At 41.2% G+C, this 288,358-nt stretch overlaps 1 protein-coding gene across 9 annotated transcripts; it reads left to right on the forward strand.

Moving 5' to 3' along the window:
- The first annotated feature begins 46,377 nt into the window (after positions 1–46,377).
- Positions 46,378–186,354, forward strand: Tbl1xr1 (TBL1X/Y related 1). 9 transcript variants are annotated; one of them, XM_052732119.1, is made up of 18 exons: positions 46,381–46,662; positions 59,335–59,390; positions 110,016–110,082; positions 142,977–143,205; positions 152,056–152,158; positions 160,134–160,279; positions 161,643–161,865; positions 162,416–162,548; positions 163,019–163,160; positions 163,589–163,652; positions 163,735–163,832; positions 164,875–164,935; positions 169,113–169,234; positions 169,367–169,441; positions 172,236–172,363; positions 172,977–173,142; positions 179,263–179,364; positions 180,133–186,354. In XM_052732119.1, the coding sequence occupies exons 5-18, from the start codon at positions 152,101–152,103 to the stop codon at positions 180,157–180,159; spliced, it is 1,545 nt and encodes a 514-aa protein (XP_052588079.1). In that variant the 5' UTR covers positions 46,381–46,662; positions 59,335–59,390; positions 110,016–110,082; positions 142,977–143,205; positions 152,056–152,100; the 3' UTR covers positions 180,160–186,354. The 9 variants fall into 9 exon arrangements, with proteins under 9 accessions (XP_052588081.1, XP_052588079.1, XP_052588076.1 ...); XM_052732116.1 differs by lacking the exon at positions 142,977–143,205; XM_052732117.1 differs by lacking the exons at positions 59,335–59,390; positions 142,977–143,205 and adding an exon at positions 120,824–121,008.
- The last annotated feature ends 102,004 nt before the right edge of the window (positions 186,355–288,358 follow it).

A 288,358-nucleotide genomic window follows, 5' to 3' on the forward strand; every position in this document is an offset into this window, starting at 1 on the left:
AAAAAGAAAGAAAAAAGAAAAGGAACAATCAATCTTGTCATGGAAGCTGCCGTGTGACACAGTGAGTCACACAGTAAATCCTTTTATCCATATATCTTTACTTGCAAGTGTTCATTGCAGAGAGCCATTGATCTGGTTCGAGGCCTCTGATTTCTGCTATGCTATCAATGCTGGGCCCTCACTGGAACTCCTCTTGGTTCTCTTGCTGTTGCCCTGTGTTGTAGAGATTCTACAGCTTTGGGTCTGCAGGACCGTTCCCTTCACGTGCTCCAGCAGATCACAGATAGGGTGAATATTGTGGTGGGCCAACACATAACCCTGGTTCTGGGCCTGAGTAGTAGCAGGATTGGTCAGCCCACCAGCTCTCCCCTGTCCTCAGCACCAGGGTGAGCTTTCCTGCATTGCCCTGGTGAGTTCGCCCCTTGCAGCAATGAGCAAGGAGCAGGGCCAGTTCTGCTTTCATGTCCTCAGGGTTGGATCCTCAACACCTACACCTTCAGGATCAGCTCTACTGAATTGCTCAGACGTGGGCATAGGGGCCACTCTCCTGAGTGCTGCCACTGATGAGGAGCAAGGCCAGTTCTCCCACCTGACTTGGGTGTTGATGGATGGGGGAGAGAGGGAGGGCATCTCTCCCTTGCCCATACTGTCATATGTCAAATGAGTAGTGGGAACAGCTCTCTCATGCTAACAACTTTGGGGCTGGCTCACCCACACCTCTGACAACAGAATTGGCTCTATTGGGCTGCCCAGGTGAGGTGCAGGGCCTGCTCTCCTGAGTGTTGCAGCTTTTGGTGAGCAGGGGCAGCTCTCCTGCCCTTATGACCTCAGGGCCAGCTCTCCCACCTGCCTCAGGTATTGATGAGTGGGGGAGGGAGGGAGGGCATCTCTCCCCTACCCATACTGTCATATGTCAAATGAGTAGTAGGGACAGCTCTCCCATGCTTAAAATTTCAAGGCTGGCTCACCCACACCTTTGCTAACATGATTGGCTCTACTGGGCTGCCCAGGCCAGGTGCAAGGCCTACTTTTACAGATTTTACAGACAAACAAAACTTTCAAACAAAACAAACAACCAGAACCTGGTGGGTGGGCGGTATCTCACTTTTAGCCCTGGACAGGAGCATTTGGATCCTATTGAGCCCCTCCATGTCCCCAGATCAGGATCCCATAGAACAGAACCAGATGTGACATGGCAGGGGAGGTCTCTGCAGGTGCTTGCTGCTTTTCTCAGCTTGGTAGTTCATTCTGATAGTCCATGAAACTGAAAGCACACCTTGGAGCCTAGGAACATCTCAAAGTGGACAACTCCTGAGGCAGGTCTTCAGCCCCAGAATCCCTGAGTGAAAGTCCAGCTTTAGAATTTGAGTGGGTGGTCTGGTCTTGCTGGGGCCTCCAGAAAATGCTATTTCTATCAAGTAAGAATAAGACCACTACCACAACTTTTGAGCCAAAATTGAAGCAAGCTTTATTAACACTGGCAAGGACAATGGACCCTGGCCAGGTCCATACCCAGGATTTCAAGAGAATGGTCTGAAATTTTGTTAGTCTGATGCTTAGAAAGGCAAAACCCAAAAGGCTATCCATATGGATCTCTGTGAGTTCAAGGTCACACTGGGAACAGAGCCAGTCATGGTGGCACACGCCTTTAATTCCAATGTTAGTTAACCATAAAGGTCTGGAGGTCTGTAAAGACAGACAGGAAGTGACAGAGCTGGGCAGAAAGAGGAAGTGATGTAGCTGGGCAGAGAGAGAAAGTGACATTGCAGAACAGAAAGGCATATGGGCATGAGTAAACAGGAAGTAGGTCTCTTTGGAGACTGAGGCTTCAGTAAGGTGAGGTTGACTGTGGCTTGTCTATTCCTCTGATCTCTCAGTTTTAACTCCAATATCTGGTTCCAGGTTTTTACTAATAAGACTGTTTAGCAACTCATGTTACAGTTATCTGTCCTTGGATGACAGAGTGGGCTTACAGATTAGAGGCATTCTGTTTTATAGATCTCTTAAGGACAGTAATTTAAACTTAAAACATAACTTTACCACTAGCATTTGGCTCTTTATTTTTTCTCTTTGCTTTGTCCTATTTTGTTTTTGTTTTATGTTGCTTTTTAGGTGCTTGTTTGTTTTCTAATGAGAGAAAGAAGAGTATGGATTTAGGTGGGTGGGGAGGTATGGAGGGTCTGGGAGGAGTTGGGAGAGGGTAAACCATAATCAGAATATACTGTATTGAAAGGAAAAAAAACTATTTTCAGTGGAAAAAAAAGTGGTTGGTCTGTGAAATGGCTTGGCAAGCAGAAGTGCATGTGACTCAGGTCAAATGACCTGAGTTCAATCCCTAGATCTTAATGGGAGATGAGAGATTCATCTCTCAAAGATTCTGACTTTTTCATGAGAGCCACAGCAAGTATGCACCAGAATTACACACTCACAGTATGTTTCTCTTGAAGATGAGATTATAGGATGTTGTGGAATATTATTTTAACATGTGTTACATTCATTTATGCTGTGGAACATTTGTTTAATGATGCAAAGATGTGTTGTATCCTTTTATGTTTCATTTGTTTAACTCTGTGAAGCTGTGTTTCTTTGCCAGTCTAAAACTCCTGATTGGCCTAATAAAGAGCTGAATGGCCAATAGCAAGACAGGGAAAGGTAGGAGAAAGGATAGGCAGGGCTTGCAAGCAGAGAGAATAAATAGAAGAAGAAAAAGAGAGAAAAGAAGAAGAATGAGAAAAGAAGGAGGAGGACATCAGGGGCAAGCCATCCAACTACAGAGCCAGCCATGGAGTAATTAGTAATGAAAAGTATACAGAAATAGAGAAAGGTAAAAGGCCAAGGGCAAAAGATAGATAGGACAATTTAAGTTGAGAAAAGCTGTCTAGAAATAAGCTAAGCTAATGCCAGGCGTTCATTCATAAGTAATAATAAGCCTCCATGTGTGACTTATTTGGGAGCTTGGTGGCAGGCCCCCCACAAAGGGTAAACAGTAAAAATGCAACCAACAATAGGATATTTTCAAGTTTGCATTATGATTTTCATAGTTGGACACTTACTTTGTTTGTAACTAACACAGTAATACAACACATTGACAGATCCAGACATTCACAACTCTGAGGGGTAACCTTTTCCAGTTGACCTAAAGTTTAGCCCAAACAAAGTTAAAGATGGTGAGAAAATTATTAACTATGTTGTCTTAGTTAGGGTTTCTATTGCTATGAAGAGACACAATGACCACAGAAACTCTTATAAGAAAAACATTTAATTGAGGGGGCTCACTTACAGTTTCAGAGGTTCAGTCCATTATCATCATGGCAAGGAGCATGGCAGCTTGCAGGCAGATATGGTTGGTGCTGGAGAGTCCTACATCTTGCAGTCAACAGGAAGTTGAGTGAGACACTGGGTGGTATCCTGACCATAGGAAACTCCAAAACCCATCCCCACAGTAACACACTTCCTCCAACAAGGCCATACCCATTTCAACAAAGCCACACCTCCTAATAGTGCTACTCCCTATGTGATTATGTGGGCTGATTACATTCAAACTACCACACATGTTCTCAGTGCACTTTTTGGTGAACTCTTTTATGTATGTGATTTGTAAATCTAAAATTATGGATTGTAGATGGAAATTTCTCCAGTCCTGCCTTGCCCAGCAGTCTGGATGAATCTTTCCTACCCACAGTCCCACAGCCACTTGTAAAATAATCACTCACAGGCTTAATAGTAATTACAAATGGTTTGGCCTATGGCACCAGCTTATATTAGCTAGCTCTTTCAACTTAATTCAACCTATTCCTATTAATCTATGTATTGTCAGGTGTTCTGTGGCTTCACCTATGTTGCATTACATCTTGCTTCCCTGGCAAGCTCTCAGTATCTCCCCTGACTCCACCATTCTTTTCTCTGTATCACTGCTTGGATATCCCGCCTGCCTCTAAGTTGCTTTGCCATAGGCCAAAGCAGCTTTATTTATTAGCCAATTGGAGCAACATATATTCACAGCATACAGAAAGACATCCCACAGCAATGAGTAGTATGTATATTTTTATTAATTGTATATTTATTGGTGGTCTATGCTTATGTGAAGACCCTTCCTAAAAATAACTGAGAGTTTCATAATAAATGTCAGTTTCTCTTTCCTTTAGGGCAGCAGTTCTCAGTCTATGGGTTCTGACCCCTTTGGCAAACCTCTATTTCCAAAAATATTTACATTACGATTCATAACAATAGAATAATTACAGTTATGAAACAGCAATGAAGATAATTTTATGTTTGGGGGGTCACTGCAACATGAGGAACTGTATTAAAGAGTCACAGCATTAGGAAGGTTGAGAATCACAGATTTCGAGCTTTGACTGGTCATTTAGGGGAGTATGGTGAAAGAAGTTATAATAATAAAAGTGTGCGGCAGTGTTTTTCTAGGAGAAAGGAGTGAGTCCTTCTAGCTGACCCAATATTAGATCTATAGTTCCACCAATGACCTCTTTTCCATGCTGTGTTTATCAATAATTTAGTTACTGTGGTGCACAGAGGAAGTAGTTTATATTTACAGAAAAAATACTGAAACCTCTGCAGAAGATAAGGCTCTCTGGTCCAGCAGGAAAGCTGTTGTGCATACATCATAGATTACTACCTTTCCCATGATGCCTAGAGTTCTGGTAAGTCAAAGGTGCTTATCTCTTCTGTGAGCAAGGGCTGGGATGGAATGAGCATGTTATGAGTTCTGTTACTGACTTGTTCTGAGATCCTGCATAACAGGTAAATATGAAGTTCAGGTTTTACAACAACTCTAGCACATTCTTTAAACACTGCTCCACTTAAATGTGTGCATATTCACATGATTCAAAGTCTAAGTATATGGACACATGAACTATTTGTGCAGAAGGTCAGTATACAATGTTCAAATATTTTATGACTAAGAATGCCATTCCATGCACTAGACATTGTTTTTGGAGGCCATATAAAAATGTTTTAAGTCATATTCTTTGTATCATTAAAAATTAAACTTTAGCCGGGCAGTGGTGGCACATGCCTTTAATCCTAGCACTCGGGAGGCAGAGCCAGGCGGATCTTTGTGAGTTTGAGGCCAGCCTGGTCTACAGAGCGAGATCCAGGAAAGGCGCAAAGCTACACAGGGAAACCCTGTCTCGAAAAACAAAAAACAAAAAAAGGAAAAATTAAACTTTAAAATGGTTATGCTTGTAATCTGAGCACATAGAAGATGGAGGCTAGTTCAAAGTCATCTTTAGCTATCTAGGGGTTTTGAGGTCAGCCTGGGATACAGAAGACCTTCTCTCAAAAGTGTGGGTGTGTATGTGTGTAATTATAATATTTAAAAATGTAGCTCTATTTTGAACAACTTGGAGACTAGAATAGGGAGAATTCATTGGTTAAAAAATATTTTCTGTATAGTGTCATTGATAATGTAGAGAAGCAGATATGTCTTGCTATTTGTCTCTGCAGCCAGAACTATTCTCAAGTGAAGTCAAGTACATGCTATGTTTTACTCTTCCTCTTTCGGAACCAACTGCAAATCATTGAAGAATTGAGGTACAGAAGATGCAAATATAGCACTGTAGTAAAGTGACACTGGGACAAGGAAATACTGGCACTTACTATGTGGCCATGAAGAGACCCTCTACCTTCTGCCTCCTAAACGTGAGGATGACAACCATGCTCTATCAAGTCAGACTGTTACCTCTTTGCTATTTAAAATACCTTGGTTTCCTCTAAATTCTTAATGATGTGCTCTTTCCAATTTCCATTAAGTAGTGTATGGAGAGGACCAGGCATGTAGTTCAATGATAGCATGCTTGCTTGGGATGCACGAGGTCCTTGGTTCCATTCCCTGCATGGTGGTGGTGGTGGTGGTCGTGATGACAAAGAAAGTTAAGGCAGATGTATACCTAACAGGTCATTTCTTATGTGGTCTGTTTGTCCTGTCTCTTCAGGTTGAATGGGAAGTTACCTGGCACATTCCTTCAAAAAGCCTCACAGATTCCAGAAGCCAACTGGAGATCAGTCTACTTCAAGGGCTTCCCATAACCACTGACAGGAAAAGGCCCAGATGGTGCCTTAGTTACTTTTGTTACTTAGTTACTTAGTAACTTCCATCTTAGTTACTTTTCTAGTGCTTAAAGAGACACTATTACCAAGGCAGCTTATAGAAGAAACAGTTTATTGGGGCTTACAATTCCCAAGGGTGAGTTCATGACCATTGTGGTAGGGAGTATGGCAGCAGGGGGTAGGCACAGTGCTGGTGCAGTAGCTCAGAGCTCACAACGGATCCACAAGCAGGAGGCAGGGAAAAGGGAGCTTCTGAGAATGGCAGTACCAGCTCTTGAAACCTCGAAGCCCACCCCCAGTGACACACCTCCTCTAACAAGGCCATGCCTCATAATCCTTCCAACACAGTTCTACCAACTGAGGACCAAGCATTCAAATGTATTGGCCTATGGGGTCGTTTTCATTCAGACCACTACACCTTCCAAATGTCACCAATCCATTTTTCTTGGAAGAGCTGGTGAATCTAAAACCATGCTGGCAAAAGAGAATGAGAAAACATGCTCTAAGGTTTCCAGCTGTGAGACAGGGGAGACATAGGGTTGAAGAAGAATACAGAGACCTACAGACAATATTTCTCTCCTTTGTGTACTACCCAATTGATGCAAGTAGCCCTGTTGGACTAGACTAGAAACATTAAATATGCATAGAGAAGGCAGATTACTGGCTGGAGAGAGTTGAAGATTGGGGAAAGCAGAGGGAGAGAAAGCAGGGGCTAAAGACAGAATAGATTAAATAGGTATTTACTAGAAGTCCATTATGGCTCTTAAACAGGAAGGCTACATCATTTAAAGCAGTCCTTTAGGACACGGAAAGAATGGACTTCCTGGCTGTGGTGTTGCTGTGGAGACAGAAGAGCAAAGCAGAAATTGCAAGTCAGGAAGCCTGTTAGAAGACAACTCTAAGAACACCCCGGTGACATTATGAACTCGTACTATGATCATAGCATGAGTCAGGAAAAAGCCCGACTAAAGACCTTTGTGGGAGACGTGGCCGCTGAACCAGAAGAAGTATTCTGCTTTTACTGACATTATAGTATAGTCAGGTGGTGATGACACACACCTTAATCCCAGCCCTCAGGAGACAGAGGCAGGAGGATCTCTGAGTTTGAAGCCAGTCTGGTAAACAGAGCAAGTTCCAGAACAGCCAGGGATACACAGAGAAACATTGTCTTAAAAAACAAAAACAAAATCAGCTGGGTTGTGGTGGTGCATGCCTTTAATCCAAGAATTTGGGAGGCAGAGGCAGGTGGATCTCTGTGAATTCGAGGCCAGCTTGGTCTACAGAGTGAGTTCCAGGACAGCCAAGGCTACACAGAGAAACCCTGTCTTGAAAAAAAAAAAACAAAAAAACAAACAAACAAAATTCTAGTATCTTGTAGAGACACCGCTCAATTGGTATAGTGCTCTCTGCATGTAAAAAGCCCTGTACTTAATTTCCAGAACTGTATAAATCAGGTGTGGTGGTGCACACCTGTGATGCCAACAAAACAAAGCAAAACCAATAAAAACCATTTTCATAATGAAGTCTTTCTTCTAATCCACCACCAAGGGAGCCCTGCTTCAGTCCAGTCCATCTTTCAGTCTCCTCCATTCTGCATGCATATGTCATCCACTGGCCCTTCAGGACATACATACTCATCACATGGCTCTCTATAGGGCCTTTCTGGAGACTTATAAGTCAATAACAACAGTAAGAACGTTCAGTGGGCAGAGACAAACAAGAATGAAATGACAGTATACATTAGAAGGTCAGAGGAGAGGGAGGTGGTACAGTGCCCTGCCTTCCTCTCTTTCTTTCTTGCTTCTTTCCTTCCTTCGTGTTTTTTATTTCTTTTTTAAACAAGGACTCATATAGGCCTGGTGACCTGGATTTCCAGAGGATTACCTTAAACTTCTCTGATCCTCCTGCTTCCTTTCCACTCCAGAGATTGAGGATTATAGGTGTTGCTACCCAGTTTATGCAGTGGTGAGTCTCGAACCCATGGTTTTGCTTTTGCTAGGCAGGCACTCTACCCTTTGAGTCACATCCCCAGTGCCCTTCATTACTTTCCTCATCTCATCCTACTTTCTAACTTTCACAGCAAATTTTCTTTATACTACTTGGTCTCACCTCATAAGTATCTACTTCAGTGTCTGACTGCCTCATGTTTTCATGTTTTATCCATAAATATAACATTAACACTCCCACTTCTAAAAAGTATGTCCAAAATGTGGCCACACAAAAACACAGAAGCTTCAGAATCTGCCTGTCAAGTGTTCAGTGAGATTACATGCCTTCGTAGCAGAACAGTTAGCATTTATAGAAGCCCTGTTGACGAAGCCCCGTTGATAAAGTAAGACTTAAAAGAAGACTGACTTTGGAAATTGGAGGTTAGAAGGGAGAAAAGAAGTCAAGGCTGGGGTCAAGGCTGGGATAAAAGTTGAGGTCCAGACTGAGGTTAAGGTTGGAATTGACAGAATTTTAAGAAATAAGGCTTTTTAATGGAACTAGGGGGCCTAGAGACACAAATGGACAGAGGGATTGATGTGGACTAAAACATTTTAAGAGGAATTTTGTGAGAGGAGTAGGGAGCAGGAGGAATACAGAAACACAGAAGCTAAATCTCCTGGCATCTTCTCTTAGCTCTAAGGCCTCAGCCTGATCCTAGGAGTTACCACTGTTACACTTGTTGCACTGTGCTCCTCCCTTGTGTATTTAATAGCACTCCAAATTCATCTGTATGTGCTCCTGAAATAGACCCACAATACCAGCTGACTACAAAGAAACAGAATTAGCTCATCTCTGGGTTTGGGATGATCTCCTGGTAGGAGAGTCAATGAAAAGTCTTGCTGTTATCCTTTCTCCTATATTTAAAATCCCCTTAACCTGACAGAAACTTTCATAAAAAAATCTTTCTAAGAGAGATTATATATTTAAAGAAAGGGTGAATAGATAAGAGAAATATATATGTATATATATGTATCTATTATATAATATTATCTATTGTATAATATATATTATATGTATATATACTATATAATATTATATATGTTGTGTGTATTATATGTATATATTACACAATGGAACTGCCTTCAGCCACAAAGAACAAAGTTATGTTTTGAAAAAAGAATAGTTGAAACTGGACATGCACAAATAAAGCAAATTAAGCCCATCACAGATAGATAAACATCATGTTTCCTATCATTTGTAGTTCTCAGATTTTTGTATAGATTCATAAAAATCCTGTGTGCGCATATGACATCAAAGCAGAAGTAAAGCTGTCTAGGGAACAGAGGGATCTAAGAGATTGGAGAGAGATGAGATAAAGGAGTATGCTCAATATGTAATATATGTGTGTATGAGAGCTTTAAAAGTAACAATTTTAAACTCACATCACTTCTCATGTATTGAAAAAGCTGAGTGTGCAATGTTTTGAAAGTTTAGAGTGCTAAATAGATTAAATAATACCTTAAGGGTTTTATTTGGGGGCTGGGAAAATAACTCAAACATTGTAAGCATTTCCTGCTTTTGCAGAGGACTCAAGTTAAACTCCCAGCCCCTACACTGGGCAGTTCACAACTGCCTGTAACTATAGCTTCAGGAATTCCAGGGGCACTGCATTCATAGGCACACAGCTATATACAGACACTTATTTACACAATTAAAAATAAAATATTTAAAAAGAGCTTAAATTGAAATATTTAAGAAATTACGCCGGGCGGTGGTGGCGCACGCCTTTAATCCCAGCACTCGGGAGGCAGAGCCAGGCGGATCTCTGTGAGTTCGAGGCCAGCCTGGTCTCCAAAGCGAGTACCAGGAAAGGCGCAAAGCTACACAGAGAAACCCTGTCTCGAAAAACCAAAAAAAAAAAAAAAAAAAAAGAAATTACATAATAGATTTAAATGACTGGCTAAGGTGGAAGATTTGATCAGTTGCATCACTGATCCCTTGGACATGTGTATGTACGCATACACAGAATCCTGTGGAGACATTCAGATGTGGGTCAGGAGATGGCTCAGCAAGCTTAACTACCTGAGTCATTTAGTTTACATCTGTCAAGTTTAATTTATTGAAACCTTATTTGTCCAGTGAAAAGCCAGCCTCAGATAGACTCCCCAGAATCCACAGTAAACGGGGAGAACCAACTCTCCAAAATTGTCCTCTGATTTCTACATGTGCACATGTACATGCATGCACATACATCATATAAGACACACACAAAATAATAAGGAAAATAAAAATTAAAAAGGTCTAAGTGTATGTATATGCAATTTGAGTAAAGAAGTTAAATGTCTATTTTCTTCTTTATAGTAGCTAATTTCTGATTAAATTATTGGAAAATTAAATTTGTATTCTACATTTGTCTGCCTGTACAAATCAAAGTGACATAATTTAGTTAAAAGTTAAAAGTAATCAAACTAGCTGGGTGTGGTAGCATATGTCTTTAATATCAACAACTCAGGAAGTAGAGACAAATAGATCTCTGAGTTTGAGGCCAGCCTGGTCTACAAAGTCAGTTCCAGGACAGCAGGGCTATACAGAGAAATATTGTCTCAAATGCCCCACTCCAAAAAAAAAAAAAAAAAAAAATCAAGCCAATGAACTTACTAGATGGGGATAGCCTAGGAATTACCCTCCAGAAGTTCACTGACTTTGGAGTTAATGGAAGTAACCAACTATAGTAATTAGTATCAGACAAAAAGCAGACACACACACACACACACACACACACACACACACACACACACACACGCGCGCGCGCACCTCACCTAACTAACCATACCCTGTTTCCTGGAAAGGGAAAAATCCAGTAAACTTAACCCAAAGAATTCATTAGAATGACTGTGGTGGTTTGAATGAGAATGGCCCCCAAAGGCTCACATAATTAAAAGTTTAGTCACCAGTGGAACTGTTTGGGAAGGATTAGGGGCTATGACCTTGTTGAAGTAGATATGGTTTTGTTGGAGGAGGTGTGTCACTGGGGGTGGGCCTTGAGGTTTTAAAAGCCCATACCAGGTTCAGGGTCTCTCTCTTTCTCTCTTTCTCTCTTTCTGCCTGCTGCCTGAGGATCAGAATGTAAAGCTCTCAACTACTGCTCCAGAGACATGCCTTCCTGCTTTCCAACATGATTATCATGGACTCACCCTCCAAAACTGTAAGCAAGCCCCTAAATTAAATGCCTTGGTTTGCCTTAGTCATGGTGTCCTTTCACAGCAATAGAAAAGTAATTCAAAAAATGATGTTTGATTTGCGTATCATTAGCTCTTCTAAAGTTGAGTCAAACATTGTCATTGGTCATGCTTTCCTTTCTTTTACAAAATATTTTTACTTTATTAGTATGTCTGTTATGCATTTGTGTGTATGCATGTGTGCACGTGTATATGTGTGCATACATACACATCTGTGAAGGTCAGACAACAGTTTTCCAGAATCAGCTCTCGAATTCCAGCCTAGAGATCAAACTGAAGTCACTAGGCTTGGTGGCAGGTGCCCCCACTCACCGAGCCATTCTGCCAGTAACTGATCACTTTTTTTTCTTCTTTTTTTAGAACACGGTCTCAGGTCACCCAGGCTGGCCTTGAACTGCTATGTAGCTTAAAATGACCCTGAACTCCTCCTGCCTCTGCTCTCCAAGTGCTGAGATAATAGTACTTTTGGGGTTTTGTTTTGTTTCTGCTTTTGAGATGTGGTCTTTATATGTCATTTGCTCTGACTGGCCTCAAATTCCCACCATGTCTTCTTCCTCAGTGTGCATCATCATGCTACTCACTCTGGACAGTGTAGATGAGTGACAAAACATTAGCCATGAAGGCTGTACAGGATAGAATATGCCCAGCATCTAGCTATGCCTATGAACATAGACATTTCTCAGCCAGCAGGCCTGCAGGGAGTAAACAGATCTTTATTTGTCCAGTGAAAAGACCACCTCGGACAGACTCCTGGTAGATATTATGTTATACCTCTGATAGAGAAAATGTCAAATCATTTACTTTCTTCCCACTTCCTTGCAGTCTTTTGCCTCCTGGCCCTAATTACACCCTAACCAAGAATTTCCAGGTATCATAAAGTGAAGAATCATTTGGGACCAAACCCAGTAGCTTCTTGTTGTCTGTGTGGTAGAACTGAGGCCACTGTATACTTCCTGTCCCATTTAATTCTTCTGCTGTCCATGCACCTTATAAATCATTCACAAACTCCTGTGAAATATGAGCTAAAAAATGTGATCATTGACAGGGGAGGCAGTCCAGTTGGTACAAAGTTTGCCTGGCTTGGTTTGAAGCCCTGGAACCTACTCTCAGCACTGCATAAAATAGTTTTAGTGCCACAAACCTGTAATCTCCCAACACTTGGGAGATAGAATGAGGAGGCTTCAAAGTTCAAAGTCATCCTTTTCTACATAGCAAAGTCAAGGCCATCCTGTGATGTAGGAGAATTTTTCTCAAAGCAAGGGGCAGAAATATTGCATTGCATAGCTTCCAAGCAAAGAAAATTTATAATAGAACATTATTCATATGTCCTGCAAGAGTGGGGGACCATTTTTTTTATCATCCTTTGAATGTAATATAATTATACCATTTCACTCTCCTTTTTCTTTCTCCAACCTCCCCATATACCCTTCCTCATATTTGGTGGGGGTGGGGGGATGGAGGGGTGGGGGGGTGGGGGGGGAAAGGACTGCGTTTTTTAAAAGATTTCTTTATATCTATGGGATCCAGCACAGGATTATGAATTCCCAGGAGGTTCATAAATTTTAGTCATGGGTGATGAGCCAGTCTGTCCCCTTGGCCCCTTGGCTATCAGGAGTATCCCACATAATCACCGGACAAGTGAGAGTCTGTCCTGCTTTTACAGACCACTAGGGAATGTGAATCCAAACCTCCTTCCATAACTCATTTCATTGTCTAACTGGCCTTAGCACTTGCTAGATGCTTCTTCCTAAGAAGGTGGTATTTATAAACAACGGCATCTATGGATTAGACCCAGCTACCTGAATAACCAAGTCCAACCTCATGAGAAGGAATTAACTGGGACCCTAGAGTGGATACTGGTGGGAGGGGTGAGAAAGAGATAGCAATAGGTTTTTTCCTCCTGGGAGGAAGTGGTTTTGTGTTGTGTTGATAGAATTGGCCAATGCTAGTGTGGCTGGGGACAAACAAGGGTCAGGAAGCTGCAGATGCGCAGTGCTCAACAATGGTACACAGCAAGTCTGCAATTGGTTATCCTGCATTTTAGATCCCTGGGAGGTCTAAAAAGCAGGGAGGGTCCTAAAAACTGCAATGACCATTTTCATTATTACTCAATGGCTTTAGCATTACTTCCCATCAAAAGGAATATGTACACATAATACAGACATTACATGATGTACACTGCTTCCTCTAATGTAGTATGCTTGAGTGTGGATATGTGTAAGAATGCTTGATATGGGGGTGGGGAGCTAGAGTGATCGATCAGAGGTGAACGAAGAAAAAGTTAGGCCCTTGGATCTTTCCGTTGTTGTTTTTAAGACATCATTTCACTGTGTAGCTCTGGCTGTCCCAGAACTCACTATGTAGACCAGGCTAGCCTGGAACTCACAGAGATCCATCTGTTTCTGTCTGCCAAGCACTGGGACTAAAAGTGTATGCTTAGTCCCATAGATCTTAATAGACATAGGTAAAAGACCTGAATTAAAGCTGAGAATCATAACTGGCAAGTGAACAGAGGAACTGAAAATTCAGTGAAAGCTGAGGACAGGAAGGGAGAAGGCGAAGCTTGAAAGGAGAACAGGGCTGATTGAGGAAGAGGTGTGAGAATGTAGGGCAGCTGAGATGCCAACAGCATTGGAACAGACAAACCTTGGCCTCCAGAAAACGGGTTTGCAGAAGGAGCCCATTCTGAAGGCAATTTCAGTTCTCTGGTTAGGACTTCCAAGCACCCTGGGAGCATAGCCTGGCTGCAAGGAAGGCAACCAGATGCTGTAATGAGAAGGCACAGTTGCCTGGCCTCTCTGCAGGGGCCTAGCACCAAGCGCTGCTAGATAGGCTGAGTGCTGGGAGAGAGGTGAGGATGTCTTCAGGGAACACACAAGAAGTGCCTCATATTCTGTTGAGCTCCAGTTGTTTGCAGGAGAAAACATCTGTAGGCATCTAGCTGCAAGGTTGCTTTCAGAATGTCAAGAGCAGGAGAGAATGAGTTGTGCAAGACTAGCAGAGAGGATTCACACTTCAGTGGTAACACGCAATGAGTCACTTAGAATCTAGGTCAGTTTAGGGCGAAAACTTTCTACTGTGCCTAGTCTTTCTTGCCCAGGGTCCTCATGACCAAAGAAGGCATTGGACTGAAGAACAGAGGGAAGCCTTGGCTTGAACAACCCTTGGTGACACAAGAAGCCCTCACAGAACTAAAAGCTTTCAGATGGAGAGTGGGTAGAAAGGCATGAGTCATGAGTAGTGATTGGCAAGCCTTCTAAACACTGTCTACCTTTCAGACTAGAACAAGGCTCTGCCTACTTCTTCCATCTCCATTTTCCATCAGGAAGCTAGAGTTATTTTCCTCAACTTGTCTGTAAATGGTTTATTTTATGAATACTGAATCAAGCAAAGAAAATCTCCACATAAGAGACAAACCCCAGGGGCTGAAGAGATGGTTCAGTGTTTAAGAACACTTGCTGCACATGAGCCACAGCCAAACATTAGGTGGAGCTTGGGGAATCCTGCAGAAGAGGGGAAGAAAGGATTGTAGGAGCCAGAGGAGTCAAGGGCACCACAAGAAAAGCCACAGAACCAACTAACCTGGGCTCATAGGGGTTCACAGAGACTGAACAGACAACCAGGCAGCCTGCATGACTGACCTAGGCACTCTGCATATGAGTTACAGTTGTGTAGTTTGGTCCTTTGTGGGACTCCTAACAGTGGGAGCAGGGGCTGTCTCTGACTCTTACTGGCTTTTGGAACCTACTCCTTATACTGGGTTGCTTTGCCCAGCCTTAATACAAGGGGAGGTGCTTAGACTTACTGCAACTTGATATGTGCTGTGAAATAATCCTTTTCTTCACTGTGAATATGTATTTGCTAATAAATACTCTCATTTGCTAATAAAAAGCTGATTGGCCAATAGCTGGGCAGGATGAGATTGAATGTGAGAGCCAGACTAGGAGAATTCTGGGAAGAGGAAGGGTAGAGTCAGAGAGTCTTGGGCAAACACAGAGAAGTAAGATGAGAATGCTGTACTGATATACCAAGCCTTGTGGCTAAACATAAATAAGAATGATGAATTAATTTAAGGGTAAGAGCTAGTTAGTAATAAGCCTGAACGATTGGCTGATCATTTATAATTAATATAAGCTTCTGTGTGGTAATTTGGGAAGAGGCTGTTGGGTATTTGGGAACAGACAGTTTGAACAGGGAAACTCTGCCTACAGATATGCCATGTCCTGTTGATATCCGTTGGATACCTGCCCTTTCCTGAACAGAAATGGAGGAGGAATGGATTGGGGGATAGGAGCAGAGGGGGTTGGGGGTAAGGGACTGGGAGGAGAGGAGAGAGGGAAGGGAAACAAACACTGCTGTTCTTCCAGAGGGCCTGACTTTGCAGCCTGACACTGCTCTGGAGGTGGTGGGGCCTGGGAGAATGGAGCCCGTAAATGAAGCAGGCTAAAGTCTTGTGCAATAGCCAGCCTTATTCAAGCCCCAGATAGTACACACTCTTAGGTTAAGAAAGGTCTCATGAGTAAGGTGTTCAAGCTGTATACAATCACAAGGACAAGGCACATGTGGCAAAAATGTGTTTTTCCATAGAGACATATAAAGGATAGTTTAAAAATTTACAGCCACAAGTAATAATGAGTAAGGTGACGTAAACTCACTCCTATCTGCTACATCTGGAAGGAACACAAAAACACATTCCAAGAATAATTCCATGTTTTGAAGATACTAAGTCACAAGACTCTTGTCTTGTTTCCTTGGAATATTCTTACAACCACTCATATGACTATTCCTGAACCATGTTCCAACAAGCACCCACATCAGGTGGCTCACAAGAGATCTGGCACTCTCTTCAGCTTCTGTGAATACCTACACACACACACACACACACACACACACACACACACACACACACACACACAAATAAAAATAATATTTTTTAATAAAAGAAACCCCTAAACTATATTTTTCCCTCACAAGGATATGTGTACACATATATAGATTGGGATTATGTTCCAGTTACCAGTACTTGCTTTCTCTGCCTGCCTGTGTGCCTTCCTTCCTTTTCGCCTCTTGTCTTTTCTCTCTTTTGAGACAGAGTTTCATTGTATCAAGGGGTAACCCTGAATTTTATTCTTCTGTTTCTATCTCCTAAGTTTTGGGGTTTCAGGCATGTACCACTACATCAGGCTTATGCAGAGAGAGATTGAATCTAGGGCTTCCTGAACACTAGACAAGAACTCTACCAGCTGAATCACACCCCCAGCCCAGTATTTTTTTTAAGTCACAAATTTTGAGGTTTAAGGTAAAAGGAACTTGGCTCTGATTTGAAAAATTTAAAGATCAATACCATTTTAACTCTAAATATCATCCCTGCTGATCCCTGTCATCTTCCCAACCAATCCCCTTTTAGTTTCATGGCTTCAAAAACAGATCTATTTTATTATTTATTATGTATATGTGTGTGACTGTGTGTATGTACATGTATTTGAACACCTTGGGAGGCGAGAAGAGGGTACTGGGTCCTCAAAGCAGAAGATACAGTCAGTTGGGAGAGACTGCTGTGCTCTGCATGGGTTGGTCCTGGAAACCTGTCTGCTGCAATGAGGGAATGAAGAAAAGACAGAGACACAGATGCACTCACAGCAAAGATGGGATCTGGTGGGATGTGCTTGTTCTGATGAAAGGCACCAACTGCAGCAGCAGCCCATAGCCTTATCGGGTTTATTATATGTATCGAGGAGGCAGTTTCTGCTATACAGCAGGACAATGAGACAGGTTTAGCTCTTCTCAGTAAGAGGTCTCTTTAGAGTGGCAGTCTCAGGCTGTAAACATCCTGGCAGAAGAAGTGGTTGATAGTTTCTGTGCACACTGGTCAGTCATTGGTAAAAACTCATACTTGGACTAGAGGAAGGCTTTGCCATCCGTCTGAACCTCACCAGGGGAAGGCTTTACCACTTCCATGTGTGTAGTGATATATTGTATACCCTAATAAACTTGTCTGGGGATCAGAGGACAGAGCCAGCCACTAGATTAGACATAGAGGCCAGATAGTAGTGGCACACACCCTTAATCCTATCACTTGGGAGGCAGAGATCCATCTGGATCTCTGAGTTCAAGGCCACATTAGAAACAGAGCCAGGCAGTGGTGGCACATACCTTTAATCCCAGTACTGGGAAGTACACACTTCTTTAATCCCAGGATGTGACATGGCTGGGTGGAGAAAGGTATATAAGGAATGAGGAAACAGGAACTAAAATAGTTCAGCTGAGACCCCTTTGGGTGAAGACTCAGGATTTCAGTCAGAAGATTCATGGAGTTGGTGAGGTAATAGGTGGCTGGGGCTTGCTCTGCTTCTCTGATCTTTCAGCTTTCACCCTAATATCTGTCTGTGGGTTTAATAAAACCATCTAAGATTCGAACAACACATGGTCTGAGGCATTAGAGTCCATGACATTGCCATGTTCATGTCAGACAATATACATTAACTGTGACTCTAAACACCATTATTGTTTTTCCCCTGATTGTCTTCAAATTTTCTGGCATATCTTTGTTGGGGGGGATGGGTACTATGTATTAATGTTCTTGGTTATGGTGGTTATGATAAGCTTTGCTAATGTATTATTATTATTATTATTATTATTATTATTATTATTATTATTATGTTCCTGTTTTAGACTGAATCAAGTTGAGATACCTTATTTAAGATACTGACCAATGGCAAGATTTTATCACAAAGCATTGGCTGAAGTCCCGTGAGTTAGAACCACAAGCAGGAATAGAAATAGTTGGGTACAGTCACATAATCCTTACCCTAAGTCTTCACATTCTCTGGCATGTGGAATACTTAAGTAAATCAAACAGAGTAAACATCCATTTAAGACCATGAGCTCTGAACTCTGCCTAGATTTAAATAGAAGCTTCTCCATTTATGAGCTCTGTAACTTGCTGAGATGTTTAACTGCCTTCTGTTCTTCAACTAGTTCAACTTTCAATGGAGACACAATAGGGAGTAATTGGAAAAGTGACATGTAAAACTTGTTATAGCCAGAATATTACTTATTTCTTTTGTACCACATAACAGTGCAGTCACTATTAGTATTACTGAATTTTTTTTTTAATTTATTTTGCAATACAATTCAGTTCTACATATCAGCCACGGATTCCCTTGTTCTCCCCCCTCCCGTCCCCCTCACCTTCCCCCCAACCTCACCCCCCATTCCCATCTCCTCCAGGGCAAAGCCTTCCCCACAGACTGAGGTCAACCTGGTAGACTCAGTCCAGGTAGGTCTAGTCCCCTCCTCCCAGGCCGAGCCAAACAATCCTGCATAGGCCCCAGGTTTCAAACAGCCGACTCATGCAATGAGCACAAGATCTGGTCCCACTGCCTGGATGCCTCCCAAACAGATCAAGCCAATCAACTCTCTCACCCATTCAGAGGGCCTGATCCAGTGGGGACCCCTCAGCCATTGGTTCATAGTTCATGTGTTTCCATTCATTTGGCTATTTGTCCCTGTGCTTTATCCAACCTTGGTCTCAACAATTCTCGCTCATATAAACCCTCCTCATTCTCACTAATTGGACTCCCAGAGATCCACCCGGGGCCTAGTCATGGATCTCTGCATCCAGATACCTCAGTAGTTGGATGAGGTTTCTAGCACAACAATTAGGGTGTTTGGCCATCCCATCACCAGAGTAGGTCAGTTTGGGCTGTCTCTCGACCATTGCCAGCAGTCTGTTGTGTGGGAGTCTTTGAGGATTTCTGTGGGCCTCTCTAGCACTTTGCTTCTTCCTATTCTCATGTGGTCTTCATTTACCATGGTCTCCTATTCCTTGTTCTCCCTCTCTGTTGTTGATCCAGCTGGGATCTCCCGCTCCCCCAAGCTCTCTTTCCCTCGACCCTCGCCTTTCATTACCCCCACTCATGTCCAGGCTGTTCATGTAGATCTCATTCCATTTCTCTGTCATTGGGCGATCCCTGTGTCTTTCTTGGGGTGCTGTTTTCCAGGTAGCCTCCCTGGTGATGTGAGTAGCAGACAAGTCATCCTTGTTTCATGTCTAGTATCCTGCTATGAGTGAGTACATACCATGTTTGTCTTTCTGAGTCTGGGTTACCTCACTCAGGATGATTTTTTCTAGATCCATCCATTTGTCTGCAAACCTCATGATGCCATTGTTTTTCTCTGCTGAGTAGTATTCCATTGTGTATATGTACCACATTTTGTTTATCCATTCTGCAGTTGAAGGGCATCTGGGTTGTTTCCATGTTCTGGCTATTACAAACAATGCTGATATGAACATAGCTGAACAAGTGCTCTTATGGTGTGGCTGAGCATTCCTTGGGTATATGCCCAAGAGTGGTATAGCTGGATCTTGGGGGAGATGGATTCCCAATTTTCTAAGAAAGCGCCATATTGATTTCCAAAGTGGTTATACAAGCTTGCATTCCCACCAGCAGTGGAGGAGAGTTCCCCTAGCTCCACATCCTCTCCAGCATAAGGTGTCTTCAGTGTTTTTGATCTTAGCCATTCTGACAGGCGTAAGGTGGTATCTCAGAGTTGTTTTGATTTGCATTTCCCTGATGATTAGGGATGTTGAGCAGTTCCTTAAATGTCTTTCGGCCATTTGAGTTTCCTCTGTTGAGAATTCTCTGTTTAGTTCTATAGCCCATTTCTTAATTGGACTGTTGGGCATTTTGATGTCTAATTTCTTGAATTCCTTATATATTCTGGATATCAGTCCTCTGTCAGATGTGGGGTTGGTGAAGATCTTTTCCCATTCTGTAGGCTGTCGCTTTGCCTTGTTGACCGTATCCTTTGCTCTACAAAAGTTTCTCAGTTTCAAGAGGTCCCATTGATTGATTGTTTCTCTCAGAGTCTGTGCTACTGGTGTTCTATTTAGGAAGTAGTCTCCTATGCCAATGCGTTCAAGACTACTTCCTACTTTCTCTTCTAGCAGGTTCAGAGTAGCTGGATTTATGTTGAGGTCCTTGATCCACTTGGACTTAAGTTTTGTGCACGGTGATAGATATGGATCTATTTGCAGCCTTCTACATGTTGATATCCAGTTTTGCCAGCACCATTTGTTGAAGATGCTTTCTTTTTTCCATTGTGCACTTTTGGCTTCTTTGTCAAAAATTATATGTTCATAGGTGTGCGGATTAATGTCAGGGTCTTCAATTCGATTCCATTGGTCCACATGTCGGTTTTTATGACAGTACCAAGCTGTTTTTATTACTGTAGCTCTATAGTAGAGCTTGAAGTCAGGGATTGTGATGCCTCCAGAAGTTGTGTTATTGTACAGGATTCCTTTGGCTGTCCTGGGTTTTTTGTTTTTCCATATGAAGTTGAGTATTATTTTTTCCAGGTCTGTGAAGAATTGTGTTGGTATTTTGATGGGGATTGCATTGAATCTGTAGATTGCTTTTGGTAAGATTGCCATTTTTACTATGTTAGTCCTGCCTATCCATGAGCATGGGAGATCTTTCCATTTTCTGACATCTTCTTCAATTTCTTTTTTCAGGGACTTAAAGTTCTTGTCATATAGGTCCTTCACTTGCTTGGTTAGTGTTACCCCAAGGTATTTTATGTCATTTGTGGCTATAGTAAAGGGTGATGTATCTCTGATTTCCTTCTCCGCTTCTTTGTCCATTGTATATAGGAGGGCTACTGATTTTTTTGAGTTGATCTTGTATCCTGCTATGTTGCTGAAGGTGTTTATAAGCTGTATCAGTTCCTTGGTGGAATCTTTGGGGTCGCTCAAGTATACTATCATGTCATCTGCAAATAGGGAAAGCTTGACTTCTTCCTTTCCAATTTGTATCCCCTTAATCTCCTTATGTTGTCTTATTGCTCTGGCTAGAACTTCAAGTACTATATTGAATAAGTATGGGGAGAGTGGACAGCCTTGCCTCGTTCCTGATTTTAGTGGAATTGCTTTGAGTTTCTCTCCATTTAATTTGATGTTGGCTGTTGGCTTGCTGTAAATTGCCTTTATTATGTTTAGGTATGTTCCCTGTATTCCTGATCGCTCCAATACCTTTATCATGAAGGGGTGTTGGATTTTGTCAAATGCCTTTTCTGCATCCAGTGAGATGATCATATGGTTTTTTTCTTTGAGTTTGTTTATATGGTGTATTCCATTGATGGACTTTCATATGTTGAACCACCCTTGCATCCCTGGAATGAATCCTACTTGATCATGGTGGATAATTGTTTTGATGTGTTCTTGGAGTCTGTTTGCCAGTATTTTATTGAGTATTTTTGCATCAATGTTTATGAGGGAGATCGGTCTGTAGTTCTCTTTCTTTGTTGTATCCTTGTTTGGTTTAGGAATTAGGGTAATTGTAGCCTCGTAGAAGGAGTTTGGTAATGTTCCTTCTGTTTCTATTGTGTGGAACAATTTAGAGAGTATTGGTATTAACTCTTCTTTGAAGATCTGGTAGAATTCTGCGCTGAAACCATCTGGTCCTGGACTTTTTTTGGTTGGGAGACTTTTAATGACTGTTTCTATTTCGTTAGGGGTTATTGGACTATTTAAATAGTTTATCTGGTCTTGATTTAACTTAGGTATGTGGTACCTATCCAGAAAGTTATCCATTTCTTTTAGGTTTTCCAGTTTTGTCGAATAGAGGTTTTTGAGGTATGACCTGATGATTCTCTGGATTTCCTCAATGTCTGTTGTTATGTCCCCCTTTTCATTTCTGATTTTGTTGATTTGGATGCTCTCTCTCTCTGTCTTTTGGTTAGTTTGGATAAGGGCTTGTCTATCTTGTTGATTTTCTCAAAGAACCAACTCTTTGTTTCATTAATTTTTTGTATTGTTCTCTTTGTTTCTATTTTATTGATTTCAGCTCTCACTTTGATAATTTCCTGGCGTCTATTTTTCCTGGGAGACTGTGCTTCTTCTTGTTCTAGAGCTTTCAGGTATGCTGTTAAGTCTCTAGTGTGAGATTTCTCCAACTTATTTATGTGGGCATTTAGTGCTATGAATTTCCCTCTTAGTACTGCTTTCATAGTGTCCCATAAATTTGGATATGTGGTGTCTTCATTTTCATTGATCTCTAGGAAGTCTTTAATTTCTTTCTTTATTTCTTCCTTAACCCATTGGTGATTCAGTTGGGTATTATTCAGTTTCCATGAGATTGCAGGTTTTCTGTAGTTTTTGTTGTTGTTGAAATCCAACTTTAGACCATGGTGGTCTGATAGAACACAGGAGGTTATTCCAATTGTTTTGTATCTGTTTAGATTTGTTTTGTGGCCAAGTATGTGGTCAATTTTAGAGAAGGTTCCATGGGGTGCTGAGAAGAAGGTATATTCTTTTTTGTTAGGATGGAATGTTCTGTAGATATCGATTAAGTCCATTTGAGTCATGACATCAGTTAAGTCCTTTATTTCTCTGTTAAGTTTCAATTTGGGAGATCTGTCCAGTGGTGAAAGTGGGGTGTTGAGGTCTCCCACTATTAATGTGTGGGGTTTTATATGTGATTTAAGCTTTAGTAATGTTTCTTTTACATATGTGGGTGCCCTTGTGTTTGGGGCATAAATGTTCAGAATTGAGACTTCATCTTGGTGGATCTTTCCTGTGATGAGTATGTAATGCCCTTCTTGATCTCTTTTGATTGATTTTAGTTTGAAGTCTATTTTGCTGGATATCAGGATGGCTACACCCGCTTGTTTCTTAAGACCGTTTGATTGGAAAGTCTTTTCCCAGCCTTTTATTTTTAGGTAGTGTCTATCTTTGAATTTGAGATGTGTTTCTTGTATGCAGCAGAAAGATGGGTCCTGCTTTCGTATCCATTCTGTAAGCCTATGTCTTTTTATAGGTGAATTAAGTCCATTGATATTGAGGGAAATTAATGACCAGTGATTGTTCATTCCTGTTATTTTTTGGTGGTGATGTGTGGGTACTTCTATACTTTGGGGTTTACTGCTGTGGCTTTATCTGTTGCCTGTGTTTTCGAGGGTGTATCTGACTTCCTTAGGTTGGAATTTTCCTTCTAGTGCTTTCTGTAGGGCTGGGTTTGTGGATAAGTATTGTTTAAATCTGGCTTTGTCATGGAATGTCTTGTTCACTCCATCTATGGTGATTGAAAGTTTTGCTGGGTATATTAGTCTAGGCTGACATCCATGGTCTCTTAGTGTCTGCATTACATCTGTCCAGGTTCTTCTGGCTTTCAAAGTCTCCATTGAGAAATCGGGTGTTATTCTGATGGGTTTGCCTTTGTATGTCACTTGGCCTTTTTCCTTTGCTGCTCTTAATATTCTTTCTTTATTCTGTACGTTTAGTTGTTTAACTATTATGTGGCGAGGGGACTTTTTTTGGGGGTCTAGTCTGTTTGGAGTTCTATAAGCTTCTTGTATCTTCATAGGCATTTCCTTCTTTAAGTTGGGAAAGTTTTCTTCTATGATCTTGTTGAATATATTTTCTGTGCCCTTGAGTTGGTATTCTTCTCCTTCTTCGACCCCTATTATTCGTAGGTTTGGTCTTTTCATGGTGTCCCAAATTTCTTGGACATTTTGGTTCATGACTTTGTTGGCTTTAGTGTTTTCTTTGACTGATGAATGTATTTCTTCTACTGTATCTTCAACGCTAGAGATCCTCTCTTCCATCTCTTGCATTCTGTTGATTATACTTGCATCTGAAGTTCCCAATCGTTTTCTCAGATTTTCTATTTCCAGCATTCCCTCTGTTTGTGTCTTCTTCATTTTTTCTATTTCCCTTTTCAGGTCTTGGACTGTTTCCTTCATTTGTTTCATTGATTTTTCTTGATTTTCTCTCAGTATTTTATTGTTTTCTTCCAGGACTTTATTGATTTCTTCTAATTTGTTTGCCCTTTCCTCTAGTTGTTTACAGCGTTCTTCACATTTTTTTGTCTTTTCCTCTACACAAGCCTCTAGCTTCTTCATGATGTCATTCATAAGGCTGTTTTCTTCTGCTTCTTCCAATTTCTGATGTTCAGGTCTAGGGGTTGGAGGAGGGCTAGGGCCTGGTGATGCTGTATTGCTATTCATATTGTTGTATATGTTTCTGCCTTGACGTCTGCCTATCTCCTTGTGGTTCGTTCTTGGCCTTATCCGCACACAGTGTTCCAAAAGGGAAGTCCGGAGCAAGATGGGAGCTGGGGGCCGGCCTCTAAGTCTCAGGAAGAGGCTTGGGGCTCAGGCAGATGGGCGTGGGGGCAGGGCGTGGAGACTGCAGGGTCTGCCAGGGGTCTTGGAGAAGGGGATCCTTCCCGGTGGGGCTAGCAGGGAACCTGCCCGGTGGCCAGAACCTGGGGCCGAGTTGGGCAGGTCTTCCCTGGAGTGGCTGGTGCCCAGGGATGGGGTCTGGGGCAAGGAAGGGTACTCACCAGTGTTCCAAAAGGGAAGTCAGTGTTCCAAAAGGGAAGTCCGGAGCAAGATGGGAGCTGGGGGCCGGCCTCTAAGTCTCAGGAAGAGGCTTGGGGCTCAGGCGGATGGGCGTTGGGGCAGGGCGTGGAGACTGCAGGGTCTGCCAGGGGTCTTGGAGAAGGGGATCCTTCCCGGTGGGGCTAGCAGGGAACCTGCCTGGTGGCCAGAACCTGGGGCTGAGTTGGGCAGGTCTTCCCTGGAGTGGCTGGTGCCCAGGGATGCGGTCTGGGGCCTAGTATTACTGAATTTTTTAACCAATGTCTGTGAAATAGAGATTATTAGGCCCATTTTAGATACAGCGAAACCAACATTCAGAGTGACTCTTAAAAAGATATTTAATTTAAAAAACATTTCTTGATCATTTCTTGATTCTCTCAGATGAAAAGTTGCAAATAGCCTTTATCTTGCAGCTGACTGGTCAAAACTAATCAGATGGTCTCACTATGATTGTAATACAAAGGAATCTGATAAATTCGGATACAAGTGAGTAGTAGACTAGAAAGTGAGTGCTTTTCTGTCCTCAGGATTTAAAGAATTGAATAAAATAAGATACATATATTTTTGTGTTAGTGGAGGTGATATCAAATCATGTTAATTTGTCCAATAAAATTTATAATCTCAGACACTATCAATAAAATGATTCTAAAGAAAAAAAGGTATTTACCAATGTTGCCCTAATCTACCTGTAGTTCGTTCTATCTATCTATCTATCTATCTATCTATCTATCTATCTATCTATCTATCTATCTCTGTGTGTGTGCATAATTCTCTGCATAAAACAATATTTGAACCTCTGCTGACAGATATGAGATGGATATTTTCTATTACTAATATTCTAACCTCATATTTTTTTTAAAAGATGAGAGAAAAGGTGCCTCTTCAGAAAACATCCCAGCAGGGGCATAATGTTTGCAAAAGCTTCATCAGGAAAGGATGGAGTGTTGTAGAATGCTGTCTCCAGGCATGGCATGGGCCATCGCACTCAGAAACTCACACATCTAGGATTGCCTTCATGAGACCTGTATAAGACAGTGCAGGTCCAGGATCCATCACCAATGGGACAGGATCTAAGGAAGATCCATAATTCCTGAGGATGTAAGGACAGTCAGTGGTTGTACCAGCAGGACAGGGAAAGAGCCATGTCCCTTAGTGCTGTGGTTGGTAGTAAGGCTCCCATGCCCAGGTAAATAACCCCTCACCTAAATTCTTATAAGCAAATCTAATTTATTTTCTTTTTCTTTTCTTTTATTCTTTTTATTTTATTTTACTTTTTAAATTAACTTTTTATTCAAAATTTTTTTGTACAATATATATTGAACATGTTCCTTCCCAACTCCTTCCAGAGCCTTCATACCTCCCTACTCACCTAACTCTATGTTCTTTTTCTCAGTTTCAAAAAGAATAAAAAGAGAAACAACTCACAAAAACACAACAATGAAAATCAAATAAACAGAAAACAAATAAAGCAAAAAATGTCACACACACACCCATGTGCACATAAATGAGTTATTTTGGAGCTATTTTGTATTGGCCAACTACTCCAGGGCATGGGGTCTGCCCTGCAGTGTGGTTGATATACTCAGTGAGACTCCATTGGAGAAAGCTGGCTTTCTCTTTGCTAGCAGGTATCAACTGCAAATACCACCTTGGTTAGGGGTGGAACTTTGTGTTCACTTCCCCTTCACCATGCTGAGACTTTGGATTGAACCTGTGCGGATCTTGTGCAAGCTGTCATAGACTCTTTGAATCCATTTGTGCTTCAGTCATGTTTGGGAGTAAGACACTGTTACCTTGGAGTTGGGGAAGGGGAAAATATGATCAAAATACATTGTATGAAAAAAATTTAGGGACCGGAGAGACTGCTCTTTCAGAGGACCCAGATTCAACTCCAGCACCCACATGGCAGCTAACAACTGCCTGTAACTCCAAGAACTGACAGCCTCACACAGACATACATGCAAGCAAAACAACAATGCTGTAAAATAAAAATAAATAAATACTTTTTTAAAAAAAGAAAGAAATTTAAATTAAAAAGTTAATGAATTGAGAACAACCCAAAATCTCTTCTATCCTTAGGTATGTACCAGCCACCTGATAAGACCTCTGCCATGTTCTATCAGGTTAAATACACTGGAAACCTCTTATAATTATTTGGAAATTATGGCTTCCTGACAATTCTGGTGTGGTTTTTGTTGTTGTTTAAAGTAAACTCTCTTTTGAGATTCAAGGGCAATAAATCAGTATTTCCTGGTATTTTCAGTTTTCAAAATTATGATATTAAACACATTTTAAAGTCTCCATTCTCTATAATATGAACATCAAGGATTCTTTTTTAAAGAATAAAGCACATTAAGTTCAGCAATACTTACAATGCACTATAATCTACAGGGACATTCAATGAAAGACAATGTAAAATTCAGGTCTCAGTATAGTAACAGCCCCTCATGGAATCACATTGTGGACACTGCCTTACTTCACATTGAGAATATATTATACCTTGAGAGCACAAAGACTATACACAAAGTACTCCATACACGTGAACTCCTATACACAAAGTACTCCATACACGTGAACTCCTCAGTGTACATATTATTTCTTTTATTGCTCATTCTTGTTCTTTCTAAATGCTACACTGTACCCATATATATTTGTTTACTGATATACATGTACACATTATAGGCAAGGATCTGCATGTGAGGGAGAGCATGCAATTATTTCTCTCTGAGATTGGATGACCTTCTATTTTAAGGTTTCTTTTGCTGTTATAAAATACCATGGCCAAAAGCAACTTGCGGAAGAAAGGGTTTATTTCAGTTTACTCATTAGTCAGGGAAGTCAGGGCAGGAACCTGGAGGCAGGGGTCATAGAAGAAGGTTGCTCTCTGGCTTGTTCCCCTTTGCTTACTCAGTTTGCTTTCTTATATAACTCGGACTCACCTACCCAGGAATGACATCACCCTGTTAATCTCAAAGATTTGAGGAGAAAGACGACTGACCCAAATCAAGGTCAAATTAGTTAAAGCAAGCAATTAATTAAAGAAAGCTTTTATTAGTGCACACAGTCTGCCTCCACCTAAGGCGGGGGTTCAAGAGGTCAGAATTGGATGTGAAGAAGACAAGGTTTTTATAGCTCAGGGGTAGGGGATTTCCAAATGGGGAATTTGGTGGGCAAAATAGTTGGAGTAATAGGAACAGAACATAAGCATAACAAGTTAGTCTTAATAACCTCCTGAAACAAAGACATGATTGCAAGGTGGTCATAACAAGGTAGTCATAATGACCTTTGGAAACAAAGGTAGGGTTGGTTGCAAGATAGTTTTGAAACAAAGACATGGTTGCTGTTTCCTGGAACAGGCAATACAGAATTTGTTATTAAGGTTACAGGTGGGGCATAGCCCAATTCTTGAGAAACAGAGATTTAGTCATAAACAGGAATTAACCTAGTTTGTCTTTACTGTAAGATGACTTTTAAGCCTAAGATGGAGGCTAGTTCATCAACCCACTGTAGGCAGGGCTCTCCCACACCAATCACTATTGAAGAAAACGCCCCGTAGACTTCCCTACATTATATTCTCTATAGATCAATCTAATGGAAGCATTTTCTTAACTGAAATTCCCTCTTCCCAGACCCTGACTTGTGTCAAGTTGACAAAAACTAACCAGAATACCTTTATTAATATTATACATTCTAAGCCCATCCATTTTTCTGTAAATTTATGATTTCATTTTGTAGAGCCGAATGATACTCCATTTTTATCTGTCTTAGTTACTGTACTATTGCTGTGAAGAGACACCACGACAAAGGCTGCTTATTAAACAAAACACTTAAAGGGGGCATGCTTACAGTTTCAGATGATCATTATGACAGGGAGTTTGCAGCAGGCAGGCAGACAGGCAGGGTGCTTGAGCAGTAACTAAGAACTTACATTCTGATCGTCAGGTAGAGAGAAGAAGACTTTTGAAACCCCAAACCCCACACCAGTGACATACTTCCTCCAACAAGGCCACACCTCCTAATCCTTCCTAACAGTCCACCAACTGGGACCAAGCATATGTATGAGCCTATGGGGGCCATTCTCATCAAACTACCACAATATCCATCATTGCATATCCATCATCTGTGCTGGACAAGTAGGTTGGGTCCATTTCCTTGCTATAGTGAATAGAGCACAATAAAATGGAGAATCAGTATCTCTGTGGAAGGGTATGGAGTTCTCTGGGGTTTTGCCAGGAATTTGAAAACACTGAGAAATGTGTTTGTTTTTATTATTGTATGTTATAATTCTAAATTGTATCATTGTTGATAAGTAAACATACTTTGGGGATTTTTTTAAATTAAAAATAAAAATAAATGATCACCCCTCTCCCTGCTATCCAGAACTCAAAATTATGCCTTTGTGTTGTTTGATAATACATTTCACTTGGGTTAGGGGTGTAGCTCAGAGGACTTGCTTAACAGGATCAAGGTCTTGGGTTCAATCACCAGCATTTCACAAAACTGGTTATGGTGATACACGCTTGTAACCCCAACATACACTGTCTCAAAAAAAAAAAATAGAAACAGAAATATATTCTTGAATAGATTTTGTTGCTAGCAGTTCATATCCAAGGCTTTGGGAGAGAGAGAGTCTTGGATAGACAATTGGACAAACAGTTGTCCAAAAACACTGGTCTGTATCACTGTGGCTCCTTTCTGTAAAGCTGAACTCTTCAAATGAGATGCAACAGAGTTAAGGTGACTACTTCCTTCTTGCTAGGGCAAATTTCTCAAAGATGTGGACATATTCCATTTGAGGGTCCTAAGAATGAAAGAGTTCAAATCCACTTCTCCTAGAACTCAACCCTGCTGAGGTTCATGGCTCTGCAGGATTGTTGTGGGCACCAGTTCCCAAACAAAATGTGGCATGAAACAGAATTCTTGCCCAGTTGCTCATGTGTGCAGCTGTGCATGGCATAAAAATGCCAAACTGTCTGCTTGCCAAACAAGAGTTAGTGCTTGACGGGGAAATGAATGGGATTAAGATGCATGATGTGAAAGACATAAAGAATAAATAAAAAGAAAGTTAAAAAAAGTTAGCTCTGCACATCAGTAGAACGAAGCTCAGTAGAACAGAGCACAGGTTGCAAGAGGCATCATCAGTCAGATTTCTATTCCCTTTCCTTATCTGAGTCCCTTTCTCTGTCATAGGAAGGTTCTCTATAAGGAGAAGCAGTTAAGACTGCTGAGGAGGCCAAGATCAGACTGTAAAGTGTGTGCGTGTGCGTGTGCGTGTGCGTGTGTGCGCGCGCGCGCGCGCGCGCGCGTGTGTGTGTGTGTGTGTGTGTGTGTGTGTGTGTGTGTGCATGCATGCTTACAGCAGAAAACAGCAAAATGTAACATAGAGACTAAGTCTTCCTGCTATGAACATTTTCTATTCTGTTAAATGGTTAAGAGGGAGGAAAAGGACAATAAAGAAAAGCACATGGGCTGGAGAGATGGCTCAGCCGTTAAAGGCTAGGCTCACAACCAAAAATATAAGAAAAGCACAGCCTAAAACTTTACTATCTGGCGGTAAACGTTTGCTAAGCCCAGTTCAGAGTTCCTGTTCCCTTTTGCCTGCACTTAGTTTTCCTGACCCCTCTTAATTCCCTCTAGAAAGGAACTGATCTAGTCCTCAGCTACTGATCTTACTCAGCAAATACAGCTTGCCTTTCTGCTCAAAGGCAAAGCCACCAAAAGCTGCATTTCCCAATCAACAGGATGCTTCATCTCCTCCACTACTGCCCTTCTCTGGGTTTCCTCCGTGGAACCAGGAATAGGGACACCCCACCTCCAAGCATCGAGAATCCTGGTTTTCATTGCCCAGGGTAGTGGAGAGGCATACTCTAGACACAATCCCCTTTGGGTCCAAGAACAGATTCACGAGGCCCCTGGACTCAGTATAGTAACCCAAAGTGCTTTTGGGTTCTAAGCCCTTCACTAGTTGTCTCCATTGCTGGGCTTAGATCTGCCCACTGTATGAGGTGGTAATTAAAGTCTTGAACTCAGACTTGGGATGTAGCTCTGTTGGTGGAGTGCTTGTCTAGCATGCACAAAAGCCCTGGGTTCAACTCCAGTACTACATAACCCCAGTATGATGATGCATACTGCTAATCTCTGCACTCAGGAGGTAGAGGCAGGGGCATTCTCACCTACATAGTGAGTTGGAGGCCAGCCTGAACTGCTTGAGATGCTGGCTCAAGACACCAAAGTCTTGAACTTAGTCCCCTGGATAAAAACCTAGTTCTGGAAACCTTGGTCTCTAATAGACCAGTGGCTTTTTTTTTTTTTTTTTTTTTTTTTTTATCATGGAGGGAAATAACAGTATTTCCTATTTCATTGAATATTGTAAGGATTAAATTATTTCATCTGTATGACATTGTTTTGAGCTTTTGGTAAGTAGCCAATAAAGTATCAGCTATCTTTGTTGCTTAATATTTGAGGCTTAAGCAGTGTCATGTCTAGTTTTAGACACAGTGTGCTTTTCACACCAGTATAGCTTAAAGAAAAGTCCACTTCAAACTTAGGTCAGGCCAGCTCCACAGGCCTGGCGAGACTAAGAAACAGGTGAAATGTGTTGACAAGGCTTCCAGCTTTTTTTTTTTTTTTTTTCTGGTTGAGGGGGTTAGAGTGCAGTCACAGGACTTGAGATAGAATATCATGTAGCCCAAGCTGGCCTTGAACTATGTAGCTAAGGTGACCTTGAATTTCTGAACCTCTTGCCTCTAACTCCCATGTGCTGGGATTGCAGGTATGGGTCACCATCCCCAGCTCTCCTTTTGTTCTTTGTGCGTGTGCTTACATGCACATGCATGCTTATGGATGCCAGAGATCAGCTTCTGGTGTTGTTCCCACCCTGTTCTCATTGGCCTGGAACACACAAAGTATACAAGGTTCCAGGAGAGGCTTTGTCAAAAACAAAAACAAAAGCACTCACACACCATAGAAAGATCTCCACCATGCCCCCAATCAATGCCTGGGGCATGGGGGAGAGTTGGCCCTGTGGTCATAAGAGTAATAGAGCTATCCCTGACCCTCACCAGCTGCAACACTCCAGAAAATAGGCCCCACACCTCGTCAGGGCAGCACAGCAGAGCCAACCTTGCCAGCAGAGGTGTGTGTGAGCCACCTCCAAAACTGTGAGAATGGGACAGCTGTCCCACTTCCCATCTGGCGGACCAACCCTACAGCTGCCCAGGCCCAGACCCAGGGTTATGACTTGGCCTGCGCCAACATCCATTCCATCTATGACCTGCTGGAGCACGTGAAGGGACTTGACCCACAGACCCAAAGCTGCAGGATCTCCACAACACAGGGTGCCAGTGGGATGTCCAGGAAGAGTCTTACTGGGGGCCCAGCATCGAACATGTAGTGGAGACCAGGGGCCTCGAACCAGACCAGTGACTCTTTGCAATGAACACTTGCAAGTAGAGACGTATGGACCAAGGAATATGTGGTGTGACTTGCTGGGTCGCACTACAGCTTCCATGAGGAGATTTTTAATTCCTTCTCTTTTCAATTTTTTTTTCTCATTTTATTTTCTTCATTGTTTTCTCTTGAATTTTGTTTTATGGGGGGGTGCAGGGGCAGAGGGCAGATTCGAAGGGTTGGGGAATGAGTGGGATCAAGATATATGATGTGAAAAGCACATAGAATAAATACATTTTATTCATTAAAAAACTACACACAAATATAGAGAAAGAGGCTCAAAAGTATTTGTTTTTATTTATTTATTATTATTTTTGTGTGTGTGGATATGTGGGTGGGTGTGTGGGTGCACATGTGTGAAGATCAGGGCCCTCTTTCCACATTTATGTGGGCTGAGGGCATCTAACTCAGGCTGTATGCCAAGTGCCTTTATCACTTCACTGACTCATTTTATAAATTTTTATCTCTTGAGTTTATATAAGGCTTTCTCAGTTTTTATCATGCTAATGGACACCATACATTTCTAGAAGGCAAGTTTAATGTGGTATTTCCTAACTTATTATTTTTCAGAGACGGGTCTCATGTAGCCCAGGTTAGCTTCAAACTCATTATGTAGTAAGCATGAGAACTTCTGGTCCTCCTCTCTTCACCCAAGTTGGTAGAGAGCTGGGATTATACACACGCACCACCACACCTGGTTTTTATACACAGCTGGTGCTTTGTGCTTCCTGGGCAAGCACTCTACCAGCTGATCTCCAACTTCTCATTTGTTTGTTTGTTTTAAATAATCTAATCCTTTACTTTCAGAAGCATGAATTAAGTACCATCTTGAGTTCAACACAGTTTGAGAAATGCTGACATAAGGAATGACTGTGCTTGTAATAACTGTTAAATCACCAAAACACTGAGCATTCTTCTCAGAAAGTACAGCAAGCTTCTATTCTAGTGCCTGTAAGCATGGTGTGTCTGGGACTGTGTAACAATGGCAGGGCTAGCCACTGTCATGAACCCATGGCATGTCTAGGGTTGTATCAGGAGCCTCATAGGTAGGATCCAAACCATTGGGAAGAAGCAGTGCAAACAGAACTGTCAACAGGAATTGCTTCCAGAGCATCCTCTGAAAGTGCAAGAGTTCCCACTGGCTGGGGTCAAGAAAGGTCCAACATCTTTTGACCATATTGAGAAATACTGCCCTGTGTATTTCTGTCTCCAGCCAGCATCTGCCAGCACAGTCAGCCACTCCATAAACTGGAATCTCCTGTTATCTGAATATTTGTGCCCCCATCCCAAATTCATATATTGGCACCCAATGCCAAAGATCGCATAAGATGTGGAGCTTCTTTGCCAGCCCTCACTAAGGGGTTCGGCAGCCTTCCTAACGAGTCATGAGCTAGTTTGTCCTCTGTACCCAGTGAAGAAGACAGCAAGAAAGTGTTAGCTGAGCTCAGACGTGGGCTTTCACCCTACACCAACTCATCAACTCCGCCGGAACCAGCATCTTGAGATTTCAAGCTTCCAGAATTGAGAAGAAATTTCTGTTGGCTAGAAGCTACTCAGCGTATGTAATTTGAAGTAACAATCTAAACCAAGATAGCATCTCAGCTTACTTGAGACAGAAGAACTCTTTATTATTTTTATTTGCAAGAATATCCATGTGTTATTTACCTGTGTGAGCATGCAGCATATGTGTGAGGTACCTAGGGAGGCCACAGAGGGCATCCAATCCCCTGTAGCCCAAGTTATAGACTGTTGTGAACTGCCTGATAGAGATGCTGGGAACTAAACTACAGTCCTTTGGAAGATAGGCAAGTGCTCTTGATCACTGAGCTATCTCTTGTACTAGAAGAATTGTTTATTTAAGGATAACTTTCTTTTAGACACAAGACAACACAAAGCTGAAGAAAGCAACACACAAATTAAAGTCATAGTACTTGTCTTAGTTTGGGTTTCTATTGCTGGAAAGAGACACCATGACCATGGCAACTCTTATAAAGGAAAACATTTAACTGGGGCTGGTTTACAGTTCAGAGGTTTACACTGTTATGGTCATGATGGAAAATATGGCGGCATGCAGGCAGACATGCTGCTGAAGATGTAGCTGAGAGTTCTAAACCTCAATCTGCAGGCAGCAGAAAGAGACTCTGTGCCACACTGTGCATAGTTTGAGCATAGGAGACCTCAAAGCCCACCCCCACAGTGACACACTTCTTTTAACTAGGCCACGTCTTGTAATAGTGCCACTCCTTAAGGGGTAAGCATTCAAATACAAGTCTATGGGGGTCATTCCTACTCAGACCACCATAGTACTATTAAGTACTATTATTTTTATTTATTTGAAAGTATTTGTTCATATTTGTATTTGGTATTTTAACTTTGTGGGATTTTTTTTTCTTTGTTTCTTTTTCTGATTGTTTTCATTTTGGAACAGTGTCTCAAGTAGTGTAGGCTGGCCTGCAGTTCACTAGATAGCCAAGGATGTCTTGAACTCCTGATCCTCCTATGGGTTAGGATTATAAGACTATGTTTGGCTAACCCTTTTAAATTTCAAGGTAATTTAACATTTTAAAATAACTAACAGGGACATTGAGATGGCTCATAAGTTAAGGGTGCTTGCTGCCAAACCTGATGACTTGAGCTGGATCCCTGGGACCCACATGATGAAAGCTATTACCAAATGTGCACTATGGCATGTGTACATATTCCATACAATAAATGAATGCAATTTTTTTTCTTAAATAAAAGAATAGCAAATTATCTTGTAAAGCCAATGTAAAACAAGTAAAGCTATAATTGATTTAGATTTGTGGTTATAGATGAAGATGTGAGTTTTATTAAGTCTATAAATATTTTTGTAATGTTCGAGAGAACTTAAGAGATACATTTTAAAACCAGTCAGTCATATTTGTGAGCAGTAGAAAACTGCTTTTGATTCTACTTGCCCAGCAACTTAAGCTTTTCATTGGTTTCAAGACAGGATTTCTCTATGTATCCCTGGCTGTCCTGGCCTCACTCTGTAGACCAGGCTGGCCTCAAACTTGGAGACTCACCTGTCTTTGCCTCCCAAGTGCTGGGATTAAAGGTGTGCGCTACCACCACCTGGCTGCAATTTAAATATTTTTAAAAAGGAAATTGGGCTCATTAAACATATACACGCAGTTTAATATATGGGAATTCAATTCGCCAAACTATAAACATGCTTTTAAAAGGAACAGTTAGTTTTTTTAAACTTATACTTTTACTTTTCTTGCCATTTTGACACAAGTTCTCACTATTAGCTTAAGTAGGCCTTGAACTTGTGGCAATCCTCTTGCCTCAGTCTCCAGAGTAATGGGATTACAGGTGAGTGTCACTGTGCTAAGCTCTATAACTCAAATTTCAAAGGTTAAAAGAATAATCAGGTTTTCAAAGGCATAACTAATAAGTTTACTACAGAATGGCAGGTAACCAAGTAACCACGTTCTCCTGTGGTAGCAGGAGAGGTGGGGGAGGCAGGGAGATGGTGGGCCACTGACTTTCCTTCCCTAACCAGGACACACTCTAACAGAGGATGCACACCGGACTGACTTATATCCTATCTGTATCCAGTGAATACTTTTTAGATGCTCATGTAGGACAGGTGACACACATTCTGTTATGATGGGTCCTTCCATTAAGCAGCTCTGCCCACTTCGCCTTTCTTTCCTCTCTTCACCAACTATTAAAAAAAATTTTTTTGAGACCCATGTTCGCCTCAAACTTCACTTGTATGTAGCCAGGGACAACCTTGAACTTCTGATTCTCCTGCTTTCCCTCCACCTCTTTATTCTGGGATTTTAGATGTGTGTTTCTGCACTGTGGAACCCAGGGCTTACTGAATGCTAGGTCATCACCTATCAACTGAGCCACACCCACAGCCTAAACATCAAAGTAATTTTTTTAGCAGTCCTTGCCCTTTCTAGTCTGAACCTGCACAGTCTCCCTCCATGGAAATGAAGACTGTGCCTTCAGAAGCCTTAAGTTCATGTTCTTGGGAACAGGAAGAACCTAACCATGCTGATAGCTTGATCCCAGGCCTCCTAGCCCCCCAAACTGTGAGGAACATGTTTGACTTTTATGCCTTCCTGTCTAAGGAAGACACTGCCTTTTTTGGGTGTTGAGAAAATTAGAAACAGTACACAAAATGTCTGGAGAAGCCTTGGACTATGCTTTATGAACTGACACTAAGAACCAGTATATTCACATGTACAAAGTCACTGCTTGCTGACCTGTGATTACATAAGATCAGTAGGACATTCCTTTTATTTTTAAGTAACATTTTTTTTATTGAATCTTTGGGTATTTCACATCATGTGCACCAATCTCACTAATCCCCTAGTCTTTCCGTATCTGCCCTCCACCCTTGTAGCCTCCCCCACAAAAAGTTAATAAAAAAGAAAAGAGAAAAGAAACAAAAACAACAACAAAAATCTCATCAATCCCTTTGGGCAATGACCTGCTCCTCTATCAACCACAGTGTTTCTGTGCATATACCATTCCACTCCGTCTTACCTCTACCTCTATCACATACTCATTCATCTCGGTGGCATTGGAAGTTGAGGTGTGTCATGTCTAATCAGCCCAGTCCAAACAGCTTTACTTGTGAATGTTCATTAGCTTCTGCTACACTGTCAATACTGGATCCTCAGAGAGACTCTCAGATGTCCTGCTGTTGCCCTGAGTCATGGGGGATCCTGCAGCTATGGATGTATAGGGCTGGTCCCTTCATGTGCTCCAGCAGTTCCTAGATGGGGAAGATGTTGGGGTGGGCCAAGTGAAAGCCCTAGCAGGATATTCCTAATAAAAGGAAACTTTTATCTGGGCATAATGGCATACACTTTTAATCCCAGCACTTGTGGAACAGAGGCAGGTTTATCTGTCTCTGGGAGTTCAAGGCTTGCCTGACTCTGTCTCAAAAATAAATAAATAATTAAATAAATAAACCATTTAAGCCAGGCTTGATAGTATATGCCCATAATCCCAGGAGGAGTCAGGAAGGTCAAGGTCATCCTCAGCTACATATTGAGTTTGAGGTCAACCTGGGCTACATAAAATACTGTCTGAAAAAAATACAGAGCAAAACAAAACTCAAAAGCACTGGAAGTAGAAGACAATTGAAGCTTTTGGATAACTCAGTGCTTCTTGGTTTACAATGGTTGTTTAGTTCACTATGTTTACATCACCATTTTTTAAAAATTTTTTAAAAAAATTATATTTACTCTGTGTGTGTGTGTGTGTGTGTGTGTGTGTGTGTGTGTGTGTGTGTGTGTGTGTGTGTGTGTCCTGCAGCACTGGAGGAGAGGTCAGAGGACAACTTCTGCAAGTCAGTTCTCTTGTTCCACTCCGTGGTTCCTGAGACTGAATCCAGATTCGTAGTGAGTCACGGAGTCCTGTCTCCACTTCCTGCCTTCTCTGAACACTAGATGTGCAAATCTGCCTGCCTGTCAACGTTTTCCTGGGGACATCTCAGACTCATCAAACTATTAAAAACAAGCACTTTTTAAAAAATTGCCCGCCCCGCCACCTCTGCAAACGGCAACTTCATTCTTCTGCATATTCTTGGTCCAAACTCAGTAATCATCTTTGGACTCTCCTTTTCAACAACATACCAAAAACTATTCCTTTTCTTTTCTTTTCTTTTTTTTTTTATCTTGACAAGTGTGCAGTTGAGCCAGGCATAGGGACTTACACCTGTACTTCTAGTACTTGGGGGCTGAGATAGGAAGAGCAAAGAAGTTCAAGGCCAGCCTCCAAGCACTGTGTGAACTGTGTGCCATCCTGGCAACAGAGTAAGATCCTGTCTGTACACTGTCTGATTTCTCTAACCAGTTCCTGACACCATCTTCTCTGGAATCTCTGTGAGAGTCCTCAGCCAGCCTCAGTCCTCATCCTCTCCCACTTGGTCCTCTGTGTAGGAAGCAGACCCCACACCCCTTTTTAAAGGAGGGAGGCCAAGCCCCGTTCACCCTTCTTTGCTTCATACCAACCAGATGACATTTGCTCTCATTCCCAGCATACAACAGTTGTGCTTTTACCTGCTTCTATGAACTTAATGTTCCCTCTACCTGTAATGTCCCTTTCCTGATGGTGGACACTCTGTTCTCTGTGTCATTAATGTTCTGCTCATGTGTCAATATAACTCAGCAACCTTCTTTATCTAAAACAATGCACCATGTTAACTCCCCACCTTATTTTGCTTAAGCTTCGTTAGGACTTCACTTTTTTTTTTTTTCCTTTCTTTCAAGACAGGGTTTCTCTGTGTAGTTTTGGTGCCTGTCCTGGATCTTGCTGTGTAGACCAGGCTGGCCTTGAACTCACAGAGATCTGCCTGGCTCTGCCTCCTGAGTGCTGGTGCACGTGCTACCACGGCCTGGCTTTATGACTTCACTTTTGAGTGTGGTTATCTAACCAGTTCCTGGCCTGTGGAGTGGCAGTGAGGAGGGCTTGACTAGGACAGAAAGAGCTGGGAAAGCCATCTGATAGCTTTGCTGGAGGTGCTCTATGTACTGCGGAGTAGAACAACCTGGCTCTTTTGGGTGTATATAAGTTTGTACATGTTTGTTTGAGAGCAAGAGTGCATGGGTGTGCAAATGTGTGTGGTAAGTGTGGGAGTACATGTACACATGAATGTGGTAGTCAGAGGACATCTTCATGTAGTTGGTTATCTGCCTTTAAATGGGTTCTGGAGACTGAACTCATCAGACTTGTACAGAAAGCACCTTCCCCTGAGGAGTCATCTTCCTGGCCCATGCCCAGCATTTGTGTGGGTGATGAGCAAACTCAGGGCTTCATGCTTGCAAGCTAGGTCTCTGACAGTTTATTCAAATGCTCTGCTTGAATATCAGCAGTAAAAGAGGACAAACCTCCCTAAACCATTTTATATTATCTTTGTGACAAAAGTTAAACCATAATGCAACTTAGTTTATTCTTATCTATTTATTTTTAGACAGTTTCACATAGCCCAGGATGACCATAGATTTTATGTGCAGTTATTGGCCTTGGACATCTATCCTCTTTTAACCTTCTCTGTGTAGTGCCGAGGATCAAACCCTGACTTCATGCATGCTAGGTAAGTGTTCTCCCAGCTGTGTAGATGAATTTCTAACTGGTCTTATTAAATAAAAAACAAGGAGCCAAATATAGGGGTGAAAGCCTTAGATTAGGGAAATAGGGAAAGCCACCAGCCAACCTTACCTCACCAACTCTGCAGCTTCCAAATAGTTACTTCCTGTCTACCCATGCCTTTATTGCCTTGCTATCCTGCTCTCTCATTGGCTCTTAGTCCAGCTACCTTACTTCCTCTTCCTACACAGTTCTGGCACTTTCTGTCTGTCTGTACAGACTTCCAGGTCTCCATGGTTGGTACTGGGATTAAAGGCGAGTGTCACCACGCTTGGCTCTGTTCCCTAGTGTGGCCTTGAACACACAGAGACCCTGCCTGCTAAGGGATTAAGGGCGTGTGCTGCCTGACTTCTTGTTTACTTAAAATGGCTGGCCTTTCACCTCTGATCTCCAGGCAAGCTTTATTAACATACAAATAAAAATATCACCACATTTCAGCACAAATAAAATATCACCACACAGCTGAGCCTACAAAGCAACTTGGATACATTTTTTAGAAAGTTTCTTTATATTCTTAACTTCCACTTAGTACAAGACTGAAATGTAAACACAAAAAGTATAGGTGCTGTTCGTTCACTGTGAACAGCTTCTGAGTGCCTTCTTACACTAAGCATAAATAAATGTTTGTTGAATGATAGCAATACATTCGAATGATGTCAATACAATATGAAGCTTTTCATGCTGCCAGAGCAGTACAAGGTTGTCAATAAAAGTAGGTGGTTGGTGAGACAATGCGCCGTGTGTGTGTGTGTGTGTGTGTGTGTGTGTGTGTGTGTGTGTGTGTCTTTTTGTTCTGAATGAATCACAAACAAGATACAAACTGCTATTTCTATATTCTGAGAGATATGAATAGTTTATAAGGTAGGTATGTTTTTTTCTTTCAAATTTTTATTTTACAAATTTATGTGTATGTGTGTGTCTGCATGTGGATATGTTCAGTTGCATGTGGAGGCCAGACAGAGCATTGAGTCCCTGGAACTGAAGTTATAGGTGGTTGTGAGCCACTTGACATGGGTGTTCTTAACTGGTAAGTCATCTTTCCTGACCCCTTTTCTTTCTTTTTTTTTTTTTGGTTTTTCAAGACAAGGTTTCTTTGTATAGCCCTGGCTGTCCTAGAATCCATATGGAGACCAGGCTGGCCTCAGATTTGCCTGCCTCTGCCTCCCAAGTGCTAGGATTAAAGAGGGCCTTTCTTTCTTGATACAGGATCTTGGCTAAGTAGCCCTGGCTGGATTGGTACTCCCTGTGTAACCCAAGCTGGCTTTAAAATTGTGCCAATTCTCCTGCCTCAGTCTCCCTTAGTGCTAGCTTAAAAAAAGAAACTCTTTCAATATAATTTTATTATTTTTATTCAAATGAAAGCCATCAAATAAAGCCCATTGATTCTATTGAAGGGGCGTTGGAGTCAGCACAGATTCTCAGCAGCAAGAGGTTTATTTACTTAAAAAGGATATGAGGACTGCCTCTGGGTCAGGCAAAGACAGCAACAGCTGACTGACACAGAGCCATTTTAAGGGCTCTAGCATGAGAAAAGAAGAAAGGGGGTGTCCCTCCCTTGGAAGGGTTGGGGTGGCTGTCTCCAACTAGCCAGGAGGAGAACAAGAGGTGAGGTATCAGGCTTTTTGTCATGTAGTTTGGTGGGTTTGACAGACTGTATCAGGACAGGTCAAGGAGCACTGTGACATGGTCATGCTGATGATGAAAGGTCACAAGAGTACAGTCTGCACAGATGGATGGAGAAAGAAGCTTGTGTGCTGAGATCTAGACTCTGGCCAAGCTGCTCAAATCAGTCCTGACCACAGAACTGCACAAGTCAGAAGGAAACAGAAGCCCATCACAGTACCTCAGAAGGATGCCTATGGAAGCTCAGCAAACACGAGCTACTCAGTGCTGAAAATGAAAGGCAGGAGTTACAGCACTGGCTAATAGTTGTGGTACCAAACATCTTCTACATACTGTTAAATTTGCTTTGAATACTTTAATTATGTGGGCTACATAATGTAAACATTTTAAAGCATCATAGTAGTTTAAAATCTTGCTGTATAATGCTCCTTGGGTGAAGTATTATTTGAATTAAAGTCAGGATTTGTTTAGCCAGAGGGGTGTGTGTGTGTGTGTATACAGTGATTTTTTTTTTTTCCCAGGCTTGGTAATAATTGCCTTTACCCAATGAACAATCTCTGGAATTCACTATGAGACCAGGTTGGTCTCAAATTCAGAGAGATCCACCTGGGTCTGGCTCCCAAGTGCTGGGGTTAAAGACATGTGCCACCATGCCCATCTAAAACTTATTTAATTTATTCATTCATTCATTGATTTTTGTGAGAATAGCGCATACTGTTCTAGAATTCCTTACATGATTACTTCTCATTCCCTTGTATCGACCTCCCCAGTTTTTGGATTAAAAGTGTGCAGGACCAGGTTTGGTTTAGGCAGTGCTCGAGATGGTTCCTGGGAGGAGGACATCAATCATTCTACCAACTGGATTACTGTGGTGATATTTTGTGTATCCTAATAAAATTTGTCTGAAGATAAGAGAGACAAAGGAACAAGCCACCTTTTACCTCTATGACTCCTCAGCCTGAAAAGCTTTCCTCAGCCGAAAGACTTTCTAGTTCCTGTCTCTTTACATCTTATACACCTTTCTCTGCCCACCATATCACTGTCTTTCTCAACATGTCTAGTGCTGGGATTAAAGGCATGTAAGGATTAATTATTACTTTAGACAAAAAAGGGGAAATGTGGTGATATAGTGTACCCTAATAAAATTTGCCTGAAGATCAGAGGACAGAACAAGCCACTAGATTAAACAGAGAGGCCAGGCAGTGGTGGCACACACCTTTAATCCTAGCACTAGGGAGACAGAGATCTGATCTCTGTGAGTTCAAAGACACCCTGGACTACATGAGATTGACTCAGTCTAGGATAGAAACAGAGCCAGACAGTGGTAGCACAAACCTTTAACCCCAATACTCGGGAGGCAAATGCCTTTAATTCCAGCTCCAGGGGACATACACATACACACACACACACACACACACACACACACACTCTCTCTCTCTCTCTCTCTCTCTCTCTCTCTCTCTCTCTCTCTCTCTCTCTCTCGCTGCTGTTTAACAGTCTGTGATGATATATTGCTTGTAATCTAAGAAATAAAAGCTTGCCTGAAGATCAGAGGACAGAGCTAGCCACAGTTAGCCACAGAGGTCAGGCAGTGGTAGCATACACCTTTAACTCCAGCACTTGGGATCACATATCTTAAATCCCAGCACTAGGAAGGTTGAGACAGGAAGTGATGTGGCTGGGCCCAGAAAAGAATATAAGGTGGGAGGAGACAGGAGCTCAGGTCTTTTCAGGCTCTTGCAGGCTGAGGGGTTGGTGAGGTGACTTGCTCTGCTTCTCTGATCTTTCAACTTTCACCCTGTTATCCGGCTCCAGGTTTTTATTAAGACCAATCAGGATTTGTGCAACAGCAGTCTCCTTGAGATTAAAACGTTCCATCCAGGCCAATGCAAGCTCCTTAAGCAGGGAGGTCAACAACAAAAAAATAGTTTCAAGAATTCCCTGAAACTGACCAGATTCACTGGGCTCTTCCCTGCTAAACAATAGAAGCTGAGAGTCCCTCTCAGAGAAATGAAGCTGTGGTACTCAGAAGATTTTGAGAGGAGAAAAGCAGACTTGGAGACCAGTTGTGAGACCAGCAAAGCTACCAGGAAGAGGTTTAGGCCAATAGAAGTGCCTGAAAAGAACACTCTCCACCTTGTTAAGTTGCCTTCAGGCTGTGCACCATGCTCCAGGTGCCTAGTTTTGTGAGCTGCCACCCATGCTGGGGTGGGCTTTAGTGATACAGCTGTCTCTAAGTCATTTCTGCTTCTGTAAGCAACCCCAATAAAACTCATTGGACTTTGTTGGTATCTGTACTTTGGTCTGTTGTGGGTTCCTTACCTGGGGTGAGATGAGTGTTTCATCTCATAAGGAAAAGTTTTGTCACATACCACACAGAGATTAAAAAAAACTTAAAAAATGCTGAAGCCACACTGAGCTTTCAGATGGGTTCCTCCATCTAGAAACCAGAGCGGCCAAGGTTCAGGCTCAGCTAACTCCCTCTAGCCGGTAGGTCAAGCATTTTCTGCATTTAGACATTTTGTTTGTGGTAAGTAGAGCATCTACAATAATGCCAGGGCCTCTGTTGAGTGTGAGCGCAGGTGCAAACAGGCCAGTGAGAGGTGAGTCCAGAGGACAACCTCTGGACTGTTACCTTCCTCCTTATTTTGGGTCAGAGTCTCACACAGCCTTAGCTGGCTGGCGATTACCATGTAGACCAGGCTGGCCTCAAACCCAGACATCTGCCTGCCTCTGCCTCCCAAATGCTGAGATTAAGGCGTGAACTCCCAAGAGTCTCATTCCTGCTGAGTTGTGAATTTCCGGTTAGCTAGCAGAAAAGCTTCCTGCCTCCTGTCTTGCCATTGAAGCATAGGAACTGAACTGAACGTAGGTGGTCAGGTGGCATATCAACCTGCTGAGCAATCTCAAAGTCCCAGGTAATGTTTAATAATGGTAAGATAGTCTCTTGGCTCTTGGGAGGGTGGGCAGGAGGATTGCCAAGCATTTGAGATCAGGCTGTGGTACACAGAAAAGTCCTTCTCAGAAACAACAAAAACCAAACAAACCATGAAAACAAAACCCCCAACCAACAAACAAAATAGGAAACAAAACAAAACAAAACAGCTTAAAGGGCACTTTACTGGAGCAAGTTTAAGGAACAGGCCCCCAACTTTGATTTCGGTCACGGCATTTAAATAAAGCAGTCTCTGTTCTAAGACACTGTGCCTAACAAATTCAGATTCTCAGCACTCTAAATGTTCAGTACTGAACTGCAGGGTCCAGGAACTGGCCGGAAGAGCTGTCTCACAGGAGGGTTTGGAATCACCTGCTTGGCCTGGCTGTAAAGACTGGTATAATACATCTTTATTCACTCACAATGTGGTCTCATTTTCTTGTAGCTGTTGTTTACGTCAAGGGGAACCTCAGCTCGCCTACCCACTCCACCACCCTAAAATAGTTTAGAGGCTCACTGGTGGTCAAAGAACCTTGGTTGCAGTGAGATATACTTTACTTACTGAAGAGAGGTTTATATTGAGTGGACATACGTACCACTGGACAGTTCTTAAACAATTTGCCAAATGGGAAGATACTAAATCCTTTGGGCAGCTGAAGGACTGAGCCAGGTCTCAGCTTTGGCAGGCCACTAAAAGGCAAAATCAGCTCCCTCTGAACACCCAGCTCTGTTTTGGAAACTGTTATCTAAATTCCCATCAGGTGACATTGTTTAATCTAACATTCCCCCTTTCACATGTGACTATCGCTCCAAAGACACCCAGGCTCAGGCTTTGAACTTTCTGGTAGATAGGGCATTTCCAACTCCACAGATTTTCTTTTGGTGACTCTTCCACTCTCTTCCAGTGATCTCAGTCATAACAGACTGCTGCCGGCAAGGAGGGGGCCTATAGGGGAGACACTGACCTTGACTGAAAAAAAATCTAGTCACTGATTTTATTAGGCAGGACTGAGTCTATAGCCATGAAAGTGACTTCAAACGACACTTTGAAAATTTATGCTTGAGGCACTAAACAAAGACCAGTGTATGTACACACACACACACATATATTCAAATATTTTGACAACTTGAAAGCAGAACCTTTCACCTAAGAAGGTTGAAAAATATTTTTAAAGACATAGTAGCTGCAAAGCAGAGTTTCAAGTCATATGTCAGAATTAAAAGGAAGGTTGTTTCTTACGCTCCAGGTTTCTGAGAAGCTCAGGAAGGTCAACGCAGTGTTTAAAAATGTTTTCCTTAAAAAGCAAAATACAAGCCCTCTGAACTCCCCCAATCACATTGTGACTTTATTGAGCAGCCGAACCGCTTCAGAAACCGCCTTCACGTGTCACACGCATGCAGAAAGTAGGAGATAAACTCCCGTGGATGCCACACCTCGGTGCATACTTTAGTGAACATTCATTCACTCTATGGCTTTATTTTCGCGCAATGTGAACTGATCCACCAAACCTTCCCAACAGACCCAGAAGACGACAAATCGCACATGTGGGCACACATACTTCAATTACAGCTTTGCGTTAGCACCAAACCCCTCTCGCCATGTGCGCGCCTCCCCGACACGCGGTGCTCGGATCCCATCCGGCAACTCGCTCCCTGCAGATGAAGCACCTTTCCAGGTACGCTTCCGAGCAGGAGTGTTTACACGCAACGGAGTGTGCGGCGCTTTGCACGCGATGTCCATCCCGAGCCGGCGCACCGCTCCAGCACCTGCCCGCTGCCTCCAGGGATTGGGCGGCCGCGGGACAGCCCGGCTGCGGGCTCTGGAACGAAGGCGCCGCGCGCCCAGCCCCCAGCGCCGCCAGCCAGCGAGGGAGGGAGGGTGCAGGGAGAGCAGAGCTGTGAGGAAGCGGAGAGTGGAGCCGCCAGCCAGCCGCCGCCCCCACCGCAGCGCTGCTGCCTCCGTTGGGGCCCCGCCCCTCCGGCGCGCCCCTCCCCCCGGCGCTCCTCCCCTTTCCTCCCCCTCCCCCTCCCAGGCTCAGGCTCCCTGCCCCCTCGCCTCTCCTCCAGGCTCCCTTCCCCCTCCACGTTCTCTTTCTCCACCCCTCCTCCAGGCTCCCCTCCCCCTCCCTTCCTCCTCTAAGCCTCCCTCCTCCCAGGTTCCCCTCCCCCTTCCCCCTCTCCCTCCCTTCCTCCTCCAGGCTCCCCTCCCCCTCCCTTCCTCCTCCCAGGTTCCCCTCCCCCTCCCTTTCCAGGCTCCCCTCCCCCTTCCCCCTCCCCCCTTCCTCCTCCAGGCTCCCCTCCCCCTCCCTTCCTCCTCCCAGGTTCCCCTCCCCCTCCCTTTCCAGGCTCCCCTCCCCCTTCCCCCTCCCCCCTTCCTCCTCCAGGCTCCCCTCCCCCTCCCTTCCTCCTCCAGGTTCCCCTCCCCCTTCCCCCTTCCTCCTCCAAGCTCCCTCCCCCTCCCCTCCTCCCAGCCTCCCCTCCCCCTCCGGGGGGTCCTCCTTACTTCCTCCCCTCCCCCTCCGCGGATCTTCCTCCCCTCCCCCTCCCCGTCCCCTCCCCCTTCGCTCCCTCCTCCCTCCCCGCGCGCCGGGCGCAGGCCGCTCGGGTTTGTTTTGCTGCGCGGCCGCCGCCGCCGCCGCCGCGGGCCCGGAGCTCATTTGTGCCTGGCTGGTCCCTGCGCTCCCCGGTGCCGAGCCGGAGCCGTTGGCCGCTCGCGCGCTTGGCTCTCTCCCTTAGTAACAGCTCCCCTCCTGCCTCGGTGCTGCGCCCTGCCCCCGCGCCCCTCCCCCGCCGGACCCGCCGCCCGGCTGTCAGCGCCCGCACCCCAGGGCGCCTAGGGGTGCCGACGGCGGCCAGGAGGGGAGCGCCGCGCGTCCGGGAGGGGACAGCGTCGCCAAGCAGGTGAGCGCGGGCCGGGGGCGGCGGGCGCTGCGAACTTGGCCTGGGCGCGGGGGAGGGGCGGCGGCGCTCACGTGCTGCCCCCCCTCCCGGGTCGGGGTGGCCGGGCTGCGGGAGGCGCTCGGCTCTGGCGAGCGGGCGTGGGGGCGCAGGCTGGATGCGGGGCCGCGGCCGCCCAAGGCTGGCGTAGCGGGGTAGCGGGCCGGGCTCGGGATGGACGCCGGTCCGCGCTCGGGCACGCAGGGTGCAGTCACCCGGTCGCGCTCCCCTCCGGGCCGCGCCGCGCGGAGACCCCGGGCGGCGGCTGGGACTGCGGGCGGCTGTTGGGGCGCGGGCGGGGGAGGGGCGCGGCCAGGCCTCGCTCGCTCGGGACGCGCGTGTGGGCACCTTGTGTCTGTGGCCTCTCCAGAAGGAGGCCCTGGCCACAGCCTCGGTAAAGTTGGGTCAGAAGTGTATACAGTTGGCAAACTTATTACCAGCTTCCTGGTAAGTTTCAGGGTGGCACACAAGTCATTATCTTCTGACAGTGTAGAGAGGCCAGGTTGTGAGCGTTTGCTGGGTGACTTCCTCTTTGCAACCGATGTCTTTTTTTTTTTTTTTTTGAACAGGGGCAGACTTTCATTTCAGTGTAATATTCCATTTTGAAAGGCAGCTCGAGGCGAGCCGTGCGTGTATTAGAGTGTTTGGTAATTTTGGAAGTTCTCAATTTGGATTAAATTTAGGTTGTGAAAATGGTCTGTTTCGTGTAACATTTGGGTTGGGTGATTTTAAGAAACTTTCTTTGTTGGGTTACTGAACACTGAAAATAATTTGGTGATCACACAGAAGTGTTGGAACGTAGCAAACATGACATTTCCTTAGTTTGGTGTTTCCTTAAAACCTTAGACTTCACAGGACCAGGGGGAAGGGTTTTCCTACTTATGTCATTTGCAGTTAATTAGGGAAGTTTACTGTTGGCTTTCTTGTTTCCCATATAGAAACCTTAGACTGGTCTAAACATGTTAATAAAACATGATGGGTGAAATGATGTGTTAGTTTTAGTTTGAATCTTGAGACTGAATGCTCGTCCATCAGTGTAAAGTAACGTCTTTTTCCTCCCCTTCCCAAATCACTTGGGGGTAGTACAAGGCCCTATCATACTGATTTAACTGAGCTAAAATGACTTTCAGTGAGTATTTGGATGGCCGGTTGAAGGTAGTGAGTGAGTTTTGGGATTCCCTGTGTGATTCATGTTCATTTTTGTTAAATAAGAGCCATGCTTACTGGAGTATTTCAGTAATCCTGACTTCCTGGGACTGTATGTTCTCACCACTTTAATAAGTTTATAGTCTGGGGAAGTAGGGCATCTTTGCACAAAAACATTGTGTATCAGTTGTATTGAATCGTGGGAGTCAATGGCAAGCTTCCCAAATTATCATTGAGAGTTCTAGAAACAGTTGGCATTTACCTATGGGGGAGGGGTGGTAGGATGAAAACGTGCCTGAAAGGAGTTAGGCAGGCTCTATGTGCAGTTAGAGGCTAAGTCGGGGCTTTTTTGCTGCTTTGGAATATTTCAGTCCTAGTTTTGCTGTCCTGCAAGGCATGAAGTCTAATCACAAACATTAAACTCTCAAATCACTTTCCCTTTTTCCTGTAGTTTGAATACAGTCAGATCTCTAGGATTGAGGACAAACATTAACCCGTGGGGGAAGGAAACAGTTTCTGTAAAAAGTTAAGCCACTCATCCTTGCACCTGAACCCACCGTTTGAAGCACACTTCTAACCTGTACATGTTGTTAGCATAAGAGACATTGGTGGTTAATGGAGTTTCTTAATTTGGATGTGTTTTTTTGGCATTATTGGAAAGTGCTCTGCCTCTGAGCTACAGCCCAGCCTTGAGATTATATTTTGTGTTGACTTTTGTTGAACTGTTAAACACTTTAACTTTTTTTTATGTATGCCAAAGAACTCCTTTTGATATTTGGAGTCTATCTTATTAAGGTTTTTGCAGGATTGATTATCATAATACCTGTCTGCCAAGAAAATAAGAAATAAATGCTTCCTGTGAACTGGGAAACTTTCCAGCCAGTGAGCAGAAAGGGTAGCTACTGCTTTATAAACATGGGGTTTCTGATAAAAAGGGGTGTGCCAGATGGACCTTTGGAGCTTCAGCCTGTTGAGTAAATGTGCTGGTTCACTTGTGGTCAGAGGCTGTGTACAAATTGAGTCCCTCACACAGTTTCTCCTAGGATGGAACATTACTGTGGAGATTCACTAAGTTCATTTAGATGGAGTTAGTTGAAGTAATTTGTTACTTATATAAAAAACGAACAGAGAGAAATGCATTGGAATTCAGGGGAGAGATGGCAGAATCCTTGGCGTTGGTGAGGACTGTGTTGTTCTGGTACATGTAAACTGGACTCATTTTCAGAAATACCGTTTACAGTGCACAGCCCTGAAAGTGGTAAGAGGAAGGCCAGGAGCAGCAGACCTTCCTTTCCCTGTGGCTGTGTAGCTGTGAACGGTTCACTTTCCCCGCCAGACTGCCACCAACAGGAACTGTAGAGAGCTGATGCTCAGGAGGTTTCACTGCTTACTGCCTTTGGCATCCTAAGAGTACAATTGATTGCCCTTTTACCAGAGAGCTAGGGGACAAGGACTCTGAGCCACCTCCAGGAGGTGTGAAGTGCAGCTGTCGTTTAGACTAATCCCTTGTGGTGAGTGTTGTATTGGCTTTCTCTGTGGGTGATGAGGTGGAGAAGTGCTCAGAAGGTAATTCTGATTAGTCCTTGACAAGGGACTCCACCCTGGTCTTTCTGACCCCTTTTCCATGCGCTTTCTAGATGACCATTTAGGACACATTTCCCTGATGCTTTGCCAGGCTTGGATTTCCGATTTCCTGACAGACCTTGTAATTGGGACTGTAGCTCTGCGATACCTCTGTCAGGGGATGCCATGGTGGATGGCTAGTCCAGGAGTTCTGCCACCGTGCTTGAGTCCTGCAGCTTCTGTTGAATATTAATGGTAGCCTCTCCAAATACTGGTGGCAGAAAGAAAGTTAAGAATGGAGAGCAAAGAAGAGTGTGGCCAACTGTCTTCAGAAGTGTGTGCTTCTGAAAACTTGTGAAAGAAAGGCCTTACCGTGTTGTGTTGTAGTGCAGTGGTTTGAGCAAAGATCCTCTTGGTTCTCTGTCCCTTAAAGGTCATGACCTTGAGGGTAGACTAGAGCTGCCACTTAAGTCTCCTCTCTTGTGTCACAGTTGAGACAATGGAGTTGGTGTATGTGTAGTGTTTAGAACAGTGTTTGTTTGACTTGCCAAGCATTGCCTGAACGTCCTGCCGTGCCTTTGGTTTCGTGAGGTGGTTTCTTTGTGTTATGTTTTCCTTTTGTTGCTGCTGTGGGGGCATAAATATCACATGAAGCTCTCAGTAGGTCAGTTTCCTGCGTTTGTGGGCAACATTCTTGAAATAAACATAGCATAATTTATTTTTTCTCAAAGTTGTGATTGAGGCTTGCTCATGAAGAATTAGACTGCGTTGTCAACGCTTCCTTGATTGGTGTGGTTATAGGGGGGTGGGTTTTCCCATACCTCGGGTGCTGTTTCTTCTGACACTTGGTCTTAGGCTTCAAGTCTGTGTTCCACTGGAAACATTTTCAAGTGTTTAAATAAAAAGGAATTGTTGAAGCCAAGTCTGGCAGAACTTGTGGTCTGTCTTAGAGGTGGCTGTATTGGGTCTGCACTCCCTGTTTTCGGCTGTCAGGACAGCTTTCCTTAGGAACCTTGCGCAGGTCTCAGTCCCATAATTTTTTTTTTCCATTTTACCACTCTCAGCAGCACTAGTGCTGTGTGTCACGTGTCTGTCTGTCAGGACTAGACTGGTGCTTTGACAAGTCCTTGTGACAATTTGAGCAGCTGGTACCCTAAATTTAACTGAGGAACAGAGGCTCAGGTAGTGAGGGGCAGGAGCAGTGGCTTGGGCACAGTGTGTGTGGCTCTGATTGTCTTCTGGCAGCGAGTCCACAGGAAGTCCATGAATGTGGTGGGAGTTTTAGGTTTGATCTTTGCATTAATATTCCTGTTTTTTTCTGAACAGGTTTCTTCTCATCTAATGTAACTATTGACAGTGTCATTTCTACTGGTTTTAATCACTTAGGTCCCCCCTGGAAAACCCCAAATAGTTGCCTCTTGCCAACTGGACTGAGTTCATGGCCTTCAGCCTGGCTTTTAGGGCTCTTTTCTACCTATTCCAGTTTCCATGCCCTCTTCCAGGTGGACCCTTGCCGGCCTCTCAGATCCTGTAGCTGCCATGTCTATTACTGCCTGGGTTTTACTCTGCCTTCCTTCCCTTGGTTGTTTTTTTTGTCTAGTTTCAGCCCCACACTTTGAGAAGCCTCTTTTACAGTTCTGACATGTTCTTCTCTGATTCCCTCTCACTTTGCTTGTGGGGGTAGGCCCTGTTGTGCCATTGTGAGGGGTTCCTCCTCCTGCCCCGGGTTGTTTGTTAAGTCCTCTATTAAAGGGAACAGTGCGTCCTCCCTGTTGCATTGATGGGCTAGAGTCGTCTTTCTGACTTTAATGCTGGAGTGGACAAGGGAGAAAACTTGGTGAAAATGTTTGTCCTTTTCGCTGGGATACTAGCTGCAGCATTAAGGGAGAATGTGACTTTATTTATCAAACGTTAGGAGTTGTGTTACCCTCTCCTTTTCATCCAGTTGTACACAGTGACTGTTTCTTACCTGAAATGCCTGGGACCCAGAGGTGTTTTGAGTTTTTTCCTTCAGATTTTAGCATGTAAGCAAGGGATCTTGGGGATGGGATCCAAGTATGAATGTGACGGTCATTTTGTTTCATGTGCACCTTGTGCCATAGCCTAAAGTGGTTTCATATTTAGTGTTGTCTGCTTTTTCTGGTGTCTTGTTACCTGATGTCTGGGTGGAGTTTTGTGTTTGGTGCTTAAGAATTTTTGGATTTTTGGAGCATTTTGGACTTTTGGTTTTCTAATTAGGGATGTTCAACCTGTGTGTTTGCCAGGTATGATGCTTATGATTTCGGAATTGGTGTGTGTTGAGACAGGATCTCATGTAGCCCAGCCTTCCTTTGCACTGAGTATAGCTGAGGCTGTTCTGAATCTGATCATTTGTCTATTTCAGTGCTGCTGTTCAAGGTGTGCTACTCCTGTTGTTGGTCCCTTAAAAGTGGAAAGGACTTTGCTTTCTAGATAGATGTTCCTTGTGTTTATTTCTTTTCTAATTTTTCCCTGTCTCCCCCCACTCCCCACCCTCCAACCCCCAGATAGGGTTTCTCTGGGTATCCTTGGCTGCTCTGTAGACCAGGCTGGCCTGAAACACATAGAGATCCAATTGGCTCTGTGTCCAGAGTGCTGGGATTAAAGGGGTATGCCACCACCTCCTGGCTTGCTTTGCTTGTTTTTGGAAAGGGTCTCACTGTTCACGTGTCCTAGTATGGCCAGGGACTTGAAGCAGCCCTGCCCCTGCTTCCTGGGTGTCACTACGACAGTCCATTGAACCTAATATTTTTCTCTTGGTCTTTTATAAATAAAATTGTGTTTTTGGCCTTTCTTTGGTTATAACATTCTGATGAACACTGGAACTTGATTTGAGCCATCACTTTTAACATATTAACATTTAGCATAGGTTTGTGTATTCAGTGTAAGTAAGTGGGTTTAATGTACCAGAAGAACGTTGTCTTAGCCATCTCTTCTCCGAAGGTTTTTATGGCAAGATAATGCTGTATTCATTCTAACCCACCAGGGTAATTGATTTTAAGGCAACTAATTTGATGTTATGTCCTTCCAAAATGTTTAATTTAGAGTTTAAAAATGTGTGCTTTCCAGCATAATACTGAGTTGAACAAAATGAGTTAAATGCTGCTTTGAAACTGTAGCTCAGAATGAACACAAGGCATGCCCTAGAGTCCAGAGTGCTCAGGTGAAGGAAGGAACTGCAAAGATCCGGTTTAAGGAGCACAGGAGGAAGAATGGGTGCTGGGTGGGCATCAGCCAGTGGAGCTGTGGAGTCTGCCTCTAGTGTGTAGCCTCTTCCTCCCTGTGTTCCCCAGAGGAGGTAGAATTTAAAAACCAGAAGAGAACTTGGTGATGAACTCAGAGATGATCATTCCAGCATCTTAGTAGAGTGTTTCTTTGATTTTTCTTCCTGTGGTTTAGAGACATGACAGTGCTCTGTAGTGCTGTTTGACCTTGAACTCCTGACCCTGCAGCCTTGGCCTCCCAACCACTTGGGTTGCAGATGTTTCCACCAGGTCTGGCTTCAGTAATTATGTGAAATTATACTCTGGGTTTTTAGATTTGTCCACCCTCCTCCCACATACCCAGGGTCTCATGTAACCCAGGCTGACTTTGAACTCCGATCCTCCTGTCTGTCTCCCAAATAATGGGATTGTAGGATGTGACCCTATGCCTGGCTCTTTCTCTGTATTTTAAGAAAGGATGTTCGAAATTTTTAACTAGTATAGTAATTTTACTTTTTAGGAACTAGATGTTAATCTTTGTGATTATTTTTCCTTCCTCTCCTCCCCTCCCCTCCCCTCCCCTCCCCTTTCCCCTCCCCCTCCTTCCCTTTTCTTTTTTTGAGTTAGAGTTCTGTGTAGTCCCAGGACAGCCTCCATCTGGATGTCTAGCTGAGGATAATATTGGACGTCTGAGTTGCCACCACCTCCTGAGTGCGAGGATTGCGGAAGGGTACCAGTGCTCTGTCTATGCAGTGCTGTGGTGGACCCCAGGGCCTCATGCTGGCTAGACTAGCTTTGGGCTCTCTCTTTTTTTTGCTCTGGGGTCAAAGGTATTCGTGGTTTCCTCCTTTTCCTCAGTGTTCTAGGAGGTGGAGTGTTGTGAAGAGGTAGTCAGGGAGGTGGGAGGTCTGTGTGTCTGCTTGAACGGTGGCAGCATTTTAACATGGATTTGGTGCTAAGCCAACAAATTTATTTCGAGTTTTATTAGAACTGTTACTATTTTTTACGTTTATGGTGTGTGTACTTCCACAGCTGCTGCTTGTCTGTGGAGGTCGACTTCTGGGAGTCAGTGGAGTTAGTTCTCTCCTTCTACCCTGGTGCTTCTGGGTGTTGTATTCAGATCTTCAGGATTGGTGGCAAGTGCCTGTTTGCCCATGAGGTATCTTGCCAGTTCTTTAATTTTTTTTTTTTTTTTTTTGTAGTGCTGGTAATTGAACTCAATGGATGATTAACACCCCTCCCTCCAAAAAACCAAAAAGAACCAAACCCCAAAACAAAAATCCAAAGACCTGTGCTTACAGAGTAGAAAACATTTATTTTCTGTAAATTTATATCAAGGTAATGAAGTGATATGCTACCTAAGGTTTTCTCACTCATTCACCTCATAATTGAGTTAGTATACTCAGTTTGTTACTTCTGTGTTGAAATGTGAAGTCTTTCAATTAAAAATATTAAACGTTGATTACATTTGTTTTGTGTGTGAATGGTGAGTGTGTGAGGGTGAGTGGGTGTGGTATACCGTGGAGGTCAGAGAACAACTTGCCTAGTTTTGTCCTTCTACCATGTGGGTTCTAGTGATCAGTCTGAGCCATTTGCCAGCTCCAAGTCTGTTACTTATTTTACTTTTTATTTTTTGAGACAGTCTCATGTTAGCCCAGCTGGTCTTGTTATATAGCTAAGGATGGTCTTGAAGTGTTGGATCTTCTGCCTTTTAAATGCTGGGATTATAGGCATGTATCACCATGCCCAGCTCAGACTTTTGTAAAATTATACTTTATCTAAATGGATATTTAGTTATTGGAGGTGGAGCACATGCCATGATGCACATTGTGTGGAGGTCCTGGGCATCGAATTTAGATCTTAAGACTTGGTAGTGTACCTGCTGAGCCATCCTACTGTTGCAGGATCTTAATGGCTCCCTCAGGGGAGGGGGTGAGGAGGAGTGGCGTTAACAACACAGACACTGGGAGTCAATTGAAGGCCAGCAGCAACCCATTTATTGAATAAAGGGGAAGGCCTTATACACCCTCCTCCCAGCACCCAAGCTGTGTCCTGATCCCGTGACATTGCGTGGTTGCCCCTCATTGGCTAGGCACAATCAGAAACTCTGATGGCGCCTGTTGCTAGGCCCTCAGGCAGATTCCAGGTTGGCTCATAAGGAAGTACATTATATGCATGCCTTGGCAACTGGTTTGAGCCAATTTCCTCGACCCTATGGGCCTGTCCTACTACATCTTACCAGCCCTCAGTTAAACATTTTTTAATCTTTTAGGCTGGGTGTGGTGGCATACCTTCAATTCCAGCAAGGAAGCAGAGCATGTGGATCTGTTAAGTTCAAAGCCAGCCTGGTATACAAAGCTCAAAAGTAAAAATAAAAAGAAGAATAAAAGAAGTTTTAATCGTTTAATTTGGATAATTCGAAGAGCAAAGAGCCAGGCATGAGACCTCATGCCTACAATTCCCAAACTCAGGAGGCTTAGACAGGAGAATTGCCAGTTGAGGGCATTCCTGAGGTGTATACTGAGTCCTTACCTCAAAACAAGCAACCTTTTAAGGAGACAGATCTGCTATTTTCTTCCTCCTTTCCCCCTGTTCAGAAAGAGCCAGATCCATTTATTCCTCAGATTCATTGACAAAATTAGAGTTGTTATATGATGAAATGTGTTGGAATTTTGTTGTTGTTGGGTTTTGTTTTGTTTTCTTGTTTTTGAGACAGTCTTACTATATACAGCTCTGGCTAGCCTAGAATTTGTTTTGTTGACCAGACTGGCCTTGAACTCTGTTTCATAGATGCTGAGATTCAAGGCCTGTGCTACCACACCACGTGTTGGTATTTGTTGTAGCTGAGTCATCAGGCCATTGATGAATCTCTGAATTTTGAGTCCTGTTTAAAGCTGATAATTAGAAATAAAAAGTTGTAGTTGTTTCAGAAAGACCTCAGTAATCTCACTTCAAAGGCACTCCTTTGTCAGGGGCTTGGGAATCAGGTGAAAGCAGGTTCTCCGAGGCTTTTTTAGTTGACTTGAGTGATTATGGTAAGCTGGTTTGCAGGATTACGTTGCTGCGTGGATTCTGCGTGGATCTTGCTTTGACATGAAAATTGTGTTGACTCCATGGAAACATTAGATTTCTATTCTGATTTTGGTTACAATGGCTGTCACTTACAGTTGTGTCACTTGTACTTATCCACAGCAATTTAGATTACTGATGCAGGGGCTTGCCTTGTAGTTATTGTGACCTCATTTTCAGCTTCAGCTGGAGCAAGTTGAATTCTCTGTTTTCATGCCAAAGTCTACTGAACTGATGAGATGTCAGTCTTCTGACGTGGTGCCTCCTGCAGTAGCTGGAGACCGGACTGGGTCTGTGCACTGGCAGCAGACTTTCTCTAGCTGCCACTGTGTGAAGAGCTGGCTCCAGGCGCTGCGGACTTGAGTCCTGTCACTCCTATCTATCTTGTGGATGGTTTTGTGAGATCACGTGACTATTACAGTTGGTTTCCACATCTGGAAGTGGAAATAAAGGGTAGTTCTTTGCTGATGGATTGCTTCTGAGGACTGAAATGAGAATGCATGTAAAGTAGGCAGTATGGGGCCTGGCAAAGAGGAGTTCCTCCGTTCATGCTGGTGGCTGCCTGCTGGCCTTTAGAAAGTTAAAAAAATTTTTTTTTTTTTTAAGAATTATGTGTTTGTGTGCTGAGTGTAGGGTTGTACATGTGAACATAGTGTCTTCTGAGGCCAGGGAATGGTGTTGGGTGCCTTGGAGCTCTAGTCACATGGATGTGAGCCATCTGATGTGAGTGCTGAAAGTTGAACTCCAGTCCTCATCAAACCATCCCTCCAGCCTGCTGGCCTCTGGGAATCAGCAGAAGCTATAGATGCATTGATGAGAAGGCATTTGGTGATTGTTAATTCTTGTTTATGGCTCACTTTAGAATAGATTGGCCAGTGTAGAGTTTTGCTGTGTTTGAAATATGTAGACTTTTTTTGCTGATTTATTTATTTATTTATCTATTTATTTATTTTGAAACAGGTTCTCATGTGGCTCATATTGGCCTGTATATTGTTGTGTGGTGGAGGTTGACCTTGAACATTTGAAATTCCTTCCCAAATTTTGAGATTATAGAATGTGATCCCCAAGTCTGTTGCCTTATATTGAGTTTGGTAACACTGATGTTTTAGGAAGAAGGTTGCTACCTTAGGAGGTAAGCTGCACTGCTTTCTCCAGTCATTTCCAGGGCACATGTTAATTTCATGAAAACTAGTATGATAGATGATCATTGAAAAAAACCTGGACTAAACAACATGGTCTTCTGTGTGTGCAGAAGTAACTGAAGTGAGGAAGCATGCAGGGGCTGGACAGGGGTTGCAGTCATTTTCTGTATGTTCCTGTTTCTTTAGAAGACATTCTCCTCCTCTCCGTCGTGTGTGTGTGTGTGTGTGTGTGTGTGTGTGTGTGTGTGTGTGTGTGTGTGTGTACCAGAGAGAGAGAGTGCTGCTGAGTGCATTTTAAGGTCATTTAACCTCGTGGAGTTGGTCCCTTCGTTTTACATGATTTCAGGGATGGAGTTAGATACCTGGCAAGCACCTTTACCTATTGAGCTATCTTGCCAGCCCTCGTTTCTCTTTAAAAATTGTTTGCCTGAGTCAGGTCTTACTCTTTAGCCCAGGTTGGTCTTGAAATCAAGGCAGTCTTCCCAGGCATTGGGACTACAGATATGGTCACCATGCCTGGCTTTTGTTTTCATTTAAAACAGTTCTTTATTTTATTTTATCTTTTTAAATAAAATGTTCTTGCCATGGGTCTTGCTCTGTAGCCATGGATGGGCTAGAACTAGGTAGCCCAGGCTGTGGTCTCAAACTCTTGATCCTCTTGCTTCGGTCTCCTCAGGTGCTGGGGTTACAGGCGTGTGCTATCATGCCTTGCCTAAAAACATTGTTTAAACTGACTGGGGAGATGGTGCAGTCAGGAGAATGTTTGCCGTGCAAGCGTGAGTGGTCCGAGTTTGGGTCTCACACTCATATAAAAGCTGGGTGTGGTGGCCCGTGCCTGAATCCCAGTATTGAGTCTACTGGGCAAGCCAGCCTGGCCTTCTCCTCCCCGAGGTGGGTAGCGAGTAGTCAGGGAGATGCCCAGTACTGACCTGTCCCCACATGCATGTGCTCGCCTGTGCACATACAGGGCGTTTATCCCCCTCCCCCAGGAAAAAACCTCTTCCCCCCTTTGAAGTTTATTTTATTTTATCATAGTATTTTACATTGTATTTTGACTGCATCTCCCTCCCCATTTCTCCACCTAACACCTTCTGGATCTAGCCCTTTTAGCTCCCCTCCCAACTTCATGTTCTCCTTTTTTTTATTGTTAATTTTTCTTTTTTTTTTTTTTTAAACTCTACCCAGTCCAATTTCTGCTGCCCATGTGCACATTGTTATGATGTCATCCACTGGAACATGATTGACTTACCCTTAAATAAAATACACACACTCTCTCTGTCTGTCTCTCTCTGTCTCTCTCCCTCTCCCTCTCCCTCTCTCTCTCCCAGAAGCCATCTACTGTCATTATCAACTTGGGTAGGGCTGAGGCCTAATGAGCTCCTCTCCCTTTTATACTGGAATAATGACTGGCATTGATAATTATATAGGCAACCACAGCTGCTGAGAATTTATGAGGGCATCGGTCCTGTCATGTTTAGAAGATACTGTTTAGCTTAGTCCTCCTGAATCTCTGATTCTTTTTTTTTTTTGGTTTTTCGAGACAGGGTTTCCCTGTGTAGCTTTGCGCCTTTCCTGGAACTCACTTGGTAGCCCAGGCTGGCCTCGAACTCACAGAGATCCGCCTGGCTCTGCCTCCCAAGTGCTGGGATTAAAGGCGTGCGCCACCACCGCCTGGCTTGAATCTCTGATTCGTAAAGTCTTTCCCTACCCACTCTTCTTTGATATTCCCTGAACCTTGGGAACTCTGGTGTGGCTGAGCACACCACAGACCCTCTGTATTTTGACTACTTGTGCATTAACTGTCTTCCACTGCCCAGAGAAGCTCGTCTGACGAGAACTGAGAGCTGCACTAACATGGGTACAGATAGGTGTGTCTAGAGGTGATTTAATGTTATGTCCAGTTAGCAACATATTAGTAAGTAATAATCACCCCTGGGGTTTAGAACTCTGAAGTCATGGGTTCTTGGCCAAACTTAGAGTGCCTGGCAAAAGTTTCTCCCCATGGAACTGGCCTTGATTCCAATAAAAAGTGGGGGAAGAAATAAAAAAGGGGAAAAGAAAAGAAAGAAAGCCGTTGGCTACCCCATAACGTAGTGTGTCACTATTATTAGACCTATGGGCCTGTCTTCACCAGGCTAGTTATTACTCTAGCTCACAGAGTTCACAACTGGGTGAGATGCTGATGACTTTTCTTCTCTGGCAGCCTTTATAGCAACTTGCAATACTATGAAAGTGAGCAAGCAGGGAGAATTTCTCCATGTCCTGTGACCATTCTTTATAAAACTATAAATTGTTTGTAATAGTTAATAATTATTTTATTATGAATTCAATGAACTTGGGAACTGTGCATTTAAAGTAATATATAAGTATAATTTTCTATTTATCAGTTTAGAATCAGTATTCAGAATGAGAAATTGATATTCTGCATGATAGAATGTAGACAAATCATGATCACATTTATTTTGCCATGTCCTTGACTTTCTTTTGTCTCCCAGGTTAGCCCTGAACTCCTGATCTTCCTACCTCAGTCTCCTGAGTGCTGGCATTATAGGTGAGCCACCATGCCTGGCTTTCTCTGAAAATCCTATCGGTGAGAGAAATGACTCCACAACGTTGTCTTCTGACCTGCACGTGTGCACTCTTGTACCCACATGCATATGTGACATCACATATATACACAAATAATATAATAAAAATGTATGTGTACACGGTGGAACTTAATGGCTGTGGTTTGAAGCTGTGTGAGGATTTAGTTGTCAGTGTGGATAGTGCGAAGAAAGCTGCTGAGTGAGTTTGGAACAAAGAAAAATTGGAAAAATTTAATTTACCAACTTCTTTTCCTTTATTTGCAAAATAGCTCCCATTTCTGATAGGTTTAAGTAGAGTGGACAATTGAGGACAAGCTCAAAAGAGGTCCAGGGTGTGGGAAATCGGGAAAAAGTCCTGTGACTGTAACGAGACAGCTGCTCCGGCTTTTGCATCCTCCCGGCCTCTCCTCTTGTTTTGCCTGAGTAGCAACAGCAGAGATCATGAACTTGGAGATTACTGGCATCTTTTCAGGGTCTCACTCTCCCCCCTTTCATGTTTGAGAGCGAGCCCCACAGTGTAGTTCTGGCTGGCCTGGGAATTGATATGTAAGAATAGCCTGGCCTCATACTTGCAGTTGTGTCCCTGCCCAGCCTCTGCCTCCTGATGCTGGGATTACCCCAGCCTCTGCCTCCTGATGCTGGGATTAATTACCCCAGCCTCTGCCTCCTGATGCTGGGATTAATTACCCCAGCCTCTGCCTCCTGATGCTGGGATTAATTACCCCAGCCGCTGCCTCCGGATGCTGGCATTACCCCAGCAGCAAATAATTCTTTAATTCTTTTAGATTTTTATTTTTCTACTTGAAGTTGAATATTTTTCTCATGAGAAGTTAGCCACTAAAATATTTATTAGTGTTTTAATTTGGATTGTTAATTTTGGTAATGTTTTGTTTTAAAGTTGTATGGGTTTTGAATGTCCTGTTTTCCCCTTATAAATCCCTGTTGTCTTCAGCATTGGACTTTGCATAAATTTTCCACCAGTCTGTGTTGTTTTTATAATGTATAGTAGAAAACACCTTTATGTGCTTTTGACTGGCACTGTGCAGTTGTCCAATGAGGTCAGCTACCTTCCCTTTCTATTTCCTCAAAGGGCCACATCTGTAATCTCAACAAGGCAGAGTCAGGAGGAGGATTGCAACTAGTAGCCAGCCTGGTCTACATAGTGAGTCCTGGATAGCCAGGGCTACATAGTGAAATTTGGTCTCCAAAAGCCAACCATCAAACAAAAAGGCTGAGAATGGTGGTTCACACCTGTAATCCTAACACTTTGGAGGGGGAAGCAGGAGGGTCAAGGAGTTGAAGGCTAGTCTTGGCTACAGAGCAAGTTCAGGTCAGCCTGGGCCACATGAAACTGTGGCTCAAAACAAAAACAATGTTAATACATAGATCCCAAAGTGGGGCAGTTATTATTTAGTATGTGAGTACCGCCTTCCCCTCTGGCACTGCCTGGTCAGCCCAGCAGCTCCATACCCTGGTGTACTTGTTCCTACCTCATCTTAGCTGCTTTGTTCTTATTCTCAGGCTCAGCCTTGAGATTGCCATGTACATTGAAGTGACGCCCACCCCATGTGACCCCTGTGGCCCCTCATTTCTGTTACCATTTTACCTTGAAAAATCCTTCCTCCATTGATTCCCTCATCCCCTTTCTGCATAATTTAAACTTGATGAGAATAGGGATGTGTAAACGGGAGCTTTTCTGTCCTGCCCTGTCCCACAGCCATTTGTAAATAATCACTCAGAGGCTTAATATTAACTACAAACTGGCCTGTTGCTCAGGCTTTTTACTAACTAGCTTTTACAACTTAAATTAACTTATTTGTAGCTAGAGTTTTCTCTCCAGGTCCTGCCAACCCCCAGCAGTCCTGTAACCCACTTATAAAATAAACATACAGACACTTATATTATTTAAACTGCTCTGCCATTAGCTCAGGCCTACCATTGTCTAGCTCTTACTCTTATACTCAGCCCATTTCTGTTAATCTATATGTCGCCACATGTTCCGTGGCTTTACCTGCTGCCTTTACATAATGCTTCCTGGACGGCAGGCTGGTGTCTCCTCCTGCCTTCCTGTTTTCTCAATTCTCCTCTCTGCTAGTCCCACCTATACTTCCTGCCTGGCTACTGGCCAATCAGTGTTTTATTTATCAATCAATCATCCACAGCACCTATTTCTATTAATCTGTATTTTGTCGTGTGACCATGTGTTACCAGTCTGCTGGCATCTTGCTCCTTGGGTGACTGGATGGTGTCTGTGCCTGACTCCTCCCTTCTTCTCCCTGTATCTCTGCTTGGATTTTTCACTCGTGGCTCTTACCCTGCTTTGCCATAGGTAAAAGCGGCTTTATTTATTAATCAATGGGAACAACACATATTCACAGTGTACAGAAAGACATCCCACATCAGGGATGGGTTCTGTCTTCCCTGTGACTCTCCCCAGTACCTGGAACAGGATCTGCAGGTGTTTAGTTAGTAGGGATAATTGATAAACTGATAATAAAATATTTGTGCTAAGATATTAGATTTTAATAAGATACATTTCATTTTTCTCAGTAATAGGAGGTGGGCTAAATATCACCAGTTATATTGAAGTGAGTTGAGGAAATTTTGTAGTTTACTTTTAGCTACACTTAGCTGTGATGTGGTGGTGTTTAACTCTGATGTACTTCCTAAAGTTGACAGTGAGTCAGAATCAGATGAGTTGTGCTGTAGCTTTTGGTTTTATTCAAAAAGGAGCCTCATTGGCATGTGGAATATAGAACTCTGACTGAAGGACTCCCCTGGGAGAAGAGCACCAGGCCAGCTGGGCTGTCCGAACAACCAAACCAGGCCTGTCTGAGCACCGGGAATGTTTTGACCACAGCAGCCTTTCTAGTAGTCTTGCCCTTCACCCACTGGAAGTGTGAGAGTGTCTGAATTTGACTTTTTCACTTTACCTGGAACACCCCTGCAGACTCTGAGCAGTATAGCTGAGGAGGGCACATGGTTGTATCAGAATTGATTGCTTCCAGGTGCTGCACCAGGAGATGAGTGTGGGGACTGAAGTAGTAGGTAGCCATTTATAGAAGGAAGGCTGGGCCTTAGTCTACTCTGGATGTCACTTAAGATTGTTATTTATGGTACGTAAAATGAATAGAAAAATCTCTTAAAAAAACAGTAACAAGTGAGGCTGCAGAGAAACTCAAACCTCTAAAAAAAAAAGATTGTTATTTATTCAGAAGTGACATGTGTCTCTTCCCCTCTGCCACCCAGCTTTTCCAGATGAGCCTGTTTTTAAAATGGGAACCAAGGGTACTCTTGATAGTAGCTGTACTTTTCTTCAGTCCGTGTAGGCAGTGTGGTGCTGACAGCGCCTGTCCTCAGAAGGAGCTCCACAGTGGGCACCTAGTGGTATTGAAGGCACTTAGGGGAGGCCAGCGAGTTCTTTATACAGATATTGGGGACATTGTGATTTCTGCAGAAATAAATCTAATGAAGATCTATTCTATCTGTTTTACACTATGTGTACGTATGGATTTCTGTGTGTGGGACACATGAGTGCGGGTGTTCATGGAGACCAGAGTCCTTGGAGCCTCTTCTGGAACAGGAGTTAAGTCACCTGATATGGGTGCTGGGAACCATACTTGGATTTTCTTTTCTTTTTCTTTTTATTGTTTTTGGTTTTTTTGAGACAGTTTCCCCGTGCAGCTCTGGCTGTCTGGAACTCACTCTGTAGACAAGCTGGCCTCAAGCTTTGAGATCCGCCAGTCTTTGCTTCCTGAGTGGTGGGATTAAAGGCATGTGCCACCACCTCCTGGCTGTTCTTTTGTGTTTTTCTTTAGTTGAGGTTTCACTCTGTACCCCATGGTGTCCTGCACCTCACTCTAGCTCAAGATAATCTCAAACTCAGGGTGATCCTCTTGCCGCCCTCACCTGACTGCTGGGGATTCTCAAGGTGAGCCGCCTGCCTCCTCTGGGCGCCTCTTTTGAATTCCATTTGCTTCATCTTTAACACCCTGGACTGGGAGTTGTTCTCTCCATCTCGTTACTTCCAGTCCTTTAACTACATGTATGACCAAACATGTTGGTGAGATTACTTGGAAGATGTGCTGTACTGATGCATTTCTCGGATACTTGGCTTAGAATTAGCCTCAAAGAAAAACTCATAGCTAGCTGAAGAGAAACTCGTATTAGTTAATTTCACGAGCAGTTTAGAGACATTAGTCATATCCTCTTAAACTGTAGAGACTACTAAACGAAATACCGACCAACCAAACATGTTTGAGAATGATTTTTTCCTCTAATGCATGTTGGCAGGGCGGTTTTGAAAATCAAACCACTGTTTAAGCATTAAGGTTTCACCTTGCTCTGTGTACACATTTTAGAAGCATTGTATTAAAATATATTAAATAATTTGAGAAAATCCTCTGCATTTGTAATTTTTAAAGTAAAATCACTTTATTGTAGGTGTTTGTAATCTTTTAAAAACTGAAAGTTTCAGGAGATGGCCCTTTTAACTAATTGATAGTCTGCACCTGTTAGAAGTATTTTGTAGTAGACAAATGTGAGTGATGTGTGAGTGGTAAAGGGAAGGGAAAGAGGGTGTTGGCATAAATGTACCAGCTTGGTCTTTTCTGGCAAGTAGTTTAGTTTATGTCTAGCACAAGTTGTAAGGAGCAGGAGGCAGGTGAGCTTCTACTCTGCTGGAGGGCATTTTCTTTGAGATGGATCTGGGGAGGATTGTTCTGAGCAAAACAGCCTGGTTTCAGCTTTGCAACTAGTGTAAGTTTGAGCAGGGACACTAATTCTGCAGAGTAAGGAAGTTGAGCTGGTACACAGTGTGTGGTCGGTGTGGATGAGGGCACGCATTCTGGCTGTATTGTAATCTGTGTTCTTATGTCTGAAGAAAGCATTGGGAACCTACCAGCCTCCATTGGATATTTCTGTACCCATGACCTTCATTAAATTCAGTGGGCCACAAAACAAAACAAGAAGACAAAAATGTGAGAAAGATACTTCTAGGGAAGAAGCTAGTGGGGTGGGGAATTGACAGGTAGAGTGTCGAGAGGATGTGGGTTAGAGTAGCCAGAATCCATTATATACATTTACGAAATTGTAAAAAAATATAAGCAGTGGGGAGCTCAGGAAGCAGTGGAGAAAGAGCTCGTTGCTGGTTATGCTTTCTGGCTTGCACTGCGCCTCCATTTTCTGGGGAGCAGGAAAAGAAAGGCTGGTCCCGTTGGCTAATGGATAGAACCTAAGTAGGAAGGTCAGGACTGGGAGAGAGTGCCGGGCAGTGAGGACCCCTTGCATTCAAATGCCTTAACCAAGGGTCCTTGAACCCAGCACTAGTTTGAGATCAGCCTTAGAGAGCTAGACTGAGCTAGGAACTGATTCTAGCCTACTTATTGCTACTGAATTCCAGCTTAGTCACTTTAAAAGAATTTGTTTTTTTGTTTTGAGATCGTGTTTCATGATGGCCTTGAACTTGATTGATATGTAGCTGAGGATGACTTTGAGGATGATTTTAGTGGTCTTCCTGCCTTCACCTCCCAAGTGATGAGATTGCAGGCTTGCTATCATACCTAGTTTAAAAGTCTGTTGTTTTTCTCTTTTGGAGTGTGTCCATAAGGCATATGCCTTGCCTCAGAGCTACAGCTGTAGCCCTTTCCTAAAGATTTTAATTTTTTTCCCCACGTTATCTTCATTTAATTATAATTATGCACACTTGTTCTGTAAGTTTGGTATTGTGAATTTATTTTATTTTGTGAGAGATTTAGGTTTGGAGTAAGAAAAATTGTAGAGGTAGGCTGACTTTTCCTTGTGCATTTAATCCCCCTTCCTTAGCTGTTACTTGCATTTCCTGTTTTACCCACTGGTGTCTGCCTGATGCTCCAGGATCCCATGCTGTATTTTCTGTCTCCTTAGACTCCCCCCTGTCGTGGACTTTCTCCTCTGTGTTTTCACTATCTTGACAGTTTTGAAGAGAATTTGTTTGTCTTTGATTGTTCTTTGTTGTTCTTTGATTGAATCGAGGCTGTGGGTACTTGGTGAGGTCTCAGTGTGCTTATCTCATTTTGTCTAGTGGAGGATGTGAGGTCAGTGTGGGGAGATGATGCTGAAGTTGATGACTTGAGACTGGTCCCAAATCCAGGTGTTGCCACTAGAAAGTGATTTGTGTGTGTTCCACTGTGGAGCTCAGCTCCTGAGAGAGCCAGTGTTCTTCTAGTGTAAAGCCTCCAGTCAGCTCCCAACCTGAAAAAAGAACATCAATGTTTTGGGGAGATACAGATGGCCTTTTCTCTCCGCAGCTTCAGCACCTGTCGTCAGGTCTTTCTGGGCAGTGCTTGTGCTGGTTTGCGCCCCTCCCCCCATGCAATAGCTGGATGTTTTTTTCCTCTTTAAGAGATTGTTTGTTCATGTATGTTTTAGTATGTCACTCACTCAGCCTCTGTGGTCCTGTGTAGATTTCTTTGTCCTTTGGGTTTTAATTTCATACTATTGCTATATTTATTTCCTAGAGTTGTCCCAGGGTTAGCCCCTTTAAGCCTGTTCTTAGGGCTCCTTTTTTGGGGGAGGTGGGGGTAGGGTCTCATCACTATGTAAGTCCTTGATGTCCTGGAGCTTATGATGTAGACCAGGCTGGCCTTAGTAGATAGTAGATCCTCCTACCTCTCCTCCTGAGTGCTGGGATTAAAGGCATGTGCCACCTTGCTGCCACTGGTAGCTTCTGTATTTTTAAGAACTCATTACCCCTGGTTTTCTTACAGCACTTTCTTTCTTTCTGATACAACAGTATTCCAGGCTTATCGTGCGTTTCCTATTCCACAGGTACTAGTTTAGCCCTTTCTCCAAAAACTTCTGAGTCTCCTTTATTGGAATGATAAAGGCATTTATTCTAACCCAGGAAGCAAAATTCAATGAAGCTAATATAGAATAATTTTAAGTCAATACTGACAGCTTGTGAAACGTGTATGTGTGTAATTGTGTGATGGTCCAAGGTAGACGTTGAGTGTCTTCAGTCATGTTCTATCTTACTCATTGAGGCAGGCTCTCTCACTGATGACCTATTCTGGTTAGCTAGCTGCCTCTGGGAATCCCCTCTCACTGCCTCCTGAACACTGACTTTTTAATGAAGGTTCTAGGGATCTGTATCCCTTCCTCATTTTGTAGAGCTTTACCCTCTGAGCCTTCTTTTTAGCCCCTAGTTTTACTCCTAATCTTTTCTTCTCCAATGCCTGTTATAGTAAATGAAACATAACTTGATGGTTTCTCATTCTGAACACCATTAAATCATATTTGTAAAAAGCACAAGTAATTGTAAGATTTGGATTTTTTTTTTGGTGTGTGTGGAATCACAGTCATAATTTTTCTTTTAAAAGTTATACAAGGAAGCCGGGCGGTGGTGGCGCACGCCTTTAATCCCAGCACTCGGGAGGCAGAGCCAGGCGGATCTCTGTGAGTTCGAGGCCAGCCTGGACTACCAAGTGAGTTCCAGGAAAGGCGCAAAGCTACACAGAGAAACCCTGTCTCGAAAAACCAAAAAAAAAAAAAAAAAAAAAAAAAGTTATACAAGGTATAAATTGTAGATTTAAAGTCTTTACAGAGGTTAATATTCAGTCTTGGTCTTTGCTGATGTGAGCATATAAAGTGGTGAAATCTCTATTTGGTATTAATAAACAGTTTCATCCAAGAAACTAACAAAATGTAGTAAGTCCTAACCAACTGAAATGGAGTTTTCATTTTGATAGAATACATGTAATATATATATATATATATATATATATATATATATATATATATATAAACATGTAGTCAAAGTTTAGGAATTGAGGAGTCCTCAAATAATAAAAATGGTAAATTCTGTAGCTTGGAAATGGAATAGAAAAGCTTATTGCTTGTTTTGAGTGGCTTGCTTGTTAGGGAGGGCCAAGCCAGCCCCATTGCTGGATGCCTCATTGCTGGATCTTGCTCACCTCTCCTTGTCTACTGGAGTCGTCAAAGAAGCTAAAGATTGCCATTGCATGAATACCTAAAATCCAGATCAAATAATTGAAGTTTTAAGATTTAATAGGCAAATTCAGAAGTAGTTGGAATTTTATTTTATACATTTAGATTACCTTAAAAAGTGTGTTGATACTGTGTCAAACATATAGTTTTGTAGACAGAAGGTCATGGTGGATGCCTGTGTGCAGGGATGCCAGGAGGCAGGGAAACTGATCAAATGAGCTATAATTTGGAGCATTTAGAAGATTATTTAGTTAATTTTAATTTTTTTGGTTTTTTGAGACAGTTTCTCTGTGTAGTTTTGGTACCTGTCCTGAATCTCGCTCTGTAGCCCAGGCTACTCAGAGGGATCAGCCTGGCTCTGCCTCCCAAATGCTGGGATTAAAGGCGTGGGCCACTGCCGCCCGGCTCATTTTAATTTTTATTTGAAGCATATTTCTTAGAATTTTGTGAGCCATGTGAGCAGTTAAATACAATTTTAAATACAGTTTTATAGAAAGGGATTCTTGGGTCCTCATCAGAAGCAAACGGGCAGCATATGTGTTCTTTTTAATTTAATTAAAATACATTTACATTGTTTCTTCTCTCTATTCTACTTCTCCCATGCCCCCTCTACCATGTGTTCTTTTTTTTTTTTTTTTTTTGGTTTTTCGAGACAGGGTTTCTCTGTGTAGCTTTGCGCCTTTCCTGGGACTCACTTGGTAGCCCAGGCTGGCCTCGAACTCACAGAGATCCTCCTGGCTCTGCCTCCCGAGTGCTGGGATTAAAGGCGTGCGCCACCACCGCCCGGCTTCGTGTTCTTTGTGCAAACCATGGCACACAAGCAGCGGCACTAGAGGTGGAAGACTGTCCCTGACACAGAGGAGAATTGGAAGCTGTGGCAGATGTGGCTTGTTAGGAAAGAGAACCGAAAACCTCCATCTTGCTTCCTGAAGGGAAAGGAGGACAAGGACCCCAGGGCCCAGATGTCTTCTGGTTATTTTTTGAGTGTTGTCCAAAAGGCACCTGAGCTGGAGGAGCTCTGCAGAACTAAGGAACTTACTTCATGGCTGGAAATCGTGAGGAAGACAAAGATGGAATAGGCTCTACCAGCTGTTTTTCTTGGCTATAAAGTATTTAACACCCCTTTGTACGAATTATGCCTCTAAAAGAAAAAATTGACTCGAAAAACCAAAAAAAAAAAAAAAAAAAAAAAAAAAGAAAAAATTGAAATGTAAGGTGGCAAAGTTTGTTTTTAAACCAATATGGTGTGTGTCTTATTTTGGTGTAGTTAGCACACTAGTAAGTGTGTCTTTAGATAACCTTGTGCTGTTGGCATTGTCCATAGCCAGTATCCTGGCACGACACAGAATTGGGCTGTGATTGTCTTGGAAACTAAAGCTGTTTTTTACTGATGCATAGAGCATACATGTTACATATAGGTTAAGTTTTAGGTCTTCAGTTGTCTTCTGATGCACCTGCTGGGTAAGAATTGTTCTATTCACTGAATGCCACTCTAACTGCAAAAAAAAAAAAAAAGCATTGTAAAAATGCTGCAGCTGTTTGGTTGGTGTTTTGAATGTATCTAATTTGAAATTTTTAAATTAAAAAAAAAAAGATTCATGAATGGTATGGCTCAGGCAGAGCAACTGCCCACAATGTGGGAGACCTGAAAAAAAGACAAAGACAGGCTGGTAAGTTGTTGTTGACTTATTTATCTGTGAGAGAGAGGCATTTGGTTTATAACATGTCTGGCTGCCATCGTATTTATATATTTTTATTTCATCTCAGATTTGAAAAACCCTGGAAGTTGTTAAGTTCTTCATGAAACTTGAGAGTAGTAATTTTGAGATTTTGCTCTGTGACAATTTTTTAAAAAGAGTTGGTTTGTTGAGGTCTGTTTTAGGTTCACATTGAAGTTGAAAGGTAGGAGCAGAGGTGTGTCCCTGTTTGGGCTTCATCTCCAGTGACTGAATTCTTTACCAGAGTTGGATTTTTTGTAGTTTAGACAGGCTAACATCACCCAGACTCCCATGTCAAGCTGCTGCTCATCTTACATACAATATTATGCAAAGTATCCCCTACCCTGTACCCATCGACCAGACCCTGGCTATCCATGATCTTTGTTAAGTCTTCATTGTTTGGCCTTTCTCAGGCTATGATTACAGCTATGATGATTCATACAGTATGTGGCCTTTTCACAGTCATTTCTTAGAGTAATATACATTCAAATTTCCCTCGTGTCTTCTCTTAACCCTTTATAGCTCCTTTATAGTGAAGAGCACACTATTGTCTGCCTGAACCTGGCTTCATTTGTTGACCTACTAGATATCTTGGTTAGCTCTAAGTTTGGGTAGTTATAAATAAAGCTGCCAGAACATCCACATGTAGATCTTTGTGTAGACATACAGGGTTTTTTTTTTTTTGTGTGTGTGTGTGTGTGTGTGTGTGCGCGCGCGCGCGCGCGTGTGTGCGCGCGTATAGACACCCAAGTAGCAAAATTGTTGCAATATGTGTTAAGGCTGTATCATTTTATAAGCAACAAGCAAGCAGTCTTCCAGAGTGTCTCTGTTGTATTCCTAGCAGCAACAAGAGCATCCTGCCCCACAGAATCCTCTCAGTGGTTGGTGTATCTGAGTCTTGATTTTGGCTGTTCTAGTAGGTGTGTGGTAGTGTCACATTTTAATTTTTATTTTCCTGGTTAGTATAGATGATTCATATGCTGAACCTTCATTTATGTATCTTTTTCTTTCCTTTATGTTTATTTATTTTGTGTATGCACATGTGCATGCATGCTAGTGTGGTGGCCAGAAGTCAAGTGCATTCCTCACTTTTTGAGTCAGGGCATCTCACTGAACCTAGCACTGATGAAGCTAGTATGTCTGGCCAGCAGGCTGTCTCCAGCCCTGGGGTTTTTAGATATGTACCACTCTACCCAGCTTTTACACTGGGCATTGGGAGTTCAAAATTAGGCCTCATGCTTGGTGCCATGAACACCTTGATGGCTGAGCCATTTCCCAGACCCAGCTATTTTCTTACTCCTAAGTTTTAGTAGTTCTTGCTATATGTAAAGCCCTGTGTTTGGAACCACAGCTACTGGAAAAACTATGCTTTTTGTGTAGTTGTTTAATGTCAGATATCTTTTGCAAACATTTTTCTGTGTTTTCTAGCCTCTTCTCTTTCTGCAGACATTGTCTTTTTACAGAACAGAAAATGCAAATTTAGATGAATTCCAACTTATCAGGTCCTGTCACTCCTGTGATCCTGAGCTGTCTTGGGTTCTTTATCTTTGAGAAGTTTTAAATAGTTCCGTGTTTCACATTTAGGTATTGATCTACTTCATTGCTGTGATGAGTGTGGGGGTCTGTGTCTGGATTCTAATATTAATTTATTTAATTTGTATGGATGTTTTTGTCTGCATCTGTGTTAGTGCAGCAAGTGTTTGCCTGGTACCCTCCTCACAGGCCAGGAGAGGGAAGTTACATCCCCTGAGACTGGAGGTACAGATGGTTGTGAGCTGCCATGTGGGTGCTGGGAATCGAACCCAGGTCCCCTGGAAGAGCAGCCCATGCTCTTAACCACTGAGCCACATCTCCAGCACCCAGGGTTCGTTATTATTGCAGTCACTCCTGCAGCGTTTGTTGGAAAAGCCTCTGCAGCATGGTGGTCTTTACTGTTCTGGGAGCCCTATCCTCTGTCCTTCACTAGTCTCAGTTTCAATACAGCTTAACAGTCATGAGGTCCAGCGCCATCTTTCCCTCCCTCAGTATTAAGCTGGCTATTCTGGATCTTTTGTGTATAAACTCACATAAAAATTTTGGAGTCAGTTTTCTACAAACAAACTTGTCAGGATTTTGACCGGGATTGAATTAAATCTTTGTTCAATTTGGGAAGTGGTATCTTGACAGTATTGATTGTTCCTGTATGTAGACATAGAAACATCCTATTTACTCGATTCTTTGACTTTAGTGTGCTTTGCTTACCTACATCTTGAGAGTAGTGTGGATTTATATATAAATATTTCATTTGTTTGGGTGCTGTCTTAAGTCTATTTTCCGTTATAACAAAATATTTATGACCGGGCAATTAAATATTTATGACTGGGCAATTTGTTAATATTAAAACTTTTTTTTGGCTACTGGCTCACAGGCTGGGAAGCCCAAGAGCATGGTGCTGCCCTGTGCTTGGTAGCTCTGAGGGTCTTCTTACTGCCCTGTGCAATGGGAAGTGCTGGCCACACATTGTGTGCAGCTCAGTAAATGTTGTAGTTGAAGATAATTTTACTTTAGTAAAATGAACAGATGGTAATTGTATAGCTTGATTGGTCCTGACAGCATTATCTGACTAGAATTTATCTGTGACCCACTCCAGTCTCTTTCTTTACCCTCGTTCCCTCAGACCACATGCCCGTTCAGTTTTCCCTCTCTGCACCCAGAGCAGTTCCTTTCTAGTTTCTGTTACATCAGTGAGTGTGGCCAACCAGGCGTAGGGGCTCAGCCCTTCTCAGAGTCTGCGGCATGAGAATCGCATGTAGTTCTAGGGTAGCATATACTGTGTGGTGAGTCTGGTCTCAAAATCAGTTAACCAGCCAGCCTCCCCGGCACCCCCCTAAAAACCATGTGCCCATGCATGATTTTTTAAAATGCCTTTTTTACATGTATGGTGGCCAACCAGAGGAAGACTGTGCATTGCTGCTCTAGCTGGCTCCTTTCCTCCCACCACACTAACAGCGCTAGGTTGTGCTCCCTACAGGTTACATGTGCAACTGTTTGGACTCACATTATTTTTATGTTGCCTAGACTGTTCAAAAGCAACCCTCCTCCAGTTTGCTAGGTAGCTGGGGCTTTGCTGTATGACTGTGCTGTGTCATGTCCTCTCCCCCCACCTCTTTCTTTCCAGATTTTTTTTTTCTTTCCTCCTGTCTTTTTCTTTCCCTACAAGCTTTGACTTCACTACTGTGGACCACAGTAGTCAAATTAGTCAGGGTGTTAAGAACTTCAGGGAGGTAGTCACCTCATACAAGGAATGTCGTCCTGCCCAAGCTATGTTTTGCTCTGTCTTGTATAATAAAAGCCCTAATTGTAGCTTAGGTCCTCTGCCCAGAAACGATTTGTTGTTGATTATTAATTTTTTTAAAGACAGCATTTCATGTTGTCCAGGCTGACTTGAATTTAAAGTCCTTCTGCCTCTACCTCCTGTATGCTGGGATTACAAGAATGTACTACCACGTCTAGCTCCTGTGGGTTTTATAAGATGATGGATGGATTCTGAGGGAGACTTGGTGAGCAGCAGCAGCAACTCTTTTCCAGGTGGATCTTGGAGATAGCGTCAGACTGGCCTTGGTGACATTGCCAGAGCTGGTAGTGCAACCTGTAGTGCCGTTTACCTGTCAGTGCTGATTATCGTCAGGCGCTTCTTGGGCATAGGGCGTAAGATGACCTTCTGGAGTAGAAAGGTGGCTCACAGCACAGAGCCATATCAGCTTGCTAACTTGCATGGACTGAGCTGGCTGGTATTTGCCATTTTGTTCCCATGAAGTCTCTTCACATGGGTACAATTGGATAATTTTCCAGGATAGTGGCATCTTGGGTGGGGTAACTACTCCCTTGGAGCCCTTAACAACTAGACCTATGTGATTGCTTTGGTCCCTTGAACAATTGCTGGGCCATTGGCACAGACTAGCACAGACTTGCTCCTGTATCAGTTGATCAAAGATCAGCTTGACTCATCTTAAAGATAGTACAGGAAAACATGAGTTATGTGACTTCATAGGGTTGAGAGAGAGAAAGCCCTTCTCCAGGGACTTGAGCTCTGTGTGTGACCAGATGGCCTGCCTTTTGGTATTACTTTCAGGAACTGGGTGACCTCCACACTGCTGTGACCATGGTCCTGCAAAGGTTGTACTGGGCTCGTGGTACCTGCTTCTTTGCATGGTATCATCCACTCTTTGGTGTTGTCCTTGGGATAGAAATGATATTTTGGATTTCTGCCTTGGGCTGTTCTGAGTGAAACTGCTGCATGTTATAGATTAGACATGGAACTGATGGGCTATAGACATAGTCTGTTAAACTTGAGTGGATAGCTGCCGAGGGGCCTTCAAGATGGTTATGCCAACCTGCACAGCAGCTGTCAGTATTTGAGGTCTCTGGCTCCTCCATGTTGTGGTTCACACTTAGTATTTTCAGCTCTCTCTCTCTCTCTCTCTCTGTGTGTGTGTGTGTGTGTGTGTGTGTGTGTGTGTACTGACTTTGAATTTCTTTCATGACAAATGATGTGAAATGTCTTCATTTGCTTATTGTTGCTGATTCTTTAATTTTTTTAAAGACTGTGTTTACAATTCTTTAAAAAATTTTAAGGGATTATGTATTTAGTGTGTGTACTTACCCACTCATTCAGGGATCTTCATGCCACTGTATTTGTGGAGATCTGAGATCTTTTCATCACGGATGAAACTTGGGTCACCAGGCTTGGCAGGAAGTGCCCTTACCTGCTGGGCCATCTCATTGGCCGTGGTGTGAGATTCTTAATTGAGGATGGGGCTTGCAATACTTTACAGTTTTTTTAAAATTATTATTATTAATTTTTTATGGGTAGCAGCAGTTAAGTTAGCTCATTGTGATATGAGATAGCCTTTTGTAAGCCTGTTTGTCAGAAATCACAGCAACTTAAACGAAAACTTTGGTTGTAGGTAGGAGTCTGTCTTGCTGCTGCTGCTTCTTTTTTTTTTTTTTTAATTTGATATGTATACAGTATTCTGCCTGCATGTATGCCTGCATACCAGAAGAGGGCACCAGATCTCATTATAGATGGTTATGAGCCACCGTGTGGTTTCTGGGAATTGAACTCAGTGCTCTTAACTGCTGAGCCATCTCTCCAGCCCCTGTCTTGCTTCTTCTGAATTGTGTAGCATCCATTTGAAAATCCCCTAGTTTGAAATGATCATAGTGAGTCTAGTGCTGTGTCAGACAGAATGCTTAAGGTTTTGGACTTCATAAAACAAGAAGAAAGTTGCTTGTAGGGCTAACACCATTTTCATATCATTTAAGTAGGGTCTTTATACCTTTAAATTTAGCAATTTCTGTTTTTCTTTGGTTTCTTTTTTGCTGTTTTATTATTTTTAATACTGGGTATCTCCAAGTAGTTGAGACTAGCCTTAACTAGCTGCCAGCTGCTGGAGTCACAAGTATGTGCCACCATACCAGGCTTAATTTAGCATTTTCTATTGCTCTTGTACATATGTGAGAGAGAAAGTATGATGATTGAAGCATCTACTTTGGAACTACCGGTGTGTCTGCTTTGCTTTGTGCAGTAGAGTGTGCTAGTTGGGAATGCTTCTTGAATGAATCTGGTGAGAGAAATTCCGCTGGTGTGAGGCCCTTAAGGTGACTTTGCAGTTGAAGAACTAGTCTGTTTTTGTGTTTTGTTTTTGTTTTTTTTTCTCCATTCTAGGCTTAGGAGTCTTGGCAAATGTTTCAGATTCTGTTGTCCCTGAGTCCCTCCCTTAAATCTACCGTGTCTGTGACTTTGAAAGGCCCACTGTTGGTTCAGGTCAAGTTCTGACTGTTGTCTGCACATTCTGACACTGGTCTGACCCAACAGTAATTATAAAATGAATTATTTTCAGATGGTATCCTACATTTAATGAATGTGCTATGAAATCAAAATAAGACATTCTCCCCCAGATTAATCTCCTTACAGTGTTAAGGAGTCCTAAGCTTAAAGAAATCAGAATATCTTGTCAATAACTCTACTTTTCATGTCAAATAGAGAAGGTGAAAATACAAATAAACTCCATTCATACGTGTAGCTAAACAGTTTACTGCTTTCTCAATATTCACAGCCCTGCTCCGTGCTACGGTGAGGGATCATTCTGGTGTTATTCTTTTACCAGATTTTCCTTTGTGGCATTTTGCTTGGCTACTGTTGGGTTAAGAATCTTTTACTTGCATTTTATTAATTGAGAAATGGAATTATCCAGCTGGCATGGTGCATAATATGCCTGTAATCTTAGCATGCAGTAGGTGAAGGCAGGAAGTCAAGCTCGACTACAGAGCGATGGGAGCCACTGGGAAATAGAAGACCCTGTCCTAAAAATCCAGAAAAGAAAAATGGAGTTAATCTTAATTGACCCATGGTGTACATAGAAATGAGAGGAAGCTGTGGGAAAGCAAACGCCAGTGTTGCTGGTGTTTATGTATCTACAATCTTGTGTTTACTTGGTTAGTGTTCAGTATATACTTCCTTTGTATCCTAGAAAATGTCTTAGGTCTTTAAACGTGTTTTATGAGGGCTTGATGAAAAAGGAGAATTTATGGGAATGCATCCCTGAAACCTTGAGTGCTGGGACTTGTCCTGAAGTTGGAAGTAGAAGTGGAAAGAGGGAGGGACCCAGTGGAGTGGTTCTGCACTGGAGTCCTCTCTGAAGTCTGTGCATAACACCTGGGGGGAGGGGGGACGGTGAAGCAGCAAAGCCAGTTTCCAGTTGCCTTCTGGCCTAGAGGTCCCCAAGAGGAAGCACTCTTGTTTCTCCTGCCCTTCCTTTTCTTTCCCCTTTTCTCAGATTAAATATTGCACTCAGTGTCACATGTAAATCTTCCTCTTTAGTTGTATTTTAAATTACATTTAATCTGTGAGGGTGAAACATTAACATATTTATGAACTCGATCTATTGGTAAGGCTTTCACAACTTTTAAACAGGTAAATATACTGATGTTTCTGAAACTAGCAAGTGCACGATTAGTGTCCTGGGACACGGAGGCCAAACTAGTTTGTCAAACCTTAGTAGACACTGCCTTGCTGTGTCTGTGTGCCTGGCAGCAGCACGTGTGGCTGGTAGAGCAGTGTGTCCCACCTTTCTGGTGCTAGAGGCTCTCACTTAGCGGTGTTGATGAGTGTTTGTTGGGGTCATCCTTCATTTTTTTAATTGTTCTTGACAGGGGATGCTGTTTATGCTTTATGAGGAAGCAGAGAATGGTGCTGCTGTAATGTGATGGGAATTTTTGCCCTGGTGTTAAGTAGCTGCTGTGACCAGAATTGCCATCGTATATTAAACTACTTATGGTCTCTTAACATTTTTTTTTTTAATTATGCAGTCATGGTAATGGAGTTTGAGATGTGCTCTTACTCTAAATTGAGGGCTCTTTATAAAATGTGTACTGCAATTTCACTAAAGTGAATATTATTTACTGTTTCTGTGATTTCAAGGAACTTGTTTGTTCACTGAGGTTGGAAAATAAGCTGTTTCCTTTGCTGAGGCAGGAAGATTGCTTCAAGGACAGCCTGGGCTACATAATGAAAAATCTGTCTGAAAAACCAAAAACTAATGTAATTTTGATTTGAATTTGAAAGCATAATATCTAAAACATCTAGTAGACTGTCTTTCCTTTGGTGCTTTGTCTCATTCTGTGGCTCAGTGTGATCTAGAATTCATTGTTCCCCAGGATGCAGAGTGGTCTTTACATGGACTTAGGATAAGAGCATAAGTCAGTGCCTCACTGAGGATGTTTTTGTTTGTTTGCTTTGTTTTGTTTTTAAAGACAGTGTCTCATAGCCCATGCTTTCCTCTAACTTGCTGTGTAGCCAAAGATACCTTGATGTTCTGATTCTCCTGCCTCCACCTGCCAGGCCTTGTACATCCTAGGGATGTGACCTCACTAATGGAGCTACACCTCCAGCACCAAGTCCTTGACTTTTAGTGACTTCAGAGAACATTGTCTTTTCTGTAGTTTCAGTTTGGAGGTGAAAAGATGTCCTTTAGAGGTATTAGTAGTTTAGATGGATGTGGTCATAGAATGGATGTAACCATTTTTAACTTGTGTTTACTTGTGTATAGAAGAATTCTTGCTTGCACAGTACTACTTTCAGGAGTGTCCTAGTTAGCCTTAATGATACAGCAGCCTACCTAGCCCTAGGCATGTTGTCTTGGGCTGTGTGTATGAGTGAACCAGCAAGCAGCATCCTTCATGGTTTCTGTTAATTTCCTTCCCTGACCTCCCTGAGTGATGTACTATGACCTGGAAGTGTAATCCTAGTATACCCTTTCCTTGCCTAAGCTGCTTTGGGTAAGAGTGTTATCATAGCAGGAAACTAGACCAGGAAGTTTAGGCTGGTTTTCAGGATTGTCAGTGGCTGTCTCCTGTTCTATATAGTGTAGTGCTCAGCCAGAGTTGTCTGTAGCTCCAGAAAGTGTCCACCCACCTCCCTATTAATGTACTGAGCATCCTGGGTGCTTCACTTTCTTAAGCAGAGAGCATGGACCACCTGATCCCAGCTTTCTGTTCATGTATCCATCTGTCTGTCTTTTCTTCATTCCTTTGCTGCCCCAGTCAGGTTCAGCTACGACACCAGAGCCATGCTGATGAGGCGAGTGTTGCCTGCATATGTAGGGAGGTGGGTTGTTGGATAAAGTTGAATAAGGAGTGGGGTAATCACAGATAAATGAGGAAGGATTTATGGTATATAGCTGGATCAAAGAGACAGGATTAGCTAATCTAGATAGGAGCAGTCTCTGTAAGGGAGTGGTCTTCAGGCTGGGTATGGTGGATATTTTCTGCACACACTATCAACATCCACACATGGCCAAAAGGAAGTATTTGTTTGCCATGCCTCTATGGGTCTGAGGCTAGGTCCTTGATATGGCCTGTGTATGTTGGCAACACATTCACTCAGTGCTTTCTCTGGTCCCTACAAACACTGAAGGTTGTAGTTATGTGTTTATTTATTTATATGTGTGTTGGCTAGTTTTTTTTTTGTTGTTGTTAATTTGACACAAGCTAGGATCATCTGGGAAGAGGGAACCTCAATGTTGAGAAAATACCTCACTTTACGTTGGCATGTCGGCAGGTCTGTGGGGCATTTTGTTGATTAATGATTGACGTGGCAGTGCCACCCCTGGGCTAGTGGTTATGGCTTGAAACCAAGTTGAATAAACCATGGGGAGCAAGTTAGCAAGCCGTCGTCCATGGTTTCTGTGTCAGTTCCTGCATCCAGGTTTCTGACTTCTCTTCATGATGGACCACCACTATAAGAACCCTTTCCTCTCTAAGATGCTTTCAGTTATGGTATTTATCAACAGCAGGAGAAAGCAAAGTAACACTGTATGAATATGAACAACAATGGTTAAAGAAGAGGAGGCTGTGAATGACGTGGGGCAGAAGGGAAGGAAGGAGAGAGGGAGAATGGTGTAAGTATATTTTAATTAAAGGAAAAAAACCAAACCAAACCAAAAAAACAAAACAAAACAAAAAAATCCTAGTGACTTAATACTATGTGGCAGCTTTATCTACCTTTGCTGTTCAAAGCAGATGAGAGAGAAAGCAGTTGTGGTTTAACTTTAGTTACTGAATTGTGTAGCCTAGTTTACATGCCGTGCTCTGTAAGTAGATACCCTGGGTTGCTATGATTTCATATATGTCTGCTTCAGAATTTATATTCCTAGGTGTTCCCTGTTACAGTAGAGTAATTATAGAGCAGAGGCAGCACACTGGGTTAAGTAAGAGCCAGTCACGTAGCAGATATTTGTGATAGCTACTTAAGTCACTGGTATATTGGGAAACCTCCATAAAGAGTATTTAAATAGATGTGGCTCTGCTCCAGAAATCCTATTCATGATAGACACTAAGATTGAAATTCATACCATTTTCATATTCATTTGTTCCTTTGTCACTTAAAAATGTAAAACCGTTCTCAGCTTGGAGGATCTAGAAAAACAGTTTGGATGTGGCCAGTGGCCACAGTTTGCCAGTGTCTGCTTTCAAGCAGTGGTGAGACTTCAAGTAGCTTTCCTTGTATTAGTTAAGCAATTGTAGAAAATTGCAAAGTAATTGCACCTGGTGTCATGAGCCAACAAGCTATTTTGAAGCCTCTGAAGGGAACTATGATGCCTAGGCTAGTCTCAAAATCACTGCCTTCCTGCCTTTGCCTCTTGGTTGCTGAGATCCCAGACATGTACCACCACTGCCAACTCTAAACCTCCATTTTCTTGTATAGGAAAGGAGACCAGTTACATTCATTCCAGTTCCTCACTGAGAACAGCCATTTGTCCTGGCTAGTAATGAGTAGAAGGTTTTAAACAACAGCTGGTCATGCCAGGAGCCGTGGCTGTCCATGGCAGTGACCTACTATTCTCTCTCTCTCTCTCATATGCATGGTGTATGAGACACTTGTGCTTGTGTATGGGTTGCCTATTTAGAAGCTAAATTGTGTTCTCCCTTTAAAATAGATGGTAAACAATGGGCGCCTTGACAGGTAGCTGAGGTTTATGCCACAGAATTTAAGGTGGGAAGTTCTGAGAATTCCCATCCTGTTTACCAGGTGGCTGTTGGCATTTGTGATAGGTTCTGCTTGGAGATGAGAAGGAGTTAATTGCTTCTGATGGATTGTATTATTTACAATTTTTTTTCCCTTTCCTGGCATGCATCACTCTAACCAGCTGGACATTCTTTTTTTTTTTTTTTTGTAAATGTTTATTTTGTTTCTGTTCACGCATGTGATTATGGGTACATGCATGCCAGAGTGCCTGTTTGGAGGTCGGAAGGCCACTCTCAGGATCCTTTGAGGCAGAGTCACTCATTGTTTCTGCACTGAATACTCTGGGACACCTGGCCTGTGAGCTCTTGGCTGGTTTCTCCTGTCTCTGCCACTCAACGTCATCATAGGAATGCTGGGCTTACCACTGCGTTGACGCTCACCACTGCGTCTGGCCCTTTACTGGGTTCTGGAAATTGAACCCAGTCCTCAAGCCATTGTGGCAGTTACTTTTACCTACTGTGCCCTGATCTGCTGGACATTCTTAATTTAAATTAGTTCCATAAATTTTGAAATGTATTCTTTCATATATTAGGTGTTCACTATCAGTCTGATTTGCTTTAATGGCATAATTTTTTTTTTTTTTTTTTGGACACATGGCTTTGTATGGCCTAGGCTGGACTTGAAGTTAATGTGTAACAGATGTTCTGATCTTTTTCTTCTACTTCTCCAGTATTGAGATTTACAGGTATGTACCACCCCTGGTTTATGCAATATTGGGGATGGAACTCAAGGTTTTGTGCATGCCAAGTAAGCACTCTACCAACTGATATCCCCAGGGTCTTACCATATACCCCAGTTTGGCTTGGAACTTGAACTTTTCCTGCCCTTGTGTCCTTGGGATTGTGCGACCCAGCCCAATATTTTCTTGGAACAATTGACTTTTAGGGGTGCATTATTCAATTTCTGATTAGTTTCCTGAGATTTCTCCACTGCTGTTTGCTGACTTAATTTCATTGTTCTCATATCTGTTAGGCCGATTTGTTTGATAATATTCAAGTCTTTCATTTAGCCTTTCCTGAGTTTTCTATCCCTCTTTAGTAACTGCTGAGAATCATATACTCAAATCACTCAGCCATTGGAAACACAGGTTTTCTTTCTTTGTGAAACTTTGTTTTTGCGTCATTTATTTTGAAGTAATGTGACTAGGTTTATGAATGCTGAGTGTTTATTTCTGTGTTGTATTGACCCTTTGTTATTGTTACCTTTTTTTAACCTTGCTAGTAATCTGTGCTTTAACAGTCTTCTTTATCTAGTATTTCTGCTGTCAGTTCAGCTTTCTCTTGAGTAGAGGTGGCATGGTCTGTGTGTTTTTCTCTTGATTCTGTTTCAGTATTTTGATTATATATGAGGTCTGGTTTGTGTAGGATGTATGTGGATAGTCTTGCGTATTCAGCTAGTTTCAATCACTGGTTTGGATTAATAGAAGAATTCTGCCTCCTTATTGCTTTGGATGATTAAATTAGGCTCTGTGGCACAGGTCTTGACTACACTGCTCACCCTGAAGTGATGGTTGTGGGGATTTACCCAGCCACAGGGTATTACTTGCAGCTACCATTTCCTTCATGCCCCTTTCCACTGCATAGGCAAATGGACTCATCTGGTATCGTATTCTGTCTTACTAGAACATTTCTGCAGGCCCCAAATATAATATCCTTATTGATTCTTTGGGAATTTCACATCGTGCACCCTGATTACTTCTCAGTTCTTCCATGTCCACCTCCCCTTGTGACCTCCCCCACAAACAAACAAGCAAACAAACAAACAACCAAAGTCCAGTTTGTGTTCTCTGTGTACTCATTGGAGCATGGTCAAACTTTCAGTGGCCTGCCCCTTAAATAGAACTGAGTGCTTTCCCTCCCAGAACCCTACTAGATCCATCAGTTGTGGAGAGCTACACTTCAGTGTCCTTATAATACTTTTTAAGGGTTCTCTTCTATGGCTTCCTGTTTAGGCTGCTACGTTTTTATGGGGGAGTGGTTGGGGTAGGAATAGGGGTTGTCAGAGAAGCCTTCCATGTTCCTCTTTCTCAACTGCATCAGCAGTCATCGATACCACAGGTAGCTTCCTTGTGCTTTACAGACATGGACTTCCACATGGTTCTGGCAATAACACAGACCATGAATATGGCTCCCGGCTACAGTGAGACCACAGACCCAGACAAGGCCCTCGGAGGCAGCCTGGACCATAGACATCAACATGGCCTCAGGTGGCAGTGCAGGCCACTTATATCAGTATGGCCCCAGGTGGCAGCATGGCTGGCAGACATCAGTATGGCTTCAGGCTGTGGCCAAGCCATTCTTAAATTCTGTATTGCAGCATGTGGCTTTTGGAGATAAGGTCTTAACTATGTAGCTAGTGGTACCTCATTAGAGTTTTTACTAAGTTCTCCTAAAGCCTGGTCAGACATTGACAGATCTGCAGCATGTTGAGTTAAGGTGTTCTTCCAAGAGGGGTCCCCCCCCCCCCTTGTGGTTTTTCGAGACAGGGTTTCTCTATGTAGCTTTGTACCTTTCCTGGAACTCACTGTGTAGCCCAGGCTGGCCTCGAACTCAGAACTCACAGAGATCCACCTGACTCTGCCTCCCGAATGCTGGGATTAAAGGCATGCGCCACCACCACCCCGGCCCCAAGAGGGTTTTCTTGTGAGCCTTTTCCTTCTGAATTAGAACTTGAGAGCTTTGCTTTATCGTTGCTCCACCTTATTGCTGCTCCACCTTGCTTCCTCTACTGCGTAGAGACTGAAAGCCAAGGCCATTGGCTTTTCTGTGCTCTCAGCTGCATAGTTCAAGCTTGCTTCAGTTTTGTTGATCTTGTTTAAACAACACTTTTGGGGTGTCTTGCTCATATCAGTGTGCCTGCACACTGGGTGAGTGTGGACTCCAGCTGAGCGTTGGGGTACCACTCTCCATCCTGCACTTCAGAGCAGGTGGGCCAGCTAGATTGGCTATATTGTTTCCAGTGCAATGTGGCAATAGTAATGCCTGGTCCTTGCCTTCCTAAACCCATTACACTGTGTGCGCACCTTGCCTCTCACGGTGAGCTCTTGTGTCCAGAAGTATGTTTCTGAGGTGATAGTTTGACCTGCATCAAGCATCGTAGGTTCCAGTAGGAATGGTCATTTCTTTCAACAGCTTTGCTGTTTTAGGCCTGCTCATGTTGTACCACAGCACGCACTCATGTGCACGCCCAGTGTGTACCTATGATTTATTAGGAATATCCTCAGGTTGATCAACATCCATCCTCATAATGGATACTTTTTAGCCCTGGGTCATGCACAAGCTCTGGCTTCCTTCTTTGTGCCTGGGTGCAAAGGATATCTTGGTTCTGAAGTTGCAGTGGTCTCCACCTTTCAGCTCTGCATGTGGTTTTTGACATAGCCCCTGGGCTGCTTCCCTTGTATCTTAATTCTGTTACTGAATGAACACCCATTTGATAAGTGAAGTCTGACAAGTGATTACTGGGTCCTTAGTATTTCATTCTCCAAAGGATAATCTGAGATGATCTTGAAGTGTAGTAGCTCTGAGGGTCCGGCCAGAATTTAGAGCTCCTGGTAGCTTGTTGAGAAATGCTGTTGGTAGAACCCAGCTGTGCTTTAGCAGGTCTTCTGCCTCTGTAGAGGAGCAGGTATTTCCAGCCCAAATAGTCTTTTTAAATGTGCTTTTTGTTTTTTGTTTTATCAGGACAGTATAACTGTTAACTGCTCCATACTCTTGTTAAAGTCATTCTTTTCAAGCTGATTATGTAAGCATAAAATCTTGTCACTTTGAAGAGTAATTTTGAAAAAAAAAATCATTTAAAATTTAAAACTACCTTTGTTTGTATATAGTGTGTGTGTGTATATACTGTGTGTGTGTATACTGTATGTGTGTATACTGTATATGTGCGTGTGTACTGTGTATGTATAATGTATGTGTATACTGTGTGTGTGTATACTGTGTACATACAGTGTATGTATTGTATGTGTATGTACACACGAATGTTACAGCATCGCACCAGTAAGGGTCAGCTCAAGGCAGTCAGCTCTCCCCTTCCACCATATGCGTCAGAGGCAGGTCATGAGGCTTGATGGCGAGCCCCTGCTGAGCTGTCTCACCAGCCTGAAGATTAAGTTCTTTATTTTTAAATTTAGAAGTCTAAGAATTGGATTACTTCAAGGAACTATTAGAGTTATCATGAAGACAAAATTACCAGCACTTCTCCTTCCCACATTATGTATACTTTTTTATTCACACCTAGAATTTATTTTTTATTTTATCTTATTTATTTTGAGGTAGAGTCTTATTATGTAGCCTGGATCTTACAGGCTGGCCTGGGATTCTAGGTGTAGACCAGACTGGCCTAAAACTCAGAGATACCCTCCTGAATGCTTGGAGTAAAGATGTGTGCTATCATGCATGGCCCCACGTAGAATTTAAAATGAGCTATTGTAGTAATTGGTAATGTGTATGAACAGGACACATACCTTGGTGTGTGTTTTCATTTTTGTGAAAGCATGACGCCTGTCAGTTACATAGTCAATATTGTAAGGATTGAACTGCCAACATAGGGTCTGCCCCAGGTATATTGTTATCCATATCCATCAGCTGGAGCTGGGTTTTAGTCTCCCATACTCCTTCCTGTTTTTCATAGTTTCTTCTGGTGGGCACTTTGGGTCATAGAGTCTCTGGTATGTGACACTGAGCGTTCTTTCCTGTGCTTGCTGATTGATCCTCTGCATGCTCCATGGAGTGCCTGTTTGTATTGTACAGTTGCTTCTTTCTTAAAAAGTTGTAGGACTTCTTCATATATTATAGATACAAAGTCTGTAGCTGAAAGTTTTCCTGTGTCCAGCTGAGCCCTGCAGCCGCTCAGACCCAAATAAACACACAGAGACTTATATTGTTTTTAATCTATATGGCCCAATGGCTCAGGCTTCTCGCTAGCTAGCTCTTACATCTTAAATTAACCCATTTCTATAAATCTCTACTTTGCCACGTGGCTTGTGGCTTACTGGTACTTTACATCTTGCTTCTCCTGGCGGTGGCTAGCAGTGTCTTTTCTGTTCTGTCTTTCTCCTTCCCAGAATTCTCCTTGTCTACTTATCCCGCCTATAATTCCTGCCTGGCTACTGGCCAGTCAGCGTTTTGTTAAACCAGTATACAAAAGCATTATTCCACAGCAAAGTCCCTATGGAGCAGTTCACTGGTTTCTTCTTCCTAGGTTACCTTCTCATGCCCTTTGAACTAGAAAGTTGAAAACTTAGGATGCCACTTTTTTCCTTTGGCTGTTGTTGGATTTAACCCTATTTAAGAAAACAGTGCCTTACTCCAGGTCATAAAGATGTCTTTTTTTTTTTTGCCTCCAGCTCAGGCTGTGATGATTCTTTATACATATGAAATTGTCTTGTGCCACAGTGTCATCTTTCAGCCACCTTTACCACAGGCTCTCATGAACACTGTTGTCCTTTGAGACCATATCTTGCTTTTTAGCTCAGACTGGCCTGAAGTGCATATTCATACCTCAAATTCCTCAGGACCAGGAGTTCAGGCACCAGCCAGTACTTCCTCACTTGCCTCTAGCTCGTTTTCACAAGTTTTCTAGGAACTTAAATAACTTAACAACACTTAAATGGATCTTGAGTTATCCTACCATCTCATTGTCCAAATTAAGAGGGTAAACAGTAAATATTGAAGGAAGCTTGCTGTAAATAAGGACCTGTTGTGTGGAGAAGGAAACAGATTGGAACACATTGAGTTTCTGAATTTTTTTTTTCTTCTTCCAGAAAGTAGGTTTTTGTAGTTGTTACATTCAAATATCAAAACTGAAACTCAAGTATTTACATTCAGAGATGAGAGACTGAGAGAAAGACAGGCTTTCCAGGAGTTTGAGGAGAGGTAATCTTGGAGTAGCTCCTGAGCCTCCAGTTAGAAGTTCCAGGTGAATCCCAGAGAAGAGATTGCTGATTATAACTGTCTGGTAGGGCAGACTGAAGTAACTTGCAGTCAGCACAGAAAGGATTGTGCACTAGCCCAGGGGCCATGGCCTGGATCACTGGATTACTTACTCTCTAGGCTGTTTGTTAGGGTTTCCATTTCCTTTCTAGGTGACACCCACATTTCAAGAGCTTTTCCCCTCAAGGCTCATCTTCTCCTAAACAGTGACACGTAGTGAAATGAGAGCAAGAAAAGTGAGGGGTTTTGTCTCAAGTGACTGAACTGTGGGAGGACACGTGTTTGATTAGCTTTGTTATGTGTCATCCTGGAGGTCGGTGTCAGAGCCTGTTCCTTTTCCCTGATCAAAGTAATCTTGTTTCCCAGGTACTGCAAAGGACCATGGGGACCTTGCTGACCAGCAGCCCCTGGGATCTGCCTTCTACCTTGACTTTGCTGGGACTTTTTACAGGTTTCCAAATGAGCCCAGGTCCTGATGATGCGTGCAAGGCAAGCACTCTTCAGCTTGAGCCATCCCCGCAGCCCTGTTCTCTTGATGATACTGGTTGAGTGGACTCAGTGTGTAAATGCCCAGCTTTCAGGCATAGTAGTTTGAGAATCTGAATTTTAGCTGTAAGGCTTGAACTTCAGAGTACTATATTTCTCAAAATAAGTTTGGGATCATGAATGTGTGTATCATGAATGTGTGTATGTGCACACACATGCATATATATTAATTCAAAGTGATAGTGTTTGAATAGTCTCTGTCCTCTTCCTTTTTTCTTGTTTGTTGTTGTTTTTTTGGCTTTGCTGGAGATAGAACCCAAGGCTTTCCACAGTTTAACTAGCAGTGTACTGTGGAGCCACATTCCAGCCCTTTGAAGTAAGAAAAGCTTTGTGGAGTAGTCCTTATGTGTTGGTTAAAATCTATCTTTTCCTGTTGAGTTTTAGGTGTTTTCTCTTGTCATAGATTTTTCTAGATTCTCATTTTGAGCAAAGCCTGGAATTTCTTGGATAGGAACAATTTGCATAAAAACTTTTTTTTTTTTGCAGTATTGTGGCCATGTACAGTGGAGAACCTGTACACTTTTAAAGGCTTCAATTAAAACAATTGTGTAATGTACACTTATGATTAAGAAGGTAAAAAATTTGTGGTGCAGCCTGTAATCCATGCTACTTCAGATGCTGGTGTAGGAGAATCACAAGTTCAGGTGCAGCCTGGGCTATACAAAGATCCCCAAGGCCATCCTGGATAACTTTGTGAGATCCCATCTCGAAAGTGAAAGTGAAAGGTGGACAGAATTGTATCTCAGTGGTAATACTCTGGCCCAGAATGTTGGAGGTCCTAGCTTCTGTCCAGGGGGATAAAAAAGTAAAATACTGTTTTTAGTGATAAGTGGTTACATTTATTTTAAGTTGTTAAAATGTACTAATTAAGATTTTCCTTTTTTTTTTTTTTTGAAAGACTTTTACGATTAATATTGCTGTGAAGAGACACCATGACCATGGCAACTTTTCTATAAAGGAAAATATTTAATTGGGGCTGGCTTTCAATTGAGAGGTTTAGTCCATTGTCATCATGGTGAGAAACATGGTGGCATGCAGGCAGACATGGTGCTGGAGAAGGAGCTGAGAGTTCTAGGTCTGGATCAGAAGGCAGCAGGAAGAGAGAGTGAGACACAGGGCCTGGCTTGAGCATCTGAAACCTCAAAGCCTATCCCCAGTGACACACTTCCTCCAACAAGGCCACACTCCAACAAGGCCACACTTCTAATAGTGCCACTCCCTATGAGCCTATGGGGGCTGTTTTATTCAAAGCACCACAAAGACCCATTTCTAGATTGTGTTCTTTAGATTTTTTTCCTCTGGATCCTAGCTGGAGTTAGTCAGAACTTCACCCCTCTCCCGCCCCCGTGCCATTTACAGAATAAGCCACACAGTGTAGGGTGTCACATTGTGGCTTCATTCTTGCTTATAGTGCTTAGCAATCTTGTTAATTGAATGTGTTAAAGAGTACCCCACTTTCAAGGGTAATAAGCTCTGTTTTTATTTTTAAATGCCATTGACTTTGAAAGGTTTAGTTGTTGGTGTTAATTGCTTGACCTCAGTGGATGAGATTGGAAAGACTAACAGTTGACCAAGCCTTTCTGCACACTTGTGGTGGGTTGATCTGTTCTTGGGTTCCAGCTGTGACCACTGTTTGAGAGAATGGCTTGCCTCTTGCAGCTTCCTCATTAAGCCCTTCTGCCAGAAGTCATTGATCAAATAGCTGTTTTTCCACTCCTGAAAAGCTACTCCAGAGAAGTTCAATTTCCACCCATGGCTTTAGTGTGGGCACACTGGTAGTATAATCAGTATTTTAGATCAGAGATCTTGTTCAAGTGCACCAGAGTTAAGATGAGTACATGACCAAAGCTGACACTAGAGTTGGAGGCCACTCTGATGGTATGCTGGGGTGTGAATGCCACTTTGCTGACTTTGCTTCTTATCTCCGTAGTATCACTGCCTCTGTTACTTGAGTCAGTGGTGAAAATTTTATCTGAATTCCTAGATGTCTTGACAAAGGCTTACCCCGTCAAAAGGGAGTATTTTTATTTTTGTACACCTGTTGGCTGTACCTGGTAGAATGTATTCCCTTAGTGAGCATGGTCATAGCAGTGAGCAACTCTGGTTGTGGTGTTGAGGCTGCCTGTGTGTGTGTGTGTGTGTGTGTGTGTGTGTGTGTGTGTGTGTGTGTGTGTGAGAGAGAGAGAGAGAGAGAGAGAGAGTGTGTGTGTGAGAGTGTGAGTGTGTGTGAGTGTGTGAGAGTGTGAGTGTGTGTGTGAGGGTTTTCCTTCATTCTCTTTCCTTCAAACTCCGTATCTCTGGGGCTCGTAATTTTAGGTTCCTGGTGATTGATGCCTCTTTGTTAGTTGTAATTTCCATACAAACACTGTAAAACACTCTTAAAATCAAAAGGTATGTCAGATATAAAGGTTGTTTGATGTGATAGTTTGAATGAAAATGGCTCCCTTATGCTCATAGGGAGTGGCACTGTTAGGAGATGTAGCCTTGTTAGAGGAAGTGTGTCACTGGGGTGGGCTTTAAGGTTTCAGATGCTCAAGCCAGGCATAGTGTCACTCTTCCTGTTGCCTGTGGATCCAGATTTGGAACTCTCAGCTACCTTTCCAGCACAATGTCTGCCTGCATACCACCATGCTTCCCATCATGACGATAATGGTCTAAACTTCTAAACTGTTTTCCAATTAATCCAATTAAATGTTTTCCTTGTAAGAGTTGCTGTGGTCATAGTGGGGGTCTCTTCACAGCTCTAGAAACTAAGACATTTGACTACAACAGAGCTTTCCTCTGCGGTTCTCACATAGCAGTTGTGAGAGTTTGGTTCTTCAGGTGCCAGATTCAGAGCCAGGGGTGGAAGGTGCTACTTGATATTTTGGACCATGAAGTTTATATTAATCACCAGATAAGACAGACCCTTCCCCTCATTAATATGTGTATCTGGCTAAAAAAAGTAGTAAGTACACTTTCAAATGTAGCCAACCCTTGAAGGATGCATGAATTCAAATTGGGCTGATTTCTGGAGGATGGCTATAGAAGGGAAGAAAGAGATTGACTTCTAGCAATTTTTCTTCTTCAAGGAATGTTTTTATTGTAAAATGTTTATTATACAGAATTTGAAAGTATATGAGATAATATGAATTTTCATGTTTCTATTGCTTAGCACCAGCAATTACCAAAATATATTAAATCCCCCTCTTATTCCTCTACTCCTTCTCCCTGTTCCCCCTTCCTTCTCTCTGTCAGATGCTGGGGAATCACTGCGACACACCAATATCCCTGCATTCAGTCTGTGATTGGTCAGCTTCTCAGCTGTTCTTGATTATTATAGCTTTGGTGATTGTGAAGAATATTTGACTGATTGTTACTTAGAATTGGGTTCAATGTAGTGGATTTAATTAACATAAATATGGGAACGCATGGCTAAGGCCACAAGTTAGAATGCAAAGAATTCTGGACCAGAAGTCTTGAAATCTTGTTCTCAGAAAACAGTTTAGTGTTTGTTAAATATATGACTGAGTATCTTAGCTCTTGGGGGTAGGTCACTGTTATGAATAATTGTATAGATGTAGACTAGATGGTGTAACCTCTTAGAGCTGTTTGTAAAATATGGCTAAATTTCTGCCTCTTGAGATAACACAATTGTAACACGAAATCTAATTGATCTTAATAATAAAAACCTGCTGAAAGATCAGAGAGAAAAATGAGCAAGCCATGGCCACCTCTTACCTCGATAACTTCTCAGTTGAAAAGGGGCAGAGCTCCTGTCTCCACCTCCCTTATATTCCTCTCTCTGCCCAGCCATATAACTTTCTGTTTCCTCCTACCAAGTACTGGGATTAAAGGCATGAGATCCCAAGTGTTGGGATTAAAGGTGTGTGTCACCACTGACTGGCCTCTACGTTTAACTAGTGACTAGTGCCACATTCTGATCTCCAGGCAAGCTTTATTTGTTAGAGCACAAACAAAATATCACCATACATAATATACAGAGGTACTGTGCTATACAATGTTGGTTAAAATAAATAGAAAACCTAGCATTACTTAGAAATGTAGAAAAGAGTATGAGTAGGGAAGCCTGTGATTTGAAGTGTGTGTTCAGTTTGGATGAACCTGATAATGGAGAGTTAGGATCAGATTAATATGGGAGGTAATCCTAGAGGAGGTTAGAATAGCAGTTAGACTGTGAAACATGAAGATCTTTTGTATGCTTCTGGATCTTGCTGCCCAGCACTGGCCAGAGCATGTTGGACTGCAGCATTTGTTTAAGGGGAGGAGTACCACTAACAGGACATAGTCTGTAGCAGTTAGCTGAGTTACCTGAGTTTGAGAAATGACGTTGAAGGTATACAGGGTCCAGATAGTAGAGAGAAAGGGAAATGTCATCAGAAAAGGAATATTGAAACAAAGAAGGCAACATTGGACACAGGAGCCGGGTTAAAGGTGGTGCAAGTTGGAAACCTGGACAAATCATGACACATAGACTTGTTTCTAGCTAGGTCCCCCCCTCCCTGTTTTTAACTTAACTCATTTCTTTTCATCTATGTGCTGCCCGGAGGCTCATTTACCTCATCTACATACTGTCCATCCTTCTTTCCTGCTTCCTTTGTGGCTGGCTGGCTTGTTGGCTCCCCTTTTCTCTTTTCCCACCAGCCCTGCCTATCTCTTCTCTGCCTAGTTACTGGCTGTTCAGCTTTTTTTTTTTTTTTTTTTTTTTTTTTTTTTTTTTTTTTTTTGGTTTTTCGAGACAGGGTTTCTCTGTGTAGCTTTGCGCCTTTCCTGGAACTCACTTGGTAGCCCAGACTGGCCTCGAACTCACAGAGATCCGCCTGGCTCTGCCTCCCGAGTGCTGGGATTAAAGGCGTGCGCCACCACCGCCCGGCGGCTGTTCAGCTTTTTATTAGACCAATCATGTGCCTTAGACAGCCAAGGTAAAACAGCAACGCATCTTTTCATAGTTAAACAAATGCAGAATAAACAAAAGGCAACACATCTTTAAATACAGCTTAAACAAATGCAGTGCATCTTTACATGGTTAAATAAATATTCTGTTTCACAGCATTTCTCCCTTTTTGTCTGAAAAGGAAAATCTTTAACTTTAACATAGTAAAACTATATACAATAAGAATAATTATTAAGTAAGAATTACATTTGCAATATCCAGTCCATTTGTATTTGACAAATTCAGAGAAAATACTCCATTATTTATCCTATCTTGGTGATTCCAAAGTTTTGTACCTAATTTACCTTCTATCATAACTAAGGAAAACTGTAACTATAACTGTCTAGTGTTCAACTCCATCAAAGACCCTAGAAGGATTATAATATTACCTGAGTAAACAGGAAGTGCTGTTCAAGCCACTTCCCAAACTAGAGAAACGACAGAGACATCTGGCTGCCTGAACAGTCACCCAAGTCCTCTGCAGTGTTGGGGCATCCATCTTCGGCCTGCAGGCCTAGAAAACCTGGCAACCTTCTTTTATGAAGCAGGAATTTTGAAGGACTGTCCCGCCTTGTCTTGGCAAAATTTGACAGTCTTTTTCCTTCATGTCCTGCATGTCCAGTTGGGATGGTATACTATTAGCAGTCGAGGCAAGGATAATTTCTTGCCCAAATGGCTAGCTTTGCTACAGTGAAAGCAAACTCCATATGGAGGTTCTTCGATACCCATCATCCTTTTATGAAGTAGATTGGTGCTGTCAGGAGCGGATGTGTTTCACTATCATGAGAAGCCTTAGGTTATTAAGCATCTTAAATGCCATGTTCTGTAGGTCTCTGAAATGTTCGAAGAGAATCTATCTACCTAAAATATATCTATTTAACCTTGAAGACATACTTGACTACAAGCTTGATTATTATAGATGACTAACTAACCTTTATTTCTTAATTAGACATATTTTTAAATGAGCTACATATGCACAATACCCCAAACAAGAGTAGAAACACATATACAGTATAACAAAAATAATGTTAAATTTGTATCAATATACCAAAATCCATACCAATGCAAAATGTTTGAAGTTAATAGTTGTCTTTTTATCCTATATTCCTTTATACCCCTAAATGATGACAAACATTCGTAACCCACTGAATGATCAAAAATCATCCACCCACCTTTTGGGACTGTGGACATTGTATTCTCTAGACTGCTTCCTATTGTCTGAAGATGATGGTATCTCTAGAGGACCTTGAGGAAATTGAGACAATGGTCAAGTCCTGGGAAAACTAGTTGTAACATTTGGTTGTCTAGTCTCCCATGCAGAGGGATCAGTATGTATGTTACCTGTCTTATAGTTTTCCTTGTTTTTTTTCTTTATGTCTGTAGCCAAGATTTTCATTGGTTCTCCCCTGTTGAAACCTGATCTCTATTAACCTGGAAGGAATCCACAGCTTTTTGTTTCCTGTGGAAGCAAAAGCATAACCTCTCCTCCAACACAATACAGTTTTCTGAATTCCATTTTAAAGTTAAGGCACCCCTAAAGTATCTAGGCTGGTTTAATTCAGCAGTCCCTTTTACAGTCCAGTGGTTCTTAGCAGCTATTGTTTGCTCATCAGCATTCAAAAAATTCAAAGTCAACACAGCACCTTTCAGGATCCAGACTCTATGTGTTTCCCATCTTTGCTTGGCTTTTTCCCCTTTATATTACTTTACTCTCTCTTTAAAGACTTGATTATTTTTAAACTATTTATTTATTTTTTTCTGTGTCTGTACCCATTTTCTTTTCTTTCTTAAGTACCTACACACATTTTGAAACACTGTTCTCTGTTTTAGGTTGGTTCCTGATGTGGAATAATACTCTTGTACACTGTAAAGATTTGTCACTCCAATTGTATTAATAAAACACTGATTGGCAGTAGCCAGGTAGGAAGTATAGGTGGGACGACCAGACTAGGAGAATTCTGGGGAGAAAAGGGCAGAGTCAGGAGTCGCCAGCTAGACACAGAGCAAGCAAGATGACAATGCCAGACTGAGAAAAGGTACTGAGCCATATGGCTAAACATAGATAAGAATTATGGGTTAATTTAAGTATAAGAGCTCGTTAGTAATAAGCCTAAGCTACCAGCTGAGCATTTATAAGTAAATATTAAGCTTCAGAGTCAATTATTTAAGAAGCAGCTGCTGGGTATTTGGGAACAGGGTGTTTGGAACAGGCAGGTGGGAGAGAAACTTCTGCCTACAGGTTCCCCTACCCCCTCCTGGGATGTACCCGCTTTACTGTGCACCTGTAGCATTCTCTGACTGCAGGAGCCAAACTTTAAACTCACCGCATGGCTTTGCACTGACTGTTGACTCTGCCCCCCTTGGGTCTGTGAGAGCTGAGCTTTATGCCCTGTGGGCCTGGCCAAGAGCTACATTTATTCTGGGGCTGCATTTAACTGCCCAAGCTCTAGGAGGTTGGTGCCTGCACTATGGCAGGTGTTTTTACTTAGCTTGTTTCTATTTAACATGCCGGCTGCTCAAGTGATCACTGTGTCACAGAGCTGTGCCTCTGAATGCTATGAGCACCAAGCTATTAGGAAGCTGTGTTGGTTTTTTTCTTTCTCTCCCCCAACCCCCAAACTTTCTCAGGCCCTATGTAAAAATACATGCCCAATGTTGGACACTACATGTAGCAGGTTTTCTTGGACATGGAGACTTAATATTAATTATGAATGCTCAGGCTTAGGTTAGGCTTGTTTTTTTTTTTTTTTTTTTTTTTTTTAAACTTAAATTAACCCACTTCTATTAATCTGTGTGCTACTCTGAGGCTTGTTTACTTCACTTACATCCTGTCCATCCTGCTTTCCTGCTTGCTTTGTGTCTGTCTGTCTGGCCCCTGGCTGGCTGGCTCCCATTTTCTTTCTGCCCACCAGCCCTACCTACGCTTCCTCTACCTAGCTATTGGCTGTTCAGCTTTTTATTAGACCAGTTAGGTACCTTAGGCAGGCAAGGTAAAACAGCAACACATCTTTACATAATTAAACAGGTAACAACACATTAAGTCTATCTGTTCTGTGCTTTGCACCAGGATCTTATTATTAGGCATGGCACTTAGGGTTGGTGAAATAGGAACCTGCCCCTCAGGTATTTTATAAACGTTGATGAAATGTTTCTTGCTCTATATTGGTCATGTATATAGTGTTGTGAGGAGATGGCTTGTAGACTGTTGGCTTAGGAAGCCCCAAGGGGCTTTCTGTTTGAGAAACTGCATCCCTGTTCTCTTATTTGTGATATTTGATATAACAAATTTTAAAGCTTGTGGAAGTAAAGGTAATGTGTTTGGCAGCACTAGTAAATGACCTTGAAGAAAGTGGCTTAGGCCTTGCTACATAGGGCCTGAGAAAGTTTGGGGGTTGGGGGAGAGAAAGAAAGAAAGAAATACAGATGCAGTCCAGAGGCCAAAGAGTCCTTTGGACATGTTTCTGTGCTCTGTGCTTGGTCTGGAGTGTTAGGACACTCAAGCCACCAGAGTATGATATTGGTTCTGGAGCAATGGGAAGCACAGCACAGCAAGTACCCTTGCCAGTTCAGAACAGTCTAAACAATCTATCCTATGGTGATTAAGAAACAAAGACAGAGTACCAGTATCTCTTCCTCTGTAGGACTTCTGCTGCAGGGCCTCTGCGCTCCCTTTGCTAACCATTTATCCTACACATCTATTTACAAATGTGTTAGTCAAGGTTCTCTAGAGCAGTGGTTCTCAACCTTCCTAATGCTGTGACCCTTTAATACAGTTCCTCATGTTGTGGTGATCCCCAACTAAAGAATTATTTCATTGCCACTTCATAACTGTAGTTTTGCTACTGTTATGAATTGTAATGTATTGGTGAAATTATTAAGGCCACTCCACGTAGTTAAAAGGAGATTTATTTAATGGCGTAACTTACAAATTAAGGGATAGGTAGGTCGCGGGGTCTGGGGAAAGTGTAGCGCAGTCCAGCGGTGTTCTCTGGAGCTCTGCTCGGTCCACCTCCACCGTTTAGGGTCCCGGAACAGAGAGAGTGCTGGCCCATCCAGATCTCGGGTCTCCAGGCGCCTCCCTTGGCCCCGCCTTGTAGGCGTGACAGTTGCCGAAGTCTCAATGGGGGTTGGAACTTCCAGATCAAAGCTGGAATGGCTACCCACCACAGTAATGTAAATATCTGATATGTAGGATATTTGATATGATACCCCTGTGAAAGGGTTGTTTGACCCTCAAAGGGATGGTAATTTTCATATTGAGAACCACTGCTCTAGAGAAACAGACCCTACAGAATGAATATGTATGTATTTATGTATGTATCTATCATCCATCTGTCCGTCATCCATCCATCCATCCATCCATCCATCCATCCATCCATCCATCCATCCATCTAGGGGATTTATCAGAATGCTTTACAGACTATGGTCCAACTAGTCTAACAATGGCTGTCTACCAATGGAAGGTTCAAGAATCTAGTAGAGTTGTTCAGTCCACAAGGCTAGATGTCTCAGCTGGTCTTCAGTGTATGCTGAAATCCCAAAGAAGTAAGCTCTAATGCTAGTGAAGGAAGGAATGGACTTGTCAGTGAGAGCAAGCAGGCAAAGAGAGAGCAAGCTTCCTTCTTCCAAGTCTTTTTATATAGGCTATCAGCAGAAGGCTTATCTCGGATTAAAGGTGGATCATCCTACCTCAAAGATCTGGATTAGAAGTGTTTTTTCCCCCACTTCAAATGATTTAATTAAGGAAAAAAAATCCTCACAGGTATGCCCAGCCATTTGGGTTTTAGTTAATTCTAGCCATCACAACAAATAAGACCATAGTTAAACAGGAATCAAGTCACTGATTGGAGAGAGGAGAGATCAGCCACCACAGCTGACCATGGGAGGTTGAGTTTCTGGGGATAGAATTATTTGGTATATTACTTACTTTTCTGTTGCTATGATAAAACATCACAACCGAAGGCAACCTAAGGAAGGGAGCGTTTATTTAGGCTTGCAGTTGTAAAAGGATAAGAGCCCATCATGGTGGGGATGCATGGCAGGAAGTGGCACTCAAGGTGGCAGGAGCAGGAAGCTGAGAGGTCATGTCTCAACCACATACCAGAAACTCAGTGAACTGGAAATGGTGAGGCATTAAACTCCCAAAGCCTGCCCTGCATCGACAGCTTCTTGTGGTAAGGCTGCACCTCCCCATAGCTTCTTCAAATAGTACCAACAGCTGGGGAGAAGGTGTTGGAATAATGCCTGAGTCTATAGAGAACATTTTTATTCAGAGTACCATGTTTGGATTTGTTGTTGAGTATAGACATGTGGGACTACTGCAGTTTGTCTGTCTGTCTCGCAACTTGATTATCAACAGCCTGGTGTGATGGCTTATTACCTCTAATCCCAGCACTTGGATGGCTGAGGCAGGAACATTGCCATGAATTCAGGGTCACACTGGGCTCCATAGTGAGTTCAAGGCCAGTCCGGTTTACAAAGTGAAAAAATCTGTCTGGAGAAACCAGCCAGCCAACCAACTAAACAAGCACAACTCCAGCTTCATTATTGGAATTCTGCTGAGTTGTTCCTGTTTCTCAAGCTGGCATTTAGAGCTGTTCTCGCTGCTGGCAGTGCACCCAGAGGAGCATGTATGATGTGTACATTTAGTTCATCTTAACGAAAATAGAGACCTTCAGTTGTTCTCACTTCTGCTGTTAGCAGATAAAATCTTGTGTGGCCTCTTGTCCTCATTCAGTGAACAGCTAGCTATTTGGTGAGTGAACAAGCAAGTGTGGTATTCACAGCATAATGTGATAACCTGACAAGATACTCTGCAGACAGCTCCTTTTGAAGCCCTAGAGTCTGTCTTCTAACTCCGTCTCTCACCGTGTCTTTAAAGGCTTGTTTTAAAACAATGAAATTATTTTGAGTGTTTCAATTTTGTCTAGGAATATAGTTTTGATAAAAGTAGAGAAATTACCTTATTAGGTCATTTTGAGTTATTAGCTTCTGTACTCAGGGAAAAGCATTTGTTGGTGCAGGATAAACTGGAAAGATTTCAGTACCTAGGCTATAGAAGTAATGAACCCATGGAATGAAGCAGTGAGGAGCCTTCCCTTCCCCCCTTTTTCTTTTCCTGTTTTTGAGGCTGGGTCTTTCTGTGCTCAAGACTGTGCCTAAATTCCTGATCCTCCTGTCTCAGCCTCCTAAGTGCTGGGATTATAGGCATGTACCACTGCTCCAGCATCTCAGTGAACTTTTGCCAAATGAAGAGTGACTGTTGAATGCTCTGAAGAAATGAAGTAATTTTGAAGTCTCAGAAGCTGGATGTGCTCTTATGTCTTGGCTGGAATGCAGACACTTTCTTACTGCCTTAGTTAGGGCAGTCATTACTTTACACTTCTACAAATAAACCCTGAGTTTCTGGCTGGTAATAATGTATAAGCTAGTAAGGGAGTGAGGGCAAGCCACAATTTATACTCTATTAAGAAATATATAGATGGCCATTGGCCCTAGACTCCTGGTTTCAATTTGCTTACTATGTTGCATAGCAAAAACTTGCAGCAAGTTAATGGATCAGAATGCCTATTGGCTTTGTTTGGCATGCCCCTAGGTAGGCATTGAGCTCGTTCTCCCTTTTCACTCTGCTCCTCTGTCCTGTGAAAGAAAGAGCCGGTTTTGCCTTACGCTTCTTCCCCAGTGATGTGTAAAGTGGAATTAGCTTTCCAGGTGGGACTTTCAGGTTTCTTTCAAATTTGAGTAGTCTCTATACTGGAGGAATTTGAAGTTGGACTGGATCGGTTTGTTAACACCTTGGTTACTGGTGAAGATGCACACTCTCAGGGCTTGGATGTACATTTAGTTTGCCCCGGTGGCCAGCATCTTGACTAGTGAGTGCTTACAGAAGGAAGGTCCTGCCCCCCCCCCCCATGTATTTGTGAGAATCCACAAATTGGTTCCTGTTAATGTTTTAAAATTATTTTGATGTTATATGTAGATGAAATAGGCAGTATTCAGAGTGCTCTGGGTGACTGTCAAGACCTTGAAAAGTTCTGTGTGACTTTGGAGAAGGCACTATCGAAGCCTTTTAAGTTTGCCCTTTATTTGCTAACATGAAAATAGTCTCTCCAGAATTCAATCTTGCTGATTTAGGCAGTAATTTAAAAACAATTTTTGAAAAAAGACTTGCTTGTTTCACTTTGTATGTAGGAGTGTTTTCCTGCATGTTTGTATGTATACCACATGCATACTTGGTGCCTCGGAGGCCAGAAGAAGGCACTGATCTCCTGGAACTAGAGTTTTGAATGGTTGTAAACTGGTGCTGGGAATCAAACCCGGCTCTTCTGCAAGTGCAACAAATGCTCTGAACCTCTGAGTTATCTCTCCAGCCCCTATGCGGAAGTTTTATTTGCTTATTAGTGTTTAGAAGTCAGGAAATAGGAATACTGTTGAATAAAGTTAGACTGGAGGTTTTGTTTTGTGTTGTTTTAGAGGTTGTTTCGTTAATTTAGTACCAATGAGCATTTTTAAATGGCTTATTTTTTTATTTTTTAAAGAAGTCTCAGTGTGTTGCCAGGCTAGCTTTGAACTCCAGGGTCAGTTGAGTCTCCTTAATTTTGGGGCCATGGTAGTGACCCATCTTGTTTTTTATATTGAGATTTTCAGAATACTTATAACTGTGTTTAAGAACAAAGTCCCGCTTTTGTTTTTAGTAACCTGTACACTCCCATTAGTGTGTGTAGTTTTTTTTTTTTTTTTTTTTAAACCACATCACATTAGTGGTTCTAGAAAGGGTGGATTAGCCAGTGTTTCACCACATATAAAATCTAGGATGAAGATCTAGGACATGACTGCCATGTATTAAGCACATCTCAGTTCCTAGGTCTGACTGCATACTTGCTCAGATACTTGGTTATCATTGGAAATCTCAGAAAGTAGGTAATGTTGTATTTTTAAAACGGCGGGAAGGAGTCACACCATACAACAGGACCCACATGGGAGGTTTACTGAGGGGAGGGGAGAGAAGGGGCAGAGAAGTGGGCAGAGACCTGTCCCTTGGGATGAGAGCAAAGGAAGAGAAAGAGACAGGAGGTGGGCAAGACCCGCCTTTTATAAGGAAATGGCAGTGAATGTGCACAGGGGGTGTTCTGAGTGGCTGCAGCTGAGGATATTTCTTGTCAGGACCCTAAGGGCAGGCCAGTACAGATGCCTAAATGCTAACAGGCAGTACTCCAGTCTTTACATTTGCACAGACTAGGTGGAGCTGACTGCCAACCTTTTTTTTTCTCCTCCACTAGAGGTAGAGCTTTGAAGTTCCGTTCTACCTTGTGAGAGAAAAAACAGATTTTTCTGTTGATTTCCTAGTAGTTTTTGAAGAATGGCTGGCTTGGGCTCAAGCGAGGACTTGAGCTTCCTATGCAGGCCTGATCACTTGAGTTCCGTTCCAGAGCTCAGGGTAGAAGGAGTGAACCGACTCCTGAAAGTTGTTCCCTAAACTGCCCCCCCCCCATGTATGTGCACATGCACGCAAGCAAATTGAAACTAAAATGAAAAAAAAAAAAAAGAAGACTAGATGAATCTGAAAAGGAAAGCAAATGTGTTATTGTTGTGAAAGGGCACTTGTGTTTAACATTGTGTTTTGGAAGCTTTACAGGTGAAACAGCTTGACCTTGGCACAGAGATACAAAATGTTGAGATACCCAGAGATGCAGAAAGAGGAGTAGGAAGTGGGCCCGGGATGCAATTGTCTTCAGTCTTCATGTGGACTCTGTCATGATGGACACCAGGGAATATGGCAGACAGTGAAATGGAGATCAGCTTTGCAGTAAGCTCCTGAGGTGCATCATGTTGTCCAGCAAGAATGTTTGCTTCTCCAGTCTGTCTTTCTGGGACTTTGGGACCAGAAGTTCACAGCAGAGGAAGACCTACCTGTCCTCAGCTGCCTGATTTCCTGAAGTGGCCTTTCCAGCCATTCCCTTTAACTATGGGGAGCAGAGGGGCTGGAGAGATGGCTCAGGCGTTAAGAATAGTTGATACTCTTGGGTTTGGTTCTTAGCACCAAATGAGTAGCTTGTAATGACTTACAGTGCCAAGGAATTCAGCACTCTAACCTACTTGGGTCAGATTGTGGTGCACATGCCCTCAAGGCGCACTGGCATAGACTGATCCCACACTGAAAAAACTGCTGAAAGTTGTCCTCTGACCTCTATACATAATGCCCTCCTCCAACCATAAAAAAAAACCAAAACAAAAACCAACAGTAGTGACACTGTTGATTAGAGAGCCTGGCTCATCTACAGAGTTCCAGGGGAGCAGCAGGACCATGCCTTCACAGTGCCCTGAGGCTGCTGCTGTTACTTGTTTGAGCTCTCCACTGACTTCCGTTTTAGAATCTTTTTTTCTCAGGTTTTAGGTGGAAACTCTTGCCACCACGTTGGACGCCATTTGTAGCTAGAGTTTTCCTGCCTGGCCCACAGTCAGGACAAATCTCTCTCACCCGCCAGTCCCAAGCCGCTCAAACCCGATCAAGTAAACACAGAGACTTATATTGCTTATAAACTGTATGGTCGTGGCAGGCTTCTTGCTAACTGTTCTTACAGCTTAAATTAATCCATTTCTATTAGTCTATACCTTGCCACGTGGCTTGTGGCTTACCGGTACTTTACATCTTCCTTATCCTGATGGCGGCTCGCAGTGTCTCCCCCACCCAGCTTCCTGTTCTCTCAATTTTCCTCTCTGTTAGTCCCGCCTATACTTCCTGCCTGGCCATTGCCAATCAGCTCTGACCTGAAGTAATAATTGCCTGAGATTTATTTTAAATGATACAAACTACAGGATAGAGTATTCATTTAGTTACCCTTGGAAGAGCAGTCCTCAATCTCTTTACCTTAGGCCTTAAATGTGTAAAACAAAGAATATTGAGCTAAACTATGCTTAATTTTCTTCAATCTTCTCATTCAAATAATTTTTCGGTGCTATGTATAGAATTTTGTTTCTGTTGGCTTAGATTTTTTTTAGGTGTGTGTGTGTGGGGGGGCGCGCAACTTGCAGGAGTCAGTTCTCCTTCCATCTACTGTGGGTCTGGGGGTCAAATTGAGATTGTCAGATGTGGCAACAGGTTCCTTCACCAGATGAGTCACCTTCTTCCCCACCTTAACATTTTGTTAATTAAAAAACATTCTAGGCTGTGCAGCAGAAGGCAGGGGATCTTCTATTTTATTTTCTTCTTTGAGCCCATCTTTTGTGTCTTTTTTTTTTCTTTTTGTGGGGAGAAGTGTTCAGAAGATCTCAGGTTATACAGTCAAACCCAGATGGTGTTTGTAGATGTGTCAGTATATAGAACCTAGCTGGAGCATCAGATGCTGGCATCTTAGAGCCAGAATGGAAAAAGGACCAAGGTGCCTGTCTTAGTTAGGGTTTCTGTTGCCGTGAAGAGATTCCATGACCATGGCAACTCTTATAAAGGAAAACATTTAATTGGGGTGGCTTGTTTACAGTTCAGAGATTCAGTCCATTATCATTGTGGGGGAGGCATGATGGCATGCAGGAATACATGGTGCTGACGAAGTAGCTGAGAGTCCTACATCTTGCTGACAACAGGAAGTTGACTGAAGGTCACACTGATGGAAGCTGGAGCAAAAGAGACCTCAAAGCCTGTCCCCACAATGACACACTTCCTTCAACAAGGCCGCACCTCCTAACAGCACCACTCCCTATGAGATTATGGGGGCTGGTTACATTCAAACTACCACAGTGCCTCATTTCTCCTCCTATGGACAGATGACTGTGGCTTACATTTCAGCACTCCTACATCAATGCTGCCCACTAGCTAGGGACATGGGTCAGGGCTGGAATGAAGGAGCATGGGCATTAGTAGAGTTGAACTCGTCCCAAGGGTTCCTTGGAAGCTGTGCCTGCAAGCTGGTTGTAAGCTTGGGGGGTGTGTGTGTGCGCGCGCGCGCGCGCACACCAGATCATCCTGGAGCTAGATCTACAAGCATTGTCAGCTGCCCAGTGTGGGCAGTGGGAATTGAACTCTAGCTCTCTACAAAAGCAGATGTACTTAACACAGAACAGTCCAGCCAAAGGTTTGTGGTTCTTAAACCATGCATCTCCTGTAAGTTCCTGCTCCCTTATTAAACCAACGAGGTAACAAGTTTACAGTGGCTGTAGGCATAGGTGTAAGGACAATAACCCTGGAGCACACATTCTGGGGATGCTCTGCCAGCCTTTCCTGCCCATACCTTTCTCTGCAGTGGGTGCTAGCTGTGGCTTATGCAGAGTGTGTGTTCTGATAGTTGATTCCAAGTCAGTGGAGGAGTTCTTTAAAGCTAATTGTCCACAGGCTTTCATCATCCCAATGGAAAGGTATGTATGTGTATATGTTTTAACACTACCTGGGAGAATATTTCTTAGACAGTTCTTGCTGAGACCCTTTCTCTCCAGGATGATTTTGTTAGACTGGCCTATGTCCAGAGTCTCTTTTCTTTTCCTGTTAAGGTCATCTGGTCTCCTGTCTGTGTCCCGTCTCCATCTCCCAGTTGTGTTCTAGGACTGACCAGCCGATCTCTCTGGTCCCAGAGTTGCACATTTCTCAAGCAGGTCTCACTCCTTGTCTTCATCTTTCTTTAGTGCATACTGGGATATAGTTGGGGGAACCCCACAGAACAAGGCCAAGGCTATGGAGGGGCTTTCCCACACTTGAAAGAGCTTTTGGCTGTCTTAATTTTACCAGTGAAATATTTTTAAAATAGTGGTGACAGGTATAAATATCTGTCTATGAATGCTGCAAGATCTGTAGCTATTCAAAAGTTTACTGTCTAAACTATATTAGGGATTATGTGACTACATGTTTATTCTCTTTCAGTGACATTTTCTAGTTCACATGACTTGGGAAAAAAAATGGAACATCTTTATGAACTATGTAAATGACTCAGGTAGTGAATGGGTTCCTGACAGCCTGAGTGAGTCCTGGAAGCCCACACTGGAAGGGAGAAAATCAGCTCCTAAAAGCTGTTTTTTTAACCTCTACACATGTACCATAGCATGAGTGGGCATGTGCCCTTGAATACACACATGTCATATACACACTGGTAATAAAATTTAAAATTGAACATTATGAACAATTTACAGAAACAGTTCTTATTTGTGTTTCTCATTACCATTTAATAACATCTGTGATACTTTCCATAATATAGTCTTTACATTATAATGCCTACCAACCATCTCTCTTAGGAATTGCTGCTTTATAATGTGTAGGAAATGGAAGGTTTCAACAGATATTTCAGAGAAAGAAATTAGAGTGCTTGAAACAGAAATAACCCATTTTGTGAACATTAACATTCCTGGTATGATTTTCAGTGTGGTGTTGGAGTTAACACCACCCCGAGGTGTTAACATGGACTCCTGACCAGATTGCCTCCCTGCATGCAGGCAGGGCAGAGTGAAGCAGCTTTCCAGGGCCCTAGTGCTCTTTAGAGGACAAGCCCCCACAACTGGCCATGCTTTAATGTTAAGGCAGAGGTGCTTCTCCCTCCTCTTTGGAGTCCTTAAAAGGCCCTGTTAAACTTTCCCAGTGCTCATCTTCTGATCTTGTACCTGCTGCATGTCCTGCTGAGGTGAGCAACCTTGTGATGCGAAGTACATCTCCCAGAGCTGCCCAGACAGATGGGGGAGCGCTGTGTTTGCCACTTCATTTACTGTGGAACACATTCTGCTCTGTTGAGTAGGGGAAGAGGAACCTTTCCTTAACTTCTGCTAAAGATTGGCTAACTCCAGAAGCTCAAGTTTTCTGTGTGTTTCAAAATGCAGATTAGAACATTCATGTTGTGTCTTCTTTTATGCCTCTTGTTAAAAAATCTCCATGGTAGCTTGTTTGTTTTGTACTCTTCTGTGGCCTCTCTGTAATTGATTTTTGGAATGACACTGAGTTTTTCTGGTTCGTCATTAGTCTTGAGATGACTATAGCTGTCAGTTCACTCTTGGTGTGTTTCTCTCGAGTTCTCAGCACCACTTGCTGTGCAGTCTAATACTGAAAGGAGCTATCGCTGTGCTTCCCTTCCAGCAGGATATGACAGGGATCCCTGCCCCTCCCCTCACAGCCAGTGCTCCACCACTGCTCCAGTGTCACCTAGAGAGGCTTTGAAGCTCAAGTGATGTGCAGTACCCTGGAGCAGAGGCTCTCAACCTTCCTCATGCTGCAACCCTTTGATACAGTTCCTCATGTCATGCTGGCCCCCAACCATAAAATCATTTCATTGCTACTTCATAACTAATTTTGCTATTGTGAGATTCAGCTCCCAAAGGTGTCACAACTCACAGGTTGAGAACTGCTGCCTAGAGGCATTACCCGGTGAGGACCCAGGGTGGTGTAGGTTGAAGTCTGGAGAGGTGTTTCCACAGCAGTCACCAGTCCCCGAGCATCCTTGGGTGTGCTCTTGTCTTCTCCTCACAGTAAGTTGCTCACCTGTGTTGCGCTGTTGTAGTTGCAGCTGTTCAGAGTCTTGATACTATGACTCAGCTGTCCAACATTTGGGAGGAGTGGGATCTAGTAGGACCCAGGGAAGTTGTCAGCTCCTCTACTTTCCAAGCCAGTGTACCCGCATTTTTTTAGGCAGCAGAGTTATCATTGCTCCTGTCAGCTTTTAGATCATGTGCAGGGTCTGCAGCTTCCCCCGTGCAGCTGTTCATCCTCTGCACCACTGTTTGCTTGTAAGGCACAGTCTGTATTGACTTTGTGTCACCAAGAAAACTATCAGATCTGTAGTATTTGTTAGGCATTGTGAGCTGTATCACTAATTTGAGAGGAGAGGAGCCATTTGTTGTACTGAACAATAATGATGTACTCAAACATTTAAGAAAGTAATCTATGTTTTTACATGAATCTTTAGAAGTAATGGGCGTTTTTACATGAATTTTCAGGTCAGTTTTTTAGTAACAGCTAAAGTTTGTTGAAATTCTCTATTATTGACAGTGAACTTTTTCTGTTTTTTTTTTTTTTTTTTTTTTTTTTTTTTTTTTTTTTGAGACGTGATCTGAGTAGTTCAGGCTGGCCTTAACTTGTTAAGCTGAGGATGGCCTTGAACTAAACAATGTGGTTGTGAGTATGTGCTAGCATTCCTGGCTGAAACCTAAAACTTATAAAACCTAAACTTAAAATAAGTTTGACCTTGTTAATTTTGTTTGACAGAGTCTCATGTAGCTCAGGCCAGCCTTGAACTCCTGATTCTCTACCTCCCAAAAGCTGGGAGGTGGCTAATAACGAATTTGACTCACAGTAGACTACACTTTAATTTAGGAACTTCGCTGTAGTTGAATTTGAGCAGACAAATTTTGAAATATTCAGTTACTTTTTGCATTATCCCTCTGCACACTGGTTTATTTTGATGTTTAATGACAGGTCCAACTGTATTATGCACCCATGAGACTAACCCAGCTGAAAGTAGTAATTGGGTGGTTAGATGTCTGTATATGGATATGTGGTCTTGAAAATTGCTTAGTTTTAAAAAATTTCAGATCATAATACACAACTCTTGGGCTCCAGTTTCCCCAAGTAACTGAAACCAGTGGGAAGTGAAAGCAAGCACAGGTGCTCATGGAGCCCTCTTCCTGCAGGGGGCGCTATTCTACCTTATCCTGTGGTGTCAGGCGAGCACAGGTTCCTGCATGTGTGTGCATGACTGACTGTCAGCTCAGGCACAGCATACAGTGTTTCAAAGGCTTTCTTCTTCTGTAAGGTTGTCAGGGGTTGCCATGCTGAGGATAATTTTTTTTTTTTTTTTGTAAAATGTAAAAAATGAGGAAAGACCAATCAGAACTGTGATTTACATATATAGCTGCCTTTAAAAGTCACCCCTTGGAGTTAGTCCATTTATTATGCTGCAGATTGTACACCAGGGGATTCACTTGGAATTCTCTGACATTTTCCCCCAGGAATTCATTTAATAAAATCTTGTACTTCTTATTTATGGTTTGGGATTGAACCCCAGCTGGGTATGCTAGCTACATCTGTGTAATAAAAATCTTAATTAACACAATCAGCTCTGGTAAGATTTTAATTTTTCCTCAATTCCAAATGTTACTTCCAAATTCTCCACACAAAGTGGACATTCATTGTTCTGTTGTTTCTTTAAGTGCTCAGATTTCCTTGCACTTGTCACAGGAGACTGGACTTTAGAATACGTTGCTCCCTGTAAAGTGTTTGCTGTGTTTGCACTTTTCCTGGGGGAGAAGCCAGAGTTTCCACTGCTTTTTCAAAGGTATCAGTGAGGCCAATGAGTTTACTGTTAGAAACCAGTCAAGATACATTTTGTCATTTTGCAGATTTTTTTTTTAACATGTAAAAAAAAGCTTAATTACGTGTTGGTGGAATTGCTTGGACAATGTTTACTTAGTCCAATGTCTATAAAGGCCTTTTCTAAGATTAATGCTTTATTCACTTTAGATAAAATGTTGATTATAGCTTTAAAAACAAAATATTTTGTTTGCAGACTGAATGAACTTAAATTTAGCACTCCACGAAGTTAGCTTTGTAATGATATCCATGAGGTGCACTTTAGTTTCTGTTAGTGGAGTGTCAGCCTTTCCCTGCCACCTGGAAGTGGCGTGAAAAGAGCAGCAGCAGCCACTTCCTCCTCACCCCTCTGGTCAGTCTGTGCTGCATTTCTCTTCCTCAGGAGCACCCATCCGGTCTGTGCTATTGTGACATTTGATCCCAAGAGCGACATGTTTTCCAGGTGCTTTTCTTAGTTTTCTAGAGGAACAGCAAAATGAGCGAATGGGCCCTGGTCTTCAGAAACTGCTGGGGACACATGCTAGACAGTATGGAAAGAGAGGCTTGTTGAGAGAGCTCCGCCTCTTCCAGTCTGATGTGGGTTGAACCCTGGAGAAAAGATTGGGGCTAGGTATGAGGGCAGAACCTTTGCAGAGGGCATTCCAGTACTAGAATGTCAGTGCCATAGCAGTTACAGACTGCAGAGGACTGAAGGCCAGGGGAGAGGAGAAACTGACATCAGAACTACAGTGGTAAAGCAGGTCATAGTGCACAGATGTGGAGGATTGCACATTAGAAGCCATCTGGGCCGCAGAGTAAGGCCATTTCTCTGGAAAACAAAAGGAAATTAAAAGACAGGTGTACAGGATGAAGCTTCTTTAAAACTTGGATTACTTGTCTTAGTTTAATTTCATTGATTAAAGCACACTGGTAATGTTCGTAATTTTCCTGCCAGTTTGTATCTGTGTCTTACAAAGTTAAATTTTCCTTTCCTGTGATTTGCTTTCGAAGTGTGCTGCATAGCAGCTGGCTGGCCACAGGTAAATGTGTTGACTTGACTCAGAAAACACCTGAACTGGAAAGTAGTGTGGCCCTAAATGTTTCTGAAGTTCCGGTGCTTAGGTTGAATTGTCTGCATACAGCTGTGTCTCTTACCCTGCTTGTCCTTGATCTTGTAGAATCATATACTTACTTATCCATTTAAGTGGTATTTACCTTAAAAAACTGTAGTATAAGGAAAAGTTAAAGGATATTGAGGAGAGATAATTAGTAGAACTTATACTAAATACATCTATTGGGGATGGTGAGGAAAATTCACACTGACCCCAAGAAAGGAAAGAGCCCTGGAGAGAAGGAAACTAACTGGAATGAGCTGGCTCAGTGTTTTCCCAAGTAATGCGTGGTAGTTTATGTGTATGGTGGTTCATATGTATGGCTAGGTGCACAAAGTGCGGGGTGTCTGTGGGTGGAAATCATTGTTAGTTTACTGATGCTCATTTTAGACAAGACAGCGTTTGTTTCTGAGACTTGATAAGGGCTCTGGTTTGCACTGCAGCTGTCCCTGATGGAAGAGACATCTATAATAGAGACCGAAGCGCTGTCTGTGGATGGTGGTGGGTGGTGGAGAATACACTGCTCTCCTTTTTTGTCATTCCATTTTCCAGAATCTCCATGGATTTCAGTGATCACTGTGACTTCATTTGTTCACTGAAGTGGATTTTTAGTATAGTATCTACTTTTTTGCTGACTTTTACAAGGACATTCTTACAAAGAAACTGCAGATTGAAACAAGAACAGGACAGACAGGGTGCTGGAACTGACACTTAGAAACTAAAATGAACACCCACCTGCTAGATCTAATCATCATAGATGTCTGGAACTAAAGATTCTCAGAAGGTCTGACACAGACATACTCCTTTTGATGCTGACATTTAGTCTAAGAGAAAGCTATGCCCTAAGGGTTTATTTATTTATTTATTTACTCATTCATTTATTTATTTGTTTATTTATTTGTTTATTTAAAATTGAGACAGGGTCTCTTTACATAACTCTGGCTTTCCTGGAACTCAGTCTGTAGACCAGGCTGGCCTCAAACTCACAGAGATCCCCTTACTTCTGCCTTCCGAGTACTGGGATTCAGGCATGCACCACCAATGCCTGACTTAAAATATTTCTTAATGATGAAAAAAAAAAAGCCATTGATTAAGAACACATATAAAAAAAGGTCACAATGTTGAAGCTACAATTAGAAAGTTTGTAAGCAATTTATCTAACCTGTTTTACTTTATTTATTTATCTAACCTGTGTATTTTGAAATCACATAATTTAGCAATATGTTAATTTTATGTAAATAAGTAGAAAGCGTGTATGCCAAAGCAAAACTTTTTTTTTTTCTCCTGATAAGAAGAATACTCTGCTAATAGATAGCTCAGAATTATTAAAAACTGGGCAAGGGAGATAGCTCACAGTTAAGAGCCTTTCTGTTCCCACCACCGGCATGGGCAGCTCATGGACAGCCATCTGTAACTTCAACTCCAGAGAATCCAGTGCCCTCTTCTGGTCCCTGCATACATACCAGGCACACATGGACACTCACATATATACATAAATAAATTTAAAAAAATCCTTTTAAAAAGTTTACCATATAGTAAGGTAAACGATGTTCATTGTGAATCACCCTAAGGTAAGCAATTTGGTGGCATCTAGGTTTTGTTGGGATTCAGTAGTTCTGTGTAGAGTGTTCTCCAAGTGTGTCCTAGCTCCTCATACTTAAAACCTGTGTTTCACACTAAAACACCTTCTAGGCATATTTTCATAACAGCTTAAAGAACTGGAGGCCAGTGGAGTGATGTATGTTGACATGATCTTCTGTAACTCAATATTTGATGTCTAATGTTAACTCGAATTCCTGGATCTCTAGTAAGTGTGGTCATGCACCAGGATACCTGGGTGCTCAGTGAGAAGTGAAACCAGAGGAACAAACCTAAAGGGATTTGAGGGTTTTATGGATATTGCTTATTTTTGATTGACATGCTGAGTCTTAATTTCGGATGTAGGACACATTCCAAGCATACCACTGTGGCTCTACTCCTCTTGGTGGCATCAGCCTGTACTTTGCATTGATGATCAGTGACTTTTCTGAGTGTCCCCTCTTTGATGTGGCATATAAAACATAGCTTTTATGTTGCAGAAGTTTTGTGGGTATGATGTGCTGTGCTTTACTCATTGAGAAAAGTAGAGGTAGAGTCTTTTTTTTGTAAAGTCTGAGATTGATTCCTGCTGTGTTATGATTGAAATAATTCCAAAACCAGTTAAATATGTTTCTCATGAATCAATATATAAAATGCAAGTTCACATGACTTTCATGACTCATGGTCATGTCTGATGAACAGCCTATTGCACCCTAATTCAATTGTACTCCCTGGGATTGAGCTGAATTGGGGGTCATGTATGACCTTCCTTGGATGTTAGCTGCATTAGCCTCTCAGGAATGTAGGAACTTAGCATTTGCTGTTATTTGTGACATAGCTACCCTGTGGAGAGTCACTGGTGGGATGCCAAAGCCTATAAATGAGTATTTGGAACATGCCAGTATTTGGTATGGGAAGTCTTAAATTGAATTTGGAAACACTGAAACTCTTTTGTTTTTTCTTAGCCTCAGCAATTTGTGTTTGGTGGTCAGATATCCAGTTGTACATCCTCACATCAATGCACTGCCAATGGTAAGATGCCTTCCCTTCTCCTTCGGTCCCATGTCAGTGACTTATAGCTGTGCTTACTCTTCTTTTAAAGAGACTTTTGAGAAATAAGAATTTCTCAACAATCTGAGAAGAGTTTAGAACTTTTAGCAAAATGAACCCCTGCTTTGAAGATTCTCATTTTTCTGTAATTTTTATGGTTATCAGTATCGTACTTTTTTTATTGCTGTGATTAGAATACCATGACCAAGACAAATTACCCAGAAGAAAGCATTAATGGGAGCTTGTGGTTTCACAGGGTTAGAGTGCATGACTATCATGGAAGGGAGCATGGCACCAGGTGGCAGACAGGCATGCATGCATGCATGGAGCTGGAGCAGTGGCCAAGAGCTTACATGTTGAAACAACAACCATAAAGCAGAGAGAGCTACTGGGAATGATGTGGGCTTTTAAATCTCAAAGTCCACCCCCAGTGATACATCTCCTCCAACAAGGCCACACCTCCTAGTCCTTCCTAAACTGTTTCAGCAACTAGGACCAAAGCATTCAAATGTTGAGCCCATGGGGGCCGTTCTCATTCATACCACCACATCAAGATTAAAAAAAAAAATGTGATGCAAATATGATCTTATGTGAAGTGAACTATATTTTGTGAATAGATTTTTATTGTTATTGTTAAAATTTTAATATTGTTAGTAATAGTTCATTTTTTTTTTTTGTCCATCATTTTGGTGAGTTTTAGGGAATTTTGCTTATCCTGATGTTCCTAGTTAATATGCAGTTAAATATGTAAGATAGTACATTTTTATTTAGTTGATAACTTTAGGGAGAGACATCTTTACCTCTTTAGAAAGGTTTAGAAGTGTTTCATTTTGGATTATAAATCTCAGTTGTCATGTAATAATGACTACACTTCTGAATGTACCCGGGCTCTCTGACTTTTGGCAATGTTTGTTGACTTTGATAGTGGAGTTATATTAAATTCCTAAGACTTACTTTAATTATAGGCTAAATGATTTCACAAGTGAGCATTCAGAATGACTTTTGTCCTGTTTTAATATTGTTTTGTGTTTGGGGATAAGTAACTAGTCGAATGAATGCTTTTCTTGGTCTTTGAACATGCTATTGACTCAGTTTACATCAGACTCTTGCTGGATGCAGCCAAACACCTGTCTCTTCTGTGTGTGTCTTCCACATGGAAACATTTGCATAGTATATTACCAAACATTGTCATTAAAATGCTTTATCAAACTTCAGTTTCAGACATTAAGTCATGGAACTGTAGAAACTGAGGTTTATAGAGTTGGAGGAGAATTCGCAGAGGTGTCTTCATGAAGTAAAAGGGATCAGGAGTTATCACGAACTGGAATAATTGAGTAGGTGACTAAAATAGAGCTAGCAGGGCCTCCTTAAGATGCTTGCACGCTGGCTAACAGCAAGGTTCCCTTGCCTTAGGTGTCTTAGCTTAGAATTTTTTTAATTAATTAATTCTTTCCATTTCTCTCTTTTAACCCCCTCCCACTCTCTCTGAAATTTTCCTTCTTTGTTAACCTCCCCCCCCTTTTTTTAAAAAAGCCTTTTCTTCTTTTTCTTTTTTTTTTCTTTTTTTTTTGAGACAAGGTATTCCTGTTTAGCTTTGTCTGGCCTAGAACTCAGAGAGATTGGCTTGCCTCTGCCTCCTGAGTCCTGGGATTGAAGGCGTGTGCTACCGTATTAGCCATGGGCTTAGTCATGGTTAATCTTGGTTAGTGAGTGTGGGGCTATTTGCTGGAGCAGGCACAGCTTACCAGTGGCTATATTTCTGAAGAAAGGACCCCACCCACCCCTCCAGCAGCCATTACCATCCTTCTACCATTTACCAGCCATTCATTGGCACCTTCCAAACATTTTCCTCCACATGGTGACCAGAGAACCAGTTTTCTTTCTATATGGTTTCCTGTAGCAAGTGCCCTTACCTTCTGGGCCGCATCATCATCCTTCTAGATTCGAAAGAATCGAATTCTCTCCTTTCCTGTCCTCCCCTGCCTTCTGCTCCCTGGGTTGTGAGTTTTTGCTTTGAGGAAACCTGCTTGTTTTATTTGAAGCTTTCATTCAAGACTAGTTAGTTTTCTGGTTGTTGGAGTCCTAACTTGTGGCAGTAGGCTGCTATCTTCTAAGGCCCTCCTCCCCCTGGAGTTTGCCATTATGTAGACTGTATTACTGCTTTTGTGTTTGAAACAACTCATAGGCTGTGTTTTAAATTGGATTATTTCAAACATTTGCTAATTTTGCTGAAAATCTCCAAAAAGGTTTTTATGTCATCACAAACTATAAACTTATGATTTGTTGTATATGTAGTGCTAGAGAGCCAGAGGCCGAGGCTACAGAGGGCATCCAGTCTTTCAGAACACTGAAGCCATTGTACATATATCAGTGTGTCATGTGTTTAGAGACGGTTCAGAATGTGGTTTCCTCAGGAACCTCAAATGCTATAGCTGTTATGCTGCCCATGTGCATAGAGCACAGTAGTCTCTCCTGACATTCTGACTTGATTATTTTATTACCTACATCAACCATGATCTGAAAATAGTAAATAGAAAATTTGAGAAATGAAATAAACTGTCTTAGGTTTTTCTCCCTGCTCCCAAAACTTACAGCCATATCATAATGTTAAAAAATGCATTCAATCCAAAAATGTCCCCACAGTCTATTGCTGAAGCCTGATCCTAATTAGTCTTAACAATAAACACCCGGAGTCAGATATCGAGGGTGAAAGCTGAAAGATCAGAGAAGCAGAGCAGCGACCACTTAGAGACTTCTTACCTCTATGACATCTCAGACTGAATGAGGGCTATCCTGTCTCTATGAATCCTCAGACTGGCTAGGGAGATCCTGTCTCCACCGCCTTATATTCCTGTCTCCATCTCCCCTGTGCTGGGATCAGAGGCGTACACCACCACGCCTGGCCATGTTTCTTTCTCTTTTAGACTGGATCAATCTCACATAGCCCAGGGTGGCCTTAAACTCCTGATCTTCCTGCTTCCTCCTCCCAAGTGCGGTATTAAAAGTGTGTACCACCATGGCCTGGTCTCTAATGGTTAACTAGTGGCTAGCTCCACCCTCTGATCTCCAGGCAAGCTTTGTCAGAACACAAAGAAAATATCACACAACATATTACAGTCTCGAACTTGTTTTAAAGTCCAAAGTCTCTTCTAAGACTCATGGCAATCTCTTAACTGTAATCTTGTAAAAATCACAATGTAAAAGCAGATCACATACTTTCAACATGTAATGGCACAGGATATACATTACCATTTCAAAGCATGGGCAAGGAGCATTGTGAGGAAATAACTGAACCAAAGCAAGACCAAAAACCAGCTGGGCAGACTCCAAACTCTGCATCTCCATGTTTGATGTTGAAACGGACTTCAGATCTCCAACTCTGTTCAGCTCTGTTGTCTGTACCACACTTCTTTCTCTTGGGCTGGTTCTGCTCCCTGTTAGCAACTTTCCTCAGCAGGTATCCCATAACTCTGGCATCTCTAACATCTTGAGGACTCCAAGGCAGTCCAGGCTTCAACTTCACAGCTTCACACAATGGCCTCTCTTGGCCTCCATTCAGGGGGCACCTCACACACATGCCTGGCCTCAGGGGCTTTATTCTATAACTTGTTTCTTCTATTCTTAACTCTAAAGCCAGAACCATGTGTCCAAACCTGCCAAGTTCTGCTGCATACTGGGGCTGGAACATGGCCCCCTTGGTCAGTTATATCTTCACCAGCTTGCTGTTTTTTTTTTTTTTTTACCACCTAAGCTTGGCTGTCCTGAAGACCAAGCTGGCCTCAGACTCAGATCCGACAGCCTCTTCCTCCCCAGTGCCAGAGATTAAAGGCATGCACTACCACACCCAGCTCTAAGCTTTTCTTTAGTTCCTTTTCACGGATTGGGAATTTAGCTGGGTGGGATATTGCCCCAGGTTACCAATCCCTTTATTCCATCTCTTAATCTGTTTATCTCTTGAACATAGGATTTAGCTCCATTCCACTTCCTGGTGCTCTTTTTTTCCTTAAAGTTTACATTTTGTAATTTACCCTGCTCAGCTTGCTCTTTTTCATTATAAATCTTCATTAGAGTTACCACTAAAAAGCACACTACAGAGTCTATACTAGGCTGTCTTGAGATTTCTTCTGCCAACAGAATTAATCCCAAAATTTTTCACTTTAGTCTTAGGCGGACTCTTCAGACAAGGACAAAAGGCAGTCACTTTCTTCATCACAAGAATGATCTCTAGGCAACAGAAACCTCTTGAGTGAGTCCCCCACAGTTCATCAAATCACAGTCAGCTCCATTGCTTTCCTAACCCATGTACCAAAGTCCATATTACTCCAAACGAAAACATGGTCAGGCGTATCACAGCAATACCCTGGTTCCTGGCAACAACTTTTGTCTTAGTTAGGTTTTTGTTACTGTGAAGAAACACTATGACCACAGCAACTCTTATAAGGAAAACATTTAATTGAGGGGGGGTCTCACTTACAGTTTCAGAGGTTCAGTCCATTGTCATCATGTTGGGAGCATGGTGACATGCAGGCAGATGTGTTGCTGGACAAATAGCTGAGAGTCCTATATCTTGCAGGCAGCAGGAAGTGGATTGTCACATAAAGGGAAGCTTGAGCAAAAGACTCAAAAAAGCCCACAGCCATAGTGACACACTCCCTCCAAACCAGACCTCACCTTCTAATAGTGCCACTCTCTTTGGAGGCCATTTTCTTTCAAACCACCACTTAAACTTTTACTGAATTTTCAGCTGTGCACTGCTCTGAATATTGGTTAAGCTTGATTGTCCTGCCCTAGACTTGGAGCCTGCCTCCCTGCTTCCCTCCCTCCCTCCCTCCTTCCCTCCCTCCCTCCTTCCCTGCCTCCCTGCCTCCCTTCCTCCCTCCCTGCCTCCCTCCCTCCTTCCCTCCCTCCCTCCTTCCCTCCCTCCCTCCTTGCCTCCCTCCCTCCCTGCCTCCCTCCCTCCCTGCTTCCCTGCCTCCTTGCCTCCCTCCCTCCCTGCCTCCCTCCCTCCCTGCGTCCCTCCCTCCGTCTCCCTCCCTCCCTCCCTGCTTCCCTGCCTCCCTCCCTCCCTCCCTCCCTCCCTCCCTCCCTCGCTGCTCCCTCCCTCCCTGTCTCCAATGATCCACAGTCTTTCCTGCTCACTTGTCACTTAGACATCAGGATGCATGTGTGCAAGTAATAGTTTCTTTGTTTTGTACTTAATAACACCCACAAAGAAGGGCTAAGGCCTTCCACTGGCTAAAGGGGCTCACTTAAACTTTGTGGCCACATAGCAGGAGCTGTAAGGAAGGCTCCGAGTATAAAGGATGTGTGCAAACAGTGTAAGGAAGAGATTGCTATTTTCCATCTTCCACCACATGCATATACTGTTGACTGCTAGAAGCATTGTGGGGATTGTGTTAGAATTCTGCCCTCACTCCAGCTGCATGACTGTGCAGGCGTAGTTCAGGAGTTAAGCAAAGGGTCTTGCTTCTTACCTGGTGACTACGTGTGCTCTGCATGGTGACGCAATCAGCGCATGTGTCCTGTAGCTCCGTAAGCCTCCCTGCCCATGTTCATGGGAACCCTTAAAGAGCTGTGACTCAGACCCCACCCTCTCTCTCTGTTCTGTTTACTCTCCCCTCCACCATCTTTCTCTCTCTTGTACCCTCACGTTACCCCCCTTCCTCAATAAAGCTCTGATACCGATACTGGGTTCTGTTGTGACCATGACCTTTCTGTGTGGTAACCAGCGCTGCCTATCATTCTTACAGATTGTGATCCCTTTGCTGCCCTCCTTGTGCCTTCCTGTGCCTCAACTCTTAAAATGCATTTCACATGAGCGGGACTGACAGTATTTTTCTTTGCAAGTTTGTTTTATATTCTTTCTGGAATTCTGGAATCAAGTTATTAGGACTCATTGGCCAATAGGTTATATGATTATTTTTACTTTTTTAAAGATGTTTCAAACATGAATATTGGTGAAATTATTAAGGCCACTCCACGTAGTTAAAAGGAGATTTATTTAATGGTGTAACTTACAAATTAAGGAATAGGTAGGTCACGGAGTCTGGGGAAGGTGTATCGCAGTCCAGCGGTGTTCTCTGGAGCTCTGCTCGGTCCACCTCTCCAGTCCAGGGTCCCGCAACAGAGAGAGCGCCCGCCGATCCAGCTCTCGGGTCCCCAGGCGCCTCCCTTGGCCCCGCCTTGTAGGCGTGACATTGCCGAAGTCTCAATGGGGGTTGGAACTTCCAGATCAAAGCTGGAATGGCTACCCACTACATCTCCCCCTTTTTGTCTAAATAAGAAAGTTCTAACCTAATACAAGACTATATACAAAGGAATGGTTATCAAATATTGTCCAGGAATAATGAGGGATAATGACCTAGATAAGATGGAACTACAACCAATGCAAACAATATCAAGCAAGAAACACATACTAAAATCCAGAGAAGTATAGAGCATAGGTAAATGGCATGTTACAAAGATCATTCCAAAAGGTGTCCTATCCTAAAGAACCTGAATCTAATACTTAATATATTCTATCTACTAAGTTGTAACTATAACTGCTAGTCTTCAATCCCATCAAAGACCTGAGAAGGAATATAATGGTACCTGAGAAATGGTAGATGGATGCAAGCAACTTTCGGGAATCTTGCGAGAGTAGACGGAGACAGCTGGCAGCCTGGACAGTCACCTAATGTTTCTCAGCATTGTTGGTGCATTCAAATTGGCGACAGGCCTAAAGTATCTGACAGACCATTTTCAGAAGCAGGAATTCTGAAAGACCATCTTACCCTGTCTTGGCAGAGTACAGTGGTCGCTTTCTTTGTGTCCCACTTGTCCAGAAAGGATAGCTTGCATTAGTACTGTCAGCCGTCGAGGCAAGGGCAGTTCTTTGCCCAGTAGGCCATTTTGTGCCAAGAAGACAAACTTCCAAATGGAAATGTCTTAGAAGCCCAATATTCTCTCGGGATCAAATTGGTGCAGCCAGGAGCAATTATGTCTCACATCAACAGAATTCTAAGTTATTTAAATGCCATATTCTCTAGGTCTATGAAGTGTTTGAAGATTACCTGTCCATCTGACCTATGTATCTGTAAATCTGGATAACCTAACTAACGTAACTATAGAGATGACAAGCATAGGTGACTATTAATCTATAAGTCTTATCTACCAAAATAACCTAAGGACTAAGGCTTCACGTAAACAAGGTAAACAGTCTATAAGCAAGTGTATGGTAAAGAACGATGACTTCAAAATGAGAGAAAGGTCATAGTTCCCTTTCCTACTCATGGCCTTTGGTACAGATCTTCCCTCTGACTACTTGTTCTTTGCTGTGCCCCCCTGATTATTGTGGTCATTAACACATCAGGCTTAGTCCTGAATATTTCAGTATTAGAAGTTAAAGACTACTGTAGAATCAGTACCATTCTTCTGCCTTAAACTGTCATTGATTTCTTTTGGTGTGAGAAGGAATATAAGTATACTGTATATTTATTCTTGAAACCACATCACCAGGTGCTATCTTCATCATTGTTAGTGCAAGTGTCAGCGGTGGATGATTGTTCTTAACAGTCCATGTAAGCCTGTAGCTCCTTCACTCCTTTTTCTCTGGATTTGGGTACTTCAGGGCTCTGGAAGCAGCGTCCTAACACTTGTCTCTTTCTGGTTGTCCTCTTCAGTTTCTGTATTATGGTGTCTTGAAGTCCGTCTGTGCTATAGCCGAGGGCACTGTTTCCTCTTCTTTTATCTTTTTCTTTTCTTCTTCTTCTTCTTCTTTTTTTTGGAAATGGTCTCATTTAGCTCTGGCAGGCCTGGTGCTTGCTATGCAGACCAGGCAAGCCTCGAGCTCACTGAGATCCACCTGCCTGCCTCTGCCTCCTGAGTTCTGGGATTAAAGGCATGCATCACCATGCCTGGGCTATTTCCTCCTTTTCAAAGGTCGAATAACACACCGTTTTATGCACAGAATGTACTTCTTTTCTCTGCTTTATTGCTGTGCTTCGTGGACATTTGAATTGCTTCTGTTTTGGTTTTTTCCTTGGTAGAGTTATCTGAGATCCTGATTTCAGATTTTAAGTTCTTTTTGGAATTTGAGAGCAGGCCTTTGGATCGTGTAGGTATTTTTGTTTGACTTTTTTGAGAATTTCGTATTGTGCTTCAGGTGCTAGTTGTCTAGCACCTTTGACAGCATTGTGAGATGCTGACAATTTTTAATAGCCATTTAAGTTTCTTGAATTTTTCTTAAGTATGTTTTCATAGAACAGCAACAAGATGCCTGGTTGCTGTGTATAGTCTACTTAATCCCTTTCTGTCTATCTGTAAAGTCTCCCTGACTCTCTGTTTTGTTAATTGTGTCTCTTTAGGGAAATGTTAATTTTTTTCCCTTGTATTTTCTGCAAATCAACAGCTAGTTCTAAGGGTTTAATCTAATTTTGCTGTCATCTCTCATTGTCTGGAGTGCTAGGGAAGTAGAATTATCTGTAAACTTTACTAGTACATCCCAGAAGAAGCATCTAATAGTTGAGGATAATCATTGGTGATCATGGTCTAGACTCCAAATTCATTATTCCGTGAGTGTGTACAAACATTAATGTTCTAGTCCAGTGTTTCTGTAAAGAAAACCTCTCCCAGGCACTCAGTGTCCTAGGCTTGTACAGGAAAGACATACACAGGGTATGGTTTTCAGAAATTTCTGGTTTTCAAAATTTTCACTGGTTTTCAAAAATTTCAAATATTGTTTTCCATATTCCTAGAAGGTAGGGTTTATTGAAGTGCTATTGTGAGCTTGTGGATTTGAACATTTGACATATTTATTGCTTTGTGGTTTTATTCTTATTGATGTGAGATTTTCTTGACGAAGGAGTCTTTTCAAGTTGACTTTCCTGTCTTTGAAGTGGCCGTAGTAGGCATTGATGGAGCCCATGCTGTCTCACCAAGACGTTCCTAACATCACTTTTTGTCCCATTCCCCAAGTCATCACTGTTTCTAAGAAGTCCTGTGGTTTTAAGGACAAAACTGTACTGAGACCACAGTATTCGTCTCTTCGGCTTATGATGTGGGTTGATTCTGGATAAGGAGAAGCAATCTCTATGTGTGGATGGAATTTCTGATACAAATTTAGCTTTTTTTTTTTTTTAAATACAAATTCTTTGCGAGTGTTTTCAGGATAAAAACTGTTAATGGTATTTATTTTTGTACGTATGCATGTAATACATGTAATAAATTATAAAATATTTAAAAATAAACACACCATTAGGGAAAAATTCACCAGTATGTTACATATTAGTAATCATATTAATCATAGCTAATGTTAACTATATAGTTGCTATGTTGGTTACTTATGAATAATATAACTATATAACATAATTATTTCTAACAACCATATTAATTTTTATCCAGTATTTTAATTATATTTAATAATGGATAATAAAATAAGTATAATAAAATGACATGTAATTAAATATATTAAACATAAAATTTGGTTCTTTGAGATTGTGTGTGTGTGTGTGTGTGTGTGTGTGTGATGTATGTATTTATGTATGTATGTATGTATGTATGTATGTATGTATGTATGTATGTAGTCCAGGCTGCCCTACATTTCAGTTTTCTTTCTCAGCCTCCTAAATGCTGAGGTTACAGTATGCCACCGTGGCCCTCCTGGCCCTCCTGGCCCTTTCAGCTGGGCCAGTGCTCCTCTGTATTTATTTTTCTCTTCCCCCATACCCTACTGGTTTGCCATTATGTTTAGTGTGTGTTTTGAAATTGTTTGTGTGGGAGGGTAGGTGTCTCACTCTGAGGCTCATGTTGGTAGCCTTGATCTCACTGTGTCACCAACCTGACCTAATAGTCACTGATGAGGAGCTTCCTGGGTTTCTGAGTGCTGGGATGACAGATGTGATGCCCATATTTTGTTAAAGTATTTAGGCAAACCTTGTGTGAGCCCCATGCCCTGACTTGGCATTTGGTTGACTATGTTTGCTTTACTTCTAGTATATAGAAATTAATTTTTTTATTTTTTTTTAAATTAAGCATGGATACCAATTCATGGTGTGTAAATATTCTTGTCTTTTCCTTTCCCTGTAAGTGCTTAAAAAAAGAAAACAAACAACTCAAAGTATACACTTTGTCTAGTTTTAAAAATGTAGGTATATGGGCTAAAGAGGTAGATAGTTAAGCGAGTAAGAGCCTTTGCTGCTCTTCTAGAGGACTTGGGTTCAGTTTGAAGTATCCACAAGGTGACTCACAACAGTCCCAAGGGATCTCACAACCTCTTCTCGCCCCCTTGGGTACTGGGCATACACTTGGCACACAGACCACCCATACACATAAGTAAAAAATTTTTAATTAGGTATATCTTTTAATCAGATGAGACTGTCACTGTGCTTCTGATTGGCATCTCTGCCAGATGTCAAGATATTAAGACTACACATCTTTTTCTCTAAGTGTTCCAAGAGCAATCTTTTCTTCACAGATAAGTTTGTGAACCATTCTGCAGTCATCCCACAACATACAAATTCTAATTTCTTTTAACAAAACTACAAGCAGAACCATGAGGGTGGCTCTGTTAGGTTTGATTCCTATAGAACCGGACCCTTAATCAAAGCCATTTATTTTCAAATACACCCAGAAAGTTGTGGTGGGCAGGTATAGATGAGCTAGAAAGGAAAGTGTGTGAATACTGGGTGTCTTTTGAAGAGTAGTGTTGGGAAGGTATATCAGCCCATCCTTTGTTGATGTGCAGGCAGGCTGTGAGGAAGGCAGGCCAGTTCTGCTCAGCATTTCCTGCCTGACCTGTGGCAGAGAAAACCCCTGCTGCTGCCACCACTCCCCCACGCTTTGTGCTGAATTGCCCAGCTGCTCAGCAAAGTTGGATGATGTGTCCAGGTTCTGCACACCAGCAATTGATCATCCTAAAGAGCAACCTAGGTAAGACCTCAGGAGTTTGTGTCTGTGTCTTTCTCTTTGTTTCTTCCTCCTGCCTTATTCTCTGGTAAGACTCCAGCACCATGGTGAATAAGAATAGAGAGAATAGGGTCCCTGTCTCAGTCCGAATTTTAGAGGAAACAGCTTTTTTCTCAATTGGCCATTGGTTTGTTGCATATAACCTTTGTTATGTTGAGGTGTGTTCCTTCTGCTTCTGGACTTTTTATTATGAAGGGCGCTGCCCTTAAATCCCCTTAAGTGCTGAGTTCTGTGTATGTTGAACCAACCTTACATCTCTAGGATAAAATCAACTTGGTCATGGCGTGTGATTAGTGTATCTTGAATTTGATTTGTAAGAATTTTATGAGAGTTTGTACATATGCGTTCATTGGGGAAATTGTCACTAGTTTGCTCTCTTTGTGTCCTTTTCCAGTGTGGGTATTGATGTAATGCTGTAGTAGAATGAGTTTGAGGAGCCTACATGGTAGGAAGGAGAGAACTACTCCAAGTGTCTGAACTTCATATTTGAGATGTGACAACCTCTTCTTTCCTCAAGAAAATAAGTGTAAAAAAATTAAAAGCTTGATAGAATTTGCCAGTCCATTGGAATGTGGAATTTTCTTTGTTGAGAAGCTTTTAAAATATTACTTAAGTGGCACTGATATCAAGCTGCTTTTATCTTCTTAATTCTGGTAGGTCATGCATGGCCTAGAAATATATCATTCCATATAGATTCTTTTAGAGTGTAAATTTTTTACAGAATTCCTAAATGACTGACTTACTAAATTGAAGTCTGTAGTAACCTCTTTTCACTGCTAACTTTATTAATTTGAGTCTTATCTTTTTTCTTCTGGCCAGTTAGGGTAGGGTTTGTTATTCTGACTTATTTTTTCAAAGAACTAACTGACGTGACTGTGTTCACTGTTATTTTTAGTCTCAGGTTCACTAATTTCTGCCTTGATCCTGTATCATCTTTTACCATCTGTTGCTTTTGCATTTGGATTCTCTTGTTTCCCAGGATATTGGGGTGCATTATTCAATTATTTGTGATCTTTCTTTTGTTAGTTTGCTTGTTTTGTTTTTTAATGTAAGCACTCAGCTATTGCTTTAGCTGTACTCCAAATGCCCTGGCTTAGGAGTTTCTAGGAACTTTTTTCTCTGCTGACGTTTTCATTGGTCATCTAAAGATATATTGTTGTAGCTAGAGTTTTCCTGCCTGGCCCACAGTCAGGACAAATCTCTCTCACCCGCCAGTCCCACAGCCACTCAGACCCGACCAAGTAAACACAGAGACTTATATTGGTTACAGACTATATGGCCGTGGCAGACTTCTTGCTAACTGTTCTTACAGCTTAAATTAATCCATTTCTATAAATCTATACCTTGCCACATGGCTCGTGGCTTACCGGTACTTTACATCTTCCTTGTCCTGATGGCGGCTGTATTGGTGAAATTATTAAGGCCACTCCACGTAGTTAAAAGGAGATTTATTTAATGTCGTAACTTACAAATTAAGGAATAGGTAGGTCGCGGAGTCTGGGGAAGGTGTATCACAGTCCAGCGGTGTTCTCTGGAGCTCTGCTCGGTCCACCTCCACCATCCAGGGTCCCGCAACAGAGAGAGCGCCCGCCTATCCAGCTCTCGGGTCCCCCGGCGCCTCCCTTGGCCCCGCCTTGTAGGCGTGACAGTTGCCGAAGTCTCAATGGGGGTTGGAACTTCCAGATCAAAGCTGGAATGGCTACCCACTACACGGCTGGCAGTGTCTCCCTCACCCAGCTTCCTGTTCTCTCAATTCTCCTCTCTGTTAGTCCCGCCTATACTTCCTGCCTGGCCACTGACCAATCAGTGATTTATTCATTGACCAATCAGCAACACATTTGACATACAGATCATCCCACAGCATATTGTTCAGTCTCCATGTATTTCTGTTGTTGCTTCAGCTTTCTAGCAATTGATTTCTAATTTTATTGAATGTTGATCTGGTGGATAAGAGAGGTTATTTTGATTCTTTTGCATTTGGTAATACTTGGTTTGTGGCCTGGAATATGATCAACTTTGGGAGTTTTCCTTGGCTGGTGAGGAGAATGTGCTTTGTTTCTGTTGGATGCACTATGCAGTAGGTAGTAGTTGTGCCCACTTTGTGCTATAGTTTAGCTACTGGTTTTCTTTGCTGGTTTTCCCCATTTACGATAAATTTAGGGTATGTAATCCCCCACTCTTATATAAGGACCTTTCTGACCTTTTCTGTTCACTGCTGTATTTATTATGAGATTGGGAGCTATAATGTTTGGTGGATGTGCATTTACAGTTGTTACATCTTGATGAACTGTTCCCTTTATTAAGCACGAATGACCTTCATTCTCCCTGGCTACTTTTGGATGAACCAACTTTATCAGTTGTCAGAGTAGCTGTGTAGCCTGTTTTCAGTTTGTTCTCTTGATAGATTGTTCCCATCCATTGGCTCATAGTCTGTGAGTTTCATTAGCCATATGGCATGTTTCTTGGAGAAAAGAAGGTTAACTCTAGTTAATTCAACCAGTCTGTCTCATTTTTGGTTAGTTGAAGTCATGCTTTTGTTTTAAGGTTTTGGAGACAGGGTTTCATGTTATCCAGGCTTAGCCTCAAGCTCACTATGCAGCAGATACTGGCCTTGAATTCCTGATCCTCCTGCCTCTCTGCCTTTCCAAGTGTTAATATGCCACCATATCTGGAGGCTAAAAAGAAGGACTTGAGTTTTGTTTCTGTTTTTGTTTTGGTGGTGGTGGTGCTGGTGGTGTTAGAGACAGTCTTCACTGTCATCCTACCTGGCCTCTTCCTCCTGGGCAATGGGATTAAACATCTGTTTTAAAGCATCATGTCTGCTATTTATCAGCCATCTAAAAGACTGTGAGTTCTAGTCATATATTAGGGGTGGAGATTTATTTCAAACCTAGATTTTTCTTTATCTATCTTCATGTCATGTGACAGCACATACACCACTGTTACTGCCACCTTCCTGAGTTAGGCAGATGGCTACCTCATTGAAGCTTGTTGATACCCTCCTACTCTATAGACTTGCTCTGTTGCTGGCCGTGGGGTCAGCAACAGTTGCACACTTGATAATGAGTAGTCACTATATGTGATGGAGAGACAAAATGCACACTGTGTTGACAACCTAATTTATTTTAGTTTTAATGGCTTCTTTTAGTTTTTGAGATTATAATTATATTATTTCTTTCCTTCCTTTTCCTCCCTCCAAACCCTAAAATATACTCCTCTCTGCTGTCTTTCACATTTATGGCTCCTTTTTTCATTAATTGTTGTTGCGTGTGTGTGTGTGTGTGTGTGTGTGTGTGTGTGTGTGTGTGTGTGTATTCTTAAATACATAAATACAACCTACTTATTAGTCTGTTACTTGTGTGGATGTTTTCAGGGCTGGCCATTGGTATTAGATAACCAGTTGGTGTGCTTTCCCATGGGAAAGACTCTTTCTCCCACTGAACATTCCTTAGTTGCTTGTAGATTTTTGTGTATAACTGAGGCCTCCTGGACTTTCTCCTGACCACTTTAGCATGTCCATTGCTGTAGTCCCTGTTCAGCTCATGTTTAGGCAGTCATGTTGGTAAGACTTTATGGGTGTAGCTTCTGACATTCCTAAGAAAACACCGTGTCAGCAAACTCTCCGTTCTGTTCCTCTTGCTCCCCACTCCCCCCTCCAATGATCCTTGAGTCTTAGGTCCAGTTGTATTACAGATGTATCAGTTGGAACTGGGCTTCTACAACTCTCCATTTTGATTGGTTGTGATTTTCTGTCATGATCTCCATGTGTTACAAAGAAAAGTTTCCTTCATGAGGGGTGAAGACTACACTTATCAGCCTGTATAAGAATAAATTTGTTGTTAGGGATTATGGTGGTTTTGTAAAATGGCAGACAACCTTGTTTTTATTTATTTATTTTATTTTATTTTATTTTTTTAAAGAAAATATTTACTTTAAAAATTCTAAGTAACTTAAAAACCTGCAAATGTGGTGTGTTCCTTCATGGACTCCTGAGCATGGTTTGCACCATGCTCTATGTATATTAAGTTTTCCTGCACGTACACACCCATAATAAAGTTTAATTTATGAATTATGTCCAAAAGGATCTTGATTAATGACAATAATAATGAAACCAGAACAACCGTAGCTATAATATAATAAAAACAATTTAAAACTTCCACTAAATGTTTTCTGGTCATTGTTGGCTCTGAGTAAAAGAAGTACAGACAGGGAAATACAGGTGGGGGCGGTCTTCTGTGTAAGATGATGATGTCAAGGACATGTGTTTGAAACAAATTCTACTTTTAAAATTTTTCATGTGGCTTCAAGAACACATTGAACTTACGTAAGTGGTTTCATTATGGCTTACCTTTTTTTTTTTTTTTTTTTTGGAGTGGTGGTGTTCCAAGTCTTGTCAGGCAGAGAGAGCTACATGAGCATGATCTAGCAACTCCTTTCCAACTGTGAAACCATAAACAGCACCAAAGAACATGCCCCAGTACTGATGTGAGGAGAGGGGACAATCCTCCTGGTTTGGATTGTATTACAGAGCAGAGGTGGTTCTTCGTTTTCAGTTTGATTATATTAATTATACCTACTGGGTTTCAGGAAGGCATTTTCATGTATATAAGGTATTTTGATATCTTCCATTACCTTCTTTCAGACCCCTCTTGTTTCCTCTGCTCCCTTTCTTCTACCTGACTACCCTCCCTTGTACTTTCATGTCTCCCTTCTCTCTCCCTCCCTCCCTCCCTCCCTCCCTCCCTCCCTCCCTCCCTCACTCCCTCCCTCACTCCTCTCTAAATGAGGTAATGACCAAATATATTTAATTAGGGTTTTTATAGAAGCATGGGTCAGGGGTTATCTGCAGAAGCATGGATAACTTGACTGGTGGCTGTAAATAAAATGGCTCTCCCTCTCGTAGCAACTATGAACTGCCTATGGATCCTCAGGGAGGGGTGGGCCTCATCCCAGAATAATGTTTGGAGGTGAGTCACAAAGTTTGCACAAGATTCTTGGTGATCACTGAGTGGGGCTGCAGGATCAGGGGATGGGGGTACCAGAGGTGACAGTATGCATGGGAGAGGTCTCCAAATCTGCACTACTATTACTAAGAGTTAAAAGAATATTATTTCAGAAAAGTTTCTTTTAAAACTGTTTTCTTACTTTTTAAATGTAACTTATTTTTAAATGTTCTTTAAAACATTTTTTTTCCTTACTCTGTTGTAATTTCTTATTTAGGAAGATCTGTTATTCTCTTTGCTTGTTTTCTGCACATTATATTGTCTGTGATGTTTTTCTTTTAGCCTGGAAATTTCCATTTGGCTTTCTGCTGTTGATACCTTTGGGCTGACTCCTTCCTGCCTAGGGCTTCTCTGATAAATTCTATGACATCTTCTCAGGCTTAGCATCTTTCGCCAATGTCCCTTGCTCCCTTTTGTTTGTATGTTGAGTAGTGTGGAGTCCCATTGTCTCTGGACAGTGTTAATTTAAATTTTGTTTTTAATTTCAAAAATTATAATAGGTAACAAAGATGCTTAGACTTAGAATCTAGACCCAGTCCTAGCTGCTAGCAGTGAGTCATGTCTCACCAGTCTTTGGAGCCTGTCTTGATTGATGCTTAAGTGTTCATGTGCACATCTTTGGGTGAACTTGTGTTGGTTTATGAAAAGTTATAGGAGCCACATCAGCAAGTCTCTGTCTGGTCTGGGTATTTTCTCATACTTTCCAATTTCTAGTGACAGTACTTCCTAATTTAGTTTGGCCTCTTTTTATCCCCCCTTAGTAAGGAATAGGTTTGAGGCAGGGGTTTTGCTATGTAGTCCAGGCTAGACTGAGGTGGAACTCCTCTCCAGCCCAGGCTGGGCTCAGATTTGTAGTAATCCTCTTGCCTTAGCCTCCTAGATATTGGAATTGCAGGTATGTGCCAGCAGGCCCTGTGTCTTGGCTTTTAAAATTGAATGTAACTTACTCAAAATATTAAGGGTAGAAAATATAAAGGTATGTCATTTGTGGTATCACTATGTGTGTTTTACAGATAGTAGAAGGTTTTAACTAGGGAAAGTGAGTAGTGGCTCCTACATAGAAGACCTCCCCACAAGTGCAACTGCAGTTTCTGGACAACCCATGAAAAAATGAACACTGTGAATACCTGTGGGGCAAACCCAAGCTAGCAGGAGCCAAAGCAAGTAGACCTTTGCCCAGGAACAGTTTCCTGTTGGCAGAGGAGGTGGGAAGGTGTTGAGAATTTATAAACTGTGATGGAGTCATACATGAGGAAGGAGGGGCGGCTTACCAGACTGCTCTGAGCTCTGGTGATAGATATATCTCTTCCAGAACACACTGCCATATCCCTACAATGGAGCACTGAGCAACAGAAGAACCAGAATGTCAGTTTGACCACTAGGATTCATCTTAAAGCTTCATTTTGAGGGTGGGCTTGCACATGACTATCTTGTTTTTGGTAATAAATACAAGGAAATGTTAGTCTATTCAGTAGCTTTATGAGCATTTTTTTTATTTATATGTCTTATGTTTTTCATAAAATGTTAAAATAAAGTCTAGTAGGGGAAGGTGTCTAAGTCAGGTTCCTGTTAGTGAATGTTTTATTCAGTCGTCACAGTTGGGATCAGTTTACTAATAATAGTTCAGATGATTCATTGGTAACATTCTTCTTTCTGTGCTCTTAGCTCTGAATTACTTGGGAAATAGAAAAATATAGAATGTAAATACCAATAGAAGTGAGAAGACAGAACACACTTGCTTAAGTGTGTGCTTAGTTATTCCTTTTTATCTGACTTTCTTTTTTTCAAGAATTAAGGGGAGCTGGTCACTTGCAGTCTGAGAATATTATGTGGCAAATTGCAGAAATATACATTTTGTAAGTTTTAGGTTGTTTGAAATCTTGAGCTGTCTTATCTACCAAGAGAGTGAATATCTCTGTCCTTGTATCCAAACTGTATATGATGTCCACCAGCTTGGCTGTTGCTGGACCATAGTGCTATGTTGACATTTTTAATCTTTTACTGTACTTTTCTTATAACTAAATTATTATATAAGACAGAAGTAAAGTATATGTATGGTGTGCAACCATCTACTCTTTTAGGGCAACTAGGAATTGTAGACTCCTTAGCAGGTAAGGGGTGCTGCTTGTTGTACTTCAGAATGACAGTAAAAAGACCGAAACCTTGTATGAAGCACATACTTGGACTGGATGGGTACCCACATGCATGCAGTACTTGGGATCATATGTGAACAGGTTTTTTAAATGCTTTTCATTTTCTGCTTACTGTCTCACTTGATCAAATTATCACTTATAAATAGTTTTAAGACAGTTTTTTTTCAAGAAAGATGTGCTGTATGAATTTTTATGCTGAAATTATCAAAGTTGAGTTCACAAGACTTTACTTAAACATAGTCTACATTTTAGGGATCCAGCAGAGAGTCAGTGGGTAAAGTGTTTGCTATACCAGTATGAGGGTGTAGGTTTGGATTCCAGAAGCCACACAAAGCTGGTCATAGGTACACATCTGTAACTCAGTATGAGGTGATGGAGACTGGCAAGATCCTGGGTCTCATTGGCCAACTATTCCAGTCAGATGGTTGTGCTTTCAGGCTTAGTGACAAGCTCTGCCTTTAAAAGTAACCTGGAGAACAATTAAGGAAGACTCCAACCTTTGACCCCTGGCTGTCACTTGCATGCCCATATATGTGTACACACACATGAACACATACCTGTGTTACACAAAAGTCTGCATTTTAGATATAAGTTCAAGTGTGCTAATACAGATAGTCACAGTTTGTTTGGATTTGTGTGGTTCCTTTATGGAGCTGTGACCAAGAGGCACAGTGCTACAAAAATAATGCATTGCTGGGATGTCCAGCTTTATTCTTTCTCTTAGGAAAGCTATCATGATAGAGTGGTATAATATATCTGTATATGTATAAATATATATATAGTGTGTGAATGATAATGAAAGATCAAATATTACTATCTTCTATAAAGATGAAAAACTTTTGATAAAGTTCAAAAACTACTATTATTATCAAATATTACTATTAAAATACAGTTTGTAGTTGATGAGATTTGCTTCCCATTAATTCCATCACCTCTTGTTTCTATTAAGTTTTCCTTTCCGAGTTCTGAAACACATGTTCCCAGTGAAACAGAGACTAAGCAATTTTCTTAAGGTAAATGATGTTGCTGGATATTTAATCACACTGTGTGAAGATGTGTTGCTGTTTTACGTCACCCATCTAAGGCATCTTCTAATTGGTTTAATAAAGAGCTGAGCAGTCAATAGCTAAGCAGGAGGATAGGCAGGACTCTGATCTGGGGTGTGGGATATTTGCCAGCCAGACTCTGAGGAAGTCGTCGGACATATTGTACTGAGGAGAGGAAACAAGCCATGTGGCAGAAAGTAGAGTTAATATAAATGGGTTATTTAAGTTTTAAGAGCTAGTTGGGAACAAGCCTAAGTTAAGGCCAAGCTGTCAAAATTAATAAGCAGTCTTTGTGTCATTATTCAGGAGCTGGTGATCCAAAGAAAGGCCTGTTACATTTGGTGCTCCACGTTGGGCGTCAGATGTTTTTCATCAGCTTAGTGGCTGCACCTGAATCTACTGATGTTTTGTTCTGTGGCCCTGAGGACTCGAAGTTAGTGCCCATTGCTCAGGTGGTAGCCTGGTGGGATTTCTGGTCCTGCTAGCACCGGCTCTGTGGCTGCTGCCAAATGTAGCTTTTAACTAAGTCACTACCGTTCTATTTACCAATAAAGACTCAGGAATCAGATGTTGGGGTGAAAACCTGCTAGCTCAGAGAAGCTGAGAAGCAACCAGCTGACCTTCCTTTTTGGTCTTCCACCCGTCCCAAACCAAAAAGGTTGCCAAAACTCCTAGTCTCTCCTTATTCTTTTTCTGCATCTCTTTATCCATCTCCCTGGCTCCTCTATACTCTTATGGCTAATTTCTGTCAACTAGTTGGTGGCTTTGCTTCCTGACCCAAGGTTGGTTTTATTAACACAGTCTCAGCTTTCACAGTGCAATCAAATATACCGCAACAAAATGACATGAAATTATCTGTACTAAGAACTTTAAAAAAAGCAAAGGTGTTCCCATGTGGCCCAGAGTATCCTCAAAATTGCTATATAACCAAGGCTGGTCCTGAACATTTCCTCTTACACTCATCTCCAAAGTGTGAGCACCATGTCCAACTAACTACTTTTTGTCCTTTTGTCTTTCTCCCCAAATATATGGCAATAAATTACAGTACATCCTTTCCATCTGTTGTAGCTGTTAGAGCAGAGGCTGCATTGTGCTCGGCTCCAACTGTTTTTGTTCTGACAAACTGTATCTATGCCAAGTGTTTTGGTCTTCAGATGTTAGAAGTAGACTAAAAATGTGTGTTTTACTCCTGCAGTGGGAGGTAAGAGGTTGGGATTGTAGTTGAGTGGCAGAGCACCTGCCTAGCATGGATGGGACCTTGAGTTTATTCCCCGTCATCTCCCTCAAGTAGGAAGTTTATCCAGGAGCAATCAAATGGGAGTGCCAGTTCACACATCAACTAGTTTTTTCTGTACCAAAGATGTGTTTGTCTGCTGGTCTCTGATGGGTGACTTCTTCCAGGGTGGTTTTGACCCGAGGGAGCCATTGGTCATCTTTAGTGTGTACAGGAGCTGCCTTACACTTTATAGGGTCAGCATTGTTCATAATATCCAGTCTGTTCATTTTTTATTATTAAATGTCTTGGGCTGGGAAGATGACTCAATGGAGAGCCTGAGTTTGGATCCCTAGAACCAGTATGAACATCCCATTGCTCCTTAGTGGATGGAGGTGGAGGCAGATGATTCCCTGGGCGCTCATGAGCCACTTAGTCTGGCATGTGCAGCAGCCAACAACAAAGAGCTTGTGTCTTCTTAGGAAGGGGTAAGGAGGGACTGCTACCTGAGGTCACCCGCACTCTTTACACGCACGCATATATGCACACAGGATAAATACCTTAATGTTGAAGTCTGTGACATGGTGATGGGAGGGGAAGACAGGTGGAACAGATGCTGAAGTAGCTCCTGATGGATGGGAGCCCCAGTAACCACCATTCAATCACCTTGCTAAGACTGTAAGTCATAATCTCAAAAGTATAGTTGAAAATGTACTTAGTATAAGTGAAAGTTTTGTTTGAGAGATTTCTATCCTAGGGCCACAGTTTCATTTCCACCATGATAGTTTTATTTTGCTTTTGTTTTTTTTTTTAAACTGGAAAAAATTCCAAATATTGCTTTATGTATATCATGCATTGCCAAGGTGAAATATTCTGATGACTAAGAAACAAATTGTGTATATGACAAGTTATTTTAGAATCATTTAAAGTAATTTGCATTAAAATGAGCAAAAAAATGCCATTCTTTTAACAATTTTGATTAGCATTTATTAATTGTGTTTTTATTTTTTGTTTGTTTGTTTTTGAGACAGGGTTTCTCTGTGTAGCTTTGCACCTTTCCTGGAACTCACTCTGTAGCCCAGGCTGGCCTTGAACTCACAGAGATCTGCCTGCCTCTGCCTCCCGAGTGCTGGGATTAAAGGCGTGCCCCACCACTGCCCGGCTATTAATTGTTTTAAAATAACTGGTTTGGTCACAATGCTCCATAGCCCCGGCCTGGCCTCTTTGTAAGCAGTCCCTTGCTAACAAGTTTTCTTTGCACTAAATGCTTGATTCTGTCTATGTCCCCAGAAGATGTCCTAAGTGAATTGTGATAGATTCCTTCTACAAAGTTAAGTCTGTTAGTTCTCACACCTCTGGAGTTTCGAGTTCATCAGATAAGAACCTGGCATCAGTGTGAGCAACAAGAAAGGCAGCTGACTCATCTTCACTTTAGACCATAGTTGAGTTTGTCAGATCCTGGACTCTGAGCTGGATGTAAGCAGTTAGTTACATTTAGGAGACAGGAGGTGGAAAACCAGTAGCAGCCTCAGATCCTTAAGGTCTTTTGCCCTCAGAAGTGTAATTTCTTTGAGTAAAAAAAAACAATGAACACAGAGGTTGTGTACATCACATGCACCATCACTCTTGCTATAGCTTGATGTATGACTTGATTGGGTGACATTACACACAGGGTGAGCTGTGAGTTTTTAAACAGATTAAATTTTAAAAATTAAATGAGCACACAGAATGTGTTTTTTTCTTCACTCATCAGCTGCCTTTCACCATTTTCAGCTTGTTTTCCAGTACTAACCAACTATGTAGGCTAACCTCCTTACAGACTTGGTTATTAGCTACAGATGTAATGTTCAGTGGTACAACACCTACCTAGAATAGATGGGGTCCAAAGCTGGCTCCCTGCACTGCCCCACTGCACACTACCCACAAATCTTTAGTTTTGTTACTTTGAAAGTTGAATTTTGTCACTATGGTTTCTTAGATTTGATCATTGTTTTTAAGGGAAAGCTTTCAGTAAGGCAGTTGCTTATCTTTAGCTCCCGTGGTCTAATCAGGCACTGTAACTATGACAGGAAATATTGACACAGTCATGAACTTAACTTCATAAGTTGAATTAAAAACAGATACAAGAGTTTGGCCAAGATCTGAGAAGAGATAAGAGAGCAGTTTGTGTGAGCGAAATACCAAAAGCCAAGAATTATCAGCCAAAACTATAGTTACATTCCTTTCAGTGGTACTGATAACTGACCAGCCAGTAAGATGTTGTTACCCTGGGTGTCATGAACACTGTTCTCATAATTCACGTTGAAATCTAGTCTCAATGTCTTATACTGAGGTGTGAGTTCTTGAGGAGGTGATGCATGTGGCTTCCATACGGCCTTCTCTAATATCCTTAGTGTTATCTTTCCCTCTATTCCTTCTCTACACTACCCTCCCATTACTCTGGCCACTTAAACCTTCCTCTCCACTATTTTCCTTTCCCCCGTCATATCACCAGTACTTGTAGAATCCAGGAAACTAGAAAGGAACCATTGCTGGGGAGGGAGCAGAAAGATCCTAAGGGAGGAGGCTCGTAGAACATGGATGATGTACAGGATAATCTGACAGGCTCTACTTTATGTAGCTAGAGTTTTCCTGCCTGGCCCACAGTCAGGACAAATCTTTGTCACCCGCCAGTCCCACAGTTGCTCAGACCCAACCAAGTAAACTCAGAGACTTATATTGGTTACAGACTGTATGGCCGTGGCAGGCTTCTTGCTAACTGCTCTTACAGCTTAAATTAATCCATTTTCATTAATCTGTACCACATGGCTCGTGGCTTACCGGCATCTTCACATGCTGTTTGTCATCGTGGAGGCTGGCAGTGTCTCTGACTCAGCCTTCCACTTCCCAGCTTTATTCTCCTCCTTGTCCCGCCTATACTTCCTGCCTGGCCACTGACCAATCAGTGATTTATTTATTGACCAATCAGCAACACATTTGACATACGGACCATCCCACAGCAACTTTACTGCTGTGTGCTCTGCAAACAGAAGTAGCTTACAGAGTACAGTGCTATACCACGAAGAGATGAAATCTTAAGTATTTTTTTGTCTTATTGAGACATTTCCATTATTACAAATTTAACCTGATTTTTTATTTATCTGTTTTTTTATTTAATTCAAATTAGTAGTAGGCTTGAGGATAATTTATGTTGTTGAGTGGCAGTGGAGGGTTTTAGTTGCTGAACAAGAGCCACTAGGATGAAGGCTCAGTCTGCTCAGGTGGGGAATCATACCTTATAACCATTGGGCGTAGTTCTTTCGAACTTGGAAATCTGATCTAAACCTCATTATACTAAGCTTATTGATTAGTAGGGAAATTGAAAGTTATAACGTGTTACTAAAAAGTCCTTTTAATACCCCCCCCCCAATTCCTTCAGGACTATGAATGACATCTTGTTGGGAACAGAATCTTTGGAGTTGTACTCAGCTCAAACTGAGTCATCAGAGCAAGCTGGCTTCAGTGTAGATAGAGTTTTGATAAAACCAGCAAACTTTGGGCAGACACATAGAGAAGAGTGGATGCTGGCCACATGAAGATCAGAGAAGGAACCTCTGCTGCTCTGAGCTGAGGGAAACATCTGGATGACTGCAATGACTCCTGAAAGGCCTACCATTGTGCTGAGTTTTGAGCTGTAGTCACTATGGCTGTGAGATGAGTTCTGTCTGCTTGGTTCTGGCCACTCAGAAGCTGCAGCCAAAGGATGTGAACTTGAGTACTTCGGGCTTGAAGGCCTGCTACTCTTAAGCCATCCTGTTTACAGTGATAAGGATGCTTTTATGGGGTAAATTACAGATACCCAAACATACTGTTTGTGTGCTCTGTTCTTAGAATACTGCTAGGGTTCTGGGGAGTTGGGGAGGAGGCAGTTCTCAAGGTAGAGGGTTTATTTACTGGACCAATCTCAATACTGGAAGTTTGTGTGTTAGTAGGTTGGATGGAGGTGGGAGGGCTCAGCTTACAGTTCTTTTTTTCCGAGGCTTCTCAGTGGTCTATGGTAATAATAGCTTATGCATAGGGATCTGGAAAAAAAAAGAGTGCCCTGTCATCTTATGTTTGAGCATTTTCTAATTCATCCACAGTTTTCATGTAGTTCCCACCAACAGTGTGTATGCTCTGTTTTTGACCTTGTTAGACACTTACGGTAAAGAGGGAAGTTTGGAATCAAGTCAGTTTATTAACAGGTAAAATCAGTACAGTATACTCATAATACAGAACGAAGCTGCCACAATGCTGCTGATCCAGCTGCTACTGCCTCTTTGTTCTCAAGGGAGATGGGGACCAAACTGCCAGCCACACTTCTCAGTGGTTCTCTGCCAGCTCTGCACCATCTAAGAGAGAGCAAGTGTCTCCTTCCCTGGTTTCTTACTGGGACTCATCTCTCCAGAGAAGACGACACCCATTGGGCCAAGCCACTCATTACAATTGGCTAGCGGGTTGGCATCAATAATTCCCATAACATTTCTCCTTTTTTTTTTTTTTTTTTGTCTAATTAAGAAGGAAGGTTCTAATCCTAACATAATAAAATTATATACAATAAAAACTATTATCAAGTATTTGTCCAGGAGAAAGGAAAGGTAATAACCTTAACAGAAATGAAACTACATATAACAAGAACAATTATCAAGTAAGTGAAGACTCTTAAGTTTTGTTTCTCATATGTTTTTAGCTAAGATTTGGGATGACTAACTGTAACTATCTAGTCTTTAATCTCATCAAAGACCTGAGAAGGAAAATAATATTACCAGAGTAGGCAGGAAGTACAAGTAAGCGACTTCCAAAAAATGTAAGAAATGACAGAAACAGAAATTGGCCCCTGAACAGTCCCCCACGGTTCCTCTGCAGCATCCATCTTTGGCCTATATGACCTGGGATAGCTGACGGAATTTTCAGAAACAGGAAAATTTGAAGGACTGTCCTACCCAGTCTTGGCAAAGTTCGGCAGTCACTTTTGTTGTGTGTGTCCTGCTTGTCTAGATTGGACAGCGTATTTACTGTCAGCAGTTGAGGCAAGGTCAGTTTCTTGCTCAAAAAGGCCAGTTTTGAGAAAAAGAAAACAAACTCCACATGTAGTGTCTTCGGTTCCCATTATCCTCTCGGCAGTAGATCAGTGCTGCCAGGAGCAGATGTGTCTAACGTCAAAAACATTCTAAGTTATTAAAGCATTTTAAATGCCGTATTCTGTAGGTCTTTGAAGTGTTTCAAGATTACCTATTTTGAACATATCTCTGTATACCTAGAAAACCTAACTAACGTGACTATACATTTGACAAATATGGGTGACTATTAACCTGTAATTCTTAGTAACTTATATAGCTTGAAGGACTAAAGCTTCACATTATATAAATAAGCAAGCTATAAAATTAATACTTTAGGCAAAAATAGAAACAGACGTACAGTATAAGAACAATAACCTCGAAATTAATATAAAAATATAAAATATAATATATAAAAATATAAAATAATATAAAACAATATAAAAAATCTTAACCAGAGGCAGAAATATATAATGCAATATGACAAAAATAACTTTGCATTTGTATCAGTATACAAAAATATCTTAAACAGAAATAGGAACATATGTACAATATAACAAAAATAATTTTGAAATTGTATCGATATACAAAAATATCTTAAACATAAATACTGTATAACAAAAATATTGAACTTGTATCAATATACAGGAATCCATATCAATGTAATTTATTTAAAACTGATAGTTGCTTTTTTAGTTTACAAGTAGATTTAATAATCTACATTTTTATCCTATCATGTCTATCCCCCCCTTTTTCTATTCCAATGAGGTCTCTAAGTCTAATCTCTTTAGTTCTACCCCCAACCCTATAACAACTTATTACCAATCCCCTACAGATGACATTTATTTATAACCCTTAGAAAAACCAAAACCATCCACCCCACCTATTGAGAAACATGGGCATCCTGTTTTTAGAATTGCTTCCTGTTGTCCAGGGGTTTGAGGGGGGCATGACAGTTTCTCTATGGGACCCTGAAAAAACTGAAGCAACAGTTAAGTCTTAGAACTAGCTGCAACATTCATAGCCAGTCTCTGAGTAATGGTTAAAGCTCATCTGAAGATGTGGTTGGAGTGATGCAAGAAGGTGGATCATCTCAGCTAGCCTTCTTGGAATTGTCCTGAGCAGTTTGTAGCCCAGAGCTGATCTTTGGGTGATGTTTAACGGCTCAATGGCATTAATACAATTCAGGTAGGATCGTTGTTGTGGGGCCCCATCATCTTTTTGGAGACGTCAGAGATTGCTGATAGGAAAATTTATTGTTCACTGTGGAAAACTTAAACATTATAAATATCAAAACGGAAAGTTTAAATTTTAAGATAGTATCATACCTAAAGAAAGTTCTAATGAGTCAAAATTGATTTGAGGGGAAAGAGATTTGTGGCAATAGTAGTCCCCAGATTTTGGTTTTCTTCTGTCCCATACCAGGTGGTGACTCTTCTGATATGAGACAGAGACTCGGAGTTTTCTTTTAACAACATGCTTGGGTTTCGTTAAAGAGAGAGCCACTCTCCAACTCCGAAGCCAATTTTAGTATTTAATTAAGTTGAGACTACAAATATTTCTAGGGGTAAAGAGATTTTTACCCTGTAGAAAGTAATTATACCATTAAGCCAGATTATTCCTTTTCTTGGTAATTTTTTCCAGACAGTTCTCTCTTCTTATTTAGATGTCTATCTGTCCAAAGGTCCTTGATGTCTTCAAAATGGATACTTTTATTTTCTTGCAAAGATAAAAACAGAGCCCTGCCCCCATCCTAATTTGAGTTTTTTCTTTTGACATATTGAATTATCACATCAGTTGATGAACAATCACTTCTCCTAGTCAAGAGATCTCTCCTGTTTGAATCTAATCTTTATTAATCTTGGGTTGATGAATAATCACTTCTCCTGATCAAGAGATCTCTCCTGTTTGAATCGAATCTTTATTAATATTGTTGGTATCCATAGCTTTTCTTCTCCTGTAGAAACAAAAGCAAAACCCGTTCCCCAACATAACACATATCCTGGTTTCCATTCTGAAGTCAGCACATCTTCAAAGTGCACAGGCTAATTTAATTCAATAGTCTCTTCTACTGTCCAGTATCTCTATGCAGCTGTTACTTCTTTCACATTAGCATTTAGAAAATTTAAATAAAGCATTATGTAGTCTATCTCTCAGGCCTTTATTACCCTTTCTGTTTATTTAGCATCTCCTTTAAAGTGCAATTAGATCTTTCTATAACCTCTTGTCCTGTTGTATTGTGTGGTACACCTGTAATATGCTTTATTTGTAATGTGCAGAAAAAAATTCCATTTTACTAGAGACATATATGCTGGAGCATTGTCTGTCTTAATTTGTACAGGTATTCCCATGTTGGCCATGGCTTCTAATAGATGAGTAATTACAGAATCAGCCTTTTCAGAACTCAAAGTAGTTGCCCATTGAAATCCTGAATATATATCTGTGGTGTGGTGTACATATTTTAATTTTCCAAATTCTGAAAAATGAAACACACCCATTTGCCAAATTTCATTTCTTTGATTACCCTTTGGGTTAATTCCTGCAGGTAGTGGATTTTAATTATATAAGGAACAAGTAGGACATTTTCTTATAATTTCCTTGGCTTGTTGCCAAGTGATGGAAAAATCCTTTTTCAAACCATTGCTATTGATGTGGCGTTTTTTATGAAACCCGGAGGCCTCCAGCACTTTTCCTACTTCTAACTGATCATTTTCATCATTACATTACCTTATGCTAGAGGATCTGGCAGACCCATATGGGATCTGATATATGTTATGGATATGGAATGATTCCCATTCCTGACTATTCCCTGTAATCGTTCAAATAATGAAGTTAATTCAGATTTATCAGGAATAAATTCAGCGGTTTCAATGTATAAAACAACTCTTTCTGCATATTGATAATTTATTTTTATATGCATTGGTATGAGAGTGTGAGATCACCTGGTACTGGAGCTGCAGACAATTGTGAGCTGCCATGTGGGTGCTGGGAATTGAACCTGGGTCTCTGGAACACCAGCCAGTGCTCTTAACCACTGAGCCGTCTCTCCAGTTCGTTTTCTGCATATTGGGAGCCAACAACTATATTAAAAGGTTCTCTAAAGTCCATTAATACCATGAGAATAGCATATAATTCTGACTTTTGGACAGAATCATAAGGGCTTTGAGCCACTTTAATTAAATTTCCTGATTTACAACCTGCCTTTCCTGATTTATTTGTATCATATAGAATGTAGGGACTCCAGATATTGGTGTTCCTCATACAATGTGAGGAAGGACCAATTGGTTCTTTTTATGAATTGAAGTCTCTTGCTTTTGGGATATCTGTTGTTAATTTCTCTCAAAAAAAACTTGCTGCAGATCTTTGCCAGTGTTCATTTTCTGCCCTTATAAAGAGGGAATTTCAGCATTAGTAAAAGGTACTACAATTTCTGCTGGGTCCATTCCTGTCAATTGACAAAGTCTTCAATTTTCCTTTTAGAATCAACTCAGAAACCTTGTCCACGTATGTCTTTAATTTTGCACTGTTTATGTGGTTAAAATATCCCCTAAGATAAATTTTTCCTTCTGAATTAAAAATCCCTGTAGGGGATCTGTAGAGGGTAAAATAACCAGAATGCAGTCAAGCTCTGGATCTAAATGATCCACATGTGCATCCTGTAATATCTTTTCCACCAAAGCCAATTCTCTCTCAGCATCAGCTGATAATTCATTCAAATTACTCAGTTCATGAGTTGTTACTCTAATAGTGGACTGTAGATAGGTAATGTCTCCCAGCAATTTTTGAAAGTCATTAAGAGTATGCAGTTGATCTCTCCTGACTTGTACCTTTTCGGGTTTAATTTTTGTGTAAACCTATTTTATATCCTAAGTAATTAATAGAATCTCCTCTTTGTATTTTTTCAGGAGTAATTTGTAATCCCAAGCAAGGCAAAACTTTCTTTACTTCTTCATTTTTTTCTAAAGTATCTACATTTGAATCAGCTAATAAGGTATTATCCATATAATGGTAAATTATAGATTGAGGAAACTACACAAATTATTCCCAACAGCTGTTGTACAAAATATTTGCATATGGTAGGGTTATTTAACATCCCTTGTGGGAGAATATTCCATTGAGATCTTTTTACAGGCTGAGAATTATAAGTAGGCACCTTGAAGGCAAATTTTTCCCTATCCTTTTCTTGTAGAGGTATATTAAAGAAACAGTCTTTTAAATCAATACTGTAATAGACCATTCTTTAGGTAACAGAAAAGGCAGGGGAATTTCAGGCTGTAGAGAGCCCATTGGCTGAATTACTTTATTTATGGCTCTGAAATTTGTCAGCATTCCCCATTTTCCAGATTTCTTTTTAATAACAAATACAGGATAAGTCCAAGGACTGATTGATTCTTCAATTTTTTGCTCCTGTACCAGCTGTTCTCAGGCCTGTAATTTTTTTGTTGTCAAAGACCATTGGTCCACCCAGACAGGTTTGTCAGTTAATCATTTTAAAGATAGATTGTTGGTACCTATGAAAGATCAACAGCTGTTGTGCCCTTTTCTTGTACAACCTGAATGGTTGGTGACTGTTCTTTACAATACTTTTTGATATTTTTCCCAGAAACATATGTTGGTTTATGGTCTGTTTCTGAGATTGGAATGTTAATCTGGGTATTCCATTGCTGTAACAAAACACAGCCTCATAAATTCATCGCTCTGTTAGCCATATATAGCTTCAATTTTCCTCTCTGTCCTTCTGGTCCTATACATTGAACCCATCTTGTGTTTTGTTTTATTTGAGATAAGGTTCCAATCCCTAAAAGCTGAATATCTGTCTCCTGAAGAAGCTAGTTTGGATGCCATGGTTCTGGTGCAATTATAGGCACATCTACTCCTGTGTCTAAAAGACCTTCAATTATAATGTCATTTATTTACACTCTTACCTTTGGTCTTTGATCATTTATTGAAATTTGCCAAAATATTTGTTTTATCATTTCTCCTGAATGTTTTGTTTTTATCTTCTAAAACTATTGTATCATGTATTGGCTTTTTACCATAGGCACTAGGTCCTTTAATTGCTCTGGGGAGGAGTTTCCCCCATGGTAACAGGGAATGACTGAACCAAGTTCAACATGGGGGCCTGTGAGAAACCCCTCAAGGCTTTTTCTGATGGGAAAGGGTTGCCTTGCTTGTCCCTCGCTGATCTGCATTCTTTGGTCCAATGTTGGCCTTTGCTGCGTCTTCTGCATAATCCAGAAGGTTAGGGCCTTCTGTTCGGGTTATCTCAAGAAGAAATGTTTCTAGGAACACCCTGCCTACAATTTCTTTTTAAGATAACATTGTTTACCACAATTAAAACATTGAACATTTTGATTTTTCCTTAAGCCTTTGGAAATCACCTCTCCTACCCAAGTATCATCATAGTTAAGAGACTCAATATTGACTGTGTATTGGATCCATTCTTCTGTGGGTGCTGATCTGATAGTTAAAGGCCCAATTATCCTCCTGCATTGTAAATTAGCATTTTCAAAAGCTGAAGGTTGAATTAGTACTCATCTAACTTCTGGATCTGATATCATTCTTTTTACAACTGAGGTCAATCTTTGTAAAAATCCAGTGAAGGGTTCTTTGGGCCTTGTATAACTTTAGTATATGGTTCGGACCTTTTTCCTGATTCTTGAATCTTGTCCCAAGCATTTAAGGCTGCTGCAAGGCATAGGGACAAGGTGTGTTCATCATCTATGTCAGCATAAAAGCCCTCACCAAGGATTTGATCTTGGGAAATCTCAAAACCTGTAACCCTACCTTGCTGTTCAAGGGCCTTAAGTCCTTCTCTCAACCAGCTGTTCCATCCTAACTGATGACCATATTCCAATACTGCTGCAACTAATTGTGTCCAGTTCTTTGGAGTAATTTTTGTTCTGAGAGCACCTTGCATTCAACATCTGCCTCACATATGCTGAATGCACACCACAGGAAACTATTGCTTCCTTAATATTCCTTAAGTCTAACATTTACATAGGATCCCATTTATATCCTTTGGGATACTTGTCATCTGCTGGTCTTTCATAAATAGTAATGGGATAACTCATAGTTGGTGTTTTAACAACCTTAGGCTGCTCTTCTCTAATTCCATAAGGTAATGGTGATTTTTGCTTCTCCTCTGAATTCTTCTGTGTCTAAATGCTTTTCTTATCAATTTTAATAAATTTTTCTAAGGCTTGTAATTTACCAGTAGTTGTTTCTTTTAAGGGTTGTGTATCTTGATTAGTAAGCTGTTCTACAACTCACATATTACCAGTCACTTATTTGTTCTCTTCATTTATAAATAACTCTAATGACTTCATCTTATCAGTAAGAGCTGTCTTATCCTTCTTAGTAACTGTTTGTAACGCCTGCATTTTATCAGCCATTTTCTTGTTTTGTTCATTGGTAAATACCTCTCAGGCCTTTATCTTATTAGTCAAAGCTGTCCTCTTTACCTTAGTAATTATTTGTAAGTCTTGCATATCATGTTCCATGGCCTGTATCCTTTCAGTCAATTTCTCATGTTTAGTTTTTTTTTAAGGATAAGATATGAATTGCCAGACTAAAAACCATTATGACCGAAATTGTATTGATCCTTAGCTAGGTTGCTTATCTCATCAGGAATTTTCTAGCATTCCATCCATAGTAGCAGTGAGCAGGGTCCTAATTTCCTGCGTTGTGATATTTGTAGTCATTGGCCTGGGAAGGTTTTACGATTGTCCCTTCCCCCTTATTCTTTTTAACCTCCCTCCCTCCCTTCCTTTCACCTTCCCAGATAATTGTTGTAGATGTAGTATTCATATTTGACCAGCCTGTGGAGCCGGTGTTCCGCCAAAGCAGGTCAGGCTCTGCATGCTGAGCGGATGCTCAGGATTTCCACAGTGCTTGAGCCTTGCAGCAGAGCCAGTTCAGGGAATCACTCTGTGTATGTAGGTGCCCAGACTGGGGAGGAGACGGGCCTCCAGGCAGTGGGGAGGCAGAAACGCAAGGCGGGAGATTTGGTTGACTACAGAGCAGATTAGGAACGTTCCTGGGTGTATTGGCTAAAGTCGCCCAGATGGATTCTGCTACATGTGTCCAGGCAGCTCTGCATCCCAGAAAGGGATTTTAAAAGCCAGGGGTTGGAGCCAGTAGGTGGTGGTGCACGCCTTTAATCCCCACACTCGGGAGGTAGAGGTAGGTGGATCTCTGTGAGTTCGAGGCCAGTCTGGGCTGCAGAGTGAGTTCTAGGACAGGCTACACAGAGAAACCCTCTCTTGAAGAAAACAACAATAACAACAACAACAAAAGCCAGGGGTTGGGCATACAGCATGCGTGCCCTGAGATGGCATGGTCAGACTGCCACGTTGGTGCCAGGTAAAGAGGGAAGGCAGTCTGGGATCAAGTCAGAGTTTATTAACAGGTAAAATCAATACAATACACTTACAATACAGAACGAAGCTGCCACGACTCTGCTGATCCAGCTGCTGCCGCCTCTTTGTTCCCGAGGGAGAAGGTGACCAAACTGCCAGCCACGCTTCTCAGTTGCTCGCTGACACCGTCCAAGAGAGAGCAAGCCCCCAACCCCCCTTCTCTTCTGGTCACGTCTCTCCAGAGAAGACCGTGCCCAGTGGGCCAAGCCACTCCTTACAATTGGCTAGCAAGCTGCTGTCAATAATTCCGGTAACACTTACGCCTCTGTTTTCTTGACCCCTTTGCTGACATTTTAGCGTATAAAATGTCACATATGATTGTACCACCTGTAACTTGTTAAATTGCCTGAAAAGAATTTTAAAATTGTTGCTCATCTGGTGCCTCTTTCTTTATTTCTGTGCCACTGTCAGGTGTGGTGTATGGTAAAATATGATTCTGCAGTGCTGTGTCTTGTTTTCTCCGTGTGTGTAATGTTTGTGTGTAGGTATACACACACTCTCACACACACATCCTAAAGAAAGCTACACTCCTTTGTAGCCTTGAACATGATCTCTTTGGGAACAAAAGCCCATGGGAGAGAGCACCATGCTGCTGTTTCTTTTTTCTAATGTGTGCCCTTCCTTTGATTTTAATTCTTTTCAGTTAGCACATAGAATGCTTGTTTTCAGTGACATTATCGTGAACTTGTCATTGTGATTTGTTTATATTTTCTCCTCAGCTGTTTTCCCTGTTACTAAAAAAATTTTTTTTTTCAAAATTAATTAATTTATTTATTTGGAGGCAGGGTCTCTACATAGCCCTGGCTGTCCTGGAACTCACTATGTAGACCAAACTGGCTTTGAACTCATAGAGATCAGCCTGCCTCTGCCACCCGACTGCTGGCATTAAAGGCTATGCCACCATGACTGACCTCAGTTTATTTTCAGTTTACATGTATGAGTGTCTTGCTTGAATGTTTGTCTGTGCACCGTGAACATGCCTGCTACCTGAGGAGTCCAGAGGAGGGACTGACTGGCTTTATGGTTTTGTAAGCTGCCATGTGGACGCTTGGAATTGAATCTTGGTCCCCTGTTAACAGCAAAAAGTGTTTTAAACTACTGAGCCAACTCTCTCACCTCCCTCTTTATTTTTAATGTTAATGAGTCTCTGTGTTAGCACAGAACAATGGCAGGTATATAATGTAGAACTCAGTAAAATATTTGTGGAGTGCATGACTTAAAACACTCATTTTCAGTATTTTCAATTTTGTGAATGTCTGTAGAGAACTCCATATACAGAGGTGTGGTCTCAGAAATATTTATTATTTTTACTTCTCTGATGATTCAGTTAAATGCCATATATTTAATAAGGACTAGATCTTCTGCATACTGATACTTAGGACTTTTAAGTTAGTATTCATTCTATTATTAAGTACATTGGGGTAATGCATATTCTCACATGAGCATAAATGAAAGATTTAGGTCAGGTTAAAATCTAAACAATTCTTGTGCCCTAATGAGGTAGTTCCCCTTCTCCCCAGAAAACTGACTGTGGCAGAGATGATAACTGGAATGCAGGAAGGAGTGGAGTTTTATACCAGCAGTCCTCAAGTGTCCACAGTTTATTAACTGCAAAAGGCTCTTTTTTAAAAATGTGGGTTATATGTAGTATTGGTATTTACTGTATGAGATTCTAAAAGTATAAAAATATATAATTCATATTTTAACAAAACTCCATGCAAACATAGTAACACAAATCATGTGTTTTATGAAATAAAAGTGTTTTCCAAGAAAAGTATTTAGATCGACATTGTTTTATGTTTTTGCAAATCCTCTAATCTCTGGCTTGATGCACAGCTGGGTATTCACATCTGTTCTAGATTCGGGTGTGAAGATGTGTTGCTGCAGTTGAAACATATGGGGAGCCTGGCTGTGCAAAGAGAGTTGGAAAGTTTCCAAATTAAAATCAGAATTTATTTTTGGAATAAATTTGATAGTCTTCTTTATTACTAGCCTGAATCTCAGCAATTGAACAGTTCTTTTTAAGGGCTCACTGTGACACCAGCTCCAAAATTATATCAGTGAAATTTGTATATGTTTTTGATTTTTTTTTTTTGCTGTTATTTTTAATTATTTGTGTGTGGGAGGTATGTTCCTGAAGAGGCCAGAGCACCTGATCGTCTGGAGTTCCTCCCCTATCCAGGGCTGGGTCCTTTGGAAGAGTGCTCTGGACTGCCGAGCTCTCTGCCCCCTTTTGTAATTTTTTCATATTTAAATATACCAGCCTTTCTCAAACCTTTTTTTTTTTTCTTCCCAAAACAGGGTCTCACTATGGTAGCCCTGGCTTGCCTAGAACTTGCTGTGTAGACCAGGATGGCCTCAAATTCAGAGATCCACCTGCCTCTGCTTTTCAAGTGCTGGATTAATAATGCATACCACCACACCTGGCCCTTTCTCAAACTTTTTAATATACCCTCTATTCATGCATAATTTTGTACATTTTGTACTGGCCATTTGAAAACGATTTTTCAAGCCTGTGATACACCTTAATTCACCCCTTTACTCACTAAGATTAGGAACTGGGCCATTAGCAAACTTATGACAGTGTTTCCAAAATCATAAACTTTTCATTTAAAAGCTTCAGTTTAATCTTCGCCAACAAATCGTTAATATTTTCTTGAGTAAGAGTTTACCTCATTCATTTTGTAAGAAATATCTGTGGGATGCCACTTGAGAAGCCATTGTGTTTTTTGAAGTGTAAACTAATGAGGGTACAGCCAAATCAGCCCTAGAAGCAAAGGTCTAAGTAAGCTTGGTGTTTTGTTAACTAGGATATTAAAAGTCAAACTGGTGTTAAGATATTAATAAAATTAATTCTTCAGAGAGACCTTTTCATTTGGTTTTGTTGTCATGCATAGTGATGGAAAATTCATAACACATGTTCCTACCTGTGAGGTGGGAAGCTCATCTTTGCTTGGTAATGTCCATGCAAATGTCACAGCCTTGGTGAAAAAAGTAACATTGTATGAAAGGAAGTTTGCCCCCAGGATGCCATAAAATTCTGTAGATCTCATTTTGAGACCCAGTACCACGCTGATCGCATTTTGCCATGCACACATGTGTTTACTATCCTTGACTTAAAACTGTGAGTGCCTCCACAGCCATAACAGTGAGACATTTGCTGTGAGGTGGGGGGGGGGGGGGGTACATCTCCAACAGCTAGAGATAGTGTAACTTCCTTGGCAGGATACTACAAGGGCTAAACCCTGTCTGGCCTTGGGTGGTTATTGTAGCTTGAGTTTTCCTGCCTGGCCCACAGCAGGACAAATCTCTGTCACCCGCCAATCCCACAGCAGCTCAGACCTGACCAAGTAAACACAGAGACTTATATTGGTTACAAACTGTATGGCCGTGGCAGGCTTCTTGCTAACTGTTCTTATAGCTTAAATTAATCCATATCCATTAATCTATACCTTGCCACATGGCTTGTGGCTTACCGGCATCTTCACATGCGGCTTGTCATCATGGCGGCTGACAGTGTCTCTCTGACTCAGCCTTCCACTTCCCAGCTTTATTCTCCTCCTTGTCCCGCCTACACTTCCTGCCTAGCCAATGGCCAATCAGTGTTTTATTTATTGACCAATCAACAACACATTTGCCATACAGAAGATCCCACAGCAGGTTATGGAGTGGATTTTTGTTTTGTGTGTTTGCTTTGGTTCTTCTGTGGGCTTGTCTGTCTGTCTGTCTGTCTGCTGGTTTTTTAGAGCAGACAACCCTGGAGGAAGTGCTGTCACCTTTCTTGCTCTTCCCCACTTCCGAGGTCTCTGTATTGTCCCTTAACACTAAATGCAGCTTCATTCTATTCATTTGACTTGAACCGGCTCCCATTGTCTGTTAGGGTCAGTGCTGATTCCTTCTTTACAGTTTTCTTCTTTTTGAAGCACTACACTAGACACTTACTTAGTCTCTGTCTGTCACCTGTTAGCTACCAGGACCATCTGGTACAAATTTTCACTCTTGGTTTTTGCAATAATTTTAAGTATAACAATGTGTGAGCACTTTTCTCAACTTACTTAAGTTCGGTAGTCTTAGTTTTGCTTACTTGCCTCCTTATTCTGGAAATGCTTTCAAAAACATCATTATAATTTTGGTTTGGCCAGCATGGTTTTCTCTACTCTTCTTGCAGTGCCCGAGTTAAGAGCACAGTGCTTGCCTGTTCTGTTGGTTGACCCGTCTTTGGAGAGTGTGGGCTGTCTCATAAGCCTGAAGCTGCCACAGTAGACTGGATTGGTTTAGTATGAGGTGGTAGTGCTGCTTCCTATGCCCATGAGCTTTTCATGCTGCTCCTGGTTCGACTTCCCACACTGGGCTTTCTCACATTCTTTTTCAGCAAGAAAATGATTTGTTTACCTTGAATCCTGTAGTTGGTTTCCACCAGATCATTGAGAAAATGTATCATGTGACCTGCTTTGTCTACTGGATTTCATGTCTCCCTTCAGTGCCCCATCTATGTGTTTGAACTAGAGTTTACTAAGTAATTCAACACTCAGTAAGTTCCTGTATACTCTCCATTTTTAAAGGGATTTGTAGATAGTTTTGTAAACACTTTTTTTGTATGGTTTGGAAGTTACAGACAACATCTGAACTCTGAAGTAGTTCACCACAGGTCTTTTCAGTAGGAGAATAGTTATTGTTAATTGATGAAGTTGACTCTTGTAAATTCTGATTGTAAATTCTGCTAGATACATTGCTAAGGCCCTTTGAAATGGCTTATTTGGGATTCCAATCTAGTATTTGCTAGTATAAAACAATTGTGACTCTCTTGTGTAAAAAACAACACAAAATTAACTATAAATACAAAAAGAAAGTACCCTTTTGTGTAAGTGAACATCTTGCCACGTGTACTCTTTAAAGACTAACCTGAAGATGATTGTATGTCAGACGAAGACGGTGACTGTTTTCTCTTCTGCTTTTTCTGCTTTTACTCTTTGATCTGTATTTGTTGCTGTTGCATGTGAAGATATTGTAGGCTGTCTGCACTAGAGCATTATATTTAAAGTATTAATTATGCCTTGTAAAATATATGAGATGTAGATAGATCCATTGACTTTATAAAGGATTTTTTCCATTTTAGTGTGAATTTTGTGGAATGAATCTTACAATAGAAAATACAGTTTAAATAGCATTTATCTTTAGTTTAGGAGTCAGGTTTCTTCTTTTTTTAAACCCCACCCCCCCAGATGGTACATGTGTACTTGTGGGCATTAGTCAGTGTGCCGTAGTGTGAATGTATATGATGAATCCTCACCTCCAGGCTTGCTTTTTGCTGCCAGCTTCCAAGGTACTCCTGTCTCTGCTCTCCATCTCACACTGGAAATGCTGGGGTTAGGAACTTACGCCACAATGTCCAGCTTTCCTGTGGGCATGGGGGATCCGGGCTCCACCCTTCCTGCTTCTGTGTCCAGTGCTTTTGACTACTGAGCTGTCTCCCCAACTTGGGAGTTCTTGTTTTGATTAGAGAGACTGCCAGCAGCCATCCTTAAACCGTATGTACACAAGCCATAGTGTTGATACACACAAAAAAATAAGTGTAAGCCGGGCGGTGGTGGCGCACGCCTTTAATCCCAGCACTTGGGAGGCAGAGGCAGACGGATCTCTGTGAGTTAGAGGCCAGTCTAATCTATAGAGTGAGCTTCAGGCCATCCAGGGCTTCATAGACTAAAAAAAACAAAAACAAACAAAAACAAAAAAACTGGAAGAAAAAGAATTGATTTGATGTTTGTTAAACTGGGGTTTAAATTTATTTTTGATTAGTTATCAAAGAACCTGGAACATGCATTTCATTCAGGAGGTTTCTTCCTGAGATTGTCTAATCACATTAAGATCTTCATGTTTTCTTGGCTTTGCAGGTTACAAATGGGCTTTTAAAGAAGGATATGATTTAGTCTTAAAATACTAGAAATTACTTGTCTTTTAAGATACGTTTTAGAAGATGCTAAGAATGTCTGAAAACTTTCCTTCCTTGGATGTACTTTAAGTACACAAATTGACATTACCTCAAACATTGGTGAGGTCTTCATTATTTTTAGTTAGGTAGGAAATTGAGAGTAGAGTACTTTCAGTGCTGTCCAGTATTGAGTGCTGTTTATTGCGGGGAGAGTAGGGCACTGGCTGGCAGGAGGTACTAGGTGCTAATATACCGAGTTCCTTTCGAGTGATTCTGAGGGGCATGGTTGTGTTCAAAGATGAAGTCTGTTTCTGAAGAACAGATTCAGGCTCTGTGAATTCAGATGTCAAGTTTACAAGTATCAAAGAATGATTACATAGAGTTTCAGACTTTGTAGTGATAAAGCCACATTTGGTGGTGCGTTCCTATAGTACCAGTGACTTGGGATGTAGAAATCCCAACAGGATCACTTGAGCTCAGGAGGTTGATAATAGTTAGGGTACCACAGCTAAGCCTTCCCCCTAAACAACAAAACCAAACAATAGTAATTTTATATTAGCTAGAGATACTGTAACAAATCCCACTGATTGAGTGGCGAAAAGAAGCCTGTTCTCAGGTTCCTAGGTGATCCAAGGTCAAGGGACCTTTATGGTCAGTGTCTTCTGAGGCTCTTCTGTGCCCATGTATCCTTGATGTGTCTCAACTTGGGAACCAACCAAGTAAGACCCACATTGCTTTATTTGAACTTAGAGACCTTGAAAGACCCTGTCTCCATTACAGTCACATCCAAGGTAGGTCACTTCCTATACACTTGTACACAGACTGTGTTCCTAGTTATGCTATTTTGAGTTTGGAGTTGAAAGGTATTATAAGCCCACCATGTTAAAGAGGTGCTGTTGCCACAGTGTATCTTGGGTTCACAAAGTCAACTTGGCATAGTACTTCATGTGGCCCTAGTGAGCAACATGACCACAGATTTTCATCTGCTCATGGGTTTGAGAGCTCACCCCCCAGTCAGGATTGTACTAGTAGAAGATGCTGTGTATTTCTGAGATTTCAGTAGAGATTTTATAGTCTGTGTATGACATGTGCTGGTTGCCTTTGAGGATGTGATGCCATTTGTTAAGATAACATTGTGTGTAAACTATTGTGATAGCTTCCACTGTTAATACAGATTGGTGACATGGGAGAGACCTCCTACTGCTGAGTTTCTCTCAGTGGTCTCATCTATTCACTGTGTCCTGCACTTCTAGTAGTCATCAGAAATTGGTATTTGATGCCAGGCGGTGGTGGAGTACGCCTTTAATCCCAGCACTTGGGGAGGCAGAGGCACGTGGTTCTCTATGAGTTTGAGGCCAGCGTGGTCTACAGAGCAAGTTTCAGGACTGGTTCCAAAGCTACACAGAGAAAACCAAAAGAGAAAAAGGAAAAAAATATTAGTATTTGAGTATTTTGGAGTACATAGCCTTTTCTTATATGTGAGTCTTGCCATATTGAAGTGAGGAAGATAATACTGAAAAGGAAAATCAACGTATATTTAACCAGATCCTTTACCTATTGTCTAGCAAGGGCTCTGTATACCCACCCCACCCCCTTCATTTCCTTACTATTCCAAACTAATGGGAAGAAGTATGTATGCCGTAGTAACAGATGTAATTAGCTATTCTCAAAAGACTGAAATTAAATGACTAGATCCTCTTCACTGTGCTATGGATGGTACCTGTGAGTCACCCGTATTTTACATCCTTTGCCTGCTTAGGCACACTGCCCTGACTTGTATGCACTCAGTGTTGTCCAAGTTGCAGTGAACTAAGTGCCTTTTTCCCACAAACCAGGAAGGTTCTGGGTGAATGGCCATAACCTTGTTGTGTTTGTCAGGTCTCTGAGGCTTGCTACCCTTCAGCAGGTTCACCTCAGCGGCCTTTTCAGTACTGTTTCTGTTAGCACATTTAATCCACACACAGTACCACAAGTAGGTGGAAATCTAATTCTCTTCAACCAAGGAGCAGACCATTGGCACTTCTATGAATCAGGATGGTTGTGGTGCAGTTACTCTGGAACATGTCTGCCAGGATGTCCTTTCACCTCCGTTTCCAGATCTACCCAGTGTGATTCGCAAGGGCCATCCATACACAAGAGCCATGCTGTAGCGGGACAGTTAGCACAAGCCCACATGTTTGATGCACCTTTATTCTGAGTAAATACCAGCATAGATTTTTTAAAACAGATCGATACACAATGGGTCAATTCCAGCCCACCACCTTCCTCAAAAGGACCAAAATCAAAAGGAGGTTTTGTTTTTTTTCCTTTCATTTAAAAAAAAAAAAAAATGTGCTGCAGTGGGGGTTGGGGGGATCAGGGCGGGGGAGAAGACTAATATTTAACACAATAATTACTGTGAAATATAAGCTTCATTATCCACAAATAAAGTTTTATTGGAACACAGCCATGTCCATTTGTTTGCATTTACTGTTTTTGCACCACATGGTAACACTGAGTAGTTGTGACAGACTGTACAGCTGGCAGAAACTCAAATATTTATTGTTTGGCTCTTACAAGAAGTTTTCTGACCACTTTTTAAATTTTGAGAATAGATTTATGATTATATATACTTAAGTCATGTTGTAGTATGCTTCTTGTCCTACCCTACCCTATCCAGTAAGAGTGTGGCATTCTAAGAACTGTGTTCCAGCCTCCTAGTTTTACACATACCTAGATCATGACTCGAACACCATGTTATGAGATTCTGAGATACAGGAAGCAAGTCTGCCAGGTGTGTAGACATCACAGCACCAGAGGAGGTGGCTGAAGCCTCCCTGCTCGGCGCTTTAAAGCTGTGCCCTTTTTCAGTGACTGATGTTCTTGAGTCTTAAATCTTGCTTTTTGTTTTTTTCTATTTAAGGGAGTAAGTTTTATATTACATGCAGTGTTGAAGGTCTTTGTGAATCTTTTCCTTTTTGACAGGATGTTATCTTATAGAAAAATAGCACTAGCTATGTTTTGATCGTGTAAATCATTTTTACCAGCAATGGAAGTGACTATGTTAATATTGCAAGCAATGAAGAACCTTTGTTTAACATTTAATAAAATCAAATGTTTTTTACAACATTGTTTACATTTTGTTTTAATATAATTTTACTGAGAAAATAATTAACTTTGTTTTATTTTTAGGGTTATATCCTGTGTTGTGACCTCATGGTTTAAGTGGAAATAAAGATGAGTATAAGCAGTGATGAGGTCAACTTCTTGGTATATAGGTACTTGCAAGAGTCAGGTGAGTACTTCTGTAAAGTAATAGGCCTCAAATTCTTTTGCTATTCTCAAAATAATTTTTTATGCATTTGAAATTTGTACCAGTCCAAACTGTTGAGCTCGTCTGTTTCTTGATGTCTGGACTGCCACTTTAAAGCTGTGTTTGCTGCATGGTTTAACTCTCTGACTCTTTCAAATATGACGGGATCATCTCGGGCAAATATTTATATAGATAACTAGCAGTTTGTCTTTTGATGCTCAGAGGTCATTTTTAATAAGTAAGGTGTATATGTTTAGTAAGAACTCAGATACCATCAACTTGGTAATGTATATCGCATGTACACAGTTAATTTTCCTACTTATCGTTAGAATCTGAAAAGCTAAATTAATATTTTTCAGAATATTTTCTTAAGTATTAATTCCAATTTATTAAATATATTCTGATCTGAATTCTGATTGATGTATTTTGGCATTGAATGTGGTTTGCAATTAATATTGTGATATTATTGATCATCTGAGTTTTCTAGATAAAGAGATCAGATATAAATAACCCTGAGAGTGAAAATGTTGCTGGAATGAGCAAAAAAATTACCGCTGTTTCTCTCTGAGTAACTGAGAAGATGATGTGTGATAGAAAGAGCAGGGAGGCAAGAGTGACCACCCAACAGAGAATAACTGCTGGGAAGCTTTGGCAGATTCGGCCTTCATGACTGTTCCAAGCATACCCTGTGAAAGTGTTTACAAGTTGTGATATAACACTTTGCTCATCATGGAAAGGATTTGTTGAGGGGACACCGTGGCTTTCTCCTCTTGAATCTGACTGCCTGTCAAGCCGCAATTTTGAAGCTTTGGGATAAGCAGGCAGAAAGCAGTGTGAAGGACTGGTGGACAGGGATTTGTTAATCAAAGTCTCATTTGGTGTATTGGAAAGGCGACCTAGTATGCCAGCCACAGCAAACCCCATTGGCTGTAGAACGGGGTACTTACCTTGAGTTCAGAGAGCTCAGCCTTGGTTCTACCATCTAATGTTACATGATTGTGATCATCTCTGGAACCGTGGGATTCAGTTCTGTCTGTATGCACCATTGATTTCAGGGTTGCTCATGCCAATCAGTTAACTATTTAAGAAATATGATATGTTGCTTGAGTTTTAACTTTTTCTCTTGAAATATCTAACACACACACACACACACACACACACACACACACACACACACACACGCACACGCACCTAGCCTTCTTACTCCTTACCATGTCGCCTGGGTAATAAGTGAGTCCGGGAGATAGAGGAAGCCATGACAGATATGCTTAGAGAACTAGTCTGTGAAATGACTTGACTAAAATGCCTGGTTTTGGCTCTCAGGAGAGAAATGCTTTAGGAAGCTTTGATTCTGTTTTGATAAATAATTGGCTGAGAAATAACATTTTTCAGTAAGAACTTGTAACATCTGTTCCCTGAATACCGTGTTTAATGTTGACTAGACTGTGGTATCCATAACTAGAGGGAATGGAACTATTTTTAGTCTTAAAATATTTTATACTATTATTAACACTAGAAAACATGATTTGCCCCAGAATGCTAACTTCAGAGATGGGTTGCTTGTTGAAAGGGATATCATGGTAGCTTTAAATATTCAGCTGGGCTTGCCTTTCCAAATTGGCTGTCCCTGAAATGTCAAGATGAAGACAAAAGTATTATTTATCATTGGGCATTTATTAAGTTGTAACTTTGTACTTATTAATTGTGTCTCAGTTAAGTTCGTGATAAGAAAGTTGCTGGAGTCCTCACCATTGAGCATTTTTAGGAAGCCAGCCAACCCAGTGCAGCAAATACCTCTTAGGAAATAATTTTTTCTTCTGTTTGAGATAACTTAAAAGTTCCAAGCATTTGTTACATAGAAGTAAGGATTGACTTAAGCCAGTGTTCCTCTCATTAGTGTTTGCCCCAGGGTGTGAATTTGATTGCCCTATTGACTTACCTGGCAAGCCTGTGCAGTAGCCACGCAGTGGTCCATGATGAGTCATGTAATTAAGCCAGGCACAGAGTTCACTAGAGCTAAGCTGGTTTGGATCTTTCCTACCACCCTACCCACTTTCCGTTTTGTTTGTTTGGTGGGGGTGTTAAATCTTCCCTGGTAATTTCTTGTGAACTTTCTGGTATTTGTTCTTTTAACTGCTTTATTTAAGAAGATAAAATTTCAGCCAGGCGGTGGTGGCACACGCCTTTAAACCCAGCACTCAGGAGGCAGAGACAGGTGTATCTCAGAAGTTTGAGGCCATCCTGGAGCAAGTTCCAGTACAGCCAGAGCTACACAGAGAAACCCTGTCTTGGGGGTGTGGGTGGGGGTTGAGGGAAAGGCAAGATAAAGTTTCATTTGGCTCCCTTTGTATGTTTGATTCTAGAAGTCTTCACAGATTTGACTGTCATTGCACATGTTCAAGAGCTCTGCAACATCTCTGTTGATAATGAAATTAGCTCTAAAAAGCCATGAAACAGATGCATCTTATGATTGACTAAGTAAAAATTGCAAAAATCAAAATGCACTTACTACTACTAAGACATTAAATCACTAGATTATGATGTTGGAAAGTCTTAGGAAGAAAACCCTCATGGTTTTAGAACTGGGATTCATGGTGCAGTCCGTCTCCATGTCATCCCTCCTGTACCCCACCCTTTACTTTTGTGACCTCTTCGAAAAGTATCAGGTCTCCTAGATATAGGCCACACCACTTTGTGATACAGTGCTTATCCAAATGATAAGTGGGCACCTCTAATCCAAAAATCTGAAATCCAGAATGCTTCGAAATCTACTATCATGTGATAACTAATTTAATGCAAGTAGAAAATTCCTCATCTGACCTTAGGTTGACAGGACTCGGTTAATATACAGGCCGCGCTAACTATAATGTTACAAAGAATACCTCTAGGTTTTCTGTAACAGGTGCTATATACCATAAATGAATTTGTTTAAATATGGGTCTCATCCCCAAGAGACAGTCTCATTACAGGCATGCAGATGTTCCAGAATCTAAAGTCAGTAGCACATGTGGCCATTTCAGACACACAATACTGGGCCTGTGTTTTTGTTACAAGATCACCTATCAAAGCCCCGTGTTACTGTTTTTAACTTAGAAAAAGTGATCATAATAGGTTCAGAACAACTGGAAGGTGTTTAACATTAAGCTTCTATACCACCAGTCACAGTTCATTCATTTCTCTCATTTGACGGTTTTCTGTTAACCTCGATAGTGTTATTATAATGTCAGGAACCAAACGACAGTGCAGTTTCAAGGACTTTTATACTTTGAAATCAGTATCACTTACTTTGTAAGTGGAGTGACCATATGACCATTTTGTATGGAATAGGAAGTTTCTGTTTCTCATTTCTAGTTTTTTGTTTGTTTGTTTGTTTGTTTTTGTTTTTCGAGACAGAGTTTCCCTGTGTAGCTTCTGGAGCCTATCTGGAACTTGCTCTATAGACCAGGCTGCCTTGAACTCACAGACATCTGCCACCCGGCTTTTTTCTTTTTTTGGGTCTAGTAATATTTTTAAAGACAAAAGTCCATTAGAATAGTTGCCAGAGTATTTGCTCATTCTTAATCTTGCCCTTTTTCTTTGTGTTTTGTTGTTACTTTTGACTGTGTGGCAGAAGTATAAAGAAGCATATATTGTTAGTGACTTTTTATATTTGCATAGTTCTTTGGAAAGCAGTATGGTGGTCATAAGGACATCCTTTAAAATTCTCTCTCTCTCTCTCTCTCTCTCTCTCTCTCTCTCTCTCTCTCACACACACACACACACACACACACACACACACACACACACACACACACATACCCTTTGAGGAAAATTTTCCTAAGAAGGAGGAAAAAAACAAAACAAAACCACACATGGCAAAAGTCATATGCACAGACGTCCAAGGGAAGAGTCCTTACAAAGGAACATTGTAAAAGCCCAGGTATTGTGCTGAGGCATGAATGACTCCCTGGCTCAATGTTGTGATCCTGGTTAAATAGTTCAGAGGGTCTAATAATAGTCATATAAACTCTAAACTAGTTTGAGTGAGCTTGTTTTTTGTCAGTTTGAAGGTGTGGAGTATGCTAGGGATCAAACAAGCCAGGCCTTTGTGTATAACTGTTCTAGCACCAAGTTTACTCCTCAGTTCTGAACTTAATTTTTAAAATTTACAGCACAGAACTGTATATTTAGTGTGTGAGTGCTGTCTGTAGCTGTGCAGAATTGAACATTCTGTTAACACCTCAACACTTTGTCTTTTCTAAAAGGTGGGTCTAGAAGACACAGCTAAAGGAGTGTGAGTAGTGTGAACAGAATGCAGTTTCTGAACATTACTGGCGTGAAGCTTAAAGCGGACCTTGAATAAATCAACTTCATCTCCCTGCTAGGACACTGCTGTGTTCATTTAAGCTTTGCCTTAAGGGAAACAAGAGGTAGTTTGCTTGTCCAAGCACCCTACACTATAAGCATGATATTCAAGAACCATTTTTCTTTTTCTAAAACGCCTGTCTTCTGTGCTTGCAGAGTCGAGTTGCCAGGCTTTGGAGAGCTCCTTCTCCTCTTAGTACCCAACTTGTCCATGGAATGCACTTGCTTAACCAAGCAGTGTAGAAAAACAGTAGCTGTCTGACTGAGACACACACACACATTCATGCACACTCTGCCAGACTGACTTTTGACTTCCTGGTTTCTACCTCAGCCCTCTTGAGGAGCTCCTCTGCCTCCCGTCCTTAGTTATCCTAGCATGCATTTATGAGGTACTGCTTATGTCAGTTGTACTTTTACCTGTGAAAAGAAAGACTGCTGCTTTTAATAAGCCAGATTTCAACAGTTTGCAAATTTAAGCAATTCCCCTTGCTCCTGTGTAAATCTGAGGCTGTCCCTGAAAGAGCGTTTTCATCAAATGAATGGGAATTTAACAGGAGCATAAACTTGGTTCAAGTTTTAGTTATCTTTTCACAAAGACTATGGCGTTTGTGGAGTGACAGATTTTTTTTTTACATATGCCAAAATATGTTACCGTGTAGTAGCACTCTGACTTAACAGATGATTAAACAGGTAACTTATTAGTGTTTCCCAGAGTTAAAGTATTAATGTATTTAAACCCTTTCCTTGGCTTCCACATGAAGTAGTCAGTGTAACTGGTTTGGTTTGATTATCATGTACATGTGTGAATTGTAAGATCACAGGAGCAACTGATAGGGGAGGGAAAAGCAGACTCTCAGGCTCAGAGGCATTGGGTAGTGAAGCATGGTGAAGTCTCTGGATGCCATTGGATGGGATTTCACAGAGGTCAACCACCCTGCCTGTAGACTTAGTGTGTGCACTGGGAGTAGGGCTGCCCAGCGGAGTTGGGGAGGTGGAGCTGTGGAGAAAGGTAGGACTAAGTTCCAGAAATAGCTGTGTCTGTGCTATATAGGTCTTTATTGTGATGGCCAAGGGGATTACCAGTAGGGGTATGAAGTGATGCTGACAGTATTAAGTTGATTAGTCAGCTAGCTGAAGGAAGGAGGGAGGGAAGGATTTAAGACAGGAACAATCCAAGCAGAGGGTGAGGTTCTAGAAGACAAGGACAGGTGCAGAGAGAGAGTTTCAAGAATGCACAGGTAGGATGGTCTGACTTGATAGTTGAACTTAGAAGCCGAAGGAAGTGGCAGTATGTGTACTGACCTCATGGTCAGGAAATGAGGCCTGACACTGAGCAACCCTGTATGAGTAGAGCTAGAGAAGCCATTCCAGTTGAATGTCCAATCAGATGTGCTCACATGGGCCTTCCCTGGGGTAGCAGGATGGAGAGGAGAGCCAGCCAGCAGCTGCTCTAGGTTGTCCCCTTACTACTTAAGATCACTTGGAACACATTTCCAGTGGCTTGAGATGCCTATGAGCCTCTCTCTAGGACTAGGGAAACAGAAGCTAGCCATGCTCAGCTTTCCTTATTAAAGCGCAGTTCTGCCTGCCACTGCAAAGCATTGCATTCTTGGGCAGATCACCAAGCTTGAACCAGAAGAAAGTTGGATAGGGCCTGCAGTCTGGTAGTTCTGCTATATTCAAGGAGAATGTAGAGAAAACAGGTTTTACTCAGTTTATGCTCAAAAATGAATATAACCACCTTCCCAATCCTAATGGTAAAACTAGTGAGGTGCCTTAGTATTTCATAATATGCCTGTTCCTCTTTCTCAGCCCCTAAGGAACAACTGAGCAGTGATGACTGCTGCTCTCAAGTATAATCTTGCTGCCATATTTTGACTTTTCAAGAGAAGCAAGATGCAGAATGGATCTGAGTCCTTACTGTGTCTTGTGACTATTCCCCAACTTTAATTCATAATACAGTGTAATAAAGATCTAGTATGCTTTCCAAAATGACATCTTCTATTTCAAAGTCTTCCCAAGTGGTTCCCCTACCCCATTTTTGGTTTGTTGAAGAACTTATTTGGGGACTGAAATCTCCAAATCTCTAACTTCATTGCTTCACGTCTAGTCGTCTCTCCTAATGCCTCCTGGACTTAGTCTTGTCCTTCTGTGCTGGTGATCTGGAACCTACCAACCCAGATTCAGGAACTCAGAATGGTATCTTCCTCTCCTGTCTCACAGCCACATTTGCTTCAGCCATCTTTGTGACTTCCGATTAAACACAAAATTCCTGAATGTGCTTAACCACAAGATAGTCTGTGGGTGAAATCATGAGTTTACAACCAAAGTCTTAGAGAAATGCCTGTCTCCCCTCTCCCACTGTGGACCATTAAGATAGTCCATTAAAATAGGAGTGGTTAGCAGAAGTAAAAGCCTCGAGGAGAACTCAGCCAGGTGTACATTGGCCACCCGTGAGCCTTTCCCAGCCACATGCTGTTTGGAAGTGTACAGCATTTGAAAACTTAGTAAACTGTGTTGGGATTTCACAGAGAGCAACCACCCTGTCCGTTACTGGAGCTTCACTTTGCTATCTGGACTGGACTTTCATCAAAATATGACACTAATGCAAAGAGACTGATTATGCGAGTTTCATGCTTTGTAAGAATTTTTTTTTTAATTATTTAATTTTTTGAGATGGACTTTCTGTGGAGCCAGCCCCTGACTGTCTTGGAATAGTGTTGTGTAATGTGCCTCTGCCTCTGCTTCCTGAGTGCTGGGACTAATTGTTAAAGGAGACCTAGAAACTGGATTTTCATTTGGTAGTTCTTTTCTTAAACACTTGTTTAGATGAGTGGTATTACTAAGTGGTAAAATTAGTATTTTTTTTAAAACAGTCCATGGATATATAAAAATAATAATTTTATATAAAAAATTTAAGTGTTATAATTTGGCTTTTTCTTTCTTTTGGTAACAGTCTCCTATAGCCCAGGTTTGTCTCTAGCTCACTGTGTAGCCAAGCATAACTTTGAACTCTGCTCTCCCTTCCTCCACCTTCTGTGTGCTGGCAGTGCAGGTGTGCACCACTGCACACAGTTGATCAGTGCTGGGTTGGAGTCCAGGACTTCATACGTGCCAGGCAAGCGCTGCTAACTGAGCCCCATCTCCAGTCCAAGTCTGTTATCATTTTGCTTTGTTTTTATTTTTTTACAGCTTGCATTTTATTAACTAAGTCTTTTAAAGCCACAAAACATTGAAGGTGTTTGATAGTTTGTCTCTAAAATTTTAAATATACCACAGAAATATAACCTGCCACATAAATCTTCATTTCAGTTTGTCTCATGAGGCAGTTGAGGTGTGTTGTTCTCAAGGCTTTTCAGTGTTTACATTTGATACATTTTCTTGATTGTTACTGTTGTTTAGGAAAACTGAAGCCATGTAACTCAGTAGATGCCAGAAAATTACTAGCAGTACATTGAGTTATTTGTTTAAAATCATATTTCACTTTGGCTGTCCATTTACAATTTCAAGTGATGGTATGTGATTATGAAAGATTACCAAGTTTTTTTTCTTTTGTAATTTAATGTGCAGTTACGAGGAAAGTAAATTCTCACATCTTTTCTTTTGCTTTTAGGATTTTCTCATTCCGCGTTTACCTTTGGTATAGAGAGCCATATAAGTCAGTCCAATATAAATGGTGCCCTTGTCCCACCTGCTGCATTGATCTCTATCATCCAGAAAGGCCTACAGTATGTAGAGGCAGAAGTTAGCATAAATGAGGTAAGGCAGATGAGTTTCATTTCAAACGTTGATTCTGGTTCTTAATGTGTTTGTTTATTCAGTATCTGACCTTGATTTCACTGGGTTCAGGCAGATTGTTGTTGTTCCTAATGTACAGCAGGTTGCACCAGCTGTGCATGTGGGCTTCTACACAGTGACTGGTGTCCCTAGGTTATTCCTTTGGGGAGGGGGGAGGGGGGAGAGAGAGAGAGAGAGAGAGAGAGAGAGAGAGAGAGAGAGAGAGAGAGAGAGAGAGAGAGAGAGAGAGGTTATACTTTAAGTAAGTGCAAGGAAATAATTTTTAACACATAAGAAACTGCTGTATAGTACTGGGAACAAATGGATGACAAGGGGTTGGAAAGCCATTGTTACTTTCATGTACCCTTATGGAAGCCAATTATATATAATTGTTGCCAATTCTTGCTGCTCAGAGCTGCATGTCTGAGGTTCATGTGTAAGTAGTGTGTTTGTTTCAGGTATTGGCATGCTACTGGTGCCTGAGAATCTTAACCTGCTCCCTAATTCTATAAATCAGCTTTGTAACAAAGCCAAACTCATTTACTTTTGGACTGTACAGGTGGATACTGGGAACATGAAGTGCTGAGACAAGGATCTTACGGTCTTCAAAACACACGCTGCCTGCTCTTTCCTAGAAGTCTGCAGAACTTTGTTCTAGCCAGAAAGTTTAATATATATACAGGATTCAGGACATGTTGAGGAATTCCCTTTATTTTTTAATTGAGAAGTGAACACGCCCCACCCCCACCTCCCAAAGTGAATGGAAGGGTTTTAGCTGTTTAAAGCAGTCTGGGCACTTCTTGGTATCCTCAAGGATGGGTCCCACATTGCCACAGTTAGCACCATCTGCAAGTGCTCTAGACTTACACCAAATGGCAAGTTTGTATATCACACACATCTAGATCGCATACATGTTGTGATTGTTACCCTCTAATATTTAAAGAAAACCAACAAGGAAAACCTCTGCCCTGGTTCTGTACAGGTGCACTTATTTATTCTAAGGCCTGGATTCAGAGTACTGATGGAGATGCTGCCTCCTTGTTTATAACCTAGTCTTACTGGTTGATGTTTTTTACTAGCAGCCTTCTTTACCTGAATTCTTTGTATTTGCATTTTATTATCTGTTTAAGCTTTTATGAGTGGCCTCTTAGTTGAGCAGGATCTAGTGAAGCGTAGATGCTGTCTACATCTGCCTCTTGCAGTGCTCTTCTTCCCTTCCCTCCTTCCTGTTCAGGCTCAGAAATTACTAGGTTTTCTCCAGAACGAAGCCCTTCATTCTGTTAGTGGAATGCATGTCACCCTCAAAGCTGCATCTCATTTTTCTTTCCTGGTTTTCCAACCTCAGGATGGCACCTTATTTGATGGCCGACCCATTGAGTCTCTGTCCCTGATAGATGCTGTTATGCCTGATGTAGTCCAAACAAGACAACAAGCCTACAGAGACAAGCTTGCACAGCAGCATGCAGCCGCTGCTGCAGCTGCCGCTGCAGCCACTAACCAGCAAGGATCTGCAAAAAATGGAGAGAATACAGCAAATGGGGAGGAGAATGGAGCACATACCATCACAAGTGAGCTAAGAATGTTTAGAGACTCTCAGAAAACACTTTGCCTTACTAGAATGTTCCATTCTTAGAGCTGAAATGATACCCAGTGTTTACCTCTATCCCCAACTTACATCACACAGTTCAGATTTTACACCTAAGGTTCCAAAAAGCTAAATTCATTGTATATTCCTTTAAGATGTTTCTGAACCCCTTTTCTACTCTTAAATGAATTTAGAATCTGCATTTGATTTCTAGGTAAAATTTGCAATATTCTCTGTTAAACGTATAGTAAGGCTCTGACATTGAGGAATAGAGATGAATCTCATGTTATATGAATGATATCAGCAACCCCTACTGGCAGAAACTCAGAATCGTATTGTTGTAGACTGTTGAAATCAGCCACTTTATCATTTCTGCCATGCTGAGGTTCACTCCTTTTTATCCACCCCTTTTCTCGCTTGCCACTTCCATATCCACTTCTGTGTCCATGAACACTCACATGGTTAAAACTAATACAATCACACTTGCTAGAAATGTGATTCCCTCTGACAAAGACTTGCTTCTCATGATGCAGATAATCACACCGACATGATGGAAGTAGATGGGGATGTTGAAATCCCTCCCAATAAAGCAGTTGTGCTTCGGGGCCATGAGTCTGAAGTTTTCATCTGTGCCTGGAACCCTGTTAGTGATCTCCTGGCATCAGGGTAGGTTTTTCAAAACAGCTTCTAGATGTTGGGTATTATTTTGTTTGGTTTTAGACAAGGTTTACTGTTTAGCTGAGGCTAGCCTTGAACCATTGACCCTCCAGAGTCCTGGGATTAATAGGCGTGCTCCACTATACCCAGCTGTACAGTACCATTTAAGGTGACCTTACTGAGTGGGCTGCTGTGTATTTTATATATATATATTTCACTTTCCAGAAACTTGTTGCTTCCTTGTGGTCATGTTGCCTTAGTAAATTAGTTTTTTTTTGTTTTTTTTTTGTTTTTTTTTTTTTTTTTTGTGAAGTAACTTTAGAATTACTTGGTAGGGGCTCTAAAATGTAGAATAGGAAAAATATTAGAAATGTTTATGCTTGGTAGTCTGCTTCTTATTCAGATGCTAAATGTATGGGTTGAATTCTGGAGTACTTGAGAGTGTCAAGAGAACTTAAACCTGTTTTTGGACTTTGAAGGTCTGGAGACTCCACAGCAAGAATATGGAATCTCAGTGAGAACAGCACAAGTGGCCCCACGCAGCTGGTGCTCAGACACTGCATACGGGAAGGAGGACAGGATGTTCCCAGCAACAAGGATGTCACTTCTCTAGATTGGAATGTGAGTGCTCTCTTCTTGTTTTAAGTGGTCTGTGAATGAAGGCATTTGAGGATTTGATACTATACAGTCAACCTGGCTCCATGTTCCTAAAGTCCTAATCAGAATTAAAAAATCCTTAGGAAGAGTTTGCTTTTCACTTCTTATAAAAGTATTTTGATGTCCTTCTAGTCCAATACCTGCCCCTGCCCTCACTCATGGGCATCTGAAAATGTTCTGCAGAGGGATACTCTCAGTACTACACCACAGCGGTTACTACCAGCGCTCAGATTTGGGGTGGGCCTTTCAAAGAACACTGGCTTCATCAGGGAAGGGCGATCCTCACCTTTGTTGGCACTCACACGTAGACAAGGGTCTCCTGTGCCTGGGACATATTTGTAGTAATTAGATGGCCTTAATTGTATAATGAACAGAGTGTATTTCCCGGGCAGAGTGAAGGCACACTTCTAGCAACTGGGTCATATGATGGATTTGCCAGAATATGGACTAAAGATGGTATGTATTTTTCTAACTTTATTGATGTTCTAAGTTATAAAATTTGAAGTGATTTTAAAGGTTTTTGTTTTTTTAACTTTAGGTAATCTTGCCAGCACCTTGGGGCAGCATAAAGGCCCTATATTTGCATTAAAATGGAATAAGAAAGGAAATTTCATCCTAAGTGCTGGCGTAGATAAGGTAAATGAACATTTAGCTAAGCTCTATAAGGACTGTATTTGAAAGTAATTGTTTTCTTTGCTGATAATCACTTAAACAGACTTTAGTTCATTCAAGTATGAATTAGTGACAGTAATAGAAATAATTTCTTGTTGTCTGCTTGTTCTCCCGAATCGACTCATCATAGCTTTTGTTGATATGACCACTCTTCATTTTTGCTGGGATTGGAACCTAATGAAATGTCATCACTAAGTACTTTGTGCTTTCCCAGTTTATCTCAGTGGTGACCGTGGCTTTAGAGTGACTCTGTGGCCATCCATGTTCTCCTGTGCTTATTGAAACAGTTCCTTCCTTGCTTTGGGAAGTGAATAGAAACTGGTTGGAACTGGCTCCTCTCTCCTTCATTCCCCCTCTACCACACCTCCCTAAAAAGAGGTTAGTTTAAGACTTTTGATTCAGCAAAGAACAGGCAATTAATCAGTTGGAGGATGTTGGGGGAGGGGCATAAACTGGCTTAGACTTACAGTTTTAGTGAGTGGTTTTAATAAAGGGATGAAGGAATCTGGGGAGGGAGAAGAGCCAGTACTTGTCTCTGTCATAGGCAGCTTCAGGACCTGCCTGTAGTGGTATCAGAAATGTAAATAGCCTTTTTTTTATTTTTTTGTTGACCACGTAAGCTTCAAAAAAGAAACATTTCAGTATTTCGAACTAGGTGATTTGACTATAACCTTTTAAGTCCAGAGCTGTAAAAACTCATATTAAATGCACATTGCAGTGAAATCTTTTAAGCAGTTTAATACAATGTCAGACACTTTGTTGACAAACAATAATTGTTAATGAAAGTAAGTTGGTGAAAAATGACGGGAAAGTTAAGCTGCATCATGGTCATTTCCCCCGACCTGAGTGTGAGTGCAGATGGCCTTGTGCTGTGAGGAGTAAAGACAGCGAAGAGGAAGTTCATTCTAAAGTTTCATTCTGCCTCAGGACAGTCAGGCATCCATTCTTGAACTCACACACTCTTTAACATCAGAGAAATTAATTTTTCTTTTCCTTTTAATCTCAGACTACCATTATTTGGGATGCACACACTGGTGAAGCTAAGCAGCAGTTTCCTTTCCATTCAGGTAAATCTTGACAATGCACACGGAAGCTGAAGCGCTCTTCTGTTTCTCTAATTAGAGTTTTGGCCTCGTGGACGTCATTCAGGACCTTGAGTGTCAGACAGCATTCTTAGTACCAGTTCTCTTAGGAGGTGTGCCACAGCTTTCAGGTGTTTCCTTTTCTGTGAAGTGTACTGTAAGAAAGCACCCGAGTGGTGTGGTTAGGGGTGGTGTTGTAGAATTGGAAGGTCTGGCCATGAATGTATGTTCTCCACTTGAGACGCTCCCACGTCACTTAACCTTTGGAGCCTCATTTTCACTATATGTAAGTGAGGGTTCTTGATAGCCATTTAGTTATTGCAAGAATAAGAAAAATGTCTTACGTGGGGATAAATTCAACTGTTAACAGGTTTACACATTGCCATCTTATGCATTTTTGATTGATGTGTCTGTGCAATCAAAGATAGGCTTTCTCTGTCTTCTGTGGGATTCTTCCTGTGTGGTGCACACCCATGTTCTGGGTAGGTAGCTCAGTGCCATCAGTTCCTTCAGCCTGGAACCACTGCACCTGTTCTGACTGACTAATTCTGTTATCTGAGAAGTCAGGGAGGATCAAAATCTTGCTATATGTCCCAGGCTGGCTTCAAACTCATAACACTCTTCCTTCTTCAGCCTCCAGAGTACTGGAGTTATAGGTGTGTACCATTATGTTTGGCTTCTTATTGAATGTCTTGATTTCAGTAACTAAATAATGTTGACTGCAACAAGATGCATGAGGACGGTCAGAGCAGTCTTTTTAGCGTTACCTGATAATAGTTGCTGCTTCGAGACTTGTGCTCTGAGGTTCTACACTGGAAGCTGACCAGGTGGCGGTGGTTGTCATCCTCATGTCTTTAGTAATGAACAGCCACTTTCAAAGAGCTAGAAGTGCAGCTGTGACCAAACAACTAGGAGCAAAATGTTTTTTCAGTATGATCTGGGTAGAGTGGTTTGCAGACGTTGTATTAGACACCAAATATTTTAACTCTATCAGAGCTTACCACACTGATTCACATTTATACAGCACCCTTATTACCTCTTCTGCTTCTGTTCACCCTGGCTTCTAGTCCTTTCCCAGGTAGACTATTCTTTGGTCTCTGGGTAGTCTCACATTTCCTCATACTTCCTGGGAGTGATATAAAGTTGGAGGGGTGGGGGAACGTGTGCATGCTTAGCCACAGTGCAATGAATGCCACCCATTTAAGGTGTTCCTCAGTATATTTTCTCAGACTTCTGACCCGAGCTTGCTGAGGGATAGAGTTAAGCCTCTGACCATTTGTTCCTACCTCGTGTATGCATGTGCACATGTGTGTTATGAGATACTGGGCTAAGGGATATGATGCTCTTTTATATAAGAACCAGAACACAAATAAGAACCTGAGAGGGAGGGGTTGGGATGAAGAGAGAGAATGGGAGGGAACTGAAGTTTTTCAAAATAAGAAGTTTGTATTTTAACAAAGTTCTGCTGAGAAATAATTGACATATAATGGACTGGATGTATTTGCCTTGTAATTGTTACATATGTATATACCGTTGAAATCACCATCACACTGAAGGTACAGCTACACCTGTAATCAGGCTCCCTCCTGATTCTCTGTGATGTCATTCTCCAAGCAATCACATTTGGTCACAAATTTTAAAAATAATGAAAAACTCTGAGCACCATTGGCCATTAAACATGCCAGTGAGTTGTCAAAGAACAAATTTTTAAAAAAGAAAAATACTAGTAAGAAGTAAATGTGCCTTCTTTATAGGTTTATTCTTTGCAAAAAATCATGGAATGTTTGTGGATTAATAAAAATAAATCAGAATAGAAGAGAGAATTTTTCATTTTAGCTCTAAGACTTTTGAAACTGTATGATAAAAGTATCATGCAGGGAAAATTACTTCACCTTTCTTAACTTCCTCTAAATGTGTAAAGTGTGACCATAATAATAAACAGACCTTTCACATACTGGGTTTGTTTTAGTTTAGATTTGTGGTCCCAAAGAACTTACACTGCTTGGCCTCTCTTAGGCCAAGGCCTCTCTTAGGTCTTTTTCCCTAGCGCTTCCCTGGGTTGGTTTCAAAGTGAGGCACACTTTCATCGTAACACTCAGTTCAGCGTTCCTAGCTGAATTTCTTAGTTATGCGGTTTGTTTTTGTCCCTGAACCCAAGGTATGTCTTGCTAAGTGCAGCTGGCTATTTGCCAGCCGCCTCTCATGTTTGCAGCCACTCCGGCTCTCATAGGTCGTGTCAGATATTTGGCCTTCTTCATACTTTTTTGTGTGTAATTATCTATTTTCTAAAATAATTAAAAATTCCAGCTACCTCCTCCTACCTTATTTCCCACTTCTTAGTGTTAGAATTATTTTTTTTAATTAAAGAAATAAATTTAAATACCATTTAAAAGAATGGTAGTTAATGTTAATATTGCAATGTTTACTGAATCAAGATTTTGGCAGGAAGACGGTTTATACTTGGGAATCCAAGAAAAGGACTTCAGCAGAAGGAAGTCATTGTAGCAGTGTTGGGAAGAGGGACCATTAGGGGTAGTGAGGTCACACCAGAGAGGAGCAACTGCAAGAAAGAGACTGCAGAGCGATGGAAGGTGCTGCTAATCCAGTGGGAATCTGAACCACCGAGAAGAGGCTGCCCAGTGACAGCAGGCTAAGCAAGTGGCAACAGCAGTGTGTCTAGGGCCTTGGGCTCCTGACCTTCTCTTCTAGCAAGTGGCAACAGCAGTGTGTCTAGGGCCTTGGGCTCCTGACCCTCTCTTCTCTGAAGCACAAGCAGGACTAGGAACCACAGGAAGTGGAGGGCAGCTTGTTAGCCTTGTGGTCAGGGTGAACCTGAGGGCAGCCTGAAGAGAACTGCCATGCCAGCAATCACATGCTGCTGACCAGGGTGGCCACATCCGCTGGCTGATGGCAGGTTGCACTCCCTGGAAGTCATACCTATCCACATGTGAGAGTGAAGTAAGAGATGGGTTTAGGAAATTTCTGTGAAATGCAAATGGGGAAATATCCTTCACCTTCCTCTTTCTTCTTGTCTCTAAGTGGGGTTGACAGACTATCAAGGTTCAGAAAATAGCTTTTTCTAGTTTGGCAGACCATAGGAATTGTGTCTTACTGGGGCTAAGTCTAAATGTGCTGTTATTTCCCCTGTGAAAACCCCTTCACCACAGCTGCCTGGAGGGTGAAGACAGTGTTCTCCATGTGTTCACACTTAACCCAGTTACAGAGCCATTGCTGCTTGCTGCCGGGGAAAGGACATCTGCAGTCCTCTCTGAGCTGAAATCGGGCTGCATACTAAATTCTAGCCAACTTTTGGACTTTAGAGATTTTAAATTTAACCATTTTAAGAGTCATTTGATTTTTCTTAAAAAGGAATTTTACAAGAGTTATTTAGAAGAAAATATATTTGTGAATTATATGCAGTGTCCTTGTTTCGGTGGAGTAGTTAGTTAACAATGGGAATGACTCTGAGCACCATTTATCTGAGTTGCAATCTGTAGCATTCTTCCTACAAGCGGCTCCTTACTTGGTCCTAGCAGCAAGTGGTGTTGCCCCAGGGTCACCAGTGACTTCCTTGGCTTAAAACAATAGCAGTGATAAAACCAAAGCTTCTGCCGATCATACATGCACAGGTAAATAAAATAGAAATAAAAAGAGTTAATCACCAGTCTAGACTTTTATTGTTACACAGAAGAGAAGCCAAGACTCAGTGTTCCGGTGCACAGTGTGAGTGATTGAGTGCAGTGACCACACAGCTGAAAGTTATTGGCATTTTTGATACTTAGATAGCTTTATCTTTTTTTAATTGTTTCTTTGTACCTTAAAAAGCGTAAAGTAGGGACTGAGAGATGGCTCAGTGGTTAAGAGCATTGGCTGATTTCCAGAGGACCTGGGTTCAATTCCCAGCACTCACATGACGGCTCACAATTGTTTATAACTCCAATTCTAGGGAATCTGATGTCCTCACACAGACATACATGCAGGCAAAACACCAGTGCACATTAAAAACAAATATAATACACACACACACACACACACAAATTGTATATAAAAGTGCAAAAAAATACTTACTGCTTAGAATTCTTAATATCTAGCCATGCTTCAGAGTTAACTCGTGTGTGACCCTCCTGTGCACAATGCAAGCCTAACCTGTGTTGCTTTCCAGCCCCAGCACTGGATGTTGACTGGCAGAGCAACAACACCTTTGCATCTTGTAGTACAGATATGTGCATTCATGTCTGCAAATTAGGACAAGACAGACCTATCAAAACATTCCAGGGACACACGGTAAGAAGTCATTTCTCTCCTGTAAAATGATTATTTTGAGCAAGTAGTATTTCAGAATAGTTTTTGAGTATGCATATTAAATAACAGCCTGTTCTATAAAATGAAAATATAAATATTTACTGCTGTTTTTAGAATGAAGTAAACGCTATCAAATGGGACCCAACTGGCAATCTCCTGGCCTCGTGTTCCGATGACATGACCTTGAAGGTAATTCTGGTAGTGCGTGCTTTAGGGTGAAGTGTGTCCCATATGTGACTAGGCATTTCCAGGTGCTTTTTTTTTTTTTTTTTTTTTTGAGTCAAGGTCTCACAATGCCCTGGAACTCAATTATGTAGACCAGGCTGGCCTTGAATTCAGAGTCTGCCTCCTGAATACTGGGATCAAAAGCATGTACTACCTACCACATCTGGCTTAGGCTTTTTAAAATGCCCTTTTGATACTTAAAACCTAAATGGAAGACTTTAGCTTTTTAATGGTTAATTTTTCCCCCTGGAATACTCAGATATGTGACTATAGTAAATTCTATTAATAGAATGGCTGTACAGGTGTATTGTGCTGCTGTACTTGTCACAGTTCTCACTGGTAAGGAGGCAATAAGAGCATACATTAATCTATAAGAGACTTAGGAAGAAAATCTATACACACAATCATGGAGGCTGGGACTTCCTATTCTTTGCTGTCTTCAAACTGGATGCCCAGGACAGCCAATGTCTTAGTTACTTTTCTATTGCTGTGCTAAGACACCATGATGAAGGCAACTTTTTTTTTTTTTTTTTTTTTTGGTTTTTCGAGACAGGGTTTCTCTGTGTAGCTTTGCGCCTTTCTTGGAACTCACTTGGTAGCCCAGGCTGGCCTCGAACTCACAGAGATCCGCCTAGCTCTGCCTCCCGAGTGCTGGGATTAAAGGCGTGCGCCACCACCGCCCGGCCGACGAAGGCAACTTTTAGAAGAGTTTATTGGGGTGAGTCCTTGACCATTGTGGCAAGGAGCATGGCAGCAGGCAGGCAGACAGGCATGGCACTCGCCTATATCAACAACTGTGACCGCAGAGAGAGAGCGCTTAAATGGGAATGGGGTTTTTAAATCAGAAAGCCTACCCCCATTGATACACATAGTCCAACAAGGCCACACTTTCTAATCCTTCCCAAATAGTCACACCAACCAGGGACTAAGCGTTTAATATATAAGCCTACGGGAGCCGCTCTCACTCACGCCTCCACAGCCAGCCATGCAGTTCCAGACTTGAAGCTCAAGGCCTGAGAAGCTGGAATGCTGGCCAGGGCTACAGGGTAAGGGCCAGGCAGAAGGTCCATATTTCAGCTCGATAGTGAAGCTAGAGAAGATAGTGGTTGCTGTCTACATAAATACTGCCCACCCCTATGGAGAATGCAGTACGCTGTGTTCTTTCTTACTGAGAAACAAGTATCTGGATTCTCCATGACTCAATCAAGTTGAGACAGGGCACTAACCATTTAGGAGCACAAATGTGATGTGACTAAAAGCAAAACTTAATACCTTTCCTACCACAGGAAGTGAAAACATAATTGTAAGGTAAAGACTAGCCTGGTGCCAATCTCTAGAATGACTGGATGTTTGTGCCTCCTCATGCCACACATGCTCTCCTGAAAACATTGTATCCTCAGCCTTGCAGTATCAGTGACTGTAGTCACAACCCTTAAAAGTAGGATAGTCATGCAGGGAAAAAAATCACTTTTACTGTGTACAAACTAGGTATTCCTTTCCCTCCCTTCATCCTGAGAATCAGATGGAGGACTTGGGTGTGCTAAGAAAGCATGCCAATGCTGAGCTGTGTCTTTCTCCTTTGTATTTTTGAGTCAGAATCTCACAATGTAGCTTATGCTGGTCTTGAATTCGAGGTCCTTCACATCCTACCAAGCACTGGGTATAGGCCTATACCACCACACTAGCTTAATTGTCTTGTCTTTGGGTTTTCTTCTTATGCACGTGCATTAAAGCTTGTTATTTTGTCTCACCCCCACCCCCACCCCCGGAGCTGAGGACCGAGCCCAGGGCCTTAGTGCTCTACCACTGAACTAAATCCCCAACCCCTGCATTAAAGCTTGTACTGTGGAAGGAGGCCAGTATCCAGAGAAGCTTGTGTCATGGATTGAGCTTCAAGCTGAACAGCCTGGAATTAGACACCTCAGGCTCTAAACTGGAGCTTTTCTTAACCTTACAAAGAATTTGGAGTCACAAAAGATTCCAAAGCAGAAGTAGAATGAGTAGTGTGTTATGAACAGCAGGCGATAGGATGATAAACCTCAAGAACAGAGTTCTAGATCAAGAAAATGACCAAAGAAGATAGAGGATGTAAAGAAGATTGGAAGGGGTATGTCAGGCTTGTCTGTGCTGTTGAAAAGACCAAAGAAAAAAGTTGTAGAAATGTGTGGTCAGATTCATTTCCTATGATTGTGTACATCTAAGTTACAAAGCACTGTGGTATTGTTCTCTTAGCTGTTTATGGCATTTCCAGAGAGAGGGAGGGGGTAGGGAGGGAGAGGGAGGGAGGGAGAGAGGAGAGGTGAGGGAGGAGAGAGAGAGGAGAGGTGAGGGAGGAGAGAGAGGAGGGAGGGAGGGAGAGAGAGAGAGAGAGAGAGAGAGAGAGAGAGAGAGAGAGAGAGAGAGAGAGAGAGAGCGCATGCATGTACATTGAACCCAGGGCCTCACGCAGACTGAATTACTATGTAACCCTAGTCCAAGGACTTTCTAAATGTTAAGGTTTGTGCAATTTACAGCTATTCAAAACAATCTTAGAACAATTAGAGGTAATTAATCCAGCCTTCAAGTTTTGCAATAAGGAGTATTTGTGAAGAATTTAATACATTTTTATGGAATAATGTTAAATACATTCAACTACTTTTAAATTTTTTTGTGGTCCTTCCTCTGATGTTTGCTTATGTGACTCATTTTGTATAGAAAAGATAGCACTTTTAAATGTATCTGTTGTATAGAAAAATCACCAAGTTTTTTCTTTTGGTAGATTTGGAGTATGAAGCAAGATAACTGTGTTCATGATTTGCAAGCACATAATAAAGAAATTTATACTATTAAATGGAGTCCAACAGGACCAGGGACAAATAATCCAAATGCCAACCTTATGCTAGCAAGGTGACGTGTCTGTTTCACTTTTCTTATTGAATCTCTCACGAATAAAAACTTTGGGAAAATATGGCAGAAAACAGGGAGCACATCTTGAGGGGAATATATTTCAATGGGAACCTTTAACCATGGTATTTTTAACATTAGTATTTCAGGACTTAATGGCTTTTTTTAAAAAAAAATTTAATCTGTTGAATAAAACCCAATAATTAGGCTTGGCTTGTGTTTATAATCCAGCACTTAGGCCAGTGTGCCTAACATAGTAATCAACTTGGACTCTATAGCGACCCTATTTCAGCGAACATACAGATCGTTGGGGCATAAAATAATAAAACTATTGTGTCTGCAGCTTTTTTTTTTTTTTAAAGAGAGAGAGATAAATCCCAAAATACAGTCAGTTTAATACTCAGAACCACGGACCGATAACCTGGACCATTGGGAGGATAGTGAGTGGACAGGAGCCAGGGCTTCAGCTTTTTCCTGTTTCCCTTCCAGTTTTTATAGTACTGGGATTTTAACAGTGTAATCTGCTAGCGCTTAAGGATTGGCAGAATGTGGGAGGCTGCGGACAAGGCCAAGAGAATATTTGATTACTTATAAAATTTTTCCCTTCCATTTTCAGTGCATCCTTTGATTCTACAGTTAGGTTATGGGACGTAGACCGAGGGATTTGCATCCATACTTTGACAAAACACCAAGAGCCCGTGTACAGTGTGGCTTTCAGTCCTGATGGCAGATATCTGGCAAGCGGTTCTTTTGACAAGTGTGTGCACATCTGGAACACACAGGTATGTCCCAGTAATTTAAAGTCAACTACACTTACTGAGTTAAAAGCATTTACCTATTTACTTATAGTTTGGTTATTCCTCATGTAACATCAGTTTAATTCTTAGTTTTAAAAACCTGAGAGTACATTGGGGGCACTTTAGAGCTAAATCAACACTGATTGAAAGTTGCATTTTTATGCACAAATCAGAATTTAGAATTAGATCTCTTGTTTTATTCTTGAACAGCATAGTAGATATGAAATGAAGAAGCTTATGATGCACTTGACGTTTGTTGAGGTTAAAAGACAAAATTGCACGACTGAACCAGATTTAACACCCTGCTGCCTTTTCTGGGATGGTACTGTAAAGAGATGCCCCCAAAATAGAAGCCAGCATGTTGCTTTTGCTTTCACATTTACAGCTTTTCAGTGTGTGAGCTTTTGTGCTCCATACACTGCCCGCTGTGTTCTCAAGGTTTTGTTGATGTCTGGCATACTAAATACATTACCAGCAACCCTTTCTGTAGCAGATTTCTACCATAGTTAATTTCATGAGTTACTTGAGTATTTTCCATTAAGTGCTATATCCTATGGCTTAGGAAGGTCCGCACTGAGGAGCTTTGGCCATCTCTGCTTTCATGCCCCACAATAACTATTCTTAATAGCTTCTTTTTCGCTCCTACTGAGTAGCTTATAGCACAAAGCACCGTGACTTCTGGGTCACACTCAGCAGAGGTCCAGCTTCTAGGTAGAGGGATGACATTTCAGTGGGGAATGAAGCTGAGTGTTTCCTTACACACTTAAGGGTGTGGGCTGACTTCTCTGAACATTTTTAAAAATTCATTTTAATTTTACTTTAAAAACTAGCATTGAAATTAAAGGGCTCGTTACGGCACTGTTTACATATTTTGTTTTTGTGGAGCCTGTTTCCCACTCCCCTGTCTGGTCCTTCCACCCATCCCTACCTTCACGTCTCTCCAGCATCCATTCCATCTTCATATCACATGGATTAATTACCTTCTTTCCCTATTAAGACTTCTTTAATCCCTTCTCATAACCCCTTGTCTATGATGTCACTAGTTCATGATGTATACTCTACCCACATAAACAAAACACTAAAATCTAAGATCCTCTTGAAAGGAAACATTGTTATTTGTCTTTCTGAGTCTGGCATATTTTGCTTAACAGTAATTGCCATTTCCACCCATTTTCCTGTAAAATGTCATGGTTTTAATTTTTTCTTTAAGTTTATGTAAAATTCCATTCATAAATGTGCTTTCCTTTTCTCTCTCCATTCATCTGTTTATTAACATCCAGGCTAGTTTCATTTCTTGGTCATCTTGAATAGTATAGGAGTAAATGTGGCCGTGCATGTGTGTCTCCGGTGTGTTGACTAAGTCCTTCAGGTGTGTACTCACACCAGCCTGTGTGTGGTCCTGCTCTGATTCCTGTAGTTGTTGGACGAGTTTGCACTCCTGCCAGCGTGCGGACACTTGTTTTCCTCATGGCAGCCATTCTGACTATGGAAATTGGAAGCTCGAAGTAGTTTCAGTCCACCTTTCTCTGATGGCCAAGGATGTTGAAAACTTAGGGAAACAATTATTGGCTGTGTATGTCTCTACTTTTGTCAGTTACTTATTCAGTTAACCATTTATTGACTGGATGAGTTATTTATTCGTTGCTTTTTTTTTTTTATGTGTTCTCTATTTTTCTGTCTGAAATATGGTTGGGACAGATTTCCTCCTGTTTCCATTTCTGTCTACTCTGCTGAGTGTTGGCTTTGCTGCAGAAGCATTGATTTCATGTAATCTCCTTTATCAGTGCTTGGAGTTAATTCCTGTGTAGTTGAGGGTCCTTTTAGAGCATGTCCTTTCCTTTTTCAGCTGGATTGTAGGTAGTTTCAGTTGTTTGAGAGGTCTCACTTTGTAGTCAGGCTGACTTTGAACTTGTCCTGCTTCCCCTTCAAAGTACTGATATTAGAAGCATGTTCCTGGTTTAAAATAAAAATATTCTATCTTAATATCTTACTAAATAATGTCTTACCTCTCTTCTTTCATTTTTTTCTTTATGAACATATGCCAAACAATCTCTGTTGTTATGAAGTACATACTTAAAACCATCATTTCCAAATTTTAACTTTGTGTTCCTAAAAGAGCACTGGTGCATCCAGCTCAAGTTCTGAAAACTGAACAATGATGTGTGCATGGTAGTGAACATAAATATGAATAATATGGTTAACATAAATATCCAGATTTACTTTATAAAGGTATTTTGCCATGTGTGTTGTAGATATCTTTCTTCTGGTTTTCATAGCGATCTCAACTAAATTGTTTTTATTGACACAGCTAAAGTATTTAACTCCTTTCTGCATCAGTCATGAAGAGCTGTCAGCCATTCCCATAGTAAATGTATATACCGTGTGGTAAAATTGTATATAAATGGTATGATATGCTTACATATCATTTTTTTTTCTTTTTAATTGAGACAGGGTTTCTCTGTGTAGCTTTGGAGCCTTTCCTTGAACTCACTCTGTAGCCCAGGCTGGCCTCGAACTCACAGAGATCTACCTACCACTGCCTCCCGAGTGCTGGGATTAAAGGCATGCGCCACCACTGCCCGCCCGCGTACACATCTTTTAAAGCTTGTGATTTGCACTAGTAGTTTCTGGTTTATAATCATACAAGTTCATGAAGGTCTAAAACAGTGGTTTGGTTCATTTTGTTATGCAAATGAATTGCTTTGTCGAATGCTTATATGGATATTATGTTCAAGAGTCTGTGCATATCTCTGTGGGTGCATGTTTGTTTTTGTGTACTCCCAAAAGAAACTCAGTTCATGAGGTGTCTATTCATTCTCAGCTGCTACCAAGCGAACCCATATTTGGTACTTCCATATTTCCTGTATCCCAGATTCTCAGTCTGCTAAACATTTTTGTGGTTTGGTACATGTAATCATACATTCAGTTGCACATTCTGTTTAGAGTAGACACAGTACAGCTCTCCTGTTCATTTTTCACTATTGGTTAGTTGGTGGTCTTTCTATGTTCTGGACATCCTGGGTACCATTGCAGCAGTCTTCCTTTCTGTCTTGTTCACTTATCACTCTTAAGTGAGTGTTCAGATTGGTACTTTTTATAGCTTTGTATATAAACAAATATATATGTACATGTTTATGTCACTGGGGTCTCTGATGTTATTTTCCTTCAGTATTTAAGCTTGATTTTGACTGTGGTCCCTTTGGTATTGATCTGTGTGGTGTAAGATCCATAAAGAAAGTCATCTTTTGGATAGGCAGTTGTCTTGGAGTCATTCATTGTCCCTTACTGTTATCACCTATACCAAGTCCATAAACCATGCACATGGTAGGCTCGCTGCCTGCTCCTTGCCTAATAGTTCAGAAGGTTGCACAGGGACCTTAGTGGTCCCAGGTGAGCACCCTGCACTGAACTGCATCTTCAGCCCCCAGTTCTCTCTTGTGCCTTAGGTACATTTGTACATAGCTGAGTCCACGGTGCAGGCCTAACCACTCTCCATGGTATGTGTCCGGCCCTTGTCATTCTTCATATTTTCTGTTGTTGGCACTTTAATCTTCAGCATTTCTAAAAATAAGTATGTATTTATGGATTTGTTTTTAAGTCTATAGGTTACTTTGAGTTCATTACCCAAGAATATGCTGCATCCCTTTACCTGTCTGTTATTTCTTCAGTAAATTTTTGAGTGCCTTGTGGATTTTACATGTGTGTGAATGCTGTCTTTTAAAGTATGTGTTCTTTTTAGTCGTTGCTAAATGTTCAGAAGATTTTTCCAATTGGAATCCATTATGCCAAAATAATTTCAGTGAAATGTAGCTCATTTAAGGTATGTGGTCAGCTGAGTGCTGTCGTGCTGTCCACTGTTTTGAGCCCCTTTACTTTCTTAAACTTGAGTGTGAAATGGCAGATGGCATCTGGTGGTAGGTACATGCTCTGCTGTTGCTCATAGTGTGTCTCCTGAGTGTATGGTGTATGGGGGTGTGTGTGTGTCTTTTTTCACATAAGATGATGTGACCCACTAACCCTCACATCACAGTTCTGCCTGTGGCATGTTTGGATTCATTATTGTCTGTAGCTAGAGTTTTCCTGCCTGGCCCACAGTCAGGACAAATCTCTGTCACCCGTCCCACAGCTGCTCAGACCCAACCAAGTAAACACAGAGACTTATATTGCTTACAACTGTATGGCCGTGGCAGGCTTCTTGCTAATTGTTCTTATATCTTAAATTAATCCATTTCTATAAATCTATACCTTGCCACGTGGCTTACGGGCATCTTCACATGCTGCTTGTCATGGTGGCGGCTGGCAGTGTCGTGTGTCGTCCCCCCCGCCCTGTTCTCTCAATTCTCCTCTATGTTAGTCCTGCCTATACTTCCTGCCTGGCCATTGGCCAATCAGTGTTTTATTTGTTGACCAATCAAGAGCACGTACAGACCATCCTACAGCAATTGTCCTGCTTCAACTTAGAGATAGATTGGTAGATGTTCTTGATGTGGGTAGGTAGGTAAGTAGGTAAGTAGTTTGGGCAGGTGGGCGGCCATTTGTTATAACCCCACATTCATCCATCTGCTGTAGGTCTACAGGGTTTGCCTTCTACAACTTAGTCACTCTCCGTCTTGCTGGCTGTCCCTTTGTTTTCTCAGTAACCACAGATACTTATGGCTACTATACTCAGCCTTTTTTCATCAGTCTCAAAATATGAAAACTTATAGGAAAGAAGAAAATTTCTCAAATTGCAGTCAGATTTTTCTGATCACACCACATCTGTGGTTTGTACATGGTATCGGGCTAAATTTGAAGAGGAAGTCAAAGCGAAGGTGTTTGAGCCTGTGTGCTAGGATAGTAGTGTGTGAAGGTGTGGCTTTTTGCATTTTGTTCTAAAGGAAATCATCAGATCACCACTGAGCTGCAGGGGCCACTTACGTGCTTTGTCAGAGCAAAGCACCTTCGTAGCTTCTGGCTGCCACTGCACAGCCACTGCCCTCTGCCCTGTGGCTTCACGGGAAAGTACACTTCTGGTCTGACTTTGGTTCTTCAGTAGCAGCTGAACTTTTGTTTTTGTTGGAAGAGTAAAATAGCTATACTTAGCATTCATTTCTGGAAACATTTTTCAGGGGCTTCTGTAACACCCTTCAAGAAGAATGTGTACATCTTTCTTCCTTGGACTGTCCCTGACCCACTCATACTACTCAAGGAAACATGCTGTAAACAGCATGAACACTGTGTCTTTCTTATTTTTTACTTTGTGATGCTTTCTTTTTTGCTGGCAAAATGCATACATCTCTCAGTAACTAGTGTACTTAATATCCTGCCCCTGTAGCTGTTTCAGAGACACTCAAAATCCTAGTGGGGAATGGTCGTGAACACTGGAAAACCAGTTTGTACTGGAACCATCCCTTCAGAAGAGTCTGATCATATCTGTGAAGGGGTTACCATAGCACATTCCTGGAGTTTCAGAACCTGCCTATATTTTTATTTGAAACCAAGTCCCACCTCTGATTGCTAGAAATAATGCAATAATATATTTTTTTATTTTTGACTCATCCTCAGACCCAATCTAGTCATAAGTTCTGTTGTCTTTGACAGTTTGTCTTGAGCCCATATATTGCTTTCTGAATTACTTTATCAAAGTTTATATGAATCACTGTAATAATTCTACTATGCTAGCCTCCTAAGTGGGTTTCTCTTTCCCTGCCCTTACTCTTTTTCTCTTTCCTTTTTAAAATTACCATATGGTAACTATACTTCATAATAGGTTTGTTATTATGTACTTATGCATGATGTAATGCATTTTGATCAAAGTTCTCCCCTCCCCCACCTTTTTGTCACACTCCCACTGACTCCTTCCCTTTTCCCGGTTAGTCTTCCTCCTTTAATGGCATTTGGGGATTGGAGAAGACAGCAAATCTAAATAGAGGTGCTTGTAGGAACATGGGCAACCGCTACACCACTAAAGAAAATGGCTCTTCCTCCCTCAGCAGCCATTAACTGCTCATAGATCCTTGTGGGCGTGGGGAGGGCTCGTGAGTCCCTCTCCCACATTATAATCTTCTTATCTCACTATTTTGATTTCTGTAACAATTCTTAGGGTTCTGTTTTTCATATTTTCAGACAGGTGCTCTAGTTCACAGTTACAGGGGAACAGGTGGGATTTTTGAAGTTTGCTGGAATGCAGCAGGAGACAAAGTTGGAGCCAGTGCATCAGATGGTTCAGTGAGTATATCCATGAATTTTTAAAGAAAAGGGAGCATGTTGGATTCACAGTCATGCTCTTTGCAAAATAAAAATTTTTAGTGATGGTATTGACATCATCCCTGGGCTACATGTGCTGGATAGTCCATTACCTTTGAATAAAATAAAACTTAGGGTGACTTTTCAGAGAATCTTCATAACCAAGTAATGAGCAATTTTCAGTGTAAATCTCCATTTGTGAAATTAAATGTAGTGAAGTATCTCTTAGTGATTGGTATTTTTAAAGCCCTTTCCCCCCAAATCTCCTCTCTGTGGAGGAAGTGTTAAGGTTGTGGAATTGAGATTGCTTTCTTCATGGAGATATTTGAAAATGAGACCTTTCGGATGCTATTAGTAGATTGTTTTTAAAAATGGTAGTGTGTCCTCCACTGTTCTTAAGCAGGAGAAGCTGCAGAGTCCCGGGGCTGTTCAATGAGATGGCCTCCATAATTTTGATGTCTGAGATATAAGATCTGAGAGTTAGAAACAATGCTTTGTATGTTTTACTGGCTGTAAAGATTGATTCCTAAAAATTACAGCAGCATTTCTTGAGTAACTGTTGCTCCCGGGGCTCACCACACAGCTGAGTGATCTGACACCCTTCAATGAAATCTCTTTCTATGATTTGTTGCTTTCATTTTATGAATATTCAACTTAGAAACAGTTTGTAAATTACACTGTGATCTGTATACAAGCTTGAAATGTACGGTAGATTTCTGGACACTGGCTGACTGTTGTATTCTCTTACAGGTTTGTGTCTTAGACCTTCGGAAATAGCGTTACTAGTTGGAAGCCATGGACCGACTATGAATGTGTACATAGCCACAAGACTATCCCTGACCCACGTACTGCTATAGTCCCACTTGAACCATGGCCAGTCCACTACAGCCAAATCTAAGAGAAATAGATACATGCAGTGTATATGAACACAGCTGTACCCTGAAGATGACAGTCTCATCCCAGCTTGTGAATTCTGCTCACCAAGTGCTGGGATCTAACCTGCTGTGCCCCTAAGTAGCAGTTAGAAGTTTGGATATGAAAAGCAGAAGAGATGGAATATGCGTTATAAGAGCAAACCACACATGTACCAGTTTTGGACATTATGACAGCCTTGTTTCTCCCCTTTAAATCAGCAGACACCATGGATTATATTCTTTTCCCCTTCAGTAGTGCACAGTTTGTATGTACAGAGAACATGGACTTAACAAAAATGCGAGGCAGTAGTTTGTTCTTGCTTTCAAGTTTGTTTTGGTTTAGATTATGGATGCATGAAGTAAGGGAGTGAATCATTTTCTTGCTTTTATTTTTCCTCACCTTTTAAAGAAACAAAAAAATATTTTACTGCATTCTTTGGAAAAGGTAGATGTTTGGTACATTTTATGGCTCCCAGAGCATATATTCAGTTGGTGCATATTGTGGAGGAGTTGGAATTAAAGGAAACCACATGACTCTCGTCATGTTATTCTCTAAGACACATCAGCAAAGGGTATTATGTTATCTTTGTTTTGGGTTTTTTGTTTTTGTTCTTTGTGTGTGTGTGTGTGTGTGTGAGAGTGAGTGTGAGTGTGAGTGATGTGGCTTAAATAAAATAGTTTCTTCTTGGGGACGCATTTCTGCCAACTAAAGACTAGAAGGGCACAATTTTTTTTTTAAATACCATAAAGAAGAGACTTTTTTTAAAAAAATTCTTCTGGTGTTTTGTAGCCATAACAAAATTATGGTCAAAATGTGCACTATTGTGAGAAGGAGCAACATAGTTTGGGGCTTTTATTTTTATTTTTTATTTTACCATTTGTCTGTTTTACTTGTTTCTTAAGAGATTAAAATGTTTCTGGATAAGGATTAGCTTCTCAAAGTGTCCATCATTCTGTATAGAAGCTTAAATATGTAATGTAACCAGATTCCAGTATTAAAAATCTCACGTTATTTTTCTTTTTACAAAGCAAGATTATGGCATATAACACTGCCATCACATGGCAAAATGTTTGCTACCTTAGTTTTAAAAACAACTTTTAAAGGCTTGCTTTGAGGTGTTTTGAGTAGCAGTGACTGAGAATTTAGGGAGAAGTGTGGCCGCTGTGCCTGCGTCTGTGGTGCCGAGGCTGCACTTTGTCAAGCAACATAGATCTAAGCTGCTGTTTTCCAGTAATCACTACTATATCATGTCTTTTACTCTGTTTATATCAAGTATTTTTTTAAAGATAGAAGTATCCAATCAAATCTCTTCTTGTGCTCAGCTAAAAGTAAAATATACCTACAAATATTCACCAGAGGCCATGTTTGTGAAGGTGGTTAAGAAGACAGTCAAGATTAACAGAAGAATCCAGGCATGTCAGTTCTGAAGAGAACAGTTGTCAAATTTATATCTTTAAATTTTTTATTAAGAAATTGCTTAGCAAATTTATAACACTATTTGTGCAACTAGTTATTTTGAGGCCTTTGACTCCTGAGTCCCAACCTGTGTTCTGTCTAAGCGGCTCTAACCCAGCCTTGCAGCTTTGAAGCTCAGTATCTGCTGCTTTGCTCTTTACAAAACAGCATTGATTGATGAAAGTCTTGGCATCACTGAGGTAGGGTGGCATTTGTTTTTGGTGAAGAGGATGAATACACTTAAATTTCACTATACATTGTTATATCTCCCCCATTGTTGTTAGTGGGGACTATGATACTGTAATAATATTTTTAAAATTTGCATCCAGAGAGGCAGTCATTTATGGTTTGTGCCAGGTATTTTTAGGGTTGGATCACACTGAGATGTTTAGAGCTCACTGCTCTGGGGCTCTGTAGGAAATCTACAATGCCAAGTGTCTGGCACTTGAGATTCTGCTTTTACTTCGAGAGGTCACATCTGTTGGCCTCTGTTGTTGTTTAAAAAAAATAATAAATAAGTAAAAAAAATCTGTGCAATAATTTTTAAATGTGCTCCCAGGAATAGACACAAACGTTTTGAGTTGCCTCAGCTGCATCTCCTTCAGCGATGCGTTTGTCAATTGCACTGAATCTAAACCTGAAGGTCAGAGGTGATTATTGATAGTGCTTTTGTATTTTGATATGGACATTTTGTTCATTTGCATACAGTCATTGACATTCTTCCCAGCTGATTCAAAGACAGTCACAAATTCCTGCAATACAGCTGCCAAAATGACAGCTGAATTTTACGATATTGTCTTGCTTCCTGTTGGGTGTGTTTGTTGATTTGGCTTCTTTTCCTAATTCTTTCTTTGGCTGTTTGACTTCAGCACCTAGCTGTGATAGGATGTGTAACAGAGCGTGAGTGCAGAACTTTGCTGTCCCGAAGCCGTGGGTCCTCCCGTGCAGACTTGTCTGAAGGTGTCCATCTTTAGGCTGGTTCTTTGTGAGCATAGGACTGGGTGCTTTGCTGCTCTTCTCTCTGTCACCGTAGCCTGCTGACGTGCCACAATGCTGCTCCACAGACACCGCACCGTGTCTCCACCCGAGCAGTCAGATGATCACGGGAGACCATGTCACACAGCATATGAAGTTCTGTCTTGTTTTTTTTTTACTTTCCCTCTTGTCTTTTTCTGAGAGCTTACTCTGGAGATCCACTGAGTCCAGGAGTCTTTCTATGGTGTTCATTTAGATCATTTGTTTTATACTTTACTGTAAGGAACTTAATCATAAGGAAAGAGAATAAGGAGACTTAAATGAAAACTCTTTGATTAAAGTAGACTAGAGGGAGCAGCCTTTAAAAGCAAGAAGGAATCTGCTCTCCATGTGGAGACCCCTGGAGATGTAGATCTGCCCTGTTTCTGTTTTCCATGACCAGGTAATATCATTGACTTTCAAATGACTTTAGAAGTGGTAACTGGAATAGGTCTTAGAGTGTAGCAAATTCTGTTTTCATGAGTTATCCTCTAGGTGAGTATGTTTTAGGATTAAACACCTTTTACAGATACTGAAAGTGCCTCCTTTTGTGGTATAAAAAAAAAACAAATTATGGTGCAAAAAGTAATCAATAGATTGAATCACATGAAGGTTTTTTGCTTTTTGACATTAAAATGTCAAGAGACAGGCCAAAGATTTGTACTTTTCACTTATAAAGCACTCCTTTTTTCCTTAAGATTCTTTCTGTCAAATCAGATTTAATGAGAGAGTACTATTTTTAAGGAGCTATCTGTTTATGTAGAATGATTTTGTTAAAAAAGAGTAATGTAAAATATGAATGAGGAGCAGAGACCCACACCCACAGAGGACTGGACATTTTGCTGTTTAATGGAATCACAGATGACCAGGCTTCTGCAAGCAGACATGACAAGTGTCACCAGATGCATAGGAAAACCATCTCAGACAGTGCTGTCTTGCTCTTTTAAAGACCATTTATGTTTTTGTAAGCATGTTGCACATTTCCACAACAGCTGGATTCCCATGAGCTAAGAGCTGTACTTGCATAGTTGCTGCAGAAATCCTGCCTCCGTGGACCAACATCGTGGCACACCAGCAAAAGCCAGCGTTGGGGGCTGGCAGCCAGCCTACAGAGACCCTGGGGGTGATTTTTCATTTGTTTTTTGGTTCCCTCCCTTTCTCTGAAATCAGCAAGGAGGGAAGGTATGAACTACTTCCAGTAATAGCTCTGAAGTATCTGTCACACTTAATATCAGTTTTTTTGTTTTGTTTTGATTTGATTTGTTTTTGGTTTTTCGAGACAGGGTTTCTCTGTGTAGTTTGGTGCCTGTCCTGGATTTTGCTCTGTAGACCAGGCTGGCCTCGAATTCCCAGAGATCAGCCTGGCTCTGCCTCCTGAGTGCTGGGACTAAAGGCGTGCGCCACCACCGCCTGGTTTAATATCATTTTTTTAATATGTGATTCTAATTGAATGTAGAAGAGAGAAAAAAAGGAAGTGCTCACATTTATAATCCACTCATTTAGAATCTGGTGTCGTCTTTAGCAGTTCTGAGGTGTCCATAGCATTCTTTATTTCTGCTCTTCTGTGACAGTGTTGAAGCAGGGTGAATAACTAGGCTTTTTTTTTTTTTCTTTTTCTTTTTTAAACCTACCAAGCTGTTTCGTGTTTTCTTTGGAATTTCTGGATAAGTTGGAGGAAACATTCTGCATGTTGTGTCCTGTGTACTTCTTCATCTCATTACAAACAGGCAGACTTCATTGTGTGTCTCTGCCGTCATTAAATACAGAAGTGATTTTTCTCTCCTGATTTTGACATTGTCACTATATATAATGTTTTCATTTGGGTTTGGCAAATCCTTTGGGTCTGATTCTGTGAGCATATCCTAGCACTGGGTGATGATGTCTGCATCCTTTTTAGTTCCTGAGTTAACGTTAAAACTGTTGTAAAAGTGTAAACCAGCCCATGACAGGTTTTTTTTTGTACATGTTAAAGAACTTTATTGTTCAGTTTTCATGATGATTGTGTAAGGAAGACTGATACAGATGTCTATCTCTCCTGGACCATGTCAATGACACTTACGATGTATTTTGGTTCCACATCGCGATGATTTGTCCCCAATGACCCTTTGACCCTTTCCAGGCACATTTTTTTTTTGTGTGTGTGTGTGTGTTGTTACAGTTTTCCCCTTTGCATTGTATTGCTTTGACAACTGTAATTTGAATCAGATCTGAAAGAGGTCCAGAATAAAATATATTTTGATATTATGTTGGCTGTGTACATATATAAAACCTTTGATACCGATGTGGTTTGTATAGACTATTTAGTCAAGTAAAGAGAGGGATGGTGTTTGTTTACAATTTCCTGTTTACATTTCAATTGCTTTTATCTCCCACTGTTCAGTGTAGAATAAATGATTTTGCTCCAAGAGTCTTCCCTACTACAACCTATCTGTCCTAGCTCTATCTCCAGTGAATATAACTGCCATGGGAATCACTGTTTTCATAAACATTGTTTCCAAAATGTATACTTTAAAGAAGTCCATAGATGAAATTAAAGTTTTTGCTATTTTATTACTTCTTGCAGGGGATAAGATTTTTTAAAATGAAGGGATTATTTTCTATATTTGTTAAATAATAGCATGTAATCAGCTAAAGGATAATGATACTCCTGAGTGATTTTGAAAAACAGATTGTTTATTTAGAGGATGTCTCACATGAACTAAGACTTCAGATTCACTGTTAGCTTAACATGCAGTGACACAAGACACACCAAGTGTGTGGCTGAAGGCTTTCAGGGCAGGAACTTCTCCCTCCACATAAACCAAGCATACTGCAAAAGTTAGCTAATTGCTTATAATACGTAAAACCTTATGATCTATGAGGAAAGTCTCAAAGCACCCCTCCCAACCTCCGTTACTCTCAACACTTCTGTAGTTACAGAGACTTTGTCAAAATAAAACCATTGGAAATGTTCTTCATTTTCTTGGTCAAGTTGCCTTCTCCATGTCCTCCACCTTTCTTAAGTTTCCTTGATAGGAACAGGCAGATATAGCCTTGTTATGCTGTCACTGCAGTTGCTAAAGCTAACAACCTTTAGTTTTCAAGAGGTTAACTTCTATAGCATGGCATAGGTTGTTAATGACATCGTTTTTATACTTTTCCAGAAAGCATTGGGCTGCCAAGGATTAGAGTCCATATGAGCCTGAAGTTAAGCAGAAATTCATTGAGCCACCATTGCAGGGGGTTACTTTTAATTTCCTAGTTCTCATACTTTACCATGAATTAGATTTCTTACCTACTATAATATGTAGCTGATTAGGTTAAAGTTTACTGGATTTTTTTCCTATATATTCATTTGAAAACTACAGTAGAGGAAAAGCCATAATGGACAGACACTTGGTTTTGTGGTGCTTTTCTCTGCTGTACTGAGGCTCTGTCAACAGTGAAAATGTTAACCCTATGCTATCTTTCCCTGCATGCTTCTTTAAATGTCATCTATCAATGCTTAATTGTCCTAACTTGTAATATTTTTGTATTAAATTTTTTAGGAGTTCCTTGTAATTTCTTTATAATTTAAAATATATTAAACACAAAGTGTTTAGTAAAGTCCAGCTGACAATTACTAATGTTTCTTGGTTGTTGGGTTTGTATGATCAGGTGGGAAGGGAAATTCTCATTTTAAGAAGTAGGACCAGTGGGATGGAGTTAGCACTAGAAAACAATCACAGTTACTTAGTTTAAAATAACACAATGATTAACAGTGTCACAACGGGCTGCTTACAGCTTGCCACTTTGCTGGCCAGGACAAGCATGGGCTGGGTGGCACTGCCGTGGGGAACCCAACTCCTGCAAACCCAAAACCTGGAGACACCAGCTTCAGAGTACATAATTCAGGAAAGTGAAACACCTGTGCACTGCCAGAAAGTCACCTTCTGCATCACCTGTTTTACAGACAACCTCAGTCACGTGAGGAGACTTACAGGAGGGGAGGAAAAAAAATAAGCATCTGCATGATTAGTGGGGATGACACAGAGAGACCACAAAATTATCAGAGCAAATGTAGCTTACAGAAACATGCCTGTGAGCAATGCGGCTGCACACGTGTAATCCTGGCACTTGGGAGGTGGAGTCAGTAAGGCCACATATCCAGTCTGAGATCAGCTTGGTCTACATGAAACGCTCCTCCATCCCTCCGTCCCCATGAAAGAAAAGTTACTTATGTAGTATTAGTCTTAATATTTCAAGCTGGGTTGGCTGAAATATTTGAATCTACAGTGATAAGCATGGACAATGGACATTGCTAAAGTAAAGTAAGTCTTCAGATGTGAATAGAAATAGAGATAAGTTAATTTTAACGTAAATAGTATACCTGGAATGTGCATTAGAATTCTTGTAAAAGTGTAAAGAGTTCCTGACTCACCTCTGACCTAACAGGATGTGGTATGTCAGTAAGTGTGCTTTTGTGAGCTTGTTTGTGCAGGGGGTAACTGGGGAGTGAGGCTAGCATTGGCATGAGGTTGATTGCAATTTGTGCATATGAGGAAAGTCGAATATAAAGTATAACAACATGTGCACCTAAGCCGTAACCAGTTTCTCGCTCATATCCATTGTTAGCAGTTTGATATGTTCTTCAAAACAGCTTCAGGGTATGCTTCCTCAACTGCCCTCCATGTCAGATCCTTGGGGACTTTGGTGTCCTTTCTCCAGCTTGTAGATGTAGCATGTCTGACTATCTGCTCAGCTCAATTTTTATGACTGTATGACATATCTCCTCTTCTATAAAATGGTGCTAGAGGTAATTACTTCATAGATTAACCATAAAGATTAACACTGTGGTCAGTCTGTCTAAAACCCTTAGAGAACAGAACTTGGTTGTGTAAAGCACACCATGCTGCCATTTTTAAATAAGTTTTTTCTATTTTGTGTATGAGTACAAGCGCCTCATCGTGTGTGGAAGTCACCTTGGCTTTTTGTTTCTGTTTTGAGGTGGGGTGTCTCCATTGTTGCTGTCATTGTGCCACATAATCCAGGCTAGTTGGACTTTGAGCTTCAGCCAGTTCTATCTCTGCCTCCTATCTCCTCATAGGAGAGCTGGAAGTATAGGCACAGCCACTGTATATGGGTGCTGGCACATGGAGCCCATGGTTTTACATGCTGAGCTGTCTCCCTGGTCCACATCCTGCCCCTCTGACTTTCTCTAGCCACATTGTTACACACTGAAGTTCACTTCCTCCATGGACACTTTATTGACTTTTATTACAAACTGGTACACACACAGAAAGAAAACCTGTGGATAGAAGAGATTTATTGGTTTGTTCTGGTGCACAGCTTAGCTTCAAGTCACTTCAGAGAGTCCATGAAGGTCAATTATTGTACTTCATTTTTAAAGGGAACCATTTAAGAACTTGTAGAAGAGGAACCCCTGGGAAGGATTTTACCATCTACTCCATGCAGGTACAAGAGAGGGAGAGGCCAGGATGACAGTCCAAAGACCCAGCCTTTTATTAAAATGTCATTTAATTATTGAATGCTAAAAATACAATTAAGATGTTGTTAAAAGTGTGTGTGTGTGTGTGTGTGTGTGTGTGAGAGAGAGAGAGAGAGAGAGAGAGAGAGAGAGAGAGAGAGAGAGAGAGAGAGAGAGAGAGAGAGAGAGAGAGAGAGAGAGAATGTGTAGAGTCAGTTCCACAGGGTTTCCTTTTGGGGATGGAATCTTGAAACATAGTCCAAGTTCGGCTTAGTCTTGTAATTCTACTTCCATATCCTAAATTACTGGCTTATGCCACCACTTTGGAAACCTTTGCCAGATCTTTTGGAAGCCAGTTCATGTGCTGTCCTAGCAGACATTTGGGATTATTTTCTGTGATCATTTTAAAGGCATTTTTGAAGTCATTTTCCCCTCCCCAGTAAGTGGTCTTCTTTCTTCATCATTTCCTCCTGGCACTGGAAATGCAGTAATGATCCAGTCAAAAACAGACTGTTCTTGTGAAGTGACACTTTAGAGGATGGTAGTCTGTAGTGCCCTGTAAAAGAAAAGAATTAGGACTGCCTACCTAACATTCCTGTTAATTGAAACTGAGCCAACTGATGATAGATTCAAATAATGCAGCCTGATTTGAGGTTCTGTGTAAAGGGAAATGATCGATATGAGGCAGAGGGTCTGAGTCCTTGGACTGTAGAATGGTGTGAGTCTGTCCTTAGGACACTGTCTTGGTTACTTTCCTGTTGCTATGAAAAAAATATGAAGGCAACTTAGAAAGCATTTAATGGAGGGTTACATTGTCAGAGGTATCCATGATCATGGTGGGGGGCATGGCTTCAGACAGGTATGGCACTGGAACTGTAGCTGAGAGTTTTTGTCTGATCCATGTGCATGGGGCAGGAGAGCCAGCTGGAATGGTGTGGACCTTTGACATTGCAAAGCCCACCTCCAGTGACACACTTCCAATGAGGCTACACCTCCTAATCCTTCCCAAACAGTTGCACCAACTGGGCACCAAATGTTCAAACACTTGAGCCTATGGGGGGGGGGGCATTCTCACTCAAACCACCACAGACACTGAATGTCCCTCTGGCTCACAGTACACTTACACTTTGCAGCATCTCTATTAAATAGTTCTCCCAGCTTTCTTAACTATAAAAGGCAAAGGTATCAAGTGTTCATCCTATTTCTCATGAGGAAATGTGAGCCGAGTGAGCAGTTAACTACTGAGAGCAAGAACTTGGAGGTTTTGGAATCCTGTGCCTTTCAATCCCATGTTCTTCATTCTTCCAGTTTTCTAAGAATAAACTATGTTTCAGAGCATTTCAGTTGTCTTTGTGCCTTTTATCACTCAGTTCAACTCTCAGGAGGCTACTTTGGAACTAGTGACTTGGTTATGATATCCTAATATCTGACAACCAAGAACCTAATAAATCTGCTATGATGATAGATCACCCAAGTAAACTGTGCACATGAGAAAATTTTAATGACACAAATCTAAATAGAGATGTCCCTATCCATGTCTATCCTAAATTCCTAAAGAATAGGGGCAAATCTTGAGACCACTGTGACATGGTTGCTGATAGGGGTACATGGAAAAAAGAAGAGGTTCCCCCAAAAGAATCTTGTCTCAGCTTACTGATGAGAACATTCAGTGGATAGATACTAGCTAAACTTCTCTAAAGGATTGTCATGAAAGGCAAGCTCAAATTAATTTGATAATCTGATCAGCATACTGTTTCTGCTTGTCTTCTGGGAGTGACAACTGCATCTGGTTGTATGCATTATGTATATTGTAAAGCACAGTGCTTAGTACATAGGGAGGCCTGTGAAGTGTAACCATTTTCTTCCCTTGACCATGTTGGTGGAAGATGCTAGATTGACATGTGGCTAATAGCTGGATAGAAAGTTAGGCAAGGAAAGCCAAATTGAGAATGATGGGAAGAAGAAGGGTGGAGTTAGCAGAAGCTGCAAGCCACCCAAGAAGCAAAATTTGAAAGAACTGGTAAGCCACAGGCCATGTGGCAATACATAGATTAATAGAAGTGGGTTAATTTAAATGTAGAGCTAGCTAGTAATAAGCCTGAGACATCGGCCAAGCATTTATAATTAATATAAGCATCTGAGTGATTATTTGGAAATGGTTGCAGGAGGGGTGGGATAGAGAAAAGCTTCCAGTTACGAGGTTTACCCCCTTTTGTTGAGAGTCAAGTTGTGCTTTGTATTCACAATGGCAACTGATATGCAGTTCAGCTGCATATGCTGAGTTCAGTGCCCACTTGGATACTGACTTTATTCTTAAACTCTGCTTTTGCAACCATCCTGTGGATTTCATGTTTATTGCAGGATGGTGAATTCTGTTCCTTGCCCAGTGGTCTGTCTGAGTCTTGTGTTATATGTAACTATCATATTCAGGTCACCTTTTCTTCTCAGAATTTACTTATCACTCTAAGTCCAGGAGTCCCAATGAGAGATATGATATCCCTTCTTAGGCCCACTTCAGTGGGATGGATACAGAGTGAGCAACAGTCTCATCTCACATCTTCTCTCCAGGTGTGCTGAGCTTGTTGAATTTACAGAATCCCTATGAGGTGCACTCTAGCCTTGTGCTCTCTTCCATGTTGATGTGTGAGGCCAGTGTAGCCCTTTCTCTCCACAGATTGGTTTTTAGTATCTAGATTCCAGAAGATTCCATAGCATTAAAATTTGGTAATTTTTTTTGTGGTGAATTACTACCTATGAATCTTTACCAGACCATAGTAAGTCCTGGCCAGTCCCCATTCACATTTCTTTTAGCTAAAAATAATGATAAAAATAGAGCTTGTAATTGAGTCCCTTTTCATGATTCTTCAGGCCTTGCTAAAATGAGTCACCCTGAGTCTGTAATAGCACCACTTTATACCACTTAAGGTTTTTATTTTTTCTCCAGTAGTGCTCTCCATACTTGGGGAAGTAGTTGACTTAGTACTGATGAAGACCAGTAGAGCCCCTGGATGTGGAGAGTTCAATAGTCATATTTTACAAGGCAGCATTCCACATACAGGGAGTGGGGGCTTGTAGTCAGGATATACCTGGCACAGGTGTGGCTTACACTTGTGAGTTGTTGCTGGTGTCTGTGAAGACTCTTCTGTCTCTGGAGGGAGCCATCTGTGGCCTACCTGCTGTGGCAAGGGCACCAGTCACTAGGTATCACTTAAGTATATGTCATAGGAGGTTCTTGAGCAAATCAGAAGCCATACTACCACAAAGAGGGCCCTTATAGAGGGCAATGGGTTAAAGGTGTTCAGGCAAGATTTGTGTTGGCTTGGGGTGGAGACTGAGTGACAGGGACTGAGGGATGGTCTATTGGTAACTTTGAGTTTAGCTGTTCTTTGTAAACCACATAATTCCTGGGTAGTTTATTCTTAACGTTGTTTCTGCCTTTCCCCCTCATTTGCATGCAAATCCTTGCTTCCCCTTTCCAACCTCCCGTCTGTATAAGGCACATGCTAAGCAAGTATTCTATCAATGAATCCTATCCCCAGGGCCTGGGGAGATCTGATGCCCTCTTCTGGACTTCATGGGCACATACACACATGTGATAACAGAGTAAAGCAGGTAATAAATTCATATACATAATCTTAAACAAAAAACCCTACATCTCCTCCTCCTTCTAGTCCCCCCCTTTATTTTGACAGTTTTATACTTGGGAGTATAGGATGTATTATGATCATATTTTCCCCATCATCCTCTCTTCCTCCATCACTCCTGATGACCCCATCATCCTAGCAAAACCCTGTCCTACTTTGACGTCTTTTTGTGCTGTGTGTGTATGCATGTAGCTGAATGTATTCTTGTCAGATAAAGTCAAACTGAGCTTATGACTAGTTACCTACCTGCTCATTGCTCACTTCTCTGCCTTCATTCTAAATTAGGTGCCTCTGTTTTCCAGCCTTGGTTGTTTGTAGAATTGTTCCTCACTCAGAAGAGTGAGAAATACTTGAGACCAAGTCACTAGAGTGCAAAGACCATCTACTGTCTGTATCCATGGAGCCTAACTCTAGGCCAGGAAAACAGATGATTGGGTGAATAATGAGAGGCATTGACAAGAGGAAAAGGTCACCAAAAGGGTGACTTATGATTAAAACTCTTAGAAACATAGTGTATGATTATTTCCTGAGACATCATTGGTAAAATTGCATAGTTGGCATAGTATTAACAGCACCATAGTCTGTGAATGTGTGCTGGAGTCTACCATCAGTCTGCATCCTTCCAGACATCAGTATAGAATCACTTCTAAACATGCGTGTCCTAAATTTCACTCCATAGTTTCTCACCTCTGTGGCTTATCACAAATAGAGCCATTTGTGTATCAACAACCAAAACACCATAGAGAAATACAAATCACTATGAAAATTTCTATCTGCAGACACTGGAGTCAATTTTGCTCTCTACTTTCAGTCCACAGTTGATATTGTATTTTCAACATAGTTTTCAGTTCCCAGGTATCACATAGCTGAAATATTTACACACACACATACACATGAGACAGAGTGCAAGAGAGAGAGAACAGCTTTACATTCACATTTGTTCCTTCACTCAGTTTTAAAAAAGAATCTATGGCTCACCAGCCATGCTGGGTTAGTGGGTGCTTCATTTCATCCAGCTTGACTATCCATTTTTCTGTTCTTGGACATTTTGCCTTTTCCCTGTATTTGACAATTTTCAATCAATTTTGTATCAGCATTCATGCACTGTGGTGATATATTGTGTACCCCAATAAAGCTTACCTGGGCATCAGAGGACAGAGCCAATCACTAAATTAGACACAGAGATCAGGAAGTGGTGGCATACACATTTAATACTATACTCAGGAGGCATAGATCCATGTGGATCTCTGTGAGTTCAAGGCCACACTGGGCTACATGAGAGAAACAGAACCAGTGGTGACACATGCCTTTAACCCCAGGGAAGTAATATAGCATGACACAGAAAGGTATTTAAGGCATGAGGAAACAGGAACTCGCTCTTTTGAAGCTGGGGATTTTATAGAAGTAAGCCAGAGGCAGGATGTCAGCTTTCACCCCAATATCTGGCTCTAGGTTTTTATTATAAGACCTTTTAAGATTTGTGTTACATCTGGTGTCCAATTTGGGACATGAACATATGACCCTGAGATTAAAAGTCCCATGCTCTACTGACTGAACTAGTTATTGATTTAAAAGACTGTTTCTTCTCAATACCCTTGCAAGAAAAAGACAGAGGAAAATTTACCTTCATGGTACCTGCTTGTAATAATTCCCAGCCAGTCAAGAGGTATCAATGGAAGATTCTTCCAAAGGAAATGTTAAATAGCCCAACCCTGTGCCAATATTTTGTATAACAGCTGTTGGAAGTAATATGTAAACAATTTTCTAAATCTATAATTTATCATTACATGGATGACATTTTACTAGCTGATTCAAATGCGGATACTTTAGAAAGAATGTTTGAAGATGTAAAGAAAATTATGCCTTGTTAGGGATTACAAATTGCTCCTGAAAAGATACAAAGAGGAGATTCTATTAACTATTTAGGATATAAAATAGGTATAAAAAAATTAGACCCCAAAGGTGCAAATTAGGAGAGATCAATTACGCACTCTTATTGAATTTCAAAGATTATTCAGAGACATTTCCAATCTATAGACCACTAGCAGGGTAAAAAATGATAACAGTAATTTGTTCAAAACCTTAGAGGGTGACAAGGACATAAATAGTACAAGGGAATTATCATCTGAAGCTGAGAAAGAATTGGCTTTGGTGAAAAAGAAAATACAGGATGCATATGTGGATTCAAAGCTTTATTGCATTTTGGTTATTTTACTCTCTAATTATTCTCCCACAGGAATTTTAATGCATATGCAAGATATTATATTGGAATGGATATTTCTACCAAATAAACAGAGTATAAAATTGGAAACTTATGTGGAAAATATCTCTGAGTTGATTTTAAAAGGAAAATTAAGACTTCATCAATTGGCAGGAATAGACCCAGCAGAAATTGTAGTACCTCTAACTAATGATGAAACTGACAAATTATGGGCAGAAAGTGAACCTTGGCAAAGAGCTTGCAGTAATTTTTTGGGAAAGATTAACAACAAATATCCCAAAAGCAAGAGAATTAAACTTATAAAGAGAGCTAACTGGATCCTGCCTCTCACTGTATGGGAAACATCAATATCTGGAGCCCCTATATTGTATACAGATGCAAACAAACTAGGAAAGGCAGGTTACAAATCAGAAAATTTAAGTAAAGTGTTTCAAAGACTTTATAATTCTGTCCAAAAATCAGAATTATATGCCATTCTGGTGGTATTAATTGATTTTATAGAACCTCTTAATATAGTTACTCTCAGCATGCCAAAAGAGTGGTCTTACATGTTGAGTTGTTTTATGCATCAAAACTGCTAAATTTTTTCCTGATAAGTCAGAATTAACTTTGTTATTATTCAGTTACAAGAAATAATCAAGAATAGGAATCGTCCCTTATATATAACTCACAACCGATCCTGTATGGGTCTGCCAGGCCCTCTAGCACAAGGAAATGATGAAACCAATCAACTATTGATAGGAAATGTTCTGGAGGCCTCAGAATTTCATAAAATACATCATGTAATAGTATGGGTTTTAAAAAGGATTTTTCCATAACTTGGCAACAAGCCAAGGAAATTATAAGGAAATATCCTACTTGTTCTTTTTACAACCAAACTCCACTACCAGCAGGAGGTAACCCAAAGGGCACTTAGAGGGATGAAATCTGGCAGATGGATGTGTTTCATTTTGTAGAATTTGAAAAATTGAAATATGTACACCACACCATTGATACCTATTCAGGATTTCAATGAGCAACCGCTCTGTGTTCCAAGAAGGCTGATTCTGTAATCATGCATTTACTAGGAGTTATGGCCATTATGGGTATACCTGTACACATTAAAACTGGCAATGCTCCAGCATATGTCTCTAGTAAAATGAAAGTTTTTTGCTTATTACAGTATAAAGCATATTACAGCTATACCACATAATCCTACAGGCCAAGTAGTCATAGAAAGATCAAACAGAACTCAAAAGGATATGCTAAATAAACAGAAAGGTATAATAAATACCCCCAGAAATAGATTACACAATGGTCTATTAACTTTGAATTTTCTCAGTGCTAATGAGAAAGGAACAACATCTCTGAAGAGACAATGGAGAATAGAAAAAAAACCCTACAGAATTAAATCAGCCTGTATAGTTTAAAGAAGCGCTGGCCTCAGAATGGAAATGAAGACATGTATTACTTTGGGGACAAGGTTTTACTTTTGTTTCTACAGGAGAGGAATAGCTATAGATACCATTAAAATTAATCAAGATTACATCTGAACAAGAGAGACCTCTTAATTAGAAGAGGTGATAGTTAATCAACCAGCATGACCATTCAATTTAAACTAACATACCACTAACAAATCTTTTACATTTAATCAGATATAACCTGCCAAAAGGGAAGTTAGGGTTGGGGAAGGGTTTTGTTTTTGTCTTTCAAGAGAATGAAGGCTAAGGAATCTGAAAAACACTGGACAAATGAGACATCTGAAGAAAAAGGACAAATCATCAAGAAAATATGTCCCAAGTAAAAGAGTAATTGGCCTATTGGTATATCACATATCTAACAGGATAAAATTTCACAAGTCTTCCTAAATGTTTGTTTCTGCTGTTCTCTACAGACATATAATACAAATGGTCTTTGTGTAGTCCCAGTTCAATTAAAAATTAAAGCTGGCTTTGGAGTTGGAATGTGGCTCTCTCCTTCTCTAAACCCAAGCATGCTTCTTAAAGTAAAATAGAAAATCTCTGTATCATGTCAAAGAGCCACCTGATATGGGACAGAAGAAAAACCAAAATTAAGGGACTACTCTATTGCTATTAATCTCTTAATTCTTTGGTTTTATTTTAACTCTTTAAAACTTTTCTTAAGGTATGAATTTTATATCAAAATTTATAATAAATATATATATATATTTTAAACTTTTGTCATGATATTAATGGTCATATAGAGTACTAACTAATCCTAGAAAAAAGACCTCATCTAGCTTCCTGTACATGATATTTCCAGGTTTGAGTCTCCATCAATTTTCTGCAATGAAACATTATCACACCTAACAGTGAATTTGAAGTCTCCAATAAGATGATGGGGCCCCACAAAGATGAATTCATCAGGATGATTATTATACCACTAAGCTGACAAACACCACCCAAAGATCTGCTTTGAACTTCAAACTGCTCAGGACAATTTTGAGATGGCTAGCTGAACTGATCCAGCCTTGCAGACTACTTGATCAAGGACTTGAGACAAGCCCTGCACTTTCCCATTATGCAGAGACTGGACAACAAATGATACAGCTACCTCTCTCAGGACTTGACAATTAACTCAAAATTTTTATTTTCAGGATCCCCTAAAGATGCCTTCACCCCCAGACAACAGGAAGTAATTTTAAGAAAATGATGCCCACATTCCCAAGAGGTGGGGTGGATGGTTTTTGGTCATTCAGTGGGTTGTGGATAACTGTCATTGTTTAGGATGGTTGGTTACAAGTTGTTAAATGATAATTGTCAGGAAAAAAAAGCTAAACAAGGAGATTAGATTCAGGGGTTTTGTTTTAAAAAAGAAGAAGAAAAAAGAGGATATAGATAAGATGTAGATTATAGAATCTACTTTAAAAAAGAGATATAGAAATAATAGGATAAAGGGTAGATTAGTAAATCTACTTTGAAATGAAAAAAGGGTAGGATATAGACATGATAAGATAAAAGGTAGGTTATTGAATCTACTTTTAGAAAGTAACTACTAGTTATAAATATTTTACATTGGATTGGATTTTTGTACATTGTATACAAATTATGTATACTGATACAAATTTGAGATTGATTTTGTTAGAAAATACTGTATATGTATTTCTAATCTTGTTCAAGATATTATACCCATACAGTTCACTTAACAATGTAATGCAAATTGCTAATCCTTGAAAGTTATTTTTATCAACGAATTAGGGTTTAAGTAATATAAGTTAATAGTCATTACAATCAAACTTGTAGTCATATTAGGTATGTTTTTAAGGTTAAACAGAAATATATTTTAGATAAACAGGTCATCTTCAAACACTTCAGAGATCTATAGAATATGGCATTTAAGTTGTTTTAATAACATAGATTTTTTTTTCTTTTTTTATGACAATGAGACATGTCTTCTGGCAGCACCAATCTACTTCAGAGAAGATGATGGGTATTGAAGAAACTCCATATGGAATTTACTTTCTTTGTGGCAAAAGTTAGCCACTGAACAAGAAAGTGCCCTGACATTGACTGCTGCCAGTATACTGTCCAAAACTGACAAGCAGGACACAAAAGAAAGGATTGTTGCACCTTGCCAAGACAAAGCAGGACAGCCCTTCAGGAAATCCTGCTTCACAGAAAAGTGTGTTGGGTATGCTAGTCCTGTAGGCCAAAGATGGATGCCCCAACGTTGCCGAGAAACCTTGGGTGACTGTCCAGGCAGCCAGCTGTTTCTGTCATTTCTCACATTTTTTGGAAGTTGCTTGTTTGTACTTCCTACTTACTCAGTTAATATTATTTTCTTCTCGGGTCTCTGGGGGAGTTGATGATTAGATAATTATAGTTATAGTTTTTCTTGTTAACAAATTCAGAAAAGAAACTCACTAAAGAGGTGTAAAGTGTACAAGTTTGAAAGACATCAAAAGATAGTTTGGGGTTGATAATGCAAATTAAGATAGAAGGTGAATTAGATACAATCCCTTGGATTCACAAAGATGGGATAGATAATGGAGTATTTTCTCTGAATTTGTCAAATGCAAATGGACTAGACATTATTGATGTATTTATTGCCTATATATTGTATACACTTACTGTACTTACTGTATTTTTCTTATATTAGTTATAACCTTCTTTTATTATTTTAGACAAAAAAAGGGGAAATGTGGTGATATATTGTGTACCCCAATAAAGCTTGCCTGGAGATCAGAGGACAAAGCCAGCCACTATATTAAACATAAAGGTCAGGCAGTGGTAGCGTATGCCTTTAATCCTAGCATTCGGGAGGCAGAGATCCATGTGGATCTTGGTGAGTTCAAGGCCACACTGAATTACATGACAGAAACAGAACCAGGCAGTGGTGACACATGCCTTTAATTCCAGGAAGTAATATGGCAGTACACAGAAAGCTATATAAGGCATGAGTAAACAGGAACTCACTCTCTTGAAGCTGAGGATTTCATAGACGTATGCTAGTGGCTGGCTGTTCTGCTTCTCTGATCTTTTAGCTTTCACTCCAATATCTGGCTCTGGGTTTTTTATTATAAGACCCTTTAAGATTCATGTTATAATGCACAGGGTTTTTTGTGTCAGAAATTTGAAGGTCATGTGGGTTGGAGCACAAGAGTCATGTGGTATAAACAAGGTTAACTTTATAAGAAACTGTACTGTACTAAGTAGCTGTACCATTTTTTAAAATCTAATTCCTATCAGAATCAAAAGAGAATCAATATCACTCCATATCTTCATTAGCATTTATAATTTCTAAATTTTTTTTTTTCATAGAAGCTATTGCTATCAGGTGTATGGTGGTATCCAATTGTGGCTTCAATTTGCTTTTCCTTAACAACTTAATGTTACAGAGAACCTATTTATGCTGACTTTGTATCTTGTATGGCAGAGGGTCTATTTGCATATTTATATGCAAACATATATATGCATATATATTCATATTCTTACTGCTCTAACTTAAGACTTGTAATATAGTATTGAGTAGGAGTGATCTGAGCTTACCTTTTTTATCTGACTGTAGAAGGATCAACATCCATTCCTTTATTAAAATGTTTGATGCCCATAAACTTTTTCCAGGGGCTTTTTGTGTAGTTGAAAATCACTATTCTCTCTTCAGTTGGTTGAAAATTTCATTATGAATAAATACTGAGTTACAAATGCTTTTGTCTGTGTACTCAGATACTATGTTTTCCCCTCTTTAGTCTATTGATGTCTTTAACTACATAGATTGGGTTTTACAAGTTGAACTAACTTCACATTCTTAGGGTAGTTTTTTGGGTTACTTTGCTAAGGTTTTGTTCTATGTTCATAAGGTCTGTTCTGTAATTTTTTAAAAATCCTTTTGTACTTGCTGTGATGCTTTTTTAAAAAATTTTTTGGTATCAAGACAAGTCACCCAGGTATGCAAAACACTGCTAAAGACCTAGCACACATCCTGTTAGAATACAAATCAAGAGCAGATATTGGATATTGGATATTGTAGTCCACTAAAATGTGTCAAAATCAACTAATTCCAAAAATATAATTTCTCCTTGGACTTTTATTACATTCTATAGTAGTAAATCCAAGTCTGTACTAAAAATTTGGCAGGGCTATCTTTTTTGACTCAACCCCTTTCACTTGGAGCAGTGCTTCTCAACCTTCCTAATGTTCCAATCCTTTAATACAGTGACCCCCAACCATAAAATTATTTTATTGCTGCTTCATAACTATAATTTTGCCACTGTTATGAATTGCAATGTAAATATCTGATATGCAGAACATCTGATATATGACCTCCAAGCATCTTGACCCACAGGTTGAGAAACACTGGCTTAGATGCTGCCCACCTTCCTTGACTCACAGCTTTCTCCTTCATCTTCAGGGTCATCAAAATTGCTGTCCATGCAGCCATTTCTTTTCTGTGCACACTCCCTACTTCTCCCCCTCTCCCTCTCTTTTCCTCTCTCTTCTCTCTCTCCCCGTCACTGCTCTTCTGGCTATCATCCATTTTTTTTATTTGCTTATTTGCTTATTTTGTGTGGGGAAAGTATGTGAGCCAAAATACTGCTCCACTTCTTAAACTTCGTTGTTAACCTATTTTGTCACAGCAAGGAGACAAGTGACCGATGTATATAACAACTCAATTAGTGAGGGCTGACTTTATGCTTGTAGAGATAGAAGTTTGCTGATGCCAAAACATATGCAAGCTTTCACAAGTTTGGAGTTTCAGCTGGGTCAATGCCTCTGCCTAAAGAAGGAGCCAAAAGGGAGGAGTGTCTGGCTTGGATCTGAGTGACTGTGTACCTCCCCTGGCCTCTCAGGAGTTGCCCTATTTTGTGGTATGGCAACTAAAGAGCTAAGGGTCTCCCTGAAGACTGGCCAGATTCCTACACTGAGTAGAACATCCTACACAGAGTGGGACACACTTGACAGATGTCAAATATTGTGAAGCAAAGACAAAATTCTCAGATTGTAAAAGCTTTTTTCCTTTCAAAAGAAAATGTATGAAAATTCATAAGAGTTGTTTTTAGAACAAACCTTGAATTTGTTACAAGTAAGTTGATTTACTAGGTTATATTTTTTAAGGGCTACTATTATACAAATAAAGTAGAACTGTATATTCCCATAAATCCAAGCTTTGTCATCACTAGAATGTATTTATGACCTATGGTTTTCTGTTACTCAGAGTGATTAAGGCAGTTTCTTAAAAATGTGATAATGGAAAAAAAGGAATCAAAGTTATCATCAAGACAAGTTAACCTAATTGCTTACAGGACCTGAAGCTTTTTCCTATTAGTAGCTGCTTTGTGCATTTACTAGGACAGTGAGAATGGCAAATTGCAAAAGTAATGGCAATACATTAAGGATGAATTAAAAATGCATTTCATATAAATATTACATATGATGGACCTCAGTGAAACATAAGAATTGTGAGTTTAAAAAAAACTAAAAAAGAGTGAATGTCAACAAGTTTGAAGTGTTTTTTATGAGAAAGTACAATAACAGGTTATGCTTTTATGGTCTTAGCACAGGAATGATTGAATTGGAAATGTAGGTGGGGCTGACCTCAGAGCTACTGCACCACTGTTTTAATACATGAGAACACAGATGCCAGGAAAAGTGCAGTGACTCACCCAAACCTTGGCAGCTAAAGTAAATAAACATTTAACAACTGATTATTGCCACATCAGTGGTGCCAAGCAATCACTCAAGAGAGAAGGGAGGTGGGGGTTGATCTGTGATATATGTCTGCAACTTCTTTACAAGAATACTTGCTGGAAAAAAAAGATACATATATGAACATTTGGTCCCGGTTCAAGGGCTCTCCAATTATCTGCTGAAAGTATGATGCCATAGCAGAAAAATGTCTCTGAAAGGGACAACTCATGTAACCTTAGGCCAGTCTTGTGGACTTTGTGTTTCTATTCTTTACTGTGTATGTCTATGGACACACCAGTGGAGGTCAGCAAGCAACTTTATGGTTTTGGTTCTCTTCATCCTCATTTATGCTATGGGATAATGCTCTTGTATACTCTGAAGATTGATCACTAGAATTATATAGCTAGGCAAGAAGTATACATGGGACTACCAGACTATTCTGAGAATAGGAAGGGTGGAGTCATGTGTAGATGTATCCAACCTTCTTATTAAATAATAAACACAAAACCAATGCAAAGAAGAAAGCCAAGAGGTCAGAGCTAAGAGCTAAAACCTTACCCTTCCTCCTGCGGTGGTCCTACCTCTCCGAACCAGAGCTACCCCTGTGTTAAAGTCTTTATATAGAGTTCCTGTCCTGCCTTCTCATTGGTTGTAAACCCAACCACATGACCGCCTCCTCACGGCCTGTCTGTATAGGCCTCCAAGTTTTCCATAATTGGTATTAAGATTAAAGGCATGTGTATCCAATAATGGCTGTATCCCTGAACACACAGAGACTTACCCAGATCTGCCTACCAAGTGCTGGAATTACAAGCGTACACTACCACTGCCCTGCTTTCCTATGGCTTGCTAATAGCTCTGACCCCCAGGCAACTTTATTTATTAACATACAAATAATATTTTAATACAAATACAATATCACCATATTTCCCCTTTTCTATTTTAATAAAAAGGAAAAAAAGAGAAAAAGCTTGTAACTAATATAAGAAAAACTATATACAAAAGGACAATAACTATATACAATATATACAAGTAATAAATACCTAAACAATGTCTAGTCCATTTGTATTTGACAAATTCAGAGAAAATAATTTCATTATCTATCCTATTTTGGTAAGTCCAAAATGTATCCTAATTAATCTTCAACTATAACTAACTAACCTTCAACTATAACTAACTAATCTTCAACTCCCTCAGAGACCCAAGAAGGAAATAATATTAGCTAACAAAAATAAAAACAGGAAGTGCACATAAGCAACTTCCAAAAAATTTGTGAGTTGACAGAAACAGACAGCTGTCTGGACAGTCACCTGAGGTTTCTCCGCAGTGCTGGGGCATCATCTTCAGCCTATAGGCTTAGCATATCTGACAGACTCATTTGTGAAGTAGGATGTACACAAGGTCAACAGTTCAACCTCACATTGAGTGAGAGTAGTCCATGTACCAGAAACACCTGAATTCCACTAGTGTCATGTCATGATTCAGGATTTTAAATTCTGGAAATTGTTGATGGTTTTTTAATTCAGCTGTCCATTCTTCTTGGCTGTGTATATATGGCTTCATCTCAGCATCCCATTCTTCTCCATATCCCTCTATCAAATGCCAGTCTACTATTGAGAGGCGTGAGCTTAGTTACTCTTCAAGAATAACTGTTTCAGCTGCTGTTCCATTGCACATCAGAGGCCATCGGCCCACTGCCTGTTCAGCTGCCTTCGATGAAAAGGGCACTGTACCTTTTCCGAATTGCGAAGGCCACTTCAGGGATGGTGCCATATTGTCCTGGCCTCTGAAGATGCCTTTTGATAAAGCCATAACCACACTTGTTTTGGCAAGAATCAGTAGTCCTTTGTTTCATGTCCTGTCTGTTCATTTTGTCCTGTTGATTCGAGGATACTTTGTTGTCCAGTGGCTAACTTTTGCCACAATGAAAGCTAACTCCATATACAGTTTCTTCAATGCCCATATTTTCTCTGAAGTAGATTGGTACTGCCAGGAGCCGACATGTCTCGTAGTCATAACAAAAAAGAAAAATTTTCTAAGTTATTAAAACATTTTAAATGCCATATTCTGTAGATCTCTGAAGGGTTTGAAGATAACCTGTCTATCTAAAATATATCTACTCAATCTTGAAAACATACCTAATATAACTACAAGTTCTATTATAATATCTAACTACTAACTTTCATTTCTTTATATCCTAATAGTTGGTAATAACATTCAAGGATCAGAAAATTGCATTACATTGTTAGATGAATGGTACAATTAGAAAAATATATATAACATTTTCTAACAATATAATTTCAATATATATAATTTGTATACAATATAAAACAATCCAATTCAATGTAAAGTATTTACATTTTTCTTTTCTTTCTTTCATTTTTTTTTTTTAATAAGAACCTTAAATCTAATCTCCTTTGCTTAGCCTTTTTCCTAACCCTTGACAACAACTTGTAACCAACCCCCCTAATCAATGAAAATTATCCCAGACCCAAAACCCATTAAAAGACCAAAAAAAAAAAACCAACCGCCCCACACCACCTCTTTGGGAATGTGGGCGTCGTATTCTTGAAATTGCTTCCTGCTGGGTATGGGCGAAGGTATCTTTATCCTGAAAGAAAAATCTTAGGTTAATTGTCAAATTCTAGGAAAGGTAAATATATCCTTCATTATCCAGTCTGTGTATAATGCCAAAATTCAGGGTTTATCTCAAATCCTTATTCAAGTAGTCTTTGAGACTGGATCATCTCAGCTAGCTCTTCTCAAAATTGCTCTGAGCACTTTGTAGTTCAAAGCTGATCTGTAGATGATGTTTGTCAGCTTAGTGATGTTATTATTGTCCACGTGGAATTGTTGTTGTTGTGGGGCCCCATCTTCTTCCTGGAGACTTCAGTTGATGTTAGGCCTAACCGTGATTTCCTGCAAAAAACTGATAAGAGACTCGAACACAAAGACTATATATGCGACTTTTTAGAATTAGTTAGTACTCTATATGACCATTTATATCTTAACAAAGTTTAAAATGTATATATATCTATATATATTGATCTTGTAAATTTTGATGTAAAATTCATACTTTAAGAAAAGTTTAAAGAATCAGAATAGAATCAAAGAGTTGAGATTCGTAATAGAATAGTCCCTTAATTAATTTGACTTTTCTCCTGTCCCATAGCAGAAGATGGCTCTTTTCTTCTGGCATGATACAGGGAGTTTGCATTTTCCTTTTAACAACATGCTTGAGTTTAAAGAAGGAGAGAGCCATTCTCCAACTCCAAAGTCAGCTTTAAATTTTAATTGAACTGGGACTATTAGAAGTTAAATAGTGTTAAATCTTTAAAGAAAAGCAGAAACAAACATTTAGGAAGACATAAAATTTTTTTAGATAACATACCCATATGCCATTTCACTCTGTTTCTTAGGATAGATGATTTGTTCCTTTTCTTCAGTTGTCTCATTTGTCCAGTGTTCTTCAAATTCCTTAACCTTCATTCTCCTAAAAGACAAAAACAAAAACCTTTCCCCAAGGTTTTTTGGGGATGTTCCTTTTTGACAAGTTATCTGATTAAATGAAAAGGCATGTGTTACTGGTGTAAGTTAGTTTAAATTGGATGTTTACGATAGTTGATGAACTATCACTTCCTCTAATTAAGAGGTCTCTCTTGTTCAAATCGAACCTTTATCAGTTTTGATGGTACCCACAGCTTATCTTCTCCTGTAGAAATAAAAGCAAAACCGCCGGGCGGTGGTGGCGCACGCCTTTAATCCCAGCACTCGGGAGGCAGAGCCAGGTGGATCTTTGTGAGTTCGAGGCCAGCCTGGTCTACACAGCGAGATCCAGGAAAGGCGCAAAGCTACACAGAGAAACCCTGTCTCGAAAAACCAAAAAAAAAAAAAAATAAATAAAAAAAAAAAATAAAAGCAAAACCTCGTCCCCAACGTAACACATACCCTGGTTTCCATTCTGAGGTCAGCACATCCTTAAAGTATATAGGTTGATTTAATTCTGTAGTTTTTTCTATTATCCAATGTCTCTCTGCAGCTGTTGTTCCTTTCTCATTGGCATTGAGAAAATTCAAAGTTAATAGAGCATTATGTAGTCTATTTCTGGGGGTTTTTGTTACTCCTTTTTGTTTATTTAGCATATCCTTTAGAGTTCTGTTTGATCTTTCTATAACTGCTTGACCTGTAGGATTATGTGGTATACTTGTAACATGGTTTATATTATAATAAGCAAAAAACTGTTTCATTTTAACAGAGACATATGATGGAGCATTATCAGTTTTGATTTGTGCAGGTATACCCATAATGGCCATAACTTCTAGCAAATGAGTGATTACAGAATCAGCTTTTTCAGAACTCAAAGCAGTTGCCCATTGAAATCCTGAATAAGTATCTATAGTGTGGTGTACATATTTCAGTTTTCCAAATTCTGCAAAGTGAAACACGTCCATCTGCCAAATTTCATTCCTCTGAGTACCCTTTGGGTTACATCCTGCTGGTAATGGTGTTTGATTGTAGAAGGAACAAGTAGGACATTTCTTTACTATTTCTTTGGCTTGTTGCCAGGTTATGGAAAAATCCTTTTTTAAACCTTTACTATTTACATGATGTTTTTAATGAAATTCTGAGGCCTCCAGCACATTTCCTATCAATAATTTATCAATCTCATCATTGCCTTGTGCTAGAGGGCCTGGCAGACCAGTATGGGATCGGATGTGAGTTATATATAAAGGATGACTCCTTTTTCTGATTGTATCTTGCAATTGAATAAATAATGAAGTTAATTCTGAAGCATCGTGGATAAATTCTGCAGTCTCAATATGTAATACTACTCTTTCAGCATACTGAGAGTCAGTTACTATATTGAGAGGTTCTGAAAAATCCATTAATACCAACAGAATAGCATACAATTCTGATTTTTGAACTGAATTATAAGGACTTTGAACCACTTTACTTAAATTTTCTGATTTGTAACCTGCCTTTCCTTGTTTGTTGGCATCTGTATAAAATGTATGAACTCCAGATATGGGTTTTTTCCTCACAATTCGAGGCAAGATCCAATCAGCTCTCTTTATAAGATCAATTCTATTGCTTTTGGGATATTTGCTGTTAATTTCTCCCAAAAAATTACTACAAGCTTTTTGCCAAGCTTCATTTTCTATCCATAATTTTTCAATGTCCTCCTTAGTTAAAGGTACGACAATTTCTGCTGGGTCTATTCCTGCTAATTGACGAAGTCTCAATTTTCCTTTCCAAATCAAGTCAGAGATTTTTTCCACATAAGTTTTTAATTTTTTATTTGGTTTATTTGGTAAAAATATCCATTCCAATATAATATCTTCCCTTTGCATTAATATTCCTGTTGGGGAATGCCTAGAAGGTAAAATAACCAAAATGCAATCCAGCTTTGGATCAATACGATCTACGTGCCCTTCATGTACTTTCTTTTCTACCAAGGCCAATTCTTTCTCAGCTTCAGGTGATAATTCTCTTGGACTATTTAAGTCCTTATCACCTTCTAAGGTTTTAAACAAATTATTCAGTTCATCATTTTTTACCCCAACAATAGTTCTTAGATGAGAAATGTCTCCAAATAATCTTTGAAAGTCATTAAGAGTCTGTAGTCGATCTCTCCTAATTTGCACTTTTTGAGGTCTAATTTTTTGAAGTTCTATTTTATATCCTAAATAATTAATAGAATCTCCTCTTTGTACCTTTTCTAAAGCAATTTGTAATCCCCAGCAAGGCAAAATTTTCTTTACTTTTTCAAACATTCTTTCTAAAGTATCTGCATTTGAATCAGCTAATAAAATGTCATCCATATAATGATAAATTATAGATTTAGGAAATTTTTTACGTACCACTTCTAATGGCTGTTTTACAAAATATTGGCACAAAGTTGGGCTATTCAACATTCCCTGTGGGAGAACCCTCCATTGAAATCTTTTAACTGGTTGAGAATTATTATAAGTAGGCACTGTGAAAGCAAATCTTTCTCTGTCTTTTTCTTGTAAGGGTATTGAAAAGAAACAGTCTTTTAAATCAATAACTATGAGAGGCCAGCCTTTTGGTAACAGAGTAGGTAAAGGAATTCCAGATTGTAAAGAGCCCATTGGCTGAATTACTTTGTTAATTGCTCTAAGGTCTGTTACCATTCTCCATTTACCAGATTTTTTTTTTTATAACAAATACAGGAGAATTCCAAGGGCTGGTTGATTCTTCAATATCATGAGCATTTAACTGTTCTTCCACCAGCTCTTGTAAAGCCTGGAGTTTCTCTGTTATTAAAGGCCATTGCTGCACCCATACAGGCTTGTCTGTTGACCATTTTAAAGGTAGAGCTGTTAATGTTTTTGGAAGATTATCAGTTGTTGTGCCCTGTTCTTGTATGACATGGATGGCTGGTGAGCACTCATTAGAATAATATCTTTTAATATTTCTCTCAGAAACATGTACTAATTTATGATTTGTTTCTGAGATTGGAGGGATATTAATCTGAGTATTCCATTGTTGTAACAAGTCTCGACCCCACAGGTTCATAGCTATGTTAGCCATATATGGTTTTAATTTTCCTTTCGGTCCTTCTGGACCTATACATTCAAGCCATCTTACACTTTGTTTCACTCTAGATAATGTCCCAATTCCTAAGAGTTGAATGTTTACCTCCTGAAGAGGCCAAGTTGGATGCCAAAATTCTGGTGCAATTATGGTAATGTCAGCACCTGTGTCTACCAGACCAGACAACAAAACACCATTTATTTTTATTGTTAGTTTTGGTCTTTGTTCATTAATAGAAGTTTGCCAAAAAATTTTCTTTTTGTTTTTTCCTGTATTTCCTATTTTCTCTGTTTCATCATCTCGACTAACATGATTTATTCCAATAGACATTTGGTTATTTAGTTGCTTTGAGTAGGGGTTTCCTCTACAACTGCAGGAAAGGTTTGAACTGGATTTACTGTGGGGGCCTGCCTGAGGCCCCTCTGGGAGTTTCCCGAAGCTCGAGGCAGAGGGTTACCCTGTCTGTCCCTTGTTGATCTACATTCGTTGGTCCAGTGTTTTCCCTTACCACACCTTCTGCATACTCCAGAAGGAAGGGGCATTTTGTTGCCAGTGTTCCTTGAATAAACATTATTTCTAGGAATGACCTGTTTACAATCCCTTTTCAAATGTCCTTGCTTTCCACATCCAAAACATCTAACATTGCTCAAACCTTTTGAAATTGCTTTTCCTACCCACATATCATCATGGTCATAAGCCTCTACATTAACTGTATCTCTAATCCAATCTTCCAAAGGTGCAGATCTTGCCTTTAACGGCCTGATTATTCTTTTGCACGCTGCATTTGCATTCTCAAAGGCTAAAGATTCAATTATTATCTGACTAGCCTCTGAATTCGGGACCATTTTTTGTACTGCTGAAGTCAATCTTTGTAAGAAATCTGTGAAAGATTCTTTGGGGCCCTGTATAACCTTTGTAAATGACTCAGTTTTTTTTTCCTGGTTCTTCAACTCTGTCCCATGCATTCAAAGCTGCCGTTTTACATAGAACTAGGATTTGGACATCATATGAACATTGTGTTTGTACTGAAGCATATTGGCCTTCGCCAATAAGCTGATCCTGGCAGACTTGTATTCCTTTATCCCTCCATTGTCTTTCTATATTTTTAGCCTCATTACTGAACCACATTTTCCACTAGAGATTTTGTCCGGGTTCAAGAACAGCCTGTGCCAATTCCCGCCAGTCCTTTGGTAGAATCCTATTACAAGTTGACCAGGTGTTTAACATTTGCTTTACATATGGGGAGTGCATGCCATAAGATGCTATTGCCTCCTTAAATCTTCGTAAGTCTAACATTTCAACTGGAACCCAAGTATTTTGTTCATTCTCTTCATCAGGTAGCTGCTGTACGGCTACTGGATAAATTAAGGGTGATTGTGTGAAAACTGGCTTTCTTTCTGTAACCTTATGATCCAATTTTGAAACAACTTCACTATTTATTTCTTCTGTCTGAATTTGAATTTCTCTATAATTCATTTTTACCGGTTTAACAAGTTTTTCTAAGACTGTTATCCTGGCACTTAAGTTGACGATCTTTTTAAATAGTAAAATGAGGATAAGAAAAGTCATAAACTGAATAATTTGATCAATATTAATCTTTTCATATAGTTGTTCCATTGTCAGAGTGCCTAAAATTTCAAACAAAGCCCAATTTTCTTCCAATGTACACATAAAGCCCATTTTTTTTTTAAATGTAGAAAAAAATTCTCTTTTAAATAGATATGTTAATTGACTTACCAAGTCTGGGTAGAACAGTAGAATCCCAGGGAATTTCACAGCCACCTGGTGTTCGAGGTGTGAATCCAGCGAGAGAGAGAGAGAGAGAGAGAGAGAGAGAGAGAGAGAGAGAGAGAGAAGCCGCTTGAGCCGAGTCAAGCCTTGGCTTTACAGGCAGGGGCCCTGTTCAGCAGGGCAGGTCTGAGTTGTTTGTAGCTCCAGCTGCGGGTCAGTCAGGCCTGGGCCCAAGCTAGGCAGCTGGGCCGCCCAGGCCGGAAACCGGACCTGCCGCCAAGCCAAGCCGCGGTTTTTAATGAATTCTTGTCACGTTGGGCGCCAAATGTAGATGTATCCAACCTTCTTATTAAATAATAAACACAAAACCAATGCAAAGAAGAAAGCCAAGAGGTCAGAGCTAAGAGCTAAAACCTTACCCTTCCTCCTGCGGTGGTCCTACCTCTCCGAACCAGAGCTACCCCTGTGTTAAAGTCTTTATATAGAGTTCCTGTCCTGCCTTCTCATTGATTGTAAACCCAACCACATGACCGCCTCCTCACGGCCTGTCTGTATAGGCCTCCAGGTTTTCTATGATTGGTATTGAAATTAAAGGCCTGTGTATCCAATAATGGCTGTATCCCTGAACACACAGAGACTTACCCAGATCTGCCTACCAAGTGCTGGAATTACAAGCGTACACTACCACTGCCCTGCTTTCCTATGGCTTGCTAATAGCTTTGACCCCCGGGCAACTTTATTTATTAACATACAAATAATATTTTAATACAAATAAAATATCACCATAGTCATGGGTTGCCAGCCAGATGCAGAGGAAACAAGATGAGAATGTTGTATGTACTGAGAAAAGGTACCAAGCCATGTGGCTAAACATAGATAAGAATTATGGGTTAATTTAAGTGTAATAGTTCATTAGTAATAAGCCTGAGCTAATGGCCAAGTATTTATAATTAATATAAGCCTCTGTGTGGTAATTTGGGAAGCAGCTGCTGGGTATCTAGGAACAGGCAGTGGGAAAGAAACTTCTGCGTATACATTTATGTGGGTTCCAAAGGTGCAACTTGGGTTGCCAAGCTTTCAGAACAAGCACCTTTACCTGCTGAGCCATCTCACTGGTTCTATTTTTGGTATTTTGAAACAGGGCCTCAGATGACTCAAGTTGGTCTCTGTGTGGGCTATGTCTATAATTTCAACACTCAAGAGGCAGAAGGATTGTGAACTCAAGATAGGTCTTGTTTACATGGCAAAACTATCTCAAAACAAAAAAAAATCAACAAAAACAAACATACTGATTTAGATTTTTAAAAATATATTTAGTGTGTATGTATGTGTAACATGCGCATGCAAGAAGCCTCAGAAATCAAAATGGGTCATTGGACCTCTTGAAGCTGGAGGTATAGATGGTTGTAAGCTGCAAAGTAGGTGCTAGAAAGTGAACCTGGGTCCTCCACAAAAGCAGTAGGTGCCAACCAACTCTATAAGCCCAGACTTAGACATTTTTTTTTTTTTGGTTTTTCGAGACAGGATTTCTCTGTGTAGCTTTGCGCCTTTCCTGGAACTCGCTTTGGAGACCAGGCTGGCCTCGAACTCACAGAGATCTGCCTGGCTCTGCCTCCCGAGTGCTGGGATTAAAGGCGTGCGCCACCACCGCCCGGCTGACTTAGACATTTTTAATAACACTGAATTTAGAATCTTTTCTGTTGTATTGGAGTGGCTCTCAGGAGAAGCTCTTGTGTAATTTTCCTGGAGGCATCAGGGAAAATGTGGTGTGCTGTGACATTAGCATCTTAAACATCGAGACAGGGACTGTCCTGCCTAAGACAGTCCAGTTTTGGGCTATGGGCTGCATCATTTCTGAAGAGTTCTGTCATTACCATGCAAAATCAAGAGCTCAGGTTCTGCCCCACAGAGACTGTGCTTCAAGGCACAGAGTGTTTCTGCAATTGTACATACCTGGTTTTGAAATACAAATCAATCTTTTCCAAGCTGCATAACCTTAACAAATCACTCAACTTCCTAAAGTTATTTTCTCTCATTTATAAATTTGGGGTAATAGCATATATCCTCCAGGCTGGTTGTAAGGACTCAGTGGCATAACTGAGTATATGAAGTGTTTATTGTTCCTGGGAGCAGCTTGGTAAATGTTTGTCTCGACACAGATGAAAGTTATCCTATATGGGTGTCTCTTGTTAAGAAAGATGGTGAATCCAGCTGTTTCTATAAAACCATGGTAACAACATAGCAGTTCCCATGGGATTCAGAGTTTTTTCACTGCTTGGACTGACTGGAGTCCTGCTGACTGTTTGTATAAAAGCAGGGTGGGTCTAGCTTTCATAATCTGAGGCAGTTCCCTGCGTATGTATGGTGGCAACCTGCCAGGGTTGTCCTTCCTTTCTCCATGGACAGTGTATCAGCAGCATTGTCATAAAGATGGAGACCCCAGCAAGTAAACTGATGTTGGCTTGCCTGAGGGAGGGGTCAGTGACCCCAGCCCACTCATCAGTCAAGGGGAGGATGGGACATTGTGGTGGTTAATAGTAATTGTGAACTGGGCAGGATCTAGAGTCACTTAGGAAACAGACCCCTGGGCCTGTCTGTGTGACAGGGTTTCTAGCCTGGGCTAACCTTTTGGAAAGGAAAGAATTCCTTCCCCAAGGCAATGTGCACACAGTCAATTTGAAAGGTGAATGGAGGAAAACTCAATAAGGGGGAGAATAAAAGCCCCTTAATATTCCAACATACTACCCAGTCACATCTCTGCTCTTCCCTGCTAAATATAAAGGATTTAGTAATGCGATAAATCCACAAGAGTCTGCTTAAGGAGTATTTGGGAAATTCATTAGGGTAAATTGAGGAAATACACTCATGAACACAGAATGGAGTGGACAGCTAAGTCGTCCTCTGATCTGACTGGGAGTTCGATCACACCAGGAAGCAGGCAGCAGGGAGAAGGGGTGCTTAACCTTTTTCCCTTTCCTTTTAAGAGGTCATATACAAAAGCAAGAAGCACCACCTCCTTCAGGCCCTATAGCCCAAGGTCATGAGCAGAACAAATACCACTACAATGTAGGCCTAAGAAAATAAGTAAAGCACAATTTTGCTCAGCTTTATCACTGACTACATGATAAATCATGCCATTGGTCATAAGTTAGCATTTATATTTTTCATCTGTTCATCTATTGTTGCCTAATTCATCTTCCTCCTCCTTCTCTTCCTCCTTTGCCAAGGCCTCATGTAGCTTGGACTGGCCTCAACTCATTGTGTAGCTGAGAATAATCTTGAATTTCTACCTGTACCCCCCATGTGATGGAATCACAAGTGTGTACTACCACCCCCAAAGATGAACCCACACTCAATTTAACTATTGGGACAACTTAGGTATTCAAATTGTATTAAGTAATAGAAAATACATTGAGAGGTACATGAAAGTTCTATTTCTTTCTACTACTTAAGAGGTTGGTTCCCTGTTTTACAATGGAATACCCTCACTGCAGATCACAACACTAATACTATCATCAGTAATAAAGAAAAATGACATGTTTTCATTTCTTCTCTCTCTCCTACTCTCCTTTTTTTTTTTTTTTGCTATTATTTTACTGTTTTCCTGAAAGGAAAAAATAAACAGCAATAAATACTACTGCACATTTAAAAGTTGATTTCATTTCTTTTTAAAGTTTGCATTTTGTCATTTTTAATTATCAAGTTCAAGATTGCAGCATATATAAGTCCTGTATATATATATATATATATATATATATATATATATATATAATTTTTTTTCTGTTGCTGGTGCAGTCTTGCTCTGACAGCTGACAGGGGCAGCACTTCTTGGGAGGCACTTGAATGGTGTTTATGTGCATATTAATAAAACTTTACAACTTTAACACTCTGATGCCACTTTGATTATGCGCCTAGATAATTGCCACAGTGAAGCCCATAATTAGTAGAAATAAATATATCGATGATAAACATGTTTCTTATCAGATGCCAGAAGGATGGATCTGAATTCAGATCAGGGAGAAGCAAGGATGTGAACTTATTATGTGAACAGTCTCCAAATTTATGGTGGCTCAGAAAACAAATGATTGGGGCAGCTTCAAATCTGAAGGAAAATGCAGCATCAGGCTTCCCTGCTGCAGAGGCAGGGCTAGTGAGCAGACACACTGGTACAGAGGTGCATATGGAATCATCTCAGCCCCTGAGAGGCGTCAGAGTAAAGTCGATGTGAGGAAGAAGCTGGAGTGGCTGCGGCCAAGGTCATTGCTTCTCACCCTGTTGTGTCCTGGACCTGCCTGATCAGAGAAATAAAGTAGAGATTTGAGGTCCACATTTTCTTTGTATCCAAATAGCCTCCTAGTTAAAAATTAAGATTCTCTATCCAACCCTCAGGAGGCAGAGGCAGTGAATCTCTGAGTTCCCAGACATCTGGTGCTATACAGAGAAACCCTGTCTCAAACAAACAACAAAAATAGAAAATTCTCTTTCCACATAGTGTACACTTAACTGGAAGTAGAATATCAGACTTTATGCTCCCCATAACCACAGACACCAGTGAACCAAGATAAGAGTTGAAACTTTCTTTAGGATGAAAATTTATTATTATTGGAGGCTGGATTGGCATGCTAAGCTGAAATAGTGAAGGTGAGAGAACAACCTGTGGGAATCCGTTCCCTCCAGCTCTGGGTTCCAGGGGTGAAACTCAGGTTGTCAGGCCTGGGCAGCAAGCACCTATACCCAGTGAGCCTTCTCACCGATCTTGGAACTGAGCCGTTAGTTACGCTTTAGTTGTACAGCAGACAATCTGAGGACACAATGGACTAATAATATCCCAGTAGATTATGCAGGGGGTGAGAACAAAAGCAGGGGTCATGCCAATGTTTCGTCCACCCCTCCTGCTCAGGTCAGCCATGATTCTGAGATCTCAGGTGTTGGTGATCTTCTGCCTCTCCTCTCCAGCACTTTTCCCTCTCTCTGCACCTGGCTTTGTATCTTCCTAAATCCAATAAGCTTTGTACTCTCCGCCCTTAGAAGCACCTACACTGACTCAGAGCAAACCAACCATTAGTATTGTGCCCATCTTGAAGTATTTATTTTGTGTAAATACAGATTTCTTTCCTCTGATATAAAAGTATAAATGTGCTCTTTTTTTAAAAAAAAAAGTATTTATTTTTAGTTATATGTATGTGTGTGGGTATGTGTGTATGAATGCAGGTACTCACAGAGATTAGAAGAGGGTGCCAGATCTCCTGGAGCTGGAGTTACAGGTGGTTGGGAAGTGTGCTGTTGGCATAAATGCTGGAAACTGAACTTAGACCTTCTGTAAGAATAGCATGCACTTCTGACTGATAAGCCAGCTGTTGAATTCCAAAAATGTACTTGTCTTAGTCACTGTTCTATTGCTATGAAGAGATACCACAACCACAGCAACTCTTTTTTTTTCTTTTTTTTTTTTCTTTTGCAATACAATTCAGTTCTACATATCAGCCACGGATTCCCTTGTTCTCCCCCCTCCCATTCCCCTCACCTTCCCCCCAGTCCCTCCCCATTCCCATCTCCTCCAGGGCAAAGCCTTCCCCACAGACTGAGATCAACCTGGTATCCTCAGTCCAGGTAGGTCCAGTCCCCTCCTCCCAGGCCGAGCCAAGCAATCCTGCATAGGCCCCAGGTTTCAAACAGCCAACTCATGCAATGAGCACAGGACCCGGTCCCACTGACTGGATGCCTCCCAAACAGATCAAGCCAATCAACTGTCTCACCCATTCGGAGGGCCTGATCCAGTGTGGACCCCTCAGCCATTGGTTCATAGTTCATGTGTTTCCATTCATTTGGCTATTTGTCCCTGTGCTTTATCCAACCTTGGTCTCAACAATTCTCGCTCATATAAACCCTCCTCATTCTCGCTAATTGGACTCCCAGAGATCCACCCAGGGCCTAGTCATGGATCTCTGCATCCAGATCCCTCAGTAGTTGGATGAGGTTTCTAGCATGACAATTAGGGTGTTTGGCCATCCCATCACCAGAGTAGGTCAGTTCGGGCTGTCTCTCGACCATTGCCAGCAGTCTGTTGTGTGCGTATCTTTGTGGATTTCTGTGGGCCTCTCTAGCACTTTGCTTCTTCCTATTCTCATGTGGTCTTCATTTACCATGGTCTCCTATTCCTTGTTCTCCCTCTCTGTTGTTGATCCAGCTGGGATCTCCCGCTCCCCCAAGCACTCTTTCCCTTGACCCTCGCCTTTCACTACCCCCACTCATGTCCAGGCTGTTCATGTAGATCTCATTCCATTTCTCTGTCATTGGGCGATCCCTGTGTCTTTCTTGGGGTCCTGTTTTCCAGGTAGCCACCCTGGTGATGTGAGTAGCAGACAAGTCATCCTTGTTCCACATCTAGTATCCTGCAATGAGTGAGTCCATACCATGTTTGTCTTTCTGAGTCTGGGTTACCTCACTCAGGATGATTTTTTCTAGATCCATCCATTTGTCTGCAAACCTCATGATGTCATTGTTTTTCTCTGCTGAATAGTATTCCATTGTGTATATGTACCACATTTTGTTTATCCATTCTTCAGTTGAAGGGCATCTAGGTTGTTTCCATGTTCTGGCTATTACAAACAAAGCTGATAAGAACATAGCTGAACAAGTGCTCTTATGGTGTGGTTGAGCATTCCTTGGGTATATGCCCAAGAGTGGTATAGCTGGATCTTGGGGGAGATGGATTCCCAATTTTCTAAGAAAGTGCCATATTGATTTCCAAAGTGGTTGTACAAGCTTGCATTCCCACCAGCATTGGAGGAGAGTTCCCCTAGCTCCACATCCTCTCCAGCATAAGGTGTCTTCAGTGTTTTTGATCTTAGCCATTCTGACAGGTGTAAGGTGGTATCTCAGAGTTGTTATGATTTGCATTTCCCTGATGATTAGGGATGTTGAGCAATTCCTTAAATGTCTTTTGGCCATTTGAGTTTCCTCTGTTGAGAATTCTCTGTTTAGTTCTATAGCCCATTTCTTAATTGGACTGTTGGGCATTTTGATGTCTAATTTCTTGAGTTCTTTACATATTCTGGAGATCAGCCCTCTGTCAGATGTGGGGTTGTGAAGATCTTTTTCCATTCTGTAGGCTGTCGCTTTGCCTTGTTGACCGTATCCTTTGCTCTACAAAAGCTTCTCAGTTTCAAGAGGTCCCATTGATTGATTGTTTCTCTCAGAGTCTGTGCTACTGGTGTTCTATTTAGGAAGTGGTCTCCTATGCCAATGCGTTCAAGACTACTTCCTACTTTCTCTTCTAGCAGGTTCAGAGTAGCTGGATTTATGTTGAGGTCCTTGATTCACTTGGACTTAAGTTTTGTGCACAGTGATAGATATGGATCTATTTGCAACCTTCTACATGTTGATATCCAGTTTTGCCAGCACCATTTGTTGAAGATGCTTTCTTTTTTCCATTGTGCACTTTTGGCTTCTTTGTCAAAAATTATATGTTCATAGGTGTGCGGATTAATGTCAGGGTCTTCAATTCGATTCCATTGGTCCACATGTCGGTTTTTATGACAGTACCAAGCTGTTTTTATTACTGTAGCTCTATAGTAGAGCTTGAAGTCGGGAATCGTGATGCCTCCAGAAGTTGTGTTATTGTACAGGATTCCTTTGGCTATCCTGGGTTTTTTGTTTTTCCATATGAAGTTGAGTATTATTCTTTCCAGGTCTGTGAAGAATTGTGTTGGTATTTTGATGGGGATTGCATTGAATCTGTAGATTGCTTTTGGTAAGATTGCCATTTTTACTATGTTAGTCCTGCCTATCCATGAGCATGGGAGATCTTTCCATATTCTGACATCTTCTTCAATTTCTTTTTTCAGGGACTTAAAGTTCTTGTCATATAGGTCCTTCACTTGCTTGGTTAGTGTTACCCCAAGGTATTTTATGTCATTTGTGGCTATAGTAAAGGGTGATGTATCTCTGATTTCCTTCTCCGCTTCTTTGTCCATGGTATATAGGAGGGCTACTGATTTTTTTGAGTTGATCTTGTATCCTGCTATGTTGCTGAAGGTGTTTATAAGCTGTATCAGTTCCTTGGTGGAATCTTTGGGGTTGCTCAAGTATACTATCATGTCATCTGCAAATAGAGAAAGCTTGACTTCTTCCTTTCCAATTTGTATCCCCTTAATCTCCTTATGTTGTCTTATTGCTCTGGCTAGAACTTCAAGTACTATATTGAATAAGTATGGGGAGAGCGGAGAGCCTTGCCTCGTTCCTGATTTTAGTGGAATTGCTTTGAGTTTCTCTCCATTTAATTTGATGTTGGCTGTTGGCTTGCTGTAAATTGCCTTTATTATGTTTAGGTATGTTCCCTGTATTCCTGATCACTCCAAGACCTTTATCATGAAGGGGTGTTGGATTTTGTCAAATGCCTTTTCTGCATCCAGTGAGACGATCATGTGGTTTTTTTCTTTGAGTTTGTTTATATGGTGTATTACATTGACAGACTTTCATATGTTGAACCACCCTTGCATCCCTGGAATGAATCCTACTTGATCATGGTGGATAATTGTTTTGATGTGTTCTTGGAGTCTGTTTGCCAGTATTTTATTGAGTATTTTTGCATCAATGTTCATGAGGGAGATCAGTCTGTAGTTCTCTTTCTTTGTTGTATCCTTGTTTGGTTTAGGAATCAGGGTAATTGTAGCCTCGTAGAAGGAGTTTGGTAATGTTCCTTCTGTTTCTATTGTGTGGAACAATTTAGAGAGTATTGGTATTAACTCTTCTTTGAAGATCTGGTAGAATTCTGCACTGAAACCATCTGGTCCTGGGCTTTTTTGTGTTGGGAGACTTTTATTTATTTATTTATTTATTTATTTTTGGTTTTTTCGAGACAGGGTTTCTCTGTGTGGCTTTGCGCCTTTCCTGGAACTCACTTGGTAGCCCAGGCTGGCCTCGAACTCACAGAGATCCACCTGGCTCTGCCTCCCGAGTGCTGGGATTAAAGGCGTGCGCCACCACCGCCCGGCCTGGTTGGGAGACTTTTAATGACTGTTTCTATTTTGTTAGGGGTTATTGGACTATTTAAATAGTTTATCTGGTCTTGATTTAACTTAGGTATGTGGTACCTATCCAGAAAGTTATCCATTTCTTTTAGGTTTTCCAATTTTGTCAAATAGAGGTTTTTGAAGTATGACCTGATGATTCTCTGGATTTCCTCAATGCCTGTTGTTATGTCCCCCTTTTCATTTCTGATTTTGTTGATTTGGATGCTCTCTCTCTGTCTTTTGGTTAGTTTGGATAAGGGCTTGTCTATCTTGTTGATTTTCTCAAAGAACCAACTCTTTGTTTCATTAATTTTTTGTATTGTTCTCTTTGTTTCTATTTTATTGATTTCAGCTCTCACTTTGATAATATCCTGGCATCTATTTTTCCTGGGAGACTTTGTTTCTTCTTGTTCTAGAGCTTTCAGGTGTGCTGTTAAGTCACTAGTGTGAGATTTCTCCAACTTATTTATGTGGGCATTTAGTGCTATGAATTTCCCTCTTAGTACTGCTTTCATAGTGTCCCATAAATTTGGATATGTGGTGTCTTCATTTTCATTGATCTCTAGGAAGTCTTTAATTTCTTTCTTTATTTCTTCCTTAACCCATTGGTGATTCAATTGGGTATTATTCAGTTTCCATGAGATTGTAGGTTTTCTGTAGTTTTTGTTGTTGTTGAAATCCAACTTTAGACCATGGTGGTCTGATAGAACACAGGAGGTTATTCCAATTGTTTTGTATCTGTTTAAATTTGTTTTGTGGCCAAGTATGTGGTCAATTTTAGAGAAGGTTCCATGGGGTGCTGAGAAGAAGGTATATTCTTTTTTGTTGGGATGGAATGTTCTGTAGATATCGATTAAGTTCATTTGAGTCATGACATCAGTTAAGTCCTTTATTTCTCTGTTAAGTTTCAATTTTGGAGATCTGTCCAGTGGTGAATGTGGGGTGTTGAGGTCTCCCACTATTAATGTGTGGGGTTTTATATGTGATTTAAGCTTTAGTAATGTTTCTTTTACATATGTGGGTGCCCTTGTGTTTGGGGCATAAATGTTCAGAATTGAGACTTCATCTTGGTGGATCTTTCCTGTGATGAGTATGTAATGCCCTTCTTGATCTCTTTTGATTGATTTTAGTTTGAAGTCTATTTTGCTGGATATCAGGATGGCTACACCCGCTTGTTTCTTAAGACCGTTTGAGTGGAAAGTCTTTTCCCAGCCTTTTATTTTTAGGTAGTGTCTATCTTTGAATTTGAGATGTGTTTCTTGTATGCAGCAGAAAGATGGGTCCTGCTTTCGTATCCATTCTGTAAGCCTATGTCTTTTTATAGGTGAATTAAGTACATTGATATTTAGGGAAATTAATGACCAGTGATTGTTCATTCCTGTTATTTTTTGGTGGTGATGTGTGGGTACTTCTATACGTTGGGGTTTACTGCTGTGGCTTTATCTGTTGCCTGTGTTTTCGAGGGTGTATCTGACTTCCTTAGGTTGGAATTTTCCTTCTAGTGCTTTCTGTAGGGCTGGGTTTGTGGATAAGTATTGTTTAAATCTGGCTTTGTCATGGAATGTCTTGTTCACTCCATCTATGGTGATTGAAAGTTTTGCTGGGTACATTAGTCTAGGCTGACATCCATGGTCTCTTAGTGTCTGCATTACATCTGTCCAGGTCCTTCTGGCTTTCAAAGTCTCCATTGAGAAATCAGGTGTTATTCTGATGGGTTTGCCTTTATATGTCACTTGGCCTTTTTCCTTTGCTGCTCTTAATATTCTTTCTTTATTCTGTACATTTAGTTGTTTAACTATTATGTGGCGAGGGGACTTTTTTGGGGGGTCTAGTCTGTTTGGTGTTCTATAAGCTTCTTGTATCTTCATAGGCATTTCCTTCTTTAAGTTGGGAAAGTTTTCTTCTAGGATCTTGTTGAATATATTTTCTGTGCCCTTGAGTTGGTATTCTTCGCCTTCTTCGACCCCTATTATTCGTAGGTTTGGTCTTTTCATGGTGTCCCAAATTTCTTGGACATTTTGGTTCATGACTTTGTTGGCTTTAGTGTTTTCTTTGACTGATGAATCTATTTCTTCTACTGTAGATGCTAGAGATCCTCTCTTCCATCTCTTGCATTCTGTTGATTATACTTGCATCTGAAGTTCCCAATCGTTTACTCAGATTTTCTATTTCCAGCATTCCCTCTGTTTGTGTCTTCTTCATTTTTTCTATTTCCCTTTTCAGGTCTTGGACTGTTTCCTTCATTTGTTTCATTGATTTTTCTTGATTTTCTCTCAGTACTTTATTGTTTTCTTCCAGGACTTTATTGATTTCTTTTAATTTGTTTGCCCCTTCCTCTAGTTGTTTACAGCGTTCTTCACATTTTTTTGTCTTTTCCTCTACACAAGCCTCTAGCTTCTTTATGATGTCATTCATAAGGCTGTTTTCTTCTGCTTCTTCCAATTTCTGATGTTCTGGTCTAGGTGTTGGAGGAGGGCTAGGGCCTGGTGATGCTGTATTGCTATTCATTTTGTTGTATATGTTTCTGCCTTGACGTCTGCCCATCTCCTTGTGGTTCGTTCTTGGCCTTATCCACACACTTGGTTCAGACAGAGCTGACAGATTCAGGAAGTCTCTCTTTCTTGTCCAGATGGGGGCTCTCTTGTCCAAATTGGAAGTCCAGGGCAGGATGAGAGCTTCTCTCTCTCTCTCTCTCCCTCCCTCCCTCCCTCCCTCCCTCCCTCCCTCCCTCCCCAGAAGGGAAGTCCAGGGCAAGATGGGAGCTGGGGGCCGGCCCCTAAGTCTCAGGAAGGGGCATGGGGCTCAGGCGGATGGGCGTGGGGGCAGGGCGTGGAGACTGCAGGGTCTGCCAGGGGTCTTGGAGAAGGGGATCCTTCCCAGTGGGGCTAGCAGGGAACCTGCTGGGTGGCCAGAACCTGGGGCCAAGTTGGGCAGGTCTTCCCTGGAGTGGCTGGTGCCCAGGGATGGGGTCCGGGGCAAGGAAAGGCACTCACCTGTGCTCCAAAAGGGAAGTCCGGGGCCTCTTTTATTATTTTTATATATGAGGGCTACTGATTTTTTTTAGTTAATCTTGTGTCCTGCCACCTTACTGAAGGTATTTTTCAGCTTTAGAGGTGAAAAATATCCCATTGAGAAGCTGATGAGAGTCAATTACACTCCTTTCAGAAAAAAATGAACCATGAAAATTGTCACACAATTTGAAGGCAGGCCTAGTGAATGCCACCTTTAGATCATAGCTTTAAGGAATCATAGCTTTAGGGGCTAGAGATGGCTCAGTGGATTAGATGCTTGCCACACAATTGTGAGGACTAGAGTTTCAATTCTTAGCATGCAGACAAAAGCTAGGAAGGTGTGGCACCTGTCTGTAATCTCAGCAGTTTGGAGGGAGAGACACAGAGATGCCTGAGGCAGGCTGAATAGCTAGGTTTGTCTATAGATGAGCTCTGAGTTAATCTGAGAGACACTGTCTTGAGAGATCATCAAAGATACTCCATGTTAACTTTATGAATTCATAACATGTGCATGTGTACTTACACCTTTATACACATGTTCACTCCCATACATGCAGACAATATATAACCCCACACACATTCCCACAAAAAAAAGAAAATCATGTGTTTGGTTTTCATTTTTTATTTTTCATTTTTTTCTTTTGTTGTTTGTTGTGGGATATTCGTACACTGTGTGAAGGTGTGTTGCTGTGATTGGTTTAATTAAAAGCTGAATGGCCAATAGCTAGGCAGGAAGTATAGTTGAGATTTCTGGGGAGAGAAAGGAAGAGGAGGAGGAACCTAGGCATTTGGATTATGTCAGAGAAATGCCAGGAGACACAGAGGAAACAGGAGGTACAAAATGGAAGAGAGGTAACATCAACTGATACAACATAGATTAATGTAAATGGGTTAATTTAAGTTATAAGTGCTAGAACAACCCTTAGCTATAGGCCAGGCTTTCACACTTAATAATGTTTCCATATCATTTTTTTTGTGTGAGCTGGCAGCCTAAAGAAAAATCCAACTATGATTGTTTTTGTTTTTGATAGAGGGCTTTACTGTATATCTCAAGATTATGTTTTACTATCTGACTTTAAATTTGCAGTGACATTCCTGCTTCTGTTTCCTAAGAGCTGGAATGCCAGGTATACATTGCCATGCCAGGCTCAGAAACCATGTTTTAAGTCATAGTTTTGTTTTTCTTTAAAAATTATTAATTATATTATTTAAATTGTTTGTGTGCCAGTATGTAGGTACACACATGCCACAGCACAGCACACATATGGAGGTCAGAGGGCAACTTGTGTAAGTCAGTTCTCCCCACCCATCATGTGAATCTCAGTAATCAAGTTCAAGTTGTCAGGCTTGGTGGCAAGTGCCTTTACTTGCTTAGCCATTTCATTTGTCCTTAACTGTTATTGTTATTAATTCTGAAAATACTTATGCATCTCCAAACTTAGATTTGAATGAGCTTTAGTTTAACTAGTAAATACTGATAATTTGCCTTTTGCATCATACCTTAGAAGATGAAGGAGAACACTAGAAAATGCCAAAGTTTCTGCTTAATCATCTAGACATTCAGAAGATGCTAATGGTGTGGGAACATATTGGTAAAAGTTATCCCAGAGGTCATGTGTAGAATCTGTTAGAAATCAGTTACAATGTATGTTGGGAAGGGGATAAGAAATAGATTCAGGAAAAGTCTCTGTGCTCTTTAAAGTCAGGGATGGGGAAAGGTGTCTAGACAGACAGACTTGTTCTTAGGTGCAGGCCCATTGTAATCACAGGCTTTTAGAATTTGAAGCAGGATGATCATGACCTTTTCTCAAAATGAGCAAACTGAGAAAACAACATGAAAGATCAAAGAAAAAAAAGACACTTGAATTATGAGTCTTTTTTTGAAACAATATTCTATGTATTTCTGGCTGACCTGGAAACCCACATTGCAACCCACATTTGGACTCAGAATTTCCCCAATCCTCCTGCTTCTGCCTCCCAGGTGCTGGAACTATAGGTATGAGCCTGAGTTGTGGGCTTCTTTATAGGCTCTCCAGTTTATGAAGAACTGGCCTAACCACACTGGTAATGTCTTCATGATGAGTGTTCCTGTCATTAGCTTCTTTCTCACTGTTAAGTGAGTAAAGTCTCAGCTTCATAATGAAATTAAAACTGAAAAATAGGTAAATTCACATGGTGAAGGAAAGGGACATTATTTCCTCAAACAGCACGAGTCACTGGATTTAAAATTAATTGAGAGGTGTGGCTCCTGAATGGCTAGGACATAGCAAAAACCACCAGACAGATGGCCTAAATTATTTATGCACCAGTTCTAGATGGTGCAGATTTCCTCACTAGAAATCAACTGTGTTGCACTTCACTATAGTGAATTATCTCCTGCCCTGTAGTTTGGGTGGCTCTGTGGGCTCTACTAACTTTCTGTAGAAAAGGAATAAACATCTAGAGGAAATCTTCCTTGGCTTTACATCCTCTCTCCCCACCGCACCCCCTACTTTTTCTTCTATCTTTCCACCACTGTCATCCATAGCAAAAGTTGAAAGGATTCAATGTGTTTGCTTGCCAAAATGCTGCAGCTTAGCTACTTAATCTTCATCATAAATGCTTCCCACCTGCAGACTAACATGCACACCTGGCTTGGCTAAAATAAGGAATACTGAGAGGAACTGAGAGGGAAGACAAACACAAATCAGCAGCCACTATAAGTTAGAGCACAACTCAGTTGCTGTTACATGATGTTAATATGGACAGAAAGTGCTTCACAGAAGAGGGAGGTGCTGAAGTGGGGTGAGAGTCACCTGTGTGATGTTAATGTGGACAGAGTGCTTCACAGTGGAGGGAGGGGCTGAAGTAGTTTGAAAGTTACCTGGAAAGCTATGGAAAGGTGAACAAGGTGTTCCAGAGAGTGCATTGCTCAGAGGAAATAGTCTGTGTTGTGAAATAATCTTTGTGTACACTGTGAAGATGTGTCTTTGCCAAGGAACCTTCTTATTGGTTTAATAAAGAGCTAAATGGTCAATAGCTAAGCAGGGAGTATAGGTGAGACTTTCACACACAGAGAGGACTTTGGGAAGAAGATAGAGACACTATGAGAACACAAAATGAGTCAGACACACAGAATAGGAGAGAGGTGAAATCCACATGGTATAACACAGATTAATAGAAAAATGGTCAATTTAAGTTATAAAAGCTAGTGAGACAAGCCTAAGCTAAGGCTGAGCTTTCATAATAAGTCTCTGTGTCATTTTTGAGAGCTGGTGGTCCTGACAAGAAAGTGCTACTACAGGTCTCTATTTATAGGGAGGAAATGCAGTGCAGAGTAGTCTGTTCACCTGAGAAATCTTTATTGTGAACCCACCATTTGTCAGGTGCAGTTCTAAAACCTAGTTACAGAGCCATGAACAGAATGAAGCTCTGCTCATCTGGTGGGCAGGCTGACTGGCTTGAACCTGCCTTTATGAGATATTCTCTTGTTGAGATGGGGAAAACCACTCAGCCTTTCCAAGCAGTTGATTTACACCAATTGATACACCAGTTGATATACAGTTGATTTACACCAATTCCTACATGCTCCCATTAGGGATAGAGTTGGCTGAAAAAAATGCATGTATTAAGCCATAACATTGTCACTCTTTTCACCTGTTGTAATTGTCAAGAGATGGGGTATATTTTTTAGGGTTTGTTGTGGAATATCCTTTACACGGTGTGAAGATGTGTCACTGTGATTGGTGTAATAAAGAGCTGAATAGCCATTAGAAAGGCAGGAAGAGGTTAGGCTGAACTTCTGGGGACAGAGAGGACTCAGAGAGGAAGAAAGATGGGGTCAACAACCACATGAAGAGGAAGCAGAATGGGCAGTACAGAGTAAAGGTAACCAAGCTACATAAAAAGTGTGTATATTTAAAAAATGGGTTAATTTTAGTTAAGTGGTGTAAAAATGTCAGGAGAGAGACCTTGCTGGGTTGGAACTGAGGAGCTCGACAGTGGGTGAGAAAGACACATGCCATGCAGACACAATGGGCAGTGGCCACAGGAGGTGGGAGCCATAGGAAATACATATCATGCAGGTGGCACACATGTAAAAAGTTTTATTATTAGACGGGGGAAAGGAGAAAGGAAGGGAGGGAAGAAGAGGAGAGGGAGAGGGAGGGAGGGAAGGAGGGAGGGAGAGAGAGAGAGGGAGAGAGAGAGAGAGAGAGAGAGAGAGAGAGAGAGAGAGAGAGAGAGCAGAGGTACACTGTAGATGTATCCAACCTTCTTATTAAATAATAAACACAGAACCAATGCAAAGAAGAAAGCCAAGAGGTCAGAGCTAAGAGCTAAAACCTTACCCTTCCTCCTGCGGTGGTCCTACCTCTCCGAACCAGAGCTACCCCTGTGTTAAAGTCTTTATATAGAGTTCCTGTCCTGCCTTCTCATTGGTTGTAAACCCAACCACATGACCGCCTCCTCACAGCCTGTCTGTATAGGCCTCCAGGTTTTCCATGATTGGTATTAAGATTAAAAACATGTGTATCCAATAATGGCTGTATCCCTGAACACACAGAGACTTACCCAGCTCTGCCTACCAAGTGCTGGAATTACAAGCGTATGCTACCACTGCCCTGCTTTCCTATGGCTTGCTAATAGCTCTGACCCCTGGGCAACTTTATTTATTAACATACAAATAACATTTTAATACAAATAAAATATCACCATATTTCCCCTTTTCTATTTTAATAAAAAGGAAAAAAAAAGAAAAAGCTTATAACTAATATAAGAAAAACTATATACAAAAGTATAATAACTGTATACAATATATACAAGTAATAAACACCTAAACAATGTCTAGTCCATTTTTATTTGACAAATTCAGAGAAAATAATTTCATTATCTATCCTATTTTGGTAAGTCCAAAATGTATCCTAATTAATCTTCAACTATAACTAACTAACCTTCAACTATAACTAACTAAACTTCAACTATAACTAACTAATCTTCAACTCCCTCAGAGACCCAAGAAGGAAATAATATTAGCTAACAAAAATAAAAACAGGAAGTGCACATAAGCAACTTCCAAAAAATTTGTGAGTTGACAGAAATAGACAGCTGTCTGGACAGTCACCTGAGGTTTCTCCGAAGTGCTGGGGCATCATCTTCAGCCTATAGGCTTAGCATATCTGACAGACTCATTTGTGAAGTAGGATGTACACAAGGTCAACAGTTCAACCTCACATTGAGTGAGAGTAGTCCATGTACCAGAAACACCTGAATTCCACTAGTGTCATGTCATGATTCAGGATTTTAAATTCTGGAAATTGTTGATGGTTTTTTAATTCAGCTGTCCATTCTTCTTGGCTGTGTATATGGCACCATACCTGAAGTGGCCTTCGCAATTCGAAAAAGGTACAGTGCCCTTTTCTTCGAAGGCAGCTGAACAGGCAGTGGGCCGATGGCCTCTGATGTGCAATGGAACAGCAGCTGAAACAGTTATTCTTGAAGAGTAACTAAGCTCACGCCTCTCAATAGTAGACTGGCATTTGATAAGAGGGATATGGAGAAGAATGGGTTTTTTAATTCAGCTGTCCATTCTTCTTGGCTGTGTATATATGGCACCATCCCTGAAGTGTGTAGATGTATCCAACCTTCTTATTAAATAATAAACACAGAACCAATGCAAAGAAGAAAGCCAAGAGGTCAGAGCTAAGAGCTAAAACCTTACCCTTCCTCCTGCGGTGGTCCTACCTCTCCGAACCAGAGCTACCCCTGTGTTAAAGTCTTTATATAGAGTTCCTGTCCTGCCTTCTCATTGGTTGTAAACCCAACCACATGACCGCCTCCTCACAGCCTGTCTGTATAGGCCTCCAGGTTTTCCATGATTGGTATTAAGATTAAAAGCATGTGTATCCAATAATGGCTGTATCCCTGAACACACAGAGACTTACCCAGCTCTGCCTACCAAGTGCTGGAATTACAAGCATACGCTACCACTGCCCTGCTTTCCTATGGCTTGCTAATAGCTCTGACCCCCGGGCAACTTTATTTATTAACATACAAATAATATTTTAATACAAATAAAATATCACCATATTTCCCCTTTTCTATTTTAATAAAAAGAAAAAAAAAGAAAAAGCTTATAAGTAATATAAGAAAAACTATATACAAAAGTACAATAACTATATACAATATATACAAGTAATAAATACCTAAACAATGTCTAGTCCATTTTTATTTGACAAATTCAGAGAAAATAATTTCATTATCTATCCTATTTTGGTAAGTCCAAAATGTATCCTAATTAATCTTCAACTATAACTAACTAACCTTCAACTATAACTAACTAATCTTCAACTCCCTCAGAGACCCAAGAAGGAAATAATATTAGCTAACAAAAATAAAAACAGGAAGTGCACATAAGCAACTTCCAAAAAATTTGTGAGTTGACAGAAACAGACAGCTGTCTGGACAGTCACCTGAGGTTTCTCCGCAGTGCTGGGGCATCATCTTCAGCCTATAGGCTTAGCATATCTGACAGACTCATTTGTGAAGTAGGATGTATACAAGGTCAACAGTTCAACCTCACATTGAGTGAGAGTAGTCCATGTACCAGAAACACCTGAATTCCACTAGTGTCATGTCATGATTCAGGATTTTAAATTCTGGAAATTGTTGATGGTTTTTTAATTCAGCTGTCCATTCTTCTTGGCTGTGTATATGTGGCTTCATCTCAGCATCCCATTCTTCTCCATATCCCTCCATCAAATGCCAGTCTACTATTGAGAGGCGTGAGCTTAGTTACTCTTCAAGAATAACTGTTTCAGCTGCTGTTCCATTGCACATCAGAGGCCATCGGCCCACTGCCTGTTCAGCTGCCTTCGAAGAAAAGGGCACTGTACCTTTTTCGAATTGCGAAATTAAAAGTCCCAAAGACAACACAATGCAGATTCTCTGTGTAATATCCATTTTTACGTGGCTTATTTTTTATACTACCTTTACTGTCTCTTTAAAGACTTTATTTTTTAAAACTATGTATTTGTTTCTATAACTCTATATATCATCTTTTTTGTCTCTTTCAAGCCTACATATCTTTTACACACATTGTAAACTATTACATCTGAATCTGTCTTATTGTGAATCTATTGCTTTAAGCTGCAGCAGCTGTGGCTGCTGGCTCCGCCCACCTCAGCTTCCCAACATGGTGGTGGTTTTCCACCAGCTCTGGGAGCTATCATGGGTCTATGCTTTTATCCAAGCAGCGTGTAGCCCAGAAACCTCTTTTTTAGTTTTGTACTAGCAAAGTCTAAATCCACCATGCAGCTTAATGTGCCATTTGAGGAAGCCTCATTCAGGCCATACTGCAGGTCGGGTGCACACTCCAGGAACCCACCAGTAGCTCAAACCAGCAGCTGCCGCTCATTTGAGAGAGACAATTAGGAACTGTTTTTAGCTCCGTTTTAGAATCTTTTTTTCTCAGTTTTTACGTGGGAACTCTTGCCACCACGTTGGACGCCATTTGTAGATGTATCCAACCTTCTTATTAAATAATAAACACAGAACCAATGCAAAGAAGAAAGCCAAGAGGTCAGAGCTAAGAGCTAAAACCTTACCCTTCCTCCTGCGGTGGTCCTACCTCTCCGAACCAGAGCTACCCCTGTGTTAAAGTCTTTATATAGAGTTCCTGTCCTGCCTTCTCATTGGTTGTAAACCCAACCACATGACCGCCTCCTCACAGCCTATCTGTATAGGCCTCCAGGTTTTCCATGATTGGTATTAAGATTAAAAGCATGTGTATCCAATAATGGCTGTATCCCTGAACACACAGAGACTTACCCAGCTCTGCCTACCAAGTGCTGGAATTACAAGCGTATGCTACCACTGCCCTGCTTTCCTATGGCTTGCTAATAGCTCTGACCCCCAGGCAACTTTATTTATTAACATACAAATAACATTTTAATACAAATAAAATATCACCATAGTACACACCTCATGAGAATAGTGGAGGGGAGGAGGAGTTTTCTCTTAAAGGGGACTTTATTTAGAATGATGTTGTCAGGATGCTGGGTGGGCCAGAATGCTAACATTTCCCCCTTTTTGATTATTATGAGTTATGGATAGCAAGTGTGTGGGTAAATGAGGGTGCCAAATTCTTGAAACTGCTTCCTGCTGATTAGGGACAAAGTGAGGAGGGGAAGTTGGGAGTTGGGGTCATGCACAGTGGGAGCTATGAGTGAAGAAGCATTCAGTTAGCTATCATTGTGGAGACCTTGGGCATTTGTTCCTTGAAGGAGCTAAGAAGGCAGGTTGCTAGGAGAAAAAATAGCTTATTAACACTGGCCCTATGAATGGGGCTAGCCATGGGAAGAATGATGTGGCTGCAAGAAAGAATGGAATGGATAAGTGGCCTGATTGTAAAGAAGAAGCAAGGGTGGTTGAGCCAAATGAAAGACTAGATATGCCCTTGAGTCTGGAGTGGTGGTAGCAGCACTGATGGGTGACATGTTCTAGGAGCACTGGAGCCATTACATCTTTGTTCTCTGGAGAAGGGAATACTTCTATCCATCCTGTAAAAGTGTCAACAAATTAGGAAATAGAGTTTTTTTTATTTGTTTGTTTGTTTATTCATTTATTATGTATACAGCATGTATGACTACAGGCCAGAAGAGGGCACCAGATCCCATTACAGATGGTTGTGAGCTGTCATGTGGTTGTTGGGAATTGAACTCGACCTCTGGAAGAACAGTCAGTGCTCTTAGCCTCTGAGCCATCTCTCCAGCCCGGAAATAGAGTTTTTAATGAGTGGACATGTGGGTGAAGTTAACCTGCCAGTATTCACCTGGTTGGTATCCTCGATTGGTACAATGGCTGGTGATGTATCTAGAGGGCCTTTTCGAGAGTGTTGCCTTGGCATGAGTCTGGCAGGAAGGGTGTATCTATGCAAGAACCTGCAAGTGTTTGTAAAACAACTGGAAGAGATTTATATCTTGGTGTCATAGCAAAAGGTATGGCTTTGAGTTAAAAGGTATGAACATTTTCTAGGGTTTGGTTTTAGCCCAGTGAAACACATCTTTAAATCTATAACCAGAGGAAATTTACTGAATGGAAGTGTTTGAGTGGGTGAGGAGGAGGAGGGAGGCTTCCATACCCTCTCTAATGATAACCTGTCTTTAAAAGCTGGGACCAGTAAAATCCACAGAAATTTAAGGATTCCTAAGACTGTAGTCAGTGCTCATCTGTTTATCAAAACTACATTTATCAATATTAAAACTCTGAATCTCTGAAGTTACATCTGAAACCAGTTTATCCTGTACCATGAAGTCTATGAATGAGGGACACATGTCTGTACTTTAAACAGGAAACTTGCTAATGATCTACCAAGCTGCTTGTAGCCTTGTGGTTGGGAGAGAGAACTGTTCATTGGAAAAAATTTATTAGTACCCTGGTCATCAAACACCATCAGATCTGAGACAGATAAGTAAATGAGCAGAAGTGAGACAGCTTTCCTGTCTTCATATAAACAAACATTAAAGCACCTTCTTTTTACCTAATTCACCAGGAGACACCGAGAGCCATCATTGCAAAGTGAGTTATCCCTTTTTGAGTCTGGTAGCAAGGTGAACTTTGTCTAGACTTAGTATTAGCTCTAAGAGAATGAGCCCTGTGAATTTTACATAGAAAACTGAGAAGATAGCTGAAGCCTTGGTTGCTGCTGTTGAACTGACAAAACCTGGTTGTCAAATGACATCAGAGATCTGAGAAGGACAAATTTTACCTGAGTTAGGGATTAAAAGTGTCAGAGACTCACCTGATGACTACCTAGACAACCACCCCAGGGTCCTCCATGATCATTGAGGGCAGAGGCCTCAGAGTAACAACATCAGTCTTCAGCTGCCAGGCTTCAGAAGATCCAACAGTTGGAGGATAGGAACTTGTGGGGAGGGCCAGCCTACTTTGCTTAGGCAAAAGTGGGCAATGGGTTACCCAGAGTTCTGTTGTCCATGGTCTGAAGAAGGTCCTGGTAGCAGTTGAGGCAAAAAGCAGTAGTTGAGGTGAAAGATAGTTTTTGCTCAGTGGCTGGTGCGGCCACTCTGGAGCAAGTTCTGGGTAGAGGTTCTTCTGTGCCCATCCATCTTCTTTGGAGGAAATAAAGGTGCTGCCAGGAGCCAGCATGTCTCTTTATCACAAAAAGCTTTTTAATTATACATTTTAAATGCCATATACTCCAGATCTCTGAGTATTTGAGGACAGTCTATTAGGTATGAATGACTGACTATAACTTACGTTCCCTAACAGTCTTCAATGTTTTAGCAGATTTCATAAGACTAAGAAAAAGAGCTTGTGAGTTGGGGGTATGGTCCAACTCTGAGAAAAACACGCTCTTGGGGGACCAGAAACTCCATTATATAATATATATCTTGCTTATCAAATTCCATCATTTATTTAAATTCTCTAGAAGCTTGGTGTTGAGCACTTGGCAAAGACATAGGTGTAATTCTGAGTTAGCTTTTGTTAATCTGAATAGATCTTTATAACTTTTAATTTCTATTATCATATAGAGAATATTATAAACCAGAATTGAATCAAATATAGCTTTACATTTCTATCATCATACCAATCCAAAATATTTGAGACTTGTTGCTATTTCATAACTGCAGTTTTGTCATTGTGAATCTCAATTCAAACACCTGATATGTAGGTGATCCTAGGCTACCCCTGTAAAAAGGTTCAAAAGAAGCAAGATTACTAAAGAGCTAGCTAAGGCATATACCAGGATGGTTTCCTTGTTGCTTCTGCTTTTCTCTGTCATAGATCTACTTTTTTAGCAGGGCCATAGAGTTTCTAATGATCCCCCAAGTGCTTAAAACAGCATTGCTCTCCTAAGGCCTTGCATGGGTCCTGTAGTACAGCTGGGCCCCTTGAGTACAGTCAGATCATATAGAAATAACAATTTCTTTTTTTAAAATTTTTCTTTATTAAGAAATTTTCTACTCACTCCTCATGCTGTCCACAGACCCCCCTCCTCCCTCCTCCTACCCCAACACTCTTTTCCAAGCCACCCTACATTCCCACATCCCCCAAATCGAGGTCTCCCATGGGGAGTCAACAGAACCCAGCACACTGAGTCTAGGCAGGTCCAAGCCCCTTCCCACTGCACCAAGGCTGTGCAAGATGTCACACCACAGGGACCAGATTCCCAGAAGCCTGGCCATGCACCAGAGACAGATCCCAATCCCCCTGCCTGGGTGCCCCCAAAACAGTTCAAGCCAAACAACTGTCTTCCATGTCCAGAGGGCCTAGTCCAGTCCCATGGGGGCTCCAGAGACACCAGCACACAGTTCATGGGTTTCCACTAGTGTGGCCAGTCATCTCTGCACGTCCTCCCATCATGATCTCGACGTCCCTCTCCTGCAGTATCTCTCCTCTCTCTCATCAATTGGATTCCTGGAACCCAGTCTGGTGTCTGGCTGTTGATCTCTGTATCTGCCTCCATCAATCATTGGACAAAGGCTCTATGATGACAGCTAAGTTATTTGCTAGGCTGGTCACCAGAGTAGACAGGTCCAGGCACCCTCTGGACCACTGCCAGCAGATCAAGGTGGGGTCAACTTTGTGGATTCCTAAGAGGCTCCCCAGCACCCTGTCTCTTTTTATTCCCATGATGTCCTCATCTATCATGGTATCTTCCTCCCTGCCCTCCCACTCTGTCCCTGTTCCAGCTTGACCCTCCCATTTCCCTATGTTCTCATCCCCCACTCCTCATCCTCTGCCATCTGCCCATACCCAGTCCACTCATGTAGATCTCATGCAATTCTCCTTCACAGGGTCATCCATGTGTCCCTCCTAGGGTCTTTTCCTGTTAGCTAGCCTCTCTGGAGTTGTGGGTTGCAGTCTGGCTATCCCTTCCCTCCCTTTTAATATCCACTTATGAGTGAGTACATACTATGTTTGTCCTTCTGAGTCTGGGTTACCTCACTTAAGATGATATTTTCTAGATGCATCCATTTGCCTGCAAATTTCATGATATCATTGGAAATAACAATTTCTTAAGCCCATATAATACTTCTTTGGTTCTGCATAAAGGTTGAGTGTTTTATCTTATGGTAGAACCATTTTAGTTAATAAATCCATCAATTGACAACTCTGGGCCCAGTTTCCTAGTTTGTCAATAACCATTATAGGTAGACATTTTGTCCCCTTGGCAGGGAGTTTCCCTTTGACTTAGCCTTTTTAGCCTGTTTTGGGGCCAGGGATGATATACTCTCTTTTACAGCTATTTCAAGCTGAAATGGGGCATAGATAGTCGGAGCCCAACAATGATGAAAGGCTAATCAAAGGTAAGGGGAGAATTTAGGCAATGAGGCATTTATCAGAAGCAACTGATTTGACCCAGCTGGAAACAAGAAGCATTGAAATCAGCTGGGTTGGCCCATTTCAGCTTTTAAGTAAGTCCATGGCTCACAGGTTGAAGTCAGCAGGTTGCAGTTTGCAACTGATGCTTGGATGTGTCTGCCTGCCAAGAGGATACCTGTTGGGAAAAGTTCAAATTAGGAACAGAAGTTACAATTTATGAATTTAGTTGGAACTTTTAGGCCTATAGTCTTAGTAATTGGGGAAGGGAGACCAGGAGAGAGAAAAATACCATCCTCAGGAATAGACAGGTGGAGAAAACTCAAGCTGTACTATTGGAGTCCTTCTGACCTCTGTGAAGTGGATCCAAGTTTTATGACTTCTTTTGATGCTCTGAAGGTTATATAAATTCTTATTTTATAAAAGGACATAAAAGTTTTAGATATATTAGTATTCCCAATCAATTGAAATCCAAATTGTAGAGAAAGCAGGTAATGGGTATCTATAAAATAACAGGAGTAGACTCATACATTTAAGTTTTTATTTGTAAGATAACCAAAGAAAATCTAAAATCTTGAACTTGTGGCCCAAACAGTATCAGAATTCTATTAATATTAAAATTTGAACTTTTGAAATCTTAATATAACAATATCATAGAAGGAGAAAGTAATCTGAAGCATTTAAATTATCTATTTATATATTTTAAACTAACATTTATATCTTAAATCATTTTTTGAGACCCTCAAAGCTTGCATGGACTTTTATATCTTAGAACATTTTCTTATCAAAAGACCTAGTAACTTAGAAAAAGTAAGCCTTGATTTTTTTTATATAAAATGAGCTGACAAGTTGGCCATAGTCTTATAAATTTAAATATCTTAAAAACTGTTCTTGAAAAAGGTTTAAAATCTCTCAAATGTCTTCTTGCAATATCAAAAATAAAACACACTCTTTTATTTTAAGAGGGAAAAAACAAGGCATAATCATAATCCATATAAGGGAAAACTAACTTCCAATAATACAAACAATCTAAAGTTTAATATCTGGGATTTATTCATAGTCCTCTTGGATCACTTCTTTGGTCCCACCCTCGGTAGCATGTACATACCCTGCCATCTAGATCTTAGCCTGTTCTATTCCATTGTGGCTGGTGCTTCTGGTGGCTATCACCCAGCAAAACTGTTAAGGTACACCAGTGCAACTGGATTCTCTTTGAAACTCTGTGTCATATATTTGTAACCCTCAGCTGTAAATCTCAAGGTACAAAACTTTTTTTAGAAATAGCTATCTTTCCAACAAAGCAAGAAAACCTTTTTCATAACCTCCCAAGCATTTAAATGTTGCCACCTTACCCCAGCATGGGAGAAGCCCCACCCACTGGCATGGGAGGGGGTTGCTGGAGCAGGAGAGCCAGGAAAGCTGGTTCTCTGGGGTCAGTGGGAGCAACAGGAGTTTGCTGTCCTGCCCACAGGGAACTGAAAACTGACTTGCTTTGAGCAGGAAAATGTTTTTCCAAAGTCCTTTCCAGCCTTATCACCAGCATGTGGCACAGCTAGTGCCTGAGGGCCCAGGAGGGAGGAAGAGAATAGGTCTCCAGGCCCCCATCCACACAAGTGCGTGCTGCCCCTACTTATGCTTGGGCCATGAACAGGAAGTGACTTCCCACTTCCCTTAGTAAAGATGGCAGTAGAGTCCTATGACAATAAGGCCATATGACCTGTCTGTCTTTGACCTTAATCAAGATGGCGCCTGCCCAAGTGGTCATGTGTTTTTTTTTTTCCCAAGAGACATGAAACAGATAATCTCAAGCATTCAGAAATCAGTTAGAAACCCAGTCACATGGCCACATCAGTCACACATTTCCATTTGCACATAAGAAATAAACTTTTTTTTCTGCTTTGATATATTCTTTTTTAAAAAAAAATTTTATTTTTATTTTGCAATACAATTCACTTCTACATATCAGCCACGGATTCCCTTGTTCTCGCCCCTATGTCCCCCCTCACCTTCCCCCCCAGCCCACCCCCCATTCCCACCTCCTCCAGGGCAAAGCCTCCCCCATGGACTGAGATCAACCTGGTAGACTCAGTCCAGGTAGGTCCAGTCCCCTCCTCCCAGGCCAAGCCAAGGGATCCTGCATAGGCCCCAGGTTTCAAACAGCCAACTCATGCAATGAGCACAGGACCTGGTCCCACTGCCTGGATGCCTCCCAAACAGATCAAGCCAATCAACTGTCTCACCCATTCAGAGGGCCTGATCCACTTGGTGACCCCTCAACCATTGGTTCATAGTTCATGTGTTTCCATTTGTTTGGCTATTTGTCCCTGTGCTTTATCCAACCTTGGTCTCAACAATTCTCGCTCATATAAACCCTCCTCATTCTCGCTAATTGGACTCCCAGAGCTCCACCCGGGGCCTAGCCATGAATCTCTGCATCCAGATACCTCAGTAGTTGGATGGGGTTTCTAGCACAATAATTAGGGTGTTTGGCCATCCCATCACCAGAGTAGGTCAGTTTGGGCTGTATCTTGACCACTGCCAGCAGTCTGTTGTGTGGGTATCTTTGTGGATTTCTGTGGGCCTCTCTAGCACTTTGCTTCTTCCTATTCTCATGTGGTCTTCATTTACCATGGTCTCCTATTCCTTGTTCTCCCTCTCTGTTGTTGATCCAGCTGGGATCTCCTGCTCCCCCAAGCTCTCTTTCCCTCGACCCTCGCCCTTCATTACCCCCACTCATGTCCAGGCTGTTCATGTAGATCTCTTCCATTTCTCCATCATTGGGCGATCCCTGTGTCTTTCTTGGGGTCCTGTTTTCCAGGTAGCCTCCCTGGTGATGTGAGTAGCAGTCCAGTCATCCTTGTTCCACATCTAGTATCCTCCTGTGAGTGAGTACATACCATGTTTGTCTTTCTGAGTCTGGGTTACCTCACTCAGGATGATTTTTTCCTATATCCATCCATTTGTCTGTTTTTTTTTTTTTAAAGATTTATTTATTTATATGTATACAGTATTCTGACTGCATGTGTGCCTTCATGCCAGGAGAGGGCACCAGATCTCATTATAAATGGTTGTGAGCCACCATGTGGTTGCTGGGAATTGAACTCAGGACCTTTAGAAGAGCAGCCAGTGCTCTTGACCTGTGAGCCATTTCTCCAGCCCAAGAAATAAACTTTTTTAACAGAACAATGGACAAAACTTCCCAGGAAACTTTCAAGCTTCATGTACTGGAGCAAGAAGGTATGGGCAGCAGCAGTGGCAGCCACAGGAGGGAGGGGCCAGACAGAGACAGAACAGAAGAATGAGACATTTTGAGTAAAAGCAAGGCAGGCTAAACTGTAGCCCTGGTGGAAGCGGAGCGGTCAAGCCTAGGTCTTCCATTTCTGCCGGCCACAGGAGGCAGGCATCCAGTGGGCTAAAGCCCAAGGAGAGTGAACAGGACAGACAATGGGGGAAGGGATGGAAGTGTACAGACCAAGAATCTTTGGATCTATTGGATCGCTGGCAGAAGGCATATTTCCCATGACTGAGGCACAGCACAGGGAAATGAGATCCAATGGCTTTTCCTCTCCGGTGTCCCAGAGATTAATTGAGGATTGATTTAAAGGTGCAAGCTGCTCAATGATTCATCAAAAAGAGAGCGGGGGCCAGGGTGAAGCCCAAGGGGTATGTGGTCACTCAGTACCAAGGCTTATGAAAGGGGCCAAAAGGTGAGAAACCACAGTTGAGACAAGATGAATCCTCATTCATGGGAAATGGCCAGAATGGGGGCTTACCAATTATGGTGGTATTGGATGAAATGAGTGTTGAAGGTTCCATGGGTCCTAGTGTTTCTCAGACTGCCAGCAGGCAGGAGAAAGTGCCAGGAGGGCCTCTGCTGAGTCACATAGCACCAATGGTGTAAAAATGGTGGGAGAGAGACCTTGGCGTGTTGGAACCAAGGATCATCTACACGGTGGGTGAGGAAGTGACATGCCATGCAGACATGGCAGGTGGTGGTCACAGCAGGTGGGAGCCATGGGAATGACATATCATGCAGGTGGCACTCGTGTGAAAACTTTTATCATTAAAGGGGGATGGAGAAAGGAAGGTAGGGAAGGAGGAGAGAGACAGAGAGACAGAGAGACAGAGACAGAGACAGAGAAAGGAAGTGAAGTGTGCACCTTGTGGGAATAGAGAGAAGCGGGGGAAGAGTTTTCTCATAAAAGGGACTTAATGTAGGATAATATTGGGATTATATCACTAGCAATCCATGGAGTCTGCTTAATGATCAAACGAATTTATTTGGGGGTTAACTCACAAGACAGAATAAAGGAACTGGTCATGGAATCCTGGAAGGGTAAGACATTGTCCAACATGGTTCTCTGGTGAGCTCTGCTCTGGTCCATACCAGCATCCAAAACCATGAGGTAGCAAAGAGGGGAAAGCATACATGTATCCCACATCTTCAGGGTCCCCCAGTGTCCATGCCCCAGGGGCATGTACCTCAAGGTCATAGGCAGGTGTAACAGCTACCTGCTACCTCACTAGGGGCAGTACTTTAGGGCATGGCTCAAAGGGCCCCCCACCACAGGATGATGATGTCAGGATGCTGGGTGGGCCAGAATGCTAACAATAAGAACTAGTTAGGAAGAAACCTAAGCTAATGCCAAGATTTCATAATGAATAATAATAAGTCTGTGTCAGGATTTGGGAGCTGGCAGGAGGGAAAGAGAAAGACTTGCCACAGGGGTGAGACAGGGTCCTGGTTGAAGAAGACCAAGAGTTGACACTTGCTTGGTAAAATCCAGTAAGTTGAAGTTCCAGGTATTAGGCTAGAGGAACGCTATGTTCAGGAATATATCATTGGCTCAGGGAAGAAGTAAAGGATGGTGTGTTCAAAGAAGGGAGACACGCAAAGCCAGCTCAGTTCCTTCATCCAACTGCCCTGGCTTAGCCTAACTTTATGAGATAATCTGGAGCAATGGGACATGTAGCAAATCTAAACCATTTTCCCCCGGATATTTTATATGATGAAATACTGAAGTATCCTAGATATAGAAGTAGAAGGATTAAATGCATTATGTGCTCAACACATAATGACTGAAGACAATATATAAAACCCTATTTGACTGGCTGGAGTGATAGCTCAGTGGTTAAGAGTATGACCTGCTCTTCCAGAGGGCCCAAGTTTGATTGCCAGCACCCAGGTCAGCCAGCATATAAGCATGTAATTCCAGCTACAGAGGGTCCAATATTATCTTCTGACCTCTGTGGATACTTACATGTTCATATTCCTCCTTACACATAAAAATGAAATCTTAAAAATATCAGAAACCCTATATGGAAGCTTACTATCTGTACCAGTCAATATAGGGAATATGTCAGCTGGGGAAGGGTCACTCAAGTTAGAGTTTAAAGAATGTATGCTATGGAATCACCAATGATATTGAGACAACATATTTAGTCCCTCTATCAATCATCTATCATCTATCTATCTATCTATCTATCTATCTATCTATCTATCTATCCATCCATCCATCCATCCATCCATCTATCTATCTATCTATCTATCTGTCTGTCATCTAGGTATCAAGCTAGCTTTGAAGTTTTAGTTGTGAAGTTTAGCTCTTAATGGTTGAACTCTCTCTCCAGTCTCACCCATCTTTGACAGAATCTCATGTAGTCTAGGCTGTCCTCAAACTCATGGTAGCTGAGGAAGACCTTGAACTTCTGCTGCTCCTACCTCCACCTCCAAAGTGCTGGGATAACTGGTGTGTGCCACCACATCCAATGACATGCATATTTTACGAAATTGCTAGTCAATAGGGCAATGTTTCTTGAAGACAGAACATTAAGAATCAACTGCAAATGTCACATTTCTTCCTAAGAACTTTGGCTTGAAGGTTATGGATTTTTTCCCCTTTATATCTTCAAAAATTTTTGTAGGGCTTATTGGTCATAGTGCCCTAATAACTTCATCAAGCTGCAATTAAGTCCTTTGGGATGGAGCCCTGTGCTTCTGTGTGAGATAATTATAAAAGCTGGATTAGTTTACCATTGAATTATTTATGCAAGCATAAATGCCACAGAAGCAATTAAACCTCAAGGATTTCTTCAGGTGCAGATAAATCAATTTACATTGTGTACCTCCAGTTCATTTCAGAGGATGTGTGGCAGAAAATAGAAATCTCAGCCAAAAGGCAAAAACTACACTAAAATCCATCTCTCCATTAATGTTCTTTGCTCTCTAAATATATCCTATAAAGTGATTTCATGTATTATTGTAATTCTTTCCAACTGCCAGGGATAATAAGTCAAAAGACATTGAAGTCAATCTTATTATTATTCCAGGGTAATTTAGTTCAGTACAAATCAACTGATTTTACAGATATTAACTTTATCAAATATACAAATGGAAGAACTATAGGGAGAATAATTTGTCTTCCATCTGTACAGATAACATAGCAATCAGAAAATGTATCTCCTGTTTGGTGTCCAAATTTATTAAATGAGTGGAGCTTGCCTGGAATGCCTCCCTTCTCCTCCCCAAAGCAGTGATTTGCAAAAGTAAAACCTGTGGGATATGTATTATACAGACACTCTGGGGGACTGACACAAGTCATCCTCAAACAATGAAAGGAAAGTTATTACATTTGTGGAGGGGAATGCGAGATAACACTGGTAAATAGTGTTTTATGGATAGAACCATCAAGGGGCTGTTTCAGAAGAGGTAGATGTGTGACACCTTGTTGTCCAAATACTGGCTTAACTATAACCTTTCTCCATCATACAGGCAAGGTTTAAAACCTTTACTTTTTATTCCAGTGCTAGTGCCAGACCCTGAACTTACGTTTTTCAAACTTCTTTTAAAAATATTTTCATTAACAGATTTTAAAATTTAAAACTTAGTATTGTGTGAGTATGCATATTCACATTGTGTATGTGTGAGAATGCAGGTGTATGCCATGGTATGTGTGTGGAGGGCAGAGGACAACTTTGTGGAGTAAGTTCTCTCCTTCAACTTTTACTTGTGTTCTGGGGGTAGAATTCAGGGGATTAGGTTGTATGGCAGGCACTGCTGAGTCATCTTACTGGCACAACTTTTAGATTTCGAATGTAGGACATGATGCTGTGAAATGTGTGAATTGTCACATAGCATGGCTGAATCAAGATAATTATAATTTGCCTTACTTTGTATTGTATGTATTGTGTGTGTGTTTAGACAACTAAAAGCTTACTGTCTGTGATTTCTCAGTGTAAATGCTTTGCTATTAACTATAGCCACCATGTTGAATGGTGGCCTCTTGAGCTTATTCCTCTACTCTGAACTGAGATGTTATATCCTGAAAAACCTCTTTCTGATTAATACCATTCATCCCAATTCTTGGTAACTTTAGTCTGTTCTCTGCTTTTGTGAGCTCCCTGTTATTGATGCAGATCAAACCCAGGGCCTTTGGCATGCCAGCCATGACCTCTGTCACTGAGTTCATGTGTTTTTAACTCCACATACAAATGAGACCACGTAGTATTCCCCTTTCTTATTTTTAAACAAAGATTATTATTTTTTAAGATCATGTGTATGTGTCTCTTTGTGCATGCATACACACAGGTGGTACCCATACAGGTAAGAAGAGGGCATCAGATCTGCTGGAGCTGGAGTTATAGGTGATTTTGAGCCACCTGACATGAGGGCTGAGAACCAAACTCAGTTCCTCCACAAGCATAGTATGTCCTGAGCCATCTCTCTAGCCCCTGATATTTTCCTTTCTATGCCTAGTTTGTTTCACTTACAACTACTGTCTTCCAGGTTCACACATTATCTCAAATGACACAAATTTTTTTTAGAAAGGCTGAATACTGTTCCTCTATGAATGTATGTTACTGTTCTTTACCTATCTGATGGTGGACTTCTCAGGTTGATTCCTAAGTTCCTGTATATTTTATTTCTTATATACAAGGCAAGCAAAGCCTTTTCTTTATCCGAATCATCTTGACTTAACCCTGAGCTTGTCAAAAGTAGCTGAACACTTAAATCTAAATAATTTCTACCTAGATAATTTGTATGATGATGCAGTGAAATATCTTTGATAGATAAATAGAATAATTAAGAGTTTTAATTTGAAGGGTTGGAGAGTGGTTTAGTAGTTAAGGACACTAGCTGTTCTTTAAGAGGATCCAGGAAACCATCCACATGGTGGCTCACAACCATTTGTAGTTCTAGTTCCAGGGGATTCAATTCTCTTCTCCTGGTCTCCATAGGCACTCCATCTATGTGGTGCAGAGATGTATGTGCAAGCAAAACACCCATATACATAAAATAAAAATTCAATTAAAAAACTTTAAAATTGAAGTTAACCAAATTCATGTATTAAAACACATGAAATGAAAGCTATAGAAAAATGAACCCTACTACTGATTTAACAGGAAATATAATTTTAAACATTCAAATAAACATAAATTTTGAAAAATTAAAGTTAGTGTCTGTACATGGAAATGAGCAAAAATGATCATGAGAGAGTTAAAAATGTGTCACTCTGGCAGTTTGAATAAAAAGCATTCTATTTTTTAAAAGGGATAAAATTCTTACATGAAAGATTCCTCTTGTAAAATAGCATTCAGGGTATCAATGATGGAAAGTTGAAGCCAAAAAAAAATTTACACACAACAGAAATTATGATAACTTACATTCCTTGCTACTTCTCAATCAAGCACCTTGCCTAAGCCCCATCTCAATTTCACAGTTGAATGCTCTTCATCAAATTCTGTAGATAAGTGACTCTGTTTAAATAGTTTGTCATTTCAGAATCAGAGCTCCCACACTGCCTAAAGTTTCATTAAATAATATTGTATGTTTTCCTCCTGCTCTTATCAATTTAATTCTTAGACCTAGCTGGGATCCTAGGATGCTACAGGTGGAGTTTACCTACTCAAAATGATAAATTCTGAGGTAGTGGGCTGCACTAGATTGGCAGTTCATGAACAAGAGTAGGATATGATGGAAACAAGCTCAAAGCATTTACCATCATGGATGGCAACATGGGAAGATAGCACAAGATCTTTTCCATCCTCTAATGGCATGGAAAAGAGCTTTGCTGCAATTCAGGTTTCATTAAATCATCTTTTGGCTTAAAGCACATCTTTAAAGTCAATGTCCAACCCCAGAGACACTTGTACATTCAGGTTCTACTGGGGGATGTCTTTCTGTATGCTGTGAGTATATGTTGTTCCCATTGGCTAATAAATAAGCTGCTTTGGCCCAAGGTAAGGCAGCTTTTAGGCAGGCAGGAAATCCAAGGAGAGAGAGACGAAGGAGAAAGGTAGAGTCTAGAGAGATGCCAGCTGTCACCAGGAGAAGCAAGATGTGAAAGTACCAGTAAGCCACAGCCACATGGCAACATATTGCTAACCCAAAACTATCTTTTTAGAACTCAATATATTTTCTTAGATAAACAACTTAAGCTTTTTATGTCTCTCAACCTTATAAATTTTACATGTCCTATGTAAGTTTTTTTAAATTTGTTAACAAGGAAACCTGTAAAACTGTAACTACTTAGTCTTTAACCCCTTCAAAGACCCAAGAAGGATATATTACAGATATATATTACAGATAATAAACAGAAAGTGCAGAGCAAACAACTTCCAAAACTATAGAAATGACAGAAACAGCTGACTGTGTGGACAATCTTCCAAGGTTTCTCTGCAATGTTGGGGCATCCATCTTTGGCTTACAGGCCTAGAATTTCTCATGACTTAATTTGTAAAGCAGGAACTTTGAAGGAATGTCCTAACTTGTCTTTGCAAAGTTCTGGGTTGTGGAAATTATTGGCACTGACTTGATAACCAATAGTAAGTAGCAGCTTAGGGAGGAGTCTTCATTGGAGAGTACGTGTCTTGCATATCAGAATAAAAGGCCAAGGCAGGTTGACCTGTGCTCTCTCTTGGGCTGTGCAGAGCTGGCAGTGAGCAATGACAGAGAATTGTGGCTTGCAATTTGGTCTCCATCTCTCCCTTGGGAACAAAGAGTCAGGGGTGCAGCTTTGTTCTGTATTCATGAATGTACTGCATTGATTTTGCCTGTTTGTTAATAAACCTGACTTAGTACCAGACTTCTGTTCCCTCTTAGTTTGGCAGTTGCCTTCTTTTATGTCCTGCTTGTCCAATTTGGACAGCATTCTATCAGCAGTTAAGGTCCTTTAAACTTCCCTCTGAAATTTTACAAGCCAGGCTTCCATCTTTTGCATTTGCTCTTAGCATTCTTATCTTCCAAATTCCACATAACATCCCACTGAGGTCTCAATACTTAATGGCTTTCCTAGCCAAAAGTTCCAAAGTCCTTCCTTAATCCTCCCAAAAACATGATCAAGTCAGTCACAGGAATAATTTACTACACTGGTACCAATTGTCTTAATTAGGGTTTCTATTGCTGTGACAAAACACCATGACCAAAAATCAAGTTGGGGAGGAAAGGGTTTATTTGGCTTACACTTCAGCATTGCTTTTCATCATGCTTAGAAATCCAAGCAGTGATAAAAAGGAAGGACAAAGTTGGTGTGTGTGGGGGGGATGCCAGCTGCTGCCAAAGGAGCAAGAAGATGTCAGCAGACTAGTAATGCCACAGCCATGTGACAACATATAGATTATTAGGAATGGGTTAATTTAAGATGAAAGAGCTAGCTAGTAAGAAGCTGAAGCCATAGGCCATATAGTTTGTGATGAATATTAAGCCTCTGAGTCATTATTTTATAAGCAGCTGTAGGACTGCAGGTGGGAGAGATTCATTTGGACTGCTGGGCTAGGCAGGACTGGAAAAATTTCCATCTACACAGGACAAGAACTCACACAGGACAGGATCCTAGAGGCAGGAGCTGATACAGAGGTCATGGAGGGGTGCTGCTTACTGGCTTGCTTCCTCATGGTTTGCTCAGTCTGCTTTCTTATAGAACCCAGGACCAGTAGCCCAGGGATGGCACCACCCACTATGGGCTGGGTCTTTGTCCATTGATCACTCAATGAGAAAATGCCTTACAACTGGATCTCAAGGAGGCATTTCTTTACCTGAGGCTTCTTTCTCTGATAACTCTATAGCTTGTGTCAAGTTGACACATAAAACCACCCTATATACTCGGTTTTATCCCATGCTTGTTCCACTAGCTGTTATAACTTAATGCTTCTCCTCATCTATGTTTTTCCTCAGAGCTTTTTAACCTTCTTTTCTTTTCTTTCTTTCTTTCTTTCTTTCTTTCTTTCTTTCTTTCTTTCTTTCTTTCTTTCTTTCTTTCTTTCTTTTCTATTTCATGTCTGTCTGTCTAGCATCCGCCTGGCTTCTGCCCCCAAGTGTTTCCCTCTCCTTCTCCCTCATTCTCTTCTCTCTTCTTCTTCCTCTCATTCTTCTTTATTCTCACTACCTGCCAGCCTCACCTATTCCTTTCCTGCCTAGCTATTGGCCATTCAGCTTTTTATTAGATCAATCAGGTGCCTTATGCAGGCAAGATGAAACAAATGCAACACACCTTTATATAATTAAACACATATCCTTACATTGTTAAACAAATGAAGCATAAACAAATGTAACACATCTCTATACAGTTAAAGTAATTTCTACAGCAATGACTATAAGTTTGATTGTTATAGATGACTAACTACTAGCCTGTCTTTCTTTATTATCCTAATGAACTTTCCAGTACTAAAATGTTACATTACATTTTTAAATGGGCTGCATATGTACAATAACTTAAAGAAGAGTAGCAACACATATAAAGTATAACAAAAATAACCTTAAATTTGTATCAGTATACAAAAATCCGTATCAATGTAAAATATTTGAGACTAGTAGTTGTTCAAAACTTTTATCCCATCATTTCTATACCACATCTTTAGATAGAGATCCCTGAATCTAATCTCCTTTGATCAGCTTTTTTCCCTGACCATGGCCAATAACAATTTGTAACTGCCCCCCAAAGAATGACAAACATCCATAACCCATTGAATGACCAAAAACCACCCACCCCACCTCTTGAGAATGTGGGTGTCATATTCTTCAGACATTCCTGTTGTCTGGGGGTGACAGAATCTTTAGAGGACCCTGAGAAAATTGGGATAATAGTCAAGTTCTAGGAGAGCTAGCTAGCTGTACTTTTTTTTTTTTTTTTTTTTTTTTTTTTTTTTTTTTTTTTTTTTTTTTTTTAGTTTCTGTGTGATAGGAAAGTGTAGAGCTTATCTGATGTCTTGGCTGGATAGTTTGTGAGGCTAGACCATCTGAGCTAGCAGCTTTGAAGCTCTGGATGCAGAATTTTAATAAAACTGCAACAGAAGCATTTTGAGAGGCTGGAATACCTGGGTTATTTGTCTTGTTTTTATTGGTGTTGGGTTCTTTTTTCCCCCAAAACACACAAACTTTTAAAGGTAACATATGTATATCTGTATTAACACAAGTATAGAATTTGTGGTGTATACAAGTCAGCTAAAGATGACCATATAGCTTTTTATTAAACCAACCACAGTAACACATCTTTACACAGTGTAATAAAATATTTCACAACAGAGTACCAGGCAACATTTCTTGAAAGACCTAGAGACCTACCTTCCAGAGGCATCTGGGACTTCAGAGTCCTCTTCTCTCCTTGCCTGGGGACATGCATGCACATTCTATAGTAATCATGATACTCCCTCTTCTTCCTGGAGATTTGCTTAGCTTAATTTCTTTTTCCAAAAGGAGCAAATGGGCCTTCTAAGAGCTAGTTCCATGAAATTCTGTGCATCTTACTACTTAAGTAGGTAACTTCTATCTGTAAAGGTTGATATGAGGTTAATGTTTATCTCATTCTGTAGATGCATGCTATGATTAATGCACTTGCCCTGTTATAGTTCCTGCTCCTAAAATAGGGCCCAACATTCACTAGGTATTCAATGTTTGTTTGTTGAATGTAGAGTGAGGAATTTATTCTAATGTAGAGAATGGGGACCTAATAGAGAAGCAGATGTTGCATTACATTTTATTTTTGATATAGGATCTTGACTTATAGTCCTGGCTGACTTAAAACTATATAGACCAGAATGGCCTCAAACTTGTGATGATTCTCCTGTCTATGCTTTCCCTGTGCTAGGCCTTTAGGTGTGTACCACCATGCCCTGCTAAGAAAGAGTCATTTAGAGTGAGCCTTGATGGGGATAGCAAATGGACTATTGGAGACAGAGGGCAGGCATATCTGGCTGTAAGTATAGAATAGTGTGCACAAACACCCTCCCCCGATATGAATAGAGTAGCAATAGTCTGGATCTAGAGGTATCATTACCCCAGTGTGTGAGCAGTGAGCTGTGTATGTGGATAGTAAGGACAAGTGTGTGACTTTCCCTCCCTCTCATCTCCCTTTCCTTCCTTCCCTCCTTCCTTCTTTCCTTCCTTCCTTCCTTCCTTCCTTCCTTCCTTCCTTCCTTCCTTCCTTCCTTTTTTCCTTTCTCTTTTTTTCTGTGGCAGTCTTGTTATATAGCTGGTGTGGACTGATGCCCCCATCTCCTGACTACAGGGCTTACAGGCATCATACTCATGTCTGCCAGCTGCCCTTTGTTACTGTAGTAAAGGATAGAAAACTCTGAAGGTTAATGAAAATGAAAGACTTTATTGGAAAGATTTAATTTCAGTAAGACCAAAAAGAGAAGGGAAGATATCAAATGTATCTAGTCAATACTTTCTTTCTGTTCTATTCCATGTCTGTCTGTCTAGCATTTATTTATTATTTTGTTGCTGCAACCAAGTCTCACTGTGTAGCCTTGGATGTCCTAGAATTTTCTGTGTAGACCAGGCTGACCTTGAACTCACAGAGATCACCAGCCTCCCAGGTCCTGGATTAAAGGCATGCTCAACCATTCCCAACTCTTTTCTTTTAAAAATTATGCTAGTGAGGCAATAGATTTGAGTCTTAAATCTTTTGCTTCTTTTCCACTGAGGTGGATGGAAGAAGGAAGATCACAATGAATACTTTTTCTTCCCTTAGTTTAAAACCTGATTTAGCAGTGAGAATACCAAGGCATTTTAGACCCAGAAGAAGCAAGAAAAATATTGTGACATACAGAAATAAGCCATGGACGACTATAACTCTCATTTCTAAAGTAAGGATAGAGACTAGGGATAGTTCTGCCTGCTTCTAGATGGACATGTACTATTCTTCATAGTGAAGACAGACTAGTATGCTCTTTGGTACTGGGCACAACTATGAACCGAGTTCCTCAAGGTTGAAATTAGACAGATGAAACTTAATTTGGGTGTTCCTGACTAAATTAAGAATGCTTTTATGCTTTCTTTAGTTGTTCTTTTATTTTATTAAAAAGTGCAGTGGAATTAATAAATCATCTCTTGAGAATTCCCTTCAGGAAAAAAATGAGAATGCAGATTCATATCTTAAAAGCAAGAACATTTTTCGGGGGGTTCTCTTCAGGAAAGAAATTTCCAGATTTTTTAGTATTTGGTTTTATTTTATGTTCAAGAGCATTTTACCTTCTTGTTCCAGCTTGCTTCGGTCTTGGGCAGCTTGCAGTTACTCTGTTTTTCACTTCTCCCTGTATTATGCTAACATTCTACCCACCTGCTGTGGGCTGCTTCATCTGAAAGTCTGTTTTTCTTCCTGTTAAAAAGTCCCATCTACTTTGTGTGTAGAGATGGAAATGTGGCCTGAGTATGCTTGTTTTTAACTGGTTTTGAATGCCTGAGTTTACGTGTTCCCTGTGTCTCAGCTATGCTCACAACTTACTGTCTGGGCTCAGGATTTGCCTCTGGGCTTTGTTGAACCTGATGTAATGACAGAAAAAGTAATTTTATGATGTTCTACTTTATTACAAAGAAAAATAGCTGAAAAATGGGTATGTTTTAAAATCTGTAAAACTTGTAACTCCAGATTAAAACTGCTCTGGAAAACACCACATTGTCTGTCAATACCTTACAACATGTGGCTAGTCACCATTTTGGTTAATGTTAAAGAGAGAGGACATATGCTTCACTGCCATCTTTCGTGAGGGTAACCACATGGGCTGGTCCTACCAAGGAGAAGTCAGGTCTCTGATATATTTTTTCTGTATAATAATTCTTGTCCTATAATGTTTATAAACAACAATGTTTATAAAAGGTAGAATTTAAAATGATGCTGGTTTAATGATGCATCATGTACAAAGATGTATCTTGCTAAAAAGCCAGATTTTATAGCATAAGTGTATTTCCTTATTATTGATTTTAAAAGCGCTAAATTGTTTACAATGTTAACTTGGTTTTGCCTTATGATTATATCTTAGGACCATGACTGAACACTAGTGACTGAGATATTCCTTCTAATCTTCTCACTTTTACTAACATTGGTAAGCTGTAACTAATTGGGTAAACTGTATGTCCATATTTAGCTTACATATGCTCTCAAAGTTAAGCCTAAACACCATTTGTCTAATTTAGTTATACCTAACAGATAATTACACCCTGATCCTCAAATGCTTCAGGAATCTTAGAATATGACATTTTAATAAAAATAGAGACATGCTAGCTCCTAGCAGCATTCTGTACATCCTCCAAGGAACATGGAAGAACTACCACCTGGAAACTTGTCTTAAATGTGACAAAGGCAGCCACACAGCAAGAAACTGCTCTGCACTTTAAACCAGTACCAAGACCCTGCCCAGACTGGAAAACAGGACATTGGGGGGATTAGTTGCTCCATGTTACCAAGTCTGGGTAACCCTCCCCAAATTCCTACCACACACGAAAGTCTATTAGATTTTCTGGGCTTGGCAGCTGAGGACTGGTACTGCCTTTGGGACTTCTGTCTCCCAACAACCACAGAGAAACCTGGGACTGCCTGGGTAGCTGGGAAGTTGTCTCACTTCTTACTTATCCTTCTCAGATCTGATGGCATTTGATGGCTAGGGTACTTATAAACTGATAGAGCACTGACTACAATTTCAGGAGTCCTTAAATTTCCATGGATTTTACTTGTCCCAGCTTCTAGAGACAGGTTAGTCTTAGAAAGGATATGGAAGCCTGCAGACATGTTCAACTCTGTTCCTCCCTTGCTCCTCAGCCCCTCTCCCTCCTCCTCCTTCACTCATTTGACCTCTTCCATTCAGTAAATTTCCTCTGGTTATAGACTTAAAGGTGTGTTTCATGAGGCTGAAACCAGGCCCTAGGAAAAATGTTCATACCTTTTAACCCAAAGCCATAGCCTTTTGCTGTGACTCCAAGATGTAAATCTGCTCCAGTTGTTTTACAAACACCTGCATGTTCCTGAACAGGTCCACTTCTCTCTTCATGCCAAAGCCAACCCTCAGGGGCCCTCCAGATACACCAGCCAGCCCCTGCACCAGCTCCAAGGACACCAACGGGGTGAGTACTGACAGGTTGATTTCATCCACGTGCTTACTCATGAAAAGCTATGTTATCTCCTAACATTTTACAGGATGGATTGAAGCATTTCTCACTTCTGGGGAAACAGCAGATATGATGGCTCCTGTACTCCTGATTTGGTGTGCCATCCACACAAGCTCCTGGAACATCAGTGCTGGCACCACCTCTCCAGACTCAAGGGCATATGTGCTCTTTCATCTGGCTCATCCACCCTTGCCTCTTCTGTACAACCAGGGCACATTTCCATTTCATTCTTTTTCCCATGGCTAGCCTTGTTCACAGGCCAATGCTAATAATCTGTTTTTTCTCTTAGCAACATGCCTTATTTACCTCCTCAAGAAACAGGTACCTGAAGTCTCCAGGATGGCAGCTAATTTAATGCTTCTTCACCACACCTCCCACTGTGCACCTCCCACTGACTCCTGATTTCCCCTTCCCTATGTTGTTCCCTGCTGGCAGGAAGCAGCCAGACTTGAACCTGCATCCATATATACCCTGAAAGGCTGGGATGTTCGGGATCTCTCCTGGAGCTGCCTTCTCCAGACCCCACCCCCGAGAAAACCTGGCAAGCAGCGGCTCCACTCCTGGAGGGTACTTAAGGTCTGGCCCATATACTTCCCCTGGTGATTCCCCTCATGGCTTCTCCTCCTTCCTGGGACTGCCTGAGAATGTTTTGCTTAGATTAAACCTGGATTTAGTAATTTGGCCTGATCTGATTTATTGCATTGGTGGAGAAACCCAATATTGGGGTACAGAAACTTTTCTACAAGCAATAGATGAACTCAACCAACTGATCTCTACATGAGTGCATACATATTCACATGTACCCCTCCCCAAACAGGTTTACACACATACACAAGATACCCCCCACAAATAACTAGAAGTCTAAACTGGGGATTAAAAATATAATTGAGTCCTGATAATATTTTCTGCAACATGGTTGGGCCAGACTTTGAAAACTATTCTATGGCTCCACATCCTTTATCATGGAACCAGGACACAGAGAATGAAGACAAACTAAACTGGGTGCTAGCTAAAACTCTGGAACTCTGCATCTTTCCCAGGTGATAAAGCAGGTGACTGCCTTTTTCATTTGAGTTATCTTCAGACCCATCAGTATTTGTATTATGTCTTCCAAGCTCCCTCCCTTTACTCCTTGCCTGACATCCATTAAGAGGTCCTCCTATAGACTATAGCTCCCAAAATTCCATATGGCAGGTATAAGAAAACAGTAGAGGAGGGGTTTGGGGTTACCACATCCTGGAATTGCCTTATCACTTCAGGAAAAGGCCCTTATTGGATATTATAGTTTGAATATAAAATGTTGCCAGAGAGACAGGGAGAGACAGAAAGAGAACCAAAATAACTAATACACAATTACTTGCCCAAGTTGGTGAAAGAAAGAGAGACCAGAGCTGAGCAAGCTGAGGTTGTACAGTTGATGACTTTTTATGAACAATTGTGAGGACTCAGAACACAGCTGGGAGAAGTTCCTCTAGAGCAGTAGTTCTCAACCTTCCTAATCCTGTGACCCTTTAATACAATTCCTCAAGTTGTAGTGACCCCAATCATAAAACTATTTCATTGTTACTTTATAACTGTAATTTTGCTACTGTTATGAATCACAATGTGAATACCTGATATGGAGGATGTCTGATATGTGACCCCAAAGGGTTCATCACCCACAGGTTGAGAACCACTGCTCTAAATAAATGACCATTTGCCCCACTCTAAGGCAAGAGGTTGACCCACTTATCTCTAGGTTAGACTATATAGAGATAGATCTTTCAATGCTCAGGAAGTTGAGAAAGGTCTTAGCTTCCTCAACTCTGTATAAACACACACAGCATCTAGTTTAGCAGGAACAATTTACCCCAATCTGTAGCAGAGGAAGAAGAGTTACACACAAAAACTTTACCTAACTGATACCAAATTATTTCCTCCTTTTATGGACCATCTGAGAGCCAACTATTGTATTCAACAGTATAGCCCCAGCAGGCCCCCAGCCCAGTGTGATGGGAATGGCTGCTCAACTTGAGAAGATGTGTGCATTTATCTCATCTCTCAGTTGTGCCCTCTGTATTCTACTCACAAAGCAGGGCTTCCATGCTAGGAACTCATCCAGTTTCACAGGCTCTGCACTGTGCATGCATGTGTACAGGGGAATTTAAGCTCCCACCAGCTAACAGCCAGGACCATCAAGATAGCTAAACAGTTGCTTTTAGGTGATCTGGAAACAGAAGAGGAGAAAATAGAACAAACAAGGCAAAGAAGTAACCCTTCGCTCTACAGTCTTTACTCTGAGGCTCATAAACATCCACCTCTCTTCCTTTCCTCATGCTCCTATTTCTCTTTGCCCCCTTCTTTCTCCTGCTCCTTCCTCTCTCTCTCTCACACCTCTCTTTCCCATTTATCCCTTTATTGATATTGACTACATTAACTTTTAACATGGATTAGTGGAGATAAACGGTTATAGAATTGAGATCACTTCACTTTGTGCAACATGCAGACACCTTTAGTTAGTTAATGATGATGCAGAAGATGATGATGAGAACCAATATTTGGATTCTTTCTTTTTTTCTTTCATTTTTTATTATGAAATTTTCTACTCACTCCACATACTATCCACAAATCCCCCCTCCTCCATCCTCCCACCCTCCAGCCTTCTTTCCCAAACCACCCAGTATTCCCACATCCCCCAAATCAAGTTCTCCCATAGGGAGTCAACAGAGCTCAGCACACTGAGCCTAGGCAAGTCCAAGCCACTTCCCACTGCACTAAGACTGTGCAAGGTGTCACACCACAGACCCTGGATTCCCAGAAGCCTGCCCATAGACCAGGGACAGATACCAATCCCCCTGCCTGGGTGCCCCCAAAACAGTTTGAGCCAAACAACCATCTTCCATATCCAGAGGGCCTAGTCCAGTCCAATGGGGGCTGCACAGCCACCAGTCCACAGTTCATGGGTTTCCACTAGTGTGGCCGGTCATCTCTGCACATCCTCCCATCATGATCTTGACATCCCTCTCCTGTAGTACCTCTCTCTCTCTCTCATCAACTGGATTCCTGGGGTTCAGACTGGTGTCTGGCTGTGGATCTCTGTATCTGCCTCCATCAGTCACTGGACAAAGGCTCTATGATGACAGCTAGGTTATTTGCTAGGCTGGTCACCAGAGTAGACAGGTCCAGGCACCCTCTGGACCACTGTCAGCAGATCAAGGTGGGGTCAACTTCGTGGATTCCTGAGAGGCTTCCTAGCACCCTGCCTCTTTTTATTCCCATGATGTCCTCATCTATCATGGTATTTTCCTCCCTGCCCTCCTACTCTGTCCCTGTTCCAGATTGACCCTCCCATTTCCCTATGTTCTCATCCCCCACTCCTCACCCTCTGCCATCTGCCCATACCCAGTCCACTCATGTAGATCTCATCCACTTCTTCTTCACAGGGTCATCCATGTGCCCCTCCTAGGGTCTTTCCTTGTTAGCTAGCCTCTCCGGAGTTATGGGTTACAGTCTGGCCATCCCTTCCCTCCCTTTTAATATCCACTTATGAGTGAGTACATACTATGTTTGTCCTTCTGAGTCTGGGTTACCTCACTCAAAATGATATTTTCTAGTCCCATCCATTTGCCTGAAAATTTCATGATATTGTTTTTTACTGCTGATCAGTACTCTATTGTGTATATGTGCCACATTTTCTTTATCCATTCATCAGTTGAAGGGTATCTAGGTTGTTTCCAGGTTCTTGCTATTATGAATAATGCTGATATGAACAGAGTTGAGCATGTGTCCTTGTGGTAAGATTGAGCATTCCTTGGGTATATGCCCAAGAGTGGTATAACTGGGTCTTGAGGAAGACTTATTCCCAATTTTCTGAGAAACCGCCATACTGATTTCCAGAGTAGTTGAACAAGTTTGCATTCCCACCAACAGTGGAGGAGTGTTCCCCTTGCTCCACATCCTCTCCAGCACAAGCTGTCTTCCGTGTTTTTGATCTTAGCCATTCTGACAAGTGTAAGATGGTATCTCAGAGTTGTTTTGATTTGCATTTCCCTGATGGCTAAGGATGTTGAGCAATTCCTTAAATGTCTTTCAGCCATTTAAAATTCTTCAGTTGAGAATTCTCTGTTAAGCTCTGTAGCCAATTTTTTAATTGAATTGTTCAGTATTTTGATGTCTAGCTATTTGAGTTCTTTATATATTTTGGAGATCAGCCCTCTGTCAGATGTGGGGTTGGTGAAGATCTTTTCCCATTCTGTAGGCTGTCCTTTGGTCTTATTGACCATGTCCTTTTCTCTACAAAAGCTTCTCAGTTTCAGGAAGTCCCATTTATTAATTGTCACTCTCAGTGTCTGTGCTACTGGTGTTATATTTAGGAAGTGGCCTCCTGTGCCAATACATTCCAAACTACTTCCTACTTTCTCTTCTATCAAGTTCAGTGTAACTGGATTTATGTTGAAGTCTTTGATCCACTTAGACTTGAGTTTTGTGCATGGTGACAGATGTGGATCTACTTGCAATCTTGTGCATGTTGACATCCAGTTATGCCAGCATGATTTGTTGAAGATAATTTTTTTTTCCCATGGCACAGTTTTGGCTTCTTTGTCGAAAATCATATGTTCATAGGTGTGTGGATTTATGTCAGAGTTTTCATTTCGATTCCATTGGTCAACATGTCAGTTTTTATGCCATTACCAAGCTATTTTTATTACTATAGCTCTATAGTAGAGCTTGAGGTCAGGGATCATGATGCCTCCAGAGGTTGCTTTATTATACAGGATTCTTTTTAGCTATCCTATGTTTTTTGTTTTTCCATATAATTTAAGTATTGTTCTTTCCAAGTCTGTGAAGAATTGTGTTGAGATTTTGATGGGGATTGCATTGAACCTGTAGATTGCCTTTGGTAAGATTGTCATTTTTACTATGTTGATTCTACCTATCCATGAGCATGTGAGATCTTTCCATTTTCTGATATCTTCTTCAGTTTCTTTCTTCAGAGACTTAAAGTTCTTATCATACAGGTCTTTCACTTGCTTAGTTAGAGTTACCCCAAGGTATTTTAAATTTTGTGGCTATTGTAAAGGGTGATGTTTCTCTGATTTCTGTCTCAGCCTCTTTTTCATTTGTATATAGGAGGGTTACTGATTTTTTTTAATCTTGTATCCTGCCACCTTACTGAAGGAGTTTATCAGCCATAGGAGTTCCTTGGTATAATTTTTGGGGTCACTTATGTATACTATCTTATCATCTGCTAATAATGAAAGTTTGACTTCTTCCTTTCCAATTTATATCCCCTTGATCTCCTTATGTTGTCTTATTGCTCTAGCTAGAACTTCAGGTACTATACTGAATAAATACTGGGAGAGTGGACAGCCTTGTCTTGTTCCAGATTTTAGTGGAATGGTTTTGAGTTTCTTTCCATTTAATTTGATGTTGGCTGTTGACTTGCTGTAAATTGCCTTTATTATGTTTAGGTATGTTCCTTGTATTCCTGATCTCTCTAGAACCTTTATCATGAAGGGGTGTTGGATTTTGTCAAAGGCTTTTTCAGCATCCAATTAAATGATCATGTGGTTTTTTTTTCTTTCAGTTTGTTTATATGGGGTGTGTTACATTGACAGATTTTATTATGTTGAACCATTCTTGCATCCCTGGGATGAAGCCTACTTGGTCATGCTGGATAATTTTTTTGATGTGTTCCTGGATTCAGTTAGCCAGTATTTTATTGAGTATTTTTGCATCAATGTTCATGAGGGAGATTGGTCTGTAATTCTCTTTCTTTGTTGCATCTTTGTGTGGTTTGGGTATCAGGGTAACTGTAGCCTCATAAAAAGAATTTGGTAATGTTCCTTCTGTTTCTATGGTGTGGAACAATTTGAAGAGTATTGGTATTAGTTCTTCTTTGAAAATCTGGTAGAATTCTGTGCTGAAATCGTCTGGTGCTAGGCTTTTTTTGGTTGGGAGACTTTTAATGACCATTTCTATTTTTTAGGGGTTATTGGTCTATTTAAATAGTTTTCCTGGTCTTGATTTAACTTTGGTATGGGGTCCCAATCCAGAAAACTGTCCATTTCTTTCAGATTTTCCAATTTTGTGAAGTACAGGTTTTTGAAGTATGACCTGATGATTCTCTAGATTTCCTCATTGTCTGTTGTTGTGTCTCCCTTTTCATTTCTGATTTTGTTAATTTGGATGCTCTCTCTCTGTTTTTTGGTTAATTTGGATAAGGGCTTATCTATCTTGTTGAGTTTCTCAAAGAACCAACTCTTTGTTTCATTAATTTTTTGTATTGTTCTCTTTGTTTCTATTTTATTGATTTCAACCCTCAATTTGATTATTTCCTGGCATCTGTTTCTCCTGAGTGAGTTTGCTTCTTCTTATTCTAGAGCTTTCAGTTGTGCTGTTAAGTCACTAGTGTGAGATTTCTCCAACTTCTTTATGTGGGCATTGAGAGCTATGAATTTTCCTCTTTGCACTGCGTTCATGGTATCCCATAAGTTTGGGTATGTTGTACATTCATTTTCATTGAATTCTAGGAAATCTTTAATTTCTTTCTTTATTTCTTCGTTGACCCATTGGTGATTCAATTCGGCATTATTCAGTTTCCATGAGACTATAGGCTTTCTGTAATTTTTGTTGTTGTTGAAAGCTAACTTTAAGCCGTGGTGGTCTGATAAGACACAGGAGGTTATTTCAATTTTTTTGTATCTGTTGAGATTTGCTCTGTGGCCAAGCATGTGGTCGATTTTGGAGAAGGTTCCATGGGATGCTGAAAAGAAGGTATATTCTTTTGTGTTAGGGTGGAATATTCTGTAGATATCTATTAAGTCTATTTGAGTCATAATGTCTGTTAGTTCCCTTATTTCTCTGTAAAGTTTCTGTCTGGCAGACCTGTCCATTCATGGTGAGAGTGGGTTGTTGAAGTCTCCCACTACTAGCATATGGGGTTTGATGTGCGATTTAAGCTTTGGTAATGTTTCTTTTATGAATGTTGGTGCCCTTGCATTTGGGGCATAAATATTCATAATTGAGACTTCATCTTGTCAGATTTTCCCTGTGATAAGTATGTAATGTCGTTCCGATATATTTCAATTGATTTTAGTTTGAAGTCTATTTTGTTAGATATTAGGATAGCTACACCAGCTTGCTTCTTCTTTTTTTTTGAGTTTATATATTTTTTTATTTTGCAACACAATTCAGTTCTACATATCAGCCACGGATTCCCTTGTTCTCCCCCCTCCCGCCCCCCCCCTCCCCTTCCCCCCATCGCACCCCCATTCCCACCTCCTCCAGGGCAAAGCCTCCCCTGAGGACTGAGATCAACCTGGTAGACTCAGTCCAGGTAGGTCCAGTCCCCTCCTCCCAGGCCGAGCCACCAGCTTGCTTCTTAAATCCATTTGATTGGAATGTCTTTTCCCAGCCTTTTACTCTGAGGTGGTGTCTGTCTTTGAAGTTGAGGTGTGTTTCTTGTATGCAGCAAATGGATGGATCTTGTTTTCATATCCATTCTGTTAGCCTGTGTCTTTTTATAGGTGAATTGAGGCCATAGATATTGTTGGATATTCATGATCAGTTATTGTTAATTCCTGTTATTTTTTGGTGATAGTGTTATATATTTCTCTTCTTTGATATTTATTGGTATGGGACTATCTATTGCCTGTGTTTTCATGGATGTATCTAACTTCCTCAGGTTGGATTTTTCCTTCAAGTGCTTTCTGTAGGCCTGGATTTGTGAAAAGATATTGTTTAAATCTGGTTTTATCATGGAATATTTTGCTTACTCTATGTTGATTGAGAGTTTTGCTGGGTATAATACTCTGGGTTAGCATCCATGGTCTCTTAGTATCTGCATAATGTCTGTCCAGGACCTTCTGGCTTTTAGAGTCTCCATTGAGAAGTCAGGTGTTATTCTTATGGGTCTGCCTTTATATGTTACTTGGCCTTTTTCCTTTGTAGCTCTTAATTTTTTCTTTATTCTGTATGTTTAGTGGTTTGATTATTATGTGGCAAGAGGCCTTTTTTTTTCTCTTTAGATCCAGTCTATTTGGTGTTCTGTAACCCTTCTGTATTTTTATAGGCATTTCCTTCTTTAAGTTGGGAAAGTTTTCTTCTATGATTTTGTTGAATATATTTTCTGTGCCTTTGAGTTGGTATTCTTCTCCTTCTTTATCCCTATTATTCTTAGGTTTGGTCTTTTCATGGTGTCCCAAATTTCCTGGACATTTTGGTTCATGACTTTGTTGGCTTTAGTGTTTTCTTTTGATTGATGAATCTATTTCTTCTACTGTATCTTCAATGCTAGAGATCTGCTCTTCCATCTCTTGCATTCTGTTGGTTTTACTTGTATCTGTAGTTCCTGTTTGTTTACTCAGATTTTCCACTTCCAGCATTCCCTCAGTTTGTGTCTTCTTTATTGACTCCACTTCAGTTTTGAAATTTTGAACTTTTTCCCTCACTTGTTTAATTGCTTTCTCTTGGCTTTCAAGGGATTTACTGATTTCTTCTCATTTTTGTTTGACTGTTCCTTGATTTCTTTAAGGGAATTTTTCATTTCCTCTTTTAAGATTTTGAATATCTTCTTAAAGTCATTTTTATGGTAGATATTTTCTGTTTCTTCTATGTTGCAATGTTCAGGTCTTGCTGATGTAGGTTCTGATGGAGCCGTGTTGGTTTTTATGTTGCTGGCTGTATTTTTGCCCTGGTGTCTACCCATCTCTTTCTCCACTTGGTGCAAGCAGTGTCTGTGTCTGAGTGAGCCTCTCTTGGTCTGATTGATTCTCTTGATCGAGTGGGAGCTCTTGGTCTAGTTGATGCTGATGGACTTTTTGTCTTAAGGAGCAGCTCTTAGTCCAACTGGCGCTACTGGGCTATGTCTCACGGAGTAGCTGCAGTCTTAGTGTGTGGTAGATGGTGGTAATCTGACCTGTCTGCAGGAGGTCTGCCTGCCAACTGGCCTCTTAGTCCAGTTGGGTGCTGGCAGGCTCTGTCTCAGGGAACTGTTGTAGTCTCAGAGGGTGGGTGGGGTTTTGGGGAGGTGGGGCTTGGGTTACAGGGTCTGATGGGGGATGGTGGTAGTCTGTCCTGTGTGTAGGAGGTCTGCCTGCCCACTGGCCTGAGATTGGAACTGCAATGGGTGATGGTGTAGGGGCGCAGGGTTGTGCCTCTGGGCCTAAAGCCTAGGGGCTGGGGTGTTCAAGTATGAGGAGAAAGACTCACCTCTTAGTCCAGTCGGGTGCTGACAGTCTCTGTCTCAGGGAATAGTTGCTTTGGATTCTTTCTATTTGGTAGATTTTCTCTACAGTCTCAAGAGCTTGTGATTTCAGTAATACTGAGTTACTATTATTGAAATTTGTTTATTCGTGTGTGTGTGTGTGTGTGTGTGTGTGTGTGTGTGTGTGTGTGTGTGTTTATGTGAGTATATGTGCATGTGTGTGGGTGAACACATCTGTGAATGCACATGGAGGCTGGGGGAGGTGTCAGGTGTATCCCTTTCACCCTCCACCTATTCCTTTGAGATAGGCCTTTTCCATAAGCCTGGAGCTATGTTTTCTCTGCTGGGCTAAAGCCAGCAAGCCCCAGTGACCCTCCTATCTTTGCCTCCCATGGAGCTGGGGTCAGAGTTATATGAAAGACACCTGGCTATTTCTGTGGGAGTTCGAATCTGAACTCTGGTCTTCAAATTTTTGAACAATTGATCTTAACTGCTGTGCTATCTATCAAGGCCTTCTTATTTTTTTTTAATTTTATTTTTGAGACTTATTATCATTATGTAATCTAGCCTGACCTTAAACTCACAATGAACCTCTTGCTATGGCTCCTAGGTGCTGGGATTACACGTGTGTACAACAATGCCTGGCCAAGTTGGGTAGTAATAAGTGTCTCATTGAATATCTAAGCAGAAGTTAAGCTATCAAATGAAGACTTTGCACTCATAACTGGTTGAATTGGGACACAAGACAGCAACTCCATAAATCATATCATTTTCAAATGCTCACATGGTGCTTTAACTGTGAAAGCCATCAGTTGATTATTACAGCTAGTATATACACTCTGTTGTGAAAAGCACAACATTTATACACACATCTTACACTGCTGTGGACAAGGGCCTCAAATATAAGCATCACTATGTCAGCCCCTACTTTATCTGCTCTCCTCATTCAGCCCTTCCCTGTCACAACTGATTCTGTTGGAGCTCATTCTATCCAGTCTCCTTGTTTCATTGAGGGCAATGCCAGCATCACCTCAAGTATCCAGTAGGCTTACAGTGCTGGATGTTAAGGCCTTATGTTTCTGCCACAGAAACCTTCTGTCTGTGATGAATGGCAGGTGATGTATAAGTTTCCTGGCCCCTGACCCTGAATAGGATAATTCTTTACAACTTCCCACATTTTCCTCAATGGAAGAGCTAAGCTCCACTTTTGAACAGGGTAGTTTGATTTATAACAAAATGTTCATTATCCATCTTTCCTGTCTGAGGTCCTCACCCTACTACCGATGCTTTTCCTGATCATCAAATAAGTTGTGCACACTCAGATTTCCCATCTCTGGTTCTGTGTAAGGAGGCATCAAAGTAAGGCAAAGCTTACTAACCTGCCCTGTTATGTGGCAGTCATTTGTACTTTAGCAGATGCTCAAGTTTTGGATTCCTTGTCTCTTCTGTCCCTTCCCCCACTGTCAGTCCTCCAGGACACCTGAGACTCTTTGTGCTCTTAAAAATGACTTGGTATCAGCCAGTGCTGCTCTTCAAGAATCTGAGTTCTGTCTTGCCATTTTGTCTGTATAAGTTCTCAGTGAAGAGAGCAGTATCAATTAAGCATTTTCCGTATCAGCTATGGGTGATGTGACAATTTTTGGGTGGCTGCTGAGCGCCTAGGAATTCAGCCTGCTTTGAGCACTCCCTTCTTCCCTGGACTCAGTATGACCCTGCTTTCTAGACAGTTGCTAATTTTTAACCTAGTGCTAACCTGACAATCTAAACAGTGCCACTTACAGTCTCTCTTCTTGCAATTTTACAATTTTGAGGAAAAAATGAACCTGGGAATCAAAAAATGATTGATATTAGTTCTACCATTCTAGAAGAGTAGTTCTTAACTCATGGTGATGCTTGAAAAACAGCCAAGGAACTCTATAAGTGTTCTTATTTATAGACACTACTCAGAGAGTCCACCATAATTCATCTAAATAGAGGCTGTGTATTGTTTATATTCCAAGGTTACCATGTGAGTCTATTAGGCATCAAGGTTGAAGATCAATGCTCTGAAGGAAACTGCCAACAAAGTCTATGGGATTCATGAAACCCTTCCAGTGTCCTTCCAATGAATGTATTCTCTATGTGATGATACCTGGCCAGAACTACTAGTCTTTAAGAGGAGAAGAAACTTAATTCCATCTTTGGGATTGCTCTTGTTAATGTAATTAACAAGTTTAAGTGGAAGATGCAGCACAATTGGTAGAGCCCTTGCCTACAATATATGGAGCCCTGGGTGCAGTCCTTAGCACTGCATGAAACTGGACAGGGTGGTTTACACACCTGTGATTACAGTACTCAGGAGGGGGAGATGGGGTGTCACAAACTCAATGTCATCTTTGTATACATAGCATGTATGATGTGTGTGCGTGTAAGATATCACATAGCCCTATTACCCTCTATATTTTGTTATTATACATCTGAGTTTTTCTGTTTATTTTTTAAATTTGGTTTTTAGTTAGTATACAAAAATGGTCTTCATTATGACATTTTCACAGATATATTTTAGAGTATCTGCTCACATCTGGCCCTATTCCACTCTTCTTCTACTGGTGTCCCTCATGTATCTGTTGGGTTTTTTAAATTCTATTTGGGTTTTTGCTATTTTATTTTTCTTCAACATAAGCCTCAGAGCTTGCTACTTTAACTCGCCTTGACTAATTCTTGCTCCTTGATAAATACCTGCATTAACTGTTCTGCTTGACTGGTTTCCATGCTTTGCTGTAATCATTTATGGTCTTGGTGATAAAAAACAACCCATATCCTTATCTTGATGCTGGCACTGCCCATTACCAGGGCCTTCTTCTGCTGGAACACAAAGGTTGGATGGTATGCTGTTGAGCTTTGAGTCTCATTCCTCCTGTTGACCTTGGTACCCTTGTTTTTGGTGCTGTGATTCCCTGATGCTGACAGTCTAGATTTATTTTCTCATCCAGGAGCTATACTTCCTCTCTTTTTCTCGCTGTCTTTCTTTCTGTTTTTTCTGCACTGACTTGCTCTGTATGATTCCAAAGAGATGAGAAACTTCATCTGCTGAGCATCTATGTTGGCTTACTGTCTGAGAAATAATTGCCAATACATTGTTTTGGGGCTGGGGGTGGAGTTGGATTTGTAGAGTGCTTGCCTAGCATGCACAAACCCTGAGTTCGCATCCTGTCACTGTATAACCAGGCCTAGTGGCACATGACTTAAGAGGTGGAGGCAAGAGAATCAGAAGGTCAAGCTCATCTTTAGTTACCTACTGATATCAAGGCTATCCTGAATGACACAAAGCCCTGTCTCAAAAGCAAATATGTAAAAACTGGGCTGGGTGGCGGTGGTGCACGCCTTTTATCCCACACTCAGGAGACAGATCTAGGTAGATCTCTGTGAGTTCAAGGCCAGCATGGTCTACAGAGCAAGATCCAGGACAGGCACCAAAACTACACGAAGAAACCCTGTCTTAAAAAAATTGTAAAAACTGTATTGGCTTATGTTCTTTTGGTCTCCCTCTCCCTCTCTCCCTTCTCCCCTTCCCCACTGTTTAATCTAATTGTTAATGTTGTTAATGTCTTTTTGCTGTTGCCTTATCTGATGCAGCATTCTGGACAGATATTCCTCAGCTGTGCTGACCAGCTGATGTGTGACACAAGCTTGCATGATGGGCCTTGTCAATCGGCTCTTCTAGACAAGCCAAACACCTAGCACTAGAACCAGAGGAAAACCTCCCTCTGCACCATGGGACAAAATGACCTGTACAAGTGACATAGAGTTTGGTTAAGTGTGAACAAGATCCACTTAGGAGAACCCAGGGATTTTTTTTTAATTGAAAATCCTTGTCAATTGATAGGAGATTTGCTGTATCTTCAATTTGAAGTTCTGTTGCATAGGGGATTGAGTCTGGGACTTTCCAAAGACTACAGGGTCTCTTCAGCCAAACAATGGAGTTTGCAGTACTGTCCCCCTCAGATAGTAGAGGAGACAAATGTGTCCTTGCCTCTTTTCCTTGAAGCTCATTTTTATTCTTTACTGCATGTCTAGTAGATTTTATAGAACGGGGCTGAGACTGTTTGAATTATCTCTGTATACTTTTAATTTTATCATTATTAAGTTTTGCATTTATTTATTTGTATGTCTGTGGGGCATTTCTTTATGGTGCACATGTAGAGGTCAGAGGGCAATTTGAAGCTGTCAGTTCTCTTATTCCACCATATTGAGTTCCAGGGATGGAACTCATCATCAAGCCTGATGGCAGCCATTTTTACCTGCTGAACCATCTTGCTGGCCCTAGAAATTTTCATTTTTGAAATAAATAGGTAAATAAATAAATAAATAAATAAGTAAATAAATAAATGTGTGTGTGTTCATGAGTCCTGTGTATGTGATATATGTGTATGTGAATGTAGAGCCCAGAGGTCAACATAAGTGCTCTTCCTCAGGTGACATCTACCATTGGCTTGGAACATGCTAATTTAGGTAGGCTGGCCGGCCAGTGAGTCTCTGAATCTTCTCATCTATCCTTGTTTCTGTCTCCCAATGTTTCAGTTTTAAGGGTGTGCTATGGTGGTATTTTATTTGTACTGAAATGTGATTTTAATTGTATGTTAATAAATAAAGTTGCCCGGGGGTCAGAGCTATTAGAGCCATAGCAAGAGCATGGCGGTGGTGGTGCATGCCTTTAATCCCAGCACTTGGTAGGCAGAGCTAGGTAGATCTCTGTGTGTTCAAGGATACAGCCAGCATTGGAGACACACGCCTTTAATCTCAATACCAACCATAGAAGACCTGGAAGTCTCTAAAGTCTCTACAGTCATGTGTTTGGGTTTACAACCAATGAGAAGGCAGAACAGAAAGTCTTTATAAAGACAGACACACAGGAAGTAGGTCCCTTTCGGAGAGCTCTCTTGGCTGAAGCAGGAAGGGTAAGGCTCTTAGTTCTGACCTCTTGGCTTTCTTCTCTGAATCGGCTCTGTGTTTCTTATTTAATAAGACGGTTGGTTACATCTACAGTGTGCCACTATGTCAGGCTTTTTTTTTCAATGTGAAGATTGGGGATCAAACTGATATTCATGCTGTCATGACAAGCACTTTACATACTATGTGTGTGTGTGTGTGTGTGTGTGTGTGTGTGTGTGTGTGTGTGTGTGTTTTGTGTGTATGTGCATTCATGTGTGTGGATACATGTTTGTGTAGATGTCTATGTAGGCCACAGGTCTTCCTCCATCTCTCTCTACCTTGTTTTTTGATCTAGGTTCTTTTGTTGGACTTGGAACAGACAAGTTTGGCCAGGCTGGCCAGTGAGCACCATGTTTTCACCTATCTCCACCCCCCCAGTGCTGGGATTGCAAGCAGGTGCTATCACACCTGGCTTTTAAAAGTAGATTTTAGGAATCCAACTCAGGTCCTCATGCTTATGTATCAAGAATAATCCTCCACAGCCCTCTTCCTTTCTACTTTCTCCACTAACTCCATCGTCTTTAATTTCCTAATGCTGTTCTCTTACTGAAGATGGTACTTAGCAGATTTTGTTCAAAGTTTAGAGATAAGGGTGAGCATATGTGTGTGGAGAGGGAGGGTATTAGATGCTGGGCTTAATCTTCCTCCTATCTCCCATCCAAATGATGAGTCCTTACCTTTAGAAACTCAGGCTTTGACTCTGTTTAGAGCTCTTAAAAAGGCAATTAAGGTTAAGTCACTGTTATTGACTCAAATGCAGCAATATGATAAAAAAAAATGAGACCAGGACACAGAAACACACAGAGAAAAAGACCACATGAAGTTTTATGGAGAAGATGGCTATTTGTGACTCAAGGAGCGAGTCCCCAGAAGACCTGATGCCTTGATATTGTTCAGAAACATCTAGATTTGTGAGAAAAGTTGTTTCTGTTTAATAACCTAATCTGTATTAGATTTTATGGTAGCACTAGCTGATTAACATGGGAGGCCATATTAAAATAGAACACTGTCTGGGAACCAGTCTAAAGTACTAGCTATATTTAATTCTTCTCCCATTCTACCTCGAAACTTTGTCAAGAAGAAAAGATGTACAGCAAGGTGGATCTTCAGAGAAGCTCAAGCCTGTGCCTGGAGATCACACAGGCCTGATGGAACCTTGTCCCACTGTTTACCACTTGGGGTCCAACACTGAGCCTCTCCATCTTCAGGTCCTTATTTAAACTTGCAGATGATACTTACATCACCAGAGGGCTTTTAAAATTCATTTATTTGAGACAGAATCTCCAGTAGCCAGACTGGCCACAAACATGTAGCCAAAAAAGATTTGAACTCCTGACTTCTTGCCTCTACCTTTCATGTATTGAGATTATAGCCACATGTTACCTGAATTATTTTAATTATTAAATCTACAAAACAGCATATGCATAATACTTATTAAAGGACTGGAGAGATGGCCCAGCAGTTAAGAGCACTTACTGAGTTGGGCATGATGGTGTATGGCTGAAATCTTAGCATTCAGAAGGATCTTTGTGTGTTTGAGGCCAGCCTGGCCTACATATTGAGTTTCAGGCCAGTGAGGGCTGAATAATAAGACCCTGTTTAAAAAAAGACTTTCAGTATAGCTGAGGAAATACCAGTCAAAGGTCCAGGGAGAGACTTTATCTCAAAGGAATAGGTGTAGAGTGATAGAGGATCGAACCCAACATTCACTTTTGATCTCTATGAGTACACAGGCACAAACACCCATAAACATACATATGCACTTACACTCACACAGGCAACACACAACACAACACAAACAAATCTTAAAAAACAAGCTAAGCTCACCACAGAATGCCGATCTCAGCAAATATAAGGTGCAAGCTGATGTGATGGTGTTGCTGCCTCAGCACATAATGGGATAGTGGGTGTAGGAAAGGGTAGTAAGTAGTGCAGGTGCCCTGGCAACCTGTGCCAACCCCAACCAGGCTCCACTTCTGCAGTATACAGTCAGGCTCCACTTCCTGCAGCATACAGCCAGGCTCCACTTCCTGCAGCATACAGCCAGGCTCCACTTCCTGCAGTATACAGCCAGCCTCCACTTCCTGCAGTATACAGCCAGCCTCCACTTCCTGCAGTATACAGTCAGGCTCCACTTCCTGCAGTATACAGCCAGGCTCCACTTCCTGCAGTATACAGTCAGGCTCCACTTCCTGCAGTATACAGTCAGGCTCCACTTCCTGCAGTATACAGTCAGGATACACTTTTTGCAGCATACAGCCAGGTTACACTTCTTTCAATATATAGCCAGACAACACTTCCTCCAGTATGCAGATGGGCATGGACTCTCTTCTCTTACTGACTTTTTCTTTATTGATAACCTCTGCTTTTTTTGTTTCTTAGAGTTCCTTCTGTCCTGGTATTATTGGGTTCTCTGAAATCCTGATTAGCCAGGCTGATGTCACAGAATAAGACCTTATACTTGCTTGAAGTGCCAGCTTAAGAGGTACTTTGTGTCAGGGAAGTTCTAGCCTAGTGACAGGGTAGGAGAACAGAAAGGAGTTTGGGACAGCAATCCTAGTTAATAATAAATCATGTTGGTGTTTGTAGGCACACATATCTTGGGGGATGTGAGGTGGCTTTAAACAGTGGAGTGTAGTTGGGTTTTACTTTGGGCCACCAATCAGCTCCCAAATAAAGACACAGAGACTTATTATTAATTATGAATGTTCAGCCTTATTAGGCTTGTCTGACTAGCTCTTTTAACTTAATTGAACCTGTTTCTATTCATCTACATTTTGCCTCTGGGCTTTTTACCTTTCATTCTGTATGCCCTACTTTCCTGCTTCCTCTATGTCTGCCTGGCTGGCCCCTGGCATCTCCCTGGTGTCTCTTTTTCTTTCTTCCTCCAGCCTAAATTCTTCCTCCTACTTACTCTGCTTGTCTGGAAGTCCTGCTTATACCTCCTCCCTTGCTATTTGCCATTCAACTTTTTGTTAGACCAATCAGGTGCTTTAGGCAGGCAAGGTAAAACAGCAATATACCTTTATATAATTAAACAAATATATCTTTGCATAGTTAAACAAATATTCTGCAACAGTGGAGTAAGATTCAAGGGGTATGATACTTGTTTTTTTGTTTTGTTTTTTTGTTTTGTTTTTGTTTTCTCCAAGAGAGGATTTCTCTGTGTAGCTTTGGAGCCTGTCCTGGAACTCACGCTGTAGACCAGGCTAGCCTTGACTCACAGATCTGCCTACCTCTGCCTCCCGATTGCTGGGATTAAAGGTGTGTGTCACCACTACCTGGCACTTGTCATTGTTTTTTAAATCACAACATAATATTTTACTAGTACCAGTGCATTGCAAGGTAGACCAACTTGGCTGGGACAAGCCCCTTTTATAACTCAAAATTGGTGAGTGACACTATCACTAACAAGCTAGTGGCTGAGGGTCCCTTCCAAGAAAGATGACATCTCAGGCACCCAGAGCAAGAATTTTCCCACTTGTGATGATTGGTCTTGTCACTTTGACAAAATCTAAATCCACCAAGAAAATGGGCCCCTGGATGCCAGTGTGGGAAATGGGCCTCTGAATGTGACTGTATGGGAAATGAGCCTCCGGGCATGCCTGGCGGGGGATTTGGGGCCTCCGGGCATGCCTGTGGGAGATTTTCTTGATTATGGTCATTGACATGGGAAGACTCATCTTAATTGTGGGCAGGGTCATTCCCTGAGCAGGGAGATTCTGGACCATGTAAAATGGAGAAAGCAAGCTGAGCACTAACAGGCAAGCATTTGTTGTTCTCTGCTTCCGGAAGACTGCAGAAACCACGTGATCAGTTGTTTCCTACTCCTGCTGCCTCAACTCCCCACCATCATGGACGGCACCTTAAACTGTGAGCCGCGGTAAACCTTCTTCCTCTGATTGCCTTTGTCAGGCAGGGCCTTTGTCACAGCAGCAGGGGCAGAAACCACTTGATGCCTGTCTGTCCTTTGCTGGTCTTAAGTAACATCAAGGCATTGCCAAGTTCTGCCACTGAATCTGAACGCTTTCCTTTGTATGTGTTGTGAATAAAATCACCGGGGGAAAAAGTACCATCCAGGCCCCGACTATTGTCTAATGTGAATTCTTACCATCCCTCACAGAGTGCTTTTAGGGATAGTTATTAATTATACACATTATGGATTATACAATCAATATGCCTGAGTTTCTCTAAATTATCCCTTAATTTGATCACAGAGCAACCCAGTTAACAAGGCAGAAATAACTTTTAAATGATGTCTAATTACCACCCTAGCCACCAGATGTCAGTTTTAAAATGCAGGTCACAGATCAAAAGGCATTTTTGACAATTGTAGGTGAGGAAACAGTGGCTGGTGATGACATTCAGCAGTCCTGTTCTGTGGCTTCCTGGGGAGTTCAGCAGTCAGTGAGGACTGACAGCAATTCTGTTTCTGAGTGAGCAATGCTGAAGAGCTGAGATAGTGTGTGTGTGTGCTTCATGTTTCTGTCTCACTGAGGCATCATGCCTGAGCCCCAGAGACTATAGGAAACTCCAGATAGATGCTGGTTAGACCAGCTATCAGGAAATGTTGGCTTGTCAGTGATGGAGGTCCGTATGCATATTGGGGTAGGGTAGGAGGTTAGCCAGGTCTATCTATCTTCCAACTGCTATGGAGATCTACCTTTACCTTGTCAATGTTCTTTTATGAATTCTCTCTCCCCCCTCCCTCTCTCTCCCCTGCCCCTCTCCGCCTGTCCCTTTTGTTCTCTTCTCTTCAGTGAAATCAAATGCAGAATTGCACATAACCTAGGGCAGGGATTACATTACTTTCCAACAGAGCCCTTTGGTCTAAGTTAAGTTAGAAGGCAAAAGCTGCCTCTGCATTCTTTCTCTAATATGTCCATCTATCAAGCTCAGGGGCTGATAAGGAACACCAACATTTTCCTGTGATGATTCTATTTAATAAGTAGATGATCTAAGTTGTGAAGCCATACATTAGTCCCTAACCCAGGAAGGCCTGGTTGATGGGAGCAGAAAGCCATTTTCATTAGACTGAAGATACAGGTTTGTTATCAACAGTTTTGGTTTTTGAGGCTGGTCACTGGGGATGAGTAGACTCTCAAGTGCATGAGGATACATGGAGGAATGTCTCTTCCAAGAAGCAGAGAGCTGCGTCAAAGGTGCTGTGGTCTCAAACTGATCATTTTTTTTTTAAACTAAGGGCAAAGTAAGTTGAGGGTAAAATGTGGACTACCACTGATGGCTCTTTCTAGCATTATTGTGGAAAATACATTAAGTATTGGAGCTGGGATGAGCCACAGGATCTTTCAGCCATCATGCTGTCAAACACGGTCTTTGTGCCTGTGGAGATGCCTCAGACAGTAAACTACCTGCTCCACAAGCATGAAGATCAGGCTTGGCGACATACCCTTGTAATCCCCGCACTAGGGCCAGCCAGGAACAAGAGACGGGCAGGTCCCTGGAGCTCACTGGCCAGCCAGCCTAGCCCACTTGGTTAGTATTTGAGAGACTCTGTCTCAAAAAGAAAGAAAAGGTGGCTGAGAAATAATACCAGTGGTTATGCTCTGATTTTTGCATGCACACGCATGTGTGTGTACTGGCCCTTTCACAAATTCTCGTACATAAAACTACTATTCTTAGTGTTCATCCATCACCATCCCTTTTATCTGCTCAGTTGTATAAACATTAAATTAAGTCCTGAGCCACAACACTACTCACACCACCTTCCTCATTTTGATCTATCTTCGAAGCCACACCTGTCTTTCTACATGTAGTTTGAAGTTGACCTTCCCCCTTACCAACCAACTCCCACTGCTCAGATGCTGCCTCTTCTGCTCCATTCCATGGTTGCTTAGCAACCATGTGCTGCCCTATTTTCTCCCCTTTTCTTCTCTGCCTTGTCTTCCCAGTGAAGGCTCTGGAAGGCAAGAAGCTGTCTCACTGCTGTGCATTCTGTCAGTTGTTATGGTAGTTCAGAAGCAAGGAGGCCAAAACTTCCACGAATGACTGTTTCACTTTGCTAGCTTTTGCTGTGATAAAAACTGTGACCAAAAACAACTTGGGGAGGAAAGGGTTTATTTGACTTATACCTCCCTATGACAGGCCATCATGAAGGGAAGCCAAGGCAGGAACTCAGGACAGGAACTCCAGGTGGGAAACAAAGCAGAGGCCATGAATAAACACAGCCTACTGGCTTGCTTTCCATGCCTTGCTCAGCCTGCTTACTCACATAAGCCAGGACCACCTGCCCAGGGATGGAACTGCCCCTCCCCAGCCCACTCTCGTGTTGGCTGAGTCTTCCCACATCAATCGTTAATCAAAAAATGCTTCACAGACTTGCCTATAGGTCTATCCACTGGAGGCATTTTCTCAATTGAGGTTCCTTTTTCCTAGATGGCTCTGGCTTATGTCAAGTAGACAAAAAACAAAAACAGAACAACTCATTAGGACAGTAATGTAGAAGGCTATGATTTGCAGAGCAGAATATAAACCCTGTGAAAGGATACGTGGTTTTCCGTGTCATCTTCTACTTCACAGATGGAGAAACTGAGACTCAAACACAGCAGTCACCCACTCAGAGTTTTAACTTATGCATGCTTCTTGTTTCAGATCAGTATAGTATTTAATGAACACTCACAGAGATGCTGTGTTAATACAGATCTAAACATGTGATGTTTCTATCAGTACTTATTGATTCTTCATATGCAGACTGTCAGAAAGAATTCTCTTAAAAATGTGTTTTGGGGCTCGGGATATGTGTCAGTCAGCAGACTGTTGCCACATAAACATGAAGGCCCAAGTAAGAAGCCAGGTGTGGTGGCACATGCTTGCATTGAGGAGCCAGGGACAGGAGGGTTCCTGGGCTCACTGGCCGTCCTAGATGAACTGGTGAGCTCCAGGCCCATGAAGAGACCCTGTCTCAAAAAACAATATGGATGGCTTCTGAGGAACAACACCTGAGGTTGACCTTTGAACTCCACTTGCACACACACACACACACACACACACACACAGAGTTTTAGGGTATCTTTTTTTTAGGGTATCTTTTTTTTCTTCACAAAGGGTTTCTCTGTGTTGCCCACAGTGGCCTCAAGCTCCTTGGATCAGATGATCTCGGATGACCCTCCCTCCCCACACCTTGGCATCTACTATTAAATAATGTGCCACTATACTTGGCTTTCCAGGATTAAAAAAGTCATTAAAAATCACAAACAGTTCAACATGTGACCTTGATTTTTCTGAAACCAAAGGTGACATCTATGTGTGCTGGGTGTGGGGACTTTTAGCTACCTGCCTTGCTTTCTTGTCCTTTAAAGTAAACCTGGATTGTATTCCTGTTTCAGTCAGCCTTCTCTCACTGGAAGGCTATACCCAACCCAAGTTACTTTAAAGCCAGGTTTATACTGGCTCAAGACTGTGACGGTTCAAGGCGAAGATGACTTGGCCCAGGTTTTAGCCTTCTGGTAATGGAGGTACTTTATGGTGGAGACTGTCAGAGTGAATGATCATGTCTTGAGTGAGAAGCTGAAGAAGATAAAATGTTCACTTCTTTTGGAGGGTATGTCTGCAATAACCCAAGGACTTCCTACTAGACTCCCCCACTCCCAATCCTAAAGGTCCCCAGTACCTCCCATTGCAACCAGCTTATCAAGCCTTTCTCCTGTAGATTTCTGGGGGACAGTGTCCATGTTCAAAGCAGAGCAGCCTTCTCCCTTCCTCCGTGCAGTCCATGACACTCAAATGAAGGTGATCCCATCTGTCCCTAGGGATGGGTCCTGATTGATTGTAGGCTCTAAGATAAAAGATTAATCTTAGGAGCCTGCCAGGTTATTGATAAGGAATATTTTAGCATTTAAATCAGAGTCCAGAGTAAATTGCTTGTTTGAACTTTATAGGAAGTATCCTCTTCCCTCTTCTAAAGTCCTTGAGAGGGCCGGGGAGGTAGTTTAATCAAGTGTAAATACAAGGTCCTGTAAAGGTCCATGTAAATACAAGGTCCTGTGTGCGATTCCAGAACCCATATAAACAGCTGTGTATGGTGTCAGGCTTGTAATTCCAGTGCCGGGGCAGTGGAGACAGGAGGATTGCTGGGGACTGATCACCAGCCAAACTAGCCTACTTGGCAAGTTCTAGGGCAGTGAGAAGCCCTGTCTCAAAACACAGGACCCAAGATTGTCCTGTGGTCTTCACATGCACGTGTACACACTTGCACATGCACCTTCCATACGCCAATCCTACAGTCCTTGAGAACTATTCTCTCAAATCAGTGTAAATGAGAATATCATGGGGACCCAATTACGTTATATTAGAAATGTCTTAGGACCAGAATAGAATATGACTGCAGCAGAGCCTGTGGAGGAGAGAACTTTAGCTCTGTATGATGTTACCTCACTTTGGGGTCAAAACCAATTCTTCCTCTGCACTGTGTTCCTGCACTTCTCTGTGTTTCATAAGCAGGCAGTGCTCATGCTGACTGGAGTCCTATTGTCTGACTGACATTCTAACATAGGCACATGAGCAGATAGTTCCCTGATCATACAAGATAGGACCTTGGCAGGCAACAAAATGTAATATCTGCTGCAATATAAATTAATACTTCTGCAAACCCCTCCAGGGAGAGCTCAGAACTAGTCAAGCAATTCTTAGTGCTGTTAGAAATTTTTAAAATAGTGATTTGAATATTACAGCCTAGCTCCTAATAACCCCAAGGATCTATGACCGTGTGAACACTTATGCTCAGTGCATACCTGCATGGAGCCTGCCCTCACTCAGTGGTGGTGTAGGATTTTGTAGTAAGATGTAGATTGGGAACTGAGAACATGGAAAATAGAGAAATGAACTCTTGACATGCACAGTTAACACCCCTAACATCTTTATAAAGTTACCAACAGATACCTTAGTGACATTAAAACCATGGTATTGTTACCATGTACTTATTTTGTTCCAAGCACATTATGAACACTTTTCCTTTTAATTGTTCCAATCACAGTGGGTTATCCCATTTTGGAGATAAACAAGACAAGGCTTAAAGAACTTAACAAATAAAGCCAGGTGTGGTAATACCAGCACTCCAGAGATTGAGGCAGAAGGATCAAGTATTCAAGGTCATCTTTGGCTACACAGTGAGTTCAAGGCTAGCCTGGGATACACAAGATCATGTCTGAAAAAGAAAAAAAATTAAGAGACTCATAAAAGGGCCAACATAGAGTATAAGGAAGTTTTACCATATAACTCTTTAGGCTTAAAACATAGGTTATCAATCAACATGTTACACTATCTGAAAACCATGTTGTTACTTTGTTCATTTCTTCTTGATTTTTGATTTATATTGTTTTTAATGGTGTGTATGTGTGTGTGCTGCTTGCAGAGGCCAGAGACATCAGAGCCCCTGAAGCTGAAGTTACAAACATGAGTGCTTGGATGGAACTAAACTCAGGTCCTCTGCAACAGCAGTGTGTGCTTTTAATCACTGAGCCAGATCTCTGGCTCTCATTTCATCTTTATTTAACATGAATATTAAAGTATTGTTCAAGGGGCAGTGGAATGAATACATTAGAAAATAAAGGGAAATTGCTGCTCCACAAACTTACAAAATGCCCCTGTATTTAATGCATATACAAGGCAAAACATAATGGCCAAGGGAAGTAATTCTCGTGTGGTTTTCTTACAAAACTATCCACAAGCTGCCCGCCTAATGTTAGGGGAAAGCCTCATCTAGCACAAGGATGAAGTTGTGAGATAGTGCAATTTTAATCCTTACCAGTAGGTGGCAGTCATGCCTCACAGTTACTTAAAGCTGAGTGGCACAACTCTCAAGGAGTCTTAAATTCTTTGATTTTATAATGCTAGCATTTCCTGTGCTATCTAATTATCTCTGTTGAATGGGTTGAGTACATGAAAGACTTACTCAATACAATCCAAAATACAGGTAATGTGGTAGTGTAATTTTCAGTGACAATTTATATACTTTATTTTAAGATGGTTCCCAAAGTGTACCAAATCTTGTTGAAGCCTATGGATTACATTTATATTCATGATGAACAATCTACTGTGTTGGAAATAGTCTTATGGAAGCACAGCATTCTGTTAAATTATGTGGTCAGACACAGAATTGAGATTTTTATAAAGGTTTTCACAGAGGAAAATGAGATTGAAAAATAAAACCCATTCCTGGAAACTGATATGCCTTTTAATCAGGCTTAAACAGTTATTCTGATGATCTGCAGGAAGTCTTTGCTATTTTAGAGGGACGAGAACACTGTTCTGGGCTTAGAAAAGAGTTGTGTATTTTGAATTCTGATTAAAGATTTTAGTAACATTCTCACCACTATACTCATTGGTTTTTTTTTTTGTTTTTTTGTTTTTGGTTTTTTTTTCCAGTCCAGATTGAGCATTACAGCATGCATTCTCAGCCTGGTCTATACTCATCTTTCAGTCACTTGGATTATTTTTGGCAGGGTCTCACTGTGTGGCATAGGCTGGCCTTCAAATTACTGTCTTCCTGCCTCTATCTCCTACATGCCTGGGTTACAAGTGTGGGTGACATCATGCCCAGCTTAATAGGACTGTTTTTTAACATATGTAAATGTGTATGTGTATATGCAGATGCATGCATGTGAAAGCCAGACCACACTCAGGTGTCTTTCTAAGATGCAACCCACTTTTATCAGTGTCTGTTACTGGCCTGGTATTTGCCCAGTGTGTTCGGTGGCTGAACCACATGCTCCAGGGACTGACCTGTCTGGAACTCCCCATTACAGTCTCTTGCCCCACTGTTTTTTTTTTTTTGTTTGCTTGCTTTTTAACCTATTGTGATGGCTAATCTTGGTTGTCAACTTGACTACATCTATAATCAACTAAAATTCAAGCAGCTGGGCAGGCCTGTGAGGGATTTTCTTGATTGGGTCATTTGAGGTGGGAAGACTGACATTAAAATGGGCCATAACTGGTGGAAACCTCTAAGCCTCTATGAAAGAAGCTTTTTTTTTTTTTTTTTTTTTTTTGCCTGCTTGCCCTCACTCCTGCTGGTAAGCTTATCTACTCTGCTGCTGAGGCATTTCTTCCCTGGAATTAGCACCTGTTTCTTTAGAACTCCAATATGATCCGAAGACCAGCTAAGACATCCAGCCCTGTGGATTGAACTACTGCATTCTTGGCCTTTCCTGTGGGGGATAGGCATTGTTGGACTACAGACCATAGCCTGTAAGCCACTCTAATTAATCTCCTTCTAACACACACACACAAACACACACACACACACACACACACACACACACACACACACACACACGCACTATGAGTTCAGTGTTGCTCTGCTAGATAACCCTGATTACTGGGTTACAGGGATTGAATTCAGGTCCTTGCACTTTAAACTGATAAGCTGTCTCCTCAGACCCCCACATTGCTTATGTTAAGCAAATAATTGAGGTTGTGTTTGGATGAAACCTAGGTATGAATACAATTGAGAGGTTTATTTATTTTTGCTGTTTTGACTGAAATGTTTGAGGCCACTGGGCCTCCAAAACTTCTTTCTGGCCTGCTAGTCCTTCTCCTTGCTATATTGGGTGACACTGTTATTTGCTTTCTATCTGGCCTATCTCCTGAATTACACAACAACAACTATCTTATTTTAAGAACCTTGAGTCATTTTGATTGCATTGTTGAGGAGCTTCCAATTAGTAATCAGAAGATCTTCTGCTGGCATTTGCAAGAACCACCCAAGAGTTGACTTAGTGGCTTGTAAGTCACAGGCTTGAATATTCTATGCTTTTTTCCTATGTCATATTTGGAATTTGGCTGAAGGTACTTTAAGAAGTTGCCAGAAAGAAGTTATGTTAGTTTTGTTTTTGTTGCTATGATAGAACACCCCTGACAAAAGCAAGTGGAGGAAAGAAAGGTCTATTTGTCTCACAGTCCCAGAGGGAGACAGTGTCATCATGGCCATCAAGGCAGGGCAGGCAGGGCAGGAGGACCAAGAGGCCACACTGCACAAGCAGGCAGGAAACAGAGAGAGAATAGGAAGTGGGGCCATAAGCTCTCAAAGTCCCTCCCTAACATACACCCGCAGCAAGACTTCACCTCCTAAAGGTTCCACAACCTTCCAAACAGTGCCACCAGTTGGGGCCCGAGTGTTCAAACAGGAGCCCGTGGGGGTGCATTTCCTGTCTAAACCACAACAGAAGCCAAGAACCAGGTCTGCTGGCTTCCGACAGTCAGTCCCGCAGTGTTGTGCACGTTTCTGCAGAGTGCTTTGGATACATTTCTTTCTCACTTCCGTTCTTTCTGTAGATATGTGCCTGACATGCTAGTCTAGGAGTAAAGCGGCCATTGTATTCAGAGAAATTTCTTTTGTGAAATTACAACTTTTTGCAATTTTTTTGGAGGGTGACAGGAGAGTATTAGGAAAATTTCAAACTCCTGTGGTATTTGTAATCTTTCGGATCCTAGCTAGAATGTTCATAATGTTGTCTGTCTGCAGCTCCTGGTTCTATCTTCAGTTGGACTTAATCCAATTGCTTGTTATGCAAAATTATGTCTGATGGCCTCCACATCTAATGTAACTATGCTTCAAATTAACAGAGAAGACCAAAATTTTTACCTGCTATTCCTGTTATAGCCCAGAACTTGTTTTTCTTTTTCTTTTTCTGTGAGGCCAAAGGAGAAAATGAAAACACACACACACACACACACACACACACACACACACACACACACACACACAAACCACACCAATGAACCAGCAATAGCAACTCTCTGTAGCTGACATGAGACAAGAACTAAAATGGGTAAAATTGTCTAGAGAAAAATGAAAAATCGATCTTGGTTTTGTGTTAATGGCAGCACTGAGGATTTTAATGTAAGGATAGTGGGGTACAAAATCTTTCAGAACACGAAGACTGTCAATTTAGAGATTTTTGTTTAAATCACTTCAACATAGCCCCTTCCAAAGTCTAGGTAAAAAGCCAGAGAGGGCACAAGGGTCTTGCTAGAGGAGAATCGGAGAGATTAAAGTGAAGTCACTGTGCACTGTGGCATTTTAACAGAGTGACAGCTGAAGAGCAGTGTTCATATTTTCTGCCTTTGCTAAGTGAATCTGGTAATGGTAAAGTGGAAGAAACAAACAAACTACAAAACAAAACCAACAAAACACCATTGAGAGATTGAAAGAAAACCTTCCTCAAATAAGAGTTGTGACCCCAGCAAAGTCTGAGAGAAGACAGCATGGTCACTCGTTCTAAATTAGATCACAGATTTTCCCTAGCTCATGCCAGCATCTCAGAACTTACCCTGAAGGAAAATATCTGAGAATATTACAGTGTAATATCCTAGGTTCATTGGTTCCTGCTGAGATTACAGGGAGGCAAAAACATGCACATAAGCCAGGCGGTGGTGGCTCACGCCTTTAGTCCCAGCACTTGGGAGGCAGAGGCAGGCAGATCTCTGTGAGTTCGAGGCCAGCCTGGGCTACAGAGTAAATTCCAGGAAAGGCACAAGGCTACACAGAGAAACCCTGTCTCAAAAAACAAAACAAAAAAACAAACAAAAAACCCCCAAAACAAACAAACAAAAACAACAAACAAAAAACATGCACATACATGGAAATCCATGGGGCCCCAAAGAGCTGGCAGTGCATAACACAGAGACAGAGGGCACTGGGCAAAGTTAAGCCTTTGCCTCTGCAGCAGATGATGGAGCCCACTTAACATATGCCAACCCCGGGAGGGAGGACCTTCTCTTGGAAGCGCTAGAGCAGACTTCAGACGCAAACTTTACCCACTGAGATGTTCTTGTGATTAATGGCCTGGATCATCACTTTTCCCTTTATACATAGGAAAATTTTAATGTCGACACAAGACTCCAATAATAATTTTTTGTGAGCACCTAAAGAACTTTGCAGATTAGAAGCAAAGGACAGTAAGATTATGTTTACCAGGCTGAAGAATTCTATCTTATTGCCTTAGATGTTGGGAATCAGGGGAAGCTTATGAGATGATGAAGATGACAAAATTATGTCTAATTTATGTGGATACAAAACAATGGGATGTTGTGATGGCTAATCATTGCCAACCTGGTTAGATTTGGTATTAACTAGGAGACACACATTTAGGTGTATCTGGAGAATGCTTCTGAGGTTTTTCTGGGAACCTTGATCATGGGCAGTACCTTTTCATGGGCTGAAGTCTGAGACTGAACTAAAAAAGGGAAAAAGAGGAAACTACTGGGAACCACCACTGTTGAGGTTAGTTTTCTGTCAACTCAACACAAGCTCAGGCCATCTAGAAAGAGGGAACCTCAACTGGGGCCTCCGTCAGATTGCCTTGTAGACATGTCTATGGGACATTTTCATGGGTGCTTGTTTGATTAGTGATTGATGGAGGAGGGCCCAGCCCACTCTGGACAGTGTCATCTCTGGACAGGTGGTCCTGGGTATAATGAAGCAAGCCAAGTAGCAACATTCTTTCATGGCCTTTGCTTGAGTTCCTGCCTTGCTTTTACTCAGTGATTTAGTGTATTTGGGACATGTAAGCCAAATAAACCCCTTCCTCCCCAAGATGCTTTTGGTGAGAGTGTTCTATCACAACAATAGAAAGTATACTAGAACAATCTCTGGTTGGTCTCTGTTTCCCGAGTGCAGACACACTGCAACTCCTGCTGCTCCTGATGGTGCACCTTCCCCATACGATGGTCGCCCTCAGACCATGAGCCAAATAAACCTTCCTTTCTTAAGCTGCATCTGTCACACTTTTTGTCACAGCAGGAGGAAAGTAACCAATGTAATTATTTTTTTAATTAATTTTTTTTGCCATGATCAAATAAATGCATGACAGAACCAATTTAAAGAGGAAGTATTTCTTTTGGCTCATAGTTCTGGAGGGCTCAGTCTATGGCACTTTGCTCTTTGCTTCTGGGTTGTGGTAAGGAAAAACCTCATGGTGGGACCATATGGCAGAGGATCTTCTTAATGGTAGGTTAAGAGCAGAGAAAAGGCTAATAGTCCAAGGCAAGACAGAACAAGAAGGAAATGCCCTCAGTGATCCACTTTCTCTAACTAGAACCCCACTCCTACCTTTTACCATTGTTTGATAATGTCATCATATTAAGCATTGACGATACCAGAGATCTCATATCTAATCATATCTAGAGAGGTTTCCTCCATCCATCAGATTCCTGGATCCACTCAGAGAGGTGCTTCACTAAGCTCCTACATGATTCAACCAAGTTGACAAGAATAACCCTCCAGACACAATTAGAATACTTTAAGCAAAAGTAAGTAGGATCTTGAGTCTGGGAGATGTCTCAGTGAGTAAAGGTGCCTGTTGCCAAGTTTTCTGACTTGATTCAACACCTGGAACCCACATGGTAGAAGAAGAGCACTGAGTCCTACAAATTGTCCTTTGGTCTCCACACATATGCCATGGCATGAGAGCCTCCACCAAAACAAATAAATAAATATAATAAGAAAAAATTAAAAATAATGAAGTAGGAACTAGATGATGGATAATCAAGATAAGAAGGACACAAGAAAATGGATGAAAGGGTAAACAAGAGGTAGCTTAGTAACTGCTTGAACACATCAATCAAGAGAAATAAGAACCACAATGATACAGGATTTTCAGATAGAGCCACTATCAGATGCATGGAAGTAGTCACAGAGATGCCATCCTTAGGAATGAAGCAGGTTTGGGAAGAAACTTGAACCCAGTTTTCAATACAGACTTTAAGACACCTGGGCAAGGTCATAATGAACTGTTTGTGAAGTTACAAAAATCTGAAGCTGATTTTAGTTTTGTAATTTATTCTTTCATACACATGTGTTTGTTTTACAAACATTTACTTTTTTTGTTTTTCCACTGAGCTTGACATTTAGTTAAAAAAACTTAAGCATTCACCTTGGTATTTGTTCTTGTTTGGTTTAATATAAAAATATGACTTAAAATTAGTTACTATTAAATAGCATTGACACTTCTGAATGTTACTGCCTGCATTCTCCTGGCTGGAGCAATAGACACATCAGCCTTTGTTTCAGTGATAACCTGGATGTTACTGTCCACACCACACCAATGAGCTTAGTTTTAACAGTTCACATAGAAGTAGAATGGTAATCTAAAGGGAGAGTGAATAAGAGGTTGAAGGGCCACAGAAAGGGTGAGGGGCAAATTCATATTTATGAGGCAGAGGAGGGGAAACCTAAGAGGCTGCTAGGAACATCCAGAGAAATGGCATACTATGAGTTCTCAGGGGAGGAAGAGGATGAATCATGGATTGTCAACTTAGTCAAATGTTCTAGTAGATGTTGAATGAAGAGTGTTTGCTTTAGGGAGGAGAGGCTGTGGGGAGATGATTCTGGTAGAGAAAAGATAGTAGAAATCAGAGCCCAAGGATCAAGAAATATGATAATAGCCAGATGCCATAAATTTACAATCTTCCTGCCTGAGAACCTGAGGCAGGAACCCAGATAAACTTCTCTTTAGTTTACACTGTAAAAGGTCTGGATGAAATGTAGCTTTGTTGGAAAGGGATGAGAGAACAGAAGCAGGGCAGACAGTCCAAAATCTGCACACAAGTGACTGTATAAAGTTATTATAACTTTCTTTGAAAAACAATACATTAAGTCATTATGGATTAAAAATGAAAATCATTGAAAGCCAGGAGTGATGGTACAGGCTTCTAGACCCAGGTGCTTGCTGGGGTGAAGTAGGAGGATCATAAGTTCATCCAGGAATTCAGGGCCACCTGAGCAGCAGAGCCTGACCTTACAAAAAAGAAAGAGACAGGGTGGGGCCAGACATAAAAAAGGAAGCAAAGGAAGGGAATAGAGGAAGAAGATTTTGAATGGAGATCTATGTTTTTGCAGGTCAATGTGAACTATGCAGCTGTGAAGAAAGTATGGAAAATATAATAAGAGGGAGAATCCATCTAGGGAGCAGAGTCTCGGGGATCCTTGGTGCTAATTATGACACCACCTCCGACTTCCTCTTTTATTTCCAGGACAACTAAAGACTATTTCCATAATTAAAAAACAAACAGGGGTTGGGGAGATGGCTCAGTGGGTCAAAGAACTTGTCATAAAAATGTAAGAACCAGAGTTTGAGTCCTCAGTTCCCATATGAATGCCAGGCTGGAGACACACAGGAGGTAAAGGCAGGGAATCCCCAGATTGATCTGGTTGTCTCTACTAGTTGAACTGGTGAGTTTTGGACTCAAGTGAGAGGTCCAGAATCACTGTATAAGGTGCAGTGCTATTAAGGAAGACATGATGTCAACCTGCAGCTCCCACATGCATGATGCACACAGGTACGTTTTTCACACATGTGCCCCCACACCTGTGAAATACCCACACACATGCACCACATACACATGAAAGCAAACAAATGACAACAACAATCCAAATACTGTCTGTTTTTTAAAATAGCAGATCTGAGGAAAGTAAAAGGTGGCCTTTGTTCTTGGTGGAAAATGAGTTGTGGGGAGCAGAGGATGCTTCATGTGGATGTTACACATCTGTGCACAGCACACTGTTCCAGAAGCTTCCACCTTGCTAGTCTGGGTGATGTCTGGCATGACCCAGTGATGAGCTCTGCCTCTCTTCTATCATCTAATGGATTGTATTAAGCCACGTAAACACAGTAATTTAATTATTGCTGCCCTTGATGAGTGATGTTCTCTAATGTTCTTGGACTGAGGAGCCTAAATCAGAAGCACAGGTTAGGTTGGCATTTGACTTCATTGAAGTGCCAGGATTCTAGAATTTAGACCATGTTCCTGGAGAAAACTAAAGTCTGGCTGCCAAGTTTGCTAAATATGCACAAAACAATCCCATACCCATGAGTGGCTGGGCATGCATTTCTTTTGCCAACTTGGCTAAAGCAAACACACACTCTCCTTTTCCAACTTGAAGCTAAAGAGCCAATCTCACCCAGATCCCTGGAGGGCCAGTTCAGCATGTCTACCAGCTTCCCTTGTGTGAGTCTCTCATCAAACATCAGCGTTAATTATGACTGATTGGATGAGTTGCGTTTGTTGACAGAATAGCTAATGGAACTAATCAACTCCAATTTTTTCAAGTTAATTTTGTAAATGTATTCCAACTGAAGCACCATGGGGTAGAGACTTTTCTTGTTGAAGCTCTTTATTAACAAGAAGAAAGAAGTCTGGAATAAACAATTGTAGTTTTCTTAAATTACTTAAGCTTGTACTTGATTAAAAGAATTTTTTGGAAACTCTGGAGCAGTCTGTAGAAGCTGATAAGGAGTTCATGGTACCATGAACCAGCTGTTCTCAGATACTGTCTGCTTTAGAAATGTCTGCTTAAGAATTCCTCACTTGGGACAATGAATCTCACCAAAGAGCATGTTCTAGAAGGATCATGCCTAAACAGTAAACTGTGAATCTATATTCATCGGTTGATTGGCTGACATCGAATACATCTCTTTCTGTTCAAAAGTGGACATCTGTTGCTTGAGTTGCAATGCTGCATTACTGATGTCCAACCTCTGGAGTTAGCAGGGACACTTTCCCATGTGTGGAGGTAGAACAGCAGCCTGAACTCAACAGCTTCCCTCAGCAATGGTAAATATTCTGATTTAGTAAACTAACCAACCAACCAAACAGAAACAACACACAAAAGCCAGGCATGTATTTTACTTCTTAAATTCAATCCCAAAGCCACTTTGAAGATTTCTTAAAGATGCGTTCATTTCCATGGCTCCATTAGCGTAGCCCTCTGTGCTGCTTGAGTTAGCTCTTTGACACTCTGGCATCTGAGGGGGAAGCTGTGCTTTTTCTCCCTCCCTGCATCCTTCCCCTTCCTTTTTCCTCCTCCTCCTCTCCCTCCCTCCCCTTTAATTGAAATGACATATTCTAACTTTCAAAGGCAGGAGATTTTGTTGACAATGAAAATATCTTTGCTTCATTTGGCATTTACTAACAGTTTATATCAAAGAACTTTCAAGACTTATTTGTGTGGCAGTTCATTTTTATGAATTTTTGCAATTAAAGTAATTCACTATATATATGTAATTGTCTCATATACAGACACCCAGCCTTATGATTTGAAAGGTCATTTTGAAATATTATTTTGTGTGTGCTCACATGGGATATGGAAAACCTAGGAATACTGTAGTTCAATTCCAGAAGTTAGAGTTGGAGAAAAGGTCATGAAGCACGTGGATTTCACTTCTGCTGTCGTCATGTAAATCATTTAGTTGTTCAGTGTTTGCTCTGAAATGAGTGAAGGTTTGCATTTTATTCTTATCACAACACTTGTGAGCTGACACTGAAACAATGATGTTTGAAATGTCATTTTTGATGCCTGTCTTCTGGTCTCAGGCTGGTGCTGTTATAAACCTAACACTTCTGAGACCTCTGGAGGGTGTGTTTTTCTTTCCTCACAGTGGCTGTCCTCAGTACCCCCCTCCCCTCAGCCTGAGGGAATCCTGTTCCCCCACAAGGCTCAGAGAGTTAGAGTAGCAACTGGCTATCTTTTCTCTTTGCTGGTGTCAGGAAGCCTCTCTCCTTCCTCGCTGCCCCAACTACAAAATTCCAGCTATGCTCCTCCCTGCTACTTCCTGTCAACTAGTTGCTAACCCCACCTCTCTGAGCCCAGGTTAATTTTATTTAATTAACACAAATGCAACACATCTTTACATAGTTAAACAAATGCAGCATAAACAAATGTAACACACCTTTGCCTAGTTAAACAAATATTCCAAACACAGTACAGAGAGGTGGCAAATATACATATGTGCACATTGATGACAGTTCATGGAGATCAGGGAATAGAGACTTCGATGCCATTGTTATTTTAGTTTCCTGAATGCAGAAATGGTATCAAACAAGGGAAGCTGATTGTCCATTTGTTATGAGATCATTTTAAAACAAACATCATCATTGAGGTGTTTCTTCCAGCCCTGTCTTGCCTCCCCACTCCCCTACTTACAGCCTGATTTGTGATACAGTAAACAAAGTTATGCTGGGCTATTGGGAAGTTCTCACTACAACAGATTCTATACAAGAATCACATCTATGTTCGTATAGTAAATAGAACTGAAGAGCAGCAGATGATTAGGAAAGGGTTAAAATCCAAACAGCAGAGGAGGTGGCTCAGTGGGCAAAGCGCTTGCCAAATAAATGTGTGGCCTGAGTTCAGATCCCCAGTCCTCACATAAAACACTTAGTGTGGTAGTGTGTAACTCTAGCACTTGGGGGCAGAGACAGGAGGATCCAAGGGCCGCCTAGTCTAGACCATTGATAAGCTCCTGGTTCAATGAGAGATCCTGTCAAAAATAAAACAAAACAAAATGACAACAAAACACAAAACAAAAACAAAAATAAAAAACATGGAAACGAATGGAGGAAGACACCTAATGTTGACTTTTAACTTCCACAGTTGCACACCCAGGCTCATGCACACCAACACATGTACACACCTGCATGCACACACTAACTTAAAAAGAAAAGTCCTTATGAGAACACTGCCTGCTCCTCCAAGAAAGAATTCTAAATTTTATGGATGTGGGAGAGTTGAAAGTAGCTTAAATTTTAACGTAGTGAGAAGCAGCTTTGTACATCTTCTGGGCTGGATAGTGATTAATTTCTGTGCATGTGTACCTCATCCAACCATCGGAAGGCCCTGTGTATCTGCTGTACCTCTTACACAGCTGGCTAGACTGAGGCCCTATATATTAGTGACTTTTCTGTTACTGTGATAAAAGACCATGACCAAATACAACTTAAGGAATAAATAATTTATTTTGGATTCCAATTCCAGAGGCATAGAGTCCATCATGGTCGGAATGAGACAGCATGGCGGCAGGAGCAGGAGGCTGGCTATTCACATCGTCACCTGAACACAGGAAGCAGGAAGTGGGATAAAGTTATAATCCCTCAAAGTCTGCTTCTCAGTGATGCAATTCCTCTGGTAAGGCTGTGCCTCCTAAAGAGTCAATAACCTCCCTGAGCTGTGTCACCATCTGGGGACAAGTCTTTAGATACGTGAGTGTACTGGGGACATTTTTCATTCAAACAGCTAGAGCCTGTTTCCATAGCCTTGAGACTGCTAAGAGTGGGTATAAAGGAATTAAAAGCTATTCTACAAGTTTTCTGTGCTATTCTGGATAGTTTTATGTCAACATGACATAAACTAAAGTCATCTGAGAAGAAAGAGCCTCAGCTGAAGAAATGCCTCCATGAGATCCAACTGTAAGGCATTTTCTTAATGATTGATAAATGGGGGAGGCCCAGCCCATGGTGGGTGATGCTATCCCTGAGCAAGCCATGGGGAGCATGCCAGTAAGCATCATTCCTCCATGGCTTCTGCATCACCTCCTGCCTCCAGATCCCTCCCTGACCTACTTGAGTTCCTGGTCTGACTTTCTTCAGTGATGGTCTATGATGTAAATCCAATAAGCCCTTTCCTCCCCAAGTTGCTTTTATCATGGTGTTTTATCACTGCAATAGTAACTCCCACTAAGACACGTGCTTAGTGTGTTTTTAATTATAAATGTTTGTTTTAGTGATCTACGATTCTTTTCAATATACAGGTCCTGTCCTCTGCAGTGGTCTCTTCCTTCTGGCCTTCTTCATCACTAGAGTTCCAGCCTCCCTAGAGTTAATATAACAGGGAGAGTGGAGCATACAGACAGCAGGACTGGTGATTCAAGTGTGGAGCAGGTGGCTGGTGTGCAGGTGCTGTGGCTGCTAAGCTAGGCTCATCTGAGTGTCCTGTGGAATTTTAGGGCACATGTGGTGAAGAGTTTGTCTTCACTTGGCTGCGCTATTGGCCGATAGTGGAGTCTGGAAAGAAGTGGAGTGGAAAAGAGTCAGAGCATTGAGGTTGTACCCTTGAGGGAGGCCAGATATCTGGCTCTTTCTTTCTATCTTTGCTTTCTAGCTGCCATGACATAGCAGTCTTCCTCTGCCACATGCTCCTGCCCTTTCCATCACAGGCTTCAAGCAACCAGGTCAAACAACCTAGAACAAAATGTTTGAAACCATGAGCCAAACAGATCTTTCTTTTCAAAATTTATTTAAATTTGTGTATGTGTATATATCTGTATGAGCGTATATGCATTTAAGTATAAGTACTTGAGGTAGCCAGGAAAGGGCATCTCGATCACCTGGAGCTATAGGTAATTTTGGGTTGCCTGGTGTGGATGCTTACAATGAAACTCTGATCTTCTAAAACAGTAGTTTGTATTCTTACTTACTGAGCCATCTCTCTAGTCTCCTTTCTTTTAGGTTATTTCAAGCATATTGTCACAGTGGTGACTGACATACTCCCACAGTATGTATCAGCTCCCTACTCTTTGGTATTTGAAACCTGTTTCAGGTTTTTTTTTTTTCTGTTTCAGGTTTCAAGGTACATATCAAAATGAATTTCTTGTCTAAACATTCTGCAGTCTCTGCAGTTGAGAATCTTAAGCAGACTGTTACCTTTGAGTGGCCATGGACTGTAGGGAAGTTCAGTCAAGTGATGTAAGAACTAGTGTGCCTGGATGGGAATGAAGCCCTACACACCAGAGCATGGCAGAGGAGAAGCAGCAGTTGAACTTCTGACCAGTTCACAAATGCGGCAAGTAGTGTGTACAGGGTCCTGCGGACAAAACAGAAGTATGGGGGTTGGAGAATATTAGATGTGGGCAACAAAGCCCAGGTAGGGAACACATCTGAAAAGAACCTCCAGGGTTCTTTATATATCCAGGGATATGTAAAAAAGCAATAATACTGAATAGACATATTGGCCTAGACAGAGGTGTTTAGAAACTTTCTTGTTTGTTTGTTGGAGAAAGTGATCAAAACTAAAGTCACAATTTAAAAAAAAAACTGAAGGATTCTGTTTATTAGAAAAATGAATTCAGCATCGAAGAGATTGGGTTAGTGGGTATCTTAGTTATGGTTTCTATTGCTGTGAAGAGATACCAGGATCATGGCAATTCATAAAGGAAAACATTTAATTGAGGTGGCTTACAGTTCAGAGGTTCAGTCCATTATCATCATGGCAGGAAGCACAACAGTGTGCAGGCAGACAAGTTGCTGGCTAAATATTGATCAGATGACAACAGAAAATGGACTGTTACATTGGGAATATTCTAAGAATAGGGGACCTCAAAGCCTGTCTCCACAGTGACACACTTCTTCCTACAAGGCCATACTTACTCCAACAAAGACACACCTCTTAATAATGCCACTCCCATCAGGGGGCCATTTTCTTTCAAACCACCACAGTGGGTAAGAGCACTTGCTGAAAGCATGAACAATTGAGTTCAAATCCCTACCACTCACATAAAAAGCCAGGCAGGACTGTGTACCCTGTGACACCAGCACTAGTGTTAGAGACAGCAGGATTCTGAGAGAACACTGGCAGGCTAGCCAAGCTGACGTGGCAAGCCTCTAGTTCAATGAGAGACCCTGTCGGAAGACAGTAGGGTTGAAAATGATAGAAGATATTTGAGGCCCTGCTTTGGCCCTCCATGCATCTGCACACTCATGTGAATGCAAAACACACACATACACACACACACACACACACACACACACACACACACATACACACACACACCTAGAAAAGAATAGGATAACATGAATAGTTACTCTTCTTGTTCCTGGAACCCACCCCTTACCAGAAGCAACTCAGGGAAGGAAAGGTCTACTTTGGCTCACAGTCAGAAGGTATAGTCATCATGGTGAGGAAGACATGGTGGGAGGAGCTGGTCACATTGCACGGGTAGTCTGGAGGCAGAGAATGGTGAGTGCTGGGGCTCCACTTATTTTCTCCTTTTTATTGAATCCAGGGCCAGGGAATGGTGCCAACCTCATTCAAGGTGGGTCTTCTCTCCTCAGTTAAATATCATTGAAAGTGCCCTCAAAGACCATCCAGAGGTGTGCTGTGGGATGGTCTGTATGTCAAATGTGTTGCTGATTGGTCAATGAATAAATCACTGATTGGCAGTGGCCAGGCAGGAAGTATAGGTGGGAC

The sequence above is a fragment of the Peromyscus californicus genome, unplaced genomic scaffold, assembly GCF_007827085.1.
Source record: "Peromyscus californicus insignis strain IS unplaced genomic scaffold, ASM782708v3 Scaffold_9__1_contigs__length_137607984, whole genome shotgun sequence".
NCBI classification, from domain to species: Eukaryota; Metazoa; Chordata; class Mammalia; order Rodentia; family Cricetidae; genus Peromyscus; species Peromyscus californicus.

Excerpts from the sequence above, each read along its gene's own strand:
- Tbl1xr1 (XM_052732119.1), top strand. The coding sequence starts at position 152,101 with ATGAGTATAAGCAGTGATGAGGTCAACTTCTTGGTATATAGGTACTTG. Across the intron at positions 152,159-160,133 it reads TAGGTACTTGCAAGAGTCAG|GATTTTCTCATTCCGCGTTT; the intron begins GTGAGTACTTCT and ends TTTTGCTTTTAG. Across the intron at positions 161,866-162,415 it reads TGGAGCACATACCATCACAA|ATAATCACACCGACATGATG; the intron begins GTGAGCTAAGAA and ends CTCATGATGCAG.